The 288358-nt window shown below is 40.7% G+C and overlaps 2 protein-coding genes, 1 long non-coding RNA gene and 3 pseudogenes across 9 annotated transcripts; 3 read left to right on the top strand and 3 right to left on the bottom strand.

Moving 5' to 3' along the window:
- Nucleotides 1-23174: 23174 nt before the first annotated feature.
- BAMBI (BMP and activin membrane bound inhibitor) lies at nt 23175-28302 on the bottom strand. The gene is made up of 3 exons (XM_070428605.1): nt 27889-28302; nt 24396-24683; nt 23175-23963 (listed from the first exon to the last, which is right to left on the bottom strand). Exons 1-3 carry the CDS (start codon nt 27962-27964, stop codon nt 23545-23547), a joined length of 783 nt encoding a protein of 260 aa, XP_070284706.1. The 5' UTR covers nt 27965-28302; the 3' UTR covers nt 23175-23544.
- Nucleotides 28303-84490: 56188 nt separating this feature from the next.
- Nucleotides 84491-84833, top strand: LOC139010510 (small ribosomal subunit protein eS26 pseudogene; annotated as a pseudogene).
- A 3443-nt stretch (nt 84834-88276) lies between these two features.
- On the bottom strand, nt 88277-181914 carry WAC (WW domain containing adaptor with coiled-coil). 7 transcript variants are annotated; one of them, XM_070428594.1, is made up of 14 exons: nt 181820-181914; nt 180856-180892; nt 179119-179314; nt 130633-130739; nt 123238-123353; nt 122541-122653; nt 117630-117938; nt 107064-107306; nt 104594-104716; nt 103065-103213; nt 96926-97047; nt 94883-95069; nt 91143-91270; nt 88277-89749 (listed from the first exon to the last, which is right to left on the bottom strand). In XM_070428594.1, the coding sequence occupies exons 3-14, from the start codon at nt 179255-179257 to the stop codon at nt 89680-89682; spliced, it is 1806 nt and encodes a 601-aa protein (XP_070284695.1). In that variant the 5' UTR covers nt 179258-179314; nt 180856-180892; nt 181820-181914; the 3' UTR covers nt 88277-89679. The 7 variants fall into 7 exon arrangements, with proteins under 7 accessions (XP_070284695.1, XP_070284694.1, XP_070284686.1 ...); XM_070428593.1 differs by having other exon boundaries at nt 179119-179333; nt 180857-180892; XM_070428585.1 differs by lacking the exon at nt 181820-181914 and adding an exon at nt 181262-181593.
- On the top strand, nt 162365-162862 carry LOC139004622 (small ribosomal subunit protein eS7-like; annotated as a pseudogene).
- Nucleotides 181915-182117: 203 nt separating the features above from the next.
- Nucleotides 182118-207978, top strand: LOC139004611 (uncharacterized). Its single transcript, XR_011470476.1, has 3 exons — nt 182118-182394; nt 202864-202945; nt 207772-207978. It is a non-coding gene; the product is annotated as an uncharacterized lncRNA (long non-coding RNA).
- A 52848-nt stretch (nt 207979-260826) lies between these two features.
- On the bottom strand, nt 260827-264418 carry LOC139004595 (bridging integrator 2-like; annotated as a pseudogene).
- Between the last annotated feature and the right edge of the window lie 23940 nt (nt 264419-288358).

Raw genomic sequence — 288358 nt, 5'->3', positions numbered from 1 at the left:
CACTGTGTTCATGGAAGGTGATGAGTTCAGGAATCTCCTATATCACCATCTTTGATCAGAACTCTCACCTTTGGTCTAATACACATTTTTCAAGTCTATCACCCAACATTCACCAAAATAGAACATATTTTTGGCCATGAAACAAATTTTAACCAAATTTTAAAATTGAAGTTATATAAAATATATTCTCGGACCACAATGGATTTAAATAAGAAATCAATGAAAGGAAAATATTGATAAAAATCCTTAAATATTTGAAAATTAAATAACACATTTCTATATAACCCATGAATCAGTGAAGAAATCACAAAGGAAATTAGTAAATATTTTTAATTAAATGGAAATGAAAACACAATATACACAAATTTATGGGTGCAGCCAAAGCAGTGCTTAGAGGGAAATTAAAGCATTAAATGCTTACATTAGAAAAGGAGAAAGGTCTCACTTAAATCAACTATATAAGCTTCCACCTTAGGAAGGTAGAAAAAGAGCAAATTAAATCCAATGCAAACATAAGAACGGAAATAATAAATATAGAGAATTAATAAAATCAAAAATAGAAAAATAATAGAGAAAATTTTTTAAAAGCCAAAGGCATTTTTAAATCAATAAAATTATAAACCTCTAATCAGACTGAATGAAATAAAAAAAGAGGGAAGCCCTGACCGGGTAGCTCAATTGGTTGGATTGTCATCCCAATAGCCAAGATTGTCAAAGTTGCAGGTTTGATCCCCTGTCAGGGCAAATATAAGAAGCGACCAATGAATGTATAAATAAGTGGGACAACAAATCAATAGTTCTCTCTTTCTCTCTCCCTCTCTCTCTCTCTCATCCTCTCCCTCTCTCTAAAGTCAATAAATTTAAAAATAAAAATAAATTTAAAAAGAAAGAGAAGACACAAATTAATAATGTGAAGAATGGAAGAGGGAACTTTACTACAAATCCTATAGAAATTAAAGGGATAATAAGGCAATATTATAAATAACCATATGCCCATAAATTCAACAATTTGGATGAAATGAAAAAATTCCTTGAAAGACATAAACTGTCAAACTTCACTCAAGAAGAAATGGATAACATGAATAGTCCTATATCTATTCAAGCAATTGCATTTGTAGTCATGAGCTTTCCAATAAAAAAAAAACTCCAAGCCCAAATTGCTTCATTGGAAAACTTTACAGTACATTTTCAAGCAAGATATAATAACAAATCTATACAAACTCTTCCATAATCTAAAAAAGGAAGCAATACTTCCCAACTCATTCCTAATTTCCTAGCATTAGCCAGATCCCAAAACCAGACAAAAATATTACAAGGAAAGATCACCACATATCAACATACATAATGAAACCTCAACCAAACACTAGCAAATTCAATTTAGTAACATATTAAAATGAAAATACATTGAAGTAAGTGCGATTTATCCTGGGCATGCAAGATTGATTAAAAAATCAATGTAATTTACCATATCAACAGAATAAAGGGAAAAAAATACATTATTCTCTCTATAGATTTAAAGAAAGCCTTTGGCATAATTCAACATCCATTCAGGATAAAAAAAAAGTCTACACATTAGGAAATGAGGAGCTGTTCCTCAGTCTGATAAAGCACTTTCTTCAAAAACTACAACTACTATCCATACTTAATGGTGAAAAACTTAATCCTTTCCCCCTAAGATTGGGAATAAGGCAAGTATGTCTGCTTCCTCCACCTCAATCCAATGTTTTAATGGAGGCCCTAGTCAGGGAAATTAGGCAAGAGAAAGAAAAAAAGGATATATATATATATCCTTCCATATATATATACTAATAAAAGAGAAACATGGTAATTAGCGTACGACCGCTACCCTTCCCATTGGCTAATCAGCATATCCTTATGCAAATTAACTGTCAGCCAAGATGGCGGCTGGCAGCCATGCACTGAAGCGAGCAGGGAGGCTTGCTTGCTCCAGTGACGGCGGACTCCAACGTTCCCCAGCTGACTTGCCGGCCTCTCAGCTGCAACTCTATGCAACTATGTACTATGTTGCAAATATAGAAACTAAACAAAACCCCAGAAACCAGCTTTCAGTCAGCCCGGCTTCAGCCAGCCGGACCGCAACATTGTATCGATGTTTTCAGCAGTGAGACCTCAGAGCTAAGCTGGCCCAGAATAAATTTTAAAAAAAAGAAAAAAAGGAGCGATTGGGAGCTTCAGTCACCCGCTTCCAGAAAACAGCCCTCAGCCCCTCACCCAGACTGGCCTGGCACCCCAGTGGGGACCACCACCCTGATCCAGGACACCCTTCAGGGCAAACCAGCCAGCCCCTACCCATGCACCAGGCCTCTATTCTATATAGTAAAAGGGTAATATGCCTCCGGGCAACGGGATCAGCATGACAGGGGGCAGCGCCCAAACCCCCTGGTCAGCCCTGCTCTGTGCCTGATAGGGGGGAGCTCCCCAATCCCCTGATCGCCCTGCGGCTCTGTGTGTGACAAGGGGCGGGGCCACAACCTCTCTATCCGCCCTGCTCTGTTCGTGACAGGGGAAGGCACCCCAACCCCTGATCAGCCCTGTTCTGTGCCTGATAGGGGGGAGCTCCCCAATCCCCTGATTGCCCTGCAGCTCTGTGTGTGACAGGGTGCAGTGCCCCAACCCCCCCCCACCCTCCCCCGCCACGGGCCCTGCTGTGTGTGTGACAGGGTAGAGCCATAACCTCCCCATTGGCCCTGCCCTGAGTGTGACAGGGTGCAGCGCCCCAACCCCCTGATCCGCCCTGCTCTGTGTGTGACAGGGGGCGGTGCCCCAACTCCCCTATCGGCCCTACTCTGTGAGTGACAGGGGGGAGCTCCTCAACCCCCTGATCGGCCCTGCTCTGTGCGTGACAGGGGGGAGCTCCTTAACCCCCTGATCGACCCTGCTCTGTGTGTGACAGGGTACGGAGCCCCAACCCCCCTGATGGGCCCTGCTTTCTGAGTGACAAGGGGCAGCGCCCCAATCCCCTGATTGGCCCTGCTCTGTGAGTGACAGGGGGCAGCGCCCCAACCCCCTGATGGGCCCTGCTCTGTGCGTGACAGGGGGTGGAGCCGCAACCTCCTCATCGACCCTGCCTTGAGTGTGACAGGGGGCGGTGCCCCAACCCCTCAATCAGCCCTACCCTGAGCGTGACTGAGGGTGGCATCGCAACCTCCCGATCCGCCCTGCTCTGTGCATGACGGGGCGGTGCCCCAACTCCTCAATCAGCCCTGCTCTGAGCCTGACCAGGGGCTGCACCTAGGGATTGGGCCTGCCCTCTGCCACCCAGGAGCAGGTCTAAGCCAGCAGGTCGTTATCTCCCGAGGGGTCCCAGACTGCGAGAGGGCACAGGCCGGGCTGGGGGACCCCCCCCCCCCCCGAGTGCACAAATTTTTGTGCACCGGGCCTCTAGTATATATATAAAAGGCTAACATACTAAGTGTTTGACCATATGACCGGTCGCTATGATGTGCACTGACCACCAGGGGGCAGATGCTCAACACAGGAGTTGCCATGACGTACATTGGCCATTTACAGAGAAATGGCACCATGGACCTGATGCCCACAAAGCAACACTCGGCTTCCCCCAAATGGGACACAGGCCCCACCACCACCCCAGAGCAATACCCCACCAAATTGCAGCCAACACTGCCAAGACCCCATGGTGCAAAATGCAGCCCACAGCCCAGTCCAGCCCTGAAACGGTGGCTGTGGCACCAGGTAATGACATCATGTAGCAATGCCCAGCTTCCTCTCCCTAGTGACTAGCCTCCTTGGAGTTTCTTCAGCCCAGGAACATGACTTGCTTTATAGCCAGGTGGAAACATTTTACACTTTAACCAAGTGTCTGTGAAGCATTTTCCCATGCCTCATCTCATTTGATCCTCACGAAGTCCTGGAGTAGGTAGATAGGAGAGTTGGTAGAAACCTATTTTTCTTTCATTAGCCAGAAAACGGAGATTTAGAAAGTTTAAGAAACTTGACCCGATTGAAAAGAAGTACGAAATGGTGGACCTTGAAAATGACTTCAGGTTTTCTCAGAAGGTGTTTATTGCGCAGAATATAGTCAAACACTGCTACAGTTAAATATTTCTGTAGATCCCTGTGTGATCTACAGAAAAATCAGCTTCGTGTTGATATGTACTGCTGTGTTGCTGACACAATTACCTAAAAGAGAAGTTGGGGTGCTTCACTGGGCTGGAAAAAGTTTAGCTAAATCAGAAAGCAGGTCTAATTAAGCAAGTTTATATATATAAAGCTCTCTCTGGTGCCAATTGCACGCATGTTTCTAACTGTCATTGTCAATCGTGAATTTGATTGACACTTCTATTATAGAGAAAGGGTGAATAGCGATATTAAAATATTTCTTCTAATTAATTTCCTTTCAATGTGCACGAATTCATGCACTGGGCCTCTAGTGGATTGTAAATAAATAAATAAGATAAATAAGATAAATGAGATAAATAAAATGGAGAAATAAAGCTGCTTCTATTCTGGGTTGATATAACCATCTATGTAGAAAATAGCAAAGAATCTACACAAAGAAACCACTACTAGGCCAAATATGTGAAATAAAAAAGGTCACAGACTGCAAAGAAAATAGTTTATAAACCAATGTTTATCTTTGTATTTACAATAAACAATTGGAAATTGAATTTTTTAAGTGTATAGGGAGTCCCAAGACAAATAGTTTTTAGACTTGTTGCTCTAAAGAATGGCACTAACTAGAGGTCATTGTTTCTGACCACATTCTTCTGGGTAAGAAAAGTTTGACCCTCCTCCACTTCATAAACTCCATTCACATTTGGAAGAGGGTGATACCTTCACCCAAACATTATCTCCTGGCTCTCCAGATCAGTGCTTCTCAAACTGTCTGTGATATAAGAACAATTTTTTCCCAATCTATCACAGACTGATATCTTGTAAAATACAATAAAAAGTAATTACTAGCCAAAGTGAAATTAAAACCAAACCTATACAAATGAAGTCCTATTTTAATTAGATTCACCAGAAATAAAATTATTCCATCAAATTGCTATAAATATTTCTAAATACTTATTCTCAATTTCTGTGCTTATCTCATCATGAACCAGTGCAAAATAGTATGTGGACCAGCCCTACCATGGATCACACTTTAAGCCACCTTGTCCAAGAGTTTTGCCAGTAGGGCCAAGGAAAATGAAGGGAAATATAAGAAATGATGAGGAACCCATAGTCTAAGAGGGGCCAGGGCCAAAGTTTGCTACAAATCAGTACAAACCCCTGGAAGAAAGCCCTTGCTGGGCTTGTTTTATTAAATGTTAATGTTTTGTTTGTTTGCCTTTTCCATACCAAGAAAACCTTTTATTTTCTCCTAGTCTTCTAATATTCCTTTATGTTTTCTTTCTTCCCCTTATTCTTTTTGTTGGTTTTCATTTCATATACCTCCTCTCTCCCTCTCTCTCTCTCTCTCTCTCTCTCTCTCTCTCTCTCTCTCTCAAACTAAAATACAGAAAATCAAGACAAACCAAGTCTCCATAGCACATGAAGACTTCTTGAAAATGGTTAAAATGTTCTTCTCATTTTCTATCCAGAGCACATTTTAATGCACTGATACAACAAACCAAGAATTTTTCTTTCTTTCTCCCTCTCTTATACATTTCATTTAAGCAAAACTTGGAAAAGTTAAACATTGATTTTTTTTATATGCTAGTTATTCTGATGACCCTTTGCGTGCTAGACTCTGATCATTCCATGTAATCTGATGTCTTAATTTTTAAAAAAATATATTTCTATTGATTTCAGAGAGGAAGAGAGAGATAGAAACATCAATGATGAGAGAGAATCATTGATTGGCTGCCTTCTACACACTCCACACTGGGGAGTGAGCCTGCAACCTGAGCATGCCCTGACTGGGAATCGAACCATGACCTCCTGGTTCATAGGTCAACACTCAACCACTGAGCCACACCGCCCAGGCTGACTTAATTTTCTCATTCTAGCATTTTATCAGTGCCTGACAATTCCCATTATACTGCTCACTTTAGTTCTGAAATATCAAATGTTTGTCATCAATGAGAAGCTGAATGTCTCTGGATGTTTTGTTATTCTGGAAATATAATGCTCCTCTTCCATGATTTTAATCATGTAGAAAATTCCCACTATGTTGTGTTCTTGGCTGTTTTCTAAAAGGAAATTCTTTTAGGATAGTGTTATGAATAAAGTGAATGAAGTTGTCAAAGCATGAACAACTGGAATATAATTATCATTTCTGAGTGCTGTTGAGGCTTTAGAAATACAATTTACATGAAGTATGACACTTTATGAAACTTAAATTGAAATTATACCTAAAACTATTCACTGAAGTTGCACCAAGATCACTATATTCTTAGATAAGAATTTTAAAAAATCAAGACTGTTAAAAGCGTGAATTCAACAAATCTTTTTTTTCTACAGGTACTTCTATGTTTACAAGAGAAAATTTACTCACTCAAAACAAAAACCTTTCAGAAAGATTCACTAATATAAACCACAAAGGATGATCAGAATCAATAGATGTATGCTTCTTTTGGTGAAGAGGGTGGTTTGTACAAAGGTAAGAGGCAACTAAAAATAATAGAGAGAAAGAAATTGCACTATAGCTCCCTTTCTCCCGAGAGCCAAAAAGAGGGAAGTTAACATGCCCTCTCCTTATTCCCAGACTAAGGAAGTCATTGGCGAGGAGAATAAAAATCTTTCCCTAGAGCTGCCAGAACAATGTATAAAACATAAGATGTTTCCTTGAAGAATTAAACCTAGAAAGAAGAGAAGACATTTCTTCTCAGCCAAAACCCCAAAAATAAGCTAGGCAAAGAATTACTTCCTGGTCTCACTGGAAGGGATGGATGAGATTTGGCAGAAATCATGGATTTTGGGTTTGGCGTGGTTTTGCCCTCCTGAAAGGTAGAGACACTATTTCAGACTAAGGCCATTGCAAAGATTCAGAAATAAAACTTTGTGGGAAAATTTGAGATCTGTTCCCCTGGAATATGTCATCAGTTTGGCTCAAATAAACTCATTTTTAAAAAAAGAAAATAAAACTTTGAGAACTGCATTTTATTTTTCTAAGTTTTCAATATCTATTGGGGAAAATGTGTCCCAGTAATAGTGTAATAGTGTCCTGGCAAAAATCCCTGCTCACAGCATTGCCATGGAGAAGTCACTTAGCCACTTTTTTCCAACTATGGCATAGGCAAAAGAATAGACAAATTTGCATTATTTAAACACCATTTAAGTATTCAACATTTAAGTGTAGGTCAACAAGAAACAAAAATAATCCTTCTTGTTTCCCTGGCCAGGTGGAGCAGCTGGTTGGAGTGTCATCCTTTATGCCAAAAGGTTGCGGGATTCGATTCCCCATCAGGGTACATACCTAGGTTGCAGGTTTGATCCTCAGTCAGGCACATACGAGAGGCAACCCATCTCTCTCTCTCTCTCTCTCTCTCAAATCAATTTTTTAAAAATTCCTCCTTGGACCCTAGCTGGTTTGGGCTGTGGATTTAAGGGTCTCAGGTTCGATTCTGATCAGGGGTACATGCCCGGGTTGCAGACTCAATCCCAAGTGGGAGGCGTGCAGGAGGCAGCCGATTGATGATTCTCATCATTGATGTTTCTCTCTCTCTCTCTCTCCCTCTCCCTTCCTCTCTGAAATTGATAAAAATATTTTTTAAAATATTCCTTCTTGGTCTACTAAATCTTAACAGTTCAATTAATTGTAGAAAATTTTTAAAAACAAAAGTCAATTTTATTGTTATATAATATTTGTCTTAATGTGGGAAAGTACAAAGGTTAAAGTTATTTTTAAGCAAAATTGTCTCTAAGGGTTAGAGGTTGTTGTTGTCTTCTTCTTCTTCTTTTAGTTGAACTTCTGTTTTGTTTCATTTTTATTTAGGGCTCTAAGAAAAGTCAGCATGTTTGTTTCAACCTGTACACAACAATGCTGCTACCACTTTCATTATTTATACTGTTTGGACTTTTCTCTCTTCTCTCTCTACACACCCTAGCCCGAAATCTAAGCCTGAGGTTTATTGTAAATGTAAATGCAATTACAAACAACATTCCAAATGGGTAGGTAGTGCTTTTGTTGGTGGGGAAAAAAGGAAAGATGGCCTTAAGGAAGTACATGTTGTATATACCATTTTTCTGTCTTCGTAAAGCAAACTTTATGGTTTAATTATAACTATTAGAGAAGGAGAAAGGAATCAAAACCTATATTGAAAGAGTAATAGAAATAAAAGTACAGAAGAAATAAAAATGTAAAACCACATAAGGAAAAGCTCATATTTATTTCAAAATAGTATTTTAAGAATAATTCCTATTTTTACAGTGCCTTCCCAAGGAGATCTCAGGGTCCTACCAGCATTGCAGAATTCCTATAGCACCCATTTGAGGTAGGAAGGAGACAGTCTCATTGTAACTCTCATTTTACAAATGAAAAAAGATGAAGCTGGGAGATGTCATAGTTTACTAAATCTCACTAATCATTATAAAATCTTTGAACAAATTGCTTGTTGTTAAAAAACTGAAAACTGACTTTGTCATAGTTGTGCCGCAGTGACCAGGACCCAAGTTAACACATTGCGCACCAGTAGTTTTATTGCTAGCTTTACCCAGTGGCCAGATACGTTTCTATTGAACGAGAACAAAGGACGTTTCACAAAGTATCATACTTTAAAAAGATATTAGCTTGTAAGAACATGTAATAAATAACTTCAAAATGCAATGGGTATTTAAATTTTAAGGCATGCCTTTAACATTTATGTAAAACACTGTGTAATATGAAAACACGAGAATGCTCGTGATCTGCCCGCAATGTGTTAGAGGAATAGCTATAGCTGTGGTAGCTTATGTTGATCACCTTCACTGTACCAGGCATTATGCTACAGACCCCACAGGAACTGACCGGAACACACAGCTTTCCGTGTACCGCCAAAGCTGCAGTGCTGTCCACAGCCAACATGAGACCAAAGCTGCTTGGGTCCCATCTGGAACAGGGGAAGAAGGCTGCTGCAACAGAAGCCCAGTTGGCCTTCTGGGAGTGTATATCCCTACTAGGAGAGGCCAGGGAGGGGTGCTGAGCCCCTAGCCAGGTTAGCATGTAGGTGCTAGCCTGACCAGCTGCCTGCCATGGGCCACCAGTTTGGCCAGAATACCTGCAACATCTCATCAAACCATGACCTAGCTGGCCCTTCTTGGGCCTGTCAATTCAGAAGAGCATTTTGCCAAGTTGGAGCATGTGCTCTTGTCACAGGCAGCACATGGTAAGGCTCAGATGTCCACCCTTCCTCCCAGCTCTACCAAGAACCCCACCTTGATTTCTTAGAGAGGCATCCCTGGTGGCTACTCCTTCATTTCCCGGTCATGTTAACAGACTGCAGTAGGCTAGAAATGGCACCTACTCATTTTCATTAGAAAACCACAGAGTAGACAGTCATAAATTGTTCTGCCTACAGCAAGAATAGGGCAATTGTATTAGATTTCAGTGAAAACTGTCAGACAGGGGTGTTGGAGAAATGGGCATTACCTTCAAGAGTTGCAGTGAGTCGGAGCACAGGGGCACAGGACACTAGAGATATTGCCAGTGTGTTCTCAGTCCTAAGGATCATGGCCTCTTCCCTCAATCACCATCTTGTCCAGGAGCACTCAAGCTTGCCTCATACCTCTAAATTCATAGGTTCCAATCCTACATTATTACTGGGTAAGAAACACCCACCAGGAAATTAGGGTTATGTGTGTCTTGGGAGCTCGGTGAGGTGAGATAAAATGTGGCTCTTGAGTGTGTAGCCAAGTTTGTACCTTACAAGCAAGAGTCCAGTGCTCCAGGCCCAGGATTACTCAGGCCTGGTCCAGGACTGCTCTGTAAGCTTCACATCATGGGTCCAGGGTGATACAAGAGAGCTTCCCAACTAAGTTCCCAAATCAAAGTCCTGTATTCAGTAAAGTCACTGGAAGACAAATAGGTTGGGCAGGGAAGCAAAACCCAAGTCCATGATTGAAAGAGAGAAAGGACATTACATAAGAGCAAAAGGGGGCAGAACCAGCCTAGGCAGAGCCCAGAGGGATGGACTGAGCAACGGAGAATCATAGACAGACAAGAAATCTCAAGTCTAGGGGAAAGGATGCAATAAACCCATCCTCAGCAATAAACCCATGTCTGAGGGCATCAAAACTAACAGGGTAAGGAGCGAAACCCAGAATGGGTAGGAGGGGTCAAGAACTGGTCAGCTAATGGAAAATGTGCTTGGAGCTACCTATCTCATTCACCACATGCCTCTAGGAAGTAGCTGGTGGCTGCTTAAAGATTCTGTGAAGGTGTGGGACACAGAAAAATTCCTGGGCTTGGGGGAGTCTCATTGATTTGTCAGTTTCTTATGTAACATGGACATCAGGCTGACTTACAGGAATATAAAGATATAAGTATGTCACAAAACTCTTAGTAAGAAATAATAAGTGACAAAATGGGTCCTAGCTGGTTTGGCTCAGTGGATAGAACGTTGGCCTGCGGACTGAAGGGTCCTGGGTTTGATTCTGGTCAAGGGCACATGCCCAGGTTTCGGGCTCAATCCCCAGTAGGGGACATGCAGGGGGCAGCCGATCAATGATTCTCATCATTGATGTCTCTCTCTCTCCCTCTCCCTTCCTCTCTGAAATCAATAAAAATATATACTTTAAAAATAAATAAGTGACAAAGTGGTAGATTTGTAATGGTACTCTTATTATCAAAGCTGTATTGTGGTGTTAATCCAACAGATTTCTTAGAAGCACAGATTCTCATGAGAACAGTCTTCACTCAGTTTATGGCTTACGTGTGGTCTGGAACAAAACTTTAATGCATCTCTTGCCTTCCTGTGGAGGTTCACCAGCCCTTCACCTGGACCCCCAAGCAGCAAGACAGTAGGCAGCGCCAAGTGCAGTGAACTGTGGCTTGGCCCTCTGTCAACTAAGTCAGCAGAGCAAACTAACACACTTGACAGGTGTGTATTCATTAACAGGATGTGCCAAAACAGGTATTTGTTGTAACAGGGAGCAGATAACATGCCTTTCCTGATTTTGGAGAATGTTAACACAAACTGCTCTGTACTGATGTCAAACATTGTCACTGTTCTAATAAGTAACATTTTTCTGCAAGGCATATGGGTAGTTTCAATATTTTTACATTAAAATTAAGTACTTTCTTACTGTCTTGAGCAAAATGCAAACATGGCAGGTTAAATTGGGCTAATTAAAAATACTTACAAATAAAAGGAATAAACATCGCTGGATCTTTGAATCTATCCAATCTGGCTCTTTTCTGGGCTGTAAAGTACACAGGTGACTCCTGGGTGCTTCTTTTTCTAAGCATTAGGAGGGTGTATAAAGGAACAATACTTACTGGTAATGGATAACTTTGACAACTTTGCAAGGAATTGAGCTAAAGATTTATTTGCATTATCTTATTTAATCCTCCCAATAACGCAAAGTGCTGATAATATTTATCCCCATATGTCAGTGAGGCAATGAAGGGGTTCATTAGCCTGGAGTCATACCACTAGTAATAAGCCAAGCCTAACTGAACCCAGGTCCCTCACAAGACAAAACCATACACACCAGAGCCAGCAAGAGAAAGAACGTTTCCCCACTGGGTAGCAGGCAGTCCCCCTAGAGGACCCTAAATGGGATCTAGGTTGCCCTCTGTGAGAATGGTGGACTAAGCATTTTCAGACATGTGTGTTACAAGGTCTGAGGACAAGTAGCTCCAAGCTTCTGAATTATTCCAAACTATCATCCATAGGCCAAGGGAAAGAGGAAAATCCCTGGGCCTTTATGGACAGGCTCAGGGAGGCATTAACCAAATGGTTCAGCAACAAGACTGAAGGTCCCCGGAGCATCCCTCGTTGGCTCCAGCCCTGAAGGTCATCTTCACCCAGGAGCCTCGGGTGCTGGGCCTTGGGTGATCCTAACCACTGAAGAAAGTCAACTTCCTGCTAGACACTGGAGCTACCTATTGTGTTCTCCTCTTCAGTGTGGGTCTCCCCCACTCTCATAGTGTGACTGTTAGAGGCGGCTCCAGGAAGCCTGTAACTAGGCAATTCTCCCAGCCTCTCTGCTGTAACTGGGGTGATTTCCTCTTCTCACATGACTTCCTGATCATGCCAGAAACTCCTACCCCTCTTTTGGGGCCAGATATATTAGCTCAATTGGGTGCTACAATATATATAGCCCCAGAGCAGGTGTTATGCCTGCCCCTAATTGAAACTGAGATCAACGCAGAAGTATGGCTACGCAAGGAAAGGTGGGACGGGACATACATCTCAAGGACCCAACCTCCTTCCCCACCAGAAGCAGTACCCCCCTGAAGCCTGAGTCTAAAAAGGTATACAAGTAATTATGGAAAACCTGAAAACACAGGGTCTTCTTAAGCCCTATAAAAGCCCATGCAACTCCCCCATCTTGGGAATACAAAAACCCAACAGGGAATGGAGACTGGCACAGGATCTCCACCTGATAAATGAGGTGGTGGTACCCTTACACCCCGTAGTTCCTAATCCATATACTTTGATGTCTCAAATCCCTGGTGACTCTGAATGTTTTACGGTATTGGACCTCAAGGATGCTTTTTTCTGTATTCCCCTTGACCTGGCTCACAATATGTCTTTGATTTGAGGATCCCTCTGACCAATCCACCCAGCTAACTTGGACTGTTCTGCCCCAGGGGTTAGGGATAGCCCCCATTTGTTTGGCCAAGCACTAGCACAAGATTTAAATAAGTTTACTTACCCACAGAGTAAGGTATGTAAGTGATATTTTCCTCTTGGAGGAAATTTCACAGGAAGACACACAGCTTTGCTTGATTTCTTGGCTGAGAAAGAGTATAAGGTCTCAAGGACCAAGGCCCAGCTCTGCAAGACCTCCATAAAGTATTTAGGGCTAAACCTGACCACAGGCACCAGGGCATTAGGGGAAGACAGGAGCAGAACCATCTCTTCCTTCCCACTCCCTCGGATACCCATGGAATTAAGAGGATTCTGAGGAAAACGGGATTCTTTAGACTTTGGATCCCAGGATATGGAGAAATAACCAGACCTTTAATGAAAGAGACTCAAAAGAATGAAGGCCAATTTATTGAATGGGAGCCTGAATCCAAGCTAGCAGTTAACCAGCTCAAGGAGGCGCTCCTCTAAGCCCCAGCCTTGAGGCTCCCCACAGGGCAAGAACTCAACCTATAGGTCACTGAAAGGAGGGATGGCCTTAGGAGTATGGACCCAAGCCTGAGGCCCTGCTCAACAGCCAGTGAGATATCTGAGTAAAGAACCGGACATTGTGGCCAAGGGCTGGCCCGCCTGTTTGCGGGCGGAGGCTACTGTGGTGCTGCTGGTTCCAGAGGCCACCAAGTTAACCTTAGGAAAGGGCCTGACGGTTCGTACTCGCTTTAATATCACAGCTTTACTATCCTCCAAAGGAAGCTCATGGCTTTCAGTTAGCTGTCTTCTCAAATATCAGGCACTACTATTAGAGGAACCTATAGTCCAAATAAAATAAAAACGTGGCCCTCTTTAAACCCAGCCACCTTCCTCTTGGAAGAAAAAGAAATACAAAGCGTGACTGTGAACAGGTAGTACTCCAAACCTATGCAGCCAGAGAAGACTTAAGGGAGACTCCCTTAGAAAGTCCTGATCTAACCCTGTTCATGAATGGAAGCTCCTTCATGGAACATGGGGCGCGTAAGGCTGGGTACACTGTGATTACCCTCACCACCACTCTGGAGAGCACTCCCCTTTCTCCCAGTACTAGTGCTCAGTTAGCCGAGCCGATCGCCCTTACAAGAGCATTAGAGCTCGGCGAGGGCAAGGGAGTAAACATATCCTAGCATACTGACTCTAAATATGCTTTCTCAGTCCTCCATGCCCATGCTGCCATCTGGAAGGAAAGACATTTCTTGATAGCTAATGGATCCCCTGTTAAACATCATAAAGAGGTTGATTAGCTTCTGTCCTCAGTATACCTCCCCTCAGAGGTAGTTGTTATACATTGCAAAGATCACCAAAGAGGAGCCGATGAGGTCATGGAAGGAAATAGGCTAGCTGACCTGGCCGCCAGAGCAGGAATTGCTAAATCCTTGGATTCCTTAGCTAATGTAGTCTTAGATAATCTTTTAGCCCTTGATCAACTCTTGCATAACAAGGAGGAGTCTGAGTGGTTATAAACAAAACCTACTGTACTTATATCAGTAACTCCCACCTCCTGGAGACAAAGATAAGGAAAATCTATGATCAAGCAGAATGGCTGCGTAAGTACAAACCCAACAGGGCAGGGACATCGGGCAGTTTCTCTCTTCCTGGCTGCCTAGCACAGTGGTTCTCAACCTTCCTAATGCCGCGACCCTTTAATACAGTTCCTCATGTTGTGGTGACCCCCAGCCATAAAATTATTTTCGTTGCTACTTCATAACTGTAAGTTTGCTACTGTTATGAATCGTAATGTAAATATCTGATATACAGGATGTATTTTCATTGTTACAAATTGAACATAATTAAAGCATAGTGATTAATCACAAAACAATATGTAATTATGTAATTATATATGTGTTTTCCAATGGTCTTAGGCCACCCCTGTGAAAGGGTCGTTCGACCCCCAAAGGGGTCACGACCCACAGGTTGAGAACCGCTGGCCTAGCATAACTTGGCTCCTACTCTTTCTAGCCCCTCTCCACCCCCCCCACCGCCCCCCCCTCCCCCCCCCAGCCCCGGTCTCTGTAGCATTCCTCCTAATTTTTGGACCCTGAATTTTTTTTTTTTTTTAACGTTGCTAAGGGTTTTATTTCTAACAAGAGGAAAATAATAAAATTAAATTAAAATAGGCTTCAGCTGGAACCAAGTTTCTTGTTTTGCTTTTTGTTTTCTTTTGAACAAATTAATTACCTACAAACAATCTTGTTTTATTACAACATGAACCCAGGAGGAAAGGAGACAGGGCGGGACAGGGAGAGAAGGTCCAGTGGCTGTGATGACAAGCACCAAAAGCTTTCTTCAGATTGCAGGGAGCCCTGATAGCTCCCCAACCGAACCATTTAAAAGACACTGTGAGCACAGCTATGTGGTCTCCTGGGTGGATCAGTCAGGAGAAGGGAGAGGAAGGCGAGAGGACAGTGAGGAAGGGCAAGGGGATAGTGAGAGGGAGGGGAGGTTAGTGTGGCCTGACCTGGCCTGGGCCGGAACTGGGGCGAGGGAGAGGAGAGTTTCCGAGTTTGCTATGCACTGGCCTTGTCTCTGGAACGGTGCTGGCCCAGCCCCAGCCACCCCTGTCCCCCTGCCCATCCATCTGTCCATCTGCCTCAGGTGTCTGGGAATGCTGGTTAGAGGCTACCAGGGAGGGGGACTCCAGGGGCTGGCCCCCAGGAGCTGAGGTCTGAACAATACCTTGGAGTCAGAATATAAAAGTCAAGGGACTCAGGAGTGGGCTGAGATGGGGGGTGGCCATCCCCACTACTGTCCACCTCCCAAGAAGCAGGCTTGATGGTCAGTAAAAGGATTCTTGAGGCCAAGGGAGGAGGGGGGTATCTCTGTCGGGGTCTGTGCCGCCAGGCTCAGCCACTGTCACGACTGTTGCTGAGACGGCTGCTGTGGGCAGGGCACATGCAGCCAAGGACTCAGAGCGGAGAAAGGGGCTGAGGGGCCAAACTGGCCCCTGGGGGCCGGCTCCCACCATCTGGTTCTCTTGGGTGCTGGGGCTGCCAGTGGTGGGCAGGGGTTGGGGGAGACCCTCAGCCCCGGTCTCCTCCTCCAGCTCCTCCTCCTGGGCCTCCTCGGCTTTTGGCCCTGAGCTCCAGACCCTCTTTGGCTCTAGCTCCTCTCAGGCTGTGGATCCCGCATTTGTAACCTCTTAGTTAAATTTGTGCTTTCTCGCCTAGAATCCTTCAAATTACAGATGGTTATGGAAATGGAACCCCGCATGGATAACCTGATTTTCCGAGGCCCTTGATCGTCCTCTCCTGACAGAACCCTGACTGCCAGGCTTCTGACAGCGTTCCCACTCAGCAGGAAGCAGCCAGGTCGTCCCAATCAGAGGGGCACAGAGGAGTTAGATGGGATCAGTTTAGGGTAAGGGCCTCGGGGAGGGAAGATGGTAGATAAAGTGGAGATGACCCAGATGGTCAGGATGTGAGCAAGATAGGAGGAATGTACCAGTCAATCATAGAGCTGCCCTTCCCCCTGAACCCAAGAGTGGAAACTAAAAGCCGGGAGATGAGGGAAAAGGAGGTTGGCTGGTGCTTTTTTTGAAAGAGCCAATAGAGGGCAAGAGCAGGAAATATAAACTCCTAGACTAGTGAGCTTCTGCAGCAACCCTCTTTGGGACCTTTCTTGCATGCTGAGAGCTTTGTTACTTTCACTGTAATAAATTTCCCTTCCCTTTTGCTTACCCCTCTTGTCCATGAATTCATTCCTGGACTTCTCAAGACAATGAACCCAAAAGCTCACACTCGCATCTCATAAAGACGAGAAAAATGTTAGGATGAGTACTTTGAACAAATGCCTTTGACCAAAACAGGTTCATACAAAGACTCAGCCTTAGTGAGAGATTCAATGACAGGTCTTCCTTTGGGCCAAGGAGGGAAGGGCATTTTCCCAGAAGAGGTAGGAAGATGAAACCAAAGAAATGGCTGATTTTTTTTTTCCAGACGAGGTATTCATTATGATAGATATTGAAAGAGAGAAGTTGTTGTTGTTGTTTTCTTTCCTTTTAGTTTTTTTTGTGTGTGTGTGTGTGGCTCAGCCCCAGTCTGAGAGCATTTATCTCCAGAACTTCTTGAGCCAGCGGCTTCCCAGCAGGTCCCTCCAAGCAGCAGCAGAGCATTTCCGCTCCTGCAGCCCAACTGGAGTTAATGAAAAGGCTGTGGACTCTGATGGACCTAATTCATTGCTGAGAACCATGAAAAAGAGCTCCATAAATCTGCCCACAAAGAGAAGATCAGGATAAACAAATTGAGCATTTCAAAGCAACCTGTTAGCTACTCACTACAATTTGCATACTAATACCAACAACCAACCTCCCATTGTTAAACAAGATGGTTGAGGAGGTCGGGTTTTATTGTCTGACTATAGTGTTTGTCACAATCCAGCCCCTTGAAAGATTTACTTCTAAACCTGCTTCACAATCAAGTGTCAGGCCAGGGAAATGACCCTTGACATTTAGCGATCCCTGATGGACATGCAAATCCCCCTTCAGACAGCATTCTAAAGCAGCACCAACTCTGAGCTATGTCAGCCTGAGAAATTGGTGGCCAGAAGAGAAGAATCCCAGAGGACTCTGAGCTTCGAATCAAGCGTGATCACTGCTCCACCAGGTTTTGCAGAGAGAATAAGTTTTCCTCTTTCCAGCAAAGAAGTTTGCCTTTGGAAATGCTGACAATAGTGCTGCTTTTAAAGAAATGGGGTTTCTCTTTTCCACACTTTTATTCATATTTTTAACAAACACTACTGGAAGCAGGTTGACATTGGTTTGAGCCAGGGGTCATAAGAAATTTTATATATATATATTTTTTTTTAAATAAATACATGGAATGTGAGAAACTAGAAACAACATAAAGTTTGGAAAGACATGAATGATCATCCCCACCACACACACATATTTTAAAATTTATCTTTGATTATTTTAAGTTATCTATGAATAAGTAATTTTCTTAAGAGAACATTATATAATAATATAAAAGCAACATACATAAAAGTCTAAATTACAAAACTGTAAATGTATGGATGTATAACAGCCCTTTGAGTTTTGAGATTAAAAAGTAATCTTCAAATGAAGATGCTAAGTGTTTGAGGGGGGGAAAGGTAATTTATAACTTTTGGTGTGTCCTTGAATGAAAGATGCAGCAAACTGTTGCTTTAATTATAGCCTCTAGTCAGAGGTTCATTCAGGAGAAGTAAAGAGAGTTTGCCCCAGTGTAGCTGTGACAAGCTGCTGAAGTTGAAATGCTAAGTCAGCCTGCTGAGTCCAGGTTATTCACCTTTTGGACCAACAAAACTCTCAGTGGCTTGTTCTTGCCTCCTTAGAAAAACAATATTTGATAAAAACTTTGGGTATTTTACAATACTTAAATGAAAATGCAACTCTTAGTTTAATAGGAAATGATGACATACTTATTGGCTTAAATTAGCTTGGAGGCTGCTAATTTAAAAGGTAGGCTGAGCAGGTTGACCTTAGCAATGCTTCATTAATTTTCAGATCCATTTGAATTATTTCTCCTCAACTCCCTTCACTAGCAATTTGTTTTCCTTTAGGCCCCCCAAAGAAAAATATATATAAAAATCTATAAAATAATAGTTTAGGATAGAGAAACAAATGAGAAAGAAGCATTTGTGTATTTATTGACAATCTGAATTCAGAGGTTTGATGACAAGAGGCCTTAATCTGTCCTTCATCTCATGCTCTCCTTTGCTTGGATTGTGGAAACATTCAGAGGTTACTGATCCTGGACCCCCCACCCCACCCCCACCAGCCCACCCCGCGCCTGACTGGGAGTAATCCCTAAATCCAGATGAGAAATACCCCATTTACCAACTCAACTGTGAAGTCTATGGTATCAAAATCACATCCATTAAATTTAGTAAAAAATTCTTCAAATTGGAATTCCAACACTTGAAAAGTAAGCAACTGCTTTTACAAGTGTGGTGTTTTTCCACTGTCCTCATCAGTTCCCTGGGGGAAATTCCAAGAGGAAGAGTTGAAGGATAAAGAGCTTTCTGTATTTCTCTTGGTTTTAACTGCTAAAACAATTTTTGTTCCATTAGGTTTGTAATTTGAGATCTTTCAGAGTAAATTTACACAACAGCCTCTGACTTTATTAATTCATCACAACTAATGTAGTCTTCACATCTAAAAACAAATTGCTGACTGCTCATAAATTCCATCATCTACTTATATTAACACAGAAAATTGTTAAGTGCAAAATTATTCCAGAATTACAAAGACTATTGGACTAGCATGGCATAACTGTGTACACATGGGATGCAATAAATAATTATCAACTCATCTTTCTAGGGTTCTACTCAGATTTAGTCCAACATCAATCTAATCTATAAGATAACAGTAGCCAAACACAGTGTGAAATAGCCCCCGAGAGGCCATCTGGCCACTGGCCTCCTGATAGAATGAATCCCTTACATCTTGAGGAATGACAAATACCTTGAGATATTATCTAACTGCTCACCCAAAGTATCTCCCAAGATGGAGGTCAATGCCCTTCTGGTTATGCTTTTCATATTCATAGAATGGGGAAAGTTTGCAGAAATATGGCTAGTAGGCCTCCTCTAGTAATAAATACTTCGAAACTCCCCAAAGCAGATCCATTGGAAAATTGCTGTCTTGTTGCAAGAATTAAACCCCTGATTAACCTCAGCTTATCACCTTCCCACTTCCATCTCCAAATTTCTAGAATGGCAGACAAGTGAATTACATCACTAAGCTGCAGAATGGTGCTGTGTTAGCAAATTAAAAAGGACATGTATAAAGTCTAAACCTGTACGCCAAATAAAGAGTTGTAGAAATTTGAAAGAACATTTAATTTCATTATTTCTTTGAGTCTCAAATTCTCAGATCACCAATGTGCCTTTTAAGTCAACAGAGTGAGGAAGAATTTAACATTCTGAATTGGGTACAGGGAGTGAGTTGGTCTCTGGATCAGTTATTTTTTTCCATTACAACTGTGATAAACAAAGTAACTAAATTAACTTCATCCAGGGAAATTAAATGGATTTTTCACTAAGTAGCCCCCTGCCCCGCCCCCAAATTTATAAAGTCCCTAAAACTAGTTTTGGAACTATTTGTATTTTGTTGTGAACACCTGTGGGGCAAATTGTAATTGATGGTACCACTTGTCCAGAATACATCAATCAGACACAAACTGTTCAAGCAATTCTGAAACATTATCTGTCACTTAACTTTACTCTTGGTTTTCTCAATGGGTTAACCATCCAGAACAGCTGAAACTCTAAAAGAACTTCGTTCTGCCAAACATCAAAAAACAAAATACCTATATCAAATTAAAATGTTATTAGTAGCCACTTAGATTATTCCAAAAGTAAATAATTACAAACCAACATAATTAGTAGATATGAGACTAAAAACAATAAATTTAAAGCAAATATTAAAAATACTAAATCCAGCCTGCAGGTGACTAAAGGGCTTTCAAATCTCAAATATGCAAAGATCTGAGATATGAAAAAGTCAGGTAAATAACAGGCACAAGTTCTCAAATTTTGAGGGAAGTTGGGCCGCTATTTCCTCCTAATAATCTCATAATAAAGTATTATCATTGATCCCATTTTATAGGTAACAAAACTTAGTATTCTAAGAGCTCTAGTCATTTGCCCAAGTTCACACAGCTATTAGGGACAAAGACAGCCTTTGAACCCAGTCTGTGAGACTCCAAAGTGAGCTTGACTACTATCCTGTGAGCTCAGCCTCATCACACCAGGCAACTTTTAGAAGTTTAGTTATTTGAACTGACACAGAGATTATAAGGGAAAAAAGCTGTCTTGGCCCCCAAAAGGCTAGTTTCAGATTCATGATACTAGATGCCACTGCTTTCAAGCTTGTAGCCTATAATCAACTCACATTGAAACCAGATTTATGAGCTCTTCAGAGGCGAGTTTTGTGATTTTCTAAAGCAGACACATTTGGTATTTTAGAAGGTCAAACCCCCTATGGTGTGGTGTTTTTAATAAAATCAGTTCAGCAGAAATTAGAGACACATTAGTCAATTTCTAGAAAGCCTCTGAGCCATTCAAAATAAGGGGCGGGGGAGTAACATAAAAGACATAACCATGTTCAGATCAATTTTTTTTAAAGGGATAAAATGTAAGGGGTGTAGATACAGAAACATGGCAAATTTGGTCCCATTTGTCTCTGGTTTGGGCAAATTTACACTTAGAAATGGGGGAGTTTTATGTCAATATTAAACAAGGGCTGTTCCTGGTTAGCCCAGCCTTGTACTGACACCTCAAAGTAACAGTAAACATCTCTATGAGGGAAAAACAAATAAACCAGTCATTACCATTCTTACATCACTGAATCAGGTAGGTAGTTATTTCATGAAGGGTCCTTTATCTCCATTCTTGGCATCTTCTACACTCTCATAGGAAAGCAAAAGTAGAAACTATATTTAGTTCTTAGTAAAAATCAATGTTGGGAAACCTGCAATATTTTCATTGAAAAGCCAAGTTATGCCTAGATCTGACTTTAAGACATGTGCAAATACTAAGTGAATGACAGGATTTAAAAGAAGAGGATTGTTATTAGCAAAAGAGACAGGGCCAGTCTATTAAGTGGCAGGAACATGAGCACCACAACACCCAGTCTGACAGAGCATGGGCACAGTGCCACCACCCCACCGAAAAGGGACATGCAAACAGTCTCATGAATTTACAGTATAAAGAACAAGATCCAGATGAAGAAACATAGAACCAAGTGAAGACACTGCACTCACCTTGCATTAAAGTTGTGTGATTTTAGCTTTAGCCTGGACCCAGGCCTTTCCTGGAATATGGAATTTATTGATTTCCAAGTGTTTCTAAGCACATGAATTTAAATCCTTCATTGCTATATTTCCTAATGGATTGATGAGTTCTTTGTTACCTGGTACTTGGGAGAAATGGAATGAATAGAGAATAGCAGGGCAAGCAGAAGGAAATAACTCTACAGAAGTGAAATAAAGGCTGGCTAATTAAAGCATCATTGAACTTGTGTGGTGTTGTATATGAAATGAGAAGGCACAAGGAGAAAGTCTTTTAATCTAAGTGGAAAAACTATACTTTGACATAGAGTTAGAAAGCGAAGGTGAGGGGAGAAATTTTATCAATGGCAATCTTGATCAATAGTTAGGTTAAACAATTCTTTGGCTCCCTCAAAAATTGACACACATAAAACTTAACACATCTTATAAATTGTTAAGGCATGAATGCACAAACTGTCAATCTCAAAAAGCACAAAACAAATCTGTCATTTATTAAGATGCATATTTATTCCATAACCTAATTTATTTGGGCTGTGGTCTATTAACTATTAAATAATCTAACTATTCATTTTTAGATTAGTCCTTTCAATTCTGATTCTTCAATGAGCTTGGCTACTGCATCTGTCTTCAGGGACCCAAATTATACTCATCATAAAATATTCCAAACGATATTTTTTTTAAAACTCTATAATATTCATAAAAGAAAACCCCATACTCAAATATGTAGGCAATAGGTTAATTAAGCAAAAGTTTCCAATATACAAAAGAATTGAGGGAAAACCCTACATGGCAAATTATTCTTATTTACGATTAAAAAGATCCATTTGGGGAGAAAGGTACACAAATGTGACATGGGTTTAAACTCAGGCTGGGCAGTGTTGCCAGACAGAAAGTCCTACAGGAGCGGAAACACCGGTGTATTAAGTTAGTGGTTAAAGTCAATGTTTTGTTTGGTTATGTTAATAAAAGGATCATTTGGAGAAGAAAAACTAGAAGCACTGTGTGTTATTTAAATCTCAATTGACATATAGTGTTCACTATGGAAAACCTTTCTAAAATTTCAGAAGTCAAAAATAAGATAAAATGTTAGTATAACACTTTGTTTAAAGACGTTTTGAAAACTGGGAGCATGGTACAATAAAGTTTGGCTAACTTGGAGTCCAAAATATTTAATTCGGTTAGAGACAGAGTAAACAGTAGAAGTAGGCAGTGACTAACTTTACCAAAAAAAGTTTACTTTAGGTGTTTTTTTTCCTGGTTGGAGGTAGACATATTTAAAAGTATTAAAGAGCAAGTGGATCAAGTTGATAAGTAATAGTAGACTTGCTAAGGCAACTTCAGTAACAGATCAATCATATCTGACCTGGTATAAATATGCTTAAGATTTCTCTTAGATAAAAGTTAAAAACCAGAATGATCCAAACAAAAAATGTGAGTAAGACACTAAATGATGGGCAGTCCATTTAGATATTCTACATGCTGTAGAATTACATATATGCATGTAAGAATAAAAAAGATTTTGGTCTAGTTTTTTTAAAAAAACACAAAGGAAGATCAAGCCAAATCCTATAGTTAGACCCTTGTCTGAGCAACAGATTTTCATTTATATAATTAACATGTAGTGTCTTACACTTCCCACTTAGTTTTTAATTTATGACAAGACACTGCTCAATTTCAGACAAAAATATAGATATATATTTTTAAATCTTTACAATAAATCAAGATGTAGGAGCTTACATACAACACATTTTAGTTTATTTAGGTACTCATTCCAGCTCCCTCAGATGCAAATCACCTTGGTAACAGTGTGTACATAGTCTTCTCTTTGCTTTTTATCATTTCAAAGCAAAAAATACATTTGACTGTATGCAAGTCTGTGCAAATAATCCTTCAGAAGAAACATCCAAGATTCTGTTTGCAGAGGTCATTTTGTCTCTCAAAGTTGATTACATGAGTTTGTTTTTCTTCAGATAAAGTGCTCCTGTCCAGCGGAACTCAAAGGCCTTCAAGCGTCCAAGAAGCTCAGTTCAGATAAGACACGGTCATACAAATTCCAGCTTCCCGTGCCCACTATACATGCCCCAGTGAACGAGAGAGAGGATCTTGTCATTGCTGAGGTCTGCTTGTCTCATTTTGTCACAGGTCAGACAGCAGTTCTCGTGCCCACTCACCGGCACCATGCATTCCAAGTCCAACTTTGCAACCTGCCCCTTTTTGGAATGGTGTCCGTGAAAGCTGTAGTGCAAACGGGAGAGCATCTGTTGCCGCTGATCCCGCAGTCTCTTGTTTTCACTTCGCAGCATCCTCAAGGCCAACATAATAAGCAGCACTAAAATCAGCCCTCCAGCAATTGGAACAGCAATCACCGCTGCCCGGAACCACAGCTCTTTGGAAGAAGTCAGCTCCTGCACTTTGGTGATGAGGTTTCTGCTACCATCATGCTGATACCGGTTTCCTTGCCCTAAAGGAGCACAAGCAGAACTATGTTAACCTCTCTCCTGTACATATTCAAGCTCATCTATCCATTTTAAACCAGGCACCCCAATTATAGCCGACAATTAAGTCAACAATATTTAGAAAATAAATGTTGCAAAAACAATGCAAAAGATTACAAAAACATCTGTTTACAGACTCTCATTACGGAGTATTAGTGGTCTTTTAATGTCTTCCAACTTGAAAAAACAGGCAAAACCTATTATGTAGACAGACATCTAATGCTCAAGCAGACATAAAAGCTACTCAAGAGAGATGCATTTTTGCATTCAGCCATTCTTCTCCCTCTGCTGTCTCTAATTAGATTAACAACAAAATCAATAGCAGACATATAAAGTCTTGGCTGTCACAAAACTATATAGATCAGGCAAGCATTTGGTTAGAAAGCGCTACTACCTACCTGAGGCCTCTCCTTTGGGAGAAGAGAGAACGTCATGCAGCCCTCGGTAATTGCACATATCTTCATGACAGCATTCCAATGTGGGTATGGCGGTGCCAGAGTGGTTTTGTGCCTGTTTGGCTTGGCAGATGTCTGCTGTGCTTGCGAGAGAGTCCAGGCAGCCATGGGTGAGGGGGGAATTTGTGTTCTGAGGATCAAGAAGCCTAGAGAAGCAGGCACTCAACTCAGATTTACACATATAGCCAGTTGCCACACAGTGGGCAGCATCACAGTAGCATCTGATTTCACCTGAAAACAATGAGAAATTGCATCAAACTGCTTCAGAGACCAGATCATGCGTCTGCTTAGCTTAAGTGAATGCTAAATCCCAAGCTCAAAGGCACTTTTAGAATATTCAGCTGAGTGCTTACAACAACAGTAGACCATGCAGACTGGGAAAGCCCTTTGTGTATGCCTGTGCTTTAATTTCAACCCAGTTAAATACAATTTTAGAAATGTATTAACCCCAGTAGCAGAGAATCAAAGTTCAATTTAGGTTTCCGTTAAGTAAGTAATTAAAAATAATACTTTTGTTTGTGAAGGAAAATAATCATCACAATAATTTCTCCTACAATAAGGTAAAATTACATCATTTACTCATTTAATCCTACATGACCATACAAAATGAAAATGCTAAGCTTTTTTATTTTGTCAGTATAAATATTTGATCGGAACTACTGAATTGTTTACTACCTCGAGGGGCTGTGCCAAGATTTAAGAGCTTTAGCTAACACTTTATAAAGTTATTAACTAGAAACACAACAATCTAGAAACTGCTCCAGTCAGGAGGTTTTAAAACTATGAAACTGGGCAGCTATTTGCAACCTCTCTAGAAAAGGCAAACTTTGCCTATAAAGATCTTTTCATGCAGAGGAGCTTTTAGTATATTGTAAAACAGGAACTAGGCAGTTTACAATTAGTGGTTTGCTTGCCAAAGTCAATTTCTTTCAGCCCAAATGGAAAGTCATAAATCTGGGGGTGGAGGGGAGAATGTAAAACTGCAAGGCTAACTTCTCCTCCCCCTAGCCCCCCAGTTGTCCATGTAATTCAACATGGGATCTAAAAGGGGAAACACTGAATCTGAAAATCCTCTCTGCTGGGTCAATGACAAATCCTTAAGGAAACCTCAAATTTTTCTACAGGAAGTGATTAAAGTTTCCTTTATAAAACTTATTTTGTGAGTCACTGTTAACATTTTGCTGCAATGTAAGATCTGAGGCTTTTAACATCAATTTCTAGTTGAAATAAGCTGAGTCTCAGAGTTATCACTAATATGATTTCCAACCCAGTGGGCTCCAGTCATTGTCACATGCCACAGCTAACGTTGCTGTAAATTAAATGAATGCACACGCCTCTCTCCAGCTTCCCAATCTGAAGTTCTGTCTAGTTACTGAAACCGCCACTCTGAAACTAAACCCCTCTTCCTGCCCTCACCTTTCCTCCTCTCTGTGAATGCCTGAGTAAGGTGTCTCATTTAATTATCTGTCCAAATTCCAGGCCACCGTATGGCATGCTCAGTTTTCACCAGAGGCTGCTAATGCTTCAGTTCTAAAAAGACTAGCCAACTATATGTAGATCTTCGGCAAGCTGGGTTTAACGATCCAAAGCTGGAGGTCTTGCTGCTATTCTAAATTTCTGTATCTGCACTCCCTGTCCTTTGTCTGGGCCCAAGACCCTTCTCCAGGAAGACCTTCAAGATAGGAGCTTGCTTTACAGAGGTTTGCTCCTCTTTCCAGCTTGATTTTTTGCATGAAGCTCACTGGTATTATGTGGTTGATGATAACTATAGGTCCCTAGTCTGACAAATTCCATATAGAGATTTACGGTTGAAATAAAACAGATTAAAAGTCACTTTTGATCCTATTCACCTCAGACCTCATGCAGGAAAAAAAAAAACTGAATGCAAGTGAAATGCTGCTTGAATGTTTATGAGAGCCTATTTAACATACTGTATTTTCAATGACCTGAAACAGTCTAATAAAATTTTGACAGGTAACTAGAAAAGTTCTAACGACTTTTTTATAAAATTGGAGCCACATTTGAGCAAGTTGAATTAACTTTTGTATTATTGTATTAAAACTATATTTCTGTTGTTTCATAAAGTTTCTTCCTGTGGCATACAAAAGGCCAGAAAGGGGACTGGTCTTTTGAAACGGTGAACAATGCTCTTCTGTTTCCCCCCCTCTCTTGTTACTGTATGTAGTGATTAAACAAAAATGTCTGCTTTAGTCAAGATGGCTACAGGAGAGGCTGCTGGCTTCTTTTAAAGCTTTTGAAGTCAGCAGCAGTCAGAAATCTCTGATCCCCTAATTATATCATTATCAGGCACATAGTTTCGGTATCTGTGACTTCATGTCAGCCTCAGTCCCTCCCTGCTCTGCCCGCCTTTGATAGGACCAGGAGGCTCCCCTCTCGGGCTGAGAGGGCTGTTATTTAGGGTTAATTACACCCTTCCTTCCAAAATAAATAAATACTGTAGCACATCATCCTTGCTGGGCTGGCTTATCCTTTAACCTCATGCCTGCTACATGGCAATTAGAGAAAAGTGAGGGGTGCAAAGCTAAACAACACTTCCTATTAAAAAAAAAAATGTATGTGTAGTTCATGGCAGGGTAGGTGGGGAAACCTTGAGATCTAGATGGAGTTTGGATTATTTCAAACTAAAAGGTAAAAGTCTGCAGGGGAGGAAAAGAAACTAAGCGCTGTTTTGTTTTTGTTTTTTCAGTAGTATCTGTGAAATACGAAGTGAGTGGGAATGGGGACCACTGACAGCCTTCTCCTCCCAGCCGCTCAGAAGAACACAGCATATACCCCTGCACACTGACACACCCCGGACACCTGCACTCGGGGAGGCACACACTCGCTGGTTCACAAAGACACTCGCTGAGAGACCAAAGAAACACTCGTGAGCAGAGGCACATTCAAATACAGAGGCAGACTCAAATCGCTCACATATGCAAATACAGGCACTTTCAAACATATTCAAATACAAAGATATACTCAAATACAGAAACAGATTCAAATAGAGTGACACACTCACTAGCAGAGACGCACGCCCAGGCACGACGCGGTTGAGGACCGGGGTCTGCGGTTCGGCCAGGGCTTCCCCGCCCCGGGGCAGGCAGGGCGGCGGCGCCCGAGCCCACACCACCGCCCCGCTCCCCGGCCGCAAACCTTCTTCAGTTCACTACAGACAGACGGACACAAACATTTTGACAACCGCTTGCCCTGAGGTCTGACTGCCCCTCCACGAGCCGGGCCCGAGACACCGACCCGAGTCGGCCGCGAAGTCACCACCGCGACTTCTAAGAACAAGCAACTTGCCGTGACCTGCGGGCTCTGGCGCGGGAGGCAGCCTCGCCCGCCGCTAACAAAGCCCTGGCAGCCGGCTTCAAAGGCTCGCAGGGCGGCCGCCCGGGACCCCGCGCGCCCCTGCCCGCCGGCGGACACCCACCTTTGGTGAGCAGCACGGCCATGGCGCAGAGTTCGAGCTGCAGCCAGATGAAGATGTAGCTGGAATGGCGATCCATTGACGCCCCCACGGCCGCGGAGCCACCGCCGGTCCCGGAGCCGCGGGCAGCTGCAGCCTACGACTCCCGGAGCGCGCAGTGCATGAGTGCAGCCCGGGGAGGCGGGCGCCGTCAGCGACGGGGCGAGGGGACAGGCAGCGTCCCGAGCATGGAAGGCGGCTGGAGGGAGTGCCGAGGAGACGAGGGGGCCGGCCGACTCTGTGGGCACCGGTTCTTTTGCTCCGCTCGGGCCGCACTCTGGGTTGAGCTCTCGGATTCACTCCCTCACGGCGGCCGCTCTGCTAAGACGAGCGCGCACAGACACCGCCAGCCGCTGGCTCCCGCTGCGCCCGCCGCCTCCAGCCCGGCTGCGCGCCGTAAATACCGCTCCGCTCCGGGAGCCGGCCCGGCGCCGCCCCGCCCCGGGCCCGCACCAACGCGGTCCGATTGGCTGTCAGGCTCAAGTCAATCATCCCTCACCCAGGGGGCGGGCCCAGACGCGGGCGGGGCGGGACCTGCCAGCGGCTCCTAGCAGCGCTGGCGTCTGGCCGGGGCAGCTCTCCCCGCCCCCCCATTGCTGTATCCCGCGCTCCCTCTAGCGGAGGCAGGCGAGTCCCTGACCTTCGGGAGGCGCGCGGGGCCGCTGGGTCTATCTCTCTAGACCCTCACAACTCAGCCTTGGGCCAGCGCCCCAGCCCGTGCTTTCTTTTTCGTTCCCCCTGAAACACGCGAGGGGCCCTCGTGGCCGCCTTCCAAAGCCCTCCCCTGCCCTCTGCGCGCTCTGGAAGCCCCCGGGACAAGTGACGGTCCCTGGCGTGCGCTTCTGCCGAGAGCCGCTGGCTGGCGTGTGGCGATGGAGGGGGGTCCAGCCGGGAGCCTGGAAGGAGGGTGGCCAGGCTCGGGTTTGCTTTCAGCTCCCCTCCCCCACACACACACTTTCCCCCCAGTGCATCCTCTAAGAGCCGCCTGCCCTGTGATCAATAAAGCCCAGACAGACAGACTGTTGATCAGTAGGAGCCGCTAAGTTCTCCTGGTAGACAGGGGACGAGTAGAGACACTTAACGAAAATTAGCAAATCCAAAAAGCACCCGGCGCCAGCGAGACGACACAGGCCTAGGCTGACACGCAATTAACCACCCCCCTAACAAACGCAGGCAAACAGTCGCTGACCTTGATCAATATCAGCCCCTCAGTGGTCTCCTTTCTGAATTGCTAATTCATTTATTAGGACTTTCGGGGCTGCCTGACCCAATGTACCCAAAAGCGGTCCTGAAGGTTTTGCTGTTGTTTTTATTTTATTTTTTTGGAGGGAAAACTCAGCTTAAAACTGTTACCTGAGGAAACTCTTTTACCCTCTATTCTCAAAACTTGAGATTAACAAAAGTCAACCATTTGCAAAATTTCCTTTTAGGATTAACCAAGGTTGCCCTATCTGATAAAATGTCAAGGGGAGAGGAGATGGGCCGAAGAAAGCATTTAATGCTAATTTGGGAGATGTAGTCAACTCTTCAGGACTAGAGTGCAAAAATGGGCTTTAAGACTAAGAAAAATATGTATGTCTCAAGGCGAACCTTGTAAATTAAACTTGTTGAAAGTCCACAGAACTGCAGTTTGTAGTTAATGAAATTGCCTTTGAAAAGTAATGTTTATATGCAGAGAAAATAAAATAATTTCATAAACAGATGCTCTGACCATTCCTTCACTAGATCAACATTGCCTCCAAAAGGATGGGCAAGTAAGTCCAGTAGAAGTTTTAAGAGGAAATTAAACTGGTTAGGCACCAGGTAAACTGCAGGTATATCAAGAGGAGTTAGATAAGAACTTCCTGACACCTAATTCTTTGTTAACACTTCTAAGGGGTTCATACAGACAATACTTTTCACACAATGACACACTTTTAACTTCAGATAGTCAAATCACTAACTAAAAGGAAACTGAGAGTATCTGTATATTCATTCAGCTATTTTGGAGCGCCCACTATAGGCCAGGCTCACTGTGTCTGGCATTATAAAGATGCCAAAACCTAAAGAGGAAATGACAAGCAATGGAGCTTGACGATGGTAGAGATTTACCTCACAATGTTATGAGCATAAAGAAAGAAAATAACTAGCTCAGGAAGACAAAGATATCGGGAAGGTCTGCTGGACGCAGTAACATTGGCCGTGCCTCCTAAAGAACAAAGAGATTTGGAAGGGAACCATACAAGACAGAGGACCACCAGAATTTAGGCATGCAATTCATTGATTTCGTTAGGGGATATGGGTACTGAGAATGAATAGATGGCACTATAAGCAATTCTTTGTTACTGGAGAATAACATGTGAAGCAAGGAGTGGGCAAAGATGCCCCAGAAAATAACTATAATTACCTGTGATGCTTATTTAATGGAAAGAGTCTAGGGACATGTGTTGGTGAAAGTTGTATTTAGTAAACATTTCTGAGTACCTTCCCAACCCCTTTCTCTAGAGCAGAATTAGGGGACTGCTCTCTGGCCATACCTAGTCACATGGCCCCAGTTGGGCCAAGTAGGTTCTCTCTTCCTCATCTTTGGACAGAGAGGTGGGCAATCTCTAGAGGTCCCTTCATGGGACACGTAGAAATTCAGAGTTCACCTGTCTTTGAAGAGAGAAAAAGATGACAAAGATGTGCAGAATGGGAAAGATGTAAGTCCAAATGGATGTCCAGCCACATGTCTTCACGTCCTGTCCTTAGGTTCCATGTTAATTCAGGCACCTTAAAATTTGACTTTTCACTTAAGGTTTTTTAACTTTCAACCCACAGGTTTCAGACTATGAGCCTTGTATTTTATTTAATTATTATTGACTTTTATACTTTTTTTGTTCCAAACATAATTCAGAATAAGAACATGTGATTCATTCTTCAGACAATGATTTCAACTCTTTTATTTTTATTATTAGTTTAATGGGCAGACTTTTTAAATGGCTAGAAATTAGTTTTAAGAGAAATAAGTCTGCACTTTTTTCTAATGTTTTGGAGCAGACATTGACTTTTCAACTAAATGAAGGAGACTATTTGAATCAATGTGGAAAATCAAAATTGGTTTAGGGATAATATGTCAATTAAAAGGACATAAGAATAGTTGAGAGAATAGGCAACAATTTTAATTCAATTTAAGAGTGAGTAAAATTGCTTCTCTGCAGAATTTTACTTGTGTTTTGTACATAATCCAGTTATTACTTTCCTACACGTAGAGGGGGAAATAGTAAAATTTAGTTAGTGTCTTTTGGAAATTTAAATCAAGAAATCAGTGACCAAAATTTAAAGGGAATTCTGAAAATATAAGCTGGGAAACAGCTGTCTATACCTGAGAACAGAAAGCTGATTCTAGATCTAACAAATGGAAATAATTAAACATTACAATAGTTTTATTAACTCTAAAGTGTTCTAAATATGATTTATCCATGGACATATAATCTACATAATCACAACACGCCACTATGATACATTTTCATGATTGCCCTACACAACAAAATAACTTCTCAAGTGTCATTTTTCTTATAAAAGAAAAAAAAAACCCACAAGGGTTTTTATGTCCCAACCCATTTTGTTAACAAAGCTGTAGATATTAATCTCTGCTTACCCAAATAACGCCATTGTTTCCCAAAGTTATATGTAATCCCCATGTTTAGCAATACCTCTCTCTTCACAATGCAGATGAAAAATAACTCAGTGTATTTTGTTCAGAGAGAAGCAGTTGTGTTCAAGTTCCAGGCTGGCATACTGTTGTAGTCTAGCAATAGAATCTAACACTTCTGCCTGTTATACAACTCTTCTACCAACTAACAATCCTTAAGGTTTAGGTAACACTTTGAATTCCCAATAGCAGCTTTTTTACAAAGTCATTTGTTCTCAGTAGAAGTTAGAAGTTTAGATCTAAACTTTACTTTAATTGGAATGAGGTCAAAGGTGAGAGATTAGCACAGCCAAAGGAATGGCTGTCTAGTGAAGCTGGGGTTTTTCCCTTCCAAAATGGAAAAGGAGATAAGGGCCTGAAAAATGGAAAAGGAGATAAGGGCCTGACTGCAGAGTCTGGAGGTAGTGTGTTAGGACCTAGAAAGAAAGGAAAAGACTGAAGCTCACATTCCCAAATGCCCACCCTTCCACATACTAGCAAAAATGCTATGGGGTCATCCAACAGGCACGGCTCAGTGGTTGAGCATCGACCTATGGACCAGGAGGTCACAGTTTGATTCTGGGTCAGGGCACATGCCTGGGTTATGGGCTTGATCCCCAGTGTGGGGCGTGCAGGAGGCAGCTGATCAATGATTCTCTCTCATCATTGATGTCTCTCTCTCTCTCTCTCTCCCTCTCTCTTCCTCTCTGAAATCAAAAATAAAAATATATTTTTTAAAAAATGTTATGGGATCTTACAAATAAAACATAGATTATCTGTTGGGTTGAGGTTTTCTTAAGAAGTTTGTTGTTTTTTTTAATTTTTATTTTTAAAGAGAGAGAAAGGGAGAGAGAGAGACATTGATGTGAGAGAGAAACATCAATTGATTGCCTCCCATATGCGCCCCAATAGAGGATAGAACCGGAAACCTTTTGGTGTACTGGACGACGCTCCAACCAACTGAAGCACCCAGCCAGGGCTCTTAAGAAGTTTTAAAGCATCTAAGTTTAGAATATAGTAAGAAGCAGCCCTGGTTAAAGAACATTAACTTATGAACTTAACAATGGACAGTATTTATAATCAAATAGTATCAAATATATTCTGTATGATCCTTGACTATAAGTCTTAACCTTTGTTCTATTCAGTTATGTTACTGTAACCTCCAATTAAGCTAGTAGACCTTTTAGAAATTATTCAACAGCCTGCCAGTTTTGCCTACCTGGTGTCAAATAACCACTTGAATTCCTTTTGTCCTTTTTATTTGTTTTATAAATATGTTTTTATTGTTTTCAGAGAGAGGAAGGGAGAGGGAGAGAGAAACAGAAACATTAATCATGAATCATTGATTAGCTGCCTCCTGCATGCCTCCTGCACGCCCCCTACTGGGGATGGAGCCAGCAACCCAGGCATATGTCCTGCCCAGGAATCGAACCCTGACCTCCACGCTCCTTTTATTCTTTTAACTAACACGGCAAAATTAAGCCTGTAAAGCAGAGAAATTACCTTAAATTCCCACCTACAGAAACATCCTTGACTCAGAATGCTGGTGAGTAATGCAATAAGTAGTATTTTTGAGTTCTATTTTCTTAGATGACAATACTTTGCTTGTGTTTTTAGGATTTTCTTTTTAATGTTCGTGTACAAACAAACCATAAAAATTCAGAAGCTTTAATATTTTCATTAGACAACCAAACATTTAGACTCTTGCTTAAAATTGGCCAAAACCTTGCATCCTTTCCCGCCACGCAATATCCGCCTGTGTTTTCCATTGTTCTGCCTCTGTCCACTCTCTTCCTCCTTTGATGACCCCATAATGACTTCTCATTAAGTCATTCTCTTCTTTTCTGAAATTTAAAGAAAATATTTATTGAAGATCTGAAAAGCTTAGGCAAGATAGTAAGAAGCTAGGGAAATTCCTTGACAAGTGGAATAAGGGAAATTGAGACAAAATAATTAAACAAGGCCAAACAATTTGATGAGCAATTTACAGCCAGCTAATGAATCACAAGGTTTTGTCTTCCCTTATCAAGAACCCTTAAGAGCAAGTGGTTTATATATTCCAGACCATCCTGGGGCAGACCAGCTTCATCCCAGTCCCTCTTCAATAATGTTCTCTAAAAATAAAAATAAACAGAAAATAACACAATTTTTTATTTCAACTACTGTAAGGTATAAAGTATTTCACTTGTTTGTCCTTTATGGCAACTTTCACACACTTTGCTTCATAAAGAAGAGGCCCATGAAAGCACAGCACTCACTCACCCTCCTGGAATTTAGGCTTCGGGTCCTGCTTTGGGACCATTTTTAAGGATTCACTACTGCTGCCTCCTCCTTCTCCTACCACCCAGACTACTGCCTCCCACTCTCCACCTGACCCAGCTCTGACAGGCACTGTGGGCAGTGCCTGCTCTACATCCCGAGCCAGGGTGACACCCAAACACCTCACAGCGTCCCTGCCATTCTCTTCTAATACTGGATCTTCCAAACTGAAATCTCGTTGACAGAATAGAAGGAGGTCATTTGCAGTGGAACTTCAAAATGATTTGTATTTATCATCATGTTTTTGTCACTGCCATTGTTTCTATTTCATAATAATTTGCAATGAAATAATTGGCTACACAGTATTTGTTTTACCACCTATAAAGTATCCAGCTACACATTAAATTTGATGTACGTGTTCACCCCACAAAATGAAATACTAACGAAGTGAGCATATCTTCTGATATTTAATGCACCTCAATGAACTTTATCTTATAAGCAGAGGTTATGGAGAGAGCTTCAGGGTTGCACTGAGTGAGATCATCCATGAACAGAATTCTTGTTCTTATTCTTGACATTAAGGGAAGAACTTATAATGCATTTTCCCCATATTTAATAATCTTCCTTTGTTCCTAACAAGCTCCTAGTCCGCTGTGAGTCTGTTAAAACACAAAGAACCCCCCACCGTACCATTCATAGTTTTGTTATCATCATAATTAGCTAGTTATTAATACTACTAATAGGAAGAGAGCAAAGGGGAGGCCAGACATTATAAGCATGGACATCTGGGCAGCTTCACCAGGAAGCTACAGCTTCATGCTCCTCAAGGAACCACCTGTCCATTCCCTGCAGATCACTGGGGAATAGGGTTCCAGCGAAGGGGGAGATGGGCTCATGCACAGTGAAGTCGGAGGGAGTGGCACAGGGAAGGTGCTTGCTTGTCAGTCTAGCCTGGGAAAAAGATCATTGGCTAGATGGGTGGAGCCACTGCAAGCACTGGAAATCTTGGAAGTGTAAAATCCCCAATGAGTCCCCACTCTCTTCTTTTCGCTCTCTCTCTTACTCTGTGCCCGGCACTCACTTGTGCACTGGCTTGTTCTCTCTCCTTGGCCATGCGGCCTTAAGCAGACCCATGGCCATGCAGACCCCACACGCAATGGACTGCAGCTGGGAACACAAGCCAAGCCAGCCAGATGCTGGACTGGGCTGGGCTTTAATATGGAACAGAAACTGTGGGCGGTGGCCTTAATTCTAGCCCTGCTGAAGACAGGACAGGGCTTCGTCCATGGCAGGATGGACGGAGATGGGACCTTTGGAGGGAAACCCCTTAATTTTACAACAACAATAAAGCTTTCCAAGAAGCCCCATCCTCCGGGGGCGGAGGGGAGGGGGGAGGGGGCTCAGGAAATTCACTTCCTCCAATAACAGTTTTGTGTCATCTATATTTTTAGCCTATCGTTTCAAAGACATCATTTAAAATGTGCACATTTATAGTACATTCTTCAGTCAGACTTGTTTAATTAAAAGGAAGAGAGACCCACTTAAGATTAATTGACTTAGGAGGGGTTTCTTGTGCAGATACAATAGGCTTATTGTAAAGATTCAACTAATTGGTAATTTATAAGCTTTATTTATCTTCTCAGGAAGCCAGCCTTCCTGGAACCGGAAACTAGAATTAGATCTCTTTTCTTGGGGTTATCTTTGCTTCTCACCTCTTCATCAAGGAGCTGGCATTTTTTTCTCATTTCTAGTTTTTGTTCTCTCATAACTTCTGCTTGATTTTATCCAATTATACATAGAGGCAATGCAAGAGATGGTTTTGCCTTCTGCCACTATTGCAAACTACTTTCCCCCTTCAGTTTCCCAATTCCCAGTTCTTCAGGTGAATCTGACCTGCAAGTTACATGGGTTTTGTTCAGTGTATGGACAGCCCAAATGCTTAGTCCATGGTCCGTTCAGTTAGGGCAAGCCCTGGCTGATCTACCTCATGCTGCTGCCTGCCATCAGGGTGTGGGCCAGGAAGCTCAGTTGGAAGGAGGTACAGTTGTGAGTATGTGAAACACAGAATTTATTATTGTATTATTATTTATTAACTAGAGACTCAGTGAACAAAATTCATGTACGGGAGGGGGGGGGGGGGGGTGGAGGGTATCCCTCAGACCAGCCTGCACCCTCTCCAATCCGGGACCCCATGGGGGATGTCTGACTGCCGGTTTAGACAGTCAGTTGGACATTCCTCTCACAATCCGGGACTGCTGGTTCCCAATCGCTCGCCTGCCTGCCTGCCTGATTGCCCCTAATCACTTCTGTCTGCCAGCCTAATCACCCCCTAACTGCTCCCCTGCCGGCCTGATTGCCCCTACCTGCCCACCCCTGCCAGCCTGATCGCCCCCTAACTGCTCCCCTGCCAGCCTGATCACCTCCTAACCACACTCCTGCCAGCCTGATTGAAACCTAACTGCTCCTCTGCCAGCCCAATCGCCCCCAACTGCCCTCCCCTGCTGGCGATCTTGTGGTGGCCATCTTTTAACCACAGGGGGGCGGCCATCTTGTATGAGGGTGTGGCAGTCAATTTGCATATTATCTCTTTATTATATAGGATTGTTGTATTATTTTCCATATGAATAACTATAAATCTACTTTTGTCCCACCCTGATATGAAATATATATAATACATTCAAATTATTTAACTCATCTCTGAAAAAAATATTAATGAGTGGAATTAAGATCATTCCTTTAAATTATTAAGTTAGTGTGGGCATTTGCTGTCATCGAGAGTAAACTAAAAAAAAAAAAAACAATCCCATTTACCATCGCATCAAAAAAATTAAGATACCTAGGAATAAACTTAACTAAAAAGGTAAAAGACCTCTACTCAGAAAACTACAGGACATTGAAAAAAAGAGATAGAGGAAGACATAAACAGATGGAAGAACATACCATGTTCCTGGATTGATAGAATCAACATCATTAAAATGTCCATACTACCCAAAGCAATCTATAAATTCAATGCACTTCCCATTAAAATACCAATGGCCTACTTCAAAGATATAGAACGAACTCTCCAAAAATTCATCTGGAATAAAAAAAGACCCTGAATAGCTGCGGCGATCCTGAGAAAGAACAAAGTAGGTGGGATCTCAATACCAGATATCAAGCTGTATTACAAAGCCACTGTTTTCAAAACTGCCTGGTACTGGCACAAGAACAGACATATAGATCAATGGAATAGAATAGAGAGCCCAGAAATCGACCCGAACCAAAATGCTCAATTAATATTTGACAAAGGAGGCAAGAACATACAATGGAGTCAAGATAGTCTCTTCAATAAATGGTGTTGGGAAAATTGGACAGATACATGCAAAAAAATGAAACTAGACCACCAACTTACACCATACACAAAAATAAACTCAAAATGGATAAAGGACTTAAATGTATGACGGGAAACCATAAAAATACTAGAAGAATCCAAAGGCAACAAAATCTCAGACATATGCCAAAGCAATTTCTTCACTGATACAGCTCCTAGGGCAGTTGAAACTAAAGAGAAAATGAACAAATGGGACTACATCTAAATAAAAAGCTTCTGCACAGCAAAAGAAACCATCAACAAAACAACAAGAAAGCCCACTGCATGGGAGAACATATTTGCCAATGTAATCACCGATAAGGGCTTAATCTCCAACATTTACAGGGAACTCATACAACTTAACAAAAGGAAGATAAACAATCCAATCAAAAAATGGGCAAAGGACCTAAATAGACACTTTTCAAAAGAGGACATTCAGAAAGCCAAGAGACATATGAAAACATGCTCAAAGTCACTAATCATCCGAGAGATGCAAATCAAAACAACAATGAGGTACCATCTCACACCTGTCAGAATGGCCATCATCAACAAATCAACAAACGACAAGTGCTAGAGAGGATGTGGAGAAAAAGGAACACTTGTGCACTGCTGGTGGGAATGCAGACTGGTGCAGCCACTGTGGAGAACAGTATGGAGTTTCCTCAAAAAACTAAAAATGGAACTCCCATTTGACCCTGTGATCCCACTTCTAGGAATATATCCCAAGAAAACAGAAACACCAATCAGGAAGGATATATGCTCCCCTATGTTCATAGCAGTGCAATTCACCATAGCTAAGATCTGGAAACAGCCTAAGTGCCCATCAGTAGATGAATGGATTAGAAAACTGTGGTACATCTACACAATGGAATACTATGCTGCTGTAAAAAAGAAGGAATTCTTACCATTTGCAACAGCATGGATGGAACTGGAGAGCATTATGCTAAGTGAAATAAGCCAGGGCAGGAAAGAAAAAAAAGGAGACATATGTAATACTTTTTGTAACACTTTAAGCAATAAAACAATAAAAAAATAAAATAAAATTTTACCAGTTTTACATGCAAAAAAAAAAAAAAAGAGTAAACTCAATGTAACCAAATGAAGATGGCCCATCTTATTACAAACTAATGGCTCAGAACTTTTCCAGAGTCCAAGACCACAGAACCACTTTGAACTCCTGGATTATATTTACTATACAGCAATCTTGAATATTCTGTCTTTTTAGTTGACAATAATAACTAAAAGAGCTTTATATCAGTTGCCTGAGAAAGATGGAAATTTGGGGTGAATAATCATCTGGCTTTTTCCATACATGCAGTTTGGATATGGGAGGATAAGATACTCACATTACTATGAATGAATGACATTGTTTGTCAGTCCATATGTCATACAGGAGCAAAATTCATCAATTTTACAACCAAAAAGCTAAAGTAGTTACTTGCTTCCTTAGAGTTCCACCCTCTCTGCCCACCCCATACCTGTTAGTTGTCCTTCATAAGATTATGGAAGTATAAAAGAGTTTTCTAAAGATGCAGCACTGTTTACGTGGTAAGGTGGACCAAAATATGCCTTTTGAAATATTAATTTTGAGGGGGGGGGTTTAAAAAACAACAAATTCAGAAAAAAACCTTTGACCGTTCCTCTTTACCTACCTCAAATAATTCAGATAGAAAACCCTGCTTAAAGAAAGGAGCATCACCTTAGCATCATAATATAAATAAAATGTGGCAAACAAAGAAATCTAGCAAAGCCTGTTTGTTGAACTTCTCTCTGTGTCCATTGTTTCTGGGTGGCACAGCGGTAATTTGTTTACCACATGTTTGCTTTTTATTATTAGTAGTAGTAGTTAAGGTATTACAAATGTGTCCTCATTCCCCCCCCCCATTAACCCCCAACCTCCCCCCCCCCCACGCCCCCCGCACATTCATGCACATGTTTGCTTTTTTAATCTACCTGTAAATTACCTCCTTTCCCTTTGAAATCCCGGAACCCTGCCTCCCTCTCCTTTGCCCAGAATGGCATATAAATCTCAGCTGAACAATTCATCCTTGGGTCTCAGATTCTTATGGTACCCTTACGTGTACATTTATACTACATTTTGGACAATTTTTCCTGTTAATCTGTCTCATGTTGATTTGATTATTAGCCCAGCCAGTGAATTTAGAAAGGAGAGATTATTTTTTGCACCCCCATCTAGTTATTTAACTTTCCTTTTCTTTCAGGTTACTCACAGAGATTATAAACCCTTAAAGACCAGAAAACATCTCTATCATTCTTTCTATTCCCATTAATACCTTTCACAGTGTAGTCCTGGATACATTTTCATTTTTGGTGAATTAATGTCAATGAGTGAATTTCAAATGGAAACAATATAACTTTGTAGATGAGGAAACAACACTAAATGAGGAGACTGAAGACCTGGATTTATTTCCACGCTCCATTATTCAGTGTAGTATCATGGGCAAATCAGTTGTCCCCTCTCTACCACAGATTCCTCTCCCATAAATCAAGGCAATAGTGGTAGGTGGCCTGGCCGCCCAGGATTGCTACAAGAGGAACATAAGGTCATCTACCTTACATAGTTTTGTTAACTGTGAAACCCTATAGAAATGTTAAATGATTTTCCAAAGAAACAAAAACTTTATTCAAATGTATTTTTTAATCATCTTAATATATTTATGGTGAGTGTCAGGACTCCCCAAATGGATTCAGGATTTTCTTCTCCCTGGAACAGAAGATTTGAAGCACACATGATGTCACTGCCAATCTAGCCTAGGCAGGTTGAAACACAGCATGAATCTTGCCAACAAAGGTTAGCTCCCACAACTGATGATAGTCCAAGAATCAGCCGAGACAAATTGATTGGCTGACTTGTCATTATGCAAGAAATTTAGCTGCTCACAAGAAGCCATAATTCATGCCTCCAGTCTTCCAGGAAACACAAAAGGCATCTTGCACCTTGTAACAGGACTCCTATAGGTTACCCATCTTCAATTCAATAGCATTTTTCAAAAAAGTCTGATTGCTAATTCTCTGTCAGAGGGAAGCATTTCCCAATAAAATCCTGATTGATTATGGATGTACTAACTGTATTCATGAACCATCTCCTTTTTATTGGTAATCAATAAGATTACTAGGAAAAAATATTACTACAGAGGCTCCTACCCTCAAAATGCTTACAATCCTGCCATCCTTCTTTTAGGTGACAGCCTAGTTTTGACAACAGTTGTGGAAATAGAGGATAGGGGTGAGGAAAGGGTGTTGACATTCCTTTATTACTAATCTTATTTAAAATATATTTTTTATTGTTGATAGTATTACAGACATATCCCAGTTTCCCCCTCTCCCCCTCGTCCCAGTCCCTACCCACCCACCCCCAGGTCTTCGCCACCCTATTGCCCACATCCATGGACTATGCATATAAGTATATAAGTTCTTGGTTTATCTCTTCTCATCCCCCGAGCCCCACATTGAGGTATGTCAGTCTGTTCCATGCCTCCATTCTTCGGGTCTTATTTTGTTGGTCAATTCATTTCATTCATTAGATTCCACAAATAAGTGAGATCATGTGATATTTGTCTTTCTCAGTTTGGCTTATTTCACTTAACATATTTTCCAGGTCCATCCATGCTGTCCCAAAAGGTAAGAAGTCCCTCTTTCATACAACTGCATAGTATTCCATAGTGTAAATGTCCCATAGCTTTTTTATCCATTCATCTACTGATGTGTCATTTGGGCTGTTTCCAAATCTTAACTATTGTAAATAACGCTATGAACATAGGGGTGCATATATTATTTCTGATTGGTGTTTGGGGGGTTGTAGAATATATTCCCAGAAGTGGGATTGCTGGGTCAAACGGAATTTCCATTCTTAATATTTTGAGGAAACTCCATACTGTTTTCCACAGTGGCTGCACCAATCTGCATTTCCACTGGCAGTGAACTAGTGTTCCCTTTTCTCCACAACCTCTCCAACACTTGTGGTTTGTTGATTTTTTTGATGATAGCCATTCTGACAGGTGTGAGGTGATATCTCATTGTGGTTTTAATTTGCATTTCCCTGAAGAGCATTTTTTCATGTTTCATGGCCGTCTGTATGTCCTCTTTGGAGAAGTGTCTATTCAGGTCCTCTGCCCATTTTTAAATTGGATTATCTTCCTTTTGTTGTGTTGTGTGAGTATTTGTATATTTTGGATATTAATCCCTTATCAGATGTACCTCCCAGACAGTGGGTTCCCCTTTCATTTTGATGGTGGTTTCCTTTGCTGTGCAGAAGCTTTTTATTTTGATGTTGTCCCATTTATTTCCTTAGTTTCCTTTGCCTTAGGAGATGTATTCATAAACATATTGCTACGTGAGATGTCCGAGATTTTACTGCCTATGTTCTCCTCTAAGGTTTTTATGGTTTCATGCCTTACATTTAAGTCTTTCACCCACCTTGAGTTTATTCTTGTGTATGGGGTAAGTTAGTGGTCTAGTTTCATCTTTTTGCATGTGTCTGTCCAGTTTTCCCAGCACAATTTGTTGAAGCTTTTTTCCTAATCTTTGAAGCCATCCCCCATGAAGACCAGCACAGTTTTTCTGGAAATAGGTGAGTGTGGACCCCTCATAGACGCAGAGAAAAGAGCCTATGTTTTGATTGATTGACTGACTGACTTAGTCAGACATACTACGTCCAGGTACAGCCGAAGCCGTTCAGGTCTAAAATCTTTTTGTTTCCATCATGTAGCATAACTCCAGCAAGAGACAGGAGGTAGAGAGGGGAAGATGCGGGGAGACTGATGAACAAGGATGAACTGCCCATATTCACAGATCCAGGACATTTCAGGAAAGCTTACTTGCAGGCGCCACGCATTTTTAATGGTTCTCTGCTTACTGGAATGGAAGCAAAGGAGTATTTGGAGATATCCGTTTAAGCATACAATAAATGGTAATGCAGGTGCGTCTAAGTTCCCACTGAAAAATCGAAAAACTGGCAGCACCAGAGCCATTTCAAACCAATCAATGGTATATTCGTGTCCCGTCTAGAAAGCGAGGACTCCTGGAGGGAGAAAGTGGGAAAAGAACAGGTGGATGGAGGGGAGAGCGAGGTTGGAGAGGCTGAAAAGCGGACGGGTGGGCCTGAAAGTGAGGGAGCGAAGAGGGAGCGAGGCAGGGAAAGAATGAGACCGAGCGGGATCCCTCCCGGGAAACAAAACGCTGGAGAGAGGTACCAATTATTTTAATTGAAGGTAATGGTGCTGAGGCGCCAGGGAGCTCCGCTCTGTTATATATCAGCAGCCCGACCCAGAGGCACCCTCACCGCTTGGCTCCTCCACGCCCGGCCCGCGCCCTCGGGGCTCCCTGAGCCCTCCAAGCTGGCGGGGCAACCGGCCCGGGCCCGCCGAGAAGTTCCCCTGCGCTCCGCCAGCCTGGCTCGCTTGCCCGCAGGTCCCAGCTGGTCTCTGCCCCGCCTGCTGCCCCCCTCTCTGTGACTAGCGAAGCGGCACTGTCGTGTTCCTAAGTGAAGCCGAGGAGCGTGCATGCCCTTCTGGTCGGAGCAGGCTGCCATCTGCAGGCGCTGAAGGCAACGCTGCCCCGTCCCTGCTGTGGCTCCCAGCCTTCCTCCCAATGACCCCTTTCCCTGTTTCCTCTTAACTCGGAACTGAAGTGGGGTCTTAAAAATGACCCACCTGGGAGCAGAGGAGTGAGTGACCGTGGTGTACAGGGCAGGAAAGGGCTCTATGGATCTGTTTTGTTTTGATTCAAGTATTGTTCACATACAACATCATATTAGTTTCAGGTGTACAACACAGTGACTCGACACCTATGTGCCTGATGAAGTGATCGCAAATCTAGTAACCCTCTGCCCCCATGCAAAGTTATTACCATATTATTTACTGTATGCATTGTTGTACGTTACATCCCTGCAACTTATTTACTTTATAACCAGAGAAAAGGCTTTCAACAATAATAAAAGGAGACTTTCTTGTATAATTGCAGAGGGCATAACAAGGACCAGTGGGTGCCAGCTAAAAGTTGTCAAGCAGGCTTACACTAAGGAAGAATTCTGTAGCATTAATGCTGCCTGGAGCGGCCTCGGTTCCCAAGCACCAGAGGAAGTCCCGTGGTGGACACACAAACTCACTGTTGGAGCAGGTGACCCTTTAAAGCCATTTTCTTTTTTTTTTTTTTTAAATATACTTTATTGATTTTTTACAGAGAGGAAGGGAGAGAGATAGATAGCTAGAAACATCGATGGGAGAGAAACATCGACCAGCTGCCTCCTGCACATCTCCCATGGGGGATGTGCCCGCAACCCAGGCACATGCCCTTGACCAGAATCGAACCCGGGACCCTTCAGTCCGCAGGCCGACGCTCTATCCACTGAGCCAAACCAGTCCTGGCTAAAGCCATTTTCAATGCTGAGATGTTATTACAGCTACCGCTTCTAGTTATCACTTACTGTAGATGACAATGCAATGCTGTGTCATTCTGCAGATGTAGGAAAAACGTTGGGCTCGGGACACATCTAAGGAGCGAGGGCCTAAGAACCAGTTCAGACTGTCCTGATCTGTTCCAGATCAAGGATGTCCACCTGAGAGAAGAGTGAAGGCTGACGTTTGGCTCCCACTGTCAAGACAGACAGTGCACCCCGAAGCTGGCCTTGACTGTTGAGAGGAAGTGCCTTTTTCTAACTCACACAGAAAGCTAAGTATGGGCCAGTCACAGTCCTATGACCCAGAACCCGCGTTACCACGGACTAATTCATCGCTGGGGAAGTATAGCTAGGGCTGCAAGGGGAAGACGGGGCATGTGAAGACGGCAGATAGCTGGAATCTTAACTCAAGTTTGAGATCCATACCAGACCAAGGAGAAAAATCTTAAAACCATTTTAAATGGGTATTGATTCTCTCAAACCTGTATTGCATGTTTCCAAAAGGCATTTCCTATATCTCTTTCTTGGTAAGTGTCTAAATAATACCTCCTGGCCATCTTCTTTCAGGGGACAACTGGGCAGATTTAACTTTCTGTGGGAATAAAGACCACTTCTGTTTGGCAGGCTCTAAGAGCCTTCCTCAGAAATCATTTTATATCACATTATAATTCCAGACCAAAGAAAAAGTAAGGAAGCAGAGGAAGGAGGGAGAGAGAAGGGGAACGGGTCCCCTATACTTCCTCATGGTGTAGTTGTCATTTATTTTCCCAGCTTTTTCGAACACATTATTTGATAAGTAGCCCTTGAGGTAACCCTGGAAGTGGACCCCTAGAACCAGGAACAGAATCACTGTGACCCAGCCTAGGGACTTCCCTTCTCTTGGAAGCACTGTGGTCCCCAGTACCTTCTCACATGTCCCAGCTCACCTCTCCCTACAGCCAGAGAGCGGCACTGGGAACCGGTCTCTGCTCCAAATCATCAGACCCGACTCTCTAGCACACCTTTGAATTCTCACACCTGCATCATTAAAGTTATTTGAAATGGCCCTGACCGCTGTGGCTCGGTTGGTTGAGCATTGTCCAGTGCACCGAGAAGTCACAGGTTCTCTTCTGATCAGGGCACAGGCCCGGGTGGAGGGCTCCATCCCCAGTAGGGAGCGTGTAGGAGGAGGTCCATGTTTCTCTCTCATTGACATTTTGCCTCTCTCTCTCAAAATCATTTTCTTAAACGTATTTTAAAATCATGTGTTCGTTCTCTAGGCTTAAAAAATCCCCACCAGGGTAACCCTTTTTTCCTAAGCCAACATTGGAGCTTTCACATCTATTATCACTTGAATTTTCCAGAGAATAAAGTGCATTCGTTTTTCGATGCCCAGAACTTTCTCCACTTTCAGGTTGTACCTACTGCCACCCAGAAGGGAACAGACCTGTGGCATATCTCTGTCGCCCTCTGGTGGTGAGAGGGAAGCAGCACCCAGCTACCATTTGCTATTGATATAGGAAGCAAGGTCATTCTAGGGAAAATTTTGACTCAGTATTTTAATGACCGTGTCTCAATGTCATGCAGTGGCCTCAGTATCAGGACTGTGAGTACTGTTCCCAGAATCTCCTCAGGTCTTCGGACTGCGAGTGTTTGCATCACCCATCCCAGGGAGGAGTTTATATTCTGGAGATTGAAGGCTCCCAGGGTCACACCCGCTGCACTGAGACTCTGGGCTCAAGGCACTACTTGCTGACTGGCCATTGTATTCACTGGTAAATAGTGGTCGGTTTCTCTTTGAACAAGGATATTGAAAGAAAGTGTTAGTATTTTTGAGCTAAGATTCCACAGAACCATTTTGGCAATATTATAAGGTAAAAATGCCTCTTGACAAATGGAGTAATTTGAGGGGGAACAGGACAGGAGAAAAGAGAGAACTTTTACACTGAGAATAGGATTGTTTATGAATTGATTGATCCACTACCACTCCTGAACCTTTCTCAGTTCTTATGAACCCAAAGTGAGATTTTCTGGGATTGAGTTTTGGGGTAATTCTTGGATTTCAGCTTTCATTGCAAGAACCAACCTGCCTAGGTAGCTATCAGTGATTGTTTTCCCTGATATTTCTTTTTTTTTTTTTAATTTTCACCAAGGATATTTTTTCCATTGCTTTTTTAGAGAGAAAGGTAGACAAAAGAAGAAGGAGAAAGAGGGAAAGAGAGAGGGAGAGAGAGAGATCTTAGAGAAAGACATCAATTGGTTGCCTCCTGCTCTTGCCCCACCTGCAGCCAGGGATCAAACCTGCAACCGAGATACATGCCCTTGAGTGGGAATCAAACCCGTAACCTTTCAGGCCAAGGGCCAACACTTTAAAATCACTGAGCAAAACCACCAGGGCCCTGGTACTTGATTTTATTTGCAGGCTCCTGCTCAGACCTTGGCCTTCTCCTGTGCAAAATGCTCTGTGGGAATTCCATGACACTGACCCTCAGTGCTCTCAAACAGAAGCAACTGGGAATCCCAGCCTTCACACCAACCAGGATCCTCACACCAACCATGGAATTGGTTTCTGTGGAAGGGACACCTGAGGGCTCCTAAGGTCATACCTGGTTCTATTTTGAGGGCCATGGAGACCCACCAATCACTAAGAACCTGCAGATAACTTCATCTTTCCAACCAAGGATAAGAAGGGTAGCCATGATTTCCTCTGGGGCCCTGCCCTCTAGGCTAAAGGTGAATGGAACTAATGAAACCCAGCTTCTCCACCTAACCTTGCTCCTCCACACTGTACCTCCTTCTCTGAGTAGTAATTGCATGGTGCTTTGTGATGTGGATACAAGAGAAGCAGTGTGATGCAGGAGACGAACACTAGACTGAATGTCATCTTGATACCAGCTCCTGGCCTGGGTTTGGATCAGACCTCACTTAGTCCGTTGGACTTACAGAATCCTCAGCTATAAAATGAGCCAAGCTGAAAAATGGCTTCACAAGTCTGTCCTGGTTCTAGTATTCTAATATTGCTCATATTGGGGAGGATGTGTAACAGGATGAGAAAGCAGAGCCCTTGTTCTTAGTTTCTGCAGAAGCTCCAAGACCTAGTTCAGTGGTTCTCAATCCTGAGCATACATCAGAATTGTTAAAGCAGATTAATGGGCTCCACCCCCAGAGTTTCTGATTCACTAGGTCTGAGGTGAGGCCTGAGAATATGCATTTCTGATAAGTTCCCGGGTGGTGCTGATGCTGCCAGTTGGGCATACTTTGAGACTCTTTGGCCTAGAGCTCTTTAGGAGGCACCAGGTACCCCCCAGACTCCTAAAGACATGTCAAGAGTTTTTAAACATGCTGTACCAGTAAGGAGATGCTGATCCAGACAGAGAACTAGACCTATACCTGCTGACAGGATCCAAAATAATATTTTCCTATTTCCTAGAGTTAGTCTCATGGAGAAGTATATAATGATAACTAATGTTTGTATAGTACATTACAGTTTTCAAAGAGTTTTGCTTTATTTGATTTGATCATGCTGACAATCTTCTGATATGGAGAGTGAAGATACTATTATCTTCATTTTTTTAAAAAAAGGAAACTTGGGGGAAAACCAAGATGGCGGCATAGGTTAACGCCGAAGTTTGCTGCCTCGAACAACCACTTCAAAAATACAACTAAAAGACGGAACAGACATCATCCAGAACCACAGGAAGGCTGGCTGAATGGAAGTTCTACAACTAGGAGGAACCGAGAATCAGAGGAGGCGCAGTGCTGAAGTAAAATACTAAGGTGTGGAGTGCGCGCGGTGCGGGCTGTTGGCTGAGGGCGCAGTTGTCTGTATCAATCCGGAGGGAGCCTCAGACTCAGAGCTCCAGATCCGGGCAAGTCTCTAGGGACCCAGACTCAAATGGGAGAAGCAGGACTGTCTGGCTACGGTCCCTCCGAGGTTTGCAGCTGTTGCTGGGACAGAGAGGCAGATCCCCTGGGGACGGACTGAGAGCAGCCATAACTGCTCCCTCCTCCGCCCTGTTGATCCCGTGGGACCCGCGCCGCCCAAGCCCTGCACAGAGGCATTTGCTGGATAGCCTCAGGCAAAGGCTAGATTAGCACCTCCCTAGAGGACACAAGTTCTTCCACTGCAAACACAGCTGATTATCACAGCCAGTCAGCCTGGAGGTCAAATCCCTCTAGTATTAACTATAACAATCAAGGCTTAACTACAACAAGACTGCACACAAAGACCACTAGGGGGTGTACCAAGAAAGCGTAAAAAATGCGGAGACAAAGAAACAGGACAAAACTATCAAGGGAGGATATTGAGTTCAGAACCACACTTTTGAGGTCTCTCAAGAGGCTTCTAGAGTCTGTTGATAAACTTGATGAGATGTACAGGAGATCTAATGAGACCCTCGATGGTGTGATAAAGGACCATCTAGAAAGTAAGCATACACTGACTGAAATAAAGAATATTATACAGACTCCCAACAGCAAACCAGAGGAGCGCAAGAATCAAGTCAAAGACTTGAAATGCGAAGAAGCGAGAAACACCCAACTGGAAAAGCAAAATGAAAAAAGAACCCAAAAATACGAAGATAGTGTAAGGAGCCTCTGGGACAGCTTCAAACATACCAACATCAGAATTATAGGGGTACCAGAAGATGAGAGACAGCAAGATATTGAAAACATATTTGATGAAATAATGACAGAAAACTTCCCCCACCTGGTGAAAGAAATGGACTTCCAAGTCCAGGAAGCGCAGAGAACCCCAAACAAAAGGAATCCAAAGAGGACCACACCAAGACACATCATCATTAAAATGCCAAGAGCAAAAGACAAAGAGAGAATCTTAAAAGCAGCAAGAGAAAGAAACTCAGTTACTTACAAGGGAATACCCATACGACTGTCAGCTGATTTCTCAACAGAAACTTTGCAGGCCAGAAGGGAGTGGCAAGAAATATTCAAAGTGATGAATGCCAAGAACCTACAACCAAGATTACTTTATCCAGCAAAGCTATCATACAGAATTGGAGGTCAGATAAAGAGCTTCACAGATAAGGAAAAGCTAAAGGAGTTCATCACCACCAAACCAGTATTATATGAAATGCTGAAAGGTATCCTTTAAGAAGAGGAAGAAGAAGAAAAAGGTAAAGATACAAACTATGAACAACAAATATGCATCTATCAACAAATGAATCTAAGAATCAAGTGAATAAATAACCTGATGTACAGAATGAACTGGTGATTATAATAGAATCAGGGACATAGAAAGGGAATGGACTGAGTATTCTTGGGGGGAAAAGGGGTGTGGGAGATGCGGGAAGAGACTGGACAAAAATCGTGCACCTATGGATGAACATAGTGGGTGGGGAGTGAGGGCGGAGGGTGGGGTGGGAGCTGGAAGGAGGGGAGTTATGGGGGGAAAAAAGAGGAACAAATGTAATAATCTGAACAATAAAGATTTAATTTAAAAAATTAAAATTAAAATTAAAAATTAAAAAAATAATAAATAAAAATAAAAAATAAAAAAAGGAAACTTGTTCCAAGTGGCCCCATCTTTGATCAGTATCACACAGCTAAAGAGCACTAGAGTAGGGAACTCAGCTGAGGGTCTCAGTTCTTCTGTGTTCATCTGACTTTATTAAGCTGCCCCTTAGTACTCTTCCGGGTAATTGGGGCACTGTTCTAACCAAATAATTATTTAATTGAAGTGCTAATTAGGTATCATTTTAACACATGCAAAGCCATATTTACTCAAAAAGCCATTTCTATGGCTCTATTTTCATAATCCAATAAAAACCTGAGCTGGAAGACTTACTTTTGCATTTGAATGTGGCTTTCCGAGAGCCTAGTTACCAGATGTACCAGTTAATAATGCGGATTTTGTAATCAAAGAAAACATGATAATTTCAACAGAAACATCAAAAGTGCTTTATTCAAGTAATGTCCATCGCTAGCTACATATTTCCCCCATCTTACAGGTAATTTGTGAATACCATCCCAATAGAACTTTTCTTGTTTTGAAGCAAACTATTCAGAGACCCAATTTTCCACTTATTCGTACATTTTGAAGTGCTGTTCAGAAAGTGCGTGTGCCATCGATCAGAACAAGTGGTAATCTGAAAGAGCAAGGTCTGGCGAATATGGCAGGTGGATTAATACTTCCCAGGCAAGATTTTTTTAACGTGTCTTTAACTGGTTTTGAAGTGTGTGATGGTGCGTTATCATGAAGCAAAATTACTTTGCTGTGTCTTCTGGCACATTTTGGTTGTTTTACTTTCAAAGAGTGGTTCAAATTGATTATTTGTTGTCGGTAGCGATTAGTATTAATGGTTTCACCTGGTTTTAGAAGCTCATAATACACCACACCTTCCTGATCCTACCAAACGCAGAGCATTGTCTTCCTTCCCAAGAGATTTGGCCTTGCAGTCGATGTTGATGGTTGACCTGGATCAACCCATGATTTTGTGCATTTGGGATTCTCAAAATAAATCCACTTTTCATTGCCAGTTACAATTCTATGCAAAAACGACTTTCTTTCTTGCCAGTTTTCCATTTGTCTTTCGTTCAGTTGATGTGGCACCCATTTTCCTTCCTTTGAAATCTTTCCTATTGCTTGTAAATGATCAGACATTGTTTGCTGAGCAATGTTTAATCTTTCTGCAAGTTGTTTTTGAGTTTGACACATATCTTCATCCAATTATGCTTGTAATTGTTGGTCTTCAAACTTTTTTGGTTGACCTGGATGTTCTTTGTCTTTCACATTGAAATCATCACTTTCAAAGCGTTTAAACCAGCTTTCACAAGTATCTTGAGATGGAGCATTTTCACCATATAAGCTTCCCAAACTATACAATAACTTTCAGCAGCACTTTTCTTCAAAATAAAGTAATGAATTAAAAATTCCCACAAATGCTCTTTTTTTGGCACGAAATTTGACATTTTTAAACGTAAAAATATCTATGATGTTATCACCTTCAGAAAATTTGGCATGTGAAGTTTTGAAGCTTGCTGTCAATACAACAAAATAGCATACATATCAAATCTCATATATATATTAACATATGTGTGACTCTATCTATTGAAAAAAATCCGAATTATTAACTGGTACATCTGGTAAATAGTGAATTTCAGTCATCATCATTAGTAGTATCAAGCAATTTTTCTTCACTAGCTGATGTACTCTAGGACTCCCTGGATAAGTTTCTCAGAAGGTAAATTTCACTTCTTAGTTCTCAGTTTTGATTTTTTTTGGTATACAAATTATATTTAGTATTAATTTTTATTTTTTTATTTTTTATTTCAAGAAAATGATTTTAAACACAATAACGTTACATGCAATAAACATTAATATTTTAAGAAAAATGATCTTAAAAATAATAATACATGCAATAAACATTAATATCTAAGAAAAACTATTTTAAATATAATAACGTTACATGCAATAAACACTAATTATTCAAAAAACATGATCTTAAATGTAATATTACATGCAATAAACATTAATATTTCAAGAAAAAAAGGATTTTAAGTATAACAATATTAGCAAAACTTTACTAACATAGTATGATATAACAAAAGTTGTAGGAAATATTAAAAATCTTCAAATAACAGGCTTACTTCTATTATATTCTAAAAATCAGGCCCCCCACGGCTCTATTTTTATTCATCAGTTTATGTTGTTCATTAGATTCCACAAATGAGTGAGATCATGTGATATTTATCTTTCTCTGACTGGCTTATGATGTTCTCCAGGTCCATCCATGCTGTTGCAAATGGTAAGAGTTCCTTCTTTTTCACAGCAGCATAGTATTCCATTGTGTAGATGTACCACAGTTTTCTACTCCACTTATTTGCTAATGGGCACTTAGGCTGTTTCCAAATCTTAGCTATTGTAAATTGTGCTGTTATGAACATAGGAGTGCATATATCCTTTCTAATTGGTGTTTCTAGTTTCTTGGGATATATTCCTAGAAGTGGGATCACTGGGTCAAATGGGAGTTCCATTTTTAACTTTTTGAGGAAACTCCATACTGTTCTCCACAGTGGCTGCACCAGTCTGCATTCCCACCAGCAGTGCATGAGTGTTCCTTTTTCTCCACATCTTTGCCAGCACTTGTCATTTGTTGATTTGTTGGTGATAGCCATTCTGCAGGTGTGAGATGGTACCTCATTGTTGTTCTGATTTTCATCTCTCTGATGATTAGTGACTTTGAGCATGTTTCCATATGTCTCTCAGCCTTCTGTATGCCCTCTTTCAAAAAGTGTCTATTTAGGTCCATTGCCCATTTTTTGATTGGATTGTTTATCTTCCTTTTGTTAAGTTGTATAAGTTCCCTGTAAATGTTGGAGATTAAACCCTTATCGGAGATAACATTGGCAAATATGTTCTCCCATGCAGTGGGCTTTCTTGTTGTTTTGTTGATGGGTTTTTTTTGCTGTGCAGAAGCTTTTTATTTTGATGTAATCCCATATGTTTATTTTCTCTTTGGTTTCCATTGCCCTGGAATCAGTAAAGAGGAGCTGTATCAGTAAAGATTTTGCTACAACATATGTCTGGTATTTTGCTGCCTATGGATTCTTCTAAGATTTTTATGGTTTCCCGTCATACATTTAAGTCATTTAGCATTTTGAGTTTATTTTTGTGTATGGTGTAAGTTGGTGATCTAGTTTCATTTTTTTGCATGTATCTGTTCCATTTTCCTAACACCATTTATTAAAGAGACTGTCTTGACTCCATTGTATGTTCTTGCCTCCATTGTCAAATATTAATTGAGCATAATGGCTAGGGTTTATTTCTGGGTTCTCTGTTTGATTCCTTTGGTCTATATGTCTGTTCTTGTGCCAATACCAGGCAGTTTTGAGAACAGTGGCTTTGTAATACAGCTTGATATCTGCCTGTTATTGAGATCCCCCTACTTTTATCTTCTTTATCAGGATTGCTGCAGCTATTTGGGGTCTTTTTATATTCCAGATGAATTTTTGGATAGTTTGTTCTAGGTCTGTGAAATATGCCATTGGTATTTTAATGCAGAGTGTATTGAATCTATAGATTGCTTTGGGTAGTATGGACATCTTGATGATGTTGATTCTACCAATCCATGAACATGGTATGTCCTTCCATCTGTTTATGTCTTCCTCTATTTCCTTTTTCAGTGTCCTGTAGTTTTCCACGTATAGGTCTTTTACCTCCTTAGTCAAGTTTATTCCTAGGTATCTTAATTTTTTTGGTGTGATGATAAATGGGATTGCTTTTTTAGTCTCTCTTTCTGTAAGTTCATTATTGGTGTATAGAAATGCCATAGATTTCTTGGTGTTAATTTTGTATCCTGCTACATTGTTGAATTCATTTATTTATTAAGTCTAATAATTTTTTGATGGCGTCTTTAGGGTTTTCTATGTACATTATCATGTCATCTGTGAATAAGAACAGTTTTACTTCTTCTTTTCCAATTTGGATGCTTTTTATTTCTTCTTTTTGTCTGATCGCAATGGCTAGTACTTCCAGTATTATGTTGAACAGGAGTAGTGAGAGTGGGTATCCCTGTCTTGTTCCTGTTCTTAGGGGGAATGGTTTTAGTTTTTGCCCATTGAGTATGATGTTGGTTGTGGGTATGTCATATATAGCTGTTATTATGTTGAGGTATGATCCTTCTATTCCCATCTTGCTGAGAGTTTTTATCAAGAAAGGGTGTTGGATTTTGTCAAATGCTTTTTCTGTGTTCATTGATATGACTATCAATTATCTCTCAATTTGTTGATGTGATGTATCACATTTATTGATTTGCAGATATTGTACCATCCCAGGGATGCCCATTTTCATCATTCCTGCTTGACATATTACTGGAAGTGCTAGCCATAGCGATCAGACAAGAAGAAGAAATGAGAAGCATCCAAATTGGAAAGAAGAAATAAAACTGTCATTATTTGCAGATAACATGATACTATACATAGAAAATCCCAAAGACTCCATCAAAAAACTATTATTCTTAATATATGAATTCGGCAATGTAGCAGGATACAAAATTAACACCCAGAAATCTACAGTTCTTTTATACACCAATAATGAACTCACAGAAAGAGAAACTAAGCAAACAATCCCTTTTACCATTGTAACAAAAAAATTAAAATACCTAGAAATAAACTTAACTAAGGAGGTAAAGGACCTATACTTGGAAAACTACAGGACATTTAAAAAAGAGATAGATGAAGAGATAAACAAATGGAAGAACATACCATGTTTATGGATTGGTAGAATCAACATCACTAAAATGTCCATACTACCCAAAGCAATCTATACATTCAATGCAATCCCAACTAATATACCAATGGAATATCTCACAGACCTAGAACAAACTATCCAAAAATTCATCTGGAATAAAAAAAAAAAGACCTCGAAGAGCCACAGCTGTCCTGAGAAAGAAGAATGAAGTTGGAGGGATCACAATACCAGATATCAAGCTATATTACAAGGTACCATCTCACACCTGTCAGAATGGCTATCACCAACAAATCAACAAATGATTTCAAAACTGCCTGGTATTGGCACAAGAACAGACATATAAACCAAAGGAATCAAACAGAGAACCCAGAAATAAACCCTAGCCATTATGCTCAATTAATATTTGACAAAGGAGGCAAGAACATACAATGGAGTCAAGACAGTCTCTTTAATAAATGGTGTTAGGAAAATGGAACAGATACATGCAAAAAAATGAAACTAGATCACCAACTTACACCATACACAAAAATAAACTCAAAATGCTAAATGACTTAAATGTACGACGGGAAACCATAAAAATCTTAGAAAAATCCATAGGCAGCAAAATACCAGACATATGTTGTAACAAAATCTTTACTGAGCCCTGACTGGTTTGGCTCAGTTGATAGAGCATCGGCCTGCGGACTGAAGGGTCCCGGGTTCGATTCTGGCAAGGGCATGTACCTTGGTTGCGGGCACATCCCCAGTGGGAGGTGTGTAGGAGGGAGCTGATCGATGTTTCTCTCTCATCGATGTTTCCAACTCTCTATCCCTCTCCCTTCCTCTCTGTAAAAAATCAATAAAATATATTTTTTTAAAAAATCTTTACTGATACAGCTCTTCCTTACTGATTCCAGGGCAATGGAAACCAAAGAGAAAATAAACATATGGGATTACATCAAAATAAAAAGCTTCTGCACAGCAAAAGAAACCATCAACAAAACAACAAGAAAGCCCACTGCATGGGAGAACATATTTGCCAATGTTATCTCTGATAAGGGTTTAATCTCCAACATTTACAGGGAACTTATACAACTTAACAAAAGGAAGATAAACAATCCAATCAAAAAATGGGCAATGGACCTAAATAGACACTTTTTGAAAGAGGGCATACAGAAGGCTGAGAGACATATGGAAACATGCTCAAAGTCACTAATCATCAGAGAGATGAAAATCAGAACAACAATGAGGTACCATCTCACACCTGCAGAATGGCTATCACCAACAAATCAACAAATGACAAGTGCTGGCAAAGATGTGGAGAAAAAGGAACACTCATGCACTGCTGGTGGGAATGCAGACTGGTGCAGCCACTGTGGAGAACAGTATGGAGTTTCCTCAAAAAGTTAAAAATGGAACTCCCATTTGACCCAGTGATCCCACTTCTAGGAATATATCCCAAGAAACTAGAAACACCAATTAGAAAGGATATATGCACTCCTATGTTCATAGCAGCACATTTTACAATACAGTGGGGCCTTGACTTACGAGTTTAATTTGTTCTGTGACGGATCTCATAACTCAAATTACTCGTATGTCGAATCAAAAAGCGAACGAGTGAGACACGTGATGCTGGGCTGATGTTGTGGCGTTCACTGTGACATTCACTGCGCCAACTAGCGGTGGAGTATCTGAAGCTGGCTCATAACCCGAATTTTAGTTCGCAACTCAAAGCAAAAAATCGGCCAAGAGACGGCTCGTATCTCGAAAAACTCATTAGTTGGGACACTTGTTAGTCAAGGCCCCACTGTAGCTAAGATTTGGAAACAGCCTAAGTGCCCATTAGCAGATGAGTGGATTAGAAAACTGTGGTACATCTACACAATGGAATACTATGCTGTGGTAAAAAAGAAGGAGTTCTTACCATTTGCAGCAGCATAGATGGAACTGGAGAGCATTATGCGAAGTGAAATAAGCCAGTCAGAGAAAGATAAATATCACACGATCTCACTCATTTGTGGCATATAATAAACAACATAAACTGATGAACAAAAACAGATCCAGAGACAGAGAAGCACTGATCAGACCGTCAAACCTCAGAGAGAAGGTAGGGGAGGGTGGGGGTAAGGAGGAGAGATCAATCAAAGGACTTATATGCAAGCATATAAGCCTAACCCATGGACACAAACAACGGGGGTGGGGGTGAGGGCATGAGTTGGGGGGGTAGGGGGGTAACGTGAGGATAAGGACACATATGTAATAACTTAATCAATAAAAAATTTTTTTTAAAAAAAGAAAATGGGCATCCCTGTCTTGTTCTTGTTCTTAGGGGAAATGGTTTTCATTTTTGCCCATTGAGTATAATGTTGTCTGTAGGTTTGTCATATATGCCCTTATCATGTTGAGGTATGTTCCCTCTATTCCAACTTTGCTGAGAGTTTTTATCAAAAATAGGTGTCGGGAGGAGAAAAACCAAGATGGCGGCATAGGTAAACACCGGAAATTGCTGCCTCGAAAAACCACTTCAAAAATACAACTAAAATACAAAACGAACATCATCCAGAACCACAGGAAGGCTGGCTGAGTGGAAATTCTACAACTAGAAGGAAAGAGAAAAGCACACTGAGAATCAGAGGAGGTGTGGAAGTAAAGTGCAGAGGTACGGAGGCGCACATGGAAAGGGCTGGCAACTGAGGACACGGTTGTCTTTTTCAATGGGGGGGAGTCTCAAGCTCCCAACTGCTCTGAACTCCAGTTCCAGGTGAGTCTCTGAGGACCCACACTCATACGGGGGGAAACTGGACTGTCTGGCATCGGTCGGAACTCGAGGGCGGCTTTCTCTCAGAGGTGCTTGCAGCGATTACCCGGACACTGAGATTCAGGGCCTCTTAGGGTAGAACTGAGGAGCAGACATAGCTGCTTGCTCTGCCCTGATGATCCCCTGAGACCCCGCCCCACCCAAGCTGTGCACAGAGGCTTTTGCATATGAAAGGCCTGGCCCTTTGCAATCTGAAAATTACCTAACAAACTGCAGCTGGGCCAGAGAGACCCAGAACTTCCAAAAGAAGGCCCAAGTCCCCACAGTACCTTGCATTGCTTCACAGCTAGGCCTCATCTGGGCACCTCCAAACCTCAAACAAAGAAGAGGAATCTGCAGATCTCTCCATAGCTCCTGCTGGGTAGCCTCAGGCAAAGGCTAAATTAGCACCTCCTTAGAGATCCAAGAGCCAGTGTACCCAGTGGTCAGAGTGGGACCATCCAGAATACAACTCCTCAGATCCATAAGGGATACACTCAGGGAGCAGACTCAGTGAGCACCAAAGCCCCACTGAAGCAAGTCTTGCCCCATAAGGGGGTCTCCAGCACAGAAGTTCTCCCATTGCAGACATAGCTGATTCTCCCAGCCAATTGGCCTGGAGGTCAATTTCTCCCAGTGATACCTACAACAATCAAGGCTTAACTACAACAAGACTGTGCACAGAGCCCACAAAGGGGTGCACCAAGAGTGTCCACCTCAGGTAATTGGGGAGGCTGAGCCACTGGGCCCTATAGGACACCTAGCACAGAAAGCCACCCCATCAACACAGGAAAGCAGCCAAAATGCGAAGACAAAGAAATAGGTCACAAATGACAGAAATGGAGGAAAGCAAACTACTGAATATAGAGTTCAAAACCACACTTATAAGGTTTTTCAAGAATTATCTAGAAACCGCCGATAAATTTAGTGAGACCCTCAAGAAATCTAGTGAGACTCTCGAGGTTATGAAAAAGGACCAACTAGAAATTAAGCATACACTGTCTGAAATAAAGAATATTATACAGAGATCCAACAGCAGACTAGAGGATCGCAAGAATCAAGTCAAAGATTTGAAATACAAAGAAGCAAAAAACACCCAACTGGAAAAACAAAAAGAAAAAAGAATCCAAAAATATGAAGATATTGTAAGGAGCCTCTGGGACAGCTTCAAGCGTACCCACATCCGAATTCTGGGGGTGCCAGAAGAAGAGAGAGAGCAAGATATTGAAAACCTATTTGAAGAAATAATGACAGAAAACTTCCCCTACCTGGTGAAAGAAATAGACTTCCAAGTCCAGGAAGTGCAGAGAACCCCAAACAAAAGGAATCCAAAGAGGACCACACCAAGACACATCATAATTAAGATGCCAAGAGCAAAAGACAAAGAGAGAATCTTAAAAGCAGCAAGAGAAAAACAGTCAGTTACCTACAAGGGAGTACCCATATGACTGTCAGCTGATTTCTCAACAGAAACTATGCAGGCTAGAAAGGAATGGCAAGAAATATTCAAAGTGATGAATAGCAAGAACCTACAACCAAGATTACTTTACCCAGCAAAGCTATCATACAGAATTGAAGGTCAGATAAAGAGCTTCACAGATAAGAAAAAGCTAAAGGAGTTCATCACCACCAAACCAGTATTATATGAAATGCTGAAAGGTACCCTTTAAGAATAGGAAGAAGAAGAAAAAGGTAAAGATACAAATTATGAACAACAAATACACATCTATCAACAAGTGAATCTAAAAATCAAGTGAATAAATAATCTGATGAACAGAATAAACTGGTGAATATAATAGAATCAGGGACATAGAAAGGAAGTGGACTGACTATTCTCGGTGGGGGGAGGGGTGTGGGGGTTCGGGAAGAGACTGGACAAAAATCGTACACCTATGGATGAGGACAGTGGGGGGGGGGCGGTAAGGGCAGAGGGTGGGGGGGGTGTGGGAACAGGGTGGAGGGGAGCTCTGGGGGGAAAAGAGGAACAACTGTAATAATCTGAACAATAAAGATTTAATTTAAAAAAATAGGTGTTGGATTTTGTTGAATGCTTTTTCTGCATGTATTGATATGATCATGTGATTTTTATCTTTCAATTTGTTTACGTGATGTATCACGTTTATTGATTTACAAATGTTGTACTAGCCTTGCATCCGTGAAATAAATCCCACTTGATCATGGTGTATGATCTTTTTAATATATTTCTGGATGCCATTTGCTAATATTTTCTTGAGGATTTTAGCATCTATGTTCATCAGGAATATTGGACTGTAATTCTCTTTCTTTTTAGTGTCTTTATCTGGTTTTGGAATTAGGATAACGCTGGCCTCATAAAAAGAGTTTGGAAGTGGTCCTTCCTCTTGGATTTTCTGAAATAGTTTGAGGAGTATAGGTGTTAGTTATTCTTTGAATGTTTGGAAAACTCCCCTGTGAAGCTATCCAGACCTGGGCTTTTGTTTGGGGGGAGTTTTGTGATTACTGCTTCTATTGCATTTGTTGTTATTGACCTAGTCAGGTTTTTTGATTTTTCCTGATTCAGTTTTGGGAGATTGGATTTTTCTAGGAATTTGTCTGTTTTATCCACATTGTCCAGATTGTTGGCATGTAGTTATTCATAGTATTTTCTTACAATCCTTTGTATTTCTGTGGTGTCTGTGGTTACTTCTCCATTTTCATTTCTGATTTTATTTATTTGGGTTCTCTCTCTTTGTTTCTTGATGAGTCTGGCTAATGGTTTATCAATTTTGCTTACCCTTTCAAAGAACCAATTCTTGATTTCATTGATTTTTTTGTATTTTTTTAAGTCTCTATGTTATTTATTTCTGCTCTAATCTTTATTATTTCCTTTCTTCTACTTACTCTGAGCTTTTCTTGTTGTTCTCTTTCTAGTTCTTTAAGTTGTAGGGTTAAGTAGTTTATTGCTGATTTTTCTTATTTTTTGAGGTATGCCTTAGTGCTATGAACTTCCCTCTCAGGACTGCTTTTGCTGTGTCCTAGAGATTTTGTGTTATTGTGTGTTCATTTTTATTTCTTTCCAGGAAGTTTTTTTCTTTTTTCTTGATCTTGTTGGTAACCCATTCATCCTATATAATAACTGGCTAATATGCAAAGTGACTGAAGAGCAGAACGACTGGTCACTATGATATGCACTGACCACCAGGGGGCAGACATTCAATGCAAGAGCTGCCCCCTGGTGGTCAATGTGCTCCCACAGGGGGAGCACGGCTCAGTCAAAAGCCAGGCTCATGGCTGGCAAGTGTAGCGGTGGTGGTGGGAGCCTCCCCCGCCTCTGCAGCAGCGCTAAGGATATCCGACTGCCGGCTTAGCCATCAGTCGGACATCCCTTGAGGGCTCCCAGACTGCGAGAGGGTGCAGGCCGGGCTGAGGGACGCCCCCTCCCCCCCAAGTGCAAGAATTTCATGCACTGGGCCTCTAGTTAATTAATAACATGCTATTTAGCCTCCATGTGTTTGAATGTTTTGGGGTGTTTTTACTGTAGCTGATTTTTAATTTTATTCCATTGTGATCTGAGGAGACGCCTGATATGATTTCAATCTTCTTGAAATTATAAAGACTTGTTTTGTGTCCTAACATGTGGTCTATCTTTGTGCATGATCCATGTGCACTTGAGAAGAATGTATATTCTACTGCGTTGGGGTGAAATGTTCTATAAATGTCTACTAAATCCATCTGATTCAGTGTGTCCTTTAGAGTCTCTGTTTCCTTGTTAAGTTTTTGTCTGGAAGATCTGTCCAGTGAAGTCAGAGGGGTGTTAAAGTCTCCTACTATGACTGTATTGTTGTCAATCTCTCCGTTAAAGTCCTCTAGAAGTTTTTTTTATATAAATTTAGGTGCACCTATATTGGGTGCATATATGTTTACCAAGTTTATATCTTCTTGTTGGATTGATCCCTTTGGTATTATGTAGTGACCTTTGTTGTCTCTTTTGATGGCCTTCATTTTAAAGTCTATTTTGTCGGATATGAATATTGCTACTTCAGCTATTTTTTCTTTCCATTTGCATGGAAAATTTTCTTCCACCCCTTCACTTTCATCCTGTCTGTGTCTTTTGTTTTGAGGTGAGCCTCTTGTAGACAGCATATAGTTGGGTCATGTTTTTTTTGTTTGTTTGTTTGTTTGTTTTTAAATATATTTTATTGATTTTTTACAGAGAAGAAGGGAGAGAAATAGAGAGTTAGAAACATCGAGAGAAACATCGATCAGCTGCCTCCTGCACACCCCCTACTGGGGATGTGCCCACAACCAAGGTACATGCCCTTGACCAGAATCGAACCTGGGGCCCTTCAGTCTGCAGGCCGATGCTCTATCCACTGAGCCAAACCAGCCAGGGCAGTTGGGTCATATTTTTGTATCCATTCAGCTACCCTATGCCTTTTGATTGGAGCATTTAGTCCATTTACATTTAGGGTTATTATTGTGAGGTACTTATTTATAGCTGTTTTAATTCTGTATGGTAGGTTTCTCTTTCTGTTTCTTCTTCTCAGGAATCCCTTACAGCAATCCCTTTAGCATTTCTTATAATGCTGGCTTAGTGGTGATGAACCGTTTTAGCCTTTTTGGGGTTTTTTTGTTTTTTGTTGGGTCTGGGGAGCTCTTTATTTGACCACCTATTTTGAATGATAGCCTTGCTGGATATAGTAATCTTGGTCTCAGATCCTTGCTTTCCATTACCTCGAGTACTTCATGCCATTCCCTTCTGGCCTGTAGAGTTTCTGATGAGAAATCAGGTGTCAGCCTTATGGGAATTCCTTTGTAGGTAACAGTTTTCTTTTCTCCTGATGCTTTTTTTTTTTTATTAAATTTTTATTGTTCAGATTACATTTGTTCCTCTTCCCCCCCCCCATAACTCCCCTCCTTCCAGTTCCCGCCCCACCCTCCACCCTCACTCCCACCCACTGTCCTCATCCATAGGTGCACGATTTTTGTCCAGTCTCTTCCCGAATCTCCCATTCCCCTTCCCCCCCCAAGAATAGTCAGTCCATTCCCTTTCTATGTCCCTGATTCATTATAATCACCAGTTCATTCTGTACGTCAGATTATTTATTCACTTGATTCTTAGATTCACTTGTTAATAGATGCATGTTTGTTGTTCACAATTTGTATCTTTACCTTTTTCTTCTTCCTCTTCTTAAAGGATACCTTTCAGTATTTTGTATAATACTGGTTTAGTGGTGATGAACTCCTTTAGCTTTTCCTTGTCAGTGAAGCTCTTTATCTGACCTTCAATTCTGAATGATAGCTTTGCTGGATAAAGTAATCTTGGTTGTAGGTTCTTGGTATTCAGCACTTTGAATATTTCTTGCCATTCCCTTCTGGCCTGCAAAGTTTCTGTTGAGAAATCAGCTGACAGTCGTATGGGTATTCCCTTGTAGGTAATTGAGTCTCTTTCTCTTGCTGCTTTTAAGATTCTCTCTTTGTCTTTTGCTCTTGGCATTTTAATGATGATGTGTCTTGGTGTGGTCCTCTTTGGATTCCTTTTGTTTGGGGTTCTCTGCGCTTCTTGGACCTGTAAGTCCATTTCTTTCACCTGGTGGGGGAAGTTTTCTGCCATTATTTCTTGAAATAGGTTTTCAATATCTTGCTGTCTTTCATCTTCTGGCACCCCTATTATTCTGATGTTGGTACGCTTGAAACTGTCCCAGAGGCTCCTTACACTATCTTCACACTTTAGGATTCTTTTTTCATTTTGCTTTTCCAGTTGGGTGTTTTTTGTCAAATCTTTGGTTTGATTCTTGTGCTCCTCTGGTCTGCTATTGGGTATAATATTCTTTATTTCAGTCCGTGTATGCTTACTTTCTAATTTCTTTATCGTAGCATCGAGGGTCTCATTAGTTTTCGTGAGGCTCTGCTCAAGTTTATAGCAAGCCCTCAAAATTGTGATTCTTAGCTCCATATCCTCCATTTCTGTCATGTTTTTTTTGTCTCCGCATCTTTTATGCTTTCTTGGTGCACCCCCTTGTGGTCTTTGTGCGCAGTCTTGTTCTAGCCAAGCCTTAATTGTTGTAGTTAACACTAGAGGGATTTGACCACCAGGCCGACTGGCTGTAGGAATCAGCTGTGTGGAAAACTTCAGTCCTCTGGGGAGGCGCTAGTCCAGCCTTTGCCTGAGGCGATCGGCAAATGGCTCTGCGCAGGGCCTGGGCGGGGCGGGCTCAACAGGGCGGGGGGAGGGAGCAGCTATGGCTGCTCTCAGTCCGTCTCCAGGGGCTCTGCCTCTCTGTCCCCACAACTGCTGCAAACCTCGGAGGGACCATAGCCAGACAGTCTCGCTTCTCCCATTTGAGTCTGGGTCCCTAGAGACTCGCCCGGATCTGTAGCCCAGAGTCTGAGACTCACTCCTGATTGAAAACGACAACCCCGCCCTCAGCCACCAGCCCGCTTTGTGCGCTCACCGCCGCACCACCGTACCTTTAAATTTTCCACACTGCGCCTCCTCTAAGCCTCGTAATGCTGTTGTTTTTCCTTCTAGTTGAAGAGTCTCTCCTCAGCCAGCCTTCCTGTGGTTCTGGGTGATGTCCGTTCCGTCTTTTAGTTGTATTTTTGAAGTGGTTGTTCGAGGCAGCAAACTCCGGTGTTTACCTATGCCACCATCTTGGTTTCTCCTCTCTTGATGCTTTTAAGATTCTCTCTTTGTCTTTAATTTTTGGCATTTTAATTATGATGTGTCTGGGCATGAGTCTTTTTGGGTTCTTCTTGTTTGGGGTTCTCTGTGCCTCCTTAACTTGTGTGACTTTTTCCTTTACCAGGTTAGGGAAGTTTTCTGCCATTATTTCTTCAAACACCTTCTCTATTCCTTTTGCATTTTCTGCCTCTTCTAGAACACTTGCTATTCTAATATTGTTGTTTCATGTTGTCCCACAGCTCCCTTAAGCTGTCCTCCTGTTTTTTAATTGTTTTTTCTTTTTGGTTCTCTGATTGAGTGATATTTTCAACTCTGTCTTCTAATTCACTGATTCAATCCTCAGCTTCCCCTAATCTGCTGTGTATTCCTTCCAATGTGTTCTTTATTTGTATTATGTCATTCTTTACTTCAGACTGTTATTTTTTCATAGTTACTATATCTTTTTCCATACTGTTGAGCATTTTTAACATCATTACTATGAACTCTGTTTCAGATAAATTTTTTATCTCTGCTTCATTTATCTCTTCTTCTGGAGATTTCTCTAGTTCTTTCATTTGGTGGTTGTTTCTTTGTCTCCTCATTTTGGTTGTCTGCTTGGGTTTGTGACTATGTTTTGAGTAGATCCTCTACACCTCTCAATCTTTAGTGCAGGACAGTGTTAAAAGCTGTTTCTGACTAATTGGATCATGCAAAGACTCAAAGCCTCCAGAGACTGCCTCTGTCTACAGACTAATAGTATTTTGACTTGAATTGCCCCCAGGCAATCGTCCTCAGGTGTAGGAAGAGTTTTTTTCAGCAGGGTGGGGCAGTTGCATCTGCCTGGAGTCTAATTGGTACTTTTCATCTCATAAGTGCCTCAGGGCAAGGAGTTTTCCAATAGTGTGTGTCAACTGTCTTCCTCTCAGGCAAGGCAAATGTCTATGTGGAAAAGATGTCCTCCGCTGTGTGAGGGAATGACTCAGCCCAGGAAATTTGGGGTGTCTGCCTTCTGAGCTCTGTCCCCCATGTCCCTAGTTCTGGGTTCTGCTCTCACAGCTCCAGTCCACTTCATCCTCCCTCTGCAGGAGCACAAGGTGGGTGGCTCCACAGGGAATATTTTTGCATTGGCCCTTCAAGAGGGTGCTCGAACTTTAAGCTGCCACTCCCTGGCAGATAGCAGCCCTCTGCTTTTCACAGCTAGATGTTATGTGGGTACCCTCCTCAGATTTGGTGTTCTCTGCTGGGGAGCACAGCTTGGGGATTAGATCCTAGAGTTCTCAGTGGCACCCCCCACAGCTGAGATATCTCTCTGGGACTTCAGGTGCTGTCTGTGGGTGCCTGGCCAGATCTTTCATGCCTCTGCCCCTCCTACCAGTCTCTATGTGGTCTCCACCTCCATCCTCAGGTATCTAGGTTCTCTCCAGTGAGTTTTTCGTTGGTTATTCAGGAAGCCTTTTCAGTTTTGATTTTTAAATCTCTGCTTATGGCTTACTGTCATGATGGTGGCATAGGTAATGCGGTATTTGAGACCTCCCACAGTGGCATCAAAATTACAACTAAATTGCAGAACAACCATCATTCTAATGCCTGAAATATAGCTGAATAGAGGTCCCATGACTAAGGATGTAAAGAAGTCACATCGACGCCTGACCAGTATAGCTCAGTAGTTGTCAACCCATGAACTAAGAGTTCGCTGGTTCAATTCCTGGTCAGGGCAGGCTCGATCCCCAGGAGGGGGTGGTTCAGGAGGCTGTCGAATAATGTTTCTCTCTCATTGATGTGTCTGTTGCTCTCCCTCTCCCTTCCTCTCTCTGAATTCAATAAAAATATATTTAAAAGAAAAAGAAGTCACATTGAGACTGGTAGGAGAAATGGAGATGCAGATCAGGTTGGTCCTACACTCATGTGTGGCAGTTAAAAATCAAGAGGGGTATCTCAGGAGGTCTTCTCTGAGAAGTAAGGGGTCCCAGCCCCACAACAGGGTTCCAGTGGTAGGAATACAGTCCTCAAAACTCTTGTCTGTGAAAACTAGCAGGAATTGTAGCTGAGTGAGACAGAGGATTTTCTGGAGCTCCAGATGTTCCTCTAGAATGGTCCACACAGGGACTTACTCAGACTCATTTGCCCCGAGTGCCAGTGCTAAGGCAGCAGCTCAAAATGCCTGGGGGTAAATCCCTCCCATTGACAGCAATTAAGACTCAACTACAACAGGAGAGGGCACTTAGAGCACCCAGTTTGGGTGACTGGATATGACCCTTGCAAGCATTTATGATCCCAACATAGGAGCACCTAAATATTAATGGACACGAAAGAAGAAATTGACAGTAATACAGTCATAGTACGAGATTTAACACTCCATTGACATCAATCGATAGATCTTCCAGACAGATCACAAGGAAATGGTCACCGTCAATGACACACTAGATCAGAAGGATTTAATTGATTTCTTCAGAGTATTTCACACCAAAGCATCACACTATACATTTTTTTCAACTGCATAGGGAACATTTTCTAGGATAGATCTCGTATTAGGGCACAAAACAAGTCTCAATAGAGTTAAGAAGATTGTAATCATACCAAGCATCTTTCTTGACCATAATGCTATGAAATTAGAAATAAAACACAAGAAAAAACTGAAAAACACACAAAGTCATGGAGGCTAAATAATATGTTGCTAAGCAATGAATGGGTTAACAATGAGATCAAGGAAGAAATCAAAAGTTACTTGAAACAAATGAAAATGAGAACACAACAACTCAAAAATCTATGGGACACAGGGAAAATAGTTCTAAGAGGAAATTTTATAGCATTAAAGCCTCCCTCAGGAAATGAGAGAAAAAAACTCAAATAAATAATCTCACTTTAGAGCAGAAGGAAGGAGATAATAAAGATTAGAGCAGAAATAAATGATATAGAGACCAAAAAAACAATACAGAAAATCAATGAAACCAAGAGCTGGTTCTTTGAAAGGATAAACAAGATTGGCAAACCTCTAGCCAGGCTCAACAAGAAGCAAAGAGAGAGGTTCCAAATAAACCAAATCAGAAACGATAGAGGTGAAATAACAACAGACCCCACAGAAATACAAATAATTGTTAAACAATACTACGGACAACTCTACTCCAACAAACTAGACAACCTGGAGGAAATGGACAAATTCCTAGAAAAATACAACATTCCAAAACTCAATCAGGAAGAATCTAAAAATCTCAATAGGCCAATAACTATGGAAGAAATTGAAGCAGTCATCAAAAAGCTCCCAGCAAACAAAAGCCCAGGACCAGATGGCTTCTCAGGGGAGTTTTACCAAACTTTCAAGGAAGAACTAAAACCTATCCTCCTCAGACTACTACAAAAAATTCAAGAGGAAGGAACACTTCCAAGCTCATTCCATGAAGCCAGCATCACCCTAATACCAAAACCAGGTAAAGACAACACAATGAAAGAGAATTACAGGCCAATATCCCTCATGAACATAGATGCCAAAATCCTCAACAAAATCTTAGCAAATCGAATCCAACAGTACATCAGAAGGATCATACACCATGACCAAGTAGGATTTATCCCAGGACTGCAAGGATGGTACAACATCCATAAATCAATAAACGTAATACATCACATAAACAAATTGAAAGAAAAAAACCACATGGTCATATCAATTGATGCAGAAAAAGCATTCGACAAAATCCAACACCCATTTTTGATAAAAACTCTCAGCAAGGTGGGAATAGAAGGATCATACCTCAACATAATAAAAGCCATATATGACAGGCCCACAGCCAACATCATACTCAATGGACAAAAACTAAAACCATTTCCCCTAAGAACAGGAACAAGACAGGGATGCCCACTCTCACCACTCCTGTTCAACATAGTCCTGGAAGTATTAGCCATTGCAATTAGGCAAGAAGAAGAAATAAAAGGCATCCAAATTGGAAAAGAGGAAGTAAAACTGTCCTTATTTGCAGACGACATGATATTATACATACAAAACCCTAGAGACTCCATCAAAAAACTATTAGACTTAATACATGAATTTGGAAATGTAGCAGGATACAAAATTAACCCCAAGAAATCTGAGGCATTTCTATACACCAATAGTGAACTTGCAGAAAGAGAGATTATAAAAACAATCCCATTTACCATCGCACCAAAAAAATTAAGATACCTAGGAATAAACTTAACTAAGGAGGTAAAAGACCTCTACTCAGAAAACTACAGGACGTTGAAAAAAGAGATAGAGGAAGACATAAAGAGATGAAAGAACATACCATGTTCTTGGATTGGTAGAATCAACATCATCAAAATGTCCATACTACCCAAAGCAATCTATAAATTCAATGCACTTCCCATTAAAATACCAATGGCCTACTTCAAAGATATAGAACGAACTCTCCAAAAATTCATCTGGAATAAAAAAAGACCCCGAATAGCTGCGGCGATCCTGAGAAAGAACAAAGTAGGTGGGATCTCAATGCCAGATATCAAGCTGTATTACAAAGCCACTGTTCTCAAAACTGCCTGGTACTGGCACAAGAACAGACATATAGATGAGTGGAATAGAATAGAGAGTCCAGAAATTAGCCCAACCCAATATGCTCAATTAATATTTGACAAAGGAGGCAAGAACATACAATGGAGCCAAGATAGTCTCTTCAATAAATGGTGTTGGGAAAATTAGACAGATATATTAAAGAAAATGAAACTAGACCACCAACTTACACCATACACAAGAATAAACTCAAAATGGATAAAGGACTTAAATGTACGACAGGAAACCATAAAAATTCTAGAAGAATCCAAAGGCAACAAAATCTCAGACATATGCCAAAGCAATTTCTTCACTGATACAGCTCCTAGGGCAGTTGAAACTAAAGAGAAAATGAACAAATGGGACTACATCAAAATAAAAAGCTTCTGCACAGCAAAAGAAACCATCAACAAAACAACAAGAAAACCCACCTCGTGGGAAAACATATTTGCCAACGTCATATCTGATAAGGGCTTAATCTCCAAAATTAATAGAGAACTCACACAACTTAACAAAAAGAAGATAAACAATCCAATCAAAAAATGGGCAAAGGATCTAAATAGACACCTTTCAAAAGAGGACATTCAGAAAGCCAAGAGACATATGAAAACATGCTCAAAGTCACTAATCATCCGAGAGATGCAAATCAAAACAACAATGAGGTACCATCTCACACCTGTCAGAATGGCTATCATCAACAAATCAACAAACGACAAGTGCTGGAGAGGATGTGAAGAAAAAGGAACACTCATGCACTGCTGGTGGGAATGCAGACTGGTGCAGCCACTATGGAAGACAGTATGGAGTTTCCTCAAAAAGCTGGAAATGGAACTCCCATTTGACCCAGTGATCCCACTTCTAGGAATATATCCCAAGAAACCAGAAACACCAATCAGAAAGGATATGTGCACCTATATGTTCATAGCAGCACAATTCACCATAGCTAAGATCTGGAAACAGCCTAAGTGCCCATCAGTAGATGAATGGATTAGAAAACTGTGGTACATCTACACGATGGAATACTATGCTGCTGTAAAAAAGAAGGAACTCTTACCATTTGCAACAGCATGTATGGAACTGGAGAGCATTATGCTAAGTGAAATAAGCCATTCAATGAAGGAAAAATACCACATGATCTCACTCATTCATGGATAATAAAGACCATCACAAACTTTTGAACAATAATAGATACAGAGGCAGAGCTGCCTCAAACTGATTGTCAAACTGTAGTGGGAAGGCCAGAGAGGATTGGGGGGCAGAAGGGAGGGGAGTAAGAGATCAACCGAAGGACTTGTATGCATACATATAAGCATAATTAATGGACATAAGACACTGGGGGGTAAGGAAGGGCAGGGGATTGTCAAGGGTGGGGGGTGGGGGAAGGACACATATGTAATACCCTTTGTAATACTTATTATAATATATTTTTTTAAAAGAATAAAAAATAATAATAATAAATAAATAAATAATCTCACTTTACACTTAAAGAAACTGTGGAAGAGGGGGGGACAACAAACAAAGCCCAAAGTGATTAGAAGGAAGGAAATAATAAAGATCAGAGCATAAATAAACAAAACACAGTCTAAGAAAACAATAAAAAAAGAGCAATGAAACCAAGAGCTGGTTCTTTGAAAACATAAACAAGGTTGACAAACCTTTAACCAGACTCATCAAGAAATATAGACATTGCAGTCAAGATGGCAGCCAACGGGACGGCAGGCTACAAGATAGTGTGTGAATGAGAGAGCAAAAGGAGAGTGCATAGACATGCAGGGAGTGTCTGTATTTGTGAGTGAGGGACAGTTATATCCCACAGGACTGTGGGGGACTGGTGGATCAGACTACCCTGGCCGGGCAGCCTTACTACTGCTGAAATCTCTCCCAGAGCGGCCGGCTCTGCCACAGAGGCCGTGCCATCTTGAAGGGGAGAGCAGCTGTGACCGGAAGCCCAGCCTTACATTCAACTGAGGAGACATCGAACATCTCCCAGGACCCTACAACCACAATGCCAGGGACCAGCTGCCACAGCTGTGAACACACAAATACTGAGACTCCAGCATCCTGGGTTGCGGGCACCTAAAAAGTTTGTCCAGGGGGAGACAAAGCAGTGCCGAATATGCGGATGGGCCCTGTCCCTTCTCACAGAGGAGATAGAAGGAACAGCTAAATGGAATAACACCCACCCAAAATTGGTGAATTAAATACAGCTGGTGAGGCAATCCTTGGATGGAAAGGTCAGAGATCACCTCCTCAGATTCAGCTGGGTGTTTGTTGTTTGGGTGTTTGTTGTTTGCATTTTTTGGATTACTTGTTTGTTGTTTGCATTCATTTCAGGGTGTTTGTTGTTTGAATTTTTTGGATTAGCTGTTGGTTTATTGGAGTTTTCTCCCCATATACATATATTTCCCCCCTTCTTTTTTCTTCTCTTTCTTTTCTCTCTTACAGTTTTTCCTTTTCTCAATATCATTTTTGCACTCATTTCTCTCCCCTAATTCTCTTTTCTCTGATGGTCACCTTTGTTTGGAGTTATTGGTATTGTGAATACATTTGTGTATGGTGTCCTGTTCGTTGTGTCTTGTCTTGTTGTATTTTGTGCCTTTAAGTCAATGCAGGAGAGAGAGAGCTACATAATAAGACACACTGAGAGGAGTGAACATGGGGAGACAAAGAAACAGCCCCCATACAAAAGAAAAGGAGGAATCAGTGGAAAAGGAAGTAAACAAAATGGAGGCAAGCAATATGTCAGAGAAAGGATTCAGAGCTGAAAAGGATGGAAGACAAATTCAACAATATGTGTAAGAACCAAGAGGAAATGAAGAAAAACCAAGAAGAAATGAAAAATGACATCACTGAAATAAAGAACACAATCAAAAGCATCAACAGTAGATTAGAAGAAGCAGAGAACCACATCAGTGAGCTAGAAGACAAGGTAGGAAAAAATATCCAAGCAGAGCAGCAATTGGAAAAAAAAAAAAAAAAAACTTTAAAAAAGGAGAGCCTAAGGGAACTTTGGGACAACACGAAACAAAACAACATCTGCATAATAGGGGTCCCAGAAGGAGAGGAAACTGAGCAAGGAATAGGAAACCTGTTTGAAGAAATAATGACAGAAAACATCCCTGATATTGGGAAGAAGAAAAAACTCACACAAGTCCAAGAAGCACACAGACTCCTAAACAAGATGAACCAAAAAAGACTGACACCAAGACACATTATAATTAAACGAGAGACCCGGTGCATGAAATTTATACATGGAGGGAGGGTCCTTCAGCCCAGCCTGCACCCTCTCCAAACCGGCAGTCGGACATTCCTCTCACAATCTGAGACCGCTGGCTCCTAACCGCTCACCTGCCTGCCTGCCTGATTGCCCCTAACAACCTCTGCCTGCTGACCTGATGCCCCTAACTGCTCCCCTGCCGACCTGATCACCCCTAACTGCCTCTGCCTGCTGACCTGATGCCCCTAACTGCTCCCCTGCTGGACTGATCGCCCCCTAACTGCCCTCCTCTGCCAGCCTGATCGCTCCTAACTGCCTTCCCCTTCCAGCCTGATCGCCCCTAACTGCCTTCCCCTGCCAGCCTCATCGCCCCTAACTGCCCTCCCCTGTTGGCCTGATCACCCCTAACTGCCTCTGCCTTGGTCCCTGCCACTGTGGCTTTGTCCAGAAGGACCTCCAGAAGATGCCCGGAAGATGTCCAGTCTAATTAGCATATAACCCTTTTATTAGTATAGATTGGCAAACACGAATGACAAATTAAGAATACTAAAGGCTGCCAGAGAGAGACAGAAAGTTACCTACGAGAGATCTCCCATCAGACTATCGATGGATTTCTCAACAGAAATACATCAGGCCAGAAGGTAATGAAATGAAATATACAAAGTCATGCAAAGCATGGGTCTGAATCCAAGAATACTGTACCCAGCAAGGCTATCAATCAAAGTTGGGGATGAAATCAGGAGCTTTGCAAACAAACAAACAAAATGCTAAAGGAGTTTATCACTACCAAGCTAGCAATGCAAGAAATGCTAAAGGTCTGCTGTAAAAAGAAGAAATAGGAAGGGAAGAAGGAACACAGGCATAAAGCATAAAAATGGTGACAAACAAGTACCTATCAATAATAACTTTAAATGTAAATGGATTAAATGCCCCAATCAAAAGACATAGGGTAGCTGAGTAGATAAGAAAACATGACCCATATGTCTGCTGTCTACAGGAGACCCATCTTAGGTCAAAGGTCTCACACAGACTGATGGTGAAGGGATGGAAAAAGGTTTTTCAGGCAAACGGAAATGAAAACAAAGCTGGGGTAGCAATACTTATATCTGATAAATTATACCTCAAAGCGAAGGCCATAACAAGAGATAAGTAAGGCCACTTCATAATACTAAAGGGAGCAATTCAACAAGAAGATATAACTCTGGTAAACATATATGCACTTAATACAGGAGCACCCAAATACATAAAAAAACTTCTGGAGGCTATCAAGGGAGAGATTGACAGCAATACAATCATAGTAGGGGACTTGAATACCCCACTAACACCACTGGATAAATCCTCTAAACAAAAAATCAGCAAAGAGACATCAATCCTAAATGACTCACTAGGTCAGCTGGAATTAATTGACATCTTCAGAACATTTCACCCCAAAGATACAGAATATACATTCTTCTCAAGTGCACAAGGATCATTTTCAAAGTTAGACCACATATTGGGACATAGGCAAAGTCTCTTCAAATTCAAGAAGATAGAAATCATATCAAGCATCTTCTTAGATCACAATGGCATAAAAGTAGAAATCAACTACAATAAAAACAATGAAAAAAATCAAACACCTGGAGGCTAAATAACATGCTATTAAACAATGATTGGGTTACCAAAGAGATCAAAGAAGAAATAAAAAACATCATGGCAACAAACGACAATGAAAATACAACAATCCAAAATTATGGGACACAGTGAAAGCAGTCTTGAGAGGGAAGTTCATAGCTCTACAGAACTACCTCAAAAACAAGAAAAAATGGTAATAAATTATCTAACCCTACAAGTCAAAGAGTTAGAATGAGAGCAACAAGAAAAGCCCAGCGTAAGCAGAAGGAAGGAAATAGTAAAGATCAGAGCAAAAATAAATGACATAGAGACCCCCCCCCCCCCCAAAAAAAAACAACCCAAAAGATCAATGAAACCAAGAGCTGGTTCTTTGAAAGGATAAACAAGATTGATGAACCTCTAGCCAGGCTCATCAAGAAGCAAAGACAGAGGACCCAAATAGACAAAATCAGAAATCAAAGAGGTGAAGTAACAACCAATCCCACAGAAATACAAAGGATTATGAAAAAGTACTATGAACAACTCTATTCCAACAAAGTGGACAACCTAGACGAAATGGACATATTCTTAGAAAAATACAAGCCCCAAAAACTCAATCAGGAAGAATAAAAAAACCTGAATAGGCCAATAACTGCTGAAGAAATTGAAGCAGTGATCAAAAGTCTTCCAGCAAACAAAAGCCCTGGTCCAGATGGCTTTACAAGGGAGTTCTACCAAGTATTCAAAGAAGAACTAAAACCTATCCTCCTCAGACTATTCCAAAAATTTCAAGAGGAAGGCACACTTCCAAGTTCTTTCTTAAAGTCAACATTACGCTAATTGCAAAACCAGATAAAGACACCACAAAAAAAGAGAACTACAGACCAATATCCTTGATGAACATAGATGCTAAGATCCTCAACAAAATTTTAGCAAATGGTATTCAGCATTACATTAGAAAGATCATACACCATGACCAAGTGGTATTTATTCTGGGGATGCAAGGAAGTTTCAATATCCGCAAGTCAATAAATGTGATACACCATATAAACAAATTGAGACAAAAATCACATAATCATATCAATCAATGCAGAAAAAGCATTTGACAAAATCCAACACTCTTTTTTGATAAAAACTCTCAGCAAAGTGGGAATAGAGGGATCATACCTCAACATAATAAAAGCCTTATATGACAAACCTACAGCTAAAATCATACTCCATGGGCAAAAACTAAACTCATTTCCCCTAAGAACAGGAACAAGACAAGGATACCCACTCTCACCACTCCTGATCAACACAGTACTGGAAGTACTAGCCATTGCGATCAGACAATAAGAAGAAATAAAAGGCGTCCAAATTGGAAAAAAAGAAGTAAAACTGTCCTTATTCACAGATGACATGATATTGTACATAGAAAACCCCAAAACTCCATCAAAAAACTACAAGACCTAATAAATCAATTTGGCAATGTAGCAGGATACAAAATTAACACCTATAAATCTATGGCCTTTTTATACACAAATAATGAACTCACAGAAAGAGAAGTGAAAAAAAAACAATCCCATTTACCATTGCACCAAAAAAATTAAGATACCTAGGAATAAACTTAACTAAGGATGTAAAAGACCTATACTTGGAAAACTACAGGAAATTTTTAAAAAGAGATAGATGAAGACATAAGCAGGTGGAAGGACATACCATGTTCATGGATTGGTAGAATCAACATCATTAAAATGGCCATACTACCCAAAGCAATCTACAGATTCAATGCAATCCCCATTAAAATAGCAATGGCATATTTCAAAGATCTAGAACAAACTCTCCAAAAATTCATCTGGAATAAAAAAAAAGACCCCAGAGGAAAAACCAAGATGGCGGCATAGGTTAACGCCGGAGTTTGCTGCCTCGAACAACCACTTCAAAAATACAACTAAAAGACGGAACGGACATAATCCAGAACCACAGGAAGGCTGGCTTGAGTGGAAGTTCTACAACTAGGAGGAAAGAGAAATGCATACCAAGACTCAGAGGAGGCGCAGTGCTGAAGTAAATACTAAGGTGCGGAGTGCATGTGGAGCGGGCTGGCGGCTGAGGGCGCGGTTGTCTGTTTCAATCAGGAGGGAGTCTCAGACTCTGAGCTCCAGATCCGGGTGAGTCTCTAGGGACCCAGACTCAAACGGGAGAAGCGGGACTGCCTGGCTTCAGTCGGAACTCAAAAGCAGCTTTCTCTCCAAGGTTTGCAGCGGTTGCTGGGACTCTGAGAGGCAGAGCCCCTGGGGACAGGACTGAGAGCAGCCATAACTGCTCACTCCGCCTGCCCTGTTGATCCCCTGGGACCTGCCCCACCCAAGCCCTGCACAGAGGCATTTGCCGCATAGCCTCAGGCAGAGGCTAGATTAGCACCTCCCTAAAGCTCCAGAACAGAAGTTCTCCCACTGCAGACACAGCTGATTCTCACAGCCAATTGGCCTGGAGGCCAATCCCTCCCAGTGTTACTTACAACAATCAAGGCTTAACTACAACAAGACTGCGCACAAAGACCACTAGGGGGTTCACCAAGAAAGCATAAAAAATGCGGAGACAAAGGAACAGGACACAAATATCAGAATTGGAGGATATAGAGCTCAAAACCACACTTTTAAGGTCTTTCAATAATTTTCTAGAAACTGCCGATAAACTTAATGAGATCTACAAGAAATCTAATGAGACCCTCAAGGTTGTGATAAAGAACCAACTAGAAATTAAGCATACACTGACTGAAATAAAGAATATTATACAGACACCCAACAGCAGACCAGAGGAGTGCAAGAATCAAGTCAAAGATTTGAAATGCGAAGAAGCAAAAAACTTCCAACTGGAAAAGCAAAATGAAAAAAGAATCCAAAAATACGAAGATAATGTAAGGAGCCTCTGGGAAAACTTCAAGCGTACCAACATCAGAATTATAGGGGTGCCAGAAGATGAGAGAGAGCAAGATATTGAAAACCTATTTGATGAAATAATGACAGAAAACTTCCCCTACCTGGTGAAAGAAATAGACTTCCAAGTCCAGGAAGCGCAGAGAACCCCAAACAAAAGGAATCCAAAGAGGACCACACCAAGACACATCATAATTAAGATGCCAAGAGCAAAAGACAAAGAAAGAATCTTAAAAGCAGCAAGAGGAAGAGACTCAATTACCTACAAGGGAATACCCATACGACTGTCAGCTGATTTCTCAACAGAAACTTTGCAGGCCAGAAGGGAGTGGCAAGAAATATTCAAAGTGATGAATACCAAGAACCTACAACCAAGATTACTTTATCCAGCAAAGCTATCATACAGAATTGAAGGTCAAATAAAGAGCTTCACAGATAAGGAAAAGCTAAAGGAGTTCATCACCACCAAACCAGTATTATATGAAATGCTGAAAGGTACCCTTTAAGAAGAGGAAGAAGAAGAAAAAGGTAAAGATACAAACTATGAACAACAAATATGCATCTATCAACAAGTGAATCTAAGAATCAAGTGAATAAATAATCTGATATACAGAATGAACTGGTGATTGTAATAGAATCAGGGACATAGAAAGGGAATGGACTGAGTATTCTTGGGGGGAAAAGGGGTGTGGGAGATGCGGGAAGAGACTGGACAAAAATCGTGCACCTATGGATGAGGACAGTGGGTGGGGAGTGAGGGCGGAGGGTGGGGTGGGAACTGGGAGGAGGGGAGTTATGGGGGGAAAAAAGAGGAACAAATGTAACAATCTGAACAATAAAGATTTAGTTAAAAAAAAAAAAAGACCCCAGCCCTGACCAGTTTGGCTCAGTGGATAGAGCATCGGCCTGCGGACTCAAGGGTCCCAGGTTCGATTCCAGTCAAGGGCATGTACCTTGGTTACGGGCACATCCCCAGTGGGGAGTGTGCAGGAGGCAGCTGATTGATGTTTCTCTCTCATCGATGTTTCTGACTCTCTATCCTTCCCTCTTCCTCTCTGTAAAAAATCAATAAAATATATTTTTTTAAAAAAGACCCCAAATAGTCACAGCAATCCTGAGAAAGAAGAACAAATTTGGAGGGATCACAATACCAGATATCAAGCTATATTACCAAGCCACAGTTCTCAAAACTGTCTGGCCCTGGCACAAGAACAGACATATAGACCAATGGAACAGAACAGAGTACCCAGAAATAGACCCAAGCCATTATGCTCAATTAATATTTGACAAAGGAGGCAAGAGCATGCAATGGAGTCAAGACAGTATCTTCAATAAATGGTGCTGGGAAACTTGGTCATATACATGGAGAAAAAATGAAACTATATTACCAACTTACTCCATACACAAAAAAAACCTCAAAATGGTTAAAGGACTTAAATATAAGATGGGAAACCATAAAAATCTGAGAAGACTCCATAGGCAGCAAAATATCAGATATATGTCGTAGCAAAATCTTTACCGATACAGCTCCTAGGGTAATGGAAACTAAGGAGAAAATAAACAAATGGGACTGCATCAAAATAAAAAGCTTCTGCACAGCAAAAGAAACCATCAACAAAACAACAAGAAAACCCACTGCATGTGAGAACATATTTGCCAATACTATTTCAGGTAAGGGTTTAATCTCCAAAATTTACAGAGAACTCATACAACCTAACTAAAGGAAGATAAACAATCCAATCAAAAAATGAACAAAGGACTTAAATAGACACTTTTTGAAAGAGGGCATACAGAAGGCCAAGAGACATATGAAAACATGCTCAAAGTCACTAATCATCTGAGAGATGCAATCAGAACAACAATGAGGTACCATCTCACACCTGTCAGAATGGCTATCACCAACAAATTAACAAACGACAAGTGCTGGCGAGGATGCAGAGAAAAAGGAAGCCTCGTAAACTGCTGGTGAAATTGCAGACTGGTGCAGCCACTGTGGAAGACAGTATGGAGTTTCCTCAAAAAGTTAAAAATGGAACTCCCATTTGACCCAGTGATCCCACTTCTAGGAATATATCCCAAGAAACCAGAAACACCAATCAGAAAGGATATATGTACCCCTATGTTCATAGCAGCACAGTTTATAATAGCTAAGATTTGGAAACATCTAAGTGCCCATCAGCAGATGAGTGGATTAGAAAACTGTGGTACATCTACACAATGGGATACTACCCTGCTATAAAAAAGCAGGAACTCTTACCATTTGCAACAGCATGGATGGACCAGGAGAGCATTATGCTAAGTGAAATAAGCCAGTCAGATAAGATAAATATTACATGATCTCACTCATATGTGGGATATAATGATCAACATAAACTGATGAACAAAAATAGATCCAGAGATAAGGTAGCACTGAACAGACCATCCAACCTTAGCAAGAAGGCAGGGGGAGGGGGGTGTTTGGTTACAGATCAACCAAAGGACTTGTATGCATGTATATTAGCATAACCAATGGATACAGACACTGGGGCAGTGGGGGATTACCCTCGGGGATGGAAGTGGCCGGGGGGGGGGGGGGGGGGATCAATCCGGAGAAAAGAGACATATGTAATACTTTAAACAATTTTTAAAAATCGTGGAGATCTTTCTTTATTAGTACAGACAGATCTCCAGCATTCCATCTGCTGTCTGCATAACCTTCCATTGTGTGAATTTACCCATATTAATTACTAGGCTCCTGATGATAGACATTTAGTTTATTTCTCATTTTTTGTTAATATAAATAATATTACAATAATCACTCTTATACATATCTTGATCTACTTTTGTGACTATATCCATGTAACAGTGAACTTGCTGGATCTTGGGGTACAGGGTTCCCCTGCTATCCAAAAGTAGCGTTCCCATGAAAGCTTTCATAAGCTGAAATGGAATAAAACAAAGAACCAAGTACCACTCATTTATATGGAATTTTTTTTTTTTAGTGTTCCCAGAATCAAAAAATAACCTACCAAATCATAGCAAATAACCAATAAAACCTAAAATAACACTAACATATAATAAAAGTAGTGCCACTCTTACTGCTCAGTGCATACTGCCTTCATAACAGCTTGCTGCAAAACAGATGATTAAGGTTATTTTCACATTTTTCCTTTTTCACAAAAGCAAAGATCCTCTTCAGATTCTTTTGGTTAGCAAAAAAAGTACTAGTGTAGGTCTTTTGTAAAAGCGAAGTGGTGTAATTTGAACTTTCAAAAAGCAGAGGTTACCTTATGTACATTTAAAAATTTAAAGATATTATCAAATGAGAGCTGTTGTCCCATATATTTACTAATATTGGGTTTTCTCAACTTTTTTAATTTTTATAAATCTAATAGATGGAAATGGATGTCTCATAGCTTTAATCTTCATTTTTTCCCTTATTCCACAGATATTTATCAAGTGCCTACTATGTGTCAGGCACTCTGATGTTTTGTGAAAAGTCCAATAAGGAGTGCAGTGAATCATATTCTCATAGGTTTCATTAGCTCTTTTTACTTGTGGAAATGGCTTGTTTACACCCACTGCATTTTTCTTGATTTGTTCCTATTCCTCTTTCAGACTTTTGACTACTCTTTGTGAAGACCTCTCCCATTTTTTATGCATTGCCATTTTCCCCCCTAGTTTGTTTTTGTTATGTTGAGCTTGTTTAGGATTTTAAATTTTGGGTTGTGTTTTTTTTTCGGGGGGCGGGGGGAGGTTTAATTACTATATAGTAAAAATAACTTATGGCAAGTAGGTTTTGTATCTTGCTTAGAAATGCCTTATCCATCCAAAATTATAAATAAATTTATTAATTTTTCTACCACTTTTATATTTAAAATTTTAACTTTTCAATGTTTGATTCACCTATTATAACAAGAAAGATTGTGATCCAGGTTTATAACTTTTAAAATTGCTGGCCAGTTTTGAATATTTATTATTTCTGCATCAATTTCCTGAGTTCATGAACATCCAAAGTTCATGTTTATATTTTCAGTCTTTTCTAGACTGTCTAGTACTATATTGTTATCTTGTTTACTAGTTATACAATTTGCACATTCTATGTAGTATTAATGTATATAGTACATAAAACATTATAATAATATGTTTTAACATGTTTAAATAAAGAATGAGCCTTTAAAAAAAGAATTTTCCTAATAATTTATACATTTACTTTTCCAGATGAACATAGCTATCATTCTATTAAATTACACCCCAAAATACTTGTTGGTATTTTATTAGAATTACATTTCATATATTTAGGATTTGGACACTTTTTAAAATATTGAGTTTTCCTATCAAGAATATACATGTTGCCCTGACCGGTTTGGCTCAGTTGATAGAGCATCGGCCTGCGGACTCAAGGGTCCCAGGTTCGATTCCAGTCAAGGGCATGTACCTTGGTTGTGGGCACATCCCCAGTAGGAGGTGTGCAGAAGGCAGCTGATCAATGTTTCTCTCTCATCGATGTTTCTAACTCTCTATCCCTCTCCCTTACTCTGTAAAAAAAATCAATAAAATATATATTTTTTAAAAAAAGAATATACATGTTTTCTACTTAATCTTAAGTATTCCACAGGAAAACTTTAAAGTATATTTTTATATAGACCTTGTCTTTTTTTCCAGCTTTACTGAGAAAAAATTACCACATAACAATGTGTAAGTTTAAGGTGTTACAACACAATGATTTGATGTGTACATATTACAAAATGATTACCATAATAAGACAGTTAATATATCCATTACTTTACATGATATATTTATTTATTAAATTTTTAAAAATATATATTTTATTGATTTTTTACAGAGAGGAAGAGGGAGGGATAGAGAGTCAGAAACATCGATGAGAGAGAAACATCAATCAGCTGCCTCCTGCACACTCCCCACTGGGGATGTGCCCGCAACCAAGGCACATGCCCCTGACTGGAATCGAACCTGGGACCCTTGAGTCTGCAGGCCGATGCTCTATCCACTGAGCCAAACTGGTCAGGGCCATGATATATTTTTTTAGTTATAACATTTACTCTTAGTAACTTTCAAGTATACACTACAATATTATTAACTACAAGAGGCCTGAGGAGCGGACCTAAGCCGGCAGTCGGACATCCTTAGTGCTGCCTTAGAGGCAGGAAAGGCTCCCGCCACTGCTGCTGTGCTTGCCAGGTGTGAGCCCGGCTTCTGGCTGAGTGGTGCTCCCCCTGTGGGAGTGCACTGACCACCAGGGGGCAGCTCCTGCACTGAGAGTCTGTCCCCTGGCGGTCAGTGGGTGTCAGAGCAACCAGTTGTTCCACCATTCGGTTGATTTGCATATTAGCCTTTTATTATATAGGATAGTCACCATACTGCATATTAGATCCTCAGAACTCATTCATTTTATAACTGGAAGTTTGTAGCCTTTGACACCAACCACTAGCCTCTGGCAACCACCATTATACTGTTTCTATGAGTTCAGCTTTTTTAGATTGCATATATAAGTGAAATCATACAGTATTTGTCTTTAACTTATTTCACTAGCATAATGCCTTCAAGTTTCACCCATGTTGTCACAAATGGCAGGATTTCCTTCCTTGTAATGGCTGAATAATATTCCATTGTATATATACCACATTTTCTTTACCTCTTGATCTATTGACAGACACTTAGGTTCTTCCCATATTTTGGCTATGCTAATAATGCTGCAATGCACATGAGGGTACAGATAGTGATTTCATTTCCTTCAGACACCCAAAGTGAGGTCACTGAATCATATAGTAATGTCATTTTTTGTTTGTTTAATATATTTTTATTGATTTCAGAGAGAGGGAGAGATAGAAACATTAATGATGAGAATCATTGATCAGCTGCCTCCTGCATGGCCTCTACTGGGGATTGAGCCCACAACCCAGGCATGTGCCCTGACCAGGAATAGAACCATGGCCTCTTGGTTCATAGATTGATGCTCAACCACTGAGCCAAACCGGCTGGGCGTAATTTCATTTTTAATTTTCTGAGGAACTTCCATACTTTTCATAGTGGCTGTACCAATTTACATTACCACCAACAGTGCACAACGGTTCCTGTTTTCCATAGCCTCACCAATTCTTACCTCTTTTTTGATAATACCCTTTCTTATAAGTGTGAGGTGACATCTCATCGTGGTTTCAATTTGCATTTCCTTGATGATTAGCGATGTTGAGTACATTTTCATGTGTTTGTTGGTCATTCCTATGTTTTCTTTGGAAGAATGTCTATTCAGGGACTCTGCCCATTTTTAAACCAGATTCTTTTTGCTGAGAGATATGAGTTTATCACATTCTTCTTGTTGTTTTTGTGTGTTAATCCTCACCGGAGGATATTTAACATTGATTTTTAGAGAGAGTGGAAGGGAGGGAGAGAGAAGAGAAACATCAATGTGAGAGAGACACATTGATTTGTTGCCTTCCGTACATGTCCTGACCAGGCTGGGGATCATACCTGCAACCAAGGTACATACCCTTGACCGGAATCAAACCTGGGACCCTTCAATCTGAGGGCTGATGCTCTATCCACTGAGTCAAACCGACTAGGGCCCTCATGTATTTTCCATATTAAATTTTTGTCAAATACATGATTAACAAATATTTTCTCCCACTCTATAGGTTGCCATTTTACTTATTTTGTTGTGCAGAAGCTTTTTAATTTGGTGTAGTTCCACTTATTGATTTTAGCTTTTGTTGCCAAGACCAATGTCAAGGAGCTTTTACCTTGTGCTTTTTTCTAGTTTTGCAAGTTTCAGGTCTTACATTTGAGTTTTTAATCCATCTCAAGTTAATTTTTGTGAGTAGTGTAAAATAGGCGTCCAATTTCATTATTTTGCATATGAATATCCAGATTTCCCAATACCATTTATTGAAGAGACTAATCTATGTGTTGATTTAATTGGCATAGTAAATTAAATCTTTACTTTTATTTTCTATGCAACAAAGCTATTGATGTTTGCATAGTAAAGTTATAATTAGCCCTTTTACTGAGTATTAAATAATTTTATCTTTACTTTCCAGATACATATCACTGACAATCACTACAATTTGCCCTCTTCCTATCTCATTTTTATAGCTCATTTCTTTTTCTTGTCTAACTGCATTGGCTAGTACTTCCCAGACAGGATTGAAAACAACAAAGGTGATGGTCTGAATCTTATGGCACTGCTTCCAGTGTTTAGTCATTAAGGATGATATAATGTTGAGCTTCACATGACTGTTTTGTTCTCATTTCTCAGGCCTTAGGGAAGCTTTTTCTAACTACATGATCGAAAGTCCCTCACCCTTATAGATTTGTAGATCTCTAATTAGTATGCTTTTATTTTCTTATAGCAATTATTTCTATATTTAATGTATATTGTGTATATGAAGTCTGAATTTTTTTGTGCATTTACTTTTAAAAATTCTTTTTGCCTTCATTTAAATGTCAGCATCACAAAAGCAAGAACCTGATCTGCCCAGTGCATAGCACCTTTCTGACCAGTAAACATTGGACCTTCTAACTAAAAAAAGAAAAGAATGCACTTATGCTTCCTCCCATCTTTTCACCACCTCCCATTTTATTACTTAAACATTTCCACATTTCACTATGCTATTGTACCACATTTTCCATCATTCGGCAGTTGCATGTGTAAAATGCTTTCCAAACACCAGCAGTGCTTTTACTACCATTCTTTAACTTTTGTTTAGATTTTTTTTGTCATTTTCTTTGAGATCTAGTGAGTGCAGTCTCTGACCCTTTCATGTTTTGGAGTCTCTGCTGTCTCTTATGTTTGAACAAGTTAGTAAGTATATTTGAGTCATAATATATTTTCTTAGATATTTCTTAGCACTTAGACACTGCTCCCCTATCTTTTGTTAGGAAATAGTGCTCACACTGGCATGCTTTTTCTCTTGCCTTGCTCTGCTAGTGAGGGCAGGTTGTGCTGGTTATTTGCTTGTTTGCTCTCAAGTTCACTTTCCCCCCTTTCTCAGCATTTCAGAGAATGTCACAAGCTTTCTTACTCTTTGGCTTCTGAGTTTGTTCTGCCAATATAGGCAGAACCAGGCCTACGGAGGCCTGGGTTTCTTTGATTCAAAAAACATCTTAAGTCAGTGAGTGGCTTTGCCTTTTACTTGGATCCATTTGTCCATGCTCCCAGCTCTCTCCTTTGTCCTTTCTTCCAGTCAGGCCTGCCTTAGTTTTAGCCTCCACCAGTTTCAAATTCCCTCCTTTTGCAATAGCCAGGGAGACTTCTATTTTCTGACTGGACTCTGACAAACTCAGGGGTGAATAGATGTGCTAAACTACAACAAAATTTTCTATCTTCCTTTTTTTCTCCAGCCACCACCTTTCAAATAATATAGAACAGGTTTGTGTTTCTTTCATATTTTTGATATTTGTGAAGGAATATTTTGGCTTTTTAAATACTTGTTAAGCATGGAGAGTATAAGCTATCTTAACCTGCACCCATTATCAGTATTTTGCATAGCATTTTTGGAACTCTTGCGCTTATGAAACAAGTATAGAGAGATATAGCCTGAGATTGCATTGGCATTTTAAGAATTGGAGCTCTTAAGTCATGATTTTAAAAATTATTTTGCCCTACTGGCATGGCTCAGTGGTTGAGCATCAACCTATGAACTTGGAGGTCATGGTTCAATTCCTGGTCAGGAAATATGCCTAGGTTGCGGGCTTGATCCCCAGTGTGGGGTGTGCAGGAGTTAGCCAATCAATGATTCTCTCATCATTGATGTTTCTCTGTCTCCCTTCCTCCTTGAAATAAAAATTCATATATATATATATATATATATATATATGTAAAATTAAAGTATTTTGGAAAATGTTAATCTTAAATACAAAATTGAGTCATCTTACAGAGCAAATATTTAAATATTTTGGGTACAAACTTTGTGCTAATTTCTCTAGTTTATGGGGATATATAATACACACGAGACAAAAATTATTGTCCTTGCTTCCTGCCTTTCTCATCTAAGGTAATAACCCTGAAACTATGTAAAGAGAATAAGAAAATTATTGTGGGTTTCCAAGATGACCAAGAAAAGAAGGAATAACGGTTGTGCCAAAAAAGGCCAAGGCCATGTGCAACCTATTTGTTGCACCAACTGCGCCCAGTGCATGCCCAAGGACAAGGGTATTAAGTTTGTCATTCAAAAGATAGTAGAGGCCACAGCCATTAGGGACATCTCCAAAGCAAGTGTCTTCGACACCTATGTGCTCCCCAAGCTGAATGTGAAACTACATTACTGTGAGCTGTGCCATTCACAGCAAAGTAGTCAGGAATCATTCTTGTGAAGCTCGGAAGGACCGAACACCCCCATCCTGATTTACACCTGCGGGTGCTGCCCCACAACCTCCACCAAAGCCCACTTAAGGAGCTAAGTCTTTAAGGAGTGAAGAAAAGTTCTCTGGGGGGGGGGGGGGGGGGGGGGGGAATAAATGAAAATTGTACTTTAAAAAAAAGAAAAAAATTGTGATCCTAACATACCCCAGATTGATCTAATCGGGCAATTAACAGGCACCTTAAAACTTTTATAATAAAATGAGTTTTTGCCTGTCAATCTTTCATCTTCACAAAGGCAGAAAATTTGCCATCTCAGCCATTTTCCATATGATGGGTACTTGCAGTACAAATGTTCTATTAGTGACACATCTTAGAACATGATTCAAGAGTGTTTCCTTCCTATACTCTGTCCTAAAAATTAGTCAGAAAGGCCTGGTTGGATATCAAGGCATCATGTGAACCAAAGATAAGGTATTATCAAAGCGTCCTACTTTGTGAAACCAGGGCATAGTCCCCAACCCACACAACTCATCCAATTCTGTCCTTCAGAAGCAGGGCCAGGTCCTGCTGGTCCGTCTCCCCAAGCTTATTAATCAGAAGTAGCATCTTCTTGTTGGTTTACTTACTCCTAAAATGTGTTTACAGGAAGCTCTAATTATTACTGGTTCAGTTCATTAATCTTGCTTAAAGAGATCACATAATGCTAACAATTAAAACAGATTTGCAGTTAGGTTTTGGTAACCAATAGTAAAATGCAACAACTTCTTAAAAGGAAATAAAAGCTGGTTGCTGTTCCTATCTAAGAGTATGAAATCAAAAGTTGAAAATTTTTCAGTAATCTTTGTAAATTTTCTTAAATTCTGTATGTAGTTATTTAGTATTCATAATTCACTCAAGTATTTATGGAATGCTATGCATCACACTGTTCTTTGACAAAAACTACAGTGAAGGAATAGTGATGGTGTCCTTTTAGATGGGAGATCAGGAAAATGCTTCTTTGAGGTGACATTCGTGAAGAGACTGAACGGGTAGCAAGCTATCCAAGTCTCGAAGAAAAGAACTTCCCAGCCAGGCAGGGAGAAAACACAAAAACCCTCAGGTGGGGGTACAACGCAAGTGAGAAACTAGTAGATGAGACTGTGGTGATATAATTTAGGGGATTAAACATGTAAACCACAGTAGGAGCTTTGCATTTTGTTTTGAGCATTAAATTACTGGATTGTGAAAAGAATGTGATTTATATTTCACTCTGGTGGCTGTATGGGGAATAGATATGTGTGTGTGGTTGTGGTGCTGAGTTAAGAGTAGAAGTGAAAAGAAAGGTAAGGAGATTGTGGTAGTGGTCTGGCTCAAAGATGATTGTAGGTTGGATTGGAGTGGTAAACATGAAAGTAGTGAGAAGCTACAGATCCAAATACATTTTTAAGGCAGAGCTTATGGATCTTGATGGTTTAAATATAGGATGAGGGTGTTAGAGGGAAAAGAAATAATAAAGGGTAACTCCTTCATTTGTGTCTTGAGCCAATTAATGAAAATGGGAATCCTAGAGAATAAAGTCTGAAGCACACAAATCAAGAGCTCTTTTTCTAGAGAATTCGCAATGTTAAATCAAGTATCTAAACCGACTGCTGTTGAGAGCTCTGAGATTAAGACTAGATAACTTGAATGAAGTTGACCTTAAAGTAGGGTTCTTAAAATCAAGAACCTGGATGAGATTGCCTAGGAAGACTGCATTTTAGGGCACTCCCAAAGTTCAGAAATCAAGAGGACAAATGTGTACAGCAAATTAGAACAGGATCTAAAGAATCCCAACTTTTAAGCCAAAATTTTTATTAAAATACTGCAATTAAGAAATTATATTGCAACTGATACATGACAATTACTATTGAAAGTCTAGCAGTGATCTGGTATTTTTTTAAAATGCAAGTTATGCATTCTAAGACTTTCAAAACAGACTATTCTGAAATAACCGCACAATATAGTCAAAACATATTTATTACTTTTTAGTGTAATTTTGTACACTTCAGTACAAATACAAGATAGAGCCATATTTACAGGTATTGAAATCCGTATATTCAAACCCCGTATCTAAATACAGTAGTGTTAAGTCCTGATTTAAGTCCAAATCAGAACTATAATAGTTCTGATTTGCAGAGTGACTTACTTTATGCCCTGCCCCCTTCCCCCGGGAAATAATCCCTTAAAGCTAAGGCTGTTTAAACAGAACAATAGATTATTTTTGAAATGGGGGTAACAATTCATTCTTTGCAAAGTTTTAAGCACCTCCTTTCCAATATATTACAAGTGTGAAATAGATATATAAAATTAGAAGATAAAATCATTCATTTGGGCTATTAAAAGCATGATGTCTTTAAAAAAGGGCTGAAGCATGGGAATTTTCAGGGTGTTAAAAATCTGGAAATATAGTCCAAGTTTTAAAATGAAAAGTTGAACTACATAGAAAAAAACAGTAGGGAAGCTGGTACTACAGGGTAAAGACTTTCTAACAGACCCACCTTCACAAAATAGATTTTATTACAACATAGTTTGAATATGTCCCTTTTAAAACAAAAATTAAAACCCTGAGGTTTCCTAGGGGCTATTCTTATTTCCATTCTCAAATTATTTGAATCAAGGAGCCCACCAAAATGTGTATTCTCTGATATTATGTCTATTTTTAGAAACAGTCCCTGGTTACCTCAAGAAGGTTAGTAGCTGGACACCATGTCTGTATTAAAGTGCAATATTTAAAATAATTTTTTATAGAATAAGTGATTCAAATATTGTAAAAATAGACTACAAAAATTTTAATTTTCTGTGTTTAAAAATTCACCAGGAAATTTCAAACCAGGCATCCTTTATATGAGTTACCATCTGATCAGGAAACCTTTGCCTACAAAATAGCAAATTGCTTACTTCTTTCCTGGAAATATACAGGACTACATTAGTAAGGGTTCTAGCTTAACAGTTCTCTTCCAAGTTTCATTTACATGCACTAATCAAGTCCAGCAAATGTTAACAATCTCATAGGTATAAACATTTCATGATGATAAAACTTATGACATTTGGTTCTTCTTACATTTTATGCTCAAGTTACAATAAAAAAAAATCAGTCTCCAGTATAAGATTCTAATTCCTCTTAATAATACTGGAACATTTTTGTATTTTAGAAAATATCATCCATACTATCTCTTACAGTTTATTTTTTAAATATTATTGAAAAGGCTGAGCATTATCTTCTATACCTTAAATTATGCTTAAAGCAACAAGAGCAATTTCAAAATTTTAGTATCCCAGAATGTAATTACATTAATGTCTCACATCACAAAATAAGCCCTTGGTGCTGGCAGTTCTCTGAAAGCACATGAAAACATCTGCCTCAACAGGAAAAAAAGGCTCTAAAATTGGATAAGATTTTGAAATTAAGATTTTTTCTGCATAAAGAAACCCTTGTGACTTGATATAATACTGGCAGTGTCATGCTAAGGCCAGCTGACCAATATTTTAGCAGAGAAAAAAAAAAGCCAAGGTAATTTTATAGTAGCAATAGTTTCTTTTTTTATTTTAATATACTTTAGGAAAACAATATACAAAGCTGAGCTTCTCCACCATTTCCAGCTAACAGTAGGAAGCTCCAATTACACAAATTTAGCGTTTTGTGATGGCTAAGAACAGCAGTCAGCACCAGACTTGAACAGTTAGCTACAACACAAACATCCTTCAAAATGAAATGTCATAATAGCAAGACAGGTAAACCAGGATTTAACAAATGACAACCACTTGGGAAGTGACTTAATCATTCTTGTTGAATTTCATAGTTCATTAAATATCTTATACACATTTCCTGTTAATCTGCTTTAAACGAAACCTCCTTTAAGGACTTATTTCAATTAAGTATAAATATTCAACAAGAATAGTTCTGATAAAGAATCCCCAGGTAGTTCAAATTCTAATATGCATTTGACAAAAGGAAAAGAAAAATAACATTTTATTTGTTTTAACATGTTTATTACAACAGATACAATTCACATCTGACTAGCTTTGTTTCCTCTTTCCCCTCCCACAACCATGTTCATTGGGCCATTTCCTTACATTTGAGCAATCAATGTACTTTCAGCACACACTCACGTCCAGCAGTACTTTTAGGTCCATTCCATTCTTACAGGGTGCAAATGGATTTCAATAATTTATACAAACAAGTGGGTTATGCTCAATCACTGCAATTTTAAGCTACTGTACACAGGAATGAAAAGATTATAGAAAAGTGCCATAGCAACAGTGCCTTAAGAAAGGAGAAAAAAGAGGAGCCTTAAAAAATGGATAAAATCAAATCAAGTATTTCAGAGGGAAATGGAACACATCGGAAATGAAAAAAACATTTCTCTGCAAAACAAACGGAGAAGCACTGCTCTTGATCAGGTGCAAGTGTGGAAATAGTTGTTTCATGATACTTTGTACACTGCCTATATGGTTCAAAATTGTATCTCCTTAGACACAGATCACCTGGCGCTTGCACTGAATTTCTGAAAATGCAAGATTTCTGAATGATAAATTAAACCCCCCCATTTTTTTTTTTTCTTCTTAAAAAAGCTAATTTTGCAGACAGGTTTACATGTAAAAGGCTAGGTATTTAGCCACCTCAGCATTAATTAGTTTTGGATGTCTAAGCTCTGTTACACATGGCTTCCCATGGCTTCACTCTACAAAACATATTTACAACGTGAAGAATACATCTACATTAAATCTACATTTCAAGGGTTTTACATCAGTCTTGTCTCTTTCCCCTGAATCAACTCTCACAGACCCCAGTCCCCTTGTCATTTCCTTTGCCCAGCTTAACGGTCCAAAGTCTACTTAAATGCAGATCAAAAATGTTAAGATTGGGCAACAGATTTACAGTTCCTGTACTCAAAACCATGTGCAATTATTCACATCTTCAGACCATGAAGGAATTCTGATTTTTTAGCTTTTCAAGTTCCTTAATTTGTTGTCTCAAAAATAGTATCCTGAAAAAAATAAGAAGGCATTAGAACTGTGTGGTCGTCATATAAATGTTACAGAAAAACCAAACTTCTAACAACAAAATTATCTTTTAAAAAACGAGTAACTACTAGTTAAGACAAAATAATTAAAAACTGGTAAGTCTGTAGTTAAGAAAACCATTAAATATATTTTACATAAGAATATATATTACACAAGAATGACAAAAGAATGTTTTCTAGTTGTCAATTTCTCAATAATTAATTTGAATATAAAGATTGATTTAAAACATAGTGTTTACTGTATCATCACACATACACAAAGGCAGTAGATATTGAACGAGATAAACCTATACTGAATGTTTTCTGGACTAAAATATAGTAAGTATAGTAATGATGGAATTAACTAGGTGGAACAAACTAATTGTTTGAAGAACAGTTCTCAATATAACTGTAAATTCATAAAAATGGAGCCAAGTCAAGTCCCATAGAAATGTATATTTAACACAAAATAAAACCCAAACTCCACAGCTAATCAGATTTCCATAAACTTCATAAAATCTTTTGTATACTGGCTTGATAATTGACTGTATATACTGTTTTAATACATCGCATAAGAAATAGTATAATTTCCTAAAAGCTAAATCATCTGTCTAGCAAGCCAAAAGGAAATTAAGCTTTATGTATGTTAGAGCTCCGTTCAGAGCAATCTTAGAGTAAAAGAATCCCAGTTGATATTCAAAAACTGCCTCCACATATTTTAGAGATTGGGACATTAGATAAAAACTCAATTTTTCCAAGTTTACTATAAAACCCAACTTGGTATTTTACTAAATATGCCTGGTTTCATGACAAGTTTAACTCTACCTTATACAGACAGGATGTGAAGCCATTTAAAGTTTGTCCTCAAGTTTGTAACAGGTGTTTAAAAAATGAGACAATAAGAGCTTAGGTGAAAACAGATATATGTCACTGAACCAGCTGAAAATTATATTCCTACTGTAATTTCCAAGAATCTATTGATGATACAAGCATAATGTAAATAGTAGTTTGAAATTTCAACTGAAATAAATACCCTGAGCAATAGATAAGTCCCCTCAATTCAAGAGTGACCCTTTATAATTAGTTGCTGTCCAATTTCACTTTTTAAATAATATATTACCATAATTTAGAGTTATAACACAAGAAAAAAAGTCTAATGAAGCCATGTGTTAAGAAAAATAAAATTTAGATGCCATTAGCACTCACTAGAAATAGTATTAAATTATAAAAACGTAAGTTATAGTAATATAATGGAACATGACACAATATATCAAAGAAACATTAAAGTTCACTTCTGAAATTTAAAGTTATGTTCTCCAGTCTGACTTAAGATATATAATTCTAAGAAACAAAAAAAAAATTTCAGCAAAAAACTTACCTTTGCTCTCTCAAAGTTGCTTGAATTTCACATACTCGGACTAAAGATCTTAAATTTTTTAATTCAGTACAAATTTCTGACATATGAACACTCCCCATGTTATGGGCTTCTTCTCGCAATCTTGATGCCTATAATTACAGAAAACCACATAAAATATAAATCACATATAAGAAATAAAACATTAAGTTTTAGAGTAGAACTTTACACCAAGATTGCAGAAAAATTATTTTCCTTTAAACCCACAGAAATTCGAGACATTAAAAATAGCAGCAAAGTAGAAGGATGCTGCATGGACATGCTCCTGGGAACAAGCTGGAATTACAACTGAAATATGGAAAGGCTTCCTGAATAATCAATGGAAAACTCACAGGACAGAACCCTGATACCCAAGGACTGAAGGTAGAGACCACATAGAAACTGGTAGAAGGGGCAGAGACGAGAAAGGGCTGGCCAGGCACCCACAGACAGCACCTGAAGTCCTGGAGAGATATCTCAGCTGTGAGGCAGTGCCACTGAGAACTCTGGGATCTAACCCCGAAGCTGTGCTCCCCAGCAGAGAGCACCAAATCTGAGGAGGGTACCCACATAACATCTAGCTGTGAAAAGCAGTGGGTTGCTATCTGCCAGGGAGTGGCAGCTTCAAGTTTGGGCACCCTCACAAATATTCCCTGTGGAGCCACCACCTTGTACTCCTGCAGAGGGAGGGTGAAGTGGACTGGAGCTGTGAGAGCAGAACCCAGGACTGGGGATTCGGGGGATAGAGCTCAGAAGGCAGACACCCCAAGTTTCCTGGGCTGAGTCATTCCCTCACACAGGGGAGGGAGGACATCTTTCCCACATTGACATCTGCCTTGCCTGGGGGGAAGACAGTTGACAAACCCTACCAGAAAACACCTTGCCCTGAGGCCACTTAAGAGATTAAAAGTGACAATTAGCCTCTAGACAGAAGCAACTGCCCCACTTGGTTGAAAAAACTCTTGCTACAACTGAGGACCACTGCCTGAGAGCAATTCAAGTTGAAATCCTATTAGTCTGCAGGCAGAGGTTTTGAGTCTTTGCCAGATCCAATTAGTCAGAAACAGCCTTTAACACTGTCCTGCACTAGAGATTGAGCGGTATAGAGGATCTAACCTAAAACATAGTCACAAACCCAAACAGACAAACTAAAATGAGGAAACAAAGAAACAATCCCCAAATCAAAGAATTAGTGAATTCTCCAGAAAAAGAGATAAATGAAGCAGAGATAAGAAATTTATCTGAGAGTTCAGAGTAATGATGTTAAAAATGCTCAACAGTATGGAAAAAGATATAGTAACCATGAAAAAGAATAGAGATAAAGAATGACATAACACAAATAAAGAACAGATTGGAAGGAATACACAGCAGATTAGGGGAAGCTGAGGATTGAATCAGTGAATTAGAAGACAGAGTTGAAAATATCACTCAATCAGAGAACCAAAAAGAAAAAAACAATTAAAAAACAGGAGGACAACTTAGGGAGATGTGGGATAATGTGAAACATAACAATATTAGAATAGTAGGTGTGCCAGAAGAGGCAGAAAGTGAGAAAGGAACAGAGAAGGTGTTTGAAGAAATAATGGCAGAAAACTTCCCTAACCTGGTAAAGGAAAAAGTCACACAAGTTCAAGAGGCACAGAGAACCCCAAACAAGAAGAACCCAAAAAGACTCATGCCCAGACACATCATAATTAAAATGCCAAAAATTAAAGACAAAGAGAGAATCTTAAAAGCATCAAGAGAAAAGAAAACTGTTACCTACAAAGGAGTTCCCATAAGGCTGACACCTGATTTCTCATCAGAAACTCTACAGGCCAGAAAGGAATGGCATGAAGTACTCGAGGTAATGCAAAGCAAGGATCTCAGACCAAGATTACTATATCCAGCAAGGCTATCATTCAAAATAGGTGGTCAAATAAACAGCTTCCCAGACAAAAAAAGGCTAAAGGGGTTCATCACCACTAAGCCAGCATTATAAGAAATGCTAAAGGGATTGCTGAAGGGATTCCTGAGAAGAAGAAACAGAAAGAGAAACCTACCATACAGAATTAAAATGGCTATAAATAAGTACCTCTCAATAATAACCCAAAATGTAAATGGATTAAATGCTCCAATTAAAATGTGTAGGGTAGCTGAACAGATACAAAAACATGACCCAACTATATGCTGTCTACAAGAGTCTCACCTCAAAACAAAAGACACACACAAGATGAAAGTGAAGGGATGGAAAACATTTTTCCATGCAAATGGAAAAGAAAAAAAAAGCTGGAGTAGCAATACTCATATCCGACAAAATAGACTTTAAAAGCATCATGCTAGGTGAAATAAGCAAGTCGGAGAAAGATAAATATCATGATCTCACTCATTTGTGGAATATAATGAACAACATTAACTGATGAACAAAAATAGATCCAGAGGGGAGGGGAAATATATACTAGAATATAATAGAAAAAAATCTGTTATTTGCAGATTTTTAATATTTCCTACAACTTTTGTGGTCTCCTACTATATTAATACAGTTTTGGTAATATTATTATACTTAAAATCCTTCTATTTTTAAAATATTAATGTTTATTGCATGTAACATTATTATATTTAAAATCATTTGGTTGGAATAAAAAAAAACTTGAAATAAATAAATCCACAAAAATGCTGGGTGAATCTAAGGGGAAAATTATTTTCTTTAAAAAACACACACAAAAAATAAAACAAAACAACTCTCATATAGTGGAAGATACTTAGAATAGTATAGCACTAGGATAGGATGACTCATGATTTGTCACCAATAAAAAGATGCTGGGTCAGCCAAAGTTCAGGTATAATGCTGATAAAAAGGCCTCACTGTATTCCTGTATTATTAAACAACATACCTCTGTGAACTTACAGAACATTTCAGATGGGCAGTTACCTGATAAAAGGGAGAAGCCAATGGCAGTAATTTCAATGCCTTAAGTGCCCTCATCCTAAAACAAAAACATCTCTTAAATTCTAAAAGCTTAGTCTAGTGGGAGAATCATAAGATTAAAACTACTAACAGGTTCTAAAACTATCAGAATGACTGGTTGAATGGAAAAGCACATTGTCTTTGAGCCGCATCAATGGGGTGATTTTGGTATAATTTAGCTGGTCTTAAGGGACTCAATGATAAAATGGGAAAACTCATTATATGCACTGGTTAGTGGTTTTGTTTTTGTTTTTTTTAAACCTCATCTGAGGATACTTTTTTATTGATTTTTAGAGAGTGGAAGAGAGAGGGAAAGAGAGAGAGAAATATCAATGTGAGAGAAACACACTGATTGGTTGTCTTCTGCACAAGCCCAAACTAGGGCCCAGGCTGGGGAGGAACCTGCAACCAAGGTACATGCCCTTGACTGGAATTGAACCCAGGAGCCTTTGGTCCACAGGCTGACACTCTTTCCACTGAGCCAAACCGGCTATGGCTGGTTAGCAGTTTTAAGTGGAAAAAACAAAGCATTTGGTACAGATCTAAATGCTTAGTACTTGATAATGGTAGCTACAATGATAATAAAATATTTTATGTTAAACCACCCTACAGGTAAGTATATATCAAGTATTTTATAAAATAGACAACCTATTTAGAAATTAGTTGCTTTAAATATAGCTTGAATATAGCAGTCTAGATTAGGTATTTTAAAAGAATTTAAATTATACTTTTTTAGTTATCCAAAGGCAAAATATCTACTGTGAATCATGTAACATACCTGCTTCTCTGCATGATCTGCAGGCCATCCTTGAACATGTTTTATGAGATTTTCATTGAAATGTGCTGCTAGCGTAGGTGTTAATGAACATGTAGTTCGGGTAGATGAATTCTGTGGTACAACTGCTGCATTTGATGCATTACTGCCAGAAGTATGATTTGGACCAGGTGATGGACTTCTCTGGCTACTGGAAGAGAAAACACAATTGAATGTGTAGTGTATCTACAAGCAGTTTCTAGGTATCCTAGATATTGTCTGTTGATACCTTCTATTCAAGATATCCAAATACCTAAGAAAAATTTATTTTAACACTAGAGGCCCGGTGCACAAAATTCGTGCTTGGGTAGGGTCCCTGGGCCTGGCTGGCGATCAGGGCCGATCAAGGCCTTCTGGCTGCCGGCTGGGACCTCCCTTCCCCAGCTGCTGGCCGGGGCATTCCTTCTTTCCATGCCGCCCCCTTGGTGGTTAGAGCATGTCATAGCAAGCAATCGAACTCCTGAGGGGACACTTTGCATATTAGCCTTTTATATATATATAGAGATGAACAGAATTTAAAAATTAAAAGTACATTTATATCATATATTCCTCAATATACTTTTGCAGAAAAAAGCCCCTTTAAAAATAATGTCAGAGTCAAACTTAAAATAACAGTATTCTCCAAATTTGACAGCAGAACCTGATGACTTTGTATACTATAAAGACTAATAAGAATGTCACTAAGAAATGGTCACACTTTTTTTTTGTTTGCTTGTTTTATTAATCCTCACCCAAGGATATTTTTTCCATTAATTTTTAGAGAATGGAAAGGAGGGCCAACACTCTAACCCCTGAGCAACCCGGCCATGGCTACATGGTCACATTTTAACAATTGTAGATACAATGCACATCTGAATATTATATCTTAAATACATGTAGATAAGGAGAGGAAAACATATATTGCTCTTGATTAACATCAGAACAGAGTATTGAATCAGAGGGTGAAATAATGAGAAGCAAAATACAGGCATTTTATTGGCTAGCAATGAATTGAGTTTAGTGGCAAAATAAGACCAAAAAAAGTAACACTCTGAGATTGGTTATCTTTATTTAAAACTGTGTGGTTTAGGCTAGGTTTTAGGGTTATGGTGGTGAGAATAAAAAATTTAGTCACCCAAGTTGGTTATTTCCTACCTGCTTCACCAGACTTGGCTCTGAATGAATTTCAGTTATTTCCAAAAACTAAATCTCCCAAAGGATGAAGAGTTTCCATCACTGCGGATACTTAAAATAATACTGCAGCCTCTAAAGACAATTTAAAAGAAGAATTTCCCCAAAATGTTCTGCGCAATAGCAACACTGCTGGAGTAAGTAGACAGCTTCCCAAGGTGATTATTTTGAAGGGGATAACTCTCATTGGGATGTGTTAAGTTCTTAAATGCTTGTTTAGAAAACAACAATAAAAACAACAGTTGAATTATTTTGCCACCTCATAGCAAGAAATAAAAACAGGAAAATCAATCAAATGAAAATCATTTAAAGTTGTATCTGTTCATTTAACAAAGGAAAGTGACAACACGCTACAGCTCTATATGACAAGTAATCCTTATAAGAGCAGTTGAAGCTAAGAGGAAAGCTTGACTAACACACACCATTGGCAACACTGGCCCAAGTTTTAGATGTGAGATTTTTGGCTTCATCAATACACTCAAATCTAAAACTGCTATGAGGAGGTTAAAAATGATGTCTCATTTCCAACAAATAAAGTATTATATAACCATGTGCCTCTTTGTACATGTATTAATTGTACCTCCCATCGTATTCTACTAAGTGAAATCCTAAAGAAAAGAGTCACCTTTCTCAAAATAATCCAGGCTTTACTACACAACAATCTAATTGTTACAGATTGCCTTTGTAAATTTGGTAATACATAAAAGGAAGTTAGGCTATCCATGGATTCTTCCAAGATCAAATTCTATCATATATACATATTTATAATATTTGAACAATGCAGAATGCCATATTAAGGAAAACATAATGTTGTCTCAACACATAACATCAACTCACTTTGAGCGCTGAAGACTTCGAGGGGAAACAGGTTCATGACCTTGTGGTTTGTCAGCAGCTACAGGCTGCTGCTGTGTGGCCGATTGTGAAACTGGTCCTTGCTTAACGACAGGAGTAGTAACCTGAAATGTCAGAATCTGGTGAGACTTCTATCACAATGGCAAATAGCATGGAAATGAAATCAAAGCAAAAGTTCTATCAATAAAACTTCCCAGTTACATTCATTCTTCAGTGATTTTTAAGATAACAAGAGTTGTCGTATATTGTTTCATAATAAGACTGACATTAGTGATCCTATATAATAAAGCGATAATATGCAAATTGACTGTCACACCCTCACACAAGATGGCCACCCCCATGTGGTCACAAGATGGATGGCAGGGGAGGGCAGTTGGGGGTGAGATCAGGCCGGCAGGGGAGTGGTTAGGGGGTGATCAGGCTGGCAGGCAAGCGGTTGGGAGCCAGCAGTCCCAGATTGTGAGAGGGATGTCTGACTGCCAGTTTAAACATCCGCTGGCAGTTGGACATCCCCCAAGGGGTCCCAGATTGGAGAGGGTGCAGGCTGAGCTGAGGGACACCCCCCCACCCCAGTGCAAGAATTTCATGCACCGGGCCTCTAGTATATATAGATAATAGTCCTCCTACCTATCTTCAGGGGATATGATCCAAGACCACCCCAATGGAGGCCTGAAAACCACAGATAGTATCAAATCCTATATATAGCAGGTCCTCACATAATGTCACTTTGTTCAATATCATTTCATTATAAAGTTGACAGAAATTTAACTCTTGTTTTATATCAATTAGCCTACGGTAAAAGTGATTTCATTAAATGTTGCTTTGCATAAAGTTACAGAACCAACTGACTGTGTTAAGCAAGGAGTTAGTACTGTTTATACTGCTTTTTCCTATATGTACATATCTATGATAAAGTTTAATTTATAAATTAGGCATGGTAAGAGATAAACAACAATAACTAATAATAGAATAATTATAATAATATACTGTAATAAAAGTTATGTGAATGTACTCTCTCTCTGATAATTGAGATGGCTACTAAGTGACTAAATGGCCAGGTAATTTATACAGCATGGATATACTGGACAAAGGGATGATTTAAGTTCAGGGTGGGATGAAGTGGAATAAAGAAAGATTTCTTTAGGGCACTCAGAATGGGATGCAATTTAACTTATGAAATGTTTATTCCTGGAATTTTCCATCTAATATTTTTGTTTTTATTTTTTATTTATTTTAGAGAGAGAAGAAAGGAGTGGTGAGAGAAAAGAAGGGAGAAAAGGAAGGAGGGAGAGGAGAAGGGAGGGAAACATTGATTTGTTGTTCCACTTATTTATACTCATTGGTTGGTTCTTGTATGTGCCCTGACCAGGGATCAAAACTACAACCTTGGCATGTCAGGACGACACTCTAACCAACTGAACTACCAAGGCTCCATTTAATATTTTGAACAGCATCTGACTGTAGATAATGGAGGGGAGACTTAACTACTTAGTTGTGTAAAGTACTGTCATTTAGGCCCCCAAATTCACACAACCCTCCAAATCTAGGTAATAATCTTAAATACCACAAAATCTAGAGGTTAAAAATCATAGAATGAGTTTCCAAAGGTCATAGTTAGAAGAGAGTCAAGGTTTGAGACCTAAATCTAATTTCTTTATACAATAAAATGGTCATAAAATTACTTTCCTAGTATACCAGCATAAGAAACGAGTTCTCCTGATTTTGAGCCCAGTTTTCTTTTCAAGACACTGCGGTTCTCAACCTGTGGGTCGCGACCCCTGAAAATACATCCTACATATCAAACATTTACATTAAGATTCATAACAGTAGCAAAATTACAGTTATGAAGTAGCAACGAAAATAATTTTATGGTTGGAGGTCACCACAACATGAGGAACTGTATTAAAGGGTCGCAGCATTAGGAAGGTTGAGAACCACTACATACCTCTTCTGATTTACAGTCATATGCTTTGCATAACCTTTTGGTCAAGGAAGGTGCATATACTACAGAAGTCCCATAAGATAATAATAGATCTGAAAAATTCCTAATGCCTAAGTGACATCTCAGCTCCTCAGTGGCCATCTTAACATCATAGCATAACACAGTATGTAAATATTTATGAAGAGTACAACTGCCTAGAGCAGCGGTTCTCAACCTCTGGGTCCCGAAGGGGTCAAACAACCCTTTCACAGGGGTCATCTAAGACATATATATAATTACATATTGTTTTTGTGATTAATCACTATGCTTTAATTATGTTCAATTTGAAACAATGAAATTGGGGGTCACCACAACATGAGGAACTGTATTAAAGGGTCGCGGCATTAGGAAGGTTGAGAACCACTGGCCTAGAGAATTAAGTACAGTAATATGTTGTACAGGTTTTGTAGCCTAAGAGCTATAGAGGATCAGAATTTGTCGCCTTAAAATATGTCTATCTGGAATGAGGCTTACTTTAGGCTAATTAATTTTAACAAACAGAAGACATGAGAGAAGCTCTGAAAACCAAGTAGAAGTTACCCTTTGTAAAAGGCATTTATATTTGCAAGGATGTCTGCCTCAGTGTACCAAGAAGAGGGGGATGACCATATGCACAGAAATGCATATCAATGCAAAAGAACTTAGATCTGCGTAACAAACTTACCCTTTTACTGTGCTTTTTTTGGTAACACCCCATAACCCACTCCCCTTACGCCCAACATCTTTTTTTAATCTTCAGCTGAAGATGGTATTTAAGGTGGTGGCTTCTGACATTTTGGCAAGTTACTCAGTTTTCCTGGTCTTTCCCAGGTATATAGGAAGTATACATGTTGTTCAACTTTTGTTTGTTTTTCTCTTATTAATCTATTTTTTGTGTGTGTGTGCTTTTAAAATATATTTTATTGATTTTTTTGCAGAGAGGAAAGGAGAGGGACGAAAAGTCAGAAACATCGATCAGCTGCCTCCTGCACACCTCCCACTTGGGGATGTGCCCGCAACCAAGGTACATGCCCTTGACCAGAATCAAACCTGGGACCTTTCAGTCCGCAGGCTGACGCTCTATCCACTGAGCCAAACCAGTTAGGACATTAATATGTTTTTTATTATAGGACATCTAACTCAAGAAGCCATGAGTATTGGGACAATTATTTGTCCTCCCCTATAGAGCAAGAGGCAATACCATAGAGTCTAGGTGGGTGATGGCGAACCTTTTGAGCTCGGCATGTCAGCATTTTGAAAAACCCTAACTTAACTCTGGTGCCGTGTCACATATAGAAATTTTTTGATACTTGCAACCATAGTAAAACAAAGATTTACATTTTTGATATTTATTTTATATATTTAAATGCCATTTAACAAAGAAAAATCAACCAGAAAAATGAGTTTGTGTGTCACCTCTGACACATGTGTCATAGGTTTGCCTGGCCTGTGGGCATTGGGCCAAAACAGGCTCTCTGACATTGCCCAAGGGGTCCCGGATTGCAAGAGGGCACAGGCCAGACCAAGGGACCCCACCGGTGCACGATCAGGGCCAGGGAGGGACCGCAGGAAGGCTCCAGGGCATGCCTGGCCCTTCTTGGCCAGTCCCAATCAGCTAGAACCCAACAACAAGCTAAACTACTGGTTGGAGCGTCTGCCCCCTGGTGGTCAGTATGCATCATAGCAACTGGTCAAACAAAAACTTATCATATTAGGCATACACACACACACACACACACACACACACACACACACACACACACGGCCTTGTGCATGAAATTCGTGCATGGGGGGGTGTCCCTCAGCTCAGCCTGCACCCACTCCAATCTTGGACATCCCGTTCACAAGGCAGGTCTGCTGGTTCCCACCTGCTTACCTGCCTACCTGCCTGAATGCTCCTAACTGCTTCTGCCTGACAGCCTGATCACCCACTAACCACTCCCCTGCCAACTTGATCAATGCCTAACTGCCCTCCCCTACTGACCCGACTGCCCCTAAATGCCCTCCCATGCCAGCCTGGTCACCCCTAACTGTCCTTTCCTGCAGGCCTGGTTGCCCCCAACTGCCCTCCTTGCAGGCCTGGTACCTCCCAACTACCCTTTCCTGCAGGCCTGATCACCCACAACTGCCCTCCCCTGCAGGCCACCTTGTGTCCAGATGTGGGCGGCCATCGTGTGTTGGAGTGATGGTCAATTTGCATATTACCGCTTTGTCATCTAATCTAATAAAAGAGAAACATGCAAATTGACCGTAACTTCACTATGCCCCAAGCCACACCCACCAGCCGATCAGAGCGACTATATACAAATTAACCCAACCAAGATGGTGGCCAGCAGCCACGGAGCTGGAGCAAGCAGGAGGCTTGGTTGCCCCGGCAATGGAGGAAGCCAAGCTTCCTGCCTGCCCTGGCTGGCTGTGGCCTCTGCTCAAGAAAACAACGTTTCAATTCTAGAAGATAAATAAATCCCAGATATCTGCTTCCAGCCAGCCTCCACTGGGATGTTGGGTGGCTGGGGGCCATGGCCAGCCTGCAAACAGCCATCAGCCCCTCACCCAGGCTGGCCAGGCACCCCAGCTGGACTCCCACCCTGATCTGGGACACCCTTTAGGGCAAACCAGCCAGCCCCCACACATGCACCAGGCATATAATCAAAGGGTAATATGCAAATTGACCCCAACAGCAGAACGACTGGGAATGACTGGTCACTATGACACACACTGACCACCAGGGGGCAGACGCTCAATGCAGGAGCTGTCCCCTGGTGGTCAGTGCGCTCCCACAGGGGAAGCTCTGCTCAGCCATAAGCCAAGCTGACGGCTGCCGGCACAGCAGTGATGGCGGGAGCCTCTCCCGCCTCCTCAGCAGCGCTAAGGTATCTGACTGGAGCTTAGGCCTGGTCACCGCTGGCAAATGGACATCCCCTGAGGGGTCTCAGACTGCGAGAGGGCACAGGCCAGACTGAGGGACCCCCCGAGTGCACAAATTTTTGTGCACCGGGCCTCTAGTATAGGATATATTTTCATAAGACTATGCAACACTGAATGTCCATTTATTTTTAAAAACAAGTTGAAAAAGTTTTTGAATGTAAAAAACTGATATAAGGGATTTGAAATGCTAATTTTGACAATTGACTGTTTTAGTCATCATTAATTGTACTCTTAGATACCATCCTGGGATAAGTTTTAAGCATTAAGGAAAGACCTAAAATCTGGCGTACTATCAATTTCTTGAAATTGATATGTTTCAATGCACTTTTATGTTTAGGCTTTCCTTATGATTTTATTTGAACAAAGAATTCTTTGGCATGAAATTTTAAACAGCCCATTGTTTTTACAACAACTAAAAATAATTTTCTCCTACATTAAAAGTAAAAAAAGTCACAACTTATATATATAGACTTCCAGCTCTCTCACTGTTTTCCTGGTGGTATGCTACAAAGCAAAGCATTACTGTGACTGGGATTTGCTTATGAATTTGTGGGCAAGGTGATATAGTACAATATTTGACTGCAGCATTGTAGAGTCCTGTTCATAGTCCAATAAGAACAGACCAGCAATTTTTAACTGCTCCAAAGATCCACCCATGTACGATTTTGCCTGGATCAACACAGGCAGTATAGCTTAGTAAAATGTCTTCAGTATTCAGAAAAGACCTAGGTGTCAAATTATGACTGTACAACAAAAACTAGATTTAACCAAAGGCTTACATTTTCTTCTTTTAATTGCGGCAAATATTCGATTCTCATGATGTGAAAGTTAAATATAATACATACAAAGCTCTTAGCACAGAAACTGACTCATGTCTGGAATAAAAGTATGGGGGAAAAGACATGGAAAACATGTTTTCTCATATCTTTTAGATTTTGAAAATTCTACAAATATTAAGAGTCAATTCTTAGTATACCCTTCTTATCCTGCCCTCCATGTCACAAATCCCAAAACCAATAAAGAGAAGTATCAGTGCATAAAAGTAGCACAGATGCAATTTCCTTCTCCATCCTTTAATTAACTGAGAGATTCTAACCTGCATCTATTTGTACTTACCTGTCATTCACTCCACTTCATTCTCCCAGTGCTTTTTCTATAATATAGATTCTAAAACATTATTAAACTTGTTTTTCCAAAAGTTTCTTTTCTAAATTTCCCTCAAAGGCGACATACCTTTGGTTGCGATGAAACAGGAGGAGTACTAATCAAAGGTTTGATAGGGACTGTGTTAGTTTGAGGTGTGCTTATTCTTGGAGACACATAGGATCTTGGGGATGATGCATCAGACGTTAAGGACATTGGAGACTGATTAGATGGCTGGGCTGCAAAAGAATGAAGCAGTTAAGTTCAAATAAATAAAAAACATGTTTGGAGGAGAACTTTGCACCTCTCTACCAGCCCCTCCTACCTCCCCCAACTCCCCCCAGAAAACACTCATCTAAAAAAGTCAGAATGTGAGATACTCACTGGGCCACATTGACTAAATGAGCTGTGTGTTACAGATTAAGCACACACCCAGTGTTGCCCTCTCTATCTAAGGCTAGAGAAAGAAGGTAAGGCTGGACCTATTCTCACATGGAAGGCCTCCTCACCATTCTTATTTCTTCTTCTACATTTAGGCTCTATTCTTCCCTTAGTCCCCTGCCTCACGAGGCTAACTAGAGCAGGGGTCCTCAAACTTTTTAAACAGGGGGCAGTTCACTGTCCCTCAGACCGTTGGAGGGCCGGACTATAGTTTAAAAAAAAACTATGAACAAATTCCTATCACACTGCACATATCTTATTTTGAAGTAAAAAAACAAAACGGGAACAAATACAATATTTGTATTTGCATGTGGCCCGTGGGCCGTAGTTTGAGGACCCCTGAACTAGAGGGTTGTCAAAAGTCTTTCCACTATTATACTTCAATTTTAGACCAGTTATTCCTGCTCAATTTACTAGCTTTTTGAATTTGGGATGGGGGAGAAGTCAAAGTGACCCTTTTATTTCTCTTTTATTCCTGTATTTATCTCTTTCCATTAAAAAACTTCATGAAGGCCCTAGCCGGTTTGGCTCAGTGGATAGAGCATCGGCCTGAGGACCAAAAGGTCCCGGGTTCAAATCCAGTCTAGAGCACGTACTTCAGTTGCAGGCTTCTCCCTGGTCAGGGCGTGTGGAGGAGGCAACCAATCAATGTGTTCCTCACATTGATGTTTCTGTCTTTCCCTTTCTCTTCCACTCTCTCTAAAAATCAATGGAAAAATATCCTTGGGTAAGGATTAAAAAAAAAAAAAACTTCATGGGGAAGAGGGATAGCTACTTAAAGGCAGCACTTGAGCATTTCTGTATCCATAGCAGAAACCATCTAACAGGAACCTGAACTAAACTTCAACTCTTAAGATACACTCAACATTTCACAAAAATTGAGGGCATATCATAATTTACTTTCAGCTTTGGAATAAAAATATCTCATCAGAAACATAAATTCAGCATGAAATATATACTATTTCATAGATTTGATAGCAATTATTATAAGATGTTAAATCTTGCTTCATCTAAAAGAAAGAGTAAATAAAAATACTACTCTACAGTACAGTGATGGGAAAAAAATCAAGTATAAAGTAAAACCATTTATTGTAGCAAATCAGCTCAGACTAAAACATTAACACGCTAATAATCCCAAGTGAAGATACAATGCTAAAGATATCTAAGAATATGAATACCTTGTGTAGAGAGCTGAGCAGCTTGAGAAATCAGAGAAGTTATATTGAAAGCTGATGGTCCAGCAGTAAGAAACTTATGAATTATAGACTGCAACGATGCTTGTGTCACAGCTGCTGTAAGAACTAAAAACATATTGTGTCGTAAATTCAAATAAAACAGAGGCAAAGGCAGCAATAGTAACAACTTGAAAATTAAAGAACCCAGAAAAAACTGAAATGTTTCAAATTAGAACTCTCAAAATAAAAGCCTATTATATAGGAGATATGAAATGATCTGAGGCAGAGGACAAGAAATTTAATCAGTCTATAATAAAGGAAGAGTAGTTTCCTTCACATTAAAATTCAGATATTCAGTTCAAGAAAATTCTTCTATGACACTTTTTAAAAAACAGTAAAATGAGTATTCACTGGAATCACACTACAACAGTATCCACATATAGGTAAAGTATGAGTATGTTACTTAGAATTAACTGGATAAATGTTAACTATTTACTAAAATTGCTTTTTCATACAAACTTGACCACTAAAACCCTACATCAATACCTACTCCAACAATCTTTTAGAAGTGAATATTAAAAGGACTAGAGGCCTGGTGCACGAAATTCGTGCATGGGTAAGGTCCCTAAGCCTGACCAGTGATCAAGGCCGATCTGTGGGGCAACCAGTGGGGTGATCAGGGGGCCCTAAAAATCAATGGAAAAATATCCTTTGGTGAGGATTAAAAACAAAACAAAACACCTGGGCACTTAGGAAAGCCACGTTTTCCCAAGTATAAGAGCTTTCATTATCGACATTCTCAATGCCATAATTTCTTCAAACTGTTTAAAAAGCCCCACTTTGCCTACTAAAAATGTCACCTATCAAACAAGAGAATGGCATGGTTACCTTAAGAGAATAAAATGAAAATACAGAAAAGTTGAGGGCAATAAGAACATTAATCAACAACTATCCTGAGATAGCTCCATTTTTAAGATACAGAAAAAATTTAACCATTTAACATTACTGTAAAATATTTTATGTCAAAATGTACAGAAATATAAAATTCTGCAATGCTCTTAAGTACTTAATGTTTGAATCTGAATTGGTTTACAAATTAAAAGTACATATACTTTTATTCAGACTTCTTTGAGATCACTGCCTAAAAACTTTAGCATACTGAAAAGCAAAGTTGGAATTAATAAAATGAACTAGGAAAAAGAGCAAAATGTTATTCATTACCTCCCTTTACAAAATTTGTTCAAGTACTGTAAGGATTCTTACCTTTTAAGTAATTAGCATATTAAACATTCCAAGTAATTATTTACCCAATAGAGGCCCAGTACATGAAATTCATGCACTTGGGGGGTGGGGTGGGAGTGGGGGTGGGGGGCTCTCAGCCTAGCCTGCACCCTCTCGCAGTCCAGGAGCCCTCGGGGGATGTCCAAATGATGGTTTAGGCCCGCTCCCAGCGGGAAGCAGGCCTAAGCCAACAGTCGGACATCCTAAATGCTGCCGCAGAGGCGGGAGAGGCTCCCACCACTGCAGCTGTGCTCTCCAGCAGTGAGCCCGGCTTCTGGCTGAGCAGCTCCCGCTGTGGGAGAGCACTCATCACCAGGGGGCAGCTCCTGCATTGAGAGCCTGCCTCCTGGTGGTCAGTGCGTGTCATAGCAACTGGTTGTTCTGCTGTTCGGTCGATTTGCATATTAGCCTTTTATTATATAGAATATAGAGGTGGTTTGTGTTTTTTTTTTAAATAAACTAAGTAATTAAGTATCCTATATAATAAAAGCCTGATATGCTAAGTGTCTGGTCGTCTGTTCAACCAATCAAATGTAATTGCTAATGATTTGCTAAGGCTGCTCAACCACTCGCTATGATGTACACTGACCACCAAGGGGCAGACAGTTGACCGGCTGATTGGGACTGAGTGAGAAGGGCCAGACATGCCCTGGAACCCTCCCGTGGTCCCTCCTCACCTGGCTAACCTCCCACATCCCTCCCTGGCCCTCATCGTGCACCAGTGGGGTCCCTCTGCCTGGCCAGTGCCCTCTCACAATCCGGGACCCCTCAAGGGATGACAGAGAGCCGGTTTTGGCCCCATCCCGCAGGCCAGGCTGAGTGAACCACTGGTGCACAAATTCGTGCACCAGGCCTCTAGTTTTAATATAATTTTAGCATGTGCTCTTTAGTTTGTTTTTTTCTTAAAAAAAAAAAAAAAATTGCCATATACGTTAAGAAGACAGAACAACTTATGTCTGGGAACTACTAGGTATATGGTAGGTAAATATTGAAAAATACACAGAAAATCCAATAGCTAACTCAATTACAATACCAAAAGCATTAAACTATGGCAGATAAAAATTTCAAATAACAAAGTGCAAATGTGAATTCAAAATGAAATAAAGACCATTCCTAAAATGGGAATTTTACTAATGATATAATTTTACACAATGCAAGTACATTTTTAAAAATCATTAGCATGAAAATTTACCTTCATTTATTTTCGATATGTCCACATTAGAATTATTAAGTTGCAGTGTAGCTTGCAAAGCAGGAAGCAACTGTCTAAGAAGATTTGGATCCTGAAGTAATGGAGGTATTGGTGACTGTGGAACAGGAGAAACAGGGATTGCTGAAGCAGATGTTGGAGGTGCAGATGTGGGATTCAGTCCAGAAGATGATGTGGAAGGAGTTGTGCAAGAATGTGATACAGATTTGTCTCCTGATGTAGATTCTAAATAAACAGGAGATAATAAGGCTGAAAGAATTACTTGAATAGAGGAAACTGGAACCGATATCAAATAACTTCCATGTGCCAGGCATCCAACCCAAGTAATGTCATTTAATCTTTACAAGTTAGCACATAGAAAAGGCTCAGTAAACATGATTGACTAGAATAATGAGGTAGGCATTTTTATGTCCTGGTTTCATTGGTGAAAAAACTGAAAGATTATATAACTTGCTTGAAGTCACAAAACCTGGTAAAGTAATGATTCAAGCATACCCATGTCTGAGTCTAAAAGTACCACATTGTTTATTAGTAATGCTGTCCCAAACACTTTTGTGTATTAACTACACATTCATGGAAGCTTCCATTAGGATAAAAGGACAATACAATTCTCCAGGACTTAATGTTATATGTCTGATAAAATAATTAAAGGTGAAAATATCTATGACCAAAATAACAACCTACCTAAATATAACAATGGTCTTAATACAAATCAGGACAGGTACCATGGTGAGCAACCCCAGAATGGGCTAAGGTTATGATAAAGAACAAAACTTGTGGCCCGTCTTGCCAGATATAAAAACTTACATTTAAAACAAAACCAAATTAAGGTTAATTTAAACTTCTGCATGTATATTTAAATATTTAAAACTAGTAGAGAAAATACAGGGAAATATAGCTGACAACAGGATGCAGAAATTTACAAAAAGCAAAAAAAATTACATCAAAAGTATTAGTAACCAAAATATTTTAAGGGACTACTATAGATCAAAAAGGACAAAGTACACAATATAAAATCAAACAAAAGACACGAAATAACATTTCACAGAAGAAACTTGAATAACTTTATTAAAAAAACTGCAAAAGATGCTGAACTTCATTGATAATCAGGAAAATGAAAATTAAAAGCAACAGGGTATCCTTTTACGTTCATCACATTGACAAAAATTTAAAAGCCTGACAAATGGTGGCAAAGAGTAACAGGAACACTTCACATTTCTGGTGGAAACTAAACTGACATAACCACATTGGAAAATAACAATTAGGCATTATCTAGATTAGAAAAACCAGAGGTGTACACACACTTTGTGACCCATCAATCCCTCATAGGTATATACCTTAGTTTATAAACTATGTAAACCAGGAAAAACATTCAACAATTTTTTAAAAATATATTTTTATTTATTTCAGAGAGTAAGGGAGAGGGAGAGAGAGATAGAAACATCATTGATGATAGAGAATCATTGATAAGCTGCATACCAGGGAGCCTGCAACCCAGGCATGTATCTTGATTGAGAATCGAACTATGACCTCCTGGTTCATAGGTCAACCACTGAGCCATACCGGCTGGGCACATTCAACAATTTTTATCACAGTGTTATGTTTTATTTTATTTTTTAAAACATATTTTTATTGATTTCAGAGAGGAAGGGAGAGGAAGAGATACATGTGCCTTTGACTGGAATCGAACCTGGGACCCTTTAGTCGCAGACCGATGCTCTATCCACTGAGCCAAACCAGCTAGGTCTGTTTGTTTTTAATATAAAACTAGAAACAAACAGATGTCCACCAACAGGAAAATGAACACAAACTGGTATTTTCATGGAATTTTACTAATACTGTGACTTTCATGGACGAAAAAGAGCATTAAAACAGAGAACTTATTAAGGGTAACATTAAGACTGGACTGTTCAAGATGTTCATACATTGTCTCTTACAATATTGGTCTAAAGCATAAATATGAAAATTTACACTCTTTTTCACTGCCATCATTGGTCACACACTCTCAGGGAAGGGCCTGTCCCAGTCTGTTCTGCCCTACCACCACAGCATTCCCACCTGGCTGAAATTAATGCCTGACAACATGCAGGAGCAGATCTACAAACTGGCCATGAAAGGCCTGACTCCCTCAGAAATCAGTGTGATCCTGAGAAACTCACAAGGCATTGAACAGGTACGTTTTGTGACAGGCAATGAGATCTTGGAAATTCTTTAAGTCCAAAGGACTTGCTCCTGGTCTTCCTGAGGATCTCTACCATTTAATTAACACATTGCGTACCGCATAGAAATCTCTAAGACATACGCCAGGGACCGCACGTTTTTGGGCAAACTGCACGTTATTTAAATCATCATAATGCACTTTAGGTGTTGTTTTTCAATAATTATAACATTTTTATTTACAAAAACAATTAAAGAATTAAAGTTCCTAGTACTTTTTTAAGGTATGGTACTGCGTAAAACATTTTCCTCTATGAAGAGGGACCAAACAAAATTTACGTAAGTATCTATATTCGCTCCTTTTTCCATGGGCGTGAAAAACGAGAACACTCATGAGTGGTCCTTAACAGATGGCGCGCGAAACACGAGAAAACTCCTGAGCGGTACGAAATGTGTTAAGAAAGCTGTTGCTGTTGGAAAACATCTTGAGAGGAATAGAAAGGATAAGGATGCTAAATTCCATCTGATTCTGATTGAGAGCAGTAGTCACCATTTGGCTCAATATTATAAGGCCAAATGAGCCCTCCGCCCAATTGGAAATATGAGTCATCCACAACCGCTACTCTGATTGCATAAAATGTCTATGTACTCAAACAATAGTATCACTCTTTTTTTAAAAAAAATTTATTTTTATTGATTTCAGAGAGGAAGGGGGGAGAGACAGAAACATCAATGCTTCTTGGACACCCCACACTGGGATCGAGCCCACAACCTAGGCATGTGCCCTGACCAGGAAGTAAATCATGACCTCCTGGTTCATACATCGACACTGAACCACTGAGGCATGACAGCCGGGCAATAAAATCACTCTTTATTTAGGAAACAGAAATTGCTAAAGCATCTTTAATTTCCCATACATACACGTTTTTTGAAGATTTAAGCTTATATATATACTAGAGGCCCGGTGCACAAAAATTTGTGCACTGGGGGGGGGGGGGGGGGGGTCCCCTCAGCCTGGCCTGTGCCCTCTCGCAGTCTGGGACCCCTCGGGAGATAACAACCTGCTGGCTTAGGCCTGATCCCGGGTGGCAGAGGGCAGGCCCAATCCCTAGTTACAGTCCCTGGTCGGGCTCAGAGCAGGGCTGATTGGGGAGTTGGGGCGCCGCCCCCTGTCATGCACAGAGCAGGGCGGATCAGGGGGTTGGGGCACCGCCCTCTATCACCCACAGAGCAGGGCTGATCAAGGAGTTGGGGCGCCGCCACTGTCACACTCGGGGCAGGGCCGATGGGGAGGTTATGGCTCTACCCCGTCACACACAGAGCAGGGCCCGTTGGGGGGGGGGGGGGGGGCCCACACCGTCACACAGAGCAGGGCCGACCAGGAGGTTGGGGCGCGGCACCCTGTCACACACAGAGCCGCAGGGTGATCAAGGGGTTGGGGAGCTCCCCCCTATCAGGCACAGAGCAGGGCTGATCAGGGGGTTGGGGCACCTTCCCCTGTCACGAACAGAGCAGGGTGGATAGGGAGGCTGTGGCCCCACCCCCTGTCACACACAGAGCCGCAGGGCGATCAGGGGGTTTGGGCTCTGCTGATCCTGGTGCTGGGAGGCATATTACCCTTTTACTATATAGGATAGAGGCCTGGTGCACGGGTGGGGGCCAGCTGGTTTGCCCTGAAAGGTGTCCTGGATCAGGGTGGGGGTCCCCACTGGGGTGCCTGGCCAGTCTGGGTGAGGGGCTGAGGGCTGTTTTCAGGCTGGCGGGTGACTGAAGCTCCCAATCTCTCCTTTTCTTCTTCTTTTTTTTATTCTGGGCCAGCTTTAGCTCTGAAGCTTGGCTCCAGCTATGAGGCCTCGACTGCTGAAAGCACGTATCTGGTTTGTTTGGGGTCTATAATCAAAACACTGCTTCAACTCCAGCTCTGAGATCCCGGCTGGCTGAAAGCAGGTTTCTGGGGTCTTGTTTAGCTTCTATATTTGTAACAATGTTTCAAACTGCAAGCTCAGAGGCCTGCAGCAACAGGCAGGGAACGTTGGCTTCCTCCGCCACTGAAGAAAGCAAGCCTCCTGTTAGCTTCAAGCTGCCTGGCTGCCAGCCGCCATCTTGGCTGGCAGTTAATTTGCATATCGCCCTGATTAGCCAATGGGAAGGGTAGCGGAGGTATGGCTAATTACCATGTTTCTCTTTTATTAGATAGGATCGATATATATATATATATATATATATATATATATATATATATATATATCATATTACTGATTTAAGACTGTTACTATGATATATAGATTTCAGGCACACTGTATTTGAAAGTTTACACTGCTACCAATAACTAAATCTTCATTTCGAATTCTAGGAACTGAACATTTATTTCTTTTCATAGCTCCAAAAAATGGGATATTTCTTACTAACAAGCTTATTGAAAACTAGAGGCCTGGTGCACGAAATTTGTACACTTGGGGGTTGGGGGATTGCCCAGCCCTGCGATCTCCCCAAAGAGGTAGGCCCTGCCCACCCATCCTGGGCTCCTCGATGGATTACACCAAAGAGGTAGTCTGGAGCCGGGGGTCCTGCCTCTGCTGCGTGGAGCTGCCATGAATCGCCTCCACACTGCGGACGCAGCATCAAGTCCCTGCCCACCCACGTGTGCCTCACTGTGCATGCAGCCCTGCCCACCCGTACACACCAGCTGTGCACGCAGCCTCCTGGTGATGGATTATCACGGCATGAGGGCGTGACGACCACATAGACTTTTATTAGTATAGATGGACTCCTCTACCAGCCTTTTTATGAGGCTACTGTAATGGTCAAGAGAACTAGGAGCAATAGCTCTCTAAAATATAAACCTCAATGTTTTGATCAATTATGATCAAGTTTAAAAGTATAAGACATTTTAATTTTTGAAGAGAAACATTTTAAAGGAGGATGTATAAGTCTAGCAGATAGCCTATGACGTTAAGCTTTACTGTTTTGGCTTCAAACAGGGGTAGGCAAAAGTAGGTTTACAGTTGCGAGTACATAAAGAGTTTATTCTTGTATCATTATTTATTACTAGAGGCCTGGTGCACGGACTTGTGCACACTGAAAGTAAATTAATTAGAAGGTGGCTGGCAGGGCGGGACTGGGTGAGACGGGATGGACACGCCCTGGAGCCAACCTCCCACAGTCACTCCCTGGCCAGCTTCACTTGGGGTGGTGCCAGGGCTCAAAGGGCATCTGTGGAGTGAGTTGGGTCCCTCGGCCTGGCCTATGGGGATTGGGCCAAAACCGGCTGTCCGACATCCCCCGAGGGGTTCCGGAGTGCGAGAGGGTAACTCTGCAAAGTTGCTGTTGCTCGGCAGCTCCTGCATTGAGCATCTGCCCCCGGTGGACAGTGCGCATCATAGCTACCAGCTGGTCACTTAGGCTTTTAAATATATAAATTGTATTCTTTTCCATATGAACAACCATAAACCTACTTTTGCCCATGCCTGTAGACAAGCATAAAGAAATCTGATTTTCTTTTTGAAAACCAGCTATCAGTTATTACATTTTATGGGGCAATTATAGACCATAGTAGCAGTTTTCTCCAAATCATCTTAAAGTTCAATTTAGTAAATATACAGCTTAGAGGAATCTTGATTAATGTTTGGAACAAAACAAGCTCTATATTTTTACTTCCTGCATGAACTTCCTTTACTTCCTGCACGAATCAATATCCACATCCTTCTGAAATGATCTTTACTCTTCTTATTATTTCTACTGTGATTTTCTTTTGCTTTCAGTGACAGGAGTGGGAGAAGGTGTGAGTTGTTTTCAAATTTACTTTGGTGCTACTAAATCTATCCACAGATTTGAAAAACTAACAAAAGGCTGGAAAATTCTTCAGTGTTGTTCTTCAATCCAAAATAGTAGAAAATTAATACATATCACACATAAAAAAATTAAGTAACAAAAAATAAACATCCTTAATTTCTAATTTTTTTTTTACCCTGAGGATAATACCTTTTACAGTTTTATGAGAAACCAGTTACAGGACCCTTGAGCAAATGACATGTCTAAAGGCAAGAATATCTTTATTAAAAAGTTTTAATGAATAATCATCCCTCCCATTAAATGAAAACTATGGAACCAGCAAGTAACTATGTGAATATCAGACAGCATCTTCTAAGAGCCATCTTCTAAGACCTACTACATAGGTCTGCTTCTGTGGCCACTCCATTTACCTTTCAAACTTATCTATGCTAATAAATCATAAGAAACGTGTTAATGAAGGTCATTAAACTCTTCTAATTCTGGCACTTATGTGACCAAAGCAAAGAACAAGGACACTTGTTTCCTGCCTATTTTGTCATTTCACAAATCTCGAAGGGAGGGTGGAGTTAGGGCCAGTTTATAGAATGGACAAGGGGTACCAACTGACAAAAATCAGTTTTAGATATTGCAGCACATCAGTTTGTTACTTTATTGTATGGTTGTCCAATATTAATCTTGCCAACAGATTTTCAAATGTTACCCTAACAGTAAATATCTGAAAGGTGGTATCTGACCTCCCTCTTGTTTCACCCTACCCAACACAAGAATTATTCTCTACAAAATCGTAGTTTCACAGCTTTTCCACACTTGTTCCTTCAAGCGAAGATAGATTTTGATTTATCTTTTTCTCAAGAGACACACTGGCATTAAAGGAATCTAAGTCTGCCCTAACCGGTTTGGCTCAGTGGATAGAGCGTTGGCCTGCGAACTGAAGGGTCCCAGATTCGATTCCGGTAAAGGGCATGTACCTTGGTTGCGGGCACATCCCCAGTAGGAGGTGTGCAGGAAGCAGCTGATCGATATTTCTCTCTCATCGATGTTTCTAACTCTCTATCCCTCTCCCTTCCTCTCTGTAAAAAATCAATAAAATATATATTTTTTAAAAAGGGATCTAAGTCTACCGTTTCATTTAATTAGATGCACAACACATATAACACTCTTCTTTCAAATACATTTTTTAAATCATGATCAATGCCCAGGTGTTTCCCCCAATCCTCAACACACTCATTACCATTCTTACAGTTATTTCTCCCTCTACAACAAATATTTACTGTCTACATTTGTCAAACATTATGGATAGATTAGTGGTTAAGAAAGATCCTGCTCTTGTATTATTTTATACAGCTTAGCTACCCTATTAGCACTTAAGATCAAGAGACCACTTTTATTTGAACCATCAACCTCTTCATATAAATTGTTAAAGGAAAATCCAAACAAGGAAATCACTACATTGATAAGAAGAGTCAACAGGAAGCTTAATTTAAATAACAGTGTCTCCACTGAGGGAAAAAAATATTTCAAATTAATGGGTGCTTCACAAATTTAGACCAAGTGAAAAGCAATCTAAAAATATCCAATTTCTTATTTAAGGAAACAATATTGTTTTCAGTTCACATGACAGGAGAAGTGCTTGGAAAGACTATACAATTTTCCCTATATAAATAGGCAATTCCAAGGTAATTGAGTTTCTTCCTGTAAGTTCAATAAAATTATCAAATTACAGAAATCTAAGTTAATATATACTTTATGGGTCTTTCATTATGGTTTTATGAGAAAAACATGAATTTTGGAGAAGCTGTCACTAACACCTGGTGGCAATGTTCAGGCTCTTCATATCTAATAAGAGAAAATATCTTTTCCCTCAAGATGTTGTTTTAAGGAATAAATTAAAATGTATATAAAAGACCTAGCACCAAATGTGGTGGTACATTGTTAATTTTTAATTGTTAAGTTTGTCAGAAATGGTGCTTGAAGCATGGATAGTGAGCAAAGTACAAATGTAGTAAAATATAACGTCTAACCCTAAAAAGGATACAGTCTAATTGAAGGAACTAAAATTATGTGATAAATGCTATAATAAACAAAAGTACAAAGTGTTTGCAAAACACAGATTAGGAGAGGTTAACTAATGCTGAGAACCAAAGGACATTAGAGCTAGCTCTTAAAACAAAAGGTACTGAGTTCAACAGAATGGGAATAAAAGAAATATGCCTTTCTTTTCAGCAAAGGCTCAAAACATGAAAGAACATAACATGCCCTAAGAAATGTACAAATTTGCAACAAATGAAATATAGGAAATGTAAGAGTGGACTGTTGGAGGTCAAGCTAGTAAGACAGACTGCAACCAGATTGTCAAGTACTTATTTTAACCTTACTATTAAGTATGAACTTTATCCTTTGGATAATGGGAAACCATTAGAAAATTTAAAACAAGGAAGTGATACAATCCAAACTAAATTTTATAATGATGCCACCATAAGTGGACAAACTGGGTAAAAGCAAGCAGAGCAGTAATCAGGTTAGTTCAGGAGAGATGACTGGAGTTTCAATAATGGCAGTTGCATAAACAAGAAGAAGAATATATGCACATAAGATATAGGAGGAAGAATCCAAGATTTGTTGATGGATGGGTAGGAGGAGCTGGGTTAGAAATGTTGAAGAACAAGGAATAGTTGGGGGGAGGTGTTGTCACTTACTGAGAACCTAAGAATAAATTGTGGGAAAAGAGAGGAATTTGGGACACACACTGTATTCTGAGATGTAACAAATAACAAGTGCGTAGAGAAGGAAAGCATTATGAGTTAAGAATGCCTAGCAAAAGAGAATATGTTGAGCACACACACACACACACACACACACACACACACACACACACACACACACTGAATGCTATTGTTATTTAAGAGGCAGAAGATTACAGAAAAAGGAAATTTAAGAGTAGCAGTATACCAGAAGACAGGGAAGAAAGGAATTCCAAAAGGGAAGTAAAAGTTAAAAAGTGTTAAAATGAACAAGAGGTAGCCCTGGCTGGTGCGGCTCAGGCAGTTAGAGCTTCATCCAAAGCACCGAAGGGTTGTGGGTTTGATTTCCAGTCAGGGCACATACCCAGGTTGCAGGTTCGATCCCCAGTCAGGGCAGGTCGGAGGCAACCGATCGATGTGTCTTTTTCATCGATGTTTCTCTCCCTCTCCCTTCCACTCTCTAAAATCAAAAATATGTCCTTCGGTGAAGATTAAATTAAACAAACAAACAAACAAACTGTATGGAAGGTAATATGAGATAGACTTTTTAAGTACTGAAAAAACCATAACATCCATTAGAAAGTGCATTCAGTTTTCATCTTTCAAGAATTCTCTCTGTATATTTAATTCTGCATCAGATTAAATATGACTTGCACACCTACCCTTGGCCCTCAAGTTGGGCTCTAAAAGGGGAAAAGATTATGCATGGGGTAGGAGTCAGGGAGAGACCAGCTCAGATGTGGCCTAAGGTCCACGTGTGGCTGGACCTCATCTGCTAAACCCACAAGACATTTAAAAGTTGCTTGACATTTATTAATACTAATCAGTTAATTCACCTCCTAATGGGTCTACCCACAATTTATTATTGCCTTTTCATCTCCTTAGTTTCTTTTCTTTTCTTTTGAAGTCTCCACCCAAGGATATTTTTTCCATTGATTTTTAGAGAGTGGAACGGGGAGAGGGGGAGAGGGATGAAGGAAGGGGTTAAGGGAGGAGTGGAAGAGAGAGAACATCAATGTGAAAAGAGACACATCAATTGGTTACCTGCCTCTCACACAATAGGGCCGGGGATAGAACTTGCAACCGAGGTACATGCTCCTGAGAGAACTGAACCAGTGACCCTTCAGTGTGAGGGCCAATGCTCTAACCACTGAACACACCAACCAAGGCCATTTTCTTAGGTTTCTTAAAACTTACTATGGAGCATAAGTTTAGCACTGTGAGTGGTCTAGGCAAATACACCCTACTTTTGTTTTTGTGTCACCTCCCAAGTAGTTGTCACTTTTTTGAACATGGTATATGGCTTTAGCACTGAGTTGGATAAACATAGTTTGGGTTGCAAAGTTTAAGTTCTACTCTTCAGACAATAAAACTCCTTATCTTGAGGCCCATGACTCAGTTTTGTAATTCAAAAACTCAAATCTATAGCTGGTATTATATAAAAAATGGCAAGTTTTAAAACTGTCTCTATTCATATTTAAATTTTAATTAATAGAAAATTGGGACAATTTCTAAACTAAATCAAGACAATTATCACCAAAAAAAATTTACACAAATATGAAGGGACGGTCACTTGGCTTTGTTAAGTTATTTAAACCATTACTAAGTATTATAAATTAAGTACTGGACTGTAAAGTGTAAATGGAAAAAAACAGTTATGAGCCTTCATAATTAAAAATTAAAAGAAAAAACTAATATGGCTAACTCTAGACCTATATATCTATGCAGTAACATTCTAAAAGACTTAAAGTTTTTAATTAAGTCTTATTTAAGCTAATGGAAATAATGTAATATAATCAGAAATTCAGAAACTATATATATAGTTCAACGTGCAGCACATCTAGTAATAATGGCATACCTTTTCTTTCTGTTTTCTGTGCAGGGACAGAAGATGTGGGTGTAGGCAGTTTTGATAAAGTAGATGCTCCATTAGCATCAAATGATTTCTTTGGCTGGTGATCAGACTGTAGCATAAATTGACTAGAAGGAACAGTGCTTGGGGTAGCAGTTGGATGAACCACTGGTTTGATGGGGTGCTGTACTGGCGTAGAACTACTGTGAGTCTCTGCTCTTGGCAGTCTGTAGTCTCTGTCATTGTGTCTGCTTGTTTGAGACAAAATATTCTGTGGGAGCAAACTACTGGCATCACTGGAATGCTTGTCTTCCACTTTAGTTCACAGTTCGAAAAAAGAGATGTTGGAATGACGGTGATGGAAGGGGGAAGAAAAAAGATTATGTTAGAATCCTGTCTTGAACATCAGCTAATTTAGCAACATACTTGTACTTTTAATAAAACTGCAAGCCCAGTTAGTGTCTGCAGTTTTAGCATATAAATGTCTAAATGCTGGAAAAATTTTAGCTCAACTATAAACACTAATCTATACTCAAGATTTCAAGTGGGCTACAACTCTTTGGGTATTCTTTAGAACCAGTAGTTCAAACAAAACATTAAAAATACTCAGGTAAAATAATTTTAAAATTTTAATAATTAAAAAAGTAAATGGTCCAATCTTTTAAAATATAGACCTTTGGTTCTAATAATTAACTGAATTGTCCACATGATTAAACAAAAAGGCATATTAGCTTTATTAGCCTGATCTTCCTGAACACTAAAGTAGCTAATTTGTGGGCTCTAAAGTAGTTTGTGCGAGGGCTTAAATGACCTGCTTTGGGATGATCGAATTAACAATGAACATATTTTATACCAGAAGTGGTTATAAAATCAAGTTATAGATAATGCTATCTGAAAATAGAAGTCCTACATCCATAGCATAGTAAAAAAAAAAAAAAAAAAAAATCCATTTGCCATTATTAGTTACTTTCAAAACAAATCCTCTTCCAATTTAAAGCCACAAAAATATTTTAAATTCAGAAGTACTTTTGCCTCCATAGAGTGCAAAAGAAGGAAAAATTCAACAATCATGGTAACAAAATTTGTATTTATCAAAAAATCTGTAGCCTACACTTCAACAGTTCAATCAGTAACTAAAGAATTAAACAGTATGTTTTATTATGTTTCCAAGTAGAGAAACATTTTAAGATTTAAGCACATTCTATGTAATGATAATATCAGAGGATGCCCTTCCTGTCGAATACTTTATTCTTTTTTCCAATTCATAGTTCCTCCAAGTCTAGAGACCAGCACAAAGAAGGAAATATGCTGAAACTACAAATCAGTTTTCAACTCATCAGTGCACAGCTCCTACATGTTGAACCAAAATAGAAGGTACTGCCAAAAACCCTCAATCTATCAACTTGCATGCAAATAAAACTTAAAAACTTTTATTCTAGAGTGTCTTCCTGAAAAGACTACTACTACGATAGAAACTTTTAGGGACAGACATAACAGAAATAATACCATGCCAAATTCCCACCAATCCTGTCACTTGGTTACCTAGAACTTTCATTTCATAGACCAAGAAAAATTCCTTTTAGTTCCATATGATTACAATAGTCAAAGTAAATACATTCAGTTGAAAATTAAAGATATTTCTTCTAACATTTGTAAGCTTTGACAAAAAAAAATATCCCAGCAGCAGGATTACAAGATATAAAGTTATAGCTGCAACAGTTTTCTATTACAACTCTATGGAACAGTTCAAGCAGGGACTCTATTTTCACATCCCCCACAACAAGGATATTTAGCAAATGTCGGGAGACATTTTTGGCTGTCACAATTGGGGAGAAGAGAGGTGTGCTACTGGCATCAAGTATATAGCGGCCACGTATGGTGCTCTATATTCTACAACACACACAGGACAGCATCCCACAACAAAGAATTACCTGACTCTAAATATCCTTGGTGTTAACTGTTGAGAAACCCCATATTAAGGTCTCTCTAACCATCCAGCAATCACTTTATAATGCACATATTAAAGATGACAAAAATAATCTGGTAGCAGTAATATCAAATTAAAAATTTTATCCATATAATTTTCAATGCCAAGTTTGGATAACATTATCTGCTACATTGCAAAAAACAAAAACAAAAAACTAAAACTGCTCTACAATCTATTTTTCCATATAACACATACACACACATATTTCTTTTATTGGCAGTTGGAATTATAGAGCTTTAAGCCTTATCCTACATGAACACTAATGTACTGGTCAGATGTGAAAACTGTCAATATTTTCTAGATAAAGTTAAACACTTAAATGGCTTAGTGACTTTATTACTACAACATACCAAGTACAGCTCAGTTGACCAATTTGGGGGGGGGGGGGGGGGGGAGAAGCAACAGTATAGCCGAGGCCCTTTCGCAAACATTATTTAAAATTCAAAAAATGTGATACAGATTATATTTCAACACAAGTACAGACCCACTGAACCATCATTTGCACTTCTAGAAAATTAGCTAAGGAAGTAATCAGATAAGTGAGCAAAGATATTTAGCATTTTTTACAATAACAGGAAGAGGCAAAAACCACCTAAATATCCATGTATAAAAGATTATTTATAAATGAGAACACATCCAAAAATATAAACTGATATGGGAACATATCTTTGAAATATTATTGAAAATAAGGATTTTAAAAAGTAACACATAATTCCATTTTTGGTGGAAAAGATATATGTACTCATTTATATGCAGACAGAAAAAAAGTCTATGTCCCCAAATGTCTCTAGGTCATGGGATTAACACAACGGATTTGATTTTCTTAAAAATGGCTTATCAAAAAGAGAAAAAGTGTATTTTCACTTCCATCAATATTTCTATCAGATCTTGAATAACCCCCTTCAGTTATTCTACCCCAGTGGTACCCAATGTGGGGCACACGCCCCACAGGGGGGCAATTTAGTTTTTAAGGGGGGTAATTCAGGAATGAATTATTAGCAGTGAATTTTTTTGCATTTCTTAGGGTTCTAGGGGCCTCATATTGTGACATATTTATGCATTTCGGTTCTCTATTATATGTTTTGAAGCTTTATTTGCTATTTTTCATATCACTTCATATTATTTTTCTAACAATTGTACTTTTATTTTTCTCTTTCATGGATGCCATGTTCTTCGGAAGCTTGTTTATTAGACTAAGTTAATGGCCTTTCAGGCTTCCTCCATGTGAATAGAGTTCACTTTTTGAATAATAAGAATTATATATCACGGGGGGGATATCAGGATTTTAGAGATGCTTAGGTGGGGCATGGCCGAAAAAAAGGTTGGGAACCACTGCTCTATCCCAGTGGAGGAGGAATGACTTAAATGACAGGTTATTTTGGAAAGACTAAAGTAGACATACTAGGCTCTGATCTTTTTCCTCTCTGGAGAAGCCTAGCACGGTAACTTTTTTTAAAAAAAAGAAGTTATTCTTTTTTACACCCATTTGCCACTCTTCCTCAATACCCAAGTACACCCGCCCAACACAATTTGTTCAAGAGGCCCACAAGCTGGGTGCTATTGTTGTACTGTTGTTTTTTTAAAACCTGGAGAGGAAAGCCTTTATCTCATTTCTAATTGTTTGCCAAAAGACATAGTCATTTAAGATATTAAGTTTAATGGGACTAGAACCTAAGTCTTCCATCTCATAATATCATTCTTAATTTCCTAACTTTAGTACTTTATTTTTAAGAGACACAATTAAAAAAAATTTTTTTATTGATTTTAGAGAGGGAGAGAGAGATAGAAACATCAATTGATGAGAGAGAATCGTTGATTGGCCTCCTGCATGCCTTCTACTGGGATCGAGCCTGCAACCCAAGCACGTGCCCTTGACCAGAATTGAACCCAGGACCTTTCAATCTGCACACGGCACTCTACCCACTGAGAAAAACCAGCTAGGGCTAGCTTTAGTACTTTAAATCATTTTGTTTTCTAAGAATTAAGTACAATTTCACTAATATAAAAAATTAAATGTTCCAAGAAATATATCTTAAACATTTAGTCCCACAGAACTATGCTGTTTCATCTTAAATAATTATTCCCATCAAAATATTAATAACCTCTGCTGAGACTAAATAGATCTCCTTCTTTTTTGTTTTGAATTATAGGAGGAAAATTCAAATGCTTAAGGCTGAGAATTCCTAGAACAAACCTGAAAATTCTTCTCAAAATTTCGATATTTCAAAATTTGATAAAGGGCCCCAAAACTCTGGCATTTAAATTTTATTCTGGATAAGAGAAGCCACTGGAAACATAATATGTCTAGTAAAAGCTTCAAACTCAAATTCAAATTTGAGTTAAAAACAAATGTATGCTACTTATATTGTCCCACATAGACAAAATCTGACGTCCAAAGAACATTAAGGTTATGCATGGAAATGTTATGCATATCTATGGTCATGCTGAAACCAATTCTAAAACAAGTTTTTCACTGAAAAAACAACAATAGGTACTTTGATGTCACTATCTGTGTGAGGCATTGATTCAATTATTAAATCAAAGCCCAGGGAGTTCTGGAAGGGATTTTAGTGCCCAGTTTAATAGTTCACAATTCCACCTGGGGGGTGGGAGTAGATGGGCAGGGGGAAGCTCCTGTTTTAAAAAGAAATCAATCTACAAAATGAAGTTTTATTTTTTTACCAACATAACTGCATTACAGCCATTAAGGATAGTAATGAATACATGTGTATACTATTCCCCTGTGCATACTTTTCCTTTTCAGGAAACAAAATGGTGATTAGGGAAACAGATCCAACATAAAGATACCCTATATATTCCTGTTTATTTTACTTTACATATGTAAATGTTTATGCACTTAGATCTATAGCATAAATGAACTACAGGAATGAAATAAACATCATTACTATTTCAAAGAAAAAAATACTTACTTCCACTGGCAAACGCACTAGTGGCCGTTGCTTGCATCACCTCTCTTCTGTAATCCCTATCTTTTGGGAAGCTATTAACTGCCATCTTGTTTGCTTCTTTCTGTCTCTGTTCTCTAAAAATAAAAAATAAACCCATAATAATTAAATCATGTACAATGAGTCTACATATAACACTTCAGGCCAAATGTTGAACAAAATTGTATATGCAAAATAAAATAAGTGAATATAGCCATATTATTATGTTATTGATGTGGCACATGGGATGCAGCAAACAAAACATTAATGTTTCCACTGGTGGCAATATTATACCACTTATTTATACGACATTAACCCTACAACCAAAACTCTGCAATATTAATTCTACATATATGAAGGAAACATACTGCCTCACAAGAATTATAAAGATTTCTACTACAAATTAAATAAAGATGAATAAATGTGAACTAATATAAAATTTTAAATTAAGTACACCAACTGTTCACAAGGCCTTGTTGGACAGTTGCTTAATCTGTCCTAGTTTTTTTAAGGTAAAAGAAAATTATGGCAAACACAGATGATGGACCAATCAATCACTGCAATTAAATAGGAAGTAAATATCACTATAAGAAACCTAAACTTATAATGTTTAATGTTCTAAAATATTAACCAATAGAATCAAGAATGAGAAATACTGTTCAATTAGATTAAGAGCAAATACCTTTCAAGCCACTCTTTTGGTTTTTCCCACTGTGAAACTTCTGTTCGACAATTGTAGTAGTATTTTTTCCCAGAAGAGCTAATGTGCTCAGACCAGTCATCTGCAGAATCATAAGACTTAAAAAAATATTTTAAAAAATTAGAAAATGTTAATACTGTTTAATAACTTGATATGAAATATCAAGAATGTCAATGGTTTTCAAAGTATATATGAAAAGACTAATAAGATAAAGGTGCCCTGATCTAGGATGTAATTATATATATATGTATATATATATACACATACACACACACACACACACACACACACACACACACACATATCTTAGGAGACATTACCTATGAAAACCTTCAAAGATAACAATGGAAAACTTTATAAAATATGTTAAGCAAATTAATAAATATCAAATTAAATAGATTAATAAATACTAGTTTATTAGGTGCAGGAAGAAAAATATTAACTTCACAACATCTTGACTTTTGAAAAGCATTACAAAAGTACCCATTATCATAATTTTAACTGCTGAAATCCAGTCACATTGGTGGGGGTGGGGGGAAGGGATTGGAGAATTCTCTCAACTGATCTGATGGCATGAGAGCACATCAGCTCTAAACTCGCAAGGCACAATAGTTATCTTATACAGTGTAATAGAGAACAACCTGCTTATATTTACTGTTACTTATTGGGAAAAAAAAGCACAAGACTTAAAAATGTAAACACAAAGCCAATTATAGGCAATGAATTTGTTTCATCTTCAAAACACATGAGATGGGTCAAGTATTTATTAAACCTTGTCTCACATAATATAATCAGCAGCGTCACATATTTTTCCTGTAACTAAAACTTGTCTGTCTTTTGAACATTCTCAGACAGTCTCTTGTAGTTATTTTAAAGGCACTGTAAAATTAGAATGAAATTAGAAAACACTGAAAGGCCCAGTTTTCATGGAACTGATCTCAAAAAGTGAAAGTTTAAGTGCCTGCAGCACTGGCCACAGGAAATGTGGCAGAATTCCAAGTATATTTCAGATGAATTTCTTAACTATTTTTTTTAAAAGCTTTAAGTTTACCAGTAAAATAAAATAGTTATACTTTGATAGTCTATCCTTCTTCTGGGTTCACCATAGTGTAGGGTGACACAATTTTAAAGCTTGAAGAAAGGAACTTTTATCAACTCAAGCTTTAATTTTACCAAGGAGGAAAGAAGTGGAGATGACTTATAAGTTGTCCAAAGGTGCTAGAAACAATTAGTGGTAGAAAAAGGATCAAAATTTAGGTCGCAGATTCCATTATTTTTACTAAATCAACACCAATTCTGGAAATGCCATAATAATTTTTAGGGTTGAAGAAATTCTGCAGATCCTGTTATATGTTTATACTCTCAAGTTTATGTCTCTAAATAATGAAGCTATTTGGATATCAGTCCTGTGCCTCCAAACCTCTAAAATCAGTGGAAAGTTAATGCTCAATCCCCCTACTTTGCAGAATCAGATTACACCAAGCTACAGGAATCACAGAAGGCAAAATTCAGTTCTTCTATCCCACCTACTACCTCCTATAGCTAAATTATTAAGCATACTGAGCCCTTCTATGGATATAGCTGGAAATTTTTGGTTTGATTTGCTTGGCAAGTGGTTATACGGGATTACTGATTTGGTCTGAAGTAGAAGAATGAGATTTGAGGCAGGTGAACCAGAGTAGATGAGAGAGTAGTTTAGACCAATGTTCTTCACAGTGATGGTTTGAAAACTGTTGCCTGTCCTGGAGGAGATAAGGCGTTTGCAACAGAATAATGTTTCCCTGGCCCAAAGTCTTGCTTTAAGAAAAAAAAAAAAAATCAACTAAAGTTTACTTAATGATGGTTAATTTACATTCTGGCACAACTACAGAACAGTTAAAAGTTCAAAGACCAGAACCTTGAAGAGCATGGGTCTACGACACTGCACTGATTTTGCCTATCAAATCTTAGGTTAGTACAGGTATGTGTTCCAGGGTACAGCATTATTATTACATACTAGCAACTTTAGCTTTCACCACCCCTCTTACACCCTCAAAAAAGATTAAGGAGGGAGGAGGAAAACTTTAAGCAATGGAGTTTTTTAAATGTTAATGTGCAACAAACAGCAGGTGTTCAACTTTTTAAAAAAATATATATCTTATTGATTTTTTTACAAAGAGGAAGGGAGAGGGATAGAGAGCTAGAAACATCGATGAGAGAGAAACATCAGCAGCTGCCTCCTGCACACCCCCTGCTGGGGATGTGCTTGCAACCAAGGCACATGCCCTTGACCAGAATCGAACCTGGAACCCTTAAGTCCGCAGGCCGACGCTCTATCCACTGAGCCAAACCGGTTAGGGCTGTTCAACTTCTTTGTATTCCACTTTATTTCTTTTCAGTTTTATTGAGGTATAATTGACAAATAAAATTGTAATTTATTTAAAGTGTACATAGGGATGATTTGATATACATATACACTGTGAAAGGGTTCTTCTGCCCATCTAGTTAACACTATACTTATCTTTTTATATGAAAACATTTAAGTTCTCTCTTAGCAATTTCAATTATACAATCACTGTTATTAATAGTATCATGAAAACATCCAAGTTTTCTAAATTAAACTTGATGTGGTTGCCAACATATGCCCTAAAGCAGCAGTTCTGCAAGTATTGTCCAGGAACCGTTGAAGGACACCCAGATCATTTCACAAGATCAAAACTATTTTCATAATAAAACTAAGATGATTGCTTTTCTCCTCATTCTACCATAAGAACACTGTTTTCTCAGACTGTACAGATTTTTGTTCACAAAAGACTAAATGCAGATATGAAATTTTAGGTGTCTTCTATTAAGTCAGGCATTAAAAAGATGTTCAATGTCTGTTTTTTGTTTTAATCGTATCTTTCATAAAATATATTACAAGCCATCCTGGCCGGTTGCTTAGTTGGTTGGGTGTCATCCATGCATCAAAAGGTTGCTGGTTTGATTTTTCAGTCAGGGCACATGCCCAGGATTATGGGCTCAATCCCCAGTAGGGGACATGCAGGAGGTAGCTGATCAATGATTCTCTCTCTTCATTGATGTTTCTCTCTCCCCCCCCCCCCCCCCCGCCTCTCCCTCCCTCTCTCTCTCAAAATCAATAAAAAGCCCTGGCCAGTGTGACTAACTGGTTAGAAAATCAGCCACACACTGAAGAGTTGCAGGTTCGATCCCTGCTGTGGTCAAGGCACATCTGGGAGGCAACCAATCAATATTCTCTCTCTCTCTCTCTCTCTCTCTCTCTCTCTCTATCTCTCTCTCCCCCCGCCCCTCCCCTGCCTTTCCACGCTCTAAAACCAATGGGGGGAAAAAATCCTCAGGTGAGGATTAAAAATAAAATGTTTAAATTATATATATTACATGTTACATATATAATGGGTTTACAATTGATTTTAAATCAATTATGTTTCAAATTTATCAGTTTTAATTTTTAACATGGTAAATACTGATAATATTGTAGAGTCCAAATAAAGAAAAGCTCTCAATGTTCATGAATGTCAAGACATCTTGAGACTAAAAGTTTAAAAATGGCTACTCTAAAAGACAAGACTAGCACTGAACAGTTACTGAGCCACTATCTGCTCTCCAATTCAAAATGTCTTTTGGTTCTCTTATATGACTGTTGATTTTTCTCTTTTTAAAAAAAGCATCTCCCTTTCTACTTACTTTAAGACATCCTTCTCCAAGTTAAACTATGGAAATGAAAGTCAATCCTGAAAATTACTTTATGAACTGTTAATAAAGAGTAGTTCATAAAATAACAACATCAAAGATGACACTCATCGTAACAAAGATTTTCATGGAGACCTGAGAGTTCTCTAATAAATTTCTTTTCTTTTTTAATTAAGCGGAATATCTTTAAGCAAGATTGGTTACAGAGAACAGATCTCGAGACTTCAAACTTAAAAGCTCCAAAATATGCAAAGGATATTTAACTAATAAGAAGTTGGAAGATGCTGCAGTCCTCTAAGATTGAATTTAAAATGTTTCCCAACAAATCAAGTGAAGGATACTCAGAAGGGATATTTCAATTATAATGTCTTTAAAATGGGAATTAAAAACTTTTCTAAATAAAGAAATCCAGAGGCTTCTTTTTATAAAAACCACAAATATGCATAGCTTATCTAAATAGTCTATATAATACCTGTAAGTTCTATCATGATTTAGATTACGCAGGAGGCATTTGACAAAGCTTTTCCTAAATATTAACTATGGGCTAGGTAGGCTCTGTGTTAGATATAATAAATGTTTATTACACTACTGAGAAGGAAACTACATGTGAATCTTAATCTAATACTAAAAAAATAAGGTAATTTCGACTTGACTTTCAATAGTTAACTTAATAAATATAAGTCACTATACAACCAGATGTCTATATAGTAATCTAAATAATATTCTTACTGATTTTCAAAGATAGAAAACTTGAAAACCTCAAAGATGGGAAAAAACATTTTTTTAAAGAAGGTTAAAATAATGTCCATCTGTTCATTTATTCTTTCATTATGAAAATATTAAATGAAAGGTGATTTTATGTTTTATTCACTAGTCAAAAACTTCCATTTGAAGTGATTTTAAGAAAGTAAGTCAATTTTTAAGAAACCTTCAGAAAAGTTCAAAAGCCCTCTTCTTAGGTAACATTAAATTTACAGTCTCTAATTGATACATGTGTCATAACAGCTGGGTACATTATAATGTAAAAGACCACTAACTGGAAGTTAATTATATATCAACAGTTAAAATCTACAGCAGGGGTCCTCAAACTACGGCCCGCGGGCCACATGCAAATACAAATATTGTATTTGTTCCCGTTTTGTTTTTTTACTTCAAAATAAGATATGTGCAGTGTGCATAGGAATTTGTTCATAGTTTCTTTTTAAACTATAGTCCGGCCCTCCAACGGTCTGAGGGACAGTGAACTGGCCCCCTGTTTAAAAAGTTTGAGGACCCCTGATCTACAGCAAGGGGAAACCCTGATCCTGAAAACACATAATATTAAATCCATCTAGTAATGGTCTTCAGTTTCCACTCCTATAATGAAATTCCCTGACATCCTTTATGATTTGGGTCTTTCAAGACTATATGATGCCCATTATTTAACCTTTCTGGTTTCACTGTTAATCCATTTCTTGAAAATCAAAATAATCAGAATTTGTTTTCCCTGAATAAGGATATTGTTTTAAGCAAAACAATGTTTACAGGGCCTGCCTTCTCTCCTAACAGCAAATGCCCAAATCTGAATTGTCAATAATAAACAGAACTTTAGAGGTGTTACTTTGTAAATTAGTAAAGCCATTTCTCCCGCCCTCCCTCCCTCTCCCTCCCTCTCCCTCCCTCTCCCTCTCTCTCTCTCTCACACACACACACACACACACACACACACACCTATTCACTCTAAAATCCCGTGTATGTCTCATTGACAATAACCCATCACAAACAATCTGAAGATAACACCTGTGACAGTTTATCAAGCTCTTATCCTTGCCTTAATACCACCCTTCTATATTCTGTTCTGTGATGCTAGGATTGGAATAATGCAGATTACATTCTATTTAGCCATAAATCCTGTTAGATTCTGCCATTAGAGGAAGACTAAAAGGGAGGACAAAAGAGAAGCCTAGCAGCCACAGTTCCAGTTTCCAGCTATCTGCTCCAAACCTGAATTAGCTTCATCACAACACTGAAAGAAAGGTACTATCACCAGCTCTGCAGGGAACTCCAACTTTTTCCTATTGCTCCTCAGCCCAAAGGGGTAATCACTATATATGTGTTCAGTCAACGTCCCTTTTTGTTTTATTCAGTCCTCAATACCTGCAATATCTGCTTAATCAATCCTACATATAAAGTTATTAAATTGTGCTAAACATAATAAGCATGACTTCTGTTTTCCCAACTAGACCCTGATCAGCACAATATTTAAAACTATTCTACATTTATTTTTATGAAATTATCATTGCTCTCAATTTTCCATAAAAATGTACTATCCACACTACTTCAACTAGGTAAAGACCCTTGCAGTGGTTCTCAACCTTCCTAATGCCGTGACCCTTTAATACAGTTCCTCATGTTGTGGTGACCCCCAACCATAAAATTATTTTCGTTGCTACTTCATAACTGTAATTGTGCTACTGTTTTTGAATCGTAATGTAAATATCTGATATGCAGGATGTATTTTCATTGTTCGCGACCCACAGGTTGAGAACCGCTGCAAGTTTATAGGGTCTTTCAATGCCAATAAAGGTCTGATGATCACCCAGATAATTAAGACAAAAATCTGTTGGATTCAACCTACATTTCTATAGCTTTCTTGTTGTTCTTTCTTTTCTATAATGTATTTTCCACATAGCTTTCTGATATGTTTTAAGCTGCAAATATGATGTTACTTCACCAATTTTTCCTTCACTAGGTCTCCATTGTCTTTATATAAAATTCACATTCCTTGCAAGATACATAACTCTTTGTAACTGACACCCACTCATCTCTGTAACCTGAACTGTTCCCATCGTACCGTATTATCAAAATCCTGTAGTTCTCCAAACATGCAACACTATTTCACACTTCTCTTGTAGGTGCTGTCCCTTTGCTTATTACAAATTCCAGAACTCTTAACTGGCTAAAGTACATTCAATCTATTGGGTAGCATTACATATACTTTAATACCTCCCTCATCAATCTGGGGGGTCCATCCTCATCTTGAGTGCTCCCAAAGCAACGTTAACATGCACTGTTTTAATTGTTTATTTTTCAGTCCCCACCACAGACCTGAAAGTTCCTTTCAGGTGAGCCACATTTTCTTAGTTCTACATAACTACAACCTAGCATATGCTTGGCAAATTAAAACCTTATTAAATTTTTGCTGAATAGCCCCACCAGTGTGGCTCAGAAGGTCACGGTTCAATTCCCCGTCAGGGTACATGCCCTGGTTGCAGAATTGATCCCCTCTGTGGGGTGTGCAGGAGGCAACCAATCAATGATTCTCTCTCATCATTGATGTTTCTATCTTTCTTGCCCTCTCCCTTCCTCTCTGAAATCAATAAGAAGTTTATATATTATGGAAAGAGCAGCTCAAGTTAAACATTTTAACTACAGAAGTTTCACAATCTGAGGTTCTTTATATCTCAATGGTAAAATTTTGCTCTTTAAAGGAATACTGACAAATAATATCATGATGGTGTTCTTGGACAATCCTCAATTCTAATAAGGTTATCTCAGTAACCTTAAGATACATTAAGAAAAAGTTAGATGAAAAAAAAAAAATTCTTTTTAGGACATTAGACTTAAGACTTGGTGTGAGGGGTTTTGGGTTTTGCAATGAATTAAAAAACAAAAAACAAACAAAATTAAGTGTGTTCATATACTTACTGCATCTGAAGTTTTGCTTGGATTATTGCTTGGATTAGAAGAATGTGAATTTGAACTATGAAGACTACTGTGGTTGTGTGAATTTTCTTGTGGAGAGTAACTGGTCCCTTAAAAAAAGAAAAGTAAAGTATAAGTTTTACTTCATATTTAATTTAAACTGGCTTCTATCATGTCATATATATTAATATAATCATTGTATATCCCTAAACCATTTTACATAAGATCAGGCATACATATTCATGCTCTTTATTAATACATAAAGTATTTGTGAGCCTACTAAAAATGTGGGTTAATCAGTACATACTGGTATACTACATGGCTAATACGGAACAATCTATCTATACAATAAAAGCCCAGCAGCCCTTATGGTGGAACAACCAGAATGACTGGTTGCTATGATGTTCACTGACCACCAGGGGGCAGACGCTCAACGCAGGAGCTGCCCCATGGTGGTCAGTGTGCTCCCACAGCAGGAGCACTGCTCAGCCAGAAGCCAGGCTCATGGCTGGCAAGTGGGCAGTGCTAAGGAGTGGCAAGCCAAGCAGTAAAGAGAGAGCAGGCGGGTGGTTAGAAGCAAGGGGACCCGGATTGCAAGAGGGATATCCGACTGCGAGGCTGAGGGACCCCCCCCCCCCGCCCACAGCACGAATTTCGTGCATCGGGCATCTAGTGTTATTATAATTAGACTAGAGGTCCAGTGCACGAAATTCGTGCACGGGGCGGGGGTTCCTCAGTCGGGCCTGCACCCTCTCCAATCCGGGACCACTCAGGGGATGTCTGAATGCCGGTATAGGCCGTGGGGATCGGGCCTAAACTGGCAGTCGGATATCTCTCTCACAATCCGGGACCACTGGCTCCTAACCACTCACCTGCCTGCCTGCCTGATCGCCCCTAACTGGTCCCCTGATGGCCTGATAGCCCCTAACCACCTCTGCCTTGGCCTCCGCCACTGTGGCTTTGTCGGGAAGGCCGTCTGGATTGCAAGAGGGCAGTCAGACATCCTCCGAGGGGTTCCAGATTGGAGAGGGTGCAGGCTGGGCTGAAGGACAACCCCCCTCCCCACCATGCACAAATTTCATGCACCGGGTCACTAGTACAATATATAGATGATGTGGTATAGAATTGTACACCTGAAACACATATAATTTTAGTAACCAGTCATTCCAATAAATTAAAAAAAAAAATCCAAGGACCTCTACCACCCCAAACCACTTTTCAAACTAAAAAGCAGTTAACAGGTATGGCTGAATAAGGTTCAGCAGGGATCTTACACTCCACTATATTAAAAAAAATACAGATTTCAAGGTTAAATCTTAGAGATTCTAATTCACAGTAAATGGGATGGGATTCCAAAACCTGAATTTTTAATAAGCACTCTCAAGATGGTTTGGTGTAGTATCTTAGCCACACTTTATTCTAAATAATGCATTGCTTCCCATTGTCTTTGGTCCTCCTCTCATCTCTCCAAAACCAGAGACCACAAACACTTAAAATAAGGGGATTTCACAAAGAAAGCCATATGTCTGAAATGGGTATTTTGCCATAACCATGTTTTCTTGAAAAACTCTGAATTCTGCAAAATTGCACACTAAAAATAAAGCCGTATAGGAGAAAGAGTAGGAGCAAATTACTCAAAGTTATGCAAATTTATTATAACCAGAACACTAAACAAAAAGTTGCGCAGCAGCATTGACGGGTTTGGCTCAGCAGTTAAGGGAGTCAGCCCTCACACTGAAGGGTCAAGGGTTAGATTCCTGGTCAAGGGCAGGTACCTCGGTTGCAGGTTAGATCCCTGGCCCCAATCAGGGGGTTGTGCAGGAAGCACACCAACCATGTGTCTCTCCCTTCTCTCCTTCCCCCTCCTTCCTCTCACTCAAAAAGTCAATGGGAAAAAAATCCTCCTTGGGTAAAGATTAAAAATTTTTTTTTTCTTTAGGCACTTTGCCTATGCAGCAGCTGGTTGAGGCTTTTTCCTTTCTATTTGAAGGTTTAACCCTAATCCTGCTATTCTGATCCTCTGCTGAGGAAAAAAAATTCACATGTAAACCAACACAACTTCAGTTTATACTTATACCATTCTCCAATTTACCAATTGTATATGAGCTAATGGTGGGGTAAAAAGAAAATGTTGTGGTAACCAGACTATGTCTCTTCATGTCTCTTGGGGAGGGGGGATGGAAAGGAAGGGGGTGGATAAAATGATGTGTTAACAACAAGCTTGTATCTGACAGTCCCTTGTAACTGAATTAATCTAGTTCTTTGCTATCCCAATGATAGCCACTAGGCACATACAGCCATGGAGCACTTGAAATGTGGCTACTCTAAATTGAGATTTGCTATAAGTGCAAAATACAAACTAGATTCAAAAACTCAGTACAAAAAGAGCTAAAACAGCACATTAATATTTTATACTGACTACCAGAGGCCCAGTGCACGCTTAAATTGTGCGCGTGTAGGGTCTCCTAGGCCCAGCCTGCCATCAGGGCCATGGCCGCCGCCCCAGGAAGCCTCGCACCCTCTGCCGACGCTGTGGGCGCCCAGGACGCTCCAGAAGTCCCGCCCACCACAGCCGCTGCGGGACACCGAAGTCCTGCCCTCCGTGGGACCTATCAATGCACCTCCTGGTGAGTCCGGTAGTTGGTCGTGATGCTATCACGGTGTCACGACCTCAGGCCTTTTATGATATAGATATGAACTATTTTTTTATATAATGGGTTAAATAGTATATATTATTAAAATTAATTCCAGATGTTGGTTACTAGAAAATTTAAAATTGCATACATAGCTCAGTGAACAGCACTACTCTAGATGAAAGTGTCCACTGACAATTAGTGAAAGGGGGCTAGGGAGCTCTAGCCAGTTGGGCTCAAGGGAAAGAGCGTCGGCCTGGGGACTGAAGGGACCTGGGTTCGATTCTGATCAAGGGCATGTATCTCGGTTGCAGGCTTGACTCTAGCCCTGGTTGGGGTGTGCGCGAAGGCAAGGAATTGATGTGTCTCTCTCACATCGATGTTTCTCTCTCTCCCTTCCATTCTCTCTAAAAAAAAAAATCAATGGAAAAATATCATCAGGTGAGGATTAAAAAAAGAAAAAGAAAATGAAAGGGGGCTAGGGGTTCCTACTGTGCACAGGACATTTCTCAAAGAACTGTACCCTGTCTGAAAAATCAGCTTATAATTCAGCTAAGCCTAGGACCTAATTCTGCTTAATACAATATGCTGAATTTTCTAGGAATTTAACTGTTGTGCGAATTGTACTGCAGAGTTCTTAGTTTTTGTTTCAAACTTTCACCAAGATGTTTACCACTTGGAACAATGTCATTACCAACAATACATCTGCACTTGTATCTATTATAAATAATATCAAGGCAAGTCCTTTGTTAATAGCTGGGACCAAAAATTTTCCGACAGAGATAAATGAGAGATGCAGCAGCTGTCACTGGATTTCATTAATAAAACTTGTTTTAAAAACAGTACTGCTATCCTATGTTTATCCCAAATAAATATGCTAAATATTTATAGTGATAAAAACATCTTTGTGAAATGTACATTATTACATCATTTCCTTTGGAGACACCCATATCATCCCTACTCTTACAGGTGTAGGTAGCATATACTGGTCATCTACAGCAGTCTAGCCCGCAGGCTGTATAAGGCCAGAGAAATCATTTGGTGTGGCCCTGCCAATGCATTAGGAGTGAGTTAATTAAATGTTTGACCAAATATAGCAGGCTAATTTTGTATAACCCACAAATGATGTTATAAATATCCAAATGGCCCTTGGCAAAAAAAAAAAAAAAAAAAAAAAAAAAAATCTTTCCGACCACCGATCTACAGGCTAGAAATGGAGATTTTACAAAAATGCTTAAGGGAAAGTGCACATGCAGAAAAATGAAGTTGAGTTGGACCCCCTTTCCTCACACCATATACAAAACTAAGTCAAAATGAACCACAGACCTAAATGTAAGAGCTAAAAATATATAGGCATACATTATCACCAAAAGTACAAGCAGAAAAAAAGAAAAATTTAATAAATTAAACTTTGTCAAAATTTAACTTTTGTGCTCCAAAAGACACCATCAAGAAGATAATACACAGAATGGGAGAACATATTTGCAAGTCATATGCAAAGAACTTTTATCTAGTTCCACTAGTAAAAATTCTTACAACTCAATAAAAGAGATCAATAAACCAATTTTAAAGTAAGTGAAAGATCTCAACAAATATTTCTCCAAAGAAGACATACAAGTGGCCAAAAAAGACATGAAAAGATGCTCAACACATTAACCATTAGGGAAATACAAATCAAATCTGCAGTGAGATACCACTTCATAACCATTAGCATAGCTATAGTAAAAAAGACAGACTATATAATGAGAACACAGAGAAACTGGAACCCTCATACAACTTGCTGCTGTCAATGTAAAATACTCAGTTGCTTTGAAACAGAAACAGTTTAACAGCTCCTGAAAAGGTTAAACACAACTTACCACGTAACCCAGCAATTCTACTCTACATATATGTCTAAGAAATGAAAACATACGTCCACAATGTTCGTTGCACACTATCTTTAACCAAATGCTGGAAACAAATCAAATGTCCATTAAACTGACTAATGGATAAATAAAACATGGTATATCTATACAATGGAATTATTCAGCAAAAAAAAAAAAGAGTACTGCTACATACTATACAGTATTTTGCCTCTTACTAAATAAAAATAAGGCCATCTAACCTCTTTGGTTACCTTTATTTGTCAAATAAGATATGGTTGACAGTGTAGAACTGCAAAGATCACAATTACGTCTGAAATGCTAGACTTATGAATGTTACTAACCTCTCTGACTTCTGCCACCTGACATTTTATCACTAAGGAATTAGAGAATATTTTAGACTAAGACTTTTATCCTCCCTTCTATTTGAACTCTGGTGAAGACTTTATTAACAAAGTAACAATAAAAGCCTAGCGCCTTCTAACTGCCTATACCCTGAAGATTCAGTGGCTTTTACTACTTCTATTTGCTTAGACAAATTATCAACACATGACTTGACTCTTCAGTCATCTCAGGCACTTTATTCAGAACAAATAGCATTACAAGGCTTTGAAGAAAGAGTAAAGGTCTCCTCATTCTTACTGACTCCAGTAAATTCACTGGGTTCACCCTAGTATTCTAACTACTCACCCACTCATTCTCACCTACATTTCAAAACACTCTACAGAATAGTCAAAGTAATCTTTTAAAGGGTAACTCAGATCATGACATGTGTTTTCAATTTTAATGAGTACAGAGGGAAGCCATTCAAGTTCCTCTGGCCCTTCTTACCTTTCCAGCCTCATCCTGCAGCAGTGAGCATGCTAGCTGTTCTGAGTTCTTTGAGTACATGCCCAGTTCTTTCCTACCCTAGATCCTTCTATCCCCTTACCTCTCCTATCTTTCATGCTTTGCCTATTATTTTTGGCCATCCTTCCAGCTTAAATGCCACTCTTTAGAAAAGTAAAAACCCTCCCTGACCCCCAATCTAAAATAAGTCCCCTATCATAGCACACACCTCTCCTTAATATCTATTTTAAAGCAGTGTAATTACAGTACATCTTACCTACTCCATGATTTTCTTGTTTTTAAATGAGTTAAGTGGCTAGTCTAATGAAAGCATTCCTTTAAGAAAAAATAGGGTAGTATGAAAAATAACAGAACCAGTTTTAGAAAAAGTTATCAAATTTAAAGATTCTCAAAGGGTGAGTAATGGACAATATTGAAAAACAGTATTATCCTTTCCCAAGATGACGACTTCAGAGACACAGTACAGCAAACAAAGAGAGGCAGGTCCTGAAATGCCTGTAGGTCTCTCCAAGTAATTTAAACTTCTGAGTCTAATGGAGCAAGAATTAGCTGATTTCAACTTTGGAAGCCTCATGGCACGCTTCAATCTAAGAACGGGTGAAAAACGAATGCAAAGGAATCTTCAAGTAAGTATGTACAATGCTTTCATGTTTTCATACACTTAAATTCTCAGTTACATTAAGATAGTAATAATACAAAGGTCATCTAACACAAGAAGAGACTTAACTGGGTACAATTAAGTAAAGAATAAACTTCAGTCAAGGGAAATAATATGAGCAATGGCACGAAAGTAGGAAAGCACAGGATGGCAAGAGTTCTGAGGGCAGTGAGTAAAACCAGTTTAACAAGAATATGAGGATTCCTATGTGAAATAAAAAAGAGTAAATTTAAGTTAAACTAAAGAATACACAATGGCCTCGGAAACCAAACTAAGAAAAAAACAGATTTTATTTTTCTTTATGAGGAACCCTCAAAGTAAATAATTAAGAGCCTAATTTTTGCTTTTGAGTATTTTTTGATGCTTCTGAACAGTACTGGGTACCTCACGAAAAAGCAGATTAAAAGTATGTACCACCTCCTACTCTCTGCCTACCTCCTTGCCATCACAATTTTCTTTATAGCACAAATCATAGTATGAAGTCATCCTGTTTATCTAGTTTATATTGTCTGTGACACAGCACCAGAGTAAAGTTAGGGTTTTTCAAAATGCTGACACACCGAAGCATTCACCATCACTGCTCGAGCAATTGGTTTTGAGAGACAACTAAATCCACACTCAAGTCAGAATAAGACTGAAGGACAACATCCAATCCCAAGTCTGTTAGGATATACATTTTGAAAACTATGGCAGGCAGAAAAGTGGAGAAAAGGGTAGATTGGCCCAAAAAGTTTACTTTTTTGGACCAAATTAAGAAGAAAACTACCTGAATCAGGAGAGCCCTGTTATTCTAAACCTTCGCCTGGACTCCCAGATGAGAAAACTAATCACATACAGAGAAAGTACAGAGAAAACAGAATGAACTGCTACTTTTCTGTATTATCACTCTCCTCCTAACAGACACCTCCCACACTTCTTTCCCTGAGCTAGACCCAGATACGAACCTCCAACTTCTAAGAATATAATTAAAAGTGTCCAAGTGAATAAGAAAGAAAATCAAAGAGAATACAATACTACTATACAGGGGTGGGCAAACGTAGGTGTAGATTTGTACATTAAATAATTCAATAATACATGATAATCCTATATAATAAAAGCATCATATGCAAATCGACCGAACGGCTGAACAGCGGGATGACCATCTGGGACCACACCGACACCCACTGGTGCCAGGCCAGCAAAGGTGGGTGCAATGTGATTGGTCGGGGGCCTCGCTATTGCCCCATGATCGTCCTGCAGAGGGAGGCCCAGGCCACCAGGGCAATCAATTAGGGGGCTCCACGATCTCCCCAAAGAGAGAGGCCCAGGCCACCAACCGGTGGGCTATGGCAGGTGCGCAGGGCCTCCCTCTGCAAGGGAAGCCCAGGTTCCGGGTGCCCGCGGCCAGAGGGAAGCCCAGGTTCCGAGTGCCGGAGGGAAGCTGGTGCCAGCAGCGGGGGGAAGGAAGGCTTACTCTTGCACAAATTTCATGCATCGGGCCACTAGTCTATATATATAAAAGGCTAAGTGACCAACTGTCTGTCCATCTGACTGGCCAGTACACATGAGGTACACTGGCAATTTAAAAATAAATGTTGACTCCGGCATGCACACACAATATTTGTCCCTATCACTGGCCTCCCATTTAAATTAATTCAAAGACAGTTTCCCATGATGCCAGCATTTGGGATGACTATTAATAAATCACAAGGACAAACTCTAGACAGAGTAGGAATATTCCTACCTGAACCTGTTTTTGGACATGGTCAGTTTTATGTTGCTTTTTCTCAAGTTTGAAGAGTGTGTGACATTAAAGTTTAAATACTTCATCACAAGGGAAATTAGTCAAGCACACTGAAAGTATTCTTACTCTTTTTATTTTAAAGAGCCACTTTTAAAATATATATATATTTTTATTGATTTCAGAGAGAAAGAGAGAGGGAGAAATAGAAACATCCATGATGAGAGAGAATCATTGATCGGCTGACTCCTGCACACCTCCTACTGGGGATCAAGCCTGCAACCTGGGCATGTGCCCTTGACTGGAATCGAACCCAGGATCCCCCCAGTCCACAGGCCAACACTGTATCCACTGAGCCAAACCAGCTAGGATGAGTGTTTTTGCTCTTAATGTGGTATACAGGGAGATATTAGAATAAGTTTAATCAATTTATCAGTCAATGTTTTTATCAATGTTATTTTTATGTTTTGTTTTTACATCATGTTTTTGTTGTTTTTATGTGTTTGTTATATCATGTTATTATTTATTAATCAATTTATATATTATTTTTATATACTAGTACATTTTACTAATTTTCTTTCATCTCTGACACTTCTAATATAGAGAAAGGGCGAATAGCGATATTAAAATATTTCTTCTACTTAATTTACTTTCAATGTGCATGAATCTGTGCACCAGCCCACTACTATAAGAATAAACTCTGTTTCATCTACTCACTACTTCAAGCCTATTTTTGCCCACCCTTGTATATATCAACAGAATAACTTCACTCAAGACAAGTACACAGAAACCATCTCACACACAGTTTGTGCAAAGACTAAAGTGAAAGTCTATAACATAAACAGGTGGGGAAAATACTTGGAAAGAAATCTCAGAAAACCAGTAACTTTTAAGACAAATACTATTTATTCTATGTCAAAGAGTAGAGAGAACTTGAATAGGAGGAGGAACTTAATGAAATAAATCATTGCCCAACTGGCAGGGCTCAGCGGTTGAGGGTCAATCTATGAACAAGGAGGTCACAGTTCAATTCCAGATCAGGCCACATGCCCAGATTGTGGGCTGGATCCCCAGTGGGGCACATACAAGAGACAGCCAATCAATGATTCTCTCTCATCACTGATGTTTCTATCTCTCCCTTTCCGTTCTCTCTAAAATCAATAAAAATATTTTTTTAAAAAAGAAATCATTAAAGACAAAAACTACATTTGAAGTAATAAGAAAATCAACATTGCTGAAAGTAATGTCAACCATAAGGAACACAGACCTGAGAAATATCACAAAGCATCTATAATAATAAAGGCATAATATGCTAATTAGACCAGATGTCCTTTCAGGCAAAGCCACAGTGGGCGGGGGCCAAGGCAGAGGCAGCAGAGGCCCCTAGCTGCAGCAGTGGCAGCTGGGGCCAAGGCCCTTGCACAAATTTCGTGCACCGGGCCTCTAGTACAGGATAAAAGGACAGAAATGACAGCACTTAGAAATAAGATGCCAGATATGAAATATGAAGCCAACATATGGAAAATTGGAGGTTCTGAAGAAGGGAACAGAACACAGGAAGGACACACACTAGTACAGTGATGGCGAACCTATGACACCTGTGTCAGAGGTGACACGCGAACTCATTTTTTTTGGTTGATTTCTGTTAAATGGCATTTAAATATATAAAATAAATATCGAAAATATAAGTCTTGAGAGGAGACCAAGATGGCGGCGTAGGTAAACACCGGAGACCGCTGCCGCAAACAACCATTTCAAAAATACAACTAAAAGACTGAACGGACATCACCCAGAACCACAGGAAGGCTGGCTGAAGAGAGACTCTACAACTAGAAGGAAAGAGAACAGCAAATCGAGGCTCAGAGGCGGCGCAGTGTGGAAAATACAAAGGTACCGAGGTGCGCGCGCAAAGCGGGCTGGTGGCTGAGGGCGCGGTTGTCGTTTTCTGCCGGGAGTGAGTCTCAGACTCTGGGCTCCAGATCCGGGCGAGTCTCTAGGGACCCAGACTCAAACGGGAGAAGCGGGATTATCCGGCATCAGTTGGGACCTGAGGGCAGCTTTCTCTCCGAGGTTTGCAGCGGCTGCCGGGGTCCTGAGAAGCAGAGCCTCTGGGAACGGGACTGAGCGCGGCCATAGCTGCTCCCTCCGCCCGCCCTGTTGATCCCGCCCCGCCCAAAACCTGCGCACAGCCATTTGCCGATTGCCTCAGGCAAAGGCTGGATTAGCGCCTCCCCAGAAGGCAGACGTTTTCCACACAGCTGATTTCCACAGCCAGCCGGCCTGGTGGTCAAACCCCTCTAGTGTTAACTACAACAATTAAGGCTTGGCTAGAACAAGACTGCGCACAGAGACCACAAGGGGGTGCACCAAGAAAGCATAAAAGATGCGGAGACAAAAAAACATGACAGAAATGGAGGATATGGAGCTAAGAATCGCAATTTTGAGGGCTTGCCATAAATTTGTGCAGAGCCTCACGAAAACTAATGAGACCCTCGATGCTACGATAAAGAAATTAGAAAGTAAGCATACACGGACTGAAATAAAGAATATTATACCCAATAGCAGACCAGAGGAGTACAATAATCAAACCAAAGATTCGACAAAAAACACCCAATTGGAAAAGCAAAATGAAAAAAGAATCCGAAAGTGTGAAGATAGTGTAAGGAGCCTCTGGGACAGCTTTAAGCGGTCTAATATCAGAGTCATTGGAGTCCCAGAAGATGAGAGACAGCAAGATATTGAAAACCTATTTCAAGAAATAATGGCAGAAAACTTCCCCCACCTGGTGAAAGAAATGGACTTACAGGTCCAAGAAGCGCAGAGAACCCCAAACAAAAGGAATCCAAAGAGGACCACACCAAGACACATCATCATTAAAATGCCAAGAGCAAAAGACAAAGAGAAAATCTTAAAAGCAGCAAGAGAAAGAGGCTCAATTACCTACAAGGGAATACCCATACGACTGTCAGCTGATTTCTCAACAGAAACTTTGCAGGCCAGAAGGGAATGGCAAGAAATATTCAAAGTGCTGAATACCAAGAACCTACAACCAAGATTACTTTATCCAGCAAAGCTATCATTCAGAATTGAAGGTCAGATAAAGAGCTTCACAGATAAGGAAAAGCTAAAGGAGTTCATCACCGCCAAACCAGTATTATATGAAATGCTGAAAGGTATCCTTTAAGAAGAGGAAGAAGAAGAAAAAGGTAAAGATACAAATTATGAACAACAAACATGCATCTATCAACAAATGAATCTAAGAATCAAGTGAATAAATAACCTGATGTACAGAATGAACTGGTGATTATAATAGAATCAGGGACATAGAAAGGGAATGGACTGACTATTCTTGGGGGGAAAAGGGGTGTGGGAGATGCGGGAAGTGACTGGACAAAAATCATGCACCTATGGATGAACACAGTGGGTGGGGAGTGAGGGTGGAGGGTGGGGTGGGAGCTGGAAGGAGGGGAGTTATGGGGGGAAAAAAGAGGAACAAATGTAATAATCTGAACAATAAAGATTTAATTTAAAAAAAAAAAAAAAAAAAAAAAAAAAGAAAATATAAGTCTTTGTTTTACTATGGTTGCAAATATCAAAAAATTTCTATATGTGACACAGCACCAGAGTTACGTTAGGGTTTTTCAAAATGCTGACATGCCAAGCTCAAAAGGTTCGCCATCACTGCACTAGTATAATAAAAGAAAACTTGATTTAAAGATCTCAACCTGGAGGCTGAAGGGGGCTCACAGTGTACCAGAAAAAAAGTCATTAAAAAAAATCAATTAAAATGGACATTATCTTCATATCTTGGTGAAGTTGCTGAGTTTTAAGCATAAATAAGAATCCTAAATCTAGGCAGCAGAAGCATATCACTTAAACAAACAAATGGCTGATCTCAGATTTCTTCATAGAAACACGAAATGCCAAAAGATAACGTAGTCTTATGCTAAGAGAATAAAATGGATGTGAGTCAAAGAATTATTTTTCCAACCAAGATGTCATTCATGACTAACAAGAGGACTAAAACAATCACAAGAAAAATAAAAATAAATTCATAAATAAAAGACTGGCAGATGGCAGTCTTTTCAGACTTAATGCAGCTAAATGCATCTGTTTAATATCTGAGATCAATAGCCACTTATGATTACCAAATGTTTATTTTGATAACTGTTTGTTTTGTGCCAAATGACTGACATGATATAGAAACATTAGTTTACCCAAACTATACACTAAACTTTTCCTTTTAATTTTATTTTATAAAAGCAGTCAATAACACTCCACCACCACCCCACATAAACTCATTTGGCAAACATTTAATTCACTAAACATTTTCTGTATGCCAAAGACAGTGCAAGACACTAACCGCATGACATAGAAATCATTCTTCCCTGGAACTTAGTTTCCCAAACTTAACTATGTGTCAAACTGAGGTGTTTTATAAACAATTAAGATGCCTAGCCCCATACCACACTACTTTTAATAATCTGAGGATTTTCAAGTATATTTGAATTTCCCAGATAATTCTGAAAGCCAGGTTTAGAACTAGAGGTCTACCATAACTACAACATATTGCAACTTTGTACGTATCTTAAATCTTCAAAGGTAGAATAAATAACATCCAGTAATTTACCATTGATTGTATTTTATTCTATTCTAAATTTTTGACAATGGCAGTATATATAGTACATTATGCCACTTTGCTATAAATTCCAGATTCTAGATTGTCACTACTTTTTGAACACTCAATAACTTTTTAAAGTATGTTTTTATTGATTTTAGAGAAAGAGGAAAGAAGAGGGAGACAGAAAAAAAATCAATGTGAGTTAGAAACATTAATCAGTTGCCTTCCCTACATACCAGGGACCCAACCTGCAGCCTGAGCATGTGCCCCGACCTGGAATTGAACCCACAACCTTTTGTTGCACGGGGACACACTCAACCAACTGAGCCACACTAGCCAGGATAGCACTCTAATTTTTATGTGTGAAAAATAGCAGCAAAATGTACCTCTGTGAAAATATGCTTGAGTTTTGTAGGTTAAAAATAAATTACCATAATATACTGAATAAATACTATATTTGTTCCATTGAATATAATGACCAAATATAAAAGTATAGGTTATCCAGAAGAGTTGTTTATATTCTTTTCTGAGAATAATGAAAAGCAAGTATGGTATATCTACTATCATGCCACATTAGATACAAATACTTAAACATTAAATTAGCATCCAGTAAAATGCCTTTCCTTAAAAAAATTTGGGTATTTGTGTAATGACTTACAGAAGTATGTGATTGGAGCGAGGACTGTACATGAAGATTAAATTCTGGCAAGAGTAATCTACTAGTATATATAAAAACCCAGGGTCTGTAACATCCACAACGACTGAAGGCTCAACCCAACACCAGGCTCGGGTGGCTGGGACTTGTGGCAGCAGGGACAGGGGCAGGGGAGGAGGGGCCTGGCTCCCTGTGTGATGAGGGCCTGGGAGGACCACACCGACAGAGGTAGCCCCTCCACTGCACTTCCCTCAGTCCCACCGGCCCTGAGGCGCCCTCCCTGACCTGTTTCCTGTAAGGACTCTGTGAAGATCCCGCCCTCCAAGCATGCCTGGCTCTGGAGGAGGCGGGCAGCCTGGCTACCTGTGTGCTGAGGGCCTGGGAGGACCCCACCGACAGAGGTAGTACCGGCCCGGCAGTCCCCTCTCAGCCGGCCGCCCTCGCTCTTGCCCTCACTGCTGGCTGATCCCAGGAGCAGCCTCCTGGCCCAGAAGGTGTGCGATCGCAGGGACAGCCACCATGGCGGGCCAGATTGACGTGGAGGGCAGTTGGGGGTGATATCAGGCCAGCAGAAGAGGGCTGTGGGAGGTGAGGTCAGGCTGGCAGGGGAGGGCAGTTGGGGGCAAGATCAGGCCTGCAGGGGAGGGCAGTTGGGGGGCAAGATCAGGCAGGCAGAGGCAGTTAGGGGCGATCAGGCAGGTAGGCAGAGGCAGTTAGGAGCCAGTGGTCCCAGATTGCGAGAGGGATGTCCACTTGGAGAGGGTGCAGGCTGAGCTGAGGGAAACCCCCACCCCCGTGCACTAATTTCAAGCACCGGGCCACTGGTCTTATATAATAAAAGCCTAACATGCAAACTGACTGAATGGCAGAGTAACTGGCAGAATGACCGGTTGCTATGATGTGCACTGACCACCAGGGGGCAGACACTCAACACAGGAGCTGTGTCCAGCCTGCAAGCCCCAGGCCAGCCAAGGTGGGTGCCAGTGGGGGCCCCGCCGATCATCCCACCAGTCGCCCCAGATCACTGGCCAGGCCCAGGGACCCTACCCGTGCATGAATTTTGTGCACCGGGCCTCTAGTAATTTATAATGTAGTTTGACGATTGACAACAGCAAGTGAAGATTCCTGCTTAAAAAGTTAAGCAGCTAGCCTACTATATCATCCAGTAATCATACTCAGGCATTTGTAACAGAGAAATTAAAAATTATTTCATACATAAATGTGTACATTAATTTACAACTAAATTGGTAATAACCAAAAACTGGAAACAATCCAAATGTCAACGGTGAATGGTTAAACAAACTGAGATATATCATACCATAGAGCACCACTCAACAATAAAGTAGAAATGCATTATTAATACATATTTACTTGGTTTCTCAGGGAAATTATGCTGAGTTTAAAAAAAAAATCAATCTCAAGAAGTTACATACTGTGATTTTATTTATATAATATTCTTGAAATGACAAAATTATAGAGACTGAAACAGATTAGTGGTTGCTAGAGAGGAATGGAATGAGGTGGCTGTGGATATAAAACAGAAGCACAAGACATTATGAAGAACTGTTCTGTAACTTGGCAGTGGCAGTAATCATGATTATCTACTCATGATAAAACTGCATGGAACTGAATCCACACACACATAAGGGCATGTAAATTTGGTGAAATCTGAGGAGGATAAGTGGGTTGTATCAATATTGATTTCCTGGTTGTATAATATACTATTACTAGAGGCCCGGTGCATGAAATTCATGCACGGGTAGGGTCCCCAGGCCTGGCCGGCAATCAGGGCCGATTGGGGCCTTCTGGCTGCCAGCCAGGGCCTCCCTTCCCCAGCTGCTGGCTGCCGATCGGGACCTCCCTTCCCCGGCTGCCTGCTGGGGCCTGCCTTCATTCTGCGCTACCCCCCTTGATGGTCAGCTCATGTAATAGTGAGCAATTGAACTCCCGGTCTCCTGGTCAAACTCCTGAGGGGACACTTTGCATATGAGGCTTTTATATAGAGAGAGAAGATTATGCAAGATGTTACCACTGTGACAAACTGAATAAAGGATATACTGGATCTCTCTGTAGGTTTTTTTTTTACAGTTGCTAGCAAATCTACAATTATCTCAAAATTAAAAGGGTTTTAAAAAGTAAACCAGGTGCCCTAGCCAGTTTGGCTCAGTGGACAGAACATCAGCCTGTGGACCGAAGGGTCCCAGGTTTGATTCTGGTCAAGGGCACCTGCTGGGTTGTGGGCTCGATCCCCACTAGGGAGTGTGCAGGAGGCAGCCGATCAATGATTCTCTCATTATTGATGTTTCTATCTATCTTTTCTCTCTAAAATCAATAAAAATATAAATAAATAAATAGTAAACCAGGTTAAAAAAGTAGTTGTGATTTAAACCCGAGTGTGACCGCTCCTTTTATTCTCCTGCCTATTAACAAGCATAGGTAATGCGGTTTTGTTCTCTCACTGACCCTAATCATGAAGTCCATTTTGCTTAAGGTGCTTTCATCATCATGGCTCCTCACTATAGCCACTAAACTTGCTATTTCCACAAATGTATATTTAACCACTCCTACAAACTCGTCTAATCTTCATGGCTTTTCTTTCATGCCAACGCCAGGACTCCAGTCAGCATTAAAACTTTCTCCAAAGAAATCATTTTGCTTTCTACTGACAACACTACTGAAAATACTCAAAGAGATGTGAGAATCTATAGATAGGCAATTCAGTGCACTCAGAAAACAAATTAATGACCAAAACGAGTACTTTACCAAAGAGATTAAAACTTTAAAACAAAAACCAATCAGAAATCCTGGAAATGAAGCATGCAAATAAGAAAATTAGGAGTGAACTATTGAGCATAGGAAAAAGCCAACCAGATGGAGGGAAGAATTAGTGATATTGAAGATAGGAATCTAGAAATGTGCATTTATCAGGACAATTCTGGGAAAACAGAGGGAGTGGGGTTGGGCTGTCTAGAGGACAATGCGACTGAGAAAGGGTAATACACAATTCTGGAGTGCTACAGCAGATCATCACCTAGTATTACAGTTCTTTTAAATATAACATCTATCGTTTCATATTTACAGAATATATATTAAAATATTTTGAAAAGTGGTATTCAATAAAACCTTTAGAAAAGAAACTCCAAATGAATCTTACCCAGAACAGATATTTAAAACAGATAGAAGTGAAATTGGGTCTCTCTTCTCTTGCTCCTAACAGTGACCTGCAAGGCACTTCTGCAGAGCATGCATGGCACCAAAGACTGCATTATGAAACCATTAAGGAGACCCATTAAACAACTACAGAAGTCCTCACTCAACATCATAGTTAATTCTGAGACTTCAAGTAAAACAAATAACGAAACAAATTTTACAATAGGATAATTGATATAAACAAGTTAAGTTCCTATGGCATCTCATCAACTTGGTATTTATAATGCAGTAGCACTGAACAAAAACATCATTATTAGAGAACCTGCTGTATAGTCCAAATAAACCTACCCATGTTTAACTTAAAAACTGGTGCTACAGCTCTGGCCAATGTGATTCAGTTGGTGAGAGCATTGCCCCGTACACCAAAAGGTGGTGGGGTTTTGCTTCCCCATCAGGGTATAAATCCAGGTTGCAGGTTCAATCCCCAGTTGAGGCACATACAGTAGGCAACAGATCAATGTTTCTTACATTAATGTTTCTCTCTCCCCCCGCTTCCTCTCTCTAAAATTGATTCTAAAAAAACAAAACAAAACACACCCACACACCTGGTGCCAGTGATCTCTACAGCCATAATTAAACAGCCAATACTAATCAGTATATATACTACAAAAGTAATAAGCTGTCTTTTTATAACCAATGAACTGCAATCTCCAATCAAAGCTTCAATCTAGGGCCAATCCTTTAATTCTCACACTATATATCAACATTGCTCTAGCAATTGCCTCTAGTTTTTTACTCTACTGAACTGATTTCATGAGCATACCAATATGCTTCAGGGGCTCCCATCTGCTAAAAAGAAAGAAAAAAAGAATCCTTTCTTTTAACCCAGATCCTATCCAGTCAGTTTTGTTCTTTATCTCCCTTTTATTACAAACTAGAGGCCCGGTACAAAAATTTATGCATGGGTAGGGTCCCTAGGGCCGATCTGTGGGGCAACCGGTGAGGTGATTGGGGGGCCCCTACTGGCACCCGCCTTGGCCGGCCTGGCACTGCCCGCTCGCCGGCCCTGCCCCCTGCCGCTGGTCACCTCTCTCTACAGGGTGACCGGCAGGACAATCAGGGGGCCACTGATGGCACCTGCCTTGGCTGGCCTGGCGCACCCCACTCGCCTGCCCTGCCCCCTGCCGCCAGTTGGGGCCTGCGGGCTGGGGGCAGCTCCTGCGTTGAGCGTTTGCCCACGGGTGGTCAGTGCACATCATAGCAACGGGTAGTTCCACCACTCAGTCGATTTGCATATTAGGCTTTTATTATATTGGACTAGAGGCCCGGTGCACAAAAATTTGTGCACTTGGGGGGGAGAGGGGGGTCCCTCAGCCCGGCCTGTGCCCTCTCACAATCTGGGACCCCTCGGGAGATAACAACCTGCTGGCTTAGGCCTGCTCCCAGGTGGCAGAGGCCAGGCCCAATCCCTAGGTGCAGGCCCTGGTCGGGCTCAGAGCAGGGCCGATTGGGGAGTTGGGGCGCCGCCCCCTGTCATGCACAGAGCAGGGCGGATCGGGAGGTTGCAATGCCACCCTCAGTCACCCTCAGGGTAGGGCCGATTGGGGGGTTGGGGCACCGCCCCCTGTCACACTCAAGGCAGGGTCGATGGGTAGGTTGCGGTGCCAGCCCCTGTCACGCACAGAGCAGGGCCAATCAGGGGGTTGGGGCGCTGCCCCCTGTCACTCACAGAGTAGGGCCGATAGGGGAGTTGGGGCACCGCCCCCAGTCACACACAGAGTAGGGCGGATGAGGGGGTTGGGGCGCCGCACCCTGTCACACTCAGGGCAGGGCCGATGGGGAGGTTATGGCTCTACCCCGTCACACACAGAGCATGGCCCGTGGGAGGGGTGGGGGGGATTTGGGCGCCGCCCTCTATCACCCACAGAGCAGGGCCGATCAGGGGGTTGGGGTGCCGCACCCTGTCACACACAGAGCCGCAGGGCGATCAGGGGGTTTGGGCGCTGCCCCCTGTCCCGCGGATCCCGGTGCTGGGAGGCCTCGTGGCTCCGCTGATCCTGGTGCTAGGAGGCATATTACTCTTTTACTATATAGGATAGAGGCCTGGTGCATGGGTGGGGGCCGGCTGGTTTGCCCTGAAGGGTGTCCTGGATCAGGGTGGGGGTCCCGCTTGGGTGCCTGTCCAGCCTGGGTGAGGGGCTGAAGGCTGTTTGCAGCTGGTCACACTCCCTTCAGGGTGGGGGTCCCCACTGGGGTGCCTGTCCAGCCTGGGTGAGGGGTTGAGGGACGTTTTCAGGCTGGCGGGCCACTGAAGCTCCCAACTGCTCCTTTTTTTCTTTTTTTTTATTCTGGGCCAGCTTTAGCTCTGAGGCTTAGCTCCAGCTCTGAGGCCTCGGCTGCTGAAAGCAGGTATCTGGTTTGTTTGGGTTCTATAATCAAAACACTGTTTCAACTCCAGCTCTGAGATCCCGGCTGGCTGAAAGCAGGTTTCTGGGGTTTTGTTTAGCTTCTATATTTGTAACAATGTTTCAAACTGCAAGCTCAGAGGCTCGCAGCAGCAGGGGGGGAACGTTGGCTTCCTCCGTCACTGAAGAAGCAAGCCTCCTGTTCGCTTCAAGCTGCCTGGCTGCCAGCCGCCATCTTGGCTGGCAGTTAATTTGCATATCGCCCTGATTAGCCAATGGGAAGGGTAGCGGAGGTACGGCTAATTACCATGTTTCTCTTTTATTAGATAGGATAGTTTGTTTGTCACTGTCTTCACCTTTTCACCTCCTACTTTCTGAAATCCATCCCAATCAGGTCTTCACTCCTCCAAGTCAACTGAAACTGCTTTCAACAAGGTCAATGTAAACACTTCATTTATTTCCACTGGCTGGTCCCAACAGAAAGTCTGGTCTTGACTCAATTTCCAGAGTCTAAATAAAATCTAATCTCATGTTTTTAAATTCACTCTAAGTGCTGATGATTCCAGCCCAATCTCTTCCTAAAACTCCAGATTCATAGCCATCTGCCTACTCCACACCATTTCGTGCCATAAACAGGATTCTTACAGATCTAAAACAACCAAAACACAAAACTCCTGATCCTCCTCAGACCCCAAACCTTCTGTTCTATAGCCTTCATCTCAATACATGACAACTTTAGCTTACAAATGTTTAGGATAAAAATTTTGGGAGTCATTCTGAATTTCCAGTTCACTAGTTGATACTTTCAAAATACTTCCAGAATCATACTACTTCTATTGTATCACCCTAAATTCTCACTTCAACCAATGCAATAGTGTCTTAAGTTATCTCCTGCTTCTCTTATTCACATAAAGCAACTCAATATCCTCCAAGGACTTCTCATCTTACTCTTAGTAAAAGCCTAAATCCGTTTCAAAGCCAACAAGGTCCTTCATGACCAGGCCCTTGCTACCTCTCTGAGATTATTTTTAAACACTTTCCAACTCTAAAAACACTTGGTGCTACACTGCTGCTACCTTATTCAAACATACAAAGCACAGTCTTATCAGAAGGACTTGACACTTACTGTTTTATACCTGGAATATTCCTCCTATACCCCCTATTCATGCCTACTTTCCTCACTTCTATGTAGCAACACCTACTTCTATATAGCAAACCATAAGTCCCAAAATTATCTTATTTCCTTTTATCCAGCTCTATTTTTCTATAAGGCAGCACTTTTCTCTAACTCATATTAGTTTATTATGTATCTCCCCCTAAGAGACTATCAATTTGAGGACAGTCTTAATTGTTTTATCTGCAAAATCCCAAGTGCCTGGCACACAATAGGTGCTCAATATATTTGTGTATGCCAGCAGTTCTCAACCTGTGGGTCGCGACCCCTTTGGGGGTCAAACGACCCTTTCACAGGGGTCGCCTAAGACCATCGGAAAGCACATATATAATTACATATTGTTTTTGTGATTAATCATTATGCTTTAATTATGTTCAATTTGTAACAATGAAATTGGGGGTCACCACAACACGAGGAACTGTATTAAAGGGTCGCAGCATTAGGAAGGTTGAGAACCACTGGGTATGCCATACTAATCTCTCATGCTCCCCCTAATGTTTTCTTACTTTACACAGCCCATCTGTTATATATCAACAAATTCATCTTGGTTGATTTGTACCAATCCACTACTACAGATTTTTCATTACAATTTTCTGACATTTTCTAACCTTTCACTTCCAATCAACCATTGACTTCTAGGTGTCTGCCAATTATATCAACTAAAAAGTCTACAGTGCATAAAAATTATCTTCCACTCTTTGCAAAGTGTCTTTACTTCCCAGGACAGTCCCACCTTGAAGTTGTTGAGTATACCACATTTTATTAATTCTGAAGCAAACTCAGTATTATTTTACTGGCTTTCATTAATATTAATAATTGTAATCTTAGACACAATGAAGTACAATAAGGACCAAGGAGAAAATGAAAAATTGTGAACTCAACACAAGTTGGTTTGCTTACATAAAACTGAAGAAAAATCATTTCTAAGGACTGAGCTTGCAAAATCTCAGATACTTTATATAGGTAATAATACTGTATGACATTAATACAGTTTGAAAATGCATTAAATATAGAGTGATATCAAAGGAATGGCAGCGTGAGAGATCCTCGTGAAGTTTCAACAATTTGAACAGCTATAATTCAACACAGGATTCCCTGCTCAATGCACAAACACGTCTGAGAGATCCATGCATTAAAACATCTAAAGGAGCAAGCCACGGAGGTAAAAGGAAAAGGAACTCAAAGAAACTACAGACACAGCGCTGCAGCTCAGAGCTCACTGTGGGGCTAAGAGGGGAGAAATCAGGTTGTGGATGGCACTCCCTTCAGCCGGAAGGAGCAAAAACAGTTAGCATTCCTGCAGGAGTGAGCAGTGTGAGCTTCAGCTGAGCCCAGTGACCAGGGCAGTGACAAAAAAAGAGGTGTAGCCAGGGTTGTCTGCCAATCAGCATTCCAGACAGAGACACAAAGCCATGAAGCCAGAGCCTGGCCACCTTCCCTGATTAACCTCCCAGAGCTCACCTCCCTTCACCCTGCCTATTAGATTGTAGAGCACATTATCTGCAAACTCAAGAACTGATGCTACAGAAACACTTCCTCCCTGAGATAAGGGCACACACTACAACTAATCCCAGGATCAGGTAAAAGAGTGGGTATGGGGGTGGAAGCAGGGGGAAGGCTAAGCAACAAAGGAGGCAGCAGGGGTCCCTCAGTTCACCCCATCCCCACTGCCAGTGGTGCCTGGCTGTGAGGACAGCACTGGGATTTCATGGATTTGGAGACCCATTGTCCACTGCATTTTCCTGAGGGGTTCCCCTGGGACCAGAATGACCAGATCACAGGGAAGGCATCCACCTTCCCAGGAAACACAGGCCATTCTCCACCACACTGCAGAAATCTGAAAAGCCAGAGAAGTGCAAGAGAGCTAAAAAAAAAACTTTAGATTCAGCGCCACCTACTGAAAATGGGCTTTTCCATATAGGAAAGACTACTTATCAATCTCCTAGAGAACTGCCACTCATACATACATGCCTTGATAGAAGGAATCCATCAATACCATGAATAACCGAGGTAATGAAGCAGCTCAGAAAGAGAATGAAAAATCTACAGAAAATAAACTTAAAGACATGAAAATATATGATTTAAACAATAGAAAATTCAAGATTGCAGTTCTGGGGGGAAAAGGTTTTGGAACTTTAAAAAAAAATTCTGGTGATCAAACACTCAATAAAAAGATACCAAGAATAAACTAGTGAGCACAGGAAATACAGCTGAACCTCAGATAGAGGAAAGAATTAGTGATATCAAAGACAGAAATCTAGAAATGATGCAGAGGGAAGAAGACACAGATTTGAGCATTAAAAAAAAAACCAAAAAACTGAAAGCTCTATGATAACTATTTGACTCCATCAGAAAAAAGCAATATAAGAATAATAGGCATCCCAGAAGAAAAAGAGAGAGAAGGGAATGGAGAGCCTATTCAAACAGATAGTTTGATGAGAACTTCCAAACCTATGGAAAGAGCTAGATCCTCAAATCCAAGAATAAAACCTAAACACCTAAATACTTCAATTCAAAAGGCCTTCTCCAACACACATAAAAAAAAAAAATTCTAGAGGCAGCCAGGGAAAAGAAGAAAATAACCTATGTAGGAAAGCCCATTAGGTTATCATCAGACTTCTCAGCAGAAACTCTACAAGCTAGAAGAGAATGAAACCAAATATTGAAACCACTGAAAGAAAGTACCAGCCAAGAAAAATATATCCAGCAAAGTTATCCTTTAGATATGAAAGAGAAATAAAGACTTTTCCAGACATACAGAAACTGAGTAAATTTATCAACAGAAGACCTCCATTATAGGAAATACTCAAGAGGGTTACTCCACCTGAAACAAAAAACAGAAGTTTACAAAACTACCAATAAGATCATCAACAAACAGCATAAACAGGGATAATTTGTGAAAAGGAAAACATAAAAGGTGAGGGGGGAAAAGGTCTGAATTTTCAATGGAGGATGGAGATCAGATACATTCAAAAGAAAAAGGATTACTGTATATATTAAAATTTCTTTTTCATAAACATAATGGTAACCACATACAAAAAAACAAAACAAAAACCCAAAACTGAGACACATAACTTAAAAATAGAGGAAACAGAGGAAAAACATATGGAATACCACCAAACAAAACCGACAGACAGAAACACAAAGGAAAAGAACCAACAGAGACACAGAGCTCAGAAAACAAAAGATAAAATGGCTATAGAAAATCCTCATACTTCAATAATTACCCTAAATATAAATGAACAGAATTCACCAATAAAAAGGTACAGAGTATCAGACTGGATCAAAAAACAAAAGCCAACCACATGCTGCCTTCAGGAGACACATCTAAGCTGCAAAGACAAAGATAGACTCAAAGTGAAAAGATAAAAAATGATTCTCCAAGCAAATAATATCCACAGAAAAGCAGGTGTGGCCATACTCATATCTGACAAAATAGATTTCAAAATAACTGCAGTAACAAAAGACAGAGATGGACATTTTATAATGATAAAGGGGACACTGTATTAAGAAGACATAACACTTCTCAAAATATATGCACTGAACCAGGGAGCAACAAACTAAAGGGAGAAACAGATCAAAACACAATCATAATAGGGGACCTAAATACCCCACTAACAGCTACAGATAAATCATCCAAACAGAAAATCAATAAAAAAATATCAGCCCTAAATAACACATTAGACTAAATGCACATAATTGGCATTTACAGAGCCTTTCCTCCCAGTACATCAGATTACACATTCTTTTCCCATGCACATGGAACATTCTCAAAAATGGACCATATATTGGGTCACAAAACTAACCCCAACAAATTTAAAACTGAAGTTATATATCAAGCATATTCTCCGACCACTATACTTTGAAATTAGAAATCAACTGCAAAGTGAAAGAAAGAAACCTCACAAATATGTTGAGTTAAATAATATACCATTAAAAATTTTGTAAAAATTGACAAAATAAAAGGTGAGATCAAAAGATATATAGCCCTAGCTGGTTTGGCTCAGGGGATAGAGTGTAGGCCTGCAGACTGAAGGGTCCCAGGTTCAATTGCAGTCAAGGGCACATGCCGGGTTGTGGGCCCCAACCCCAGTGGGGGCGTGCAGGAGACAGCCAATCAATGATCTCTCTCATCATTGATGTTTCTCTCTCTCTCTCCCTCTCCCTTCCTCTCTGAAATCAACAATAACAACAAAAAAGATATATAGAGACAAATGAGAATGACAATACAACATACAAAACTTCTGGGGTGCAGTGAAAGCAGTAATAAGAGAGTAGTTTATATCATTACAGGCCTATCTCAAGAAATAAGAAAAATCTCAAGTAAACAACGTAACACTACATCAAAAGGAACCAGAAAAAAAAAGAACAAAAACAGACCAAAGTCAGCAGAAGAAGAAAGTAATAAAAATAAGGGCAGAATTGAATAGAGAACAAAGAGACTATACAAAAAATTAATACACAAAGATTTGGTTCTATGAAAAAATTAATGAAAGTGACAAATCCCTGGCTAGACTCACTAAAGAAAAAAGAAAAAACTCATTTAATCAAAATCAGAAATGAAAGAGAAGTTACCACAGATATCACAGAAATACAAAGAAACATCCTAGAAAAATATGAAACACTATGTGACACCAAGTTCAATAACTTAGAAATATATAGCCATCCTAGACTGAGTCATTAGAAAATCTAAATAAACCAATCAACAGTGAGAAAATTGAAACAACGAACAAATACCTCCCCAAAAAATAAAAATCCAGGACCAGATGACTTCATTAGACCGAATTCTATATTCTAAGAAGATATGCTACCTATCCTTCTCAAACTCTTCCTAACACAAGATATGAGGCCAACATAACCCTGATAACCAAAAATTAGCAACGACAACACACACACACTACAGACCAATATCTTTGATGAATACAGATATAAAAATCTTAAACAACATACTAGCACAGTGAATACAGCGAAACATTAAAAAAATAATATATGTCACAAACAAGTAGGGTTTATTTTAAGGGCACAAGAATGGATCAAAACAATAATGGTACAAATTGATCAATGTAAGACACCACATTAACAAATCAAAGGATAAAAATTATATGATCATATCAATAGATGCAGAAAAAGCTCTTCATAAGATACAACATCTAGCCTTGGCCAGTGTGAGTCAATGGTTAGAGTGTTGGCCGGAACACCGTAGGGTCATGGGTTTGATTCCTGGGTTGCATGTTCAACACCGGCTCCAGTCAGGGCACGTGCAGGAGGCAAGAAATCGATTTGTCTCTCTCTTACATCAATGTTTCTCTGTCTTCTCCTCCCTCCCCCTCTCTCTAAAAATCAATGGAAAAAATATCCTAGGATGAGAATTAACAACAACAAAAAGATGCGACATCAATTTATGATTAAAACACTCAATAAAATACGTTCAGAAGTGCCTCAACATAATAAATGCCACATATGACAAACCTTCAGCCAATACTGTACTGCAAATCCTAGCCAGAGCAAATAGGCAAGAGAAAGAAATAAAAGACATCCAAACTGGGAATGAAGAAATAAAGGTGTCACTTTTTGCAAATGACATTACTCTTTATATAGAAAACCCTAAAGATTTCACCAAAAAACTTTTAGGAACAATAAGTAAATACAGTAAAGTTGCAGAATACAAAACCAATGTGCAAAAATACACTGCATTCCCATACTGCACATATGGCATATACTAACAACGGAATTTCAAAAAAAAAAAGAAATGAAAAACAAAACTCCATTTGCAACTGCAACAAAAAGAATAAAATAGCTAGGAAAGCATGTGAAAGACCTATCTACTAAAAAGTACAAAGCATTATTAAGAGAGATTGAAAAAGACACATGAAATGGAAAGACATTTCATGTTTACGGACTAGAAGAATCAACATAGTTAAAATGGTCATAATACCCAAAGCAATATACAGATTTAATGCAATCCTCATCAAAATCTCAATGTCATTTTTTGAAGAACTAGAACAATAACTCACCAGATTTGTATGGAGACCCTGAATAGCTAAAGTAATCCTGAGAAAAAAGAATGAAACCGCAGGTATCACATTACCTGACTTCAAATTATACTACAGAGCTAGGGTAATCAAAACAGCATGGTACTGGCAGAACAGACACAGACCAATAGAAAAGAATTGAGACCCCAACCGCTTCTACACAGGCAAATAACTTTTGACAAAGGAGGTAAAAACATATAATGAAGAAAAAAAAGCTTCTTTAATGAAAATGGTACTGGGAAAATTAGAAAGCGACTTGGAAAAGAATGAAACTAGGACTACAGTTTGTCCCATGCACAAAAAGAAATTCAGAATGGACCAAAGACATAAATATAAGACCTAAAACAAAATAAATTTCATAGAGGAAAACATAGGTACTAAACTTATGAACTTTGGTAGTAGAGAACATTTTATGAATGTGATCCCAAAGGCAAAGGAAGTAAAGGTAAAAATAAATGAATGGGACTGTATCAAACTAAAAAGCTTCCGCACAGCAAAAGAACCCAACAACACAACAAAAAGGCAACCAACCAAATGGAAGAAGATATTTGCACAAAACAGTTCCCACAAGAGGTGAATATCCAAAATATAAAGAACTCATAAAACTCAACACCAAACAAACAACCCAATCAAAAAATGAGGAGAGGCTCTGAACAGACACTTCTCCCAAAAAGACATACAAATGGCCAACAGATATATAAAAACATGCTCAACTTCACCAGCAATTAGGGAAATGCAAATCAAAACTGCAATGAGATAGTACCTTACATCTATTAGAATGGCTATTATCAACAAGGCAAGTAGTAACAAGTGTTAGAGAAGTTGTGGAGAAAAAGGAATCCTCATTCACTGTTGGTAGGAATGTAAACTGGTACAGCTGCTGTGGAAACAGTATAGAAGTTCCTCAAAAAATTAAGAACAGAGTTACGATATGACCCAGCAATTCCTCTTCTGGGTATCTACCCTAAATATTTGAAAACCTTTATTCACAAAGATATATGCACTCCTATGTTCATTCTAGAATTATTCACAGTGGCAAAGACGTGGAAACAACCAAAGTGTCCTTTGATAGATGATTGGATAAAGAAGATGTGATATATATATAATGGAATACTATTCAGCCATTAAAAAGATGAAATACAGCCATTTGTGACAACATGGATGGATCCTGAGAACATTATACTAAGCAAAATAAGTCAGTCAGAAAAAGCTAAGAACCATATGAATTCATTCATGTGTGGGATATAAAACTGAAACTTATAGACACAGATTAACAGTATAGTGGTTACCAGAGATAATTGGGGGGGGGGGGCAGTAAAGGGAAAAAGGGGCCAAATATATGGTAATGGAAGATGATTTGACTTTGGATGGTGGGCACATAATGCAATATACAGATCAAGTATCACAGAAATGTATACTTGTAATCAATATAATCTTATTGCCCAATAAATTTAATTTACAAAATAAAAATGCACTAAATTATGCCTGATGAGTTAATTTCTAAACACCTCAAAGTGTAACACCCATTTTTATTAAAAAAAGACTGTTTCACATTAAATAATCTTGACTTATATAACCACTTCAGAAGTATAACCAAAATATGCAATAATTACTAGTCCCAAACATTTAGGACAACCTCTTAAAACCGTTATACATTAAATGGTTTAAAGTGGTGGCAAAGTTCTCACTAGTAGGAAGGAAAAACAGCCTTCCTCAACCGAAAATAACCCATTCACATTTAAGGTAAAAATTGAGTGCTAATGTAAAACAGTTAAACAGTTCACAATTATTGTAAAAAATACTTAAATTTTTAAAAATATATTTTTGATTTTAGAGAAGAAGTGAGAGGGACAGAGTGATAAAAAAATCAATGATGAAAGAGTCACTGATCTGCTGCCTCCTTGCACACCCCCTACCGGGGATCAAGCCTGCAAACTGGGCATATGCCCTGACTGGGAATCGAACCCATGACCTCTTGGTTCACGGATTGATGCTCAACCACTGAGCAACGCTGGCCGGGCCTTAAATTTTTTCAATGCAACCAAAGCACTAAAATAAGAGAGACATTTCCTTAGAAAGTACAGGTTTGTAAAAAAGCTTTACAATATTGTATTTCTATGGTTTGAACCAAAAAATATTCCCAGTATTCTCTAGTAATTCCTTAAGTAACAAAATGTCACTAAGAAGGTGCTTGAATATTGAAAACTCCAATTGGATTCTACTTAAACTCAAAATATGTATTATTTACTTCCAGAAAAAAGTAAAGGATACTTCTGCAGATTTAAAAGGTCCAGGTTAACTTAGCATCAAAGTTTTAAGTTATCTCTTTTTTTAAAATATTGATTTTAGAGAGAGGAAGGGGGAGAGAAGAAACACTGACGTGTGAAAGAAACATCAGTCAGTTGTCTTCTGTACACAGCCCAACCAGGGATTGAACCCCAAAACCTGTGTGCCTTGACCAGAAATTGAACCCACAAACTTTTGGTGTACAGGACAATACTCCTACCAACTGAACCATACTGGCCAGGGAAAGTTATAGTCTTTTTAAAGTTTTAAATATATTTAAATTAAAAGAAGTTTTAAAAAATTGAAATTAAAATTTATCTCAGATTTTCTGCCACTAGTCATGCTAGAGGATTCTTAGTTCCTCCACTCCATTATAATTTTACCATTGATATAGCACAAAGCAGTGTTTGTCAAAATTTTATACACATGACCACGACTTGGATCGTGTAAAATGTGAGGTTCTGATTCAATCGGTCTTAAGTGGGACTGAGTGGTATTTTTAAATACCCCAATGATTCTGGGACAAGTGGTCCATGAATAATAGTTTGAGAAACAATGGCATATGTTTCTGACCATGAAAAAAAAAAAGCCAGAATGTTTCTCTAAAATATAACAAATATAGATTTCACTGAAATATGCTGAAACATGTTCTAAAGAACTCTGAAAAATTTACAAATTAAGATTAGTGGCAGTACAAGACATTAAATCAACCCAAGTTCCCATCAATAGAGGAGTGGATAAAAAGCTGTGGTACGTATACACAATTACTACTCAACTGTAAAAAAGAATGAAATCTTTTGTGACAGCATAGATGGACTTAGAGTATATTATGCTTATGCTAAGTGAAATAAGTCAGATAAAGACAAATACTATATGATTTCACTTATATGTGGAATCCAATGAACAAAATATAAACAGACTCATAGATTCAGAGAACAGACTGACAGAAGGATTGGGGGCTCGGTTTAAAAGGTGAAGGGATTAAGCAGTGCAAATTGGTAGTTGCAGAACAGAGACATAGATGTAGATTACAGCATAGGGAATATAATGAATAATCTATATATATAAAAGCCCAGCGACCAAATGGTGAACGACCAGAACGACCAGTTGACCAGTCGCTATGATGCACAGTGACCACCAGGGGGCAGACTCTCAACACAGGAGCTGCCCCCTGGTGGTCAGTGTGCTCCCACAGTAGGAGTGCCGCTCAGCTGACCAGGATGAGGGGCGCTCCCACAGCGGGCCGATCCTTGCAGGCCATGCCCCCCCCACCAGTGCACGAATCCATGCACGGGGCCTCTAGTATCTTCATAAACACGTATGGGGCCAGGTCAGTATTTGAAGCAATGGGGAACACTCTGTAAAGTACATAATTTTCTAACCACTGCGCTGTACATTTAAAATTAATATAAAATAATACTGAATGTATTATGTTCATAGTATATTTTAACTTTTTGTTGATAAAAAACAGTACAAAACAAACAGCCCTCTATAGACCCTAAATAACTGCACTGGATTTAGCCTTTAAGATTAGGTATTTAGTCTTCTGGCAAGAGAAAAGATTTATGAGAAACCAAGCATCTGAACAATGTTACTGCCCTAAGTAAGAACCACAGTGTCACAGAAATCCCCTTTGCTTATACCATTTCAATTCATTCAATGTTGTTACTCCCTAGTAATAAGCCTTAATCACCCATTTTATGTATAATTCTCAAACTACCTAAATGACAGAAAATATCTAAGACATCCACTGAGAAGGAAGAGCAAAAACAGAGACTGTGAGGCAAGAATGTGCCCATAATGCTTGAGGAACTACAAAGTGGTCAGTGTGTCTGAAGTGCAAGAGTAGAATCAAGAGGCTTAAGGTCACAGAGATAACAGAGGGAGTAACAAACCACATAGGGCCTATGGGCCTTTGTATATACTTTTGAGCAACGGAGTGACTTGATACAATTGATGCATTGAGACTAGAGTTTGAAAATAGGAAAGCAGAAAGACCAGTTAAGAGACTTGAGATTATTGATCTGAGCAACTGAGAGGCTATACAGACAGTCCTCGGGGTTACGTCGGACTTGACGTACGTAGTTTCGTGGTTACATCGCCATCTTTCATTTATTTATTTAAAAAAAAAAGTTCCGTCATTTCGAAGTATGTACATATGTGCTTTATGTTTTTTATTATTTATTTACCACAAGTAAAGGTCAGGAATTGTCATATATTTTTTTTTATATATTTTATTGTTTTTTTACAGAGAGGAAGGGAGAGGGATAGAGAGTTAGAAACATCGATGAGAGAAACATCGATTCAGCTGCCTCCTGCACACTCCCCACTGTGGATGTGCCCGCAACCAAGGTACATGCCCTTGACCGGAATCGAACCTGGGACCCTTCAGTCCGCAGGCCGATGCTCTATCCACTGAGCCAAACCGGTCAGGGCAGGAATTGTCATATTTCTTCTAAATTTTTTTTACTGTTTCACTTCATTACTGCTGTGTATGTGCTCCATGTGAGTGATGTAGGTGCTAATGTAGATAGGTTCCAACTTGTGAATTACAACACGGAATGGATCTCCGACATAACCGAGGACCTACTGTAGTTTCTATTTACACAAAATGCAAGACTATGGGAAGAGCAGGTTTGATTGAGAAAAACAAGAATCTCAGTTTTGGACACTACAAGATAGTCACCATAAAGTATTATATGCAATACAGATGTGCTAACTAACCTAGACTGGGGGTTGGGAGGTTAAAGGAGGTAATTTACTTCTAAACTGAAGCCTGAAAAATAGGAATTAACTAGGCAAAAGGGGCTGGAAGACAGATATTATTCTAAAAGAAAACAGCATGTGTGGAAGTCATTATGTGTGACAGAACTTTTATTATCTTCAAAGAACTGAAGCATATAGGAGGGCTAGAAAAATACAAAGAGATGTAGCAAACTGTTTAGTGAAACATTTGTACTTTATCTTAAGGGCAGTTGGAAGACAAGAAGATTTTTATACAAAGAATGAGCAACTATGCTTTTCTTAATAGATGATTCTGGCCCTAGCTGGTCTGCCTCAGTGGACAGAGCGTTGGCCTGCAAGGGCATGTACCTTGGTTGCTGGCTCCTCCCTAGCCCGGGCCCTGGTTGGGGTTACTTGCAGGAGGCAACCAATCAATGTGTTTCTCTCACATCGATATTTCTCTCTCTCTCCCTTTCACACCCTAATGGAAAAATATCCTCGGGTGAGGATTTAAAAAAAAAAAAAAAAAGTTAATTCTGACGCAGTGAATAAACTGGGAGGAAGGAAAAAAACAGTATGCTAATGCTTTAATTCAGGCAAAAGAGGATAATGGTCTGAGAAAAAAATGAAGAGATTCAAGGACTATTTCAGAGGCAAGATCTAAGAGACTCATAAGTGGATACTGAATACAAGGGAAGATAATGGCATTAAGAAAGTTAAAAACTAAGCAAAGTGAAGAAAATCAAGATGAAAGGAGAATCTAAGCTCATTCAACTAGTAAGTGGAAAACCAGCGTGTTTCACCCAAACCTCAGTGCTCATTCCATAGCTATAAAAACCTACACATTACAAATATTGATCGATATCTGAATTTTGAAAATTCCATTTTCACCAAAAATAAAACACCAACTTAGGAATTAACATTTACACTATTTCTTCCCAGGCCAGTGCTCACCAAAGAGAGACCATGTTCAGTTTCAGCAACAAGATCGTGAAGCCCAATGGCAAGAAGCTGGAGGAGTTTAAGTCTGACACACCAGCCAAGGAAACTGAAGTTGGTGACTGTTGAGAACCATTAAAATCTTTGTTCCTGTTCTTTAACTGAAATCTTTCCAGAAAATCCAAGACTAGCTGGTTATACGAGTTGGAGAAAAAGCTGAATGGGAAGCACATTGTCTTTATCACTCAGAGGAGAATTCTACCCAAGCTAACTCTAAAAAGCCATACAAAAAATAAGCAGAAGTGTCCCAGAAGCTGCACTCTGACTGCTGTGTATGACGTGATCCAAGAGTTCTTGATTGTGGGCAAAAGAATCCCCACAGAACGGCATGGCAGTGGGCTCATGAAGGTTCATTTGGATAAAGCCCAGGACAAGGTAAAACACAAGTTTGAAACTTTTTCCGGTGTCTAAGAGAAGCTCATGGGCAAGGACGTTAATACTGAATTCACAGAATTACAGTTGTAAACAAAAATGATTAAATAAAGTAAAATTCACAATAAAAAAACTTACAGTATGCTTAGGTACTTTAAACTTAAAACCAGTTTAAATCACAATTTTAAATGGCACTATATAATTGCATGCCTTTATTTCATAAATACCCTACGTATCTCATCTGTGAAGTAAAAAACAGAAAAGGCTGTATATTTAAAGTACAGATACAAAAGAATTTCTGGAATATAAATTAGTTTCTTTCATTCATCCTCACCCAAGGATATTTCTTCCATTGATTCTTAGAGAGAGTGGGAGGGTGGGAAGGGAGGGAGGGAGAAGAGAGATAGACATATCAATGTGAGAGACACATCAATTGGTTGCCTCCTGCATATGCTGACCAGAGCCAGGGATCAAACCTGCAACCCAGGCACCTGCCCTTGACTGGGAATCATTAAATCTGTGGTGTGTCGTGAAGCCAGCACTCTAACCACTTAGCATTACTGTCCAGGGTTCTTTAATATTCTTAAAGTAAACCCACCAGAAACTGGTATTTCAGCAATAAATTAAGTTTAAAAATTTTAATACTCAGTATTTTAAAAGTCAAAGTCAGTATTTCTCAACTTTAAACAAAATGAATACTGTATTTGGTGGGCAACTTAAGACAATAAATTGGAAAGCTGTATTACAAGGTTACAAACTAAACACTTTTTATATAAACAAAAGTGATTTTTACAGCATATATAGTACATACAGCAAAAACTTTAGGACTTCTGCTTAGAATAGTCTTGAAATTTTTCAACTTTATTTCTCAATTTAAATTAATAAATGTGAAGAAAACTATCATGCTGTTCTACTCTTCTCTATATAAACATGAAAAAATGCAAAATGAACACTGGTGGGAAATATTCCAAAGATTCCCACACAAACATAAGCAGCCAAACATACTGTATTATACCTTTGGAAGGGAGAGTTTTAGTTACTATGAAATGGCAGGACATACAGCTAATACCGGAAAGCATGAATTAAAGCAGAATCAGAAAGTTTTCCTGCACACCTCTCAAGCCATTTATTTGGAAAGGACCTTGGAAATTATCAATTCAACCTTGCTGAAAAAAGGGGAAAAATAATAAAGCAGCAGCCAAGACGTTATATGACTTGCCCATAGTCAAAAAGCTAATAACCAGCAAAACAAAAACTACATCCAGATCTCAAGACTGGTGCTCTTTCCACTTTACATTTTTTTACCTTAATTCTTATTATCAAGTTAACAATGTATCTCTAGCAGAAACTTTCTTATAATCAGAATACAGTCGATATGAAAAGAGTTCTGGCTCTATAATTTGACTTTTTTTTAGGTTTTAAATTTTATTTGGTAGTAGTTCCTTAACAGGATGCTTTGACCGTATATTAGATACCCAGAGGTCAACCAATAAGGGTCTTTTAAGTAACACTGCACTAATCAGCTCTTTACAAGATTCTCTGCTTTTCTCCATTAACAATCTAAATGATACCAAAAAGATTACAGAGATACTGCAGTGCTTCAAAGAATTTCACAAAGTTAGACTAGGTTATAAGACTACAGTAAAACCTTTGAGTGGATCATGAAAAATTATGAGTTGCTCTGAAAGAAATGCGGGTGCTTCAGCACTTGATTGTCCTGATGTGTAACCTCTACTGTGGACAGGAAGTCACTGTACAGAATATCAAGACACAGAATGGTTTCCTATAGACAAAGGTGTCAGATAAGGGCACATTTTATCTCCCTATCTGTTTAATCTGTACATAGAACATATCATAGGAAAAACTAGGCTAGACTCAGGAAGAAGTAAAAATTGGGGGAATAGCAGTAATTTAAGATATGCGATAGCACCATCTTACTGGTGGAAAGTAGCAATGATCTGAAACGACTTCTGATGAAACTGAAACAAGAAAGTGCTAAAGCAACCGGGCCGGCATGGCTCAGTGGTTGAGCGTCAACCTATGAACCAGGAGGTCATGGTTCAATTCCCAGTCAGGGCACATGCCCGGGTTGTGGGCTCGATCCCCAGTAGTGAGCATTCAGGAGGCAGCCAATTAATGATTCTCTCTCATCACTGATGTTTCTATCTAATTCTCCCTCTTTCTTCCTTCTGACATCAACAAAAATATATTAAAAAAAAAAAAAAAAAGAAAGAAAGTGCCAAAGCAGGACTGCATTTGAACATCAATGAAGAGAAGAAATGAAGAGAAGGCTGAGACTCAGAAGAGCACAATGTAAGAATTAGGAAAGATCACTAAGAGCAAAGACATGTTATTAGAGACCAAGGCTAAGATCATCTACACCCCTGTATTTCCAATTACAAAAGTTGGACAATGAAGGTGACTGATAGGAAAAAAATAGATTTCAAATACGTTGCTGGAGGAGAGCTCTACGGATACTCTGTACCGCTAGAAAGACAGCCAAGTGGGTCCTAGAACAAATTAACCCTGAAATATCACTGGAAGCAAATATGACAAAACTTAAGTTGTCCTAGGCACATCATAAGAAGAAAGGATTCTTTGGAAAAGACAGTAATGCTGGGAAAAACAAGGCAGTAGGAAAGAGGAAGACCAAATATGTGATAGATTGACTCCATAGAAGTTATCCGCATGAGTCCACAGGGGCTGAGTGGGGCTGGTGAGGACAAGACATTGTGGACATCACTCACAGGGTCACCAAAAGTCAGAGGTGACTAAGACACATAACACACACCTCAAGGATGACTTCCCAAGCACTAACAAGGACAGAGAATATTCAAGCTAGGAAGATTTTAGGAAGCTATCTATGGACCATTATAATGAAGCATGTCTAATAACCAAATAGATAGACAGGATTGAAAATCAAAGGATAGGGTCTGAAGAATGAAAGCAACAAGGACAGAACATAATTACACAAAAATATGAAATTAAGTACATCCTTGTGACTTAATCCTTAATATTCTTTGTAATTTAAAGGTCCCATGATGAGACGCATTATCCATACATACAAAATTAAACATGAATGTTTTAAAACCCTGATAAAGAGCCAATAGGGTAGCAGGAGCAGAAACCTGACCAAATTATCATAGCAAAACCTGCAGGCAGTCTTTTAGAAGAAAACTACTTCTAACAGCCCATCATACTGTGTTCCAACTTCCCTAGCTTTTCCCTATTGCAATGAATGTTTTCATGATCAACCAGGACATTTTTATGAAGTTGGAAGAGTCTGCAAAATTTTTCTTCACAATCAAGTGTTAAATGCAAAACACTTTACTAGTATTGCAATCCTCTCCTCATTCAAGCCAAAATATTCCAAATTCACATTTTACTAGTATTGCTTTTTGGCTATCAGAAAGGATTACTCCTGTGAGTATAGTACAGGTCAAAACTTTTCAGAAGATGCCAACATTATGTCATGCTTTTCTAACATACTGTCACACAATTCATAAGTAATCAAAGATTAAATCAAAAGGCTAGCACTACCTAAATATATCAACATAAATTAAACATAAATTTCTTTTAAAATGCAATTGTTCCTAAGGGTCATTTCAAGAAAACTATTTGCTAACACCTGAAGTCACTCTGAGTATAATAACTCAGGTGAAGACTATTTCTCAGATAGAAAGCTAAATGAAGTTTACCACTTAATTGTCTCAGGACAGTTTGATGACTCAGGGGCTGGGGGATGGTGGTGGGGTGGGAGAAAATGAGTGCCAAAGACTTTTATCTAAAGCAGTGGCTCTCAACCTTCCTAATGCTGCGACCCTTTAATACAGTTCCTCATGTTGTAGTGACCCCCAATTTCATTGTTACAAAATGGACATAATTAAAGCATAGTGATTAATCACAAAAACAATATCTATATATATAAAAGCCTAAGCGACCATTACAACCAAACAACTGGGAATGACCAGTTGACCAGTCGCTATGATGCGCACTGACCACCAGGGGGCAGACTCTAAATGCAAGAGCTGCCCCCTGGTGGTCAGTGCATTCCCACAGCCAACCTCTGGCAATCAGCCGACCTCTGACAGCCAGCCAACCTCCCAAGGTCCTTCCCCTTGCAGGCATGCCCCAACAGCCTGGCCACGATCGGGACTGGGTGAGAAAGCCCCAATTGGCCCTGATAGGCGGCCAGGCCTAGGGACCCCACCGGTGCACAAATTCGTATGTAATTATATAGGTGTTTTCTGATGGTCTTAGGCGACCCCTGTGAAAGGGTTGTTCCACGCCCAAAGGGGTCGCAACCCACAGGTTGAGAACCGCTGATCTAAAGCAATAATGGTGGCTCCAGATACTGCCCATATATATATATATATATCTTACCTGTCCAGTTGCAAATATGCTTAGAAATTTCTCCACTGTCTGGCATTAGCTATGATCTGGGGTATTAGATGTCCATACCACAGAATACTAAGTTAGCTATTTAATGTTTAATTTTAATATTTAATGTGTACAAATTGTACAAATTGCAATGCACACAAATCTGTGAATCAAGAAAATTCTTTAAGACTCAAGAAAACATAAATATCTGATTTGGAAAATTTTATAAACACACACACACACACACACACACACACACACACACACACGGCACTCTAACTTCTAGATTCCTAACGATAAAATTCACGTTTCTTAATGTCCAGTTCAGAGTTCTTCCTCCTCCTGTGTGTATTCTCCTAGATCTGCAGTTTTTTTAAACTACTGCATCTATCCTAAAAGTCCCTGAACTGCAACGTCCTGGGTCAGAGCAGGTACCAAGTTAAAATTGCTCTTGCCAAACTACCAGTATTTTCCTTCCTAACTCTAAAGGAAGAAGGAAGCAGGGGCTTGAGACCTAAAACTGATCTGATACTAACTCTTCATTAGTCAAATAAGAGTAAACCTAATAATAATACACTGGTCACAGTCCAGGCACTTAGCTAAATGCTTTATTAGTGTTTTATGTACTTAAATTCATTTAACCTCACAACAATCTTCGGGAGTGGATAACGTAGTGTCTAAGGTTACTTAGTTACAAATATCAGAGCCTGGATTTAAAACAAAACTTACTGAAAGAAGATTTTAGTCATTAGTTAAGCATAAGAGATAAGGCAAGTATTAATATTCTCTAAGCACTAACTAAAAAGTATTCCTAGTTGGTCCTCTTAGATTGTTATTGCTAACACCAAGTATCTGTTGAGTCCACTATGCAAATATTAAATGACAGATAAAAAAAGCTGTAACACAATATGAAAGCATTTTAATAAAAATCCTGGAAAGACTATTTATAAAATCCTTCTGACATTTTATGTCTTAAGAACGAGTCCTATGAAACTAATGATTTAACTTCAAAAATGATAGGATTTGAGGCAATTTTATTTTCCTCATTTGCCATTTCCTAAATTTTCTATAATAAATGTGTACTAACAAAGAAAAATTTTACTACAACAAGCACTATGTACAGTCACATCTCATTTTATTGTACTTTCCAGATGTTTTTTTTTAAACACAAATCAAAGGCAAGGCCCTCTACCAGCAGAATGTCCGAAGTATGCCTGTAGTTCAAGAATCTATTAATTCCAACCCTGCCTTGAATAAATGTTTCAAAAATAAGGCACATAAAATCTTTCTTTAGAGAAACAGGAATATGTGTAAAGCTGGACAGAACAGGGTGATTATATTCTCCAGAACTGTGCTGTCCAATTCAGTAGTCACTGATCACACATGTAGCAAGTAGGCACATGGGATGTTGCTAGTAACAAACTAAAATACAGGATTTCAAAGACCTTGCACAATAAGATTGTAGAGAATCATTTTTTAAATATCAAGCACATGTTGAAATAATACTTTAGATATATTGGGTTATATAAAATATACTCAATTTAATTTCACTTCACTTTTACTTCAATATGGCTACTAAAAATCATGTGTGATTTGCATTTGTGGCCTACATTATACTTTCATTGGACAGTGATGATTCTAGAACCTCGTTATTCATATGCAGCCAGCAAAGTGGGCACCATCTGGGATCTTGTTAAAAAGAGGCAAACCCACTCTGGCCAGTATTCTCAGTGGTTAGAGCACTGGCCCAAACACCAGAGGGTAGGGGATTCGATTTCTGGCCCCAGTTGAGGTGTGTGCAGGAGGCAACCAATTGATGTGTCTCTTTCAAATCAATGCTTCTCTCTCCTTCCCTCCCACTCTCTCTTAAAAAAATAACAAGGCAGACCCTTGGGCCCCACCCCAGAACTGCTGAACTAGAATATGCATTTTAGCGAGATTCCCAGGTGATAGTATACACCTTCAAATCTGAGAATCACCGTTCAAGAAAACTACAATCATTTCCCTTAAATTATGACAATTCCAATATTCTTTTGTCCACCCATATATAGAAATATTATAAGCTGTCAAGACTGTTGTAGACAACAGTGATATATACAGGCATAAAATCATTAACAAAACAAATGCACTACCTGTTCTCGTGGTTTATATTCCACAAAAGACATGCAAACATCCTATATATGCAAATTAACCCTCACACCCTCACAAGATGGCTGCCTACAACCAGGCCGGCAGCGGGGTTAGTGAGGGACGACCAAACGACTGAACAGCAGGCTGCTTGGGGCGACCAGGCCAGCAAAGGGGGGGGGGGGGGGGGGGGGGGGGGGGGCAGTTGGGGGCGACCAGGCCAGCAGAGGGGGGGCAGTAAGAGGTGACCAGGCTGGTGGTGGTAGGGGGGGACAGTTGAGGGCGACCAGGCCAGCAGTCCAGGACTGTGAGAGGGATGTCCAACTGCTGGTTTAGACCCAATCCCCAGGATCGGGCCTAAACCGGAGTTGGATATCCCCCAAAGGGTCCCGGATTGGAGAGGGTGCAGGCTGGGCTGAGGGGACCACCCCCCTCCCCCTTGCCCAGTGCACGAATTTCGTGCACCGGGCCTCTAGTTAACTAATAAATTACAGCAGTTCTGCTATAATACTTATGAAAACACAAATTTGCTTGAGTGCTACTGATGTACCAGGAAATTTGAGAACACCACAGATTTCCCACTTACTTATGAGTGATTTCACCTTGGGAAACAATAGTTGCACCCAGCTGAACCAAGCTTCACAGGAATTCACAAAGCAACACTCTCACTCACACACACACACACCTCAAACATCTAACTACTTCAGTTCACTGTATGAGTTGTCATATTCATCCACGATTGGTGTTACAACTTTCAGAGGTTTATTTCAGATAACCCTCCTTCCATCATGTCACAATAACTTACAAGCTGCAACCCTTTCAACAGATGTCCACTTCCACAAGCCTATTTCAAATCTTTGTCAAGGTAAAATGCCGTATGTATTATATTGTTCATGCACTCTTTAACCATTTAATGTTATGCTATGATTTTTGTTAGGTTAGTATGCATTTTTAATGCATCACATTTTTGAATATTGATCCCGTTAAACCTATTTTGCCCATAAACCCCTTGCTACAATTTTGCATAGTATGGTAACTTTCAGGAACACATTATGCCATGTTATAACAGAATAACTATGAATAAGTAACATCAGGTCACGTTAAGCACAAGGAAAGAACAAAAGAGTAGAAAGGACAGACCATGATGGGGATGCCTGTTTCAGAGTGACCAAGAAGGGAGAGAAGGCCTCTGTGAGAGGGTGATATTTAAGCAGACACATTACATTACTGAAGTGAGAGAGTGCATACCACGAGGACATACAGAAAGAAAAACATCCCAGAAAGGAGCATAATGTGCAGAACCCCTAAACAAGAATAGATTTCTTCCTGTGGGGCGGGTATGGACAAAAGAGCACAAACGAGGGGAAAAGTGGTTGAAAAGGCTGAAAAAACACCCAGACACCAGGTTATACAGGATATTTTATAGGCCTTCGTAAGCAACATTCACTGGAGTGTTCCAAGTATGAGAGTGATCTGAGCTGAGGAGCATTTTAACTGGACCATTCTACACAGGGAAATAATTGTATGAAACAAAAAGAATGCAGGGACACCATTCAGAAGGCTCTTGCAGAGTCCTGGTAAGAGAATGTGGTAGCCAAGACTACAATGGTTATATTTTAAGTACTAACAAGTGGTTATACTTGGAGTATAATTTGAAGGTGGAGATAAGGTTTTAAGTATAGCAAAGAAACTTGCTTTCCAGTTTCAACAATACTGAATACTTTAATTGGATTATACTTTCATCAGTGAAATGGGAATAATCTGGTTAGCCTATTTCAAATGAATCAGATGACAATGTAAAAGGGCTCTGAAAATTAGGAAATCTACACTAATAAAAGAGAAAGATGGTAATTAGCATACGACCGCTACCCTTTTCATTGGCTAATCAGGGTGACATGCAAATTAACTGCCAACAAAGATGGCGGTTAATTTGCATATGTAGGCACAATGCAGGGAGGCGAAAGGGAAAGCAGGAAGAAGCCCCCTGCCACTGACAGTGATCAGAAACCCAGGGGGGAGCTAAGAGCCGGGGGGCAGGGCAAAGGCGGCCCCCAGGGTCGCCTTTGCCCTGCCCTCCAGCCATGATCAGGTGCCTTTGCCTCCCTGGGAAGTAGGGGTGGAGCCAGCGATGGGAGCTGGACACAGGCGAAGCTGGCAGTCCGGGGAGCTTCCCAGCCCCGCACCCAGCTTCTGAGATCCATGACCACAGAAGCTGGGTGCAGGTCAGGGAAGCTTCTGCCGCCAGCGTCCCGGGCCGCGGCTTCCCAGCCCTGCACCCAGCTTCTGCGATTCCATGACCACAGAAGCTGGGTGTGCCAGCTCCCCAGCCGTGGCTTCCCTGCCCTGCACCCGGCTTCTGGGATGGGTGACCGCAGAAGCCCAGTGCAGGGGCGATCACAGAAGCCAGGTGCATGGGCAGGGAAGCAGCCTCAGCCAGCTTCCCTGGCTGGGGCTTCCCTGCCCCACACCCGGCTTCTGCAATTGGTGATGCCTATTTCTGCATGACACTTAACTGACTACCCTCTCTTGAAGCACAGAAGAAGAAGAAGAAGCCCCCAGAAGAAGAAGCCACCCACCTTTGGTCCTGGCGCCAGCGCCTGGGGCTGGCTGCAGCCCAGGATATGGACAAGCTACTGGCCAGAGGACCCAGGCTGCAGCCACCCGGAGAAGCTACCAGCCCTGTGGTCCAGGGCGCCAACGCCTGTGGCCAGAGAAACAGGTTCCCTCTTCTCCTACTGTAGTCATTACTTCAATATTCCCCTTCTGAATTTCTCTCCTGTGCTGCAACCCAACTCCACTTTTTATCGGAAGGATATGGAACAGAGAGAGCAGTGTTAAAAGCTTACATTTTTAAGCCGGTAAGGTTGGTACTTAAACATATAAATGGAAAACTAGAGTCCTTAAGGTAACAAAGGCTACAAAGGACAGGGACAGCGCATGACCTATTATATCCAGGAATCCACATGGGGACTGAAAACTTTGCAATGATGACAATTACTGAAGATATGAATCAACTAAAATAGTTGACAGGGACAATTCTTCCATCTTTGAAAATATCTACATCAAATCTGTTTAAATAGATTTTCATCTGCATAATATAACACATTCTGACAAGACAACCACCTCCACCAATGTGGTCAGTGTTGTGCTGTAAAATGTTTAATAACTGAGGGAACCCCCCCCTTGAGTGCACAAATTTTGTGCACCGGGCTAAAGTCCCCAAAGCAGGATCCAGTTACAGATGTGGTCCCAGTTACAGAATTCCTGTAAAGCCCTGGCTGGGTGACTAAGTTGGTTGGAGTATCGTCCCATACACCAAAAAGGTTGCAGATTCAACCCCCAGTCAGGGCAAGTACGGAAGGCAACCGATCAATGTTTCTCTCTCACATCGATGTCTGTGTCTGTCTATCTCTCTCTCCCCCTTCCTCTAAAATCAATAAAAACATATCCTCAGGGAGAGATTTTAAAAAAGAATCCCTGTATAAGATGCCCCAGCTCATTGCTATCTTCACTCTTTCCAACATCCTAACAAAGTGATACACTACATACACCAAAACTATTCTCTACAACAAAATAAGACAATGAGCATGTTTAACAGAGGGACAATCCAGAATACATAAATTTTCTGTGACTTATGCACCAAAATCCTAAGTATATTACACCAAGAACTATAAAATACAACTTGCACAACTCAAAAACAGTTCAATTAAGACTGCCTTAAAAGAGCAAAGTAAACCATTCCAAAATATTTTGATTGTGAAATAGACATACCACATCATAAACATTATAACCATATCTTTAAAAACAACAAAAAAATATTAAAAACATGATGACTAAGACAAATGATGCATGTGTTCAAATATATCAGTGGTTCTCAACCTTCCTAATACCGCGACCCTTTAATACAGTTCCTCATGTTGTGGTGACCCCCAACCATAAAATTATTTTTTTTGCTACTTCATAACTGTAATTTTGCTACTGTTATGAATCGTAATGTAAATATCTGATATGCAGGATATATTTTCATTGTTACAAATTGAACATAATTAAAACATAGTGATTAATCACAAAAACAATACGTAATTACATATGTGTTTTCCAATGGTCTTAGGCGATCCCTGTGAAAGGGTCGTTCGACCCCCAAAGGGGTCTCGACCCACAGGTTGAAAACCGCTGAAATACATGCACAAATATTTAAAGCATTTTTTTTAATTAAGGAAAAAAATGCTGAAAAGCAAAAAATATTAATGCTGCTAATGTGGCAATCTTATTGTATTTCTTTTAATGGGATAATTGTTTCCTGTGATCCTTTTTAAACTAATATCTGGAAATCCAAATTATCTGCCTAGTTTACTATCTTTCTATAAAGCATCAATCAATAAAATAGGTAATATCTATCTCTGATCTGCATTAGAAAAAAACTTAACATAGTTAATGGTATTAAAATCCAAATTTTAGATTCTGTATAACATTTCTAAGTTGCTTTGAAAACAAGTCTCAGACTGTAAGAGCTTAACTTGAGAAAAATGGCTTCTTCCTAGTAAAAATTTTGGCAAGCTTTCACATTAAAATTTATTCTTAAAACGGAAACTCTGACATGTGACAATTTAGTCTATACACATACAATGTATCAATGTCAATGCCCTGGCTTTGATACTGTACTATAATTAGGTAAAATGTAGCCACTGAAAGAAGTTAGGTAAAAACATTAAGCAAACTCACCTTTAAACTAACTTGTGCTATAGTAAATACCAACTAAATAAGCTTTCAATATGCTTAATGTTTCATCTCTGACAGCATATACAATTATCAGAAGGAACTAATTTCTAGACTCAGTTGTCACTATTTGTTCAATTTTACATAAGTAAATTTACCCTCATTTGTAAAACTGTAAAACAGGTATTATCTGTTCTATCTGCCTTCCAAGATCAAAATGAGGATCAAAAGAGACTTTTTTCATAGTACTGTCTAACATTACAAATACAAGCATCTTTCATTTTATTTAAAACCTAGTTATTAGAATAACCATAAGACCATGTCAGACAAATACCACAGTCTATTATCCAATATGAAAAGATTCAAACATTACTAAATTATATATAAAAAACACCAATTATCCCCAAATGGTCCCACTAAACAATTCCTTCAAATACTAATTATAGTAATCTTTGTTTGAAAATTAGATGAAAATACATTTCCAAATTTTACCAGAAATGGCTAATCACAAAACAGGATAAAAACTTCCCACTATGCAGGTAAAAATTTTAAAATCTTTAGAAACAATGGTTACCAAACCACCAAGGGCAATTTTCCTTTGTACTAAAAAGATACTTGAATGCCAACCTAAGAGCTATGCAAATTCACTAAATTGCCCAAAACCAGAGTACCAATAAAGAATATTTTTCAATTAACCAACTGAACTAAGCTATCTGTCCTAAAAAGATGTTTCTAACAAGTAGTCCAAATATGTCTTATATGTTTCTTACAGTTAATTCTAAGAGGAAAGATGAGAAAAATAGAACGAGCCTCAAGAGGCTGAAGTTTTATGGAACAGCTTCCAAGAATCTCTGTAAACATACCCTTCATTCCTAACCCCATTTGTACTATTATCATTCTTAAATTTAAAATTACTTGGTAAAATAGAGCTAGCTCTAAAAGAACAACAAACAAACAAAGCACACACACACCACTAAACACACACTTAAACCAATTGAAAAGGGTTTAAAACTCAATAAAATATAAATTCAACCTGTATTGTATATTCCCTCTTCTGAGGTTTTGATGTTAGCTGCACCTTTAAAAACATCTCAGCTACAGAAAACAAATCTAATTGTACCATAAGATTCTTGCTTTTGATCATTTTAAACAGAAGATTGTATGATTTGCAGATAGATTAGAGAATATATAAAAATTTATTTCCCCCTCATTTACAACAGATGGCCTACATCCCCTTTAATAATCCTAAGGGATTAAAATCTCTAAATCTTTTATATGTGCATACTATGTTGCAATAAGTCTTTAAAGATTCCTAGGAGTGACAATCCTTCTCAATCCCTGCTTTCACACTTTTTATTGTATACCTTAAAGTCCTTTCTATGCATTACTTCTAAATTGTCACTTTTCAAAGAAATCCAAGGTGCCATGAAAAACAGCAGATACAGCCCTAGTTGGTATGGCTAAAAGTTAGAGTCTCAGCTCATGCACTGAAGGATTGCAGGTTCAATTCCCAGTCAAGGTCATGTACCTGGGTTGCAGGTTCCATACTGATGAGGGTCAGGGAGGGTGTGCAGGCAACCAATCGATGTGTCTCTCTCACATCAGACACATTGGTGTTTTTCTCTCTTAAAAAAAAAAGCAATGGAGCCCTAGTCGGTTTGGCTCAGTGGATAAAGAGTTGGCCTGAGGACTAAAGGGTCCCAGGTTCGATTATGGTCAAGAGCACATGCCCGGGGTTGTGGGCTAGATCCCTAGTAGGGGGCGTGCAGGAGGCAGCCAATCAATGATTCTCTTTCATAACTGATTTTTCTCTCTCTCCCTCCCCCATCCTCTCTGAAATCAATGAAACTATATTAAAAAATAAAGAAAATAAAGGGGGGGAAAAAGCAATGGAAAAAATATCTGAGTGAGGATTAACAAAATGAAACAAACAAAAAAAGATGCATTTGTTTAACTCGCTTTGTAAAATCCAAGTTACAAATCATAGCACATAGGCTTAAATTATTACATTACTAAAGTCATTAGATTTTTTTTTAATTCCTAAAATTAAAAAAGTAACAAATTTGAAATCACATCAATAAACAAAATAGTAACCTATTCTTACATTGTTACTTATACAGGCGGAGAGCACAGATAATCCAACATACTTGCATTTGCCTTAGGATAATGGCTTTGACTTTATATAGATGAATATATATACATATATATGTAAGTATATATATATATAAACATTCCAATTCATATTTAAAGATAAAAACCTACGAAAATAGAAATGCCTGTAATAAAATTAAACATATGCACTATTTTTTAAATATATTTTTTTATTGATTTTTTACAGAGAGGAAGGGAGAGGGATAGAGAGTTAGAAACATCAATCAGTTGTCTCCTGCACACTCCCCACTGGGCATGTGCCCGCAACCAAGGTACATGCCCTTACCGGAATCAAACCTGGGACCCTTGAGTCCGCAGGCCGACGCTCTATCCATTGAGCCAAACCGGTTAGGGCAAACATATGCACTTTTAAAAGTTTAGTTTCAAACACGTATTAGCAATAAAAGAAAATATCTGGAATCTAAACTATAATGACTAAGTATTATATGAGAGAAAAATCACCACTTTACATCTTTGAAAGACAGAATTAACATGAAAGATGCACTCTGAACTCTTGAATGAAAATCTATTTTATGGTATTCATTATTACTACAAAATTTAAAGGAATATGGCAGCCAAGTATATCAGAGATTGCACAAATAGGGATGGAGTTACAGTATTAGTTAACAGGCTCCACAGAAAGACAGGCAAGCAACTAAAAAGCAAGTTAGAAGGTGAAGCCTAACGCAGCAAATGACTAAATCAGAAAAATAAGAAGTTTCTTACAAATGAAACTAAGAAAAATCAGTAAACAGATACAAATAAAAAGGAAACTAAAAGCCAATAAGAGGTATCTGGAGTTCACATAGAAGTAAAATTAAAATAAAAACAGGAATAAAGAAGAAGCAAGCAGCTACACCACTAACTCTCAAGTAAAGCCTTTAAGAATAGCTTCAAGGGCAGGATCACATCTTATCTTTAACTTCCAGGAATACCACACCATTACTGGCTCACAGTGGATGCCCAATGGTTGCTGAATAAATAAGCAACAGAATGTTTTTAACCTGTAAAAGAATCTATCAAGCATGATTCACTGTAAATGTACATCAAGTACCCTAGAGCACCTAAACTGACTTCTTCCTCAATTTGAGGATGACAGAATAACCAGATCAGAATCACTAAAAGAGAACCTACATCCTATTTTATCAGTCACCAAATTTTAAACATGAAGCACAATACAGTACAAATAGTACATGCCTTCCAAGAGCCAAAGTTTGAAATGAAAACTGCTATAGAAGAGTGATTTATAATATTATCTGACTATACAAAACACTATAGAAACTTTATCCACAAAACTGAAAATATAAAGTGTAAAAGTAATTTTGACATCAAAGAACTCTTAATACTTTAATAACCAAACTCACCTTATGTTACTTTCAAACAAAAATATGGTTTATCTGCATAAGTAGCACAAAACTATAGCTATATTCAACAGAGATCTATACTTTCTATTCCATATCATTGAAATTATATTAATTTCCTCAACCCAGTAATTATGTACAGAGAAGACGAATGTTTGTCAATATTTGATCACACCGAGTAAAACTGATTCCTATCCTAGAAGACATAAGAGAGAACCAGAAGATGCAGAATATTTTTGTTAATGCTCACCTGAGGGTATTTTTCCATTGAGTTTTAGAGAGTGGAAGGGAGGGAGAGAAACATTGATCTGAGAGAGACACATCGACTGGTTGCCTCCTGCAAGCCCGACCAGGGCCGGGGATCAAACCTGCAACTGAGATACGTGCCCTTGACCAGAATTGAGCCTGGAACCCTTCAGTCCTCAGGCTGACGCTCTATCCACTGAGCCAAACAGGCTAGGGCCAGGACATTTTTTAAAAGTAAGCAAAGTATGAGAAGCTAGTTGACAGTCAAAGGCAGAAAGTCATAGGGCACTCTACTTACTGAGTTTCCTTAGCAGCTTTTAAAAGCACAATCAATATTGTATATTCATCTCAAACATTATTTATTAAGTGACATAAGATCGTATAGTGGGGAAAAATATAGATGTCTTAATTATCTTAGTGAAATTGGTTTATTCCTCAATCCATGCTTTAGACATGAAACCTGTATTTTGGTAAATTTAGGAAAATTAAGTCTGAAAATAGTTATTGAGATTTACTTTTTCTCAACCTCCTACCACAAAGAGCTGGAGACAAGGTAGTAACTGAAGGGTACTACCTTTATACAAAAGAAACGAGGCTTTAAAAAAGTTGACTAGTTGAATGAACACAGTATAGCAAAGACATTAATAAGACCCAGGAAAATATGGAATATTTTAAATGTTTACAACAAAAAACCAAAAGTAATTCTGAGAATCAGAAATGTGTTTTTTAACCTGTGAACTGTCTCCAAACACCTGTTTTAAATTCATAATTTATCATTAGGAAACACATTTGAAGCCTTTAAAAAAGGGATTCAAGCAGCAACAAGAATCTTTACTTAAAAAAGGTTAAAGTCGCCCTGATCGGTTTGGCTCAGTGGATAGAGCGTCGGCCTGCGGACTGAAGGGTCCCAGGTTCGATTCCGGGCAAAGGGCATGTACCTTGGTAGCAGGCACATCCCCTGTAGGGAGTGTGCAGGAGGCAGCTGATCGATGTTTCTCTCTCATCGATGTTTCTCTCTATCCCTCTGCCTTCCTCTCTGTAAAAAAAATCAATAAAATATATTTTAAAAAAAGGTTAAAGTTTCTTCTTGGGAAAATGTCTTTAATTTCCCTCATGGTTAATAATGCATTAGGTAGACTATATTCATAAATGCATTCTCTTATTATCAGCTGCTGGAACCCATTTTTAGATGCCCGTCAGCATCTCATTTCTACGTAATCAGTTCAGGAACCAAATAAATAGAAATAAAAAATTTTCATGACGTCCATACAGCAATGTCTGTAAGCTAGAAATATTGCCACATATTATTTTACACAGAGCAATTTTTAAAAATAAATATGTGAAAGTTTCAACAACAAAGCTACTTACCACCATCCCTCTCTCTAACTCTGTGAATATGCACATTTTTGGCCTTATTGTGACCTGTGCTGTCACTGTATTTGTTTTCAGGACTATCAGATCTCCGTAACATTTTATTTGGTGGTGAAGGATCTGCGGCGTCTCGCATTTTCTCATGTCTGTGATCACCGCTACTGGGGTGACTCTTCGATGAATACTTAAGTGCCTGTAAAACATCACCCCCCCAAAAAGAGACAAAAAGTTGAAACTTTAAACATAGCTTCCTAAATTCATTTTATTATAAACTTGGTGTTTTAACTTCACTAAGTTTTAGTAATTTATATCAATAAAATTAAAATTTCCATCTTCAATTACGTTCTTAAGTTATTCCGACAAGGCCTATATATATGCTTAAGAGTTATTATAAAGCTCCTCATACAAATCATACCTTATGCTAAAAAAAAGTGAAAACTCTAGTGTATAAAGTACCTTGTAAATAAATGAAATCATACACCTTAACACATTAATTCCTCAATAAATTTTTCTGGGAATTAAGAAGTTAAAGAAAAGTAGAAACTGAATACTATTATAATCTATTTCTGCGGGATAACTGATGCAAAGACGAAAGTATGAGGAGCTTAAGCATGCTTCTGCAAAGCTACAAAAAAAAAGAAAGCATCATTTTCTCCAATTCTGACTCAAAGAAGCATTTCAACCCTACCTTACCTACTCTGACAGGTGTGGGAAACAATTTCAAGGTAAAGAAAGAAGTTGGCTGATATTTCTAACATAATGAAAATTAATGGAACTCCTTCAAAATAATGGTTTAATTTTATCCTAATGCATATTTAAGACAGCCATGATAGACCAGTCTTTTACAAGGTGTAATTATGTTTTAGAGAATCAGACGCAGTAGGGTTTAATCTTTGATATCCAAATGTAATGGACAATGGTTTACACATCAGGGGACTTAGGGTTTTTAACTTGAGCTTTAACTGGTGACAGCCAGTTAGCACAACTATCAGCTTAGAAAACGGCTCTTCTATCCTTGAAGTGATTAGACTTAAAAAGGCACTTCCAGTATCATCTGACGGTTAACAATTTATGAGATTTTTTTTCCCCTCTGAAAACAGGCACCACCTGTATCATAATTTTTTAAAACTTTACATGCAACTGCAATAACAAATAGGAACCTACATACCTAGAACTATCAAATTAGAATAAGTTATTCAAGTATCCAAAGATCTCAATTCCTACAGAAACAAAAGCACTATCTTTCACTAGTAAGGCAACTATTTGCACCAAAAACAATTAAATTGGGAAGGGACAGTGGTTTGCAACACAATTAAGAGTTGCAAAACAAATAGTTGTTTCTTCCCAGCCCTTTCATCTAATTTTAATACCTTAACATTAACTTTTATTTCCCTAATACACTACAATAAGTACATGTGGTTGAGAAGACACCTATCACCTCAACCCACCGATTCTTTCACATGCAAATAATCGAGTCAGGTCCTTTCTGGCTGAGAATGCTATTTTCCCTAAAAAACTGAACTTCCTTAACTCACCTGTCAAAATAAGTCACTAAACCTTGCTGGAAAGCCTAATGGACCCAAACACAACATTTTAAGGGGGCCCGCGGTGCTAGTTTCGGATTTGTTGCACCGAAGGGCCTGTAGCGACTTCTGAAGCCTGAGCTCGAGTACCAAGTCCTCCCTTCCCCCTCCGTCCCCGCATCCAGCCCTCCTCCCCGGCCTCGGCTGGTACCTGGTAAGGCTGCGAGTCCCCCCTCCGGTCGTGACAGCTGAAAAACAGGAAGAGAGTCGGCGACATGAAGCATCTCGAGGAGAAGGAAGAAAACGGGTGCCCCCCCGGACCCCTCCCCGCAGGAGACCTACCGAAGGAGCCGGCGGTGAGCCCGCACACGCACACTCGCCCTTTTAAAAGCGGTGACGAGGGCCAAACGCCGCGAACCGGCCCGGCGCTCCCTCCACACTCCCTCCGGCCTCGCCGGCTCGCGCGGCCGCGCCTCCTCCCCGGCCCGATCCGGAGCAGGGTTAACAACAAAAATGGCGGCCCAGCCAGCAGCAGATAAGGAGGAACAGCCCCCCCCCCCCCCCGCCGCCACCCCCGCCTCCGCCGCGGCCCAGACTGAAACGAAAAGCCAATTTACCCATCACTGAGTCTCTGCTGTTTCCTCGCATACATTACCATCAATGCACGACCTGTGAGTGTGTGTCGGGGGAGGGGGGAAGCAGCCGCGAGAGGCGGGCGGGCGGCAGCACCGGCACCAGAGTCCGGCGCGCCCTAGGCGACTCTCTGCACCTCCCCGTTACTGGCGCCGGCGCTCCCGGGCCATCTCCCTCCGACAACACCACGCTCACTCTCAGCCCGGGGAGAGGCGCCACCTACACGGCGGAAGCGGCAAACCGGGGGGAGGGGGGCAACAAGACGCGTCCTGCACAGCCCCGCGGAGAGCGACTGCCTCCTCCGCCTTCACCTCCTCTTGCTCCGCCGCCTCTTGCCCTCCTCTCCCCCTGCCGCCGCCTTTCCCTTCTCCTTCGCCTGCCGCCGCCACCGGTGCCGCCGCTGCCGCTCCACCAACTACATCCGGGCAACTCCGAGGCTGCGGCCTTCGGCAAACCTCGGCAGTTTCCGCCGCGCCCCTCCTCTGCCGCCCTCAGCCCTCCTCCCTTCCCCGCGCAGTTCCGGAAGGCCGCCTTCGGCAAACCTCGGCTCGCTCGGGTTTTCCTCTTCCTCTGAGGCCTGGCTCGCCGCCTGGAGAGCTCTCAGTTCTTTCCGGTTGCCGCTGCTTTTCCTCACGCTCACGTCCGGCCCCTGCTATTCCAGCTTAAGGAGAGTCCTGCCTGGGGACCCGCTTGAGGCTGGTTCCGGAGGCCCCGGGGTGCGTGGGGAGGGAGCCGTCTTCGGAAGGAGGACGGTGGGGCGCGAGAGAAGCCATCTCGGACTAAGTACGGGAGGCTGGGCTACTGCGCGTGCGCCGAGACAGGGGCGGAGGAGAGGGGAGGGCGCCCTGGGGGAGCGCTCGGGCCGCCGGCTCCCGCCCTTCCGGGCTGGGCGGGGTGGTCGCCAAGCCCTCGGTGGGCGACGGGCGGACTGTGACCCCGGAGCTTCCTCAGCGAGCCGCGACGGGAGCTGCCCTCGGGGTGGTGGGCAGCGCGCGACCGCTCCCTTGGGCCCTGTGCCCGGAACCGGACCTGGGCACCCGCCTCAAACCGGATGCTTAGCGCGCCGCCGGCCTGCGACGGGCCGGGGCCGCTTGGAGCTCCGCGCCGCTGGTTAGAAGTAAGTCACATCCTCAGAAGCGAGCTTTCCAAGTGAGGAGCGACAGAGGTGGAGGATTTAGGGCTATTGTGCGGAAGACGACATGGCCGCGTGCCTGCGAGATGTAAGGCGGCTGTTCTGAGACGGAGCAGGAGCCGCCGCTGGGGCAGTAAATTAAAACGTGGATGAGCCTGGAGCTTTAGGGGAGAAAAGTGTTGAGCCCAATCATCCTTGGTTAAGGTTTTTCAGCCCCAGCCGTGCCCAATCCACCCTTTTCTTTATTCCCATTTTTCCTAGGTCATTTGGAGGTTCAGGGTGTGAATCAAAGCGTAGGTTGGGTTAAATGAAATTGTTACAAATTGAATTTTACAGATTGTTACAGGCACAATAGCAACACTGGCAACGCTATAGGGAGGGGAAAAGTCAAATATACTAAAAAGTTAAGCTTTATTTTAGGGTGGTGATACTCAGGTGATTTTTTTTCTGCTCTTAAACTCCTTTTGCAACTGTAATTTAAAAAAGGATTGTCAGCCCTCCCAGTGTGGTTCAGTGTTGGAGCATGACCTATGAACCGGAGGTCGTGCCTGGGTGGCGGCCTTGATCCCCAGTAGGGGGCGTTCAGGAGGCAGCCAATCAATGATTCTCTCATGTTTCTGTCACTCTCCCTGTCTCCTTGCCTCTCTGGAATCAATAAAAAAAATACTGTTTTAAAAAGAATTGTAATACACATGAAGTAAATATACAACTATTTTCATAGAAGAAAAAAGCAAGATAGTAAACAAATCAGAGGAAACAAGACCCCTCCAAAAAACAATATAAAAAAGTAACTGATTTATCTGGGTTCCAACAAGTTACATTATTGCAGGACCTAATGAAGAGATAGAATGAGATCACAATGTATTGAATAAGATACATAACTTTGTCACATCCACCAGCCAAATGTTAAGATAATGGCTGTTTGTGAGTATTAGTAAAAGCCTACTTAATGCCCACTTAAGCTGTCAGTAAAGAAAAAACTGCCAATGACTGAAATGAGAAAAACAAAGAGTCTTATGTGTAATTTTTAACAAATGCATTGAAGACAGGAGAGGAGATTATAGGAGCATAAAAAGTAATGTATATATAAACCTTATGCAGAAACTTTTTGAAAACTGGCAGCAAAATGTGTTTCTTGTTTGATAATCAGATGTCTGCTGACATTGATACATACCATTTGATCAAAAGCAACAAAACTGGGCTGAGCTATGGAGGAAACAGTTCCTCATTATTCACAGATTCTCTGTTTGCGAGTTCAACTACTCACTAACGTTTGTTTGGAAACCCAAAATCAATACATGCAGCATTCATAGACGTGTGCAGAGTGGCAAAAAATTTAACTTGCCTGACACATTTTCAGATGAGGTTGCACAAGGCTACACAGCCTTATTGTTTTACCTCTCATACTGAAAACAAATGTGCTTTTTACAATATATATAGTGCCATGTTTTTCACATTTTTTTGTACTTTTTATTGGTGATTTTGTTGTTTAGCATAGTGCTAAAGTGATGTCTGGTATTCATTCCTAAACACAGGAAGGCTGTGCTGTGCCTTGTGGAGAAAACACATCTTAGATAAGCTCCCTTCAGTGCTTACTAGTGCTCTTAACAATGAATTCAATGTTAACAAATCAACAATATATGTTAAATAAGCTGTCTAAGCAGAAACACATAAAACAAGATTATGTACTAATTGATTGATAAAAATGTGACTAGAGTCAGGTAACTAATCCTGTATTTCCCCTAAGAGCAATTCAGTTTCTATTGTGGTTTTATAGAATACTAGAGGCCCGGTGCACAAAATTTGTGCATGGGGTGGGTAGGGGTCCCCTTAGCTCAGCCTGCACCCTCTTTAATCCAGGTCACCTTGGGGGATGTCAACGGGCAATCAGACATCCCTCTCACAAACCGGGACCGCTGGCTCCTAACTGCTCACCTGCCTGTCTGCCTGATTGCCCCTAACTGCCCCCTCCCTCCCCCCGCCAGCCTGATCACCCCTAACTGCCTCTGCCTGCCAGCCTGGTCACCCCCAACTGCCCCCCGCCCCCCACCAGCCTGGTTGCCCCTTACTACCCTCCCTACCAGCCTGATCGCCTCCAACTGTCCCCCTTTGCTGGCCTGGTCGCCCCTAACTGCCCCCACCCCCAGCCTGGTTGCCCCTCACTGCCGCCCCTGCCGGCCTGGTTGCCCCCAACTGCCCCCCTGCCGGCCTGGTCGCCCCCCACTACCCCCCTGCCAGCTGGTCGCCCCATGCAGCCTGCTGTTCAATCATTTGGTCGTCCCTCACTAACCTCCCTGCCAGCCTGATCTCCCCACACAGCCTGGTGCTCAATTGTTTGGTCATCCCTCACTAACCCCCCCTGCCGGCCTGGTCACCCCACGCAGCCTGCTGTTCAGTCGTTACTGTTACTGTGACAGCATCCCAAACATTTTGCGTATTCCTCTATTGTTAGTATAGATTACCTCAAATTATGAGAATTGACTGTTTACTAAAGTAGACATTTAAATGTTACACCCATTTTTAAAAACTCATCTCATTGCCTACCGTAGATTCCATTATCTGTTTTAAATCCTCCTTTGCAAATACAGTGGGGCCTTGACTTACGAGTTTAATTTGTTCCGTGATGGAGCTTGTAACTCAAATTACTCGTATGTCAAATCAAGAAATGAACGAGTGAGGCATGTGATGCTGGGCTGATGTTGTGGCGTTCACTGTGACGTTTGCTGCGCCAACTAGCGGTGGGGTATCTGAAGCTGGCTCGTAACCTGAATTTTAGCTCGCAACTCAAAGCAAAAAATCAGCCAAGAGACGGCTCGTATCTGAAAAAACTCGTTAGTCAGGACACTCGTAAGTCAAGGCCCCACTGTACCTTCAATTCTCTCTTTCCTTCATTTTACCTGCCAAACCGCAGTCCTGGTAAATTCATTGTATGCTTGCTTCAGAGCAGTTAACTTGGCTGGAGGGAAAACACATGGTCATGCTAACTCTGAAGTGAGCTCCTTGTACTTTCACCCCCCTCAGCCTAATTTCCCTAGTCCACTTCCCCTGCCCTCTTAGGCAGCTGCTTAACATTTTCCTGACTATACATGCCTTCTCCTCAATCATAAGTTATTATCTTTCTTACCTGTCTAGAAAAATAGAAGAAATAACAGTCCTGCCTCCACGCCTTCTTACATTAAATACACTATGCTCTACAGTAATTGGGTAAACTGTCAAATTTCCTAAGTTCAAACTTGCCACTTTTGCACTGAGTTCCATTTTAATGTTGGGATTGTCTGCTTTCCTTATGAATTTTTTTCTCTATGAACTGGATCACCTCTGTTGGCTTATAAACATCCTATCTAATAATAGACAAACATGGTAATTGACCATACCTTCACTATGCCTCCCATAGACTAATCAGCAAGATATGCAAATTAACCACCAACAAAGATTGCGGTTAATTTGCGTACATAGGCATGAAGCGGCGGAGCAAAGACTGAAGGCGGCTCCAGCCGGAGCAACGAAGGCTTAAAGGAGCTCCGGCCACAGCAGTGAAGGCTTGAAGGCGGCTCCGGCCGCAACAGCGAAGGCTTGAAGGCAGCTCTGGCCGGAGCAGCGAAGACTGAAGGCGGCTCTGGCTGGAGCGAAGGCCTGGGTCCCGGATGCCGGAGGAAAACCAGTGCCGGAAGCCAGGGGAAGGGAAGGCCTATTGCATGAATCTTTTCATGCAACAGGCCTCTAGTCCTCTCTAATAATAGAGAAACATGGTAATTAACCGTACCTCCGCTACCCTTCCCATTAGCTAATCAGGGCGATATGCAAATTAACTGCCACCAAGATGGCGGCTGGCAGCCAGGCAGCTTGAAGTGAATAGGAGGCTTGCTTGCTTCAGTGACAGAGAAAGCCAACGTTCCCCGCCTGCCGCTGCTGGCCTCTGAGCTTGCAGTTTAAGAAACATTGTAACAAATATAGAAGCTAAACAAAACCCCAGAAACCTGCTTTCAGCCAGCCGGGCCTCAGAGCTGGAGTTGAAACAGTCTTTCGATTATAGAACCCAAACAAACCAGATACCTGCTTTCAGCAGCCGAGGTCTCAGAGCTGGAGCCGAGCCTCAGAGAGAAAGCCGGCTCTCAGTTCCAGTGACAGCCATAGAAGGTAAATAAATCCAAGAATAAAAAAAAAAAGTAAAAAAGGAGAGGTTTGGAGCTTCAGTCGCCCGCCAGCCTGAAAACGGCCCTCAGCCCCTCACCCAGACTGGCCAGGCACCCCAGTGAGGACCCCCACCCTGAAGGGGTGTGTCCAGCTGCAAACAGCCATCATCCCCTCACCCAAGCTGGCCAGGCACCCCAGGGGGGACTCCCACCCTGAAGGGGGTGTGACCAGCTGCACACAACCATCATCCCCTCACCCAGGCTGGCCAGGCACCCCAGTGGGGACCCCCACCCTGAAGGTGGTGTGACCAGCTACAAACAGCCATCAGCCCCTCACCCAGGCTGGCCAGGCACCCCAGGGGGGATCCCCACCCTGATCCAGGACACCATTCAGGGCAAACCAGCCAGCCCCCACCCGTGCACCAGGCCTCTATCCTATATAGTAAAAGGGTAATATGCCTCCCAGCAACGGAATCAGCGAAGCCGCAAGGCCTCCCGAACCCGGGATCAGCGGAGCCACGAGGCCTCATGCCCCGGGATCAGCGGAGCCGTGAGGCCTCCTGGCACCGGGATCAACGGAGCCCCGAGGCCTCCCGGCACCGGTATCAGCGGAGCCACGAGGCCTCCCAGCACTGGGATCAACGGAGCAGTGAGGCCTCCTATCACCGGGATCAGCGGAGCAGCAAGGCCTCCTGTTCCCTGGAGCAGCGTGACGGGGGGCAGAGCCCAAACCCGCTGATCACCCTGCGGCTCTGTGTGTGACGGGGCGGGGCCACAACCTCCCTATCCACCCTGCTCTGTTCATGACAGGGGAAGGCGCCCCAAACCCCTGATCAGCCCTGCTCTGTGCCTGATAGGGGGGAGTTCCCCAACCCCCTGATCAGCCTTGCTCTGTGTGTGACAGGGTGGGGCGCCCCAACCTCCCCATCAGCCCTGCCCTGAGTGTGACGGGGGAAGTGCCCCAACCCCCTGATCGGCCCTGCTCTGTGGGTGACGGGGCGGTGCCCCAACTCCCCTATCGGCCCTACTCTATGCATGACAGGGGGGAGCTCCCCAACCCCCTGATCGGCCCTTCTCTGTGGGTGACAGGGGGCGGAGCCCCAACCCCCCTGATGGGCCCTGCTCTGTGCGTGACAGGGGGTGGTGCGGCAACCTCCCCATCGACCCTGCCTTGAGTGTGACGGGGGCGGCGCCCCAACCCCCCAATCGGCCCTGCTCTGAGCCCAACCAGGGGCTGCACCTAGGGATTGGGCCTGCCCTCTGCCACCTGGGAGCAGGCCTAAGCCAGCACGTCGTTATCTCCTGAGGGGTCCCAGACTGTGAGAGGGCACAAGTGAAGCTGAGGGACACCCCCCCCCCCCCCGCCAGTTCACAAATTTTTGTGCACCGGGCCTCTAGTCTATATCTACACTAATAAAAGAGAAACATGGTAATTGGCGTACGACCGCTACCCTTCCCATTGGCTAATCAGTGAGTATATACAAAGTAACTGTCAGCCAAGATGGCGGCCGGCAGCCAGGCAGCTGATGCGAACAGGGAGGCTAGCTTCCTTCAGTGACAGAGGACTCCAACGTTCCCCACCGGCCTCTGAGCTTCAGTTGGAAACATAGTAACATTTATAGAAGATAAACAAAAGCCCAGAAACCTCCTGTCAGTCAGCCGGGATCTCAGAGCTGGAGTCGCAACATTGTTTCGAATACAGAAAACAAAGGCCAGAAACCTGCTTTCAGCCGAGCCTCAGAGAGAAAGCCGGCTCTCAGCTCCAGTGACAGCCATAGAAGGTAAATAAATGCCAGAATAAAAAAAAAAGAAGAAAAGGTGAGGTTTGGAGCTTCAGTCGCCTGCCAGCCTGAAAACGGCCCTCAGCCCCTCACCCAGACTGGCCAGGCACCCCAGTGGGGACCCCACCCTGAAGCAACAAGATGGCGGCTAATTTGCATACTGAAGGCAGGCGGCAGCGGGCAAGGCTGTCTGCGGTCTGGGACCCGGATCTGTGACCCGGCCGGGCGGGATCAGCAGAGCTGCGAGGCCTCCCGGCACCGGGATCAGCGTGACAGGGGGCAGTGCCCAAACCCCCTGATGGCCCTGCGGCTCTGTGTGTGACAGGGGGCGGTGCCCCAACCCCCCCTCACGGGCCCTGCTCTATGTGAGACGGGGTAGAGCCATACCTCCCCATCGGCCCTGCCCTGAGTGTGACAGTGGCGGCGCCCCAACCCCCTGATCGGCCCTGCTCTGTGTGTGACAGGGGGCGGTGCCCCAACTCCCCTATTGGCCCTACTCTGTGCATGACAGGGGGGAGCTCCCCAAACCCCTGATGGGCCCTGCTCTGTGAGTGACAGGGGGGAGCTCCCCAACCCCCTGATCGGCCCTGCTCTGTGCGTGACAGGGGATGGCGCCGCAACCTCCCCATCGACCCTGCCTTGAGTGTGACGGGGTGGTGCCCCAACCCCCCAATCTGCCCTACCCTGAGCGTGACTAGGGGTGGCATCGCAACCTCCCCATCCGCCCTGCTCTGTGCATGACAGGGGGCGGCGCCCCAACTCCCCAATCGGCCCTGCTCTGAGCCCGACCAGGGGCTGCACCTAGGGATTGGGCGTGCCCTCTGCCACTCAGGAGCAGGCCTAAGCCAGCAGGTCATTATCTCCCGAGGGGTCCCAGACTGCGAGAGGGCACAGGCCGGGCTGAGGGACCCCCCCCCCCCCGAGTGCACAAATTTTTGTGCACCGGGCCTCTAGTATATATATAAAAGGCTAATATGCTAAGTGTCCAGCCATCCAACTGGTCGCTATGATGCACAGTGACCACCAGGCAGCAGACACTCGACACAGGAGTTTCCATGACATGTACTGGCCATTTACAGAGAAACAGCACTGCAGACCATGCACCAACCAAGCAACACTCGGCTCCCCCCTCCCCCTGCCACCACCCTGGGTGATACCCCACCAAATTGCAGCCAATGCTGCCAAGACCCTGTGGTGCAAAATGTGGCCTACAGCCCAGCCCAGCCTGGAACCAGTGGCTGTGGTAATGATGTCATGTAGCAACACCCGGCTTCCTCTCCCTAGCAACAGGCCATTTAACAATAAGTGGCACTACAAACCTAGCACCCACAAAGCAACACTCAGCTTCCCCCAAGTGGGACACAGGCCCCACCATCACCCCTGAGCGACACTCCACCAAATCGTAGCTGATGCTGCCGAAACCCCATGGCACAAAATGTGGCCCATAGCCCAGCCCGGTAATGACATCACATAGCAACACCCGGCTTCCTCTCCCTAGCCACTAGCCTCCTTGCAGTTTCTTCAGCCCAGGAACACGACTTGCTTTATAGCCAGGTGCAAACATTTTACACTTTAACCAAATGTCTGTGAAGCGTTTTCCCAGCCTCATCTCATTTGATCCTCACAGAAGTCCTGGAGGCTTGGTAGGATCCTATTTTCTTTTCATTAACTGGAAAGCGGAGATTTAGAAAGTTTAGAAACTTGACCCGACTGAAAAGAAATAAGAAATGCTGGACCTTGAAAATGACTTCAGGTTTTCTCACTGCGCAGAATATAGTCAAAACACTGCTGCAGTTAAATATTTTATCCTTTGTTTCCCCTGCATGATCTACAATAATAATCTGCTTCGTGTTGATATTTACCACTGTGTTGCTGACAATTACCTGAAAGAGAAGTTGGGGTGCTTCACTGAGCTGGAAAAAATTTAGCTACATCAGAAATCAGGTCTAATTAAGCAAGTTTATTCTATATATATAAAAGGCTAAGTTGACTAGCGTATGCACGATACATATAAAGCTCTCACTGGTGCCAATCACATGCGTGTATTTCCATCTGTCATTGTCGATCGTGAGTTTGGTTGACACTTCTATTATAGAGAAAGGGCAGGTAGCGATATTAAAATATTTCTTCTAATTAATTTATTTTCAGTGTTCACGAATCTATGCACCGGGCTACCACCCTGGTGTTATTAGTGTTTTAATAATTACCTTTTGTTTAAAAAAAAAATCTTGACCTGTATCTCCCTTCAGATATTACCCCATTGCTGTGATCTGCTCTCCTCTACAGAAAAACTTCATCTCCGCTTCTACTACTCTCTTGAACTCACACTCCATTAAAACTGCATAAGATCAACAGCAGCCTTTCCTCTTGCTTCTCTTCTATTTCTTAGTTTCCTTGCTGGTTCTTCCTCATTTTCTAGCCTCTAAATCAGTGGCTCTCAACCTTCTGGCCCTTTAAATACAGTTCCTCATGTTGTGACCCAACCATAAAATTATTTTTGTTGCTACTTCATAACTAATTTTGCGACTGTTATGAATCGTAATGTAAATATCTGATATGTAGGATGGTCTTAGGTGACCCCTGTGAAAGGGTCGTTTGACCCCCAAAGGGGTCTCGACCCACAGGTTGAGAACTGCTGCTCTAAATGCTGGAATGCCCCAGAATTCAAATCTTACAATTTGGACTGCTTCTCCTCTCTCTGTTCTCTCTTCCTAGGCAATCCATCCAGACCTTTGGCTAACTGAAATCCCCATTTGAATCTCCAGCCCACATCTTTGTCCTAAACACTGGCATCACAGACTTAATATATCCAAAACCAAACTCTTAATTTTTTTCCCCCTCAAACCAATACTGATCAGGTGTTTCCTCTGAGGACTGTATAAATGGAACCTGACTACCCTCTCTCCTTTACCCTGCTCTATTTTTCTTATACAGTTTGCTACATAACATGTTATGTATATGGTTTATCGGTTATCTGCCCCTAGAATGAAAGCTCTGTGTGACATATCAGTTAAATATTTGTTGAATGAAAGGATATTTGCCTACAAAAATATATACAAAGAAAATAGCAAATATTGTAATGCTTATGAGAAAAAAAGTATATGGTTCTATTTCTGCTTGCTTTCTAAAAGAATAGAACTATAAATCCAGTCCTGTTGTCACAAATACAATGGGGGAAAGCTGGGTTATTCCTAATACAGATGAATATGTATTGTATCAGATAACATTTGAAAAAAGTACATAAATTTGCGTATATATAACATCTTAAGGAGACCATTTTTATTTCTAACGAGTGAAATCAGGTTTTTAAAGAGCAAAAGACCCATATTTCTACCAATAGATTAACACATATCAACCAATGGGGGTTGTGGGGCGGGGACTTTTAGCCCATAGTTTGTAGGTGATCCTGATTTTAACATGATCCTATTGTTGGAAGAAGAATCAAAAAGTGAAGTCTTCAACCTCTAGTTGTAAAAAGTACTTAAAAAGGTTTGGTGGAATTTCAAAAGGGTAAAGAATAAGGATGTATTCCTGAAAATTTTACTTACCTCTTTTATTTGTCTCTTTTTTCCTTGTCCTTCACCTCCTCTAAAACTCGGCATAGTATACTAATTAAAATCATGAATTTTGGAATCAGCATGACATAATGTAGACCTTTGGCTACATCATTGACAAGCAGATTACTAAAATCTCAGAAATTGTGCTTCCTTGTATCTAAAATTGGCTTGATAGGACATAGGGCTGTCTGTAAATAATAAATTATATAAATATTTTAGCACCTGACACATGTATGTTTCACTACTGGTGGTTATCACTCATTCAAAGAAAGCATATTACTAGGGAGTAATATCCTAGTATTAATCAAATTCACTTGGTCTCTGCTCTTCTGAAGTTTATATTTTAACTACAATACATAACTGAAAGAAGACCTTGTTGTTCTCAGATTTATAATGTGAAGCTTTCATTCACTGTGTGGGAAAAATGGGAAAACTTCAACAGAAATCACTATTTAGAAAAGGGGAATAAAGTCCTATAGGGGAATAAAGCACCATCTATATATATATATAAGGCTAATATGCAAAGTGTCCCCTCGGAAGTTTGATCGTTCACTATGACATGCGCTGACCATCAGGGGGTGGTGTGGAACATGGCGGGCTACCAGCTGTGGCATCAGGATGCCGAGGGAGCTCGAGGGAAGGAGGAGGCAGGGAACTATGTGGTGGCAGCACGCAGGTGGCAAGGGAAGGGGCAGGTAGAGGGGCGGGGGCGGGGGGGGGGGGGAGCACGGTGGCGGAACGCAGGCAGCAAGGGAAGGGGGAGGCGGGGAACCTGATCGGTCCTGATCACCAGACAGGCCTAGGGACCCTACCTGTGCACGAATTTTGTGCACTGGGCCTCTAGTATCAATATAAGGTTCCTCCAAGTAATAGACACTAAAGTGCAGCCAAGAAAGAGTACGATATGCTAAACTATCAATTTTCAACTGGTGTGCCACAAAAATTTTAAAATATGCAATACCTGACTATTTACTCAGGGGCACTGACCTCTTTTCTCTTAGATTGTCAAATTAAAAAATGACAACAGCCAACACAACAATAGCCATCTGGTGTGAATGAATAAGTATTATTCCTGGGAGTGGGTGGAGGTAGAAGAAGAAGGTATAGGGAGGATAAATAGTGATAGAAAAAAAAATAAAGAAAAACAATTTTTTTTGTCAGGTTGGCAAAAAATATAATGCATTTTTTGGTGTGCCACAGAATGTTAGTAATTTATGTGTGTCATGAGATGAAAAGGGTTGAAAAATCGCTGTCCTAAACCCTTTGACTCTGTCTGGCAAAACCAGCCAGAATTAACCCAACTGTTCACTTTTTTAGTATCTCTAAGCAGCTACACGCTGCTGAAGACTGTTTAACAATAGAATGGATGGATTCCACTAAAATATGATCACCTAAATAAAATGAACCCTCACCTCAGAACAGCCAGGCAAGTTACCCACTGCTCAACTTTCTCACCCACTCAGCAAGTTTTTCAAATGTCTACTTTTGTTGAACCTATCTCCCTTATTTGACTACTTCCCCTTTTTTGTCAGCAGATAACTTCACCCCTTTTCTCCTAAACTAAAGCCACCAAATGGAAATTTATTCCTGCTTCCAAATATGTAAATCTTACACTCAACTTATCCTTCTCTCTATTTACTCAACAATTCATTGAGTACCCAGGATGTGCTGGGGATACATTAACGAACAATACAAACAAAAAAATCTCTACCCTCCTGGAGTTTATATACTAGTGGGAAAAGATAAGCATAATATGCATAAGTGGTGTGGTAGTAACTTAGAAAGTACTAAGTGCTGTGGAGAAGAATAGAAGGTGATAGGAAGTAGCGGATTAGGTAGTAATATCATGGACATTAAGCAAGGGACATTTAAGCAAAGAATGTGATGAAGGAGCATGCTATATGGGTGTCTGGAGAGGAGGGTTCCTTGCAAAAGGGACCAGCAAAAGCAAATGTCCGGAGGTAGGAGTGTGCTGGTATGTTCAAGAATAATAAGGAGCGCATCTGATGTGGCTCAGTGATTGAGCTTCGACCCATGAACCAGGAAGTCACACTGTTCAATTCCCAGTCAGGGCACATGCCTGGATTCCAGGCTCCATCCCCAGTAGGGGCCATACAGGAAACAGCCAATCAATGATTCTCTCTCATCATTGTCCCTATTCCTCTCCCTCTCCCTTCTCTCTGAAATCAATAAACTATATTACAAATAAAATAAAAAAGAATAACACGGAAAGCTATATGGGTGAAATATAGTGGAAAATAATAGAAAAGGTCAAATAGTTTAAAGGAGTAGGTAGGGAAGCAGATTATGAAGGCTCAAATAGGCTGTTATAAGAAAGTTGGATTTTATTCTGAGTGAGATGCGAAACCATAGAATTATGAGCAGAGAAGTGATACTGGCTACTGGGCTTAGAGTAGTCTATATGACAAGGAAGGAAGCAGAGAAACTAGAATACATTTGCATTGTCCTAAGGTCACTATTTCAAAACAGGAGGTAAGCCTCTGTAAGGCTATTTCCTTCACTTACGCTTTTCTCCCACTCCTTCAATTACTTTACTACTATCAGTTATCCTTTCCTTAGTATACTCAAACCCTCCCTTTCATCTGGATCATTTTCATTTATTTCTAAATATGTCTGAATCCTGTGACAAAAAAAGAAAAAAGAAAGACCTTCCTTGACCCCATTACTGCTGTCACATTCTTCATTTCAGCCAGATTTCCAATAAGACTCGTCTCTGACAACTCTAGTTTCATTCACTCCTCTATTCATATTTTGTCAAAATAGATGCTCCTAAGGTAGTAATTCTTCAGTGCTGATTCTCCACAGAGCATTTGGAAATGTGTGGCAGTATATTTTTGGTTTTGAATTGTATATTTTTAGTTATAACCAAGTGAGGTGTGCTACTGGTGTTTAGTTGTCAAAAGTCAAGGATACCTAACATACTGCAATGTGTAGGACAATTCCTCACATTTAAGAATTGTTCTGATTAATATACCAATTTCACCCCATTGAAAAATAGTCTTGATGTCACTTTTTGACTTCTATGTACCTATTATCCACAATATTTTTCAGTCTCTTTCCTGCTTGTTCTTAGAACATTTTACAGCAGTAGTTACTCTCTTTGTATTATCCCTCTCTCTTGGCTTCTGTAATACATTACAGTCCTTGTTTACATCCTACCTCTCTAAAAACTCCCCTCAATTCTTTTTATAGACCCATCCTCCTCTACTTCACTACCAAATGTTGAGGTTCTTAAAAATCAGTCCCTTGAAGGTGATGTTTACAAAAATGGTGAGTTGGGAACTCCAAGGACATGTCCCTCTACATAAAGAGCAAATAAATTTCAAAACTTATTTAGAATCAAGATTATGTGAACTCTAGAAACTAATCAAACATTACAGTAACCAGACAAACAATGAAGAAAAAGTTTGTTGAATCTCCATAGAAGAGCTTTGTGGCCCGATTTAAACTTATTGTGGCCCCATTTCATGATCCCCCGTTCAGTGACAATTTTGAAGACCACAATCTGCATTTCTAATGTAGATTCCTGGTGCCAGATAGAGCAGAATGGATCTTGTCCTCAAAGAATTATGGTAGTTTGTTTTGACATGTCTGGTGGCTCTCTGAAGGACTGGTGCAAAGAGCTTGTTCTTATTTTGCCTAACTCAGAACTTCCCTAAGACACAGAGGCAACTACCCAGGGGGCATTTGTAAAAAAACATTTTTATGGGGAAGTTATTAACTGCTGCCACCTGTGGAGAGAAATAACAATTGGAGCAAACAAAAGACACAACAAAAAGCCTCGGAGGGAAGACTGAAGTATGAGGTACTTTGGAGAATAAAGCCTTTTAAAAATTCTCACATATTCCTGGGAATCTGAAAGGCCACATGCATGCCAAGGGTGGGGCAAATGTTCAGAAAAGACCTGAAAAAGCCCTACACACTCACCTCTGGCTAACTTTCAGGCTCTGCTCAAATAGGAAGTAAGGTAGATTTGTAGCTTGCCCAATACATACATAGAACCCACTGTCAAAGATTGGAATTTTTATTTTTATTTTTTGGTCCTAGGCATTTAAGGTAATCTCTGATGAATCACTAGCTGGACACTAAGCCAACAAAACAGACTTCAATGGCCACACACAGTAATAGAGAGTTTATAAAATTATTTTAGAAAATTTAGTAAACAGACAACAGCAACCATAATGAGCAGCAACAAACTAGGGAGCATGAAAATCTTATTTCCAGACTTGCCACAGTATAATAATTTAAATGTCTAGTTTTCAACAAAAAAATTACAAGTCAGGCATAAAAAGAAGAAAGTATGGCCCATACACAGGAAATAAATTAGTAGAAACTCTAATGAAGAACACATATATTGGCCTTATTAGACAAAGTTTTACCATGAACACTTTTAAAGATGTTGCAAGAGTTAAATGAAATCATGGACAAAGAGCTAAAGGATATATCAGAAAAACAATGACTCACCAAATAAGGGAATCTCAATAAAGAGATTGAAATTGTAAAAAGGAACCAAATAGAAATTCTGCAGTTGAAAAATACGACAACTGAAACTAAAAATTCACTGGAGGGGTTCAACAAAAGCAGTGAGAAGAAAGAATCAGCAGACTTAAGTCAATTAAGATCACCCAATCTGAGATGCAGAAAGGAAAAAAAGTGAACAGAGCTTTAGAGACCTGTGGGAAAATATTAAGTATACTAATTTTTGCATGATGGGTGTCCAAGGAGGAGGGGAGAGATAGGGGAAGAAAAGACAATTTGAAGAAATAATGGTCAAAAACTTCCCAAATTTGATAAAAGACATGAGTCCAGGTGTTTAAGAAGCTCAACCATCTCCAAGTATGTTAAATTCAAAGAGACCTACACCAAGACACATTACAATCAAACTGTCAAAAGTCATTGACAATTTTTTAAAAATATTTTTTATTGATATCAGAGAGGAAGGGAGAGGGAGAGAGAAATAGAAATATCAATGATGAGAGAGAATTGATCAACTGCCTCTTCCATACCCCCTACTGGGGATTGAGCCTGCAACCCAGGCATGTGCCCTTGAACAGAATCAAACCGAGGACTCTTCAGTCTGTGGGCCGATGCTCTATCCACTGAGCCAAACCGGCTAGGGCTGACAAAGAATTTTGAGAGAACCAAGTCCTTACATACAAGAGATCTGTAATAATAAAAGGGTAATATGCTAATTAGACTGGACGTCCTTCCTGATGAAGCTAGGGCCAGAGAGAAGCCAGCCCTGGTCCCAGATGCCTGTGTGCGGCCCAAGGGAAGCCAACCCCGGTCCTGGGTGCCTGCTGGCAGCTGGAGGAGGGAAGCCAGTACCGGCAGCCGGGGGAAGGAAGGCCTATTCTTGCACGAATTTTCATACATCGGGCCTCTAGTTCTCAGATAAACAAAAATGATTTGTTTGTCACTATAAGATCTGCCATACAAAAAATACCAAATGGAGTCCTTCGGCCTGAAATGAAGGGACACTGGGCAGTACCATGAAGAAATCAACACTGTTAATGGTAACTATATAGGTAGATAAAAAAGTCAGAGTTAATGTATTTTTTGTTAGTAACTCTTTTTTGTGATTTGAAAGATAACTACAAAAACAATTGTTATAAATCTGTGTCATTGGGCACACAAGGTATAAAGATGTAATTTGCAATAACATGAGAGAGAGATGAAGCCTAGGAGAAAAAATTTTTATTAGTGAAATGGTAAATTTTTACTAATGAAACTGTCCCATTTCCTTATTCCTTTTTGCAACACAGTTTCTTGAAATAATAGTCTATGTTTGTCTCAAATACCTTCCTTGTCATTCTCACCTGAACTTAGTCCTGTCAGGATTTCACCCCTTCACTAAAACTGCTTTTGTCAAATCACTAATACCCTCTGTACGGTAATTCCAAAGGTTAGTTATTAATTCTACGATTGTTTAACCTACAGCGACATTTGACACAGTGGATTTACTCCTTCCTCCATAATATACTCCCCCCCGCCCCTGCCTTCATTTCCAGAACATCACAATTTCTCCCTACATTACTGATGTCTCCTTTACTGCTCTGATGCTTCTTCCTAATCTCATGTTAGAGTGCCCTGGGCTCAGTTCTTTCTCCATATATACATCTTAGTGATCTTAACTAGTTTCATGACTTAAAACCATCTGTTTACTGACAACTTTCTAGTTTATATCTAGCCTTCTTTCCTGAAATTCTATATTCTCTATTGATATCTCCATTTGGAGGTCAAATGGACATCTGAAACTTAACATTCAAAAGCAAATTCCTGATTTTCAACCCTTATCCTGTTCAGGAGTCATTCTATAGTTTTACTGATGCTAATTCCGTCCTTCATGTTGCTGAAGCTTGAGTTTTCTCTTTTAGCCACACATTCTATCAAGGAATTCTGTTGACTGTACCTTTGAAGTAGAACTGGACTACTTCTCAGTTCCTCTATTACTGCCACTCTTATCCAAGCTAGTATCATCCCTCACCTAGATTACTGCTTAGTTGCCTACTATTGGATCTCTCTGGTTCTACCCTTGCTCCCTATAGTCTATGCTCAACATAATAGCCAGTGTTGCTTTTAAAATATAAATATCCCTGTGTTGTCTGCTTAGAAGTTTACAATGACTCCTTTTATAACTCATAGTGAAACCTACAGTCATAACCTACAGCCTTTGCCCCCACTCCTTCCTCTCTGACCTCATCTCCAATTCTCTGTCCTTGCTTTCTCTAATGTTCTCCTTACCCTTCAAATGATCTTGGCATACTACCACTGGAGGGCTTTTGCACAAGCTGTTTATTCTTCATTCTGCTATGTGCCCATTTGGCTAACTCCCTTATTTCCTTTAAGTTCTTGCTCAAATTTCACTTTCTCAGGGTTTTTTTAAAATCACCATATTTAAAATTGAAGCCCTTCCACCTTTACCCGTGATTCCCCTTATTGTCTGTTTTATTTTACCTATTAATACTTGTCACCTTCTAGCATGCTGTATATTTTACTAATTGTGTCTATTGCTTGCTGCTTACTAATGTAAGTTTCACAAAGTTAGGATTCTTTCTTTTTTAAAAAAATATATATTTTATTGATTTTTTTACAGAGAGGAAGGAAGAGGGATAGAGAGTTAGAAACATCGATCAGCTGCCTCCTGCACACCCCCCACCGGGGATGTGCCCGCAACCAAGGTACATGCCCCTGACCGGAATCAAACCTGGGACCCCCCAGTCTGCAGGCCGACGCTCTATGCACTGAGCCAAACTGGTTATGGCAGGATTCTTTCTTTTGCTCACTGATATATCTCAAGTATGTGGCTCATAGTTGATGTTTGATAAATATTTGATGAATGAATGAACAGATGAACCAAAAACGAACAACTTGCTATTTTTTAAAATACTTGTGGATGAAAGGGGGGGATATACAATAGTTCAGTGACCAAATGTGACAAAGTGATTCTATATAATAAAACACTAATATGCAAATTGACCAAACGGCAGAATGACTGGTCACTATGATGCACACTGACCACCAGGGGGCAGATGCTCAACCCAGGAGCTGCCCCCTGGTGGTCAGTGTGCTCCCACAGGGGGAGTGCCACTCAGAAGCCAGGGTCACGGCTGGCAAGCACAGTGGCAGTGGTGGGAGCCTCTTCCACCTCCGAGGCAGCGCTAAGGAGCAGCAAGCCTGGCTTCTGACTAACGAGCATAGCAGTGGTGGCAGGAGCCTCTCCCGCCTCCACTGCAGGCAGGTGGTAAGGAGCAAGGGATGCTGGACTGCAAGAGGGCTCAGGCTGGGCTCAGTCCCCACCCCTGCCCCCCCAGTGCACGAATCTCATGCACCGGGCCTCTAGTCTGATTATAATTCCTAACTGGGCAGGTCATGGTGGGTAGTCACACCCCAGGCCTGTAACTTTAGTAAAAAGTTTTTAAGCAAGTGGTGCCCATTGTTTTTGTGCATCTAGGCCAGTGGTCGGCAAAGTCATTAGTCAACAGAGCCAAATATCAACAGTACAACAATTGAAATTTCTTTTGAGAGCCAAATTTTTTAAACTTAAACTATATAGGTAGGTACATTGTTATTAACTTAATTAGGGTACTCCTAAGCTGGCCTTTGCTAAAAACATCCTCAGTCTGATTGAGGTACGTTTGCTGAGGTCGACTCCTTCCAACTCTCCCATCCACACTCGTCTTGTATACTTGTTTCGTCTATCTCCTTTCGTTCATCCTCTCTATATGTCCAAACCATCTCAACATACCTTTCTCAATCCTCGACACTACATCTTCTTTCACTTCACAACATTCCCTAAAATTAACTTAATAAACTTTACTTAAAGTTTTAAGTCTTAGTTAAACTATAGGTACGTTTAATAAAACTTGATATCATACTTAATAACGATATTATTTATTGATAAAATTAAATTCCTTACAATTTACACACCTCCCCCGCGCTGCATATCCCATGGCCCACCTGCGCCGTGTCTCCCATCACCTGACCGACGGACACCCCCCACTTCTTCTAACGCCACTTCTTCAAAATAGACTCGCCCAGGCCGAAAACCGACTTCTGTGCATGGGCCACGAAGTTTGAATCGCACTGTACGTGCGCGTCCGCACGTGGTATTTTGTGGAAGAGCCACACTCAAGGGGCCAAAGAGCCGCATGTGGCTCCTGAGCCGCAGTTTGCCGACCACTGATCTAGGCTAACACACCTTGCAATGCCATAAGTAATTCTCTTTTCCAGACCCCTCAAATGGGCAAAGGACCATCAAGGGAGCATATAACTTAACTATCCTGTACCTTGCTTTCTCCCACCTTCGTTTAATTTTTTTTTCTTCCTTGCTTAATTCCACACTTATAAAGGAAACTGTAAAACTGTCATTCTTTGGAACATTTGAAATCTTACATCCCAGCATTGTTGTCAGTTTGTCTCAAATAAGCTCTTTTTCTTTGTGTGTTTTTTTAAGTTTATTTTTATTGTTGAAAGTATTACAGATGTCCCTTTTCTTCCCCATTGATCCCTTCTACTCTATACCTGCCCCTCCCAGGCCTTCACCACACTATTGTCTGGGTTCATGGGCTATGCATATATGCAGATAAGTCCCCCGATTAATCTCTCCCCACCCACCACCCACCCCTACTTTCCCTCTGGAATTTGTCAGTCTGTTCCATGCTTCTGTCTCTGGATCTGTTTTGTTCATTACTTTGTTTTATTCATTAGGTTCCACATATGAGTGAGATCCTATGATACTTTTCTTTCTCTGATTGGCTTATTTTGCTTAGCATAATACTCTCCAGGTCCCTACATGCTGTCTCAAATGATAAGAGACCCTTCTTTTTTATAGCTGCATTGTATTCCATGGTGTAAATATACCACAGATTTTTTATCCATTCATCATTACATCTCATAGGGCAAAGGAAACTGAGGAGAAAATAAACAAATGGGACTACATCAAAATAAAAAGCTTCTGCACAGTAAAAAAACAAAACACCACACACACAAAACCATTAACAAAATGAAAAGGAGCCCACTGCATAGGAAAAAAATATTTGCCAATGATACATCTGGTAAGGTATTAATTTCCAAATTATATAAGAAAAACAACAAAAGAAAGACAAACAGTTCAATTAAAAAATGGGGAAAGGACTAAAAAGACTCTTCTCCAATGTGGACATACAGAAGGCCAAGAGACATATGGAAAGCTCAGTCACTAATCATCCAAGAGTTGCAAATTAGAATGACAATGAGGTATCTCCTCACACCTTTCAGAATGGTGTGATCAACAAACAACAAGTGTTGGCGAGGATGTGGAGAAAGGGAACCCTTGTGCTCTGCTGGTGGGAATGCAGACTGGTGCAGCCACTGTGGAAAACAGTATGGAGTTTCCTCAAAAAATTAAAAATGGAACTTTCATTTGACCCAGTGATCCCACTTCTAGGAATATATCCTAAGAAACGCGAAACACCATTCAGAAAGAATATATGCACCCCTATGTTCATAGGATGTAATTTATAATACTTAAGAAACAGCCCAAGTACCCATCAGTAGATGAGTGGATCAAATAAACTCTTCTAAAAAATATTTACATATTTGGGTGTTTCTTATATTGACACTACTGTATACTTATTGTATCATAACACAAAGTTGAGGTTACAAATTGGAAAACTAGAACACTTGAAAATATGAAAATGCATGGTGTCGACCTAAGAAATTACAAGTACATGAAATTATGAATACAGATAATAATAAAGGGGAGCTAATCCCATACGTTAAAATTTACTATAAAGCTAAACTAATTTAAAATGTATATTACGGATATTGGAAGGAACAAATAATATATGGACTTCATTAAAGAGTACAAAAGTCAGTTATAACAAATCAGTGTGTTTTCAAGGAGATATTCTAAGTTAGTAAATTGATGGAATATTTAAGAAGTTATGTTGAAATAACCAGCCACCAGTTGTAAAGACAAAATTAGATCCCCTCTTTACATCATACTTAAAAATAAATTCTTAGTGAATCACATCTCTAAATATTAAAAATTAAAGAATAAAATACTAAAAATGTAGAATAGGGTTTTTTTGTTTTTTTTTAAATCTTTATTGTTGAGGGTATTACAGATGTCCCCCTTCTCCGCCCGCCACCCCCCCCCCCCCACAACACCACCCTCCATCCAGTTCCTACCCTGCCCCAAGCCTTCACCACCCTATTGTCTGTGTCCATAGGTAATGCTTATATGCATGTAAGATCTTTGGCTAAGCTCTTCTAGCCCCCGCCCCCTTTCTTCTGAGATTCGTCAGTCTGTTCCATTTTTCCATGCCTCTGATTCTATTTTATTCAGTAGCTTATTTTGTTTGTTAGATTTCTTGTTCATTTATTTTGATTTATAGATACAATTGTTGATAGATATGTATTTTCCATTTTAATTTCATATTTTTTTATCTTTTTCCCCTTCTATTTCTTCTTTTTAAGAAGAGGAGAAGGAAGAACAAGGAGGAAGGTGAGGAGGAAGAGAAGGAAGAGGAGGAGAAAGACTACACTTCAAACATTTCATGTAATACTGGTTTGGTGATGATGAACTCCTTTAGCTTTTTCTTGTCTGTGAAGCTCTTTATCTGACTTTCAATTCTAAATAATAGTTTTACTGGGTAGAGTAATCTTGGTTGTAGGTCCTTACTATTCATCACTTTGAATATTTCTTGCCATGCCCTTCTGGCCTGCAAAGTTTCTGTTGAGAAATAAGCTGGCAGTCATATGGGTGCTCCCTTGTAGGTAACAAACTGCTTTTCTGTTGGTGCTTTTAAGATTCTCTTTGTCTTTAACCCTTGACATTTTAATTATGATGTGGGCCTTGGTGTGGGCCTCTTTGGGTTCCTTTTGTTTGGGACTCTCTGTGCTTCCTGGACTTGTAAGTCTATTTCTTTCACCAGGTAGTTTTCTGTCATTATTTCTTTTTTTTTTTTTTAATATATTTTATTGATTTTTTACAGAGAGGAAGGGAGAGAGATAGAGAGTTAGAAACATCGATGAGAGAGAAACATCGATCAGCTGCCTCCTGCATATCTCCTACTGGGGATGTGCCCGCAACCCAGGTACATGCCCTTGACCGGAATCGAACCTGGGACCTTTCAGTCCGCAGGCCGACGCTCTATCCACCGAGCCAAACCGGTTTTGGCCTGTCATTATTTCTTGAAATAGGTTTTCAATATCTTGGCTCAGTGGTTGAGTACCAACCTATGAAACAGGAGGTCACGGTTCAATTCCCTGTCAGGGCACATGCCCGGGTGACAAGTTTGGTCCCCAATGGGGGAGTGCAGGAGGCAACAGATCAATGGTGTTTCAATTTTTCTTTCCCTCTCTCTTCCTCACTGAAATCAATAAAAATATATTTTAAAAAAAGAAATGAAGCTTCTGTGTGGTTACTCTTTCACTTATTTTGAAGCAAATATTCTGCTTTTGACAAAAGTAAAATACAAAATCTATATTGTTAGTAATTTCCCAATAAAAATATGTATTACTTTGTTTTTGTTTTGTTTTTTTAATATATTTTATTGATTTTTTACAGAGAGGAAGGGAGAGAGATAGAGAGTTAGAAACGTCAATGAGAGAGCAACATCAATCAGCTGCCTCCTGCACACTTCCTACTGGGGATGTGTCCACAACCCAGGTACATGCCCTTGACCGGAATCGAACCTGGGACCTTTCAGTCCGCAGGCAGACGCTCTATCCACTGAGCCAAACCGGTACTGGCTGTATTACTTTGTTTAATAAATTTTTATCAAATATAACTCCAGAAAGTTACCAGTCTTTTTATATACAGTATAATATATACATGAGCAAAACCCTTTGAGATGTAGTTAAAATATAACCACCTCGCCCTAGCCATTTTTGCTCAGTGGTTAGAGCATTGCCCCACAGATTGAAGGTTCACAGGTTCGTTTCTGGTCAAGGGCTTGTACTTTGGTTGCAGGCTCGATCCCCAGCCCTGGTCGGGGTGAGAGTGGAAGGCAAATAATCGATGAGTCTCTCTCACATTGATGTTTGTCTCTATTCCTCCCACTTTCTCTAAAAAAAAAAAAAAAAAAGTCAGTGGAAAAATTATTCTCTGGTGAGGATTAACAAAAAATTTTATATATCCACCTCTAATCTTTTGTAAAAAAGGCTAGAAAAAGATAGCTAGATCAGATTATTTTTAAGTTGCAGTAACATACTAAGATAAGTTTTCATTAAAAAATACAGCATAGTAAAAGAAGCTCTGGTATGCCTGGACCAAAACACAAACAGTTGTTTTTTTTTGTTGTTATTGTTGTTTTTGTTTTTTTTAAAATATATTTTACTGATTTTTTACAGAGAGGAAGGGAGAGGGACAGAGAGTCAGAAACATTGAGGAGAGAGAAATACCAATTAGCTGCCTCCTGCACACCCCCTACTGGGGATGTGCCCACAACCAAGGTACATGCCCTTGACCAGAATCGAACCCAGGACCATTCAGTCCCCAGGCCGACACTCTATCCACTGAGCCAAACCGATCAGGGCACACATACAGTTTTTGAATTTCAGTATATTCTATAAAAGAGGCATAATCTTATCTTACAAAGTTTTAAAAATTCAGTGAGATATGTGAAAGACCTTTTGCAATATTATGACATCAGAAATATATGGTCGTTCAGATGACTGAAATATATTTGGCTTTCATCCAGGGTTTCTGGCTCACAACTCACAAAGCTCTGGGAATTTCCTTGTTGAGGAGAGCAACAAGGGTGTTTCTTGGGTTGTTGAAGTACCTTTTGGACCCCACCAAAAGGTGGGAGATGGTTACTCTTAGGACCAACCATGTGGTTAGATGATTGGAACTTTCAGCCCCATTTCCTGACTTCCAGGGTGGGGAGAGAGGCTTAAGGTTGAATCGGCCATCAGTGGCCAATGACTCAATCATGACTACTTAGAGAATAAAGACCCCAAGAGTGGAGGAACCAAGATGGCAGTGTAGGTAAACGCAGTACTCACCTCCTCCCACAACTATATCAAAACTATAACTAAAGCCCTACCTGGTTTGGCTCAGTAGATTGAGCATCGGCCTTTGGACTGAAGGGTCCTGGGTTCAATTCTGGTCAAGAGCATATGCCCAGGTTGCAGGCTTAATCCCCATGCAGGATGCAGCCAATCAATTATTCTCATCAATGTTTCTATCTCCCATCCTCTCTGAAATCAATAAAAATATTTTTTTAAAAAAACTATAAAATGCAGAACAACCATCATTCAGAACCACTTGAAATCAGGCTGAATTGAAGCCTTACAACTAGAGAATTAAAGAAGAAACCATATTAAGACTGTTAGGAAGGGTGGAGGTGCAGAATGGACTAGTCCAACACCCACATGTGACATGTTTTTAATCAGGAGGGATATCTTGGCTGAGGAGCAAGGTGTCCCAGCTCCACATCAGAACTGTCAGCACAGGGTTCCAGTGCCAGAGCTGTAAAACCATCAGGGAGAGAGGATTAAAAATGGCAGCAGAGTAAGTGGATGCTGCACGGACATGCTTCCAGGAACAAACTGGAATTATAACTAAAGCACTGAAAAAGTTCCTGAATAATCAATGGAATACTCGCTGGAGAGAACCCTGATACCCAAGGACTGAATTTGGAAACCACATAGACACTGATAGCAGGGGAAGAGTAGCAAAAGGGCTGGCCAGATGCCCACAAACAGCAACTGATGTTTCAGGGAGATATACCAGCTGTGGGGGGTTGCCACTGAAAACTCTGGGATCTAATCCTCAAAGTAGGTCCCCCAAGAGAGAGCACCAGAACTGAGAAGGATAACATAACATCTGGCTGTGAAAAGCAGCAGGGTTGCTGTCTGCCAAGGGAAGACAGCAGGAAATTCAGGCACCCTCTTAAAGACCCAACACATAAAATTGCCTATGGAGCCACCCACCTTGTCTCCTGCAGAGTGAGGGCAGAGTGGATTGAAGCTGTGTGAGCAGAAGCCAGGACTAGGGACTCAGGAGTTAGAGCTTAGAAGGCAGGCATCCCCTGTTTCCTATGCTGAATCATTCCCTCACACAGCAGAGGATATCTTTCCCAAACAGACATATGCCTAGCAGGTGAAAAGACAGTTGACCCACCTTATTGGAAAACACCTTGCCCTGAGGCCACTTAAGAGATTAAAAATAACAGCCTCCAGGCAGAAGCAACTGCCCCACCCTGTTGAAAAAAACTCTCCCCACACCTGAGGATGATTACCTGGGGCAATTCAAGTCAGACCCTATCAGTATGTAGGCAGAGGCAGTCTCTGGAGGTTTTGAGTCTTTGCCAGATCTAATTAGTCAGAAACAGTATTATACACTGTCCTGCACTAGAGATTGAGAGATGTAGAGGATCTACCTAATACATAGTCACAAATCCAAACAGGCAGCCAAAATGAGACAAAGAAACCCCCAAATGAAAGAACAAGAGAATTCCCCAGAAGAAGAGATAAAAGAAGCAGAAATAAATTTAACTGAAAAATAGTTCAGAGAAATAATGGTAAAGATGCTCAACAACATGAGAAAAGATATAGTAACTATGAAAACAGAAATAAAGAATGACATAGCACAAATAAAGAATACATTGAAAGAAATACATAACAGATTAGGGGAAGCTGAGGATCAACTCAGTGAATTAGAAGACAAGCTTAAAAAAAAAACCAATCAGAGAACCAAAAAGAAAAAACAATCAAACAGGAGGACAGCTTAAGGGAACTATGGGACAACGTGAAACATAACAATATTAGAATTGAAGTTGTAACAAAAGAGGCAGAAAGAGAAAAGGGATAGAGACCCTGTTTGAAGAAATAATGGCAGAAAACTTCCTTAATCTGGTAAAGGAAAAAGTCACACAAGTTCAGGAGGCACAGAGAACCCCAAACAAGAAGAGCCTAAACAGGCCCATGCCCAGACACAGCATAATTGGAATTGTAAAAATTAAAGACAGAGAATATTAGAGGCAGTAAGAAAAAAGAAAGTTTACCTATTAAGTGTTGGGAGCCATTATAAATCACATATACATCTCCAGTTTACAGCATAATAAGTTTATGGCTCCTCCAAGCCAACTCCCGGTTTGGCCTGGAGTTAAAAGATAACATACCCTCACCCTTAGCACAAAGCTGCTACATCTCAGCTGATAAGCTGCTACATCTCCGCTGATAAGCGCATAGCTGGGACATTCCAAAGCCTGTTACATCCTTAATGATAGGTTACCGCCCATGGACCGCCTTTGCCCACCCCTCTCCTCTAGAACAACATAAATACTACCCGCTGTAAAAATAAAATTGAGGCTTGATCAGAACTTTGTCTTGCCTCCATTTCTTCGCGTCTCCTATCCTCTCATTCCTTTGCAGGATTTGGTGTGGAGTACCCACGATGCGTGCCCTGCAGGTCGGGGCAATTAAGGAGCTCCCATAAGGCTGACACATGATTTCTCGTCAGAAACTCTACAGGCCAGAAGGGAATGGCATGAAGTACAAAGGTGATGAAAATAAAGGATCTGAAACCAAGATTACTATATCCAGCAAGTCTATCATTCAAAATAGACAGTCAAATAAAGAGCTTCCCAGATTGAAAAAAAAGGCTAAAGGAGTACATTACCACCAAGTCAGCATTGCAAAGAAATACTAAAAGGACTGCTGTAATGACAAGAAGAAATAGAGAAACCTAGGCATACAGAATTAAAATGGCAATAATTAAGTGCCTATTCATAATAACCTTAAATGCAAATGGATTAAATGCTCCGATCAAAAGGTGTAGGGTTGCTGAATGGATATAAAAACATGACCTAACTATATGCTGTCTACAAGAGACCCACCTCAAAACAAAAGACACACACAGGATAACAGTGAAGGGATGGAAAAATTTTCCATGCAAATGGAAAAGAAAAGAAAAAGCTGGAGTAGCAATATTCATATCTGACAAAATAGACTTCAAAATGAAGGCCATCACAAGAGAACAGAGGGCACTACATAATACTAAAGGGGTCGATCCAACAAGAGGATATAACCCGGTAAACATATGCACCCAAAATAGGAGCACCTAAATATATGTATAAAAAAAAAAACTTCTAGAGGACTTTAATGGAGAGATCAACAACAATACAGTCATAGTAGGAGACTTTAACACCCTGCTGACTTCACTGAGTAGATCTTTCAGCCAAAAAATTAAAAGGAAACAGTGATTCTAAAGGACACAATAGATAAGATAGATTTAATTGACATTTATAGTACATTTCACCCCAAAGCAGCAGAATATACATTCTTTGCAAGTGCACATGGATCATTCACAAAGATAGACCACATGTTTGAATACAAAACAAGTCTCTACAAGTTCAAGAAGATTGAAATCATATCAAGCATCTTCTCAGATCACAGTGGAATGAAATTAGAAATCAACTACAGTAAAAACACCCCAAAACATTTAAACACATGGAAGCTAAATAGCATGTTATTAAACAATGACTGGAATGGGGGTTCTCAGGCCGCAACCAGCACAGCTTGGGAGTGAATGAGTCCCGAGTAGGGGCGACTGGGGATTGAGAAAAAGAAAAATACAGACACAGAGACATTAGGTAAAGCTGGGAGGAGGTGGGACACTGTTCTCAGATGGAGAGACAGTGACCCTGAGCTGGTGCAGCATGTTTATTATATACAGCATATACCACAGAGTTTACTAGAGTTTAGGACAAAGGAAATTATGTGAAATCATGCTTAAAGATCAAGTTGCAATTCTTCATTCTTGTGGCTTCTCATAATTGTCAGGCCTGACTGAGCCCTGATAATTGCATTCGCCCCTGGCACCTGCCTGAACTTATATAATGGCACCCATTCCCTGGTGTCTGAGCTATAGGTCAGGAATGACAACATTCTTGCCTTTGGCAAGGTATGTTTCCAGGATATGGCTTTGCCAACACCGCTGGACTCAGTGGACTACCTTTGCTCAGGTGCTCTCCCAGGTGCTCTCTACAGACTGGGTTACTAATGAGATCAAAAAAGAAATAAAAACACTTCCTAGAAACAAATGAAAATGAACACACAACCACCCAAAATCTCTAGGACACTGAAAAAGCAGTCCTGAAGGGAAGTTCATAACCCTAAAGGCATACCTCAAAAAACAAGGAAAGCCGAAACCGGTTTGGCTCAGTGGACAGAGCGTTGGCCTGCGGACTGAGGGGTCCCAGGTTTGATTCCGGTCAAGGGCATGTACCTTGGTTGTGGGCATATCCCTAGTGGGAGATGTGCAGGAGGTGGCTGATTGATGTTTCTCTCTCAAAGGTGTTTCTGACTCTCTGTCTCTCTCCCTTCTTCTCTGTAAAAAATCAATAAAATATATTTAAAAAAAAAAAACACAAGAAAAACCAACAGTAAACATTTAACCCTACAATTTAAAGAACTAGAAAGAGAACAACAAGAAAAGCCTGGAGGAAGTAGAAGGAAGGAAATAATAAAGATTAGCACAGAAATAAATAACATAGAGACTAAAAAAAAATACAAAATATCAATGAAATCAAGATCTGGTTCTTTGAAAGGAGAAACAAAGTTGATGAACCATTAGCCAGACTAATCAAGAAACAATGAGAGAGGACCCAAATAAATAAAATCAGAAATGAAAGTTGAGAAGTAACCACAGACACCACAGAAATACAAAGGACTGTAAGAAAATACTATGAACAACTATATGCCAACAATTTGGACAATGTGGATGAACTAGAAAAATTCCTAGAAAAATGCAATCTCCCAAAACTGAATCAGGTAGAATTAAAAAACTGGAATAGGCCAATAACAACCAATGAAATAGAAGCAGTAATAATAATTAAAAAAAAAAACAACCTCCAATCAAACAACAACTCAGGTCCGAATGGCTTCACAGGGGAGTTTTACCAAACATTCAAAGAAGAACTAACACCTACACTCCCCAAAAGATTTCAGAAAATCCATGAGGAAGGAACACTCCAAACTCTTTTTATGAGCTAAGTATTATCCTAATTCCAAAACCAGATAAAGACAATAACAGGTCAATATCCCTGATGAACATAGACACTAAAATCCTCAACTAAATATTAGCAAATTGCATCCAGCAATATATTTAAAAGATCATACGCCATGATCAAGTGGGATTTATTCCAGGGATGCAAGGCTGGTATAATATCCGCAAATCAATAAATGGGATACATCAAATAAACAAATTGAAAGACAAAAATCACATGATCATATCAATAGATGCAGAAAAAGCATTCAACAAAATCCAACACCCATTTTTTATAAAAACTCTCAGTAAAGTGGGTACAGAGAGACCATATCTTAACATGATAAAGGCCATATTTAACTAACATACAGCCAACATCATACTCAATGGGCAAAAACTAAAATCCTTGTTCCTAAGAACAGGAACAAGACAGGGATGCCCACTCTCACGACTCCTGTTTGACTTAGTACTGGAAGTGCTAGCCATAGTGATTAGACAAGAAGAAGAAATAAAAGGCATCCAAATTGGAAAGGAGGAAGTAAAACTCTCATTATTTGCAGATGACATGAAATTGTACATAGAAAACCCCAAAGACTCCATAAAAAAAATAAAACACTACTGGACTTAACAAATGAATTTGGCAAGGTAGCAGGATACAAAATTAACACCCAGAAATCTATAGCTTTTTTATATACCAATAATGAACTCACAGAAAGAGAAACTAAAAAAAAAATTCCACTTATCATTGCAACAAAAAAATTAAGATACCTAGGAATAAACTTAACTAAGGAGGTAAAAGACCTGTACTCAGAAAATTACAGGACATTGATAAAAGAGATAGACGAAGGCATAAAGAAATGGAAGAATATACCATGTTCATGGATTGGTAGAATTAACATCATTAAAATGTCCATACTACCCAAAGCAATCTATAGATTCAATGCAATTCCCATTAAGAAACCAACAGAATATTTCACAGATGTAGAACAAACTATCCAAAAATTCATATGGAATAAAAAAAGACCCCGGATAGCTGTAGCAATCCTGAGAAAGAAAAACAAAGTTGGAGGGATCATGATACTAGATATCAACCTATATTACAGAGCCTTTGTTCTCAAAACTGCCTGGTACTGGCACAAGAACAGACATATAGACCACTGGAACCAAACAGAGGGCCCAGAAATTGACCCAAGCCATTATGCTCAATTAATATTTGACAAAGGAGGTGAGAGCATACAATTGAGTCAAGATAGTCTCTTCAATAAATGATGTTGGGAAAATTAGACAGATAGATGAAAAAAAAAATGAAACTAGACCACCAACTTACACCATACACAAAAATAAACTCAAAATGGATAAAAGACTTAAATTTAAGACAGGAAACCATAAAAATCTTAGAAGAATCCATAGGCAGCAAAATAGAAGACATCTATAATAGCTATATCTTTATTGATACAGCTCCTAAGGCAATGGAAACTAAGAAGAAAATAAACAAATGGGACTACATCAAAATAAAAGGCTTCTGCACAGCAAAGGAAACTATCAACAAGAAAACAAGAAAGCCCACTGTATGGGAGAACATATTTGCCAATGTTATCTCTGATAAGGGTTTAATCTCCAAAATTTACAAGGAACTTACAACTTAACTAAAGGAAGATAAACAATCCAATCAAAAAATGGGCAAAAGACCTAAATAGACACTTTTTCAAAAGAGGACATACAGAAGGTCAAGGGACATATGAAAACATGCTCAAAGTCACTAATCATCCAAAAGATGCACATCAAAACAACAATAAGGTACAATCCCACACCTGTCAGAATGGCTATTGTCAACAAATCAACAAAGGACAAGGGCTGGGGAGGACTTGGAGAAAAGGAACCCTCTTGCACTGCTGGTGGGAATGCAGACTGGTGCAACCACTTTGGCAAACAGTATGGAGTTTCCTCAAAAAATTAAAAATGGAGCTCCCATCTGACCCAGTAATCCCACTTCTAGGAATATATCCCAATAAATCAGAAACACCAATCAGAAAGAATATATGCACCCCTCTATGTTCATAGTAGCACAATTTACAATAGCTAAGATTTGGAAACAGCCTAAGTACCCATCAGCAGATAAGTGGATTAAAAAACTGTGGTACATTTATACAATGGAATACTACACTGCTGTAAAAAAGAAAGAACTCGGGAGAAACCAAGATGGCGGCATAGGTAAACACCGGAGTTTGCTGCCGCGAACAACCACTTCAAAAATACAACTAAAAGACGGAATGGACATCATCCAGAACCACAGGAAGGCTGGCTGAGTGGAAATTCTACAACTAGAAGGAAAGAGAAAAGCATACTGAGACTCAGAGGAGGCGCAGTGTGGAAGTAAAATAATAAGGTGCGGAGGTGCATGCGGAGCAGGCTGGCGGCTGAGGGCGTGGTTGTTGTTTTCAATTGGGAGGAAGTCTCAGGCTCTGAGCTCCAGTTCCGGGCAAGTCTCTAGGGACCCAGACTCATACGGGAGAAGCAGGACTGTCTGGCATCAGTCGGAACTTGAGGGCAGCTTTCTCTCCGAGGGGCTTGCAGCGATTACCGGGACATTGAGAACCATAGCCTCTGAGGGTAGGACTGAGAGCAGCCATAACTGCTAGCCCCTCCCTGTTGATCCCGTGGGACCCACCCCACCCAAGCCCTGCAGGGAGGCTTTTGCTGGATAGTCTCAGGCAAAGGCTAGATTAGCACCTCCCTAGAGATCCAGGAGCCAGGAAACCCAGAGGTCAGAGTGGGACCATCCAGTTTGCAGCTCCGTGGAAACATAAAGGACACACTCAGGGGGCAGACTCAGTGAGCACCAAAGCCCCATTGAAGCAAGTCTTGCCCCAGAGGGGTGTCTCCAGCACAGAAGTTCTACCACTGCAGACACAGCTGATTCTCACAGCCAATTGGCCTGGAGGTCAATTCCTCACAGTGATACCTACAATAATCAAGGCTTAACTACAACAAGACTGTGCACAAAGACCACAAGGGGGTGCACCAAGAGTGTCCTCCTCAGGTAATTGGGGAGGCTGAACCACTGGGCCCTAGAGGACACTTAGCACAGAAAACCACTTTATCAACACAGGGAAGCATAAAAAATGCAGAGACAAAGAAAAAGGACACAAATGACAGAAATGGAGGAAAGAAAACTACTGGATATAGAGTTCAAAACCACACTTTTAAGGTTTTTCAAGAATTTTCTAGAAACTGCTGATAAACTTAATGAAATCTACAAGAAATCTAATGAGACCCTCAAGGTTGTGATAAAGGACCAACTAAAAATTAAGCATACACTGACTGAAATAAAGAATATTATACAGACTCCCAACAGCAGACTAGAGGATTGCAAGAATCAAGTCAACAATTTGAAATACGAAGAAGCAAAAAACACCCAACCGGAAAACCAAAATGAAAAAATAATCCAAAAATACGAAGATAGTGTAAGGAGCCTCCGGGACAGCTTCAAGCGTACCAACATCGGAATTATAGGGGTGCCAGAAGATGAGAGACAGCAAGATATGGAAAACCTATTTGAAGAAATAATGACAGAAAACTTCCCCTACCTGGTGAAAGAAATAGACTTACAAGTCCAGGAAGCGAAGAGAACCCCAAACAAAAGGAATCCAAAGAGGACCACACCAAGACACATCATAATTAAATGCCAAGAGCAAAAGACAAAGAGAGAATCTTAAAAGCAGCAAGAGAAAGAAAGTCAGTTACCTACAAGGGAGTACCCATACGACTGTCAGCTTATTTCTCAACAGAAACTTTGCAGGCCAGAAGGGAGTGGCAAGAAATATTCAAAGTGATGTGTGCCAAGAACCTACAACCAAGATTACTTTATCCAGCAAAGCTATCATTCAGAATTGAAGGTCAGATAAAGAGCTTCACAGATAAGAAAAAGCTAAAGGAGTTCATCACCACCAAACCAGTATTATATGAAATGCTGAAAGGTATCCTTTAAGAAGAGGAAGAAGAAGAAAAAGGTAAAGATTCAAATTATGAACAACAAATACACATCTATCAACAAGTGAATCTAAAAATCAAGTGAATAATCTGATGAACAGAATGAACTGGTGATTATAATAGAATCAGGGGCATAGAAAGGGAATGGACTGGCTATCCTTGTGGGGGAAAGGGGTGAGGGGGATGCAGGAAGAGACTAGACAAAAATCGTGCACCTATGGATGAGGACAGTGGGTGGGGAGTGAGGGAGGAGGGTGGGGTGGGAACTGGGTGGAGGGGAGTTATGGGGGGAAAACAGAGGAACAAATGTAATAACCTGAACAATAAAGATTTAATTAATTAAAAAAATAAAAAAAGAAAGTAAAATACCCTTCCCACTAATAAAAGGAAGCTCAGATTTAATTAGGCAGAGATAAATTCTCAACTAGTGAAGGTTAGGAAAATATTTCTTTCTACATTTGTATTTGTATCTGTTCTCTGTTGTATCTATATACTCATCAATTACATTGTACATAACAATGACCCAATTTTAAATAAACAAAGCAATTTGAAAAAAAAAAAAGAAAACAAAACAAAAACAAAAAAAAAAGAAAGAAAGAACTCTTACCATTTGCAACATCATGGATGGACCTGGATAGTATTGTGCTAAGCAAAAAAAGCCAGTCAGAGAATATAAATATCACATGATCTCACTCATTTGGAATATAATGAACAACATAAACTGATGAACAAAAATAGAGCCTGAGGGAAAAAATATTTTAGAATATAATAGAAGTAATCCTTTATTTGCAGGTTTTCAATATTTCCTACAACTTTTGTGATATTATACTGTGTTAGTACACTTTTGGTAATCCTACATAATAAAAGGCTAATATGCAAATAGACCAAACGGCAGAACAACCGGAACAACCAAACAACCGAACAACCGGTCGCAATGATGTGCACTGACCACCAGGGGGGCGTGTGTGAAACATGGTAGCCAAACTCAGTGAGTTATGATTTTTTTAGAAAGAAAATTTGACCTTTAATTATTTCAAATCATATATAAATATCTATGCCCTGGCCAGGTTGCTCAGTTGACCAGAGCATTTTCGTCCCATACACCAAAAGGTTGCAGGTTTGATTCCCAGTCAGGCCACATACCTAGTTTGTGGGTTCAATCCCTGGTCAGGGCATGTATGGGAGGCAACCAATCAATGTTTTTTTCTCTCTCCCTACCTTCCTCTCTCTAAGCATATCGTCGGGTGAAGATTGGGGGAAAAACAAAATAGATTTTATACACACACACACACACACACACACACACACACTCTAACAGCTTATAGCTCAATTTTGAAAATGAAATGTATTTTAATAAATACTGCCTTTATAATTATTCAAATTCTGTGCATATATTTGAGGGGGACACCCTGTATATAAGTACCTATGAGATAGGGTATGTGGCAAAATGGCTCTACCCGATAAAGGCTACAAGGTTATCAGGGAGAAATGAGACAAACTCCCAACAAATATATGGCTTAGAACTGGCAAAAGACCAGCTCAATCAAACTTTGTGACTAATTTCACCTTGTGGTAATTCCTAGTCTCATTATACACCCCTTGCAATACATTAGCATACTAAGTGACACACCCCATGCTACCATGATAAGCAAAAGTCCATATTAGGAAAAATATGGCCAAGAATCCACAGCGGGTTGTAGAACTTTGAGTCCCCAGACCTACGGAATGCTTGCATCATGTCAAGGACTGAATTTAAAGTTGTAGGCACACAAAATACAAAATTTGTGATCTACGTTTTTGTTGAATTGCTAGCAATATATAGAGGACATATTCAAAAGGCTTCTTAATGGTACCCCTGTGATCTCCAACATTAACACCCTGGCCCCTCAGGCACAGAATAAAATGGGGGTGGTCATAGGCCTGGAGGTCCTAGAGGGGTGTGGCTGATGAGAAGCACAGCCAGCAGACTCAACTGCCAGGTGTTTTACTAATGTCTTAAAATTCTGTGCCAGATCATAATCTAATAGAGAACATTCAAAAGACAGTGTTTTCTACTTCTTTCCAACATGTGCTTTTCTTCTTTTTTTCTCTTTTTATTTTTTTCTTATTTAACATGCACACTTTGAACAACTAGCTTAATTTGCTCTGTGTATAATGAGAATTTCACTTTTTTCTCTCTGTTTATTCATCTATGTCTTCCTACACATATTTGCCCTTCTGATGAGAGACAAAACAGTTTCTAATTTAATCTACAACTACACAGTCTTTTTTGCAATATTATATATGTTTTCCTTCCTCTTCTTTTTCTTTCCCCAGAGTACATTACAGAAGAGTTGTAACTATTTCTCAATTTTAAACAGTTGCTTTCTGGAGAAACGTATCAGCAAGAGAATAAACTTTAAAAAAAAAAGGATCAGCCCTGGCCAGGTAGCTCAGTTGGTTAGAATGTTGTCCCAATAAGCCAAGGCTGGGGTTTTGATTTCCGGTCAGGGCACATATAAGAATCAACCAATGAATGCATAAATAAGTGTGTGTGTGTGTGTGTGTGTGTGTGTGTGTGTGTGTGTGTTGGGGAGGGGTTGGGGGGAAGGTATCAGCACCTTCTCTCTGACTTTTTGTTTTATTACTTGACATGCCTGTGATTACACTCCTTCACGAGACATCAACATTTATCAAAGGAGTTATACATAAATTACAGCCAGTTTTTACCCACTAAGGTTTCTACATATCAGGGGCTTTCTGCTATTTCATACTTTCCCCAAACCATTTCTTTTTTATTTATTTTATTTATTTTTCATTGCTTTTAAAAAGTTCCTCCCCTCACTCTCACATCTCCTTCTCCTTCCCTACCACTTGTTTTCTCTAATGGGGTAAACGAGATAATTTTATTTTCATTTTTGGTGAGCACCAACAGTTCTACCCCCAAAGGTTACCTCTACTGCTCAGTAATTACATAATTTATCTTCCCTTCCATTACTGTACAAGCACAGGTGCCTGTAGGTTGGGAGATTTTTTCCTTTTTGGGGGGAGTGGCGGTGGGGCTGGGGACAGCTGGGAGGTTATGAAGCCACCACCCACATGGCTTTGGTTCAGAAGCCTGGAGAAAGAGCTGATGCGCAAATTAATACACAAGAAATATAAATTTAGAAAATTATGGGGAAGCCAGAGAAAGCTTAGTTCTAGTGACCAAGCTCCACTGAATCTCCAAACCCATCTCCTTTTTATTTACTAGAATACACAATTGCCCTTTAGGAATGCAAACAGGCATATCAAAGGTAATGTTTAGTAAACAGTAAAAGACCATCAGGTTGGGGGGGTTGCCTTCGGCCATTCATTAAGCAGCAGGTAATAACATGCAGATATTCAGCCTTCTGAATATCAAAGTCCATTCACCCTTTTGACCAGACTTCTTGCATTTGTATATTAATTACTGTTGATCTTTGCTTCCAGCAGGAGGTGTTTTATTTTAGAGAAGTTTGCTAATGGGTATTTTCCACTCTCCTGACAGTGGAGGAGAAAACAGGAGTTAAACTAAGCAACAACTGAAAATTTTAAAAATTACTGGCAATGAATTAGGGCTCAAGTAACCAGCGTTGTTCTCCGATAGCACATGAGAGACTTGTACTATACAACTGACTTAACCCTTTATGCTCCTGGTTCACTTTCCTGTATTGTTAAACCTTTATTTCTTAAAGGTTGTTATTTTTGAAAGGGCGAGGGCTATGCCCTCCATCTTGCCCCGTATCCTCCATGTTGGGGCAGCAGCCATGTGCTCAGGAAAGTACCTTCTTCCCAGAAGCCCAAGCCTCTGCTAGCCACCCCCAGGATTTCTTTAAACTAACCAATGACAATCAAGGGATGTGCGTGCCATAGATATGACCACATCCTGTGTAACAAGACCCGACTTGCACCTGGCCAATCGGCAGGGCCCACAGTCATCTCTCCTCCCCTCACTCCACCCCCCTATAAAACCCCCTCCCTATTTTTTCCCACGGGCGGGCACTCTTGTCTCACCGTGGGTCGGTGGAGGCTGAGAGCCAAACCCGGGTTTGATAATAAAGGACTCTTTGCTTTTGCATCGGACTCGGCTGGCTCCCTGGTATGATCTAATGGGGATCTTGAAATCTGGGCATAACAACCCCACCTCTGGGCTCTGTGTGCTGACCAGTCCCAGTTTATCAGTGAGTGGGATTGCCCTGGTGACTGTTATTAGTCATGAAAGGCATGTGACACAAGTTGATGGAATTAGGCAGGAAGAATATGCATGGGGACGTATATAGTCCTGCCTTGGTTGCCACTGGAAGCCATCTTGTGACCACAAGCTTGTAGATGAGGCCACCAAAAATAGCAGAGGAGAGAGACAGAAAGAACCTGGCACCTTGATGACACTGCAGAGCCCACTCTACCCCTGAACTTCCTGTTGTTTAGTTGTTTATGCTAATTATAGTCATGGTTTTCTAAATTAAACACGGTGGCTTTTTTCTTTCTTTTTTTATACACTTCCATATTGCTTGGATTTTTTTTATAGTTAGTGGTTATTCTTTTTTGTAATAAGAAAAGTTATTTTTATTTTGACAAGTTAATACAGAGGATACTTAAAGATATTGAAAACTATTTAAGATGTATTATTAAATTTAAAAGTAGATTACAAACTATCCATCTGGAGTGGCTCAGTTGGTTGAGAATTGTCTTGTGCACCAAAAGGTTGCCGGTTCGATTCTTGGTGAGGTCACACACTTGTGTTGTGGGTTTGATGCCCAGTTGGGGTACTTTCGTAAGGCAACTGATCAATGTTTCTCTCTCACATCAATGTTTCTCTCTCTCCTTTTCTCTCTCTAACCATGTGCTCTGGTGAGGATTAAAAAAAAAAAGGTTACAAAGTTTTTGAATGAGATGATTCAAATTTTATTTAAAAACATATACATAATGCTATATACGCATAGGAAAAAATCTGAAGGAATGTGTGCTAAAATAATCACAATTAATTTTTTTTGTTTTTTGTTTTGTTAATCCTCACCTGAGGATATTGTTTTCATTGATTTTTAGAGAGAGTGGAAGGGAGTGGGGGAGGAGGAGAGAGAGAAACATCAAAGTGACAGAGACACATGGATTGGTTGCCTCCTGCATGCATACCAATCAGGACCTGGATCAAACCTACAACCCAAGTGCATGCCCTTGACAAGGAATTGAACCCAAGACCCTTCAGTGTACTGGCATTCTAACCACTGAGCAACACCAGCCAGCTTGCTATTACTTTTGAATAGTCAGATCGTATTTAATTTTTCTCTTTTTTGTCAATTTGACCCCGATAATGAACATGGATTGGCTTACATGAAAATTTTAAAAATAAGTAAAAATTTAAATGAAAATTGAAACACTTTGATTTGACCAGCAAATGATTTCAATATATTTCCTCTTATATTTGAGTTTATAATATTTTGCAACTATTAAAATCAGAGGAAAAAATAACTGGAGGCACCACCTTTTCTCCCAACCAAAGCACTAAATACAAACTCTACCATTTTGTTGGAGTTAGGTACACTTGGCTTCCCCACAGCTCTTCCAAGTTTCCTTTTTCTTCACATGGGGCAAAACCTCCCAGCACTGATAGTTTTAGGATCTTAGCTGATATCAGTTTACCTCTGAAGAATTCTACTTCAGATCTGCAGCAAATTGAGTGCCTGGTCAACAATCAAAACAAACAATGGCTTTCCATGCCCTGCAAATAAATGCTTGATTCAAAATTGCAATGGGAAATTTGCCGATAACTTCTTTCTCTCTCCATTTTAATATTCCTCCTTACTTTTGTTCTTATTCTCATTCTTATCATATGGCAGGAGTTTGGTATACATTAAATCATTTTATCCTCATTAAACCTCTGAAAGGTTGGAATTATTAGAACTATTTTACAGATAATTCTTGGAGCAGTTTCTCAACCTTGGTACTACTAACATTTGGGACTGGATACTCCCTTGTTAGGGGTCAATCCTGTGCATTGTAGCAGGTTTAGCAGCATCCCCTGACCTCAACCCACTAGATGTCAGTAGCACTCCACTCTTCCCCCACTCAGTTGAGACTACTGAACATATCTTCAGACATTGCCCAATATTCCCAGCGGCGGATGAGGGAGAGGCAAAATCTCTTCCAGTTGAGAACAACTGTCTTGGAGATTAAGAACTTATCCAACCCTAGTCAGTTTGGCTCAGTGGATAGAGCGTGGCCTGCAGATTGAAGGGTCCTGGGTTCGATTCCAGTCAATGACACATGCCAGGATGTGCGCTCAATCCCCAATAGGGGGCATACAGGCGGTAGCCAATCAATGATTCTTTCTCATCATTGATGTTTCTCTCTCTCTCTCTACCTCTTCCTTCCTCTCTGAAATCAATAAAAATACATTTTAAAAAAGAACTTATCAAAGTCTCATGGTAGAGGGATCAGATTTTGAATTCAGGCTTGAATCAAAGCTATGCTTTTAACCATTAAGTGATGCAACTGTTTTCCCTCACCTTCACCTCCTGTACTCCTCCCTGGCCCCAGGCACACTGTACTCTTTATTTATTTATTTTTCAATAATGGTTGACATACAATATTACATTAGATTCAGGTGTACAACATAGTGATTAGGCATTTATATACCTTAAGAAGGGATCACCCAGTAAGCCCAGTATATTCATATGACACCAAAAATAGTTATTCCAATATTCTTGACTATATTTCTTATGCTGTATTTACATCTCCATGACTGTTTACATAACTGCCAGTTTGTATTTCTTTTTTTAAAAATATATTTTATTGACTTTTTACAGAGAGGAAGGGAGAGGGATAGAGAGTTAGAAACATCGATGAGAGAGAAACATCAGTTAGCTGCCTTCTGCACACTCCCTACTGGGCATGTGCCCGCAACCAAGGTACATGCCCTTGACCGGAATCGAACCTGGGACCCTTGAGTTCTCAGGCCAATGCTCTATCCACTGAGCCAAACTGGTTAGGGCCAGTTTGTACTTTTTAATCCTTAGGCTGCTTCTATATCTTGGCTGTTGTAAATAATGTTGCAGTGAACATAGGGGCACATATACCTTTCTGAATTAGTATTTTGAATTTCTTTGGATAAATACCCAGAAGTGGAATCACTGGCTCATATGGTAATTCCATTTTTAATTTTTTGAGGATCCTCCATATTGTTTCCACAGTGGCTGCACCAATTTACAATTCCCCCAAAAGGATACACTGTTCTCTTCCCCCATCCATAAACTTAGCTTGGAAATTTCTTTCTTCCCCCATCTGGCTTGGGCAATTCTGACCATTAATCAAAAGATAGTTGGATGGAGTTGTCACCTAAAGCAGCCCCACCTCCAAATCTTAAATTCCATAGTCTCAAGGCTCAGTTCTGATCACAGCCTCCATGTCCTTCACGGTCTTCCTCCCCCAGGCTCTGTAGGGTCAGGGCTGCCTCTGCTTGTGTGCTATGCTTTGCCTAGCACCTAGGGTAGAGAAGAGATGCCCATATTTTCTGAATCCTACTATACTTTCTTCTCTATCTCATTAAGTCATCTATTCTCTCAATCCTTCTTTTTTCCTTAGTTATTCAGTGGACAGTTGTTTGCCAAATATTTACCCTATGCTACATAGTCCTTACTCTCAGAGACAGAGGATGGAGATGATTCTTTATACCTTAACTAGAGGCCCGATGCATGAAATTCGTGCAAGAGTAGGCCTTCATTCCCCTAGCTGCGGGCACCGGCTTTCCTCTGGCACCTGGGACCTGGACTTCCCTCCAGCTGCCTGCAGGCACCCAGAACTCCGGCTTCCCTCGCAGAGGGAGGCCCCGCCCACCCGCTGCAGCCCACAGGGCGGTCACAGCCCCAGCTCTCGCAGCCCCTGCTTCATCTGGAAGGATGTCTGGAAGGACGTTTGGTCTAATTAGCATATTACACTTTTATTATTATAGATGGGGGCCAGTGGCAGAAAATAAATAGGCAGTTATTGTAGTATAGGGTGCTCTATATACTAAGTCGTATTTTTTTTTCATCCAGAACAGATTCCAATTGAACCATGTTTTTTTCCCAAGGATTCCTCACTCCCACAGCTCTCTTAACTTTTTTATACACTTGCCATGCAAACCACTAAACTTAGATTAATATGTGCTAATCTTATGGCTGGTACTCCCAAATTGCTGGTGTCCCATTTCAACCGTATTGTCGACTACTATTCTGAAAATGGAACTCTCTCCTCAGATTTCCCACACCGCCCCACCCGGAGGTGCCCTTGCCATCTGTCTGACCAGTAACTGTTTTCCCTTCTTACCTGCAACTGCACTCACCTTATTTCCTTCCCACCTATTTTAGAGGTCAAGATTTCCCTCTGTCTGTCTCATTTGTCTTAGCTCATGGAGTATCTTCTCTTGTCCTCTGTGATGTTACCTTCTCCACTGCATATAACTATGCTCTCATCTCTGCTATAATAAAACAAAATCTATTCACAACCCTTTGTTTCTTTCCAGCTACAATGTCATCTTTTTTCCCCCTCCATAGCCCATTCTCTACAAGTGTCATTTTCATTCATTACCTATATTCCCTCATCTCACCAAAACCAGATTAGGGGCCACAGCCATGCCCCCAATGCCCTGTTGATGTCTCTTAGAACCTCCATGGTCCAATAGAAAAGTCAAGGTTCAATTCTTCTTTCTTAATCTCCGCATGGCATTTGCATTGGGTAGTATTAACACTCCCTCTTTTTTTTCTAGAAAAGAAACTATTGCTTTTTCACTTATTGGGATTTTTAAGAAATTACAGATGCTCCACATAACAAATGATACAGCACATAAATCTATTAAGAAAAAGTGAGCACGCTCCCTCTCCTGGCTTTCCATCTTCCCATGTAAGGGATCTTCTGCAAGGTCTCCACCCACAAACACACACAGGAGAGGGGTTTCTCCTCTTTTCTCCCCTTCTAACTCCTCCCCTTCCCTTGTCATCTTCCTCTCATTTGATGTCAATTTCTTGTTCACATCCTCTGCTTGGTTTTCCTGTCAGTTGTTACCCAAGTACACCCTCCCTCTCCTGATGGTCAGTCCACGTGAGGACTCTCCTCCCCTTCACCTGCTCTACCCTGGCAGAGGCCGTGTGACCTGTCTGATGGTGAAATGGAGAAACTTTAGTGGGTCCTGCTCAGCTCATCTTCTCGCTTTCCTGTGGGGAGGGGCTGCTCTATGGCTGCGCTGCTCTCACAGGGGACACATTGTCTACTTCTCATACTCAGTGTTAGGAGGACATTTTCTCTCACACTAGAATGTGTTTTCCATCCCAGCCTCTATTTAATACTAAACGTGGTTTTGGCTCCCATCTGCCTTACTGTCTTTCAAATATCTCAATTTGTTCAGAATTCAGGTCACAAAGGAGTGAGGTGATATTTGTTTAAACATCTCAGCATTTAATGAGCTGTTTCTCTCTTTTATCAGTTAAGCTAGCCCTTTGTATATTAGGTGTAAGTACTATCACTCTAATGTACTGCAGAGTATATTGTCTTATGACTTTGTTAATGCTTTTTCTCCCTTTATAAGTGTCTAATTTTTATGTATTCAATTATGTTGGTCTTTTCTTTTTGGCATCTCCCATTCAGATGTTAGAGAAATTCTTCTAAATTTTCCTAGTGTTTTAATGCTTATATTTTGATATTTAATACATCTAAGACTTATTTGTGCATATAATTTCAATGGGGGGTCCAAATGGATAGCCAATTATGCCAGCACAATTTCTTTTAAAAACTAATCTTTCCCTATCAAATATCTGTGTTTAAGGCCCAACAAGAGCCTCAAATTTAAGATTCCCCCTCTCAACTCATTAACTGTGCCCTTTTCCACATTCTTCAATTAATCAGTAACCTCCACCTTAGTCCTTGTCTCTCATATTTGCAGGTATCACCTGACTTCTTTCCATTTCTGAAGTGGCCATAACTTTTAAAACTCAAAGCAATAAGTATTTTTAAAAAAATTAGAAAATAAGCAAAGGGAAGAAATTTGAAACCTCTATTATCCCAACTCTCAGGAATAAACAAATAATATATTATTTTAGATATTATCCTTTTTTTTCATAGTTTTTAAAGGAAGATGGCTATGTGCCTGTTGTCTTCCTTTGGCTCCTCCAAATCCACCCTCCACCACCTTGCCCTCTGCTCTCTGACCAGGAGCTGCCCTGTGTGGATCATGTCAGCAGGTTCCAGGGCTCCTCCAGGAAACCTCACTACACAGCAATCCTTCTGGGTTCCTGTAGCTGCCCTCTCCCTTCCCCCTTTGGGTCTAGGAGTGGTAACAGCTCCCCTGGTACATCACTACGGTAGCTCACTGTCCTAGGTGGTTCACCTGAACCCTACCCATAGCTCTGTAAGCTTTCCTTAGTTAAACTCCCCTCAGATCGTCCTAATTTCTCCTGTCTGGTTCCTGGTTGTTACGAGAGTAATTAAAAATTATTCTTTTTTAAAAGAATATATTTTATTGATTTTTTACAGAGAGGAAGGGAGAGAGATAGAGAGTTAGAAACATCAATGAGAGAGAAACATCAATCAGCTGCCTCCTGCACATCTCCCACTGGGGATGTGCCCGCAACCCAGGTACATGCCCTTGACCGGAATCGAACCCGGGACCCCTCAGTCCGCAGGCCAACGCTCTATCCACTGAGCCAAACCGGTTTCAGCTAAAAATTATTCTTGATGTAAAATATTTGAACAATGCCCATAAAGTGAAAACATCTACCTTAATCTTCAATTTCCCAATTGTGGTTCTTGCCTCAGAGATAACTATTGTTTTCAATTTGGTGGATATCTTTCCAGATCTTTATTTCTTACACTTACATATATGAGTGTATAGCTAAATACAGGTTTTCATGTATTTATTGGTGGGGTGTGTGTATATGTGTGTTTACATCCGTGGTATCACACTGTACATATTGTCTGCTTTTTAAAATTTATGTCTTAAGGAATTTCCCACTTCAGAACAATATAAAACCTAACACTTTTTCTTAAATTTCTGCTTAGTACGTTGTAGTGTGGAGATATAACTTTATTTAAGCACTCCCCTATTGACTGGCATTTAGAGTATTTCCAATTTTTCACTATCATCAACAACGTAACTCTGAAAATGCTCATACTTCCCTTTTAATGTTCATGGACAATCACTCCTCGAAGGCAGAGGCTGAGAAATAAAACCTGGGCTGAAGGCGAAGTGCATTTTTGTTTTTTATTTTAGCAGGTACTCTCGAAGTTCCTCCCCAAGGTCCAGACCTTTTTGTGTGTAGATTCACATGTATATGTGATGGGATGCCCTGGAAGACTAGACACTAAGGCAGTATTTTTAAAAGAGGGGGCTTTTATTTAAAAATTTCAAGAAATAGTCTGTCTCTGGAAATTGAAACTCTAACTTTGGGCTCTCTGTTTCATTGTAAAGTGAGTGTGAATCTCAGGCCACCAACTCAGATGTGCAGACATGTCATCAGATTCATAACCGTTTCATTTCTGTATCAAGTCCCATCTGCTGGGCACCTGAAACACAGTCAGTCAAATGAGGGCTCTCCATCTAGTCCCTGTGATGCTTGCTTAGCATGGGGTCCCCTCCCCGAGAGCGGGTTGCTGGTTTGTGGGGAATGCAGGGAGGCGCTGGTGGGAGTGGGCTGGGAGAGGTGCGGGTCTCCCGCGCTGTCCTTTACTCTCTTGGGCCCCTGCAGGCGTGCCAGCCCTCCCATCTGGCCCTTGTGGAACGGTGCCCAGCTCTGCCCCAAGGCCTCGCCAGGCCTGGCTGTTTCCCAGCTCTCTCTGACCTCTTGGGGGCAGAGAAACATTTGGCCGCGCTCCTTGCCAGCTGGGTGTGGGCAACTGCATCAGGCTTGTCCACCGGCTCCTCACAGCCTGCTTTGTGGCCGCGCTCCCACACCTCCTTGGGGCGCCCTGGAGCTTTATCCTAAGCAAGGAGGAGCAGGAGCTCTCCTCTCAGTTTCCAGGCATAGCTGTGGTTTCTAGAAACCCTCACCTTCACCTGGTCCTGGGCGAGGATGGGAAGTGGGGAGTGAGACCCATGTGTAGGGGGAACATACATCCCTCTGGTTCGCCTGGGACAGTCCTGGTGTGTGCCCGTGTTCCCAGCATAATTAGTGCTAGAACTCCCTTTCACTCTCAAGTGTCCAGCACATTAAGCTATATGGTCCTCCTCCCACACAGAATCCAAGACACCTGCTCCCTTTCCATCTTTCCTTCCCTCCAACCCAGAGAATCTGTATCTCATTTTGGCTTGGGAAACCTGACCTTCACCGTCACATCATATTCTTTCAAATCTAGTGTTTATGGCCTGAAATTAATGCTGTGACTCTTTCAAGGCTGGCTTTTGATACTGAAAAGACCAGATGTTTGAACCTCCTAAAAGCATTTCCTCTGCTTCTCGGATGTAATGACCCTTCCCTGGAATGTACAATGGAGGCCTCACACTCTACTTTGGGAAAGGGCCACAGGGTAAAAATAAATTACCAGTAATGAAAGTCACATTGTATAGGATTCTAAAACCTTACCTTACCACATCCCCCCTCCCTCTTGTAATCCCCCCGAACCTACAAAGAAAGTTGACTTCTTGTTAGAGGTGTTCTCTGCTACCACACTCCCCAGGGCATACAAACGGGACCTAAACCAGGTTCTCTGGGGAGTCAGTTCCACTGCAGGGAACTGGCTGGACTGCTGGGCTAGGGCCATCTGGGGTGACTTTAAACACACAGGGGACAGAGGCCCGTTCTGATCATTAGCACCCCGCAAAGGCCTAGGAGTTAGACTCAACCCTGGGGAGAGGGAGACTCTGAATGGAGTGGGACTACCCTGAAATAACTGGAGTGACGTTTTTCCAATCTAGTGGAATGGGCCCACAGAATAGAAACTAAGTAGACTTGGGAAAAAGTAAAGTCACATTTTTTGCGTATTTGAGGTATGGCCCAAGCCTCACTGACCCTACTGCATGTAGGGGTTCATGTGGAAATAATAATAATAATAATAATAACAACAACAACAACAATAATAATACAGTCTGCTCTCCATATCCATGGGTTCCATATTCTCAGATTCAACCAATCATAGATTGCAAATATGCAGCAAAAAAAGTTACATTTTTGCTGACATCAACTATGTAGACAGGCCTAGGATGACTATGTCTATACTGAGCATGTACAGACTTTTTTCTTGCCCTTATTCCATAAACAATAAGTATAACAACTATTTATATTATAAGTAATCTAGAGATGATTTAAAGTATATGGGAGGATGTATGTGCATCATATGCAAATTAGTACACCATTTTATATAAGATACTTGAGCACTCACGGATTTTGGTATCTGAGGTGGGTCCTGGAACCAATCCCCCATGAATACCGAAGGACAACTGTAATATTTATTGACTGCTTACTATGCACCAAGCTCTGTTCTAAGGGCCTTATATGTTATGCTATAGATACTATAAGTTGCCCAATTTTACAGAAGAAAATTGAGTCACAGGCATTAAAAAATTGTCTTAGGTCAAAGTACACATCTGCTCTATAGACTGATAAACCCTAGGGTGGATTTAGAGTAGGTCACTCCAGGACATGAGAAAACTGATGTGCAGAGATGAGGCAAACTTCTTAGAAATTGTTGATTTAGAAGCAGTAGTGGGCCAAGATGAAACTTCATTAGAAAAAAATGCAATAGTTTGAGAATCTATGCAGGACAGCCAGCAAAAGGAAGGAATTTTGGAGTAAGAAAAGGAGAATTTAAAAGCTCTTCTGTGAATTCCTAAGTGACCTGAACATTGTCCTGGGGACAGACAGGCTTTGTAGCTGGTAGCTCAGAACTTCACAACCTGGACTCCAGCTCTGACCACCAGGTAGAGGACCCCAGGCTGCAGGCAGACTGGCACCCCCTTGACCTGCTTTGAATTCCTGAAGCCACTGCAGACAAGCTGTGCATGGGCAGAAGATTCCAGTTTCCAAAGCTGGAGGGCAAAGCATTCTCCATCCCATAAAGGATGAAATTTTTGTTTTGTTTAGTTTTTGAAACAACCTCTAAACCTTTTCTGGAAGAATCAGGGCCTACTTTGCTTCTGATTGGGTCAGTGGGAAATGGAATATTTGGCAGTGAACTGTCACACAGGATTAAAGGTGAGTATGGGGACTTAGCAAGTTGGAAGGACTTTGAAAACTGCAAGAGTGTTAAGTTGATCCAAAGGGGCTCAGCTTGCCCTCCCCTTTCTTGGCCAAGGCACAGCAGGAAATGCGGAGGGGGAGAAGGCATGGCTGGACCCGCAGGGTGAGGAATCTACTTGCATCACATGCTCCCTCTGTGGAGAGGCAGCCACTTGTAGCTCCACACTCCCAATTCACTAATAATAACCCCAGGTAAGTGAGGCAGCACAGCTCTCAAATGGGCCTCCTCAGAGGAGGAAAAGCAATGCAGGAGAGAAGACCCCAAAGGGTGCCTGGGCTCATGGGCCTAGGGCATCCTCAGTGTCCCCTGCATCCAGTGAGGTACAGGAGCAGCTGAGCATTTTCCTGTGTGGCTGAGAGCAGTCAGTGTGCACCCAGCATAGAGAGCCAGAGGACGGCAAGAGGGTGCTGAACCAGAGCCAAGGGAGGCCTCCCCAGAGGCCAGCAAAGTCAGGCTTCTTCTGTGGATGTTGAAAGTTCCACACCCCCATTCCCAGAGTTTAGATGCAGCATCAGGAAAGAGAGGGGGAGGCCTCAACTGTTATTAAATCTTTTTTTAAAAAAATTAAATCTTTATTGTTCAGATTACATTTGTTTCTCTTTTTTTCCCCCCCATTACTCCCCTCCTCCCAGTTCCCGCCCCACCCTCCGCCCTCACTCCCCACCCACTGTCCTCATCCATAGGTGCACGATTTTTGTCCAGTCTCTTCCCGCATCTCCCACTCCCCTTTCCCCCCCAAGAATAGTCAGTCCATGCCCTTTCTATGTCCCTGATTCATTATAATCACCAGTTCATTCTGTACATCAGATTATTTATTCACTTGATTCTTAGATTCACTTGTTGATAGATGCATATTTGTTGCTCATAATTTGTATCTTTACCTTTTTCTTCTTCTTCCTCTTCTTAAAGGATACCTTTCAGCATTTCATATAATACTGGTTTAGTGGTGATGAACTCCTTTAGCTTTTCCTTATCTGTGAAGCTCTTTATCTGACCTTCAATTCTGAATGATAGCTTTGCTGGATAAAGTAATCTTGGTTGTAGGTTCTTGGTATTCATCACTTTGAATATTTCTTGCCATTCCCATCTGGCCTGCAAAGTTTCTGTTGAGAAATCAGCTGACAGTCGTATGGGTATTCCCTTGTAGGTAACTGACTTTCTTTCTCTTGCTGCTTTTAAGATTCTCTCTTTGTCTTTTGCTCTTGGCATTTTAATTATGATATGTCTTGGTGTGGTCCTCTTTGGATTCCTTTTATTTGGGGTTCTCTGCGCTTCTTGGACCTGTAAGTCCATTTCTTTCACCAGGTGGGGGAAGTTTTCTGTCATTATTTCTTCAAATAGGTTTTCCATATCTTGCTGTCTCTCATCTTCTGGCACCCCTATAATTCTGATATTGGTGCGCTTGAAGCTGTCCCAGAGGCTCCTTACACTATCTTTGTATTTTCGGATTATTTTTTCATTTTGCTTTTCCAGTTGGGTGTTTTTTGCTTCTTCGCATTTCAAATCTTTGACTTGATTCTTGCGCTCCTCTGTTCTGCTATTGGGTGTCTGTATAATATTGTTTATTTCAGTCAGTGTATGCTTAATTTCTAGTTGGTTCTTTATCACAACATCGAGGGTCTCATTAGATTTCATGAAGCTCTCATCAAGTTTATTGGCAGCTTCTAGCACATTATTGAAAGCCCTCAAAATTGCGTTTTTTAGCTCTATATCCTCCATTTCTGTCATGTTTTTTTGTCTCCGCATTTTTTATGCTTTCTTGGTGCACCCCCTTGTGGTCTTTGTGCACAGTCCTGTTCCAGTTAAGCCTTGATTGTTGTAGTTAATACTAGAGGGATTTGCCCACCAGGCAGACTGGCCATGAGAATCGGCTGTATCTGCAGTGGGAAAACTTCTGTCCTCTGGAGAGGTGCTAATCTAGCCTTTGCCTGAGGCTATCCAGCAAATGACTCTGCGCAGGGCTTGGGCAGGGTGGGATCAACAGGGTGGGCGGAGGGAGTGGTTATGGCTGCTCTCAGTCCTGTTCCTAGAGGCTCTGCTTCTCAGAACCCCAGCAACCGCTGCAAACCTCGGAGAGAAAGCTGCCCTCACAATCCAACTGATGCCAGACAATCCCGCTTCTCCCGTTTGAGTCTGAGTCCCTAGAGACTCACCCACATCTGGAGCTCAGAGTCTGAGACTCCCTCCTGATTGAAAATGACAACTGCGCCCTCAGCCACCAGCCTGCTCCACGCGCACCTCCGTACCTTTGTATTTTCCACACTGCGCCTCCTCTGAGCCTCGGTATGCTGTTCTCTTTCCTTCTAGTTGAAGAATCTCTCCTCAGCCAGCCTTCCTGTGGTTCTGGGTGATGTCTGTTCCGTCTTTTAGTTGTATTTTTGAAGTGGTTGTTTGCGGCAGCAATCTCCGGTGTTTTACCTATGCCGCCATCTTGGTTTCTCCCCAACTGTTATTAAATCTTAATCTAATTGGCTAAGATTTTATTTTCTCACCTTGCAGAAATGAGTGGTGATGGTCTGAGACTTTATATCTATATCTATATCTATATCTATATCTATATCTATATCTATATATATCATCTATATATATCATCTACCTATATCTATCACTGTTACAAAAAATGAAGTAAAGTTACAATTCTTGTACACCTGAGTTTCAGGCCTGAGTAATTGGTACCCACTCTGTTGATCTGAGGAAGTTTTCTAGAATAGGCCTGTTTGTGCCATGAAAGGAGAACCTGTTATTCTAGAAGGAACTGGGAAGTCACCCCGAGCTGGAAGGCAGATGAGAAGTGTTCTGGTTTGCTAGTGCCTTGTGCATTCAAGCGACTGCATTCTTCCTGATTTGGGCTGTGAGGGGTGGGAGAGTCTTGGCTCTCTGTGAATGAAGGCAATGCTGGTTCCTTGGTCAAGAATTTTTACTAGCATTTTGCTTGTTGTTTGCAGGCAAGAAACAAAGAGAAAAGACAAAAGTGTCTGCTTTTGAACAAGACTTTGAGAGAGCCCTTTGGGTAAAGGACTCTTGGCAGAGATGCTGACAATCTTGTGCAAGAACAGCAGACAGTCTCCTTCAGGCAGCAGATACCCAACTGGAGCGAGGGGCATGGAAAGGAGAACATGACAGCAGGAAGACTTGGCCCTGGAGGCCACAAAAGGTAAGAATGGAAGACACTGAGACCTGGAACTCTGCATTACATGTAATAGGTATGAAGAGCTGCATGATATTTGGGTGTAAGAACATCCAGTTTGGCCCTAGCTGGTTTGGCTCAGTGAATAGCGTCAGCCTGCGGACTAAAGGGTCCCGGGTTCGATTCTGGTCAAGGGCACATGCCCGGGTTGCAGGCTCAATCCCCAGTAGTGGGTGTGCAGGAGGCAGCTGATCAATGATTCTCTCTCATCATTGATGTTTCTATCTCTCTCTCCCTTCCTCTCTGAAATCAATAATAATAATAAAAAGAACATCCAATTTCTTTACTTTTCTATCTGAAATAAAATCTGGCTACAAGGCTATCCCGATCAGTCATTTTTGGAAGGTTGTGCCTCCAGCATTTCCTTCAGATACCCGAATCTCACAAATAGAATCTTGAGTAAAAAGGCAAATGGTTTGGGGTAAGGCGGTTGGTATAATTTTGAGAAGTCCCCTCCACCACTGCTTCTTTTTTTTTTTTAAATATATATTTCTTTATTGGTTTCAGAGAGGAAGGGAAAAGGAGAGAGAGATAGAAACATCAATGATGAGAGAGAATCATTGATTGGCTGCCTCCTGCACACCCCCACTGGGGATGGAGCCCGCAACCCAGGCATGTGCCCTTGGCCAGAATCGAACCTGGGACCCATCAGTCCACAGGCCGATGCTCTATCCACTGAGCCAAGCCAGCTAGGGCTCCACCACTGCTTCTATGCCTTGGATTCCTGGCCAAGTGTGCCCTGGCCAGGGGAGAAGCACAATGCTGGCAAGAGCACATGCTTGTCACTGTGAGGTCCTTCTCCAGCTGGCGTGGAACTGGCTGCCAACAGACCATTCTTTTCTACTGAGCTGCCTGCTTCTGGTGCTGGGATACATACTAGGACCGGGGAATCTCGTGGGCATTCGTCTCCTGGCTTATTTATATCCTATAAAAGGAATTCCTTGGTCAGAAGTAGTATTATGTGGGAGACCATGATAAGAGTGTAAGCCACCCAGCAAGTCCATAGAGAGAGTTCTGGTGGCAGCATGACGACAGCCAGGGAAACAAATCCAAATCCGGAATAAGTGCCTGTTCCAAAGAGAAAAATTTTGGCACCTTCCCTGATGGAATAGGTCCAATGTAATCAGCATGCCACCTGTTAGCTGGCTCCTCCCCAGAATTCCTCTCTGCACTAAATGGCACTGCCAGTCACTCAGTTGTTCAGGTCAAAATCCTCGTAATCCTCTGTCTTTTTTCCTTTCCTTCACAGTATTTACTACAGAAAGATTTAGACAGCAGGTGATAAAAATGAGAACTATACATATATTTTTGGATTAAGTGTGGCTAATTGGAAAGAGTTTAGACTTTGGAGCCCAACAGACTCTGTTACTTAGAAGTGGCATGATCTGAGGCTAGCTTTTAGGTTTTCTGAACCTGTTCTTTTACTGGGAAAGTGACAGTTATAGGACCTATCTTGCAGTGTTGTTAGGAGAATTAAGTGACAAATGTATGAGAAGCACCTCACACAGACTGATACATATCCATTATTGTTGGCTTTCATTCCCCTACTTCCATGGGTTATTGTCAGATTAAATATGTAGAGAGGCGAAGACAAAATAAAACCAGATTGGAGGAACATGCTGGGTGGAAAACCAGATTAAGGCTGAAAAGTAAGAGGTAAATATATAAAATGCAAAAGAAACGGTTTAACTTCAAGTATACCACATAAGCAGAAAGAACTGCTATTGAGAAGGCTGCCCAACAAAGGGCAGGCCAGACCTTCATCTTGCCAGAGCTACCCCTTTCTATAAATGATCAGTTTACTAAAGCCACCATCTTACATGCTGTAGCAAATAGAATTTTTCAAACTGGCAATTGACATCATCACAATGGCCACATTAATGTGGAAAAGGGGGGAAAAAGGAAAAGATTGTCATGAGTGTAGAATGTTTCTTTAAAATGTATATTAATTAAGGAATTCCATTGTCATTTAGAAATCAAACTACATGGGTTGCATAATTTACTCAATTAGATTGGAATTATATCATTTGCATTTTTCAGCAATTACACGTTGATACGACCCAAATGATCTGGTTGAGAATCAGTGTTTGGATATAGAATTGGTTGATTCCAGGGATTGTTAGGTCAATAATTAACTCTATTTCTCATTCAAATTCAGATCTGAAGAGTCACTAAGTCAAAATTTTTAGCCTATCAACTGCAGTTCTGTGGACAACTAGCGTTTGAATCCTTTGATCTTCAACCTAGCATTCTAAGTGACTCTCTACTCCCTAGGGGGAACTCTAGCTTAGGTGTCCCTGTGTGGAACTGCTATAAACCTAAGTGTTCAATTTGATACTTAAGAATCTTTATATAAGAACTTTGTGCTTGTGTATGTAAAAAATACATACCTCCATACAGTAAAAAGTGAATGTGCATATCTTTCCCTTTCCTTCACCAGTCTCTCTTCCCAGAACAAAACACCTCCAATCATGTAACATATATGTTGAGAGTTTTTATATGTTTATACTTTTTTACACATATTACTCAACAAATTGATTTTTTCAGTTAACTGTGGTAAATATTCTTATACACATATTTTTAAATTACTTTTGCTAATGTTTTTATAGGACAGAAGAAGTGAGAATGAGGGATCATGTAAGATAGTCATGTATAATTATGATTGGCCTAACTGGTCTCCAAAAGTTGTATCAGTTTACACTCCAGCCAACAGTGTACATGACAGTTCATTTCCCCAAACTTTAGCCCCAAGTGTATTTCAAATTTAAAAACATTTATTTCCATCTAAAAGGTGAATATAATTAATATTTGACACATTGAATTATGGTATTAAGAGTGCTTACCCCAAAGGCTCACAAGGGCAGAGACCATCTACCCTAATAAAATATAAAGATGCTAATTGACCGTACCTTTGCTATGTCCTAAGCCACACCCACCAGCCAATCAGAGCAATTATATGCAAATTAACCCAACCAAGATGGTGGCTGGCAGCCACTGAGCTGGAGCAAGCAGAAGGCTTGGCTATCTGGGTGATGGAGGAAGCCAAGCTTCCCACCTGCCCTGAGCCGGCTGTGGCCTCTGCTCATGGCAACAAAGTTTCAATTATAGAAGACAAATAAATCCCAGATACCTGCTTCCAGCCAGACTCCACTGGGAGCTTGGGTGGCTGGGGGCCGTGGCCAGCCTGCAAACAGCCATCAGCCCCTCACCCAGGATGGCCACACCCTCATGGAGTGAAGGTCCCCGCTGGGGGGCTTAGCCAGCCTGAAAACGGCCCTCAGCCCCTCACCCAGACTGGCCAGGCACCCCACTGAGGACCCCCACACTGAAGGGGCTGTGGCCAGCCTGCAAACAGCCATCAGCCCCTCACCCAGGCTGGCCAGGCACCCCTGGGGGGACCCCTACCCTGAAGGGGCTGTGGCCAGCCTGCAACCAGCCATCAGCCACTCACTCAGGCTGGCCACACCCTCAGGGGCTAGGGGTCCCTGCTGGGGGCTTGGCCAGCCTGCAAACAGCCATTAACCCCTCATCCAGATTGGCCAGGCACCCCAGCAGGACCCCCCCCCCACTCTGAAGGGGGTGTGGCCATCCTGAAAACGGCCTTCAGCCCCTCACCCAGGCTGGCCAGGCACTCCTATATAATAAAAGGGTAATATGCAAATTGACTCTAACAGCAGAACCACTGGAAATGACTGGTCACTAGGACACAAACTGACCACCAGGGGGCAGATGCTCAATGCAGGAGCTTCCCCCTGGTTTTCAGTGCACTCCCACAGGGGGAGCTCTGCTCAGCCACAAGCCAGGCTGATGGCTGCCAAGTACAGCAGTGGTGGTGGGAGCCCCTCTCGCCTCCTCAGCAGTGCTAAGGATGTCCAACTGCAGCTTAGGCCTGCTCCCCGCTGGCAAGTGGACATCCCCCAAGGGCTCCTGAGCTGCCAGAGGAATGTCTGACTGCCAGCTTAGGCCCAATCTCCCAGGGAGCGGGCCTAAGCAAGCAGGTGGTCATCCCCTGAAGGGTCCCAGACTGCGAGAGGGCACAGGCTGGGCTGAGGGACCCCCCTGAGTGCAAAAATTTTTTGTGCACTGGGCCTCTAGTCTAATCTAATAAAAGAGAAACATGCAAATTGACCATACCTCCGCTACACCCACAAGCCATGCCCACCAGCCAATTAGGAGCAAATATGCAAATTAACTCAACTAAGATGGTGGTTAATTTGCATACTAGGCACCAGTGGCCTGGGTCCAGGAAACATCATAGGGCACCCAGGTCACTCTGAGGTAGGTCCCATGTGGGCCCTGAGCAGCCTAGGAAAGGGCCTGAGCCTGCAATCAGAGCTGAGGGGGCACCTGCCCAGGCCTAAGGCTCCTCCAGAGGCTTGAGGCCTGGGTAGGCGATCGGAGTGGGCTGAGGGTCCCCTGTTCAGGCCTAATGCCCTGGCCAGAGACCTGGGAAGGGGCAGAGCCTACGATCGCAAGGGGCTTGGGGTCCCCTGCCCAGGCCTAACGGCCAAGCCAGAGGCCTGAGGCCTGGGCAGGGGCGGAGCCGGCCATCGGAGTGGGCTGGGGGTCCCCTGCCCATGCCTAATGCCTGGCCAGAGGCCTTAGGCCTGGGCAGGGGCCGAGCTGGGGATCAGTGTGAACTATAAAGGAAACACCTTTTCTGATCGCTCATTGGCTAAGCTCCCTGTATGCCACTGGTAATATTCTTAGTAACTTGGGTAATAAGAATCCAAGAAGGTGATGTAGGGTTTTTCCACCTCACTCCTGGAGAAAAAAATGAAGGTCCGCTGCTGGAGGGCTAAGAAATGTCATATCCTGCCCTAGCCGGTTTGGCTCAGTAGATAATGCCTTGGCCTGCCCACCGCAGGGTCTGGGTTCAATTCTGACTAAGGGCATGTACCTAGGTTGCAGGCTCCTCGCTGGCTGGGGCCCAGGTCAGGGCTCATGCAGGAGGCAACCAATCAAAGTGTCCCTCTCACTTTGATGTTTCTCTCTTTCCCTTTCTCTTCCACATTCTCTAAAAATCAATGGAAACATATCCGCAGGTGAGGATAAAAAAAAAAAATAATAAAGAAATGTCATATCCCTGGCCGGTTTGGCTCACTGGATAGAGCATCGGCCTGGAGACTGAAGAGTCCCAGGTTCGATTCCAGTCAAGGGCATGTACCTTGGTTGCAGGCACATCCTCAGTAGGGGGTGTGCAGGAGGCAGCTGATGGATGCTTCTCTCTCATCGATGTTTCTAACTCTCTATCCCTGTCCCTTCCTCTCTGTAAAAAATCAATAAAAATATATTAAAAAAAAAAAAAGAAATGTCATATCCTATGAAAGACACATCTTGAAAATGCCTAAAGAAAGTTGTCATTTTTTCATGGTGAAGGGACTGGAGTCCATGTTGATGAAAACATCTTGGTGGCTGAGGTGACTGTCAGTGACTGCAGCAGCGGGGTGATGGGGCTGGTGCCTTCCCCTGATCAGCCCGGTCGCCTTCCACAAAGGGAGGCCAGATTGCAGCTTAGGCCTGCTCCCCAAGGGGAGCAGGGAGCTGGCCTAAGCCGTCAGTAGGACATCCCCTGAGGGCTCCCAGTATGTGAGAGGCGGCAGGCTGGGCTGAGGAACCCCCCCCCCCCCCCCAGTGCATGAATTTCATGCACCGGGCCCCTAGTAAATTATATATTTTTAAATTTTAATAGAATGTTCTCACCTTTAACATCAGATTTATGATATTCTCATCTTTTCTTACCATGATGATTCTATGTGCCTTCATTTTAAATCTAGAGTATATAAGAATATAATTTACTTCTCTTGGTTTCCTTTCTTTTAAGGTAAGTGTGCAGGGGAAGTTATATTCTAGTTGTTACAAGCATGCAAAGTTATTGAGTTAGGGATCACTTTTTTAGGTTCTGTGTGAACTTGGACAAGAGTAGGGAAAGCACCTCTTGTCAGCCTTGCAGGTTCTACTTCTTTCATTTGCCCTCTGCTGGCTGTTCAGAAGAAGAACATGAATGTTTAGAACTATTTTCTCTGATCCTGTGAGGTTTTACTTGTTTGTTTTTGTTTTGAAAAATCAAAATTCCAATTGAACTCCCTAATTATAAAAATGTTAAAAGAAGCAGTCATGTGAGTTTTAATTAGATTAATTTGAATTACTATGATTGGAGATAAAGCATGGAGGTAGAGGAAAACCTTCTTGACCTCTTTTCACATACATCTTACTGTTTAGTTCTTCAAGTATGAATTTTCTCAGATGTATAATTGTAGTTACATCAGAGTAGAATGGAACCCTGCCAATCTGGGACCCCAGAGCTGAAATCATCCTGAAAGACTGAAAAAACAAACAAACAAACAAACAAACAAGTAGATACCTTCTACTTATTGTCAGACCCATTAATTCAACAAAATGTAAAAGAATGTTTTCAGAGTCTCCATTTTACTTACAAGTTCTATGCAATACCTACTCCAGGAAGTCCTCAAACCTTGGGAGCATTATAATAACAATTTATTTAAGAACCAATTGCCTCAAGTGCCTGGTTCGTTTGGGAGAGGTACACAGGACAACAAAACACAAATAAGGGAGGTGATAGTCCCTGTCATTAGCCTCCACTCTTCACAGATGCTGCTTTTCTTTGTCAGCATCCTTTTGCTCTTCTTCTGGTAATAGCACCACCATACCTTTGGGAAACTTCCATTACTCCTCCATGTGACCCAAACTTGGCCACTTCTTCTCTGGGATTTTATATGTTAACTAGAGGCCTGATGCACGAAATTCATGCAAGAATAGGCCTTCCTTCCCCCGGCTGCTGGCACGGGCTTCCTTCTGGCACTTGAGACCCGGGCTTCCCTCGTAACCCCGGCTTTGTCTGGAAGGTCATCCGGAAGGTTGTCTGGTCTAATTAGCATATTATGCTTTTATTATCATAGATTAGAGGCCCGGTGCATGAAATTCATGCATGTGTGTGTGTGTGGGGGTTATCCCTCAGCCTGGCCTGTACCCTCTCCAATCCAGGACCCCTTGGGGGATGTCTGACTGCTGGGTTAGGCCCACAGGGATCAGGCCTAAACCGGCAGTCGGACATCCCTCTTGCAATCCAGGACTGCTGGCTCCTAACTGCTCACCTTCCCTCCTGCCTGATCACCCCTAACCACTATGCATGCCTGCCTGATCACCCCTAACCCCTCTGCCTGCCTGCCTGATGGCCCCTAACTGCTCTCCCCTGCCAGCCTGATTGCCCCTAACCGCTCTCCCCTGCTGGCCTGATCACCCCTAACCTCCTTGCCTCGACCCCCGCCGCCGTAGCTTTGTCCAGAAGGACGTCCGGAAGACGTCTGGTCTATCCGGTCTAATTAGCATATTACCCTTTTATTAGTATAGATGCTGGGAGAGACAGCTATCTCCTTCTACTAGGGTCACAAACTTGATATTATAGAAGCCTGAACTGTCCATGATGTTCTTCTAATTCCCCCACTCCTACCCAGGATAGCAGACATGAAGTAATCAACTACATAACATAAGGGAAAGTGATGGGTGTCACCTATCGGTCAAAGCCTTATTATATTTGCTGGTTTTACCATGTTCCCCATCATCCAGAAAGCCGCTGGCTGATATAATGGTGGAATGTCTTTTTGAACATTGGGTTACAGCTAGGTGGCAATACCTTGCAGGGCTGGGGCAATGTTCTTCTGGATAATATATGTGCTATAAATCAGTATCCAGTATGTGATGCCGTTTCTCCCATAGACAGGATTCACAGGTCCAGGAATCACCTCTAGTGATCCACTAGCAAAATTTTTTCTTCCTGTCTATGACGTTATGCTTTGCTGGTCTGGAGCTTTTTGTTCTAAAGTTAACTATGCTTCCACTTGGAGACACAATGATTCCATTGAACTGGAAGTTAAGACTTGCCTGAGTCATTTTTCTTAGCGATTAATTATGAGTAGTACATGGAGTCATTTTTCAATGAAGAGGGACCCTCCTTTCCTCTCCATTCTATCTCAAAGGAATTCTCCTGTGTGAAATTCTCCAGTGTGAGGTATGGATGGTACCAGTCTCCAGAGATTTTGTGAGCTTCTCTCTTTTTCTTATATTTCTTGGTCTATTCCAGTTTCCAGGTAGAGTGACCCTGTGTTGATATCGCCATTTTAATGGAAACCCTCACCTAACTTTTAACATGCACATTGCTGAGCTCTTGAAAGGCGGGTTGTATGCAGTTCTTAGAATTTTGAAAATTGCTGGGTACTTTTTTCATGGTTGGCAATCACTTAGCATTAATAATAATTGTGTTTTTATGTGGGTAGATATAGCATTTTTATGAAACCTCCATATTGTAAGAGCACCGAGTCTAAGAGTTTAGGGAAAATATCTTTAACAATATTTTAAAGGAGAAAGAAATTAGTTTTTTTTGTATTATCACTTTCCAGAAGTCATTGTTTAAAGAGTGATCTTATTAAAATAACCACAAGGTGGCATCCGTTTTCTATTTTAAAAATCACAGTAAATAGGGCTAAGAATTCCTTTTCTCCTTCATTTGCAGTTTGCAAAGTCTTAGTTATAGCTACCTCTTGAGCTTTTCATGTATTTCCTGTAAATCTAGTGATATTTGTATTACATTTAAAATCTTTAGATAGGGTAACTGGTTTGGGAATTTCACTTGTTGAACATATTGAATTATGGGAGAATGGCTCAGCTGGTTTCTTGGACATTTAAGATGAAATGTCAAAGTGAGGTGGTTCACAAGTACTCTCTAAGAGAGCAAATCCAAACACAGGGCTTCTTACTGCCCATCTTAATGGTATTTTTTTAAGCACAACATCAGCATATCCCCGCCAAAAAACACAACCACGGAATGTCTACAATTGCTCACAAATCAGTCACTACAAAGTGCTAAATTCTATGGAAAAAACATGTGTACGTCAGGATCAGCCTTTATCTACTCTCCTTATTTTAAATCATTGATTCTAGATTATGTTATTAATTAATCTAGTTACCTAGATTACTCATGTTTGTGTGGGCCAATCAAAAAAGATTGCCACTCCGGCCAGTGTGGCTCAGTGGTTCAACATTGATCCATAAACCAGGAAGTCACAGTTTGATTCTGGTCAGGGCACATACCCATATTGCAGGTTTGAACCCAGTAAGGAGTGTGCAGGAAGCAGCTAATCAATGATCTCTCTCATTTTGATGTTTCAATCTCTTTCTTCCTCTCCCTTCCTCTCTGAAATCAATAAAAATATATTTTTAAAAAATTGCCATTAATTTTTCTCTGCCTGTTTTCTGTATCATTCCATAAAAAGAATTTGCTGTTTTTAAAATGCCTAAAAAATGAAATCAGGCAAAATATTCTATGAGCTCATCTGCTGTTTTTGAGTTGTGAAACCATTTCATATTGGTTTCAGAGTTCAAGTGCAGCTGTAACATGGTCTAGAAGTGACATGGTTTCTGACTAAACAAGTTTTTTTTTTAAATGTCTTTTTTAAAAATTGATTTCTGAGAGGAAGGGATGGGGAGAGGGAGAGGTAAAAACATCAATGATAAGAATCATTGATTGGCTGCCTCCTGCACGCCCCTAATGGGTGCAACCCAGGCATGTGCCCTTGATCTGAATTGAACCCGGGACCCTTCAGTCCGCAGACCGATGCTCTATCCACTGAGCCAAATCAGCTAGGGCTTAAGGTTTTTCCTTTCAGTTTAGACAGTCATTCTGGTTTTTAAATTGAGAATGATGTCCACTTTTTCAGGATAGGATCCTCCATACTTTAGAAAATGCCTTCTGTATGAGAAGGGGAAGAGTATTGGGGAATTTAATAATATAGTGTAGAACTTAAAATTTTATCTAGTGTACATTTTACCCACATTCAGTTTAGATAAAATTAAGCAGGCAAAGCATTATTTGGTGCTCAGTCATCTACCTTTTATCTCCTGTCACTATGTAGATTCCACTTTCCGTCTGTTACCTACTCTTTCTCAACTTGCCTCTGTGCCCCATTTTTTCCTCTTCTCTTCTTCCTTTCCTAAGTCCTGTTCTCACAGGTTAGCTAAACTGAGTTTGGTATAAATACAGTGAAGTAGCCCATTATTATTTATAAGATGTTTCTTTTTAACTGTACTTCAGTAATATGATCATCTGTTTCTTGCAGTTGACTATGAGCTCTTCAGAGACAAGGACTGTGTCTTATTCATCCCTGCATTTGTTACTCAATATGCTAATTTTAGTTGAAAGGGGGAGAGAATAGAGACATTGGTGGCAAAAACAAGGAACTTTCAACTGAACGATATATCTGACTATTCTCACTGCTTAGGTGGTCCTGCTTGCTTTTCTATAGCCCCAGAAATCATATAATTAAAATATAGCAGACATAATGGCTAAAATGTATTCTGTAGATCCTTTAGGGTCTGTTCAGATGCCAAACTGAGTGTTCTGAGATACTAGGTATCATTTTGCATCTTCTCATCTGCCCTACTTAAACTTTTTCCCTTTTCCTTTCTTCCTTGTTGTGAATTGAAATAGTACAGTTGTTCCTCCTGACTTGTACTAGTATAATAATTCAAAGAGCATTATGAAGTCATTCAGTTTTCCTTTCCTAAGTTAAAATCTAAAGATTTAATAAATTGCATCAGGCATTGAGAACAGGCTCTAAAATGAAACCTGAATAATTAAGAAACTGAGGGAGGGATTAAAAGTGTCAGCAAGAACTAACCATAAACACAGTATTGGGGAGGGAAAACATATCGTTAAAATGCATGTAAATAGTATGGTGGGGTGGTAGAATTTTATATTGATGGCCTCCAATGAATCAGTATTTGTGACTTTTCATGGCACCCTTCTGCATTTAGCCATGTAACTTATTTGGTCCATTGGCACATTAGATTAGCAACTGTGATCCAAGCAAAGGGTTGATAAATTCCATGCATTTTGGGTCTGCTTACTTGAAAGCAAGGGAGTGCAGGTTACTACTGACTGTGGTAAAGTTCACAATGCTGATAGTAAAGCTCTTTGAAGTACTAGTTACTTTATCATTGACCTTCATTACATTTCTTTTTATACAATGAAGTAAATTTCTCATTTCCTGTAGAGCAGTGATACCAAAAAAGCTGGCTTGGGAAACAGCAGAAGACAAACTGGAGACTGCTTAAGAAAAATAAAAATAGAGATTTCCTTAATAAAGGTGTTGGAATTGGGGAGAATCATATTAGAAAAGAAGGAGAAATAAAATCTTAAGGCCACACTCAACATACAAAGAGGAAAAACAAAAGCCACACCCTATAGTTTATTGAGATAGGACATTAAAAAGGGGGAAATATTTTAATAATTAATAGGCAGAGAGAGAATATAAAAAATGTCTAACAAAGAAAACTGGAGTAATGTTCCCTGAGGATGCATTGGAGATGTTCCCTTGAAAAAAAGGAAAGCCATTCAAAGTGGTTAAAGAAAATCTAACTAGACTTTTAAGTTGAGAACTTGGGCAATTAGCTTAAACTATTTCACACATAATTATATGTAAATTTTGAGGTGATGAAGTTTCTTAAATATTCATGTATTTCCTGAGCCCTTAGGAGACCAAGAATTTCTAGTTAAATCTCCTCAAAGAAGCACATGAAGAGAAGAAACACTAAAAGGAACCAAGGAGGACAAAAGTGATTCCTGACCTCTATGTCTACACACACACACACACACACACACGTGCAACAGTGCATCTGAATCATAATACTAATGCATGTATACATTTATATACATGTGATTGCGATGGTCAGTTTTTTAAAAATATATGTATTTCTTTATTGATTTCAGAGAGGAAGGGAGAAGGAGAGAGATAGAAACATCAATGATGAGAGAGAATCATTGATTGGCTGCCTCCTGCACACTTCACACTGGGGATGGAGCCCGCAACCCAGGCATGTGCCCCTGGCCAGAATCGAACCCGGGACCCTTCAGTCCGCAGGCCGATGCTCCATCCACTGAGCCAAGCCGGCTAGGGCTCGATGGTCAGTTTTATGTGTCAACTCAACTAGACTATAGTTCCCAGTTAGTCAATCAAACACTTATCCAGTTGTTGTGAAGGCATTTTTGGACAATTGCGATTAAAGTCCATAACCAGCTGACTCTGAGGAAGGGAGGCTATCCTAGATATTCTGGGTGCGCATGATTCAATTATTTGAAAGGTCTTCCCTGAAGAAGAAATTCTGGAGTGGAGCTTCAGGTCAAGATGACGGCCTAGGTAAACACTGTACTTGCCTCCTCCCATGACCACATCAAAATTACAACTAAGGCCATAACCTGTTTGGCTCAGTGGATAGAGCGTCGGCCTGCGGACTGAAAGGTCCCAGGTTCGATTCTGGTCAAGGGCATGTACCTGGGTTGCGGGCACATTCCCGGTAGGAGATGTGCAGGAGGCAGCTGATCGATGGTTCTCTCTCATTGATGTTTCTAACTCTCTATCTCTCTCCCTTCCTCTCTGTAAAAAATCAATAAAATATTTTTTTTTTTTTTTAAAAATAAAAATAAAAATAGAGATTTCCTTAATAAAGGTGTTGGAATTGGGGAGAATCATATTAGAAAAGAAGGAGAAATAAAATCTTAAGGCCACACTCAACATACAAAGAGGAAAAACAAAAGCCACACCCTATAGTTTATTGAGATAGGACATTAAAAAGGGGGAAATATTTTAATAATTAATAGGGCAGAGAGAGAATATAAAAAATGTCTAACAAAGAAAACTGGAGTAATGTTCCCTGAGGATGCATTGGAGATGTTCCCTTGAAAAAAAGGAAAGCCATTCAAAGTGGTTAAAGAAAATCTAACTAGACTTTTAAGTTGAGAACTTGGGCAATTAGCTTAAACTATTTCACACATAATTATATGTAAATTTTGAGGTGATGAAGTTTCTTAAATATTCATGTATTTCCTGAGCCCTTAGGAGACCAAGAATTTCTAGTTAAATCTCCTCAAAGAAGCACATGAAGAGAAGAAACACTAAAAGGAACCAAGGAGGACAAAAGTGATTCCTGACCTCTATGTCTACACACACACACACACACACACACGTGCAACAGTGCATCTGAATCATAATACTAATGCATGTATACATTTATATACATGTGATTGCGATGGTCAGTTTTTTAAAAATATATGTATTTCTTTATTGATTTCAGAGAGGAAGGGAGAAGGAGAGAGATAGAAACATCAATGATGAGAGAGAATCATTGATTGGCTGCCTCCTGCACACTTCACACTGGGGATGGAGCCCGCAACCCAGGCATGTGCCCCTGGCCAGAATCGAACCCGGGACCCTTCAGTCCGCAGGCCGATGCTCCATCCACTGAGCCAAGCCGGCTAGGGCTCGATGGTCAGTTTTATGTGTCAACTCAACTAGACTATAGTTCCCAGTTAGTCAATCAAACACTTATCCAGTTGTTGTGAAGGCATTTTTGGACAATGCGATTAAAGTCCATAACCAGCTGACTCTGAGGAAGGGAGGCTATCCTAGATATTCTGGGTGTGCATGATTCAATTATTTGAAAGGTCTTCCCTGAAGAAGAAATTCTGGAGTGGAGCTTCAGGTCAAGATGACGGCCTAGGTAAACACTGTACTTGCCTCCTCCCATGACCACATCAAAATTACAACTAAGGCCATAACCTGTTTGGCTCAGTGGATAGAGCGTCGGCCTGCGGACTCAAGGGTCCCAGGTTCGATTCTGGTCAAGGGCATTTACCTTGGTTGTGGGCATATCCCCAGTAGGGGGTGTGCAGGAGGCAGTTGATCGATGTTTCTCTCTCATTGATGTTTCTAACTCTCTATCCCTTTCCCTTCCTCTCTGTAAAAAATCAATTAAAATATATTAAAAAAATTACAACTAAGCAAAAACAACAACAAACAAACAAACAAAAACAACAACAACAAAACCCCCCAAAAAAACCTTATAACTAAGCTACTAGTATAGAACAACCATAATTGAGAACTGCCCATAGTCTATGAACAGAAGTCCTATAACAAAGGATATACGGAGGAAACCACATGAAGACGGGTAGCAAAGGCAGAGAATGGCTTTCCCACACCCATGTGTTGTGGTTAAAAATTGGGAGGGATGCCAGGCCAGTGTTGCTCAGTGGTTTAGTGTCAAACCATGAACAAGGAGGTCAGAGTTTGATTCCTGGTCAGGATACATGCCTCAGTTTCAGGCTTGATCCTCAGTAGGGGGCGTGCAGGACACAGCTAGCTGATCAAGGATTCTCTCTCATCATTGATTTTTCTATCTCTCCTCCCTTCCCTTCTCTGAAATCAATAGAAACATATTTTTTAAAAATTGGGAGGGATATCTTGGGTGTGGGGTTCCTCCCTGAGTGGCAGAGTCCCAGTCCCATACCAGTATCCCCAACCCAGAGTTCCAGTACCAGGAAGCAGAAATTATAGCTGAGAGAGATGAAGGGCTGTTGGGGTCCCAGGCATTCCTCTCGAAGGGCCCATGAATGAACTTACTCTGACTCACTGGCTCTGAGCTCTAGCTCTGAGACAGCAACTTAGAAGGCTCCAGGGACATACAGGGAGGAACTGAATTGTCCAGCAAAGGCTAGAGGGCAGCTCGTTTCCCTCTAGCAGAGGCCACAAAGAGCTAGCAGATGGCATATTTCCTTTGCTGAACCCTCCTCCCACAGAGCCAGCAGGTGAGGGCCATATCTGAGTCTCCATCAACCTGGCTAACATTGTTTGCCTAGCCCTGGTGATTCCCTGAGACTCTGCCCCACCCAATTTTTAGGCCATTTTAAATGGCTTTTCCACAGAAATGGCCTGTCTTGGATCATGCTATGGACTTTCCTGAAATTTCTCAAAAGTTCACAAACACCAAACAAGCAGTATCTGGCCTCAGCATGCCCCGTACCTCTAACTAAATGATTTCAGGCCCAGCATTAGTTTCATCCACCTCAGTTTGCAACTTAGCCTCTCCCAGGTGTCCACAAGCCAGCATCTGCAGATCACTTTGTAGCTCATACCTAAACAGGCCCCTAACAAGGCACAGGAAAGGACAGAACTTGGTTTGCACCAGAGCCCCTCCCAAGAGCTTCAGAACCAACACACCTGATGGCCAGCTTCAGACCACGCTAGACACAACCTACCAACTTCTACAAAGAATGTATCCAAAGGCCAAATTTGGTGGGCACAAAAGCCTCTCTGAAGCAAATCCTTCATAACAGCTCATCCACTGCAGTCATGGCCAGTCTTCACAACCAATCAGCCCTAGAGTCAATCCCTTTCATGACACATCTGGAGCTCAGGTGACAAGGGAGACTGCACCACTGGGTCCCCCAGAATACCTACTGCATAAGGTCACTCTACCAAGACTGGGAGACATAGCAGATTGACCTAATATACAGAAACACACACAGAGAGGCAGCCAAAATGGGGAGACAAAGAAACATGCCCCAAATGAAAGAACAGGCAAACTCTCTAGAAAAAGAACGAAATGAAATTGAGGCAATCAATTGACCAGATATACAGTTCAAAACAATGGTTATAAGGAAGCTCAAGGAACTTAGTAAAAACTTCAACACAATGAAAAAGACATAGAAATCATAAAAGGTTTACAAGGTCCTCTTTGGGAGGAAGCTGCAGGGAGCAGCAGTGGCTAGGCACCAAGCCTTGCCACCACCCGAACTCACCATGGCCCATGTGCACCTGCTATGGTCCCTGTGCACCCAGAGAGGTCACAACCCAGACCCACACACCTGCAACAGACACTGCAGGTCCTCTGTGTGCCTGGCACGTGCCCAGCCTGAACCCATGCACCCAACGGGACTCAGTCTGGGCACTGTATCACCACCATGCAACCACCACTGACCTGGCAGTACCCAACCACTGCCACTGCTACTGTGTTGCCACTGCTTCCCTAGAGCCCAGCTGCTTGGCTCCACCACAGAGGTTCGGGGGCAGGAACTGCACTAAAGGCTGGGAGGTTGATGTAACCTCCCCTGACCTGGACCTACTGAACCGAGGCCCTGAGGAGACTGAAGAGGCTATAGATCTGTAAGTGAGACAGGAGGGCTGGGACTGAGAGTGGAGGCCAAGAGGGGACTGGCTGTGGAGACTGCGGAGTGGGTGCAGCCAGTGGAAGCTTGGGGCTGAAGTCCCATCATGCAGCCTGGGAAGCTCCTTTGACCAGTGGGAAGGGTCATGCAGTGGAGCTCGGGGCCAGTTGACATGGGAGGGGTCTGAAGGACACATTTAACATTGAATCTGGGGGCCCCTCTATTTCTTGGAGGAACTTGTGCTGGTGAGCAGAAAGGGGGCTGGACAGTAGGTCCAGGAAGGAGATCAGTCCTGCCCACCTGTGACATGGGGGAAGTCCCCTCTTTCTCCTCTGCAAAACAGCTGCTTCTTACCTGACCTGCAATGACTTGAGACAAGAAGGAACTGCCCAGGGCAGGAAATATGTGCTCCTGAAGGAGACAGAGAGGAGGTGCCAGCAAACCAGACAGAGTTGAGGCACACAACCCCCTCCTACAAGCTACTGGCACTACCCCCAACACGAGTGTGATCAAACCATTCTAGCCAAGACCAGGATACCCCTGCAGAGCCCAGCTCTGTGAGGGAAGGGAGTAGAACTCAGAACAGGGATAATCAAGGTGTGAGACTGGAGGCAGACCCAGGCTCTGGGCTAAAGAGTCCCCACCCACTGGACTACTAGGGGATTCAACCTTTGGGACCTCAATCAGGTTGCCCAGGACCAGAAAGTACAGTGACTCACATTGACCTGCACAAGAAAAGCTCCCAGGGGCCCAGGATAGACACACCAAGGGGCCATATTGCACAAAATCACATAAAAATCTGGCGAGCTCCACAAATAGCGGACCCAAAGATTTTTTAGTGTGTGAGTATGTGTGGTTTTGTTTTTTGGTCTGTGTGGGTCAGTGGATTTTTTGTTGTTGTTTGTTTTTTCTCTTTTTCTAAAAAACCTTTATTGTTGAAAGTATTACATATGTCCCCTTTTCCCCCATCGACCTCTCCCAGCCCGCTCCTGCACTCCACCCAAGGCCTTCACCATCCCATTGTCTGTGTTCATGGATTATGCATATATACATACAAGTTCATTGGTTGATCTCTTCACACCTTCCCCTGCCTTCCATCTGAGGTTTGTCAGTCTTCGATGCTTCTATGTCTCTGGATCTATTTTTTCTCATCTCTGTTTTTTTGCATATCTCTAATTTTTCTCTTCTTTTTAAGTCTAGTCTTATTGTTATAATTAATTTTTCTTACTATATTTTGTTTTTCTCATTTCCCCGTTTTACTTTTTCTATCTATATCTCATATCCATTATCACTACATTTTAAATTCATCATTATTATTTCATTTATTTTCTGTTTCCTTTTATTTTTTCCTCCTCTACTAGTTCTTTTAGCTTCTTCCTTGCTTCCATATTGCCATTTGTGTGTGTATGTGTGTGTGTGTGTGTGTGTGTGTGTGTGTTCTTCTATCTCCATTTTTCTTTATGTCACCTTTAAGTCTTTGGTCACATATCATTTAGTATACTTTTTATTTTTATTTTTTTGCTTTGCTTCCTCTTCTTTTTCCTTCATAGTTTTTCCTGTTGTAGTTGCATAGAGTAGCTTGATATTCCTGGTGTTTTTAGTTTGGTCCTGTTGTGTCTTATTCTGTTCTGTCAGTAGCTGTATAACAGTTTGCATAATGTTGAGGTTGAACCTCACTGGCAGTAAGTCAGAGGGGATATCCCTCCCACGAATAAGACATCAAGAATCAAGTCCCAGTTACAACAGGAAAGCCCAAATAATGCACACAAGGGACATTCCTAGAACATCTAGCTCAGGTGAACAAAGAAACTGAACCTTTGGGACAACATACAGCATAACAACATACATTCCATAATGACACCAGAAGGAAAAGAAAGTGAGCAAGGGTATGAGAACTCATTTGAAGAAATAATGACTGAAGAAGATAAAGTGCAGAGTCCCAAACAAGATGAACTCAAAGAGGCTCACACCAAGACAGATAATTAAAATTGCAGAGGTTAGAGACAAACAGAGACCTTTAAAAGTAGCAAGAGAAGAGTAGTTACCTACAAGGGAGCTCCCATAATATTATCAGGTGATTTCTCAACAGAAACATTTCAGGACCAAAGGGATTGGCACAAAATAGTCCAAGTGATTAAAAGCAAGGATTTACAACCTATGTTACTCAAAGCAGCAAAGGTATTATTTAGAATTGAAGGACATAGAAAGAGCTTCCCAGACAAGAATAATCTAAAGGAGTTCATTACCACCAAGCCAGTATTACAAGAAATTTTAAAGGGTCTTTAAGAAGAAGGAGGGTGAAAAAGGTTAAAAAATATGAATAATAAAATGGCAATAACTGAATATCTATTCAAGTTTACTTTAAATGACATCTGATGGCTGAATTGATAAGAAAACAAGACCCTTACATATGTTGCCTACAAGAGACTCATTCCAGATTGAAAGACATTCATTGACTGAAAATAAAGGTATGGCAGGAAATAGTTCATGAAAATAGAAACAGAAAAAAACAAAAACAACAACCTTGGGTAACCATACTTATACCAGACAAAATAGACTTTAAAACAAAGGCTATAATAAGAGACAAAGAATGGTCCAGCAGCCTTATGGGGGAGGAACCAAGAAGGCTGCTTAGGTTAACACTTTACTTGCCTCCTCCCACAACCACATCAAAATTACAAATAAAATATAGACCCACCTGAAATTTAGCTGAATGGCAGCCCTGCCACTAGAAAATTAAAGAAGAAAGTACATTGAGGCTGGTAGCAGGGGCAGAGGCATAGAATGGACTGGTCTAACAGCCATGTGTGGCCTTTAATAACACACTAGATCAAATGGAATTAATTGATATCTTCAGAGCATTTTACCCCAAGGCAGCAGAATATTCATTCTTTTCAAGTGCCCATGGAATATTTTCTAGGATAGACCACATGTTAGGGCAACCCCCCCCCCAAAACAAAAAAAAGTCTCAATAAATTTACAAAGATTGAAATCATATCAAGCATTTCCTATGACCACAGTGGTATGGAACTAGAAATCAATCACACACACACACACACAAAATGAAAACACACACAAAGAAACAGAGGCTAAATAACATGTTACTGAAGCATGAATGATTTAACAATGAGATCAGGGAAGAAATCAAAAGATACCTTGAAACTAATAAGAATGAGGACATAACAACTGAAAAATCTATGGGACACAGCAAAAACAGTCCTAAGAGGGAAATTCATAGTATTAGAGGCCTACCTCAAGAAACAAGAAAAATCTCAAATAAACTAATTTTACACTTTAAAAAGCTGTTAAAAGAATAAAAACAAAGCCCAAAATAATTAGAAAGGAGGAAATAATAAAGACCAGAGCAGAAATAAAGAAAATAGAGTCAAAAAGCACACAATACAATCAATGAAACCAAGATCTACTTCTCTGAAAAGATAAGATTCAAAAACCTTTAATCAGACTCATCAAGAAAAAAGAGGACCCAAATAAATAAAACCAGAAATAAAAGAGGAGAAGTAACAACTGACACCACAGAAATACAAAGCATAGGAAGAAAATATTATGAATAATTATATGCCAACAAACTGAATAATTTGAGAAGAAATGGATAAATTCCTAGAAACAGTCTTCCCAAACTGAATCAGGATAATCAGAGAATTTGAATAGACAGATTACAACTAGTGAAATTGAAGAAGTAATAAAAATCTCCCAACAACTAAAATTTCTAGTCTGGACAGCTTCACAGGTAAATTTTACAGAATATTCAAAGAACTACCACCTATCCTTCTCAAACTATTCCAAAAAATTCAAGAGGAGGGAAGACTCCCAAACTCATTTTATGAAGCCATCATAATTCTATTTCCAAAACCAGTTAACGACACTACATAGCTAAAAAATTATAGGCCGATATCCCTGACCAACAGATACTAAAATTCTTAACAAAATATTAGCAATAGATCCAGCAATACATTAAAAAGTTCATACACCATGATAAAGTGGTATTTATTCTGGACATGCAAGCTTGGTACAATATCTGCAAATCAATAACCATGATACACCATAATAACAAAATGAAAGATAAAACCACATATCAATAAATGCAGAATAAGCCTTTGATAAAATCCAGCACCCATTTATGATCAAAACTCTCACCAAAGTGGGAATAGAGAGAATACATCTCAACATAATAAAGGCCATATATGACAAACCCATAGCCAATATCATGCTCAATGGGCAAAAACAAAAAATACTTTCATTAAGATTGGGAATAAGACAGGGATGTCTGCTTTCACCCCTCTCATTCAACATAGTTATGGAAGTCCTATCCAAAACAATCAGACAAAAAGAAGAAATAAAAGGCATTCAAATTGAAAAGAAAGAAGTAAAACTGTCCTTATTAGCAGAGAGCATGATACTCTATTTAGAGAATCCTAAAGATTCTACCAAAAAATACTAGAACTCATAAATGAATTTAGTAAAGTAGCAGGAAACAAAATAAATATCCAGAAATCAGATCTATTTTTATATACCAACTAGAGGCCCAGTGCATGAAATTCATGCACTCGGGAGCGGGGGGGAGGGGGGGGGAGGGGGGGGGGAGTCCCTCAGCCCAGCCTGTGCTCTCTTGTAGTCCAGGAAACCTTGGGGGATGTCCAATGCCACTGTGCTTGCCAGCCATGAGCCCGGCTTCTGGCTGAGTGGTGCTCTCCCTGTGGGAGCACACTGACCACCGGGGGGAAGCTCCTGCATTGAGCGTCTGCCCCCTGGTGGTCAGTGTGCGTCATAGCGACTGGTTGTTCTGCCGTTTGGTCAATTTGCATATTAGCCTTTTATTATATAGGATAAGAAATGACCTGAAAAAAAATTCCATTTACAATTACTTCAAAAAAAGTAAAATAATTACAAATAAATTTAACCAAAGATGTAAAAGACCTGTACTTATCTACACTAATAAAAGACAAATATGCTAATTGACCATACCTTCACTACACCTACCAGCCAATCATAAGAATATGCAAATTAACCCAACAAAGATGGCCTTTAAATTTGCATACTGCAGGTGGGGTGGGACAGCACAATCCGCCGCCCATCCTGCCGCCATCCGGGCCTGCCATGTGTGACCCAGCTCGAGATCCAGGCCTGCCATCTGTGACCCAGTGCGGGATCTGGGCCTGCCATCTGCCACCCGGGGAGCGGGCCTAAGCCAGCAGGTGGTTATCTCCCAAGGGGTCCCAGTCTGTGAGAGGGCACAGGTCGGACTGAGGGACACCACCACCCCTGCCAGTGCACAAATTTTTGTGCACCGGGCCTCTAGTAAAATTATAAGACACTGAACAAAAAACCAGTATAGTAGAGAAGGTACAAATAAGTGGAAGCATATACCATGTTTGTGAATAGGAAGATTAACATCATTAAAATGTCCATACTACCCAAAGCAATCTATAGATTAAAAAATGCCTGTCAAGAAACCAATGTTGTGTTTCACAGAACTAAAACAAATATTCCAAAAATTTATATGAAAGCACAAAATGACCCAAATAATCACAGCAATCGGGAAAAAGAAGAACAAAGTCAGAGGAATCACTTTACCTGATATCAAACTATATATACCACAAGGCCATAGTAATAATAACAGTAGGTACATACACATCAATGGAACTGAAATCCTAACTTTTATAGTACCTTGCCCAGAAATAAACCCTAACTGTTATAGTCAATCACTATTTGATAAGGGAGACATGAACATACAAGTAGGTAAAGATAATCTATTCAATAAGTGATGTTGGAAATATTGGACAAATATATGCAATAAAATGAAACTAGACCACCTTATACTATACCAAGAATAAACTCCAAATGGGCTAAAACCTTAAATGTTAGACTTGAAACAATAAAAATCCTAGAAGAAAATAGTTGCAGTAAAGTCTCGCACATCTCTGCCAGACCAGTATGCTCAGTGGTTGAGCATTGACCTATGAAACAAGAGGTCAAGATTTGATTCCTGGTCAGGGCACATGCCTGGGTTGCAGGCTTGATCCCCAGTAGGGGGTGTGTAGGAGGCAGCCAATCAATGATTCTCTCTCATCATTGATGTTTCTATCTCTCTCCTCATCTTCCTCTCTGAAATCAATAAAATATATATACTTTAAAAATCTCGTACATTTCTCATAGCAATATTTTTTCTGATATATCTCATTGGGCAAGGGAAACAAAAGAAAAAATAAACAAATAGAACTATTTCAAACTGAAACATTTTTGCACAGCAAAGGAAACCATCAACAAAATAAAAAGACAATCCACTAAATGGAAGAGCATATTTGTCCATACATGTGATAAGGGCTTAAATTTATTAGTAACTTATAAAACTCAACAGCAAATAACCAAACAATACAATTAAAAAATGAACAAAGCACCTGAATAGACACTTCTCCAAAGGGGACATACAGACATGTGAAAAGATGCTCATAGTTACTATCATCAGAGAAATGCAAATTAAAACCACAATGAGATATCACTTCATACCTATCAGAATGGCTATTTATATATATACTAGTAAAACCCTAATATGCAAATAGAACAACCGAACAACTGAACAACTGGTCACTATGATGTGTGCTGACCACCAGGAGACACAAGTGGAACATGGCAGGCGTTAGCAGCAGGTGGCAGAGCAGGGAACATGGCGGGCATTGGCTGTGGAGGGATGGTGAAGCAGGTGAGCGGGGGCTCCAGACCAAGGTGGGGTGCTGGTCGCTGTCATTGGGGAGAGCCTCTGGTGGTTACTGAAAATTCTTTGTTCCCACATGCTGCGGTACTGCCTGGTGCTCGCACCCGCTGCTGGCGCTGGAGCCGCTGCTCACTGCCAGCACCCAGCACTGGCCCCAATTCTCGGTGCTGTCAGTGGGTGCAAGTGGCAGCTGCCGGCCCCGATCGCTCCTGAGGGCTTCTCAACCTCCCCCTGCTCCTGAAGGGTGATCGGGGGTGGCAGCCACCTCTTGCATCTGCTGCTGACCCTGGCCCCACTCTGCGCTGTTAGTGGGTGCGAGCAGGGCTGGCACCACCAGCGCATGGGAGCGGCGGCGATAGGAGCAGGGCTGCCAGCAAACAGTGGACCCATGGCTGCAGTGGGAGGGGCCAGGCAGGGCATGGAGGATGGGCCAAGACCCGCCCCTCCCTCCACTCCCCAGCCTTGCGGCCTGCAGTTTCTTTCAAGGTGCACGAATTCATGCACTGGGCCCATAGTCATCAATAAATCAACAAACAACAAGTGTTGGTGAGGATGTGCTCTTTTGGTGGGAATGCAGATTGGTGTAGCCGCTGTGGAAATTAGTATGGGGTTACCTCAAAAAATTAAAAATAAAATGGCCTTATGACCCAGTGATTCTACTTTTGGGAATATATCCAAAGAAACCCCAAACACCAATTTGAAGCCAGTGTCAGTGGTTGAGCATTGATCCATGCACCAAGAGATCCCAGTTCAATTCCCAGTCAGGCCTCATACCCAGGTTGTGGGCCTGTAGGAGACAGCCAAACAAATTGGTGATTCTATCTCTCTCTCCCTCTCCCTTCCACTCTCTCTCTCAAAACAATAAAAACATATTTTTAAAAAAGCTATGGTACATTTACACAATGGAATATGACTTAGCCATAAGAAAGAAGGAAATTTTACCTTTTGCATCAGCATGGATGCAACTGGAGAGCATTATGCTAAGTGAAATAAGTCAGTCAGAGAAACAGAAGTACCTATTACTTCACTTGTATGTGGAATCTAATGAAAAAAATAAACTAACAAAAAAGTGCAGGTAGACTCATGGATACAGGAACAGACTGACAGCTGTCAGAGGGCGGGGGGTTGGAGGCTGGGTGAGAAGGGTGAACGGATTAAGAAAGAAAGAAAGAAAGAAAGAAAGAAAGAAAGAAAGGAAGGAAGAAAGACTTCTGGACACAGACAATAGTATGGTGATCACCATAGGAAAGGTGGGGTGGTGAGAGGTAGAATAAGTAAAGAGGGGAATAAATGGTGATGGAAATTGGGGTGGTAAACACACAATACAGTATACGGATAAGGTATTGCATAATTGTATACTTGACACCTGTATAATTTTATTAACCAATGTCACCCCAATAAATACAATTTTATAAAAAGAAAGAAAAAGAAAAATCTTAGACTGTTCATCAATGTCATTTTAATCCCCTAATAATGTTTGTGGACATCTGGAATTAGTGTCCAAAATATGGCCATCAATGATGTCTCAAGGGATGTATTATAAATACTAGAGGCCCAGTGCACCAGATTTGTGCACTGGTAGGGTTCCCTAGCAGCTGCCAGCTGCCAGCCAGGGCCTCCCTCCCTTCCCCCGGCCCGCCCGCCCCCTGGTTGAACTCCTGGAAGAACTTCAGTTGAGGGGAAAATTTGCATACTATGCTTTTATTATATAGAATGTGTAATTCTGTCCCTTTCCATGCCAATCCTCTACAAACATTAAATGTACATTTGGAACACAGTATTACTGTCCAGTGTGGAAATAACATTCCTTGTATAGATTGCCATAGAGTTCCTTTCTTTTTGTCTCATATTCAGTATTAAGATTAAAGCACACTTACAAAAGGAAGTCCAACAATTACTGGATAACACATGAACATTATTCAATTTTCTTGAGTGTATGACAGGCCTAGATTCAAACACTTCAATTGTACGCTGATAATATAAAGGATTATAGATGATCTGTTTTGTTTCCAGCATCCTGAAAGGTGAAATCCTTATATTCATTAATTCTTAGAACAAAATATATTCTTGACTCTCTCTAACATAAAAATCAGTGAGAGCACACGTTACATGGTTCAACAGCAATGTTTTTATTACACTAAGGATGATATGTACTCATTTGCTACATAAAAGAGAAGAGAAATGATAATTGGTAGGATGTAAGAGTATTATATTTCTTTACTGTAATGTGTGTTTATACTAAAAGGAAACATAGTTATGTGAATAACCTTTAGTTTTTCTTGAATTTATCTCATTCTATATCAACTTTGCATTTTTTTCTCATTCTGAGACATAGTATTGAAGACTCAAGTCATTTTTAGTTGCATCTCTGTATTTTTCAGCAATAAAATACACATTAAGTGCTTTTTAAAAAAGATTTAAAAAATATATTTTTATTGCTTTCAGAAAGGAAGGGAGAGGGAGAGAGAGATGGAAGCATCAATGATGAGAGAATCATTGATTGGCTGCTCCTGCATGCCCCGCACTGGGGATTGAGCCTGCAACCTGGGCATGTGCCCTTGACTGGAATCAAACTCGGGACCCTTCACTCCACAGGCTGACACTCTATACAATGAGCCAAACCAGCTAGGGCCACACTAAATACTTTTAAATCAAAGATCTCAAGTGATGGTACCACATTATAAATGCACGATTGATGTGTTTAAATCCTGTTGTAACAATGCATTTGAACTTGAACATGGATGCTAAAAAAGAATAATTTCTAACATGTTAACTTGGTGCTGAGACTCTTATAAGGAGGGATTTCAAACAGAAGGGAGTTGTTTCTTTTTTCCTCTTGGGAATGAGTGAAGGAAAGATTTCTCAGAGACTCCAGCACATATATTATTGATGAAACAATTGACTTTATGTCAATTTAATGTTGCCTTTTCTTTTAACATAGTTGTACTATGTGTGCATTATAAGCTTTAGTGCAAATATTTTCAATTTTTCTCTAACTTTGCTTTTGAATAAATCACAATAGCAATTTATTACTTTACCACAAGAATGGAACAAGCAGGCCAGGTTTTCTTTCATGGATTAACTTTCTTTCTATATAATAAAGTTATGTATGAAGTTGCAATTTTACATTTTAACAGATTTTAATACCATGGTTCTTCATGATTTGGGGTGTGGATATCTGATAAAAACCACGAGACCTCTCTCAGGCAAAATGTATATGTGTGCATATGTTCAAGGTTTTGCCTATTTTTAGAGTTCATGGGTCCCCTGGAGTTCATCCTAGACTTAGTGGTTTGGTGGGGGAAGAACAGAGCAGATTCTTTGATATCTATTCTGTTTGTACTGCAAATGGGAGATCTATGTGGTTTAAGTCCTATTTTTTTCTTTAATTTTTCACTGTGAAATTTGCATGTGCAATACTAATTAAGATAGAACTTTAGTAGAACACTAAAAGAATATCAAGCCAGAAAACCTGCTTAGTTGCATCTCTAGAACAAGAAGACAGAAAGTTATGTTTGTATCATTTGCACCAATAAATCTAGTCTGGTACATTTGGTCATTTGGAGATGGGATTGTGTACTGGTTAGGCCCACAGCCTCTGTAATCAGGAGCCTGTGTTCACACCTCAGCTGCACAATGTCTTTGGTGTGTAATGTTGAACAAGTTAAATGAGAAACATAGCATGAATACCTCTAAGCCAGTGGTTCTCAACCTTCCTAATGCCGAGACCCTTTAATACAGTTCCTCATGTTGTGGTGACCCCCAATTTCATTGTTACAAATTGAACATAATTAAAGCATAGTGATTAATCACAAAAACAATATGTAATTATATATGTGTTTTCCGATGGTCTTAGGTGATCCCTGTGAAAGGGTCGTTCGACCCCCAAAGGGGTCTCAACCCACAGGTTGAGAACCACTGCTCTAAGCAGTTTAGAACAGCACTAGCACTTTTTAAGAACTCAATAAACAGCAAAATACCTGCCAATATTATAATATTTAGAACAATTATTTTGATTTTGGGAAGCCTTTCTGATCTCTATTTTTGTACCAATTCAGTGAAATAGACTAATCTAGAAAGAGTTTCTTAGGCTTTTCTGTGTCATCCTGATTAAGCTCTCTTCATACAGCACAATCCCTGGTAAAGATGAGCTGGGGTGGGGCGGGATGGAGACAGAGGGTTCCAACATAGAGCCATGCTGTGGCAACTTCCTAGAACATGGGCAATGCTTCCCAAGCATGCAGCTTGAAACTGTGAAGCATTTTGCATTCCTTTTCCACAATTTGTAGTTTGAATTTGAGGTCAATAGATATAGTCCTTGGTTTTGACTCTTTGGAGAACTTAAGTCTACCAAACAAACAAAAGACTTTGCAATAGCACCACCAAAGCTGTTATAAGGAAGAGACTTCAGAACTCTAACTTTAATTTTAGAAATTATATATTTAGAAATAAATAACAATGTATTTTAGACAAATTAAATACAATTTTTAAAACTTTCCAGAGTGAAGCTTTGGAAGTGACAACATTCAGGCACTAATTTTGATAATGGATAGTATAAACAACATATGGTAGCATTTATGAAAATATATAATGATCAAATTAATTCATTAGACATTTGTATTTCTGTCATGTTCTTGCATAGGTGTTTCCTTATTCTGCAGGATCAATCGTTCTTTTGGTGACACACCATATAGCAGATGGAAAACATTAACTACTATTTTCCATACTTGTCAAAAAAGTTTTGTAATCATTACTTTAATTACTTACATATATTCTACTAAGTCACAGAAAAGAAAATATTAATAATAAAGTGAGCCCTAGCTGGTTTGACTCAGTGGATAAAGCATCGGCCTGCGGACTGCAGGGTCCCAGGTTCGATTCCGTTAAAGGGCATGTACCTTGGTTGTGGGCACATCCCCAGATGGGGGTGTGCAGGAGACAGCTAATCGATGTTTCTTTCTCATCGAAGTTTCAAATTCTCTATCCCTCTCCCTTCCTCTCTGTAAAAAATCAATAAAATATATTTAAAAAAATAATAAAGCGAACCATTGGTGTTAAATGAAAAATAAGCTTTAAAATGAAAATAAATATGAATCAGATCTTGAGCTGAGTAACAATTTTAAATTAAAAGCCATCAATAATAATAAAAGAGTAATATGCTAATTAAACCGGCCGTCCTTCCAGACAACTTTCCAGATGAAGCCGGGGCTTCCAGGGAAGCCTGGGTCCCGGGTGCCAGAGGGAAGCCAGTGCCAGCAAGCGGGGGAAGGAAGGCCTACTCTTGCAAGAATTTTGTGCATTGAGCCTCTAGTAGAGAAATAAAATGGTAGGGTTTTGATTTTGCTTTCTTAAATCTTTATGCAACAATTCTATATATTTTTAGCATCTAAAAAGCACAAGCTATATCTTATACTTCACAAGTCATCTCTGAGAGCTGGTAAAAATTTGTCAACACAAATTTGTTAATTAATCAATAAAGAATATTTTGAGGCTATTGGTCTGATTTTATCATTGGAACTAAGTCAGCCAAGACCTCCACTTAAAAAAAAAAATCTTTATTGTCGAGAGTATTACAGATGTCCCCCCACTCTCTTTTTCTCCCCATTGTCCTCTTCCACCCAGATCCCGCCCTGTCCCAGGCCTTCACCACCCTAATGTCTGTGACCATGGGTAATGCAAATATGCATATAAATTCTTTGGTTAATCTCTTCCCTCTGAGATTTGTCAGTCTGTTCCATGTTTCCATGTCTCTGGTTCTATTTTATTAATCAGTTTATGTTATTCATTAGATTCCTTGCTCATTTATTCTGATTTTTAGATTCAATTGTTGATAGATATGTATTTTTTGCCATTTTATTGCTCAAAATTTTTTTCATAGAATAATGCTTTATTTAACAATCTTAGAATATGTTCTTTTGGCTTTCAGTCTTGAAAAATGAGTGGTAAATCAAAGATTTGTTTCCTGTTCTATGAGTATGTGTGGTTGTATATATGCATCTATAGATGCTTTTGCTTGTTATAGTCATTTTAGCCCCACTTTATTTAATATATAAAGTCTTATTATTCTAACAATGCTAAAATCTGAATTAAATATTCCCTGAGTCTAACAACCTCTTCTCCCAAACCTGCCTGCCCCCCTCCCTCCTCTAAGTCTGTTCCTCAGCCTCCATTAATGCTAGGTCTTCAGAGACAACCAGCATCCACATTGAGAATCTAGAAATGAATGTTAGATGTTAAGTCCCTGTGACTTATGTACCCTCTAGCTGAAGAGTTTCTCTGGGAGCTATATATATGTGGGAGGTCTTGGCAGTTACTCTTCAGAGTTGTGCACTTTGAATTGTAGATACCTCTTCTTGAAGCTCAGGTGTTGTGATGTTGCTATCTTCTGGAACCACAGAGGCATGAAGCTGGAGACCTTGGCTCTCAGGGGAGTCAGTCAATATAAGCTTATTGTTCTCTTCTTTGTCTTCCATCCTACTTGCCTTGTCAGATTCTGAAAAAACCTGAGGGATCATCTAGGTGGGGGAAGTACAAAGATCTGGGTTCAGATTGTTGGTGTTTTCCTTTTCTCTGTCCTCAGAAGTTCTTACTGGCTTCTGTGGTGGCTGTGGGTCAAGAGAAACCTCCAACGTGGCCCTGGAACTAAGACTTGGAGTCCCAGCCTCCAAGGAGGCCCTAGGGCTGGTGGGTGAACCATGTTCAGAGGCTGTAGGACTGGAGGGTATGTTCCCTGAGGAGATCCTAGAGCTGGGAGTAGCTCTGGGTGGAGGAGGCCTATTAAAGGGTGCTGAGGTCCTCTAGACAGGGGCTCTCTTCTTTGGTTGTTAAGACCCTTCACTTGAGGTTCAGGTTCAGAGGACAACTTCTGGGAGAGATGCAGGCTGTTCTGAAGGAATTAGGGCTCTGCCTGGGGATGGAGCTGGGGAACCAGGGAAAACTTCCTCCTGGGACTCACCACCCTCAGTGGGCTGGGTAGTAGAGGGCTGGGCTTGGGTAGAGCCATTGCAGGCTGGTAGAGGCTCTTCCCTCAGAGGAGTTTGCTTCAGCCTCTTTGTCTATTTCCTTTTCTTTTAATGGCTCTTCTTTAATCTCAGAGTTATCTTCTCCCTGAGCTGGATCTGATGTTAGCTCTTCTTCACTTGCTGAGATGGAGTCCCTCTCAATTATCAAGGAAAGTGTAGAGAGACTGATAGGTGAGGTAGGAGGGCTAGAGACTGTAGATGTTTGAACTGGGGAAGAGATGACTGAAGAGTGTCTGCTGCTGCTTGATAGTCCCTTCACCACAAAGACTTTGTTGGAATGTTGCTTCTCCAGTTTGCTCATCACTTCATAGAGATTGTAGTTCAGTTTGCTCATTTCCCTGTAGAAGACATCCTTCAAGTTGGAAATGTTTTGAAAGATGGTCACAGAACAGCCTATATGACTATTATAAAGAACAGGTAGCTCCTCTAGTAGTTCCTGGTTCAGATCTCTTTTTTTTTTTAATTAAATCTTTATTGTTCAGATTATTATATTTGTTCCTCTTTTTTCCCCATATAACTCCCCTCCTTCCAGCTCCCACCCCACCCTCCACCCTCACTCCCCACCCACTGTCCTCATCTATAGGTGCACGATTTTTGTCCAGTCTCTTCCCGCATCTCCCACACCCCTTTTCCCCCCAAGAATAGTCAGTTCATTCCCTTTCTATGTCCCTGATTCTATTATAATCACCAGTTCATTCTGTACATCAGGTTATTTATTCACTTGATTCTTAGATTCACTTGTTGATAGATGGATATTTGTTGTTCATAATTTGTATCTTTACCTTTTTCTTCTTCTTCCTCTTCTTAAAGGATACCTTTCAGCATTTCATATAATACTGGTTTGGTAGTGATGAACTCCTTTAGCTTTTCCTTATCTGTGAAGCTCTTTATCTGACCTTCAACTCTGAATGATAGCTTTGCTGGATAAAGTAATCTTGGTTGTAGGTTCTTGGTATTCATCACCTTGAATATTTCTTGCCATTCCCTTCTGGCCTGCAAAGTTTCTGTTGAGAAATCAGCTGACAGTTGTATGGGTATTCCCTTGTAGGTAACTGACTTTCTTTCTCTTGCTGCTTTTAAGATTCTTTCTTTGTCTTTTGCTCTTGGCATTTTAATTATGATGTGTCTTGGTGTGGCCCTCTTTGGATTCCTTTTGTTTGGGGTTCTCTGCGCTTCCTGGACCTGTAAGTCTATTTCTTTCACCAGGTGAGGGAAGTTTTCTGTCATTATTTCTTCAAATAGGTTTTCAATATCTTGCTCTCTCTCATCTTCTGGTACCCCTATAATTCTGATGTTGGTACGTTTGAAGGTGTCCCAGAGGCTCCTTACGCTATCTTCATTTTTTTGGGTTCTTTTTTCATTTTGCTTTTCCAGTTGGGTGTTTCTCGCTTCTTCGCATTTCAAATCTTTGACTTGATTCTTAAGCTCCTCTGGTCTGCTGTTGGGAGTCTGTATAATATTCTTTATTTCAGTTAGTGTATGCTTACTTTCTAGATGGTCCTTTATCACACCATCGAGGGTCTCATTAAATTTCCTGTACATCTCATCAAGTTTATCGACAGACTCTAGAAGCCTCTTGAGAGACCTCAAAAGTGTGGTTCTGAACTCAATATCCTCCCTTGATAGTTTTGTCCTGTTTCTTTGTCTCCGCATCTTTTTACGCTTTCTTGGTACACCCCCTAGTGGTCTTTGTGCACAGTCTTGTTGTAGTTAAGCCTTGATTGTTATAGTTAATACTAGAGGGATTTGACCTCCAGGCCGACTGGCTGTGATAATCAGCTGTGTTTGCAGTGGAAGAACTTGTGTCCTCTAGGGAGGTACTAATCTAGCCTTTGCCTGAGGCTATCCAGCAAATGCCTCTGTGCAGGGCTTGGGCGGGGCGGGTCCCATGGGATCAACAGGGCGGAGGAGGGAGCAGTTATGGCTGCTCTCAGTTCGTCCCCAGGGGCTCTGCCTCTCTGTCCCAGCAACAGCTGCAAACCTCAGAGGGACCGTAGCCAGACAGTCCTTCTTCTCCCGTTTGAGTCTGGGTCCCTAGAGACTCGCCCGGATCTGGAGCTCTGAGTCTGAAGCTCCCTCCGGATTGAAACAGACAACCACGCCCTCAGCCACCAGCCTGCGCCGCGTGCACTCCGCACCTTAGTATTTTACTTCAGCACTGCGCCTCCTCTGATTCTTGGTTCCTCCTAGTTGTAGAACTTCCATTCAGCCAGCCTTCCTATGGTTCTGGATGATGTCCGTTCCGTCTTTTAGTTGTATTTTTGAAGTGGTTGTTCGAGGCAGCAAACTCCAGCGTTAACCTATGCTGCCATCTTGGGTTTTTTTTGGTTCAGATCTTCAAACACAAGGTGGGCCTTCTTGAATTCTTCATCTGCCTTGGCAATCTTGACCTCATCTTTCTTCTTGGCATTCAGCACCACCTCCAGGTGGTGTCAGGCACTGTCATAGTCCATGAGTTTCTGACCCCGCTTGGTGATTCTTTCCTTAATCTCACCAAACTGGGCCACATAGTTTTCCACGGTCCTCAAGTCCTGGTCAGCTAGTTTCTCTTCATAGTCTTCTCAAAGAAGATCATTATTTCCTACAATGGCCTTCAGCTCCTCAAGACCATTCTGCTCACTGCTATAGATCTCCTGCAGGGTTTCTGACACTCTCTTTGAGCTTTCATGCATCACTTTGCACTAAGGAAGTTCTTCAGCTCCTTGTATAGTTTGAGGCCCTCTGCCTGTTGATGGTAAAAGTTGTTGTCGCATTGTTCAAACCATTCATCTTTGGTTTCCACAGTTTTCCCCAACTTCTACAGTACCTTCTCCAGAGCCCTGCTGAGCTTCTTATGTACCTGCTTGGCAAAGAGGCCAGCAGCACCACCAGCCTTGCCCTCAGCCATCCGGTCGGTTCCTTGGGGGCAGCAGCCCTGACCGAGAGCCCTATGGTTTTTCTGAAAGCTCCTAGGAGGAAGTGCAGTTCCCAGCATGCCTCCTATTGCTCAGATTTTTATTTCTCCTCCTCCTCCTCCTCCTCCTCCTCCTCCTCCTTCTTCTTCTCCTTCTTCTAGAAAACCCTTCAGCATTTCATATAATACTGGTGTTTGGTGGTGATGAACTCATTTAGCTTTTTCTTGTCTGTGAAGCTCTTTATCTATCTGACCTTCAATTCCAAATGATAGCGTTGCTAGATAGAGTAATCTTGGTTGTAAGTTTTTGCTTTTCATCACTTTGAATATTTCTTGCCCCTCCCTTCTGACCTGCAAACTTTCTGTTCAGAAATAAGCTGATAATTGTATGGGCACTCCCTTGTAGGTAACTAACTGCTTTTCTCTTGCTGATTTTAAGATTATCTCTTTCTCTTTAACCTTTAATTATGATGTGTCTTGATGTGGTCCTCTTTGAGTAAGTCTATTTCTTTCACCAAGTAGGGGAAGTTTTCAGTCACTATTTATTTAAATAGGTTGTTAATTTCTTGTTCCCTCTCTTAACCTTCTGGCACCCCCATGATGTGAATGTTGGTATGCTTGAAGTTGTACCAGAGGCTCCTTACACTATCTTCATATTTTTAAATTCTTTTTGCTTTTATGATTAGATGTTTTCCCCTTACTCATATTCCAATTTGCTAATTTGATTCTCAGCATTTTCCACTCTACTGTTGATTCCCTGTAAATTATTTTTAATTTCAGTACATGAATCATTCATTTCTGACTGGTCCTTTTTCATGTCTTTAAGGTTCTCACTAAGTTCTTTGAAATTCCTTGATATTCTCACTAAGTTCCTTGAAGCTGTTATTAAGTTCTTGAACATCCTTATAACCATTGTTTTGAACTCTCCATCTAGTAGTTTGCTTGCATCCATTTCATTTAGTTCTTATTTTGGAGAGTCCTTCTGTTCTTTCATTTGTGACATGTTTCTTTGTCTCCACATTTTGGCTGCTTCCCTGTGTTTGTTTCAATACATTAGGTAGAGCTGCTATGTCTCTTAGAATTGGTAGAGTGGCCCTGTGTAATAGGTGTCCTGCAGGGCCCAGTGGCTCTGCCTCCTCAGTCATTTGAGCTGGGCATTCTAAGTGTGCCCCTGTGTGGTCTGTGTGCACTGTCCTGTTGTAGTTGAGCCTTGATTGCTCTTGGCATCACTGGGAGGAATTGACCCCCAGGCCAATTGGTTGTGAGGATCAGCTGTGACTACAGTGAAAGAGCTCCTGTACAGGAGACACCCCTGTGGAGCAGGACTTGCTTTAGTTGGGCTTTGGTGCTCACCAAGTCTGTCCCACGAGTGTGTTGCTCATAAATGTGGTAGATGTTGTGGTCTGAAGCTATCCACCAGGTGCACTGTCTCTGGGGCTTCCTGGGAGATGCAAAGTCAGCCACTGCTTATGTCCTGCCTGGGGCCACCTGTTATGAGCTACAGAGTGATTTTCAGATGGCTTCTACTTCTGTTGGGCTTGGAGGTATGCAAGAGAGGCCAAACTGTGAACCTTGGAAAGCTATTACTAGTGCCAGATCTGGGGCCACTTATTGAGAGGTATGGGGCATGCTGAAGACACCTTCTACTTATTTTTCAGAGATTTTAGGAAAATCTGAAGGCTGAGCCAGGACAGGCCATTCATATGGAAAACCCACTGCAAACAGCTTGTGTGGGGCTGCAAATTGGGTGGGGTGGGATCTCAGGGAATCACCAGGGGAAACAGTGTGTGCCAGGTTGATGGAGACTCAAATATGGCACCTGTCAGTCAGCTCTGCGTTGTGTGTGTGTGTGTGTGTGTGTGTGTGTGTGTGGAGTCTCAGCATAGGAATAATGACCTCTGCCACCACTTTTACCTGGGAGAAACCTGCCCCTAGTTCTTTCCCTGATGTCAGACAATTTAGTTCCTTCCTATATGTCCCTGGATCCTTTTAAGCTGATGCCCCAGAACTGAAGATCAGTGGGAGTGAGTTCAAGTAAGTCAACACATGGGCCCTTTAAGAGGAACTGCCTGAGTCTCCAGTTGCCTCCATGTCCCTCAGCCACAATCCCCACTGGTTTTTATTTTTTTATTTTATTATTATTATTTTTAATATACTTTCCTTGTTGTTTTTATTTATTTTTTATATTTATTTATTAAATAAGGTATTACAAATGTCCACTGGTTTTTACAGCCCTGGCACTGGAACCCTGGGCTGACAGTTCTGGTGTGGGGCTATGACTCCTTGCTCCTCAGCCAATGTATCCCTCCCAATTAAAAACATGCCACATGTGGATTTCAGACAAGCCATCCCACACCTCCAACCCTCCTATCAGTCTCAATATGGTTTCTTCTTTCATTCTTTAGTTGTAGGGCTTCGATTCAGCCAGATTTCAGGTGGTTATGAATAATAGTTCTTCTCTATTTTATTTGTAATTTTGATGTGGTTGTGGAAGAATGTGAGTACCACATTTATCTACACCATTATCTTGGTTCCTCCACCCATCTGGAGACCTGCACTTTTTCTTTTTAATCCTCACCTGAGGAGATTTTTTTCCATTGATTTTTTTTAGAGAGAGGGGAAGGGTTGGAGAGGAGGGGGGAAAGAGAGAGGAACATGGATGTGAGAGAGAAACATCAATGTGAGAGAGACACATCAGTTAGTTGCCTCCCACATGACTCCCATCAGGGGCTGGGATGAACCTACAACTGAGGTACATGCCCTTGGCCAGGAATCGAATCTAAGATCCTTCTGTCTGAGGGCAGACACTAACCTGCTGAGCCAAACTGGCCAGGGCCCAAGACCTGCACTTTTGACAGTTACGTCCAATATGAAATAATCTTTGTCATATGTTCAGGACTTTAACAAATTTATGAATTACTATTGATGTTTTTTAACATCACAGCTACAGAATTTTTGAGCTACTAAGGAGCTAGGCAGTTACCTGGTTCACCTACTTTATTTTACATGAAACTGAGTCAATAACAAAGAGAAGATTTTAAATGGTTTATTCCTGTTGAAAGGGATCCATTATTTCTCCTGCCTCTCAATATTTTTCTCTTTATTTTATTATTTTTTAAATATATATATCTTTATTGATTTCAGAGAGGAAGGGAGAGGGAAAGAGAGATTGAAACATCAATGATGAGAGAGAATCATTGATTGGCTGCCTCCTGCACGTACCCCACCGGGGATCAAGCCCACAACCTAGGCATGTGCCCCCGACCAGAATCGAACCCGGCACCCTTCAGTCCACAGGCTGACGCACTATCCACTGAGCCAAACCAGCCAGGGCTCTCTTCTTTATTTTTAATAAGGGAAGTTCTGCAGCTCTGACAACTTTACTTTTGTCTGTTTTTATATGGTAACTAATAGAATATGTTTCTTTGTTTGTTAACTGTACTATTGTTGACTGTTTCATAGAAATAGTTGACTTAGGATTCAACTTAAAGCTATTAAACACTTAGTGGCCATCACAGAAACAGTCCTCATTAACCTGATAGCTCTCTATTTATAACTTTTCAGCCCCACTTGCTGATTAATTGACTTAAAGAAGTTAGAACTCTCTCAGTTAAAGTGAAAGAAACTCTTGTTTAAAAAAACACTTTTCAAAAGTGATTTGTGGCAATAAGACTGAAGACATAGAGCGGAAACAAGATGGCACTGTAGGTAAATGTCTGTACTCGCTGCCTCCCACAACCACATAAAAATTATAACTAAAATACAGAACAACCATCATTCAGAACTGCTTGAAATCTGACCGAATGGAAGTCTTAGAACTAGAGAAGTAAAGAAAGCACATTGAGATTGGTAGGAAGGGAAGAGGCACGAAACGGGCTGGTCCAACACCCACATGTGGCATTTTTTTTAAATCAGGAGGGATATCTCCAAGGCCTCCTGTGAAAAGCAAGGGGTCCCAGTTGCACACTGGACCCCAAGCACAGGGTTCCAGAGCTGGGAAGAGAAGTCCTCATAATTTTGGGCTGTAAAAACCAGTGGGGATTGTGGCTGAGTGACATAGAGGCTGCTGGAGTCCCAGGTGTTTCTCTTAAGGAGCTCATGCACGAACTTACAAGGTCCCACTTCCTCTAAGCTCCAGTGCCAGGTGGTGGCTTTGGGGGGATCCAGGGACATATGGGTAAGAACTGGACTGTCTGGCATCAGGGCAGGAACTTGGGGGCGTCTTTCTCCCAGACAGGGGTGCTCACAGGGGTCATTCTTCCTGTGCAAAGACCTCCCCTATTGCAGAGCTGTCTGGCTGCCTTATCTGAGTTTCCATCAGCATGGCTCACACTGTTTGTTCTGCCTGGTGATTCCCTGAGACCCCTCCTCATCCAATTTGCAGCGCCACCCAAGCTGTTTGTAACAGTTTTTTCATATGAATGGCCTGTCCTGGCTCAGGCTTCAGATTTTCCTAAAATCTCTTAAAGAAGCAGCAGCTGGAGTCAGCCTGACCCAAACCTATCAATAAAAGCCCTAAGACCCATCACTAGCAGCAGCTTTCCAAGGTTCACAGCTTGGCCTCTCCTGCACAGCTCCAAGCCCAACAGAAGTAGCAGCCATCTGAAAATCACTCTGTAGCTCATAATGGGTGGCCCCAGGCAGGGCACAGGAAGTGGTTGACTTTGCACCTCCAAGGAGGTCCTAGAGACAGTGAACTTGGTGGATAGCTTCAGACCATGATAGATTACAACTATACCACATCCATGAGCAACACTCAAGGGTGGACTTGGTGAGCACCGAAGTCCCACTGAAGCAAGTCCTGCTCCATAGGGGTGTCTCCTGTACAGGAGCTCTTTCACTGTAGTCACAACTGATCCTCATAGCCAATTGGCCTGGGGGATCAATTCCTCCTGGTGATGCCAACAGCAATCAAGGCTTAACTACAACTGGACAGTGTACACAGACCACACAGGGGTGTGCTTAGAGGGCCCAGCTCAGATGACTGGGTGGCAGAGCCACTGGGCCCTGCAGGACACCTTTTACACAAGGCCACTCTGCCAATTACAGGAAACATAGCAGCACTACCTAATACATAGAAACAAACACAGGGAAGTAGCCAAAATGTAGAGACAAAGAAACATGTTACAAATGAAAGAAATGGTAGCAAGCAAACTACTAGAAACAATACAATGGTTATAAGGTTACTCAAGGATCTTAGTGAGAGCTTCAAGGGATTTAATGAAACTTTCAAGGATCTTAATAAGAATGTCAAAGACATGAAAAAGGACCAGTTGGAAATTAAGCATACACTAACTGAAATAAAGAATAATTTATAGGGATTCAGCAGTAGAGTAGAGAATTCTGAAAATCAAATCAACCATTTGGAATATGAGGAAGCAAAATCACTCAATCAGAAGAGAAAAAAAAAGAATAAAAAATTATGAAGATAGTGTAAGGAGCCTCTGGGACAACTTTAAGTTTAGCAACATTCACATTATGGGGGTGCCAGAAGCAGAAGTGAGAGAGCAAGATATTGAAAACCTATTTGAAGAAATAATGACTGAAAACTTTTCCTACCTGGTGAAGTTCAGGAAACAGAGTCCCAAACAAGAGGAACCCAAAGAGGCCCACACCAAGACACATCACAATTAAAATGCCAAGGGTTAAAGACAAAGAGAGAATCTTAAAAGCAGCAAGAGAAAAGCAGTTATTACCTACAAGAAAGGGCCCATACAACTGTCAGCTGATTTCTCAACAGAAACTTTTCAGGCCAGATGGGAGTGTCAAGAAATATTCAAAGCAATGATCTACAACCAAGATTACTCTATCAAGCAAAGCTATCATTTAAGTCAGATAAAGAGCTTCACAGACAAGAGAAAGCTAAAGAAGTTCATCACCACCAAACCAGTCTACATGAAATGTTAAGGGGTGTTCTTTAAGAGGAAGAGGAGGAGGAGGAGGAAGAAGAAGAAGAGCTTCACAGACAAGAGAAAGCTAAAGAAGTTCATCACCACCAAACCAGTCTACATGAAATGTTAAGGGGTGTTCTTTAAGAGGAAGAGGAGGAGGAGGAGGAAGAAGAAGAAGAGGAGGAAGAAGAAGAAGAAGAAGGAGAAGAAGAAGAGAAAGATAAAAAATAGGAATGATAAAATGGCAAGAAATATATATCTATTAACAATGAATCTAAAAATCAAAATAACCAAATAAGAAATCTAATGCACAAAATAAACTGATAAATAAAATAGAATCAGAACCATGGAAATATGGAACAGACTGATGAATCTCAGAGGAAAGGAAGCTGGAGGGCAGGCAGAGATTAACCAAATATCTTATATGCATATATGCATTAGCAATGGACACAGACTATAGGGTGGTGAAGTCCTGGGGCAATGAAGTAACCAGATAGAGGGAGCCAATGTGGGGGAAAAAGAGGGATAACCAGGTGGAGGTAGCCACTGAGGGGGTGGGGGAAGAGTGACATTTGTAATACGCTCAACAATAAAGTTTTTTTAATATAAAAATAAGTGATTTATTGCCCAGCTGGTGTGGCCCAGTGGTTAAGTGTCGACCTATGAAATAGGAGGTCAAAGTTCGATTCCCGGTCAGGACACATGCCTGGGTTGCAGGCTTGATCCCCAGTAGGAGGCATGCAGGAGGCAGCCAATCAATGATTCTCTCTCATCATTGATGTTTCTATCTCTCTCCCCTTCTTCTTTCCTCTCTAAAATCAATAAAAAATATATTTTTAGAAAGTAATTTATTAAATGTATACACTGGACTCTTACAAAAAAACTTAGTTTCTGCAAGGAGTAGGAACATGTGGAACCAAGCCTTAAATGCCATCAAGACTCCCAGTGACTCATCTGCTTTTCTGTCTGCCTTGGCTTCTTTCCCTTTGAATTAAATGGATTTTTCTCCAGGAGTCTACTGGCCAATCTGAGTTTGAATCTTAACAGTTTTTCAATTGAATGTAAACTGTAATTGAAAAAATAAAATTAAATTAAGAAAAAATAGTTTCCCAATTCCAGTTCTAAAATTCTAGGAAAAGGACTCTGATTGGCTTAGCCCGAGTCATGTGTTGCTCATAGACCAATTGACTGAGGCCAGGAAATGAATTATCATAGTAACAATATCTTGGTTCAGGTGGCCATTCTTGGTCCAATCAACTGTATACAGGAAGTGGAGCCATAGCGTCTTCTACTATAACCAGGAATTTTTGGGAAAAAGCAGTTCCTAGAAGAATGCCAGACAAACAATTGCTCTGAGGCCATTGTGTTTACAAACTTGATATGTGCTCTCCCTGGGTTCCTAAATCATCATTCCAATCCCTCCTTCCTTAGCCCTGCAGAAATAGGTTAAAAAAAATTTAAAGCAATCTTTAGATTTTACTCCCACATCTTTACACCAGTATCAGGATTTTTTATAGCTTTAATTGTGCAATAGATGATATGTATGAAAGGTCATATGCAACACTAATGTCAATTAAGAAGAACAGAAATAAACACCTGTGAATCCGTGACATAACCACTCACCTGCCTGCCTGCCTGATTGCTCCTAACCACTCCCCTACTGGCCTGATTGACACCTAACTGCTCCCCTACTGGCCCAATCACCCCCAACTGCCCTCCCCTGCTGGCCATCTTGTGACAATGTGGGGGCGGCCATCTTGTGGCAGCCATCTTGTGATGATGTGGGGGTGGCCATCTTGTGATGATGTGGGGGTGGCCATCTTGTGAAGACATGAGGGAGGCCATTATGCGATGACGTGAGGGCGTGAGATTCAATTTGCATATTACCTCTTTATTATATAAGACTAGAGGCCCAGTGCACAAAATTTGTGCATGGGCAGGGTCCCTAGGCTTGCCTGGCGATCAGGGCTGATCAGGTTCCCCACCTCCCCACCTCCCGGCCTCCTCCTTCCCTCGCTCCCTCAGCACCCTGCTGCCACCTCTGGTTGCCTGCCATGTTCTGTGCTGCCCCCTGGTGGTCAATGCACATCATAGTGAGTGATCAAACTGTTGGTCTCCTGGTTGAACTCCCAAGGGGGCACTTTGCATAATATATATATATATATATATATATATATATATATACACACACACACACACACATACTAGAGGCCCGGTGCACAAAAATTTGTGCACTCGGGGGGGGGGGGGGTGTCCCTCAGCCTGGCCTGTGCCCTCTCGCAGTCTGGGACCCCTCAGGGGATGACCACCTGCTGGCTTAGGCCCACTCCCCGCGGGATTGGGACTAAGCTGGCAGTCAGACATCCTCTGGTAGCCCGGGAGCCCTCAGGGGATGTCCACTTGCCAGCAGGGAGCAGGCCTAAGCTGCAGTCGGACATCCTTAGCACTGCTGAGGAGGCGGGAGAGGCTCCCACCACCACCGCTGTACTGGCAGCCATCAGCCTGGCTTGTGGCTGAGCAGAGCTCCTCCTTGGGAGCACACTGACCACCAGGGGGCAGCTCCTGCATTGAGCATCTGCCCCCTGGTGGTCAGTGTGTGTCCTAGTGACCAGTCATTCCCAGTGGTTCTGCTGTTAGGGTCAATTTGCATATACCCTTTTAGTATATAGGAGTTCCTGGCCAGCCTGGGTGAGGGGCTGATGGCTGTTTGTAGGCTTGCCACAGCCCCTTGAGGGTGGGGGCCCCCCTGGGGTGCCTGGCCAACCTGGGTGCGTGGCTGATAGCAGTTTGCAGGCTGGCCAAGCCCCCCAGTGGGAACCCTCACCCCATGAGGGTGTGGCCATCCTGGGTGAGGAGCTGATGGCTGTTTGTAGGCTGCCACAGCCCCCAGACACCCAAGCTCCCAGTGGAGGCTGGCTGGAAGCAGGTATCTGGGATTTATTTGTCTTCTATAATTGAAACTTTGTTGCCATGAGCGGAGGCCACAGCCGGCTCAGGGCAGGCAGGAAGCTTGGCTTTCTCCATTGCCTGGGCAACCAAGCCTCCTGCTTGCTCCAGCTCCATGGCTGCTGGCCGCCATCTTGGTTGGGTTAATTTGCATATAGTCGCTCTGATTGGCTTGTGGGCTTGGCTTGGGGTATAGCAAAGTTATGGTCAATTAGCATCTTTGTCCTTTATTAGTGTAGATATATAAAATTCTGTGAACAGCTTTATAAGGCAGGTATTATTTTTACCCCCTTTTCACAAATGAGATGTTGAAAGACCTAGGTGATTTTCCCAAGGTAATATCATTAATGAGTAGAAGAGCTAAGATATGAACCTCGGCTGTCTAATTCTAGGGAGATAATGTGCAATATCTAGTTTTAGTTTAATTTTTTACCTGTTTCATGATGTAATTTCTGCCAGTTATCCCTCAGAGCCTCAGCATTGCTCAGGAAACAATTGCCTTTTGGTCTCAGTCTTGGCGAAGAGAATTAATGGATTACCTGTGCCTACACTTGGGGCAAAGGGTCAATGGAAGTGGACTGTAGCCTGGAGAAATGGTAGCAATTTAATTACATTTAATAACATCCTAGAATGGAGAAAATTATTGTGTATGAGCATGTGTGTGATATATATAGAAAATATCTAGAAGGATTCACTCAAACCACCGTTAGTAGTTGCCTGTGAAGAGTAAAGGATAATATAGAATTGGGAGATTTTTACATTTTAATTCTAAGTAGGTTGTAGTTTGTGTTGCTAGTTAAAAAACACACAACCTACATAATATGGTGGAAAGAACTTTCTGGACTGGTTTTTGCTTTTGTGAGGTAAATTAGTTTAACTCTCCTTTAAGTACCTTAGGTACTGAGAAGAGATAAATTGTTAAATAATTCCTCTCCCCTACATAGAACCTAGACAGAGAGATTATCTAGTTACCAAAAAATGGCTTATTCAGTGGAGTGGCCCAGTTGGTTGGGTGTTGTCCTGTGTACCAAAATGTTGCTGGTTTGATTCCCTGGTCAGGGTACATTCCTGGGTTGCAGGTTCAATCCCTGGTTGGGGCATGTATGTTTGAGAAACAAACTGATGTTCCTCTCCCTCCCCCCTCCCCTTTCTCTCACTTTAAGCATGTCCTTGGGTGAAGATTTTTTTAAAGAAAGCCTTGATCCTCTACTTGGGATATGCTCAAGGAACCTAATGTGTAGATCAGGTTAGAAATAATGGTGGGTTACATTAGGGTGTTAGGAGATTAAGGTGGTAAGAAGTGGCTGGATTGGAATAATTGGGGAAGGTAGAGCCAAAAAAAAATTGCTACTAATTGGATGTTCAACGTGAGAGAAATAAAGCACTCAAGAGTGACTCTGAAGTCTTTGGTTTGAGCAAACATTTTTTTGGTGACTGGTGGTGCCATTTACTAAGCTGATTACACCAAAGAAACAGATTTATGTTGGAAGGAAGAGATGAAGAATTTTGTTTTTCAATATATTGTGTTTGAGATGAGGGGATGTTGTTGTTAATATCCTCAATCGACAAAGAGCTGGTAACAGTAGTCCCTTAATTTAAAAGTATTACCATTGCATAAATATTTTAAAACAGTGACTTCTTGTTGTAGCTCATGATTAGGAGATGTATTAGTGTTTATAAATATCTCTTGGTAAATATCCTATCTGATAAAGAGAGAATATGCAAATTGACCATCATGCTGTCACAAAGATGGCGGCCCCCAGTCCCTTCAGCCCATCTGGAGTCCCCCAGTCCTTTCAGCCCAGCTGGGGGGGGGGGGGGTGGCAGGCGCAGGGGGCAGCAGGAGCACGGTGCGGCTGGACCTGCCCTCAGCACCCCTGCTGCCCAGGGCCAGCCCAAGGCACAGGCAAGCCTTGGATGGCAGCTGACCAGCCAACGCCTGAGGCACAGCAAGCCTCAGATGTTGGCTGCCCAGCCACCTAGGGCTGGCCTGAGGCATAGGCAAGCCTTGAATGTCGGCTGCCCAGCCGCCCAGGGCCGCCTGAGGCTCAGGCGACCAAGGTTGGCCGAAGCTTGCGCTGCTGGCAGTGGCAGCAGCAGAGGTGTGATGGGGACGTCGCCTTCCCCTGATGGCCGGGTCACCTCCCACCCCTGAGGGCTCCCAGGCTGTGAGAAGGGGCAGGCCAGGCTGAGGTAGCCCCCTCCAGTGCATGAATTTTCATGCACTGGGCCTCTAGTGTCTAAATCAAATTGGAGGATTTCCTTTTTTAAGAAATTAACTATCTTTCACCAATTAGATTATTGAAGTCAAATGTTCCTGATTTTATCATTTCCCTGAACTAGCTACATTATGACAGAATTAAAACATTAATCTAATACTAGAGGCTCGGTGCACAAAATTTGTGCACTGGGGTGGTGTTCCTCAGCCCAGCCTTCACCCTCTCCAATTTGGGACCCCTTGGGGGATGTCCAACTGCTGGTTTAGGCCCAATCCCACAGGCAACCGGACATCCCTCTCACAGTCTGGGCCTGCTGGCTCCTAACTGCTCACCTGCCTGCCTGCCTGATCGCCCCCAACTGCCCTCCCCTGCCGGCCTGGTCAACCATAACTTCCCTCCCCTGCATGACTGGTCCCCCCCAACTGCCCTCCCTCCCCCGCTGGCCCAGTTGCCCCCAACTGCCCTACTCTGCTGGTCTGATTGCCCACAACTACCCTCCCCTGCTGGCTATTTGTAGTGGCCATATTGTGACCACATGGGGTGACCATCTTGTGCAAGGGCATGATGGTCAATTTGCATATTACCTCTTTTTATATAGGATAAGATTGGGGCTTTACATAGGCATAAATTCACAGCAGTGGCTGGACCAAATACTTTCCACTTCATGCCACTTTCTGTCAGTAAAATTAAGACACCTGTGATTTCATGAGCCATCTATATTCATCACAACATCTCCAAAGATGAATTCAAGAATTTATGTAATCTCAATAAAAATCTTTTTTTTTCAGTACCATGGGTGATACCAGAATACAATGTGTTTTAAATACTGAGAGATGTTGTTAGTATTTAGCAGAGTCATATAGAATGTTTGAATTTTCCCTTTTATCTGGCCAATGAAATAATATAATAATTCCCTGTAAGGTCAGCAGTCACATTGTAAATTTGAATATTTGTGAGCAGAGTTCCCCTGTGGCTCACTCTAAACAGGTGTCAGAATCCAGAATGTGATATTATAACATCTTTTAAATAAAAATGAAATGATGAGTCCTTCCACATTTCTCTGGCAATAAAAGGAAAAACTAATTATATTTTTCTTTTAGAAAAAATAAAATATGAAAGAAAAATCTAAAATTTCCAATAATCTGAATATCTTTCAATGAAGTTCATTTCTTAATATCCAGTGGTTTTATTTACTAGGTATACAAGCTTCTACTTTGAAAATGTACTTTGCAAAAATAATGCAAAAATAGTAAAATCACCCTTGAAAACAGCAACTGCATTTTGTAATTTTATTTATCATGAATTTATTTGAAACTAAACTGTAGCCATATCAAAAACATGTTCACTTTGAGCCTACTTGGGTCACCTAAATGGGTAATTTTAAGGGTTTCTTTATAAATATAAACAGTGTAAATAACCAAGCATTAGTGAAGTCCCTATGATGTTTTTTTTTTTTAATTAAATCTTTATTGTTCAGATTATTACATTTGTTCCTCTTTTTTCCCCCCATAACTCCCCTCCTTCCAGCTCCCACCCCACCCTCCACCCTCACTCCCCACCCACTGTGTTCATCCATAGGTGCATGATTTTTGTCCAGTCACTTCCCGCATCTCCCACACCCCTTTTCCCCCCAAGAATAGTCAGTCTATTCCCTTTCTATGTCCCTGATTCTATTATAATCACCAGTTCATTCTGTACATCAGGTTATTTATTCACTTGATTCTTAGATTCATTTGTTGATAGATGCATGTTTGTTGTTCATAATTTGTATCTTTACCTTTTTCTTCTTCTTCCTCTTCTTAAAGGATACCTTTCAGCATTTCATATAATACTGGTTTGGCGGTGATGAACTCTTTTAGCTTTTCCTTATCTGTGAAGCTCTTTATCTGACCTTCAATTCTGAATGATAGCTTTGCTGGATAAAGTAATCTTGGTTGTAGGTTCTTGGTATTCATCACTTTGAATATTTCTTGCCATTCCCTTCTGGCCTGCAAAGTTTCTGTTGAGAAATCAGCTGACAGTCGTATGGGTATTCCCTTGTAGGTAATTGAGCCTCTTTCTCTTGCTGCTTTTAAGATTTTCTCTTTGTCTTTTGCTCTTGGCATTTTAATGATGATGTGTCTTGGTGTGGTCCTCTTTGGATTCCTTTTGTTTGGGGTTCTCTGCGCTTCTTGGACCTGTAAGTCCATTTCTTTCTCCAGATGGGGGAAGTTTTCTGCCATTATTTCTTGAAATAGGTTTTCAATATCTTGCTGTCTCTCATCTTCTGGCACTCCAATAATTCTGATATTAGTCCGCTTAAAGCTGTCCCAGAGGCTCCTTACACTATCTTCACACTTTCGGATTCTTTTTTCATTTTGCTTTTCCAATTGGGTGTTTTTTGTCGAATCTTTGGTTTGATTCTTGTGCTCCTCTGGTCTGCTATTGGGTATAATATTCTTTATTTCAGTCCGTGTATGCTTACTTTCTAATTTCTTTATCGTAGCATCCAGGGTCTCATTAGTTTTCGTGAGGCTCTGCACAAATTTATGGCAAGCCCTCAAAATTGCGATTCTTAGCTCCATATCCTCCATTTCTGTCATGTTTTTTTGTCTCCGCATCTTTTATGCTTTCTTGGTGCACCCCCTTGTGGTCTCTGTGCGCAGTCTTGTTCTAGCCAAGCCTTAATTGTTGTAGTTAACACTAGAGGGATTTGACCGCCAGGCCGACTGGCTATAGGAATCAGCTGTATGGAAAACGTCTGCCTTCTGGGGAGGCGCTAATCCAGCCTTTGCCTGAGGCGATCGGCAAATGGCTGTGCGCAGGGTTTGGGCGGGGCGGGCTCAACAGGGCGGGCGGAGGGAGCAGTTATGGCCACGCTCAGTCCCGTTCCCAGAGGCTCTGCTTCTCAGAACCCCGGCAGCCGCTGCAAACCTCGGAGAGAAAGCTGCCCTCAGGTTCCAACTGATGCCGGATAATCCCGCTTCTCCCGTTTGAGTCTGGGTCCCTAGAGACTCGCCCGGATCTGGAGCCCAGAGTCTGAGACTCACTCCCGACAGAAAACAACAACCGCGCCCTCAGCCACCAGCCCGCTTTGCGCGCGCACCTCGGTACCTTTGTATTTTCCACACTGCGCCGCCTCTGAGCCTCGATTTGCTCTTCTCTTTCCTTCTAGTTGTAGAGTCTCTCTTCAGCCAGCCTTCCTGGGGTTCTGGGTGATGTCCGTTCAGTCTTTTAGTTGTATTTTTGAAATGGTTGTTTGCGGCAGCGGTCTCCGGTGTTTACCTACGCCGCCATCTTGGTCTCCCCCTATGATGTTTTTTAGGTCCATAACATTTCTTTCTACAGATTTCTCTTTGTGGATCTATGACTTGTATCCCCAAACCAGAATTCAGTGTATTTATTGAGCAAATCACACACACACACACACACACACACACACACACACACAGCCTGTTTCATAGAGACTCCCAAGAGTGCTTTATCTTGGTTCAAAAGAGTAGCTTTCAATGATGATGAGAGCTGGAAAGGACACTGAGAGCAACAATTTCAGGACACCCCTGTTCTCTCTCTGCCTCAGCTCTCAGCTCACTGCTTCTTTTTTGTGATCTTTCACAGTCATTAAAAAAATTTAGAAACATGATATTTCTGACAAAATTTGACAATGAAATCCTACTAGCACAAAGAAAAACTGGTCTTAATGTAGTTACATGAGCCACATGCACAGACATTTGGTAGTAATGGCTAACATATGTCAACATTTACTTTGTGCTCCCTCTATATCGTTTAATTATCAAAAGTGTGATATAATGCAGGCATTACAATTAGGCCCATTTTACAGATAAGGAAATGGGCCTTAGTGATTAAGTAACTTGTCCTAATCTATCCAGCCATGAAATGGACCAGCTGGAAACACTATCATGGTTCTAAGCATTCACATCAGTAAAACCTCCAAGAGCAGCCACCATAGTCTCCCAGGCTTATGGGCTTTTGACTAACCTCAGATAGGCACACAACACCTCCTCCTCACCTACTTTACAGGAGACCCACTACATCGCTAGGCCCTTAAGTAGAGAGTAATTAATGCCTGTCTTTAAAAAGAAATATTTTAGCTGCTTAAGAAAGCTAATGGTATTTAAAGCTAGAAAGACTCAGCCAACTAACACTGTTACTCATCTAGCAAAATCTGGTCAATGGGTAAAAGAAAAAAGTAATAATCTATATATATATATAAAGCCAGCAACTGGAACGCTGGAACGACTAGAATGACCGGCTGCTATGACGCTCACTGCACCCAGCGAACTGGCCCAATTGGGGGTGGGGCCGACCAACCAACCTCCCGTGGCCCCTCCCTCCAGCTGGCCCTGCCCCTGATGGGCCCCCACCACCCCAATCGGCCCACAGCCCCTCCCTCTGGCTGGCCCCACCCCCAATGGGCCTCCACCACACCAATCAACCCGCAGCCCCTCCCCTCAGTTGGCCCTGCCTCCAATTGCCCCCCCACCAATCAGGGGCATGGCTGGCAGGCCAACCATCCATGGCCCCTCCCTCCGGCCTGATCCCCAGTTGGCCCCCCACCCCAATTGGCCAATTGCCCATTGCTCATCCCCCCAACTGGCTCGACCCTGATAGGGCCCCAGTTGGGGTGGCCGGCCAACCTGCCACCATCTCCTCCTCCCAACAGGCCCAGCCAATCCTCCCCAATTAGGGCCGTGCCAGCCGGACCCCACCTGTGCATGAATTTGTGCACTGGGCCTCTAGTTGTCTAATAAAACTATGCTTTATTTTCCTGCAAGTTCATTTGAAAAAGGATTCTACTTTTAGTATGTAAAAACCTAGTGTTGAAAGGGACCTTAGAAGCAAAGAACAGATTATTCTACTTTAATTTTATTTTAAGTAAATTCTTGAACATGAATGAGTCTTTGTTTTAAAATTTTATATACTCTGAAGTTTTATAACAACAAAAGATGGCTGGTTTTCAGGCTTTAAGCTTCTCCAGAGGAAAAGTCTTATCCTGAAAGCATTTCTAGCTAAAAAGCTTCAGCAAGCCCTGGCATCAGTTTGGAATCATGAATAACCTTGTTCTTGCTCAAACTGTTTCCCTCAAAAGTCATTTCTACTTAGGCCTTGCAAATGTTTGTGGTACCTTAAACCCTCCTGCTTCCCAGAATTCTACTCCAGTCAAATTTGCCTTGTTGTGTCTCCTGGCTAATCTGGTCTGTGCACCTGAGCAGGGGACAGACCCAGAGGCGGTAATGCACTTAGGCAGGATTTTCCCTGTGGACTGCCAGCCTGAGTCAGGCCCAGGTGGGTGGTGATTCAAGTTGAAACTAACATTGGCGTAGTCCAAGCTTTTGGTTTTGATCTGTAGAAAAAAATTATTTGTTATGTGTTCCAGAGAAATGCAATTTAAAAAAATAATAATAACATGCAGAGACTTGTTATATAACAGTCAGATTGCTTTATGGTTCCTTGGTTGGGATGCTAAAAATGCTGTATTACAAGGGGAAAATGTAAAGTGGGGGAGTATCACAATCAAGGTTTTGGAATAAAACACCCTTTTAAAGGAAATTGGAGTTTAAGTACTCCTTTTAAAGTACTCTGAAGCCATCCTTTGGCTTCTCAGTAAGTCAACCCACTTGCTGATGCTGCTCTTGTCTTTTCCCAAATCATGAAGGTATTGGGAAGTGATGAATCACAAAGCCAAGAAGAATTTTCTCATTCTTGTGCTCCTCATCTGGCATGAGACTATATGACTATATAATATACTTTAAAAATTATTTACAAAAGGAGATCTATTGAAGTTTAAGATTGATTTATATCTCAGGTAAAATTTTACTTGGTACAACAAGAACACAAATTGACATCAAGGTCACTTATTTCTTTCTCCTTTCCCTTAAATTCGTCAATTTTTAGCTATGGAGTGAGGTGTATAGTCGTAAAACATTATTCAACTAATGATCACACACAAAAAATCTTAAAACATGAGTTGTTAAAATGACTGCTTCGATTCTCCTTTTTTGTGTGTGTTTTGTTGTTAATCCTCACCCGAGGACATTTTCTCCATTGATTTTTATTATATTATTATTATTATTATTATTATTTATTTTTTAGAAGTTAAAGAGGCAAAGCAGGTTTTATTAAGCAGGGAGGATAAGCAAGTAAAGTCACTCCACAGGCAAGTGGCCAATTCTCCTCATGAGAGAAGAGAGACCCCAATTCTCTGGAGAGGTTGAGCTTATATCTGTTCCTAGTTTCTATGTAAAATTGCTGGTATGGGACAATAGACAGTGGGATTAACTATAACATTTACAAGGTATATTTTGTGGTCTGTTTCCCCTTTATAATATGGGTGAACAATAAGGTATGGATGAGTAGCTATTAATCAACCTTTGCAGGAATTTTATTTGTCAAGAGGCTCCTCATGGTCTGCTTGCATCTCAGGTGAGCTGACTTTCATGTCGACCCCCGTACTTAACTTTGTTTGACTTTAGTTGATTTGTATAGTTCTCATGCCCCTCTCCTATATTATTTTGTCATTGTGGTTTTAATATAAATTTTCACAGAGAAGAATTACATTGAGCATTTTTTTTGTTTGTTTTATTTATTTATTTTTATATTTAAATTAAATAAACTTTTACTATTTCAAGAAAAACTATTTTAAATATAATGTTATATGCAATAAACATTAATATTTAAAGAAAAAAGTTTTAAATATAATATTAGCAATACTGTACTAACATAGTATAATATCACAAATGTTGCAGGAAATATTAAAACTCTGCAAATAACAGGATTACTTCTATTATATTCTCATATTTTTCCCCCTCTGGCTCTATTTTTGCTCATCAGTTTATGTTGTTCACTATATTCCACAAATGAGTGAGATCATGTGATATTTATCTTTCTCCGACTGGCTTATTTTGCTTAGCATTATTTTCTCCAGGTCCATCCATGCTGTTGCAAATGGTAAGAGTTCCTTCTTTTTTACAGCAGCATAGTATTCTATTGTGTAGATGTACGAACGTTTTTTAATCCACTCATCTGCTGATGGGCACTTAGGCTGTTTCCAAATCTTAGCTATTGTAAATTGTGCTGCTATGAACATAGGGGAGCATATATCCTTACTGATTGGTGTTTCTGCTTTCTTGGGGTATACTCCTAGAAGTGAGATTACTGGGTCAAATGGGAGTTCCATTTTTAATTTTTTGAGGAAACTCCACACTGTCTTCCAAGTGGCTGCACCAGTCTGCATTCCCACCAGCAGTGTAGGAGGGTTCCTTTTTTTCCCGCATCTTTGCCAACATTTGTTGTTTGTTGATTTGTTGATGATAGCCATTCTGACAGGTGTGAGATGGTACCTCTCTCGGATGATTAGTGATTTTGAGCACGTTTTCATGTGTCTCTTGGCCTTCTGTATGTCCTCTTTCGAAAAGTGTCTATTTAGGTCCTTTTCCCATTTTTTGATTGGATTGTTTATCTTCCTTTTGTTAAGTTGTATGAGTTCCCTGTAAATTTTGGAGATTAAACCCTTATCTTTTCACTACATCTTTTAACATACTTATTATAGTTTGTTTAAAGTCCTTGTCTGACAAGCCCAACAGCAGGGCCTGGGTTTGCTTTTATTAACTGCTTCATTTTTTTCAATAATAGTTCATATTGTCTTCTTTCTTTGAATGTGTCATAATTCTTTTTTTTAAAATATATTTTATTGATTTGTTATAGAGAGGAAGGGAGAGAGATAGAGAGTTAGAAACATCGATGAGAGAGAAACATCGATCAGCTTCCTCCTGCACACCTCCTACTGGGGATGTGTCCACAACCAAGGTACATGCCCTTGACCGGAATTGAACCTGGGTCCTTTCAGTCCACAGGCCAATGCCCTATCCACTGAGCCAAACCGGTTAGGGCTGAATGTGTCATAATTCTTAATATTAGATCAGGCACTGTGCATAAAAGAACAATGAAGAGGGAGGTAAATAATATTTACTCCCAGAAAACTGCATTCTGAATTCTTCTCTCGGGCTCCTAGTTTCACAATACCAAAACTGGCAAGGATGTGAACTACAAGGGCTCACATGTAGAATGAGTGAGTGTTTACATTGGTACAATGACTTTGGGGGGATGGTTTAAAATTATATGATAATGCTCAAGATATACCTACTCTATGTTTCAGAAATTTCACTCTGGCTATATTCTAAATACATGTACAATAATATTCATAGCAGTGTTGTCGATACAATTACAAAAAACTGGAAAAGACCCAAATGTTCATCATCTGCAAAAAAGGAGAAACTGGTATTTTTATAAAGTCAAATCTTATACAACAACAAAATTGCATTAACTACAGCTATACACAATATAACTGCATCTTCTAAACAAATTTTAAAAAGGCGAAATATATTATTCCACTTAAAAATTTAAAAACAAGCAAAACTAAACATATTACTTATGGATGCATGAATATATGGTAAAAATATAATGGAAAACAGGAAATGATTAGCACAAAAGTTGGAATAAACAATGACCTCTAATAGAGAGGTGGGATTGGAAGTAGAAAGGACTGCACATATGGGTGGCTGCTGTGCTAGAAAATTTCTATCTTGTGACTTACATTGGCATGGTGGCATGGGCATATTTGTTAAATTATACAGGTATGTTTTATATGTGGGTAATATTTCTGAGAGAGAGAGAGAGAGAGAGAGAGAGAGAGAGAGACTTATTCTTAGTCTGATTTATATGGTCCCAATAAACTTATTGTTCCCTGAAACAGGCATTTGTCATCAATGATAAAATTTTTGCTTAAAAAAATTTGTCTCTTAAAAAAGTGGAGTGAAGATGAGAAAATAACTGTTTAGTTACAAGAAATCATTATTGTATCATTCAGAGATAGACAAGGATTGAAATGCTAAAGAACTGGTGAGCTGAAGCAAATCCAATGACATTCTTGCCTCTCTCGATCTGTGCTGAAGTTTTTTAAGTTCATAGTGACTCTTTAAATAACTGTCTCCCTGTTTTCTCCTAGAAAACAGAGACCAGAACAGAATAGTTCTATATTTTCCAATTAAAGCCTCTCTCACTATGAAGGAAGTGAATGACTCACATCTATTCACTCAGAGTTTTGCTATGTCTTTGAAGGTATGAATTTTCAAATTCAGTAGCAGAAAGCAATAACAGTTTTGTTTGTAGAAGTTAGAAAGTACATGTTGTTAATTCAGGACTTCTACACTGCTGCAGAAATACTTCACTCCTGGTTTTGTCATTTATAGTTATAAAGACAAGCTATAATTTTGTGGCTATATATTTTAAAAATTCCTGACTTTAAATAGTACTGAAAGTTTGTTGTGAAATGTTTAACTCCTCTGAAAACAAACAAAAACAAAACTAAAATTACATCCTGCACATACATGCACAAAAACCCTCATCAAAATGATTTCCTATAAATGGACAAGTGTGGCTTCACATTCTCAGAAATAAAAAAAAACCCTGTATGCTCTGTATGAAAACAATTACACTGAGTATTCAAGTAAGAGGAAGTTAAGGAACTGAAAAAATCCTTTCAAGGGACAATGAATAGCTAAAACAGTTAATGAAGGAAATAAATATATACACTCAGATCATGGCATTGCCAATTTGGAACAAGTTGCCTTCAAATGTTTAAAATAATCACCCTGAAGAAAAGCATATTAAATCACAGTAATATGAATTAGAGCAGGGGTCCTCAAACTATGGCCCGTGGGCCACATGCAAATACAAACATTGTATTTGTTCCCGTTTTGTTTTTTTACTTCAAAATAAGATATGTGCAGTGTGCATAGGAATTTGTTCATAGTTTTTTTTAAAACTATAGTCCGGCCCTCCAATGGTCTGAGGGACAGTGAACTGGCCCCCTGTTTAAAAAGTTTGAGGCTGAAACCGGTTTGGCTCAGTAGATAGAGCGTCGGCCTGCGGACTGAAAGGTCCCAGGTTCAATTCAGGTTAAGGGCATGTACCTGGGTTGCGGGCACATCCCCAGTGGGAGATGTGCAGGAAGCAGCTGATCGATGTTTCTCTCTCATCGATGTTTCTGACTCTATTTCTCTCCCTTCTCCTCTGTAAAAAATCAATAAAAAAAAAATATTTTAAAAAAAATAAAAAGTTTGAGGGCCCCTGAATTAGAGTAATGGGGTAAAATTAGGCATGAACTAAACTATTATTTTCTATTAAGGCTAATTTTAAAAAATACTTTCAGGATGATTGATTATGATCTGAAAATGACGTTTTAGGAAATAAATCATTTTCCCAAAGATTTTTTTAATGGTTGTTCCTTTTTGGTTTAGAGAATGCCTATGAGTTCAAATCTCTTTGTTCCAATGAAGAATTTCTGTCCCTTTTCTGCAGTCTGCTGACCCACTACATCAGGTCGATATCTCCAGTTCTCCTTTGCACTCCGGCAACTAAGACAAGCAAAGCAAACCAAGAGAACTCAAAGGAGACCTGTTCAGTGTGGCTCAGTTGGTTGGGTGTTGTCCCTGCACTAAAAGGTTGCTGGTTTGATTCTGGTCTGGGCACATGCCCAGCTCGACCCAATAGGAGGCATGCAGGAGGCAGCTGATGTCGATGTTTCTCTCTCTCCTCTCTTCTCTCTCTCTAAAAATCAATAAAAGTGCTTTTTAAAAAACGAGAGAGCTCAAAGGAAAGGACCATAAGGTAGGCTTTATATTTTTGTGTCCTATAGTGTGCAGATCTCTAGGTTAAAAGATCGGAGATCTGGATCCTAGACACTGCATGATTTAGAGCAAGACAGTCCAACTTCATAGATCTGTTTGTAGTTTTTTTTCATCTTTTTTTTTTTCAGGTACATCATGAGAAGACAGGGTTCTTTGCAAGAGATAATAATGGTGGGAAAAACAGAAGGCTGCAGGAAAAGAGGAAAATCAACTATGAGATTGATTGACTTCATAAAAGAAGCCACAGGCATGCATCTACAGGAGCTGAGCAGGGTTACTGAGGAGAGATCATTGTGGACATCACTCATTCAAAGGATCACCAAGAGTTGGAGCTGACTCAACAGCATGTAGCAAACACACAAGCTAGGGGTAAAATTACTTATCTTGCTTGCAGCATTGGGTTGTTAAAATAATCAAGTAATGTGCTGTGAAAATACAAAAATAAATTATAGGATCATTATTACTGCACTCTACAACTCGTGCTGCTTGGTCCACACCACTTTCCCAGCATCCTTTGTGCCTGACTCAGCTATGACCAGTTAGGCTCTATCATGGAGCCAGTGATTGGATGGTAGCAGCAGTGGTGTGGACAGTGGGAGATGAAGAACTGAACAACAGTACTAATAGCTCAGCTACTCCAGGTTACCAACTACTTCGTCCATTAAATTCGCAGCTGGGAAGAACATTTCTGACAATTATTATGCAATAACACAAATGTTTCTGAACAGGTTTTTTTCTGGCTCTGAGTTATCTCATTCTGATCTATAAAATTAAAATTTAGAAGTGGTATGAAGGAGAGCTCTTACTCTGAAGCAATCACCTCTACTGGAAAGAACTCCATCCACATTGTTGAATTATGAAATGACTTAAGTACAGTGGAATTTTGTTTACCAAGTATTGCTTGAGATAAGCAGAACTGTACAGGTTTCAAAATGGTAATATTTTACAAAATATACATCTTTTAATGGGGTGAGGAGAAGAATGTGTGGTGATGGTGTTTTCTAGACTTTTCTGGGGCTGAACAAAAGCTTTGTTTTGATATTAAAGTTGTGTGATTTATATAGGCTTGAACATATAATCACTTTAGAATGAAAACTTCCATTTTTTATGAGCGTTCACAGGCTAAGAAAGGAATACTTTAAAGTTAAGGGTATGTTAATATGTGCATAGGCATCAACCAAGTTGGAAACCAAGACTAACCAGACTAACTTGCCTTACCACCAGTTTCTCAACAACAGTACCATTGATATTCTGAGCTGGACACTTCTTTATTGTAGGAGACTGTTCTGTGCACTGTGATATTTAGCAACATCTGTGGCTTCTACTCACTAGATGCCAGTAGTGACAACCAAAAATGTCTCCAGGCCTTGCCAAATGTCCCCTCGGGGGCAAAATCAATCTCCGTTAAAAATCAGTGCACTAAAACCATTAATTAAATTTGCTGCATAAGAATATATATATATTTTTTTTGCTTCTAGAAATTTGCTCTTATAAAGGACATGCTTTTCAAATAATCAACAAATTTTAGTTCCGACTAATTTTACTAACAATTATTTTGGGGCTTTGGAATTTACAAAGTACTTCTACATGCAATATTATATAAGTGAAAGAAGGAAAGGTGTTAATATTTATTATTCACTATATGCCATCTTCTAAAGGACTTGCTTCAAACACACTCTTCTAGTTAAGTCTCAGAGTATCTCTACTTTGGGAATTATTTTCCTCCATTTTATAAATGAGGAAACAAATTTAGAGATATTAAGCAACTTTCCCAAGAAATGTAGATAATCTTCTAACCAAGTTTTTTGCATTTGTTGTTGTTGTTTTTTTGTTTGTTTGTAGATGACATGCTTTTATTGATTTTAGAGAGAGGGAAAGAGAGAGAGAGAGAGAGAGAGAGAGAGAGAAACATCGATATGAGAGTGAAACATCCATCTGTTGCCTCCCACACACGACCCGACCAAGGATTGAACCCATAACCTAGTTATGTGCCTGACTGGGAATTGAACCCAGGCCTTTTAGTGTACAGGACAATGCTCCAACCAAATGAGCCACACTGGCCAGGGCTCAAGTTGTACTACTCTTTGTCCCACATCACAGCTGTCAGTGAGACGCTGATCATTTATCCTTGATGATGAAAATAGCAGTTATAATCTATGTGTCAGAATTAAGTTATCTCACAAAGGGCCC

The sequence above is a fragment of the Myotis yumanensis genome, unplaced genomic scaffold, assembly GCF_028538775.1.
Source record: "Myotis yumanensis isolate MYYU_CA2020_CCGP unplaced genomic scaffold, mMyoYum1.0.hap1 SCAF_1, whole genome shotgun sequence".
Classification (NCBI taxonomy): domain Eukaryota; kingdom Metazoa; phylum Chordata; class Mammalia; order Chiroptera; family Vespertilionidae; genus Myotis; species Myotis yumanensis.
Note: the sequence above shows the minus strand (reverse complement) of the source record. Positions and strands in the feature narration are given on the sequence as shown.

Bases quoted from the DNA above. Each gene is read 5' to 3' on its own strand.
- BAMBI (XM_070428605.1), bottom strand. From the start codon at position 27,964: ATGGATCGCCATTCCAGCTACATCTTCATCTGGCTGCAGCTCGAACTC. The intron at 24,684-27,888 runs GTGGGTGTCCGC...CATTGTTTTCAG, and splicing joins GGCCGTGCTGCTCACCAAAG to GTGAAATCAGATGCTACTGT. The intron at 23,964-24,395 runs GTAGGTAGTAGC...GTGCTCCTTTAG, and splicing joins TCCCAAAGGAGAGGCCTCAG to GGCAAGGAAACCGGTATCAG.
- WAC (XM_070428579.1), bottom strand. From the start codon at position 181,302: ATGGTAATGTATGCGAGGAAACAGCAGAGACTCAGTGATGG. The intron at 179,334-180,856 runs GGTACCAGCCGA...TGTCTCTTTTTG, and splicing joins GGGGACTCGCAGCCTTACCA to GGGGGGTGATGTTTTACAGG. The intron at 95,070-96,925 runs GTGAGTTGATGT...TTTCTCTTCCAG, and splicing joins CGAAGTCTTCAGCGCTCAAA to TAGCCAGAGAAGTCCATCAC.